This window comes from Manis javanica, chromosome 2 (assembly GCF_040802235.1).
Source record: "Manis javanica isolate MJ-LG chromosome 2, MJ_LKY, whole genome shotgun sequence".
NCBI classification, from domain to species: Eukaryota; Metazoa; Chordata; class Mammalia; order Pholidota; family Manidae; genus Manis; species Manis javanica.
This window is the reverse complement of record NC_133157.1, coordinates 89946160-90234517: the sequence shown is the minus strand read 5'-3', so window position 1 is coordinate 90234517 and position 288358 is coordinate 89946160. Positions and strand designations below refer to the sequence as shown.

Genomic DNA, 288358 nt, shown 5'->3' with positions numbered 1-288358 from the left:
TTCTCTCAGCTGATGCGAGGCAGGTGTTGAAGTTCCTAGCCACAACTGTGTATTAGTCCGTTTCTCCTTTCTTCTCTGTCAGCTTTCACTTCATGCATTTTGAGGTTCTGTTGTTTTTAGTGTACACAGAATTGCAATGACTTTCTGGTGAATTGATCCTTTCATCTTTATGCAATGTCCTTCTTGCTCTGGGTATTGGATATTGGGTATTAATATGCTAATACCTTATTGGATATTACTATGGCCACTCATGCCCTTTTCTTCATTGCTATTCTCAGGGTACATATTTTTCCATCCTTTATGTTCAACCTACCCATGTTGCTGAACTTGAAGTGAGTTCCTAAACAGCACGAAGCCAGGCCAGGTTTTTTCTCCATCCCACCGGGTCTCCTGTCCCAGGCAGCAGCTCTCTGCAGAGGAATGCGGGATGGGCCCTCCCTGGGGCTGCCTCAGGATTTTCAGGAAATGCCAGGACTCCCTGGAGCTGAGCAGTGCCATTTATAATCCGGCTCAGAAATGCAGCCTAACACTCTCCATCTGCTCCGAATTTGGAACTGCAAGCTTGAAATGTCATGATTACGACCTCCCTGCCTGAGCTCAGCCCCCTCCCTGCGTGCTGGCCCCTCTCTGAGGGGACTTTCCCCGGCACACCGATGAGGTTCACCATTTTCTCTTTATTTTCCCAGGGAAGGAGCCTGGGATGTACCAGCTCGGATCTCATCCCAAGTCTGGAACTCCTTTCACACACTCCGGCTCCCTGCTGCCTGACCCTTGAGAGCTGCTCACGCACTGTGTGGGCACAGGCAGCCTCAGAAGAGGCTTCAGGGACGTGCGAGGGCCCCAAGGAGAAGGGCACTCACCGCCGCATCTCCTCACTCCCTTCAAGCCCCGTTTAGTTCTCCCTGAGCTGTGAAGCCTCTCCTGCCCGATCACACCAAGACCTGCTCTTCCTTCTCTCAAGTCTGGCAGTATTCATTTATGCCACTTGTTTTGGTATTTAAAGAATTAGTAATGACTCAGCAAAGGTCCTCCGGGTTCTTAGTACTCTGTTAGGTGTTAGGTTGTGGAGGGAGATCAGGTGGAAGAAGCCCCTTGGCACGTCCTTGTGTTCTGTGAAGAGGCTCTCAGGCTGTCCGATGGCCGTGGTGAGCTGCTGGCCCACACGCCTGAGGAGCAGGCTCCTGATCCTGCACTAGCTGAAGCAGCTGGTTGCACACTAGCAGCACCAAACACACAAAGAGCTACCACTCTGGTGTCGGCCAGCAGCAGATGCAACCACACTGCCATGCTGTCCCCACGGGACACCAGCCCATCCTGCAAACCAGGGCCCAGGGGAAGCCCTGTCCATGGGGAGGCACAGGCCCAGAATGGGTGTATGCATTTGGGGGCCTGAGGCCTTCCAGAAGGGGACTTCTGCTGTCAAAACCCATCTCCGAGAAATGGAACTTCACACATATATTCATAAATAAAATGACAATTTGCAACAATCTTTGCAATTGACAAATATCTTATATCCCAGCCTTTTCAAAAATGGACCGAGAGCAACTGGACATGCAGATGCAAAAAAATAAAAAAACTTTGATATAAATTTCACACCTTATATAATACTAACTCAAAATAGGGTGAAATAGTTAGAGGGGATAAAGAGGAACCACTTTCCAATTATAAAATTTATTAATCACAGGGATGAGAAGTACAGCACAGAGAATATAGTCAGTAATGTTGTAATATCTTTGTACATTGATGATGGTAACTGCACTTACTCTGATAAGCACTTTATAATGTATATAATTGTCGAATCACTATGCCGTACACCTGAAACCAATATAATATTGTATATCAACTTTGCTTCCATAAAAAAGAAAATATGGGTAACAAGTTCAAATGTAAAATATAAAGCTATGAAACTTTTGGAAAAACTATCTTTGGGGCTCAGGAGTGATTAATAGACACAGCACCAAAGCTCAGTCCATCAAAGGAAAAAGCAGTAAGTCGGACCTCATGGACACTGAAGACAGGTCTGAGAGAGCTCGGCAGGGGGTGGGATGGAAGGCAGGCTGCAGACTGGGCTACGTGATTGTAGAGCACACGCCAGACAAATGACTTGCACACGGAAAACGTATACAACTCTCAAAAATCAACAGCAAAAACAAAACCAAACAATCCAGCTAGAAAATAGGCAAAAGTCATGAGCCGACATTTCACAGACCAGGAGGCAGATGGCAAACAAGCCCATGATTATACATATAATATATTATATCTATCAATCTTATATAAACATATATATCACCTGTTACAACAGCTAAAATAAAACTTAGTGACAACATGAAATGCCAGTAAGGATGGAGAGAAACTGGGACCCACGGACATCACAGATGTGAATCTAAGGCTGGGCAGCCACTCTGGAAAACAGTGTGGCAGCTTATTCAAACCTAAACACTCACTTACCATACAACCCAGTGATCCCACCCCTGGGCATTGGCCCCAGGAAATAAAAAGCTCCACACAGAAACCTCCTACCAAATATTCAGCGCAGGTTTATTTTGATAACCAAAACCTGGGAACAGCCTCCAGAGCTGATGTTTGAACAACTGGTTCATCGACATCATGAACACTGCTCAGCAGTAGCAGGAAACGAGTTCTTGGTACATATGGTGGGGGCGGGGGTGTCTCAGGCATTACGCTGAGCAAAAAATCAGTCCTGCGTCATCCATTCATAAAGCACTCTGAAGTGACAGAATTACAGAGCCGGAGAGATTCGTGGTGTCTGGCGTGAGGGTGGCGTGTGGCCGGGAGGACAGCTCCCGGGAGGCTTGGCGGCGGCAGAGTGGCCCGTGCTGGGCTCTGGGGAGGCTGCAGAATCTGCACAGCCGATAGACGGCATCGGCCTGCACACGCACACGCACACACACGCATTCTGGGCCAGGGTCAGTTTGCGGCTTTGACACCCGGCTAGGGTTTCATAAATGTAACCAATGAGGGAAACTGGGTGAAGAAGGCATGGGGTCTCTCTACTTTTTACAACTACCTTCAAAGCTGTGATTATTTCAAAATTAGAATTTTTCCAAAATATTTTATATCCCATGAGTTTCACTGAAATGGAATTTTATCTGTTCTAAAAATGCCTAGAAGTTGTTGAATTAGTCTTTTTTTTTTTGGTGTTTTACAACTTGTCAAAGACAGGAAGCCTTGAGCTTAGAGGGCAGTGGCCCCTACTATTCCTATTTGTTTGTTCATTAGAATTATTTTGGCAGAATTAATGAGGGAATCAGGGTTAAGTTTGTATGACAATTGGCTTCCCATATGAATCTGGTTTGTCACTTCTGCAGGTGGGGGGGTGACTGCAGGGACCCTACTGTCCTCCCCCACTGGCCACTTGGGCATTTATCAACACTGCACCCCTACCTCATCCACGGAGGGGCCCGCCTAGCAGACAGGCCAGGGTTGGTGCTTTCCCCACCCCCACTGGCACCACGCACAGGCCGTGCTTGGACAAGGAGGTCTGGAGACCACGCTCCCCTTTCCCTCCCCTCTGCTGGACAACTCCCCACTATTTCTTTGAGAGGAGGCCCAGAGCTCTTCCCTGTTTTGGGGGCCCACTTAACAGGGCAAAGGGCAGGGTGGGTGGGGTCTGCCTTCATGGCCTCCGTTGCAGATGATGGAGCCAGGCTGTGCATGGGGTGGAGGTGACAGAGAGGCTGTGTGCATTCGAAAAGGCCTTGGGACAGCAGCCTGCTGTGGGCAACCAAGTCCTCAGACCTCATTCTCTGCAAAAGTGAAAGGCAAGTGCTGGAATCACATTGTAAGCCTCTTCCAGCCGAGAGGGAAAGGCCCTCTCAGCTGTGACTGCTCTACTTTGTGGCCTGGGGGAGTTGGTGTCAGGGGGTCACCACCCACCTGCTGGTGCCTCCGCCCTGACTCCCAGTGAACAGCATGAACCTGAATTTCCCCGGGCAGTCAGAGTGCGGGGCTGTCTGGGTATGAGGATGGACTTGTCGATCCTTTACAGCAGATTCAGGAAAGGAAATGCTCTGAGACGGTGATACAGCAGCAAGGCAAACAGACGGGGAGCCTATGTTCCATTTTCTGCATGTTTATACTGATGTACCTGACCCCCAGGGCCAGACACAGGGGTGGGCTACAGGAAGGGGCCCGCTCTGCACAGGACTTGTCCCTCTGCGTGGGGCATGTTTATGAGGTGCTCTGTGTCTGCATGTGCCAGCCTCCTTACAGCTGTACTAGGGCAGCTGCAGTAGGGCAATGTCCCCCCACGTCCACAGTCCCAGCCCAGCATACAGACACCTGGGTCTTTAACGGGAGGCCCAGGCCCACCCTGCTGCTGCCAACCACCTTGAGATGAAATGGTGACCCACACACCAGATCTGCAGAGCAGAGCCACTTCCCCAGTGTGGATTATAAACTGGGGTTGGGCTCAGTGCTTGCCCAGAGGCTGGGCTGGTCCACCATCGCTCCATTTCTGCCTTCTGACATGTGCTCCTAGCAGACAGGCCCGTGCAGGGACACATCCATGTCACCTCTGCCACAAGTTCTGTTCCAAGGCACTTCTGAGATGCCTTTTGCATGGTTAAATTTCAGTCCCTGCGTGGGAATATTTCAACAGGGTTTGCAGGGAAGCTCTGCTGTAATTACAGAACCAGAACGGAAATGTCTCTGTGACTACTGGTCCCAGATACACCACCTACTCTTTTAGACAAACATTATTTGGCCGAGGATGAGATACGCTGGAGGCAGTGTGCAGGGCCTTCCCACACAAATCCCAGACTCTTGTCTGCAGCCCACATAGTGCCTTCTGGAGGAGGAGCTCTAAGTCCTGGTGCTCCAGAGGATCAGCAAGTTCCTGGCCTGATTTCTGCCTTCCCCGAAAGCTGGTCCAGGTCATTCTCCCTGCACATCAAAGGAGTCCCAGCCGCCCAGCTCTGCTCCCCAACCAGCAGCTCACAGAGTGTTTACTGAAGAAGGAAAGGGAATCAGGAACAGCTGTGGCATGGGCCCGGTGCTGCGTCCCCGGGTCACACTGGCCATCTGTGTCTCTTCTTATGGCCAGTCTGTCCAGTTCTCAGAGAAGCAGGCCATTAACTCAGACAGCTGGGAGAGTTATGGAAACCATCTTTTCTTACAAAACATTTTTATTATGCAGTGTTTATGTTTCAGGATCTGGAGGGACTTTTGAAGACCTTTTACCAGCACTCTAAGCCTGAAGGCGTGGGTGCTGGGAACTCGAGTGGGCTGCTCTTACTTACAGACCCCAGGCAGCTCCCCAGGGAGCCAGCTTCAGCCAGGGCTGTGTGTTGAGTAGCTGGGTTTACACTGGCTGGCTGGCTTGTAATCCAGATGCAACAGCAGCTGAGTCTTCTTTCTGCTCACTCGCCCTGCATAGCATCCTGGGGGCTCCATGCCCTACGGCAGGTGCTTCTCTACCTGCACCACTGAAAGAGGGTGGGAGGGGTCCCCAGGAGACTGTGGTCCTAGAACAAGGCCCTCCAAATGCGGCCCCTCTCCTTGGAAGCAGTCCCTTTTGCACAGAGCTCCCTTACCCTGAAGTTACAGCATGCTGTGGGGGCAGGGCAGGAATATAGAGAGCCCCCTGGTAAACCTGTTTCCTCCCAGCTTGGGTCAGCTCCTCTGCCGTCATGCCCATGGGCACTGAGGCCTCTCTCTAGAAGAATAAATGCGGAGCAGGATGCTGGGTCGTGGGGACTCTGATGAGCTCGCAGGAAAGTCACAGTTTCTCTTTTAAAGAATAGCAGTTTCACAGACAATGGGCACACGAGTTTCAGCATCAAGCAGTTCTGTGAGCTGCTTCACAGCACTTCTGTTTGGGGCTTTGCGTGGCTAGCTGGAGCTGTGGGCTGCTTCAGCACCAGTGTGTTGGGCTCAGAAATGCCCATCTACCCAGCTGAACCGCCTCTGCATCTAATGCTGCTCTTCAATTTGAAAGGCTTTACTTAGAATGTGGTGGGATGGCTTTAGAGCAAGCTGGAGTTTTATTTCTGAAAAACATTATTTTCACGTAAATTTTGGCACATGCAGAGATAATTAGACATAAAAGCAGAGCAACAAATGCATTTCCCAGCAGGGGATCCCTAAAAGGGGAGTGATGGATTGCTGAATCTGTGAATGACATGGGCAAAGTGACCTCCTCCTTTCTGTTTCTGGCTGGTGGCTCCGGTCTGCAAGGAGGAGCTCAGGGACTGGCCGCAGCAAACCTGGGAGGCTCATGCCTCACCCCACTAGCCCAGGTAGCTGCACCCCCATGATGAATGTTCCCCAGGGCAGCTTCTGGAAGCCCACTGTTAACTGCCCGGTGAGTCTCTGCCCTGTGTGTCTTAGTGAAAACAAACATCCAACAGTGGTTCTCCAGGAGAGAGACCTGGGGTTCAAGCACAGGAAGTCCAGAGCACAGCATACTTCAGGAATGCGCTGCTGTTCGGGATGGGCGGAAAAAGCCACAGAAGCTTGTGACCCGAAGGGAGTACAGTGGCTTCTCTTTGTAAGGACAGACAGCACAGGCTGGGCACCTGAGGGTGGGCATGGGGGCACAACAGGAACCACTGGGCCACCTGGGCGCTCCGTGGGAAAGACAGACGGGGTATGAAACAACTCTTACAGGCGTGCTTCCTGAGGCCCTGAAACCTGGGGAGTGGGAGGTGGGTTGCCTCTCTTGGAAATAGCCATGGTGGGACTTCCAGCCCACCCGCTGGCCTTCCAGAAGGTGGTGCTCCTAGCCCAGGTGGGGCCGGAGCTGTGGAATGGGAGTGCCACACCAGGAACGCGCACTGACTGGGGGCCTGGGGCTCGCCTTATGTCAGGTGCGTTACACGGTGATGCTCAGAGAAGAGGTGGAGTCTGTCTTCCTGTGAACCCCCTTATTTTCCCTGGCTCTGGACAGATCCCAGTGGGCATGGGGCCAAATGCAGAGGAAGTGACTCTGGTGACCTCCTAAGTCTGCAGCTGCTCTCTGTCCCTCTCTGCCTCTCTCTCTCTCCCTATTTTTGTCTCTCCCTCTGTCTCTGTTCCTCCTCCCTCCCTCCCTCCATCTCTCTGTCTCTCCCCTCTCTCTCCTGCTGTCTCCACTCCCACTCGGAGCCCAGAGGCCATGGCGTGAGGAGGTGACAGCCCAGCGTCTCCCTCCAGATGGAGCCCCAGCTTCAAGCCACCCTGCTGAGGAGCTGCGTGGCCAGAGCCGAGACCCACTTTCCTCCCTGTCCAGAGCTCTGAAGGCAGCCTCATGGGCAGGACCACAGTCCTGGTTACCTGCTCAGATTCTCTGGGGTCTGATGCACAGCTGTCAGAGCTGCAGCACGCACACTCAGTTCTCGGGGATGTCTGCCGGGGGCCTGCTGGCCATGTGCATGGGCATCGGGGGCACGAATCACAGTAACCAGGACCCAGGTGCCCCTCCTCTAAAGCAGACCCATGGGAGGGACCGGTGGGGGTGGGGGTGCCCGTGGGCCATTGTTGAGGCTGTAGCAGTGCAAGGATAATGTGGCACCTGCTCAGAATCCTCATTTTGGTTGGGGTGTATATAAGGCACAGGGCGCCCTACCTACACTGGAGCCCAGGAGGGCACTGCTCAGACCCCAACAGGCAGTGGAATTGGGTGTCAGGAGGAAGGAAGAGGTGGGCTGGTGGGTCACAGACCCTGACACCATCAGCAAACCTGGGATGGGAGGACGAGGCACCAGGATGCTGGGGCACATGGAGTTCAGCGCTCCTTGGCCCCATACTGCCTTGTGCAGTGGACATCAAGAGCATTCCTCATGACCATCCTCCAGGCTGCAGCCTGGGCAAATGGTGCCTTGCTGGGCCAGGGATTCAGGCCAAGGTGGACACCCAGGGGCAACAGGGCAGGGTGGGAGGTTTGAAACCTGTATTAAGAGCATCAATGTCCACCTGTAACCAGAGCTTTGTAGGTGTGGTGTCTCCCTTTTGCAGCCTGTCAGCCCTCTTCTTTCTAGGAAGTACTGGGACAGGGCCGGGGGCCACCCCCTGCAGGAGAAGGCAGGACACCCCCTGCTCCGCAGCCACAGACCCCTACAGCTCCATGGCCCCTGGCCCGAGCCCCCCTCCCCAGTGCTCAGAGGACATGCTCTGCAGAATGCTGACCGAGCCACTCTCCAAGCACCCCACACTGCACTGCCACTGGGGCCTTCCTGTCTGGCTGTGCACTTGCTGAGACTTGAAGGCAGGGCCTCTGCCTCAGTCACCTTTACATATGCAGCACCTAACACAGGTCCTGGTTTGTGCACATGTGGGACAGAGGTGCCACAGGCATCACAGTGCACCTCTCACCAGCCAGTATGGCCTCTGGGCAGAGGGAAGGCCTGGCACATGGCTAAGCTGCAGGTGAGGGCCTTAACTACATCTGAGGTCAGCCCAGTAGGACTCCTGCCTCCTGAATCCTGAAATCCTCAGACCAGTCTTACTTCCAGCTGCGTTCTGGTGCAAACCTCCAGGAAGCGGAATGTGGTGGCTGTGGACTAGCTCTTGCCTGGAGGGCTTTGGTGAGCAGCTGGGGCTGAGGTCTGTGCTCACTGGCCTTGCTCTGTCTCCAGGGGTGCACATAGAGACTGCCATGGTGACCAGCACCATTTCCAGAGGTGTTGGCAGAGTTTGAACTCAGCATAGAGCATTGGTCAAGCTGAGTGTAATCTTTACAGGCCTTTATTCATTGACTATAAGGTACATTTAGCTTTTAAATTTGCAAATGAAAACAAGAGCGGGTTAGTGGGAAACAATTAATAAGACTGCTTTTTATTTCAGATGTTCTTGGATAGGAATGGTAAGCACTTTCTGCCACCCTTCCATCCTGTTTTACTCTGCATAGCAAACCACCCCAAAGACTAGTGACTTGAAACAATGAGTTTCCCTCCCTCACAGATCTGCACTTCACGTGTTTTTGGTGGGGCTTCTGGGATCATCTGCAGGCTCTGGTGTCTGTGGGGGGATGTCGCTGTTGGCAGGGACCTCGACAGCGACCTCATGGGGGCCACTGGTCAGAACACCTACATGTGGCTTCCTCATGAGACAATGCCTGGGCTCCTCATGTGAGTGTTCAAGTCACATTCAACTTATCAGAAGCAAGTCACAAAGGCAGGCACCCACTGGAGGGGACTCCACCTTTGCAAAGAAGAATGCAGAGGATTTGTGGACAAGTTTCAAAAATCACCATAATGCCCAGGTCAAAGATTACTAGTGATGGAACTGAGACCCCACTTCAGGATCCCTCACAACACAGTGTTCTAGTTGGGCACTGGCCACAACCACCATTAGCTCTGAAGTTGAAACCCACCTGACACCCTTCTCTGTGGGGGTGGTCACAGGACCAAGGGTGCACAGAAATGAGTCTGTACAAGTCCACAATAAAACTAGGAAAATATGGACAATGTATTCCTTTTTCATAGACAGATTCATCTATTTAAAGATAGTCTGTCACGTACATAACCTCTACTAATCATGTAGAGATTATGTCCTTCCTACATTTTGGGGTGTTAAACTAAGGAACTGAAATGATAATAAGTAGCAGTTTTTTTATTAAAATATCACTGATCCATGCCAGCCAAACTTACTGTGGTCATCACTTCATGATGTATGTTAAGTCCAGGCATTACACCACACACCCTAGGCTTACATGCCCTGTACGCCAATCATATCTCAATAAAACTGGAAGAAAGAAAATATTGCTGGACATGAAATTCAAAAGTTGTGATTGCCCTGCCCCATTCCTGGTGGTCCAAGCTTCTGTTGCAGAGCTTGGCTGGAGGGTTGTGTGCAGTGTCTGCACCTTCAGTACAGTCGGAAGGTCTGTGTTCTGCAAAGACAACCCCTCACTTGGGGCTGAGCCCCTCTCAGAACCCCCCGGGCTCACCACCAGGACTGATGGGAAAACGGGGACCCTGTAAAGTCAGGAAGTGACCAGGGATCTGACTGACCAGAAAGAACTCAAAGAGGATGTTACAGCAAAACAAAAGGATGCCTTGGAAAAAAATTTTTTGAATTTACAGTATCTGGACAGAAAATGACACTGGCTGGATTTAAGCAGCTCCTTTTTCCATTGTCTCCTGTGTCAGTCAGAGAAATAACTGGCTTTTTTATCACAGAGATGTTTTTCAGGTTCATGAAGGAAGTGCTGAAACTACCATTAATGCAAATCCTTAGAGATTCTAGAAAGGCAGGAGAAGATAGAGAATCTTAGAGTTCGTGAAGCACAGGAAGAGAGGCAGAGGAGGTCAGTGAGCATGTGCAAGAGACCTGTGCACGCTAGGGTCAGGAGGAGGCAGGGGGAAGGAGGCTCCAGAGGACCCCCCTGCCAGTGCCTGGGGAGCACTGCCGAGCACTCCGCATTTCCCAGCATGTGCGTGGGTGCCAGGCTCCAGAGTGGCTGTGGGAGACGTGCCCATCCTGACGGTTGCCGGGGAGCCACTCTGTACCCTGGTACCCCACTGCAGAGCAAGCACCTCCAGCCTGTGTCCTGTAGGTGGGCCCACGGAAGACATCGGGTGATGCCAGCCTGTCACGTGCGCTCTCCTGCCAGGTACAGGAAAGCAGAGGCCCTGTTCCAGCTCCTGGCTAGCAAACCATGGACCACTGTCCCTGACTCTGTGGCTTCCAAGAAGCCCAGGGCTGAGCTGCAGGGTCAGCCTTATTGTCCCAGGGGTGGAAGGGGGACTTGACATGAGAAGTTGGACCCACTCCCAGTGGGAAAGCCATCTGACCTCGTGGCCTCCAGCTTCCTCCCCCCAAACTCCGGGACGGGTGTCAAAGACGCCTTCCGGCTCTGGTTGTCAAGGACACCTTCTTCTCTTTGCCCATGTGGTGTCTACAAGACAGCGGGCAAATTTCTACCTGGCAGAGGGTAACAGTGCCCTGTAAATGGCTTCATGCATACCAGTGTCTTACTGCGATGCCTGGATGAAAACCATTTCTTGTTAAGCTGAATAAAACAGCTGGGGGCACAGCTTGCCCCCAGCTTTGCCCGCAGCAGTGAGGCCCTGAGCACCCTTTCCTGTGCCCAGGCACACCTTCCCACCACATTTGCCTTCCCCTGCACGGCTCCCTGAGTCGACCAGATGGCAGAAGCTCCAAGGCGCATAAGACCCAGCGGATCATTCTTTCCAGACAGAGTTGTTGAGGGATCTGGTGTGTTTGTTTCAGGAGCTTCCTTCAGAAGACAGAGGACCTCTCTCCCATCTCACAAAATGCATGCCACAGAGAATAAACCCACTAGAAGCTGCCCTCTGGCTGCATAACTGCTATGCTATGCATGAGATCCTGAGTGCCATGGCTGACAGGGAGCCATAAAACCAGACGGTTATGTTCCTTTTTTGAATATCCAGCAAAGCCACTGAGAGCAGAAGCAAGGCCAGTGTGATTGCCTCCAGCATCTAAGTACCGCCAATCACCTGAGGAAAGGGCCAAGCCCGGCATGGCCCTGACTGCCAGGCCCTCATCAGGCCACCTCCCAGATACAGGCTGCAGGACCACGGCCTTGGGTGTTCATGTGCAGGAATGGCTCTGCTCCCCAACCGCAAGGAGTTGGGAGACTGCTCTTCCTCTGTGGCTTACCTGGGTCAGGCCCAGCAAGCAGGGGTGTGTGATAGGGGTGAGACCCCAGGAAGACATACCTCCCAGCAAGCGAGGCCTGCTCTGTGTGGGTGTGTCAGTGGCAGGGTGAGTGGGAAAGACTTGTGGGGTTTTGTTCCTTTTGAGAGGCAGCTCCCGTAGTGCCCTGGTCAGTGGTCTGTGTCCATCATCTGACGACCCCCAGCAGAGCCCTGGGGGCATCAGTACAATGCCTGGGACAGTGATGTGCAGGAATCCCTGTGGTTCTCCTCCCGTCACTGCGATATGAGGGCTCTGCTCTTACGAGATTCAATCCTTTATTTGTATTGCTTGGAGGAACTGTTACTAGAAACATGTCAATGGCTTTGACTAGAGAACAGAGAGCCTTGTTTTGGAGGCTTCCTGTTTTGGAGGGAAAAGTATTAACCAGTCAAATCAGCTGGAGCAGGGAAAACCAAACCAATCTTTCAAAAACCAAGCAGGCAGAGTGGGTTCAGGGACTGCAACCCAAGCGTGGAGGCTGCCCCACCACACGTCTCTGTGTTATGCGAGCCCTCTCTGGCCCCCCAGTTAGGAGGCATCTCCCACCGCACAGTCCCAGAGCACTCTGCAACTCTCCTGAGAATGTATCAGCCTGGCCAAATAATTGTGCAATTACTTAATGTTGATCTCTTGCTCTGGAATGCGATACAAGGGTCAGTCTCATATCTGACTTGTTTGCTGCTGAATTCCCTGTGCCTAGACTACTGCTTGCACATGAAAAGAGTTCCTATTTATTAAATAGGTAGATGGAATTGAGATGGATGGGTGGATGGATGGTGGATGGACAGGTGGATGGATTGATAGATTATAGATGGATAGATGGATGGTGGGTGGGTGGATGGATAGATGAATGAGTAAATGGGTGTAGATGCATGAATGGGTGGATAGGAGCTGGATGGATAGAGCCATGGGGTCATTGAAGCATTTTGTTCTTCTCTAGCTTCAGAACTGAACTCCACCAGCTGCCTGTAAGCAGAGCCTTCTGTTGGAAGGACGAACTTCCAGGTGTGTCTGCCACAAGTGAGGGCTGCCAGACTGGATGGATACACCCCTGGGAACAGAGATCTCTGTCCCTTGGGAGAGCAATGCACCAGGCTGTGAGGCAGCCCTGTGGACCCTGTCTACAGAGCTTACACAGAACAAATCCTGGGCCATCTCAACAAGGCCCCTCCCCCTATAAACCACGCATGTATTTGTGGAACACTTCAGGCCTGAAGGAGACCAGGAGTGACCAAACAGTGGTTTGGGCTGCCCTGGAATGCTGCAATTCTGAGCAGAAAGTCTTCTTTGGCTGTTCATGTTCAGTAATCTGTAAGACTTAGATTTGAGCCCAGATTGCATCCATTAGCTTCATTCTTCAGTGAAATGGAAACACCTGGCCATTTTTACCGGATTTGTTGTGCTTGTGAGAAAAGTGCGTCCATGTGTAACCACTGTTATTGGCCCACATCCCACAGTACCAGGAATGCTGGGGAACAAGTGCCCCGGGGTCTCAGCGGGGTGACTATGGGCCTGTGGGGCTCTCTGGGACCCAGTTTTGCTGTTGTAATTTCAGAGTTATTGTTTATTAAACACCTGCTTTTGTTCTATGCAACCTCCCACATGCTGAGTGAAAATTACATACCATTGTCCCACTTACCCCCTTACTCAGATGGGTAAATGACTCAGACTCAAGGGGCTGACTTACCACTATTACCCACCAGGGGGCAGGGGCAAGCGCAGGCTTTCTGACCCTAGAACACCACCTGTTTTCATGACTATAAATCTGTCCTCTCTTCCAAACAGCGTGTGGTCAGGGACACGGAGGAAGAGGGCACAGGCATCTTCCAGGTGGGCTTTGTGACATCCACCAGCACATTCCAGACATTGGGAGGAAGGCACTCCAGTGTTCCCCAAGCTAACTGGGCTTCCAGACAACTTTGTCCACTAAACTCCTATTAATATCTTGAAGAATCCTGATGGACATTCATACAAAAAGTATCAGTGGAGTACCCACAGTGTGCCTGGCATGATGGGCCTGTTGCTATAGAAGGGGGAGCTCCCACCGTAGTCCCAGGTGTGGTCACCATGCTCTCTGTCTCTAGGAGGCTCTTTGTCTCTCCATGCAGGTACCCACAGTTTCATACTATAAACCACTGCTGCTTTGGAAAGGTGCCCCCCAACTCTCCCGGGTTTGCAGAGGGAGCTCAGCAATCCTGTGCAGTTTGCCTGAAGGTAGCATGACTTACTGCTGAAAAGGCCAGACTTGGACTCATAAGTGACATTTGCCCGGTGCTGTTTCTCCATGGAATAGGAAAAAAATATGTACAAAACATTACAACTGAGGTTTTGCAACAGCTTTTAAGAAAAATTAAGTAGCAAAGTTTCCAATCAGTCCACAAAATCTGCCCTGCAGCCCCTCATCTTTTCATGGTCCCCCAGGCCTGCTGCCGCCCAGTTTTCCCCTGAAGCTCGGGACATGGAGGATGGGCAGGGGCGGCCTCTGCAGTGGGACCTAAGAACCCAGCCCGGATCTGCACCACGCTTGCCTTTGGGCAGGACGCTTAGTCTCTGTGCTCCACTTTGTGGTGCCTCCACAGAATGCTGCCTGGAGTATGTGTCATTTAGTCAGAGGCACTTGGACAGCTAGGAAGGAGCTGCAGAGCGAGCCCACATCCCTGTGGGGCACTGACCGGGACACACAGTCTGCAGCGCCCCAGATGAGCAGCCCAGCTGGATTCCTCCTATCCTGCCTCAGGCCCACAGGTCGGCAGGCTCTTCCTCCCAGGGTGCCCCAAGACCTTCCCAGCTTGGGGCAGTAACACCCCCGGGCATCATTCTCTGCAAGCTAGCACACTGTCCGCACCCATGAGGAAAGAGGAACCGTGTAATCTGTTGTCACTTCCCAAGTTGGAGGGGTCTGCGACCTCAAATACCAGTGGTGACACACAGAGCCTCCTGCCTAAGACACATTAATTTGGAAAGCCAAGAAGAGAGGGGCCTCCTGGTCTCCCTGCGGCACTTCGGGAAAACAAGTAAACATTTCAAGGGCAGGGACAGTAATCTGAGCACGTGTAACTCTGCAGCTCTGCCCAGACCAGCAGGGGCCTAAGAGACAGGGAGGCCATGCCCACACTCACCACTGCACCCTGGCTTCTGAAGAGGCATCTGTAGGGGCCCTCGTTTCCACTACTCTGTCTTTTAAAGAGACAATGTCCGTGTTGGGTTTTAACTGTTTAACCTTGAACAAACACAAGCCACTTTGCCTGGACAGGCAAATATCTGAGCAATAAACAAATGAAGAAATAAAACACTATTTTTCCTCACTTTCTGTACCATACTGTCTGTGACATCATGCAAAAGCAGAGTGTGTTACTTTATTGAGTTAAGCATAAATTCAAACTCCATCATATGGAATTTTGAAACCAAGCCTGTCTCCTTTTTACCCAGATCTAATGTCCTTTTTGTTTAAATTGAGTTTTGCTCTAATTATAAAAGTTAGCCATGTTTACTAAATAAAATGTGGAGAACATGGAAAGTGCCAAATGAAAGAACATAAATCACTCATGATCACCCTACCCTGTCATTCTTTTTCTACAAGAGATCATTATTACCTGAAAGATAATTCTAGAGCACTGGGAGCCACAATCCATGTCATCTGCAATATCCATGAGGTTGGCTTTTTAAATGTTCTTTGGCACTAAAGCTGTTTCTTATCCTGAAAGAGGAAAAATGCACAATTTTACATGAATTTGATACCAGAATTGTTGCCCTTACCCTGCCATATCCCAGAAGACCACCAGTTTCAGGGGCTGACCCTGTTTTGGCAAAATCTTTGCCACTGGAACCATGAACGGAAGGGCAGGGACTCAGGGGCTTGGGCCTGTTTTATCTGCATATTTATTCTCAGAATGCTGCCTGGCAAAATGAGTGTCAAATAAATACCTGAGCAATAAGCAAATGAAGAAATAAAACATTATTCTTTTGGAAAAGAAAACATAGGCAATAAAAACTCCAGGGAAAATGAAAAGTTCTAGAGATAGTCATGGTCTGAATAGAGAGCAGTTGATGGAGACTGACAAGAGAATGCCATTGATTTTGGGTGGAAACTGTTTTCTTCCAGCTGTACACAGAACCCTAGAGGAAAATGTGTGATTCTGGTGATGACTTGGCTTAAACAGTGAACAATAGTGACAAGAAACAGGATCTCAAGGCTGTATTTTTTTTTCAACTCTTAGTGTCAACCTATGGCCAGAACATAGAAATTGAGTAAAACAGAACGTAGATGTTACCAGCTTTGGTCAACTAAATGTAAAAGTATAATTGGCCAAAGTTTGAAGGGTAATGGAGGGAGGAGTCACGGAGAGTTTTTGACATGAATGTCTTCATCCCATGTTAGGGGGAGTCAAGATGCCCCATGTAGGTGCTGGGATGGGACACAGAGGTCTAGGTGCATTATCGAAATCAATCAATAAAATAATATGATAGCTATATATCTACACACACACACACACACACACACACTATATAGTTATAATATAATTACCATATTTGGGAGGAGGAATAGGAAGAGAAGGGTGGTGAGCAAGTGGTGTATAGTACAGTACAAGAGGGAAAATGCCCTTAATTCATGATGGATAGTTAATAAGTAACAACTGAAACTGAAAAATAAAACAATGAAGCATGAGCCTATCATTTAAGATGTAGGAGAAACTACCAAATCATTACAAGAATGGGATTAGAGGGGCACGGACAGTGCTGAGGAAGGAGGCTAACCTTTTTGACATGAGCTTTTCAAGTATTAAAAGATCCATGGCTAAACACAGATTTGCCTCATTTAAACATTGAAGAGCTTTTTAATTTCTTATCGAAGAACTTTCTCAGGGAAATTACTGCGAAGAAACTCTAAAGCAGCCTTTTGAACAATAGCTTTGAGTAATGGTCTCTTTCAGCTCAAAAATCAGTTTGGGAGGCATTTGTTCAATTACCCAAATAGAAGGAAAACTAATTCGCTCTGCTGGGAAAGCAATTGCTGGCTGCTTTCAGAGGAGAGCAGGGTGAGCAGATTTGGGTTTCCCACCATTACCATGGCACAGATAGGATGGACTAAAATTCAATATTTCAAATTTCATCACCTATCCCTCAAGAATAAAAAAGAATATTCTAAGAAACAAAGCAGGAACTTGGAGCAGAAGCTGGCCCTGAGCAGCCCAAGGCAGCAATGGGCATGGACCCCAGCCCTTCAGTGCACAAGTGGGGATTTGCCACCACAGGATGTGGTTAACACCATGCAGGCTGGAGAGGGCAGTGAGAAGCCTGGACAAATGCTGATCACCCCTCCTCACAAAGGTGAATAGAAAACCCACCACTGGTCCAGGGGAGCAACAGAAAAGCTTGCCATGTGTGTAAGATCCTGGATGGGGGAAAAGTATTAAGTGATAAATTGAAAACCCAAATCTGTATTGTGTAAACCTTTACATGAGCCATAGAGTACAGGCACCATTACTATAAAAAAGCCATGGTGACCTGGCAGAAGGAAGCATCAGGCCTTCTGTAGGGACACCTCATAACTCCAAACTCATGGGGGTCTCACAGAGAAAGAAAAAATAATGTTTCTGCCAAGGAAGCACTCACAATTAACAAAACTATTACAAGCATAGAGGCCAATATCCATCGTGACTAACATGTATGAGTACTCTGTCCCAGCTGCTTCACTCCCCTTGTCACTCCTGATAACAACCTGACAAGTCTGTATCAGCTAGCTTTTGCTGCATAACAAACCACCCCCAAACTTAAGCTTAAAATGGCAACCACGTATTATGTCTTACAGTTCTGTGGGTCAGCTGAATAGTTCTTCTAGTCAGGAGAGACTGGCCAGATCCTGTTCCCCTCACATTCACGCTGGGGGTCAGACAGCCAGGTGGCAGGGGCTGGGTGACTTAGGATGGTCCCACTCACAAGTCTGGCAGGTGGCAGTGTCAGCGAGGTTGATTAAAGTCCAGACAGTGCCCTGAGTATCTCCCACTTCCCCTATAATTCTCTCTCATCTGTCTTTACCCTCCTTCCTGCCTGAGAAGGCTCACCTGCCTGAGTTGAGCCAACAGCTACCCTGTCATCCGGCTCTGGTTGGTTGGCTAGCGGGTTGTCTCACAGGAAATCAGCAGGAGGGGACAAGGGTGAGGTCGGATGCTTCTCCCTGCAGATCCCTCCTGGGGTTCCCCTGCACTGACCCCAGCTCACCTTTTGTCCCTTGACCCTCTCCTTCTGGAATCAGTGGCCATTCCCCTTCCCTCATGTCTCCACCCTGGGGCAGGGTCTCCCTCCCCTCATTCTAGGGTCCTTCACTGTCCTTTATATGCCTGCTAACACCTCATTAGCAGTCCCTCCATCAAACCCTGCCTAGCATGTCCTCATCTGAAGTGCCATCTGTTTCTGGCCAACCCCTCACTGACACGGGGGCAGCTTAACAGCCAAGGCTTCGGAGGGTCGGCCACTGGTGTGTGTTGTGCTATGTAGCATTGCCATCTCAGAGCAGCTCTTAGTCCCCTTGGTCCATACCAGAGACAGAGCTGGTCACAGAGCATCTTAGAGGCGACCCTCCATCAATGCTGGGGAGCAGTGCTGAGGGGCCCCTGCTGCACGTACCACCCACAGCCCTTCTCCCTTGGACCTCATCCCTGGGTCCTTGGTGATCCCCTGCCTCCTCCACGCTGCTCTCCTAATCCTTTCTCAGCAGACACCCAGAGTGCCGGCACAGGTTACTGAGTCCTCAGTGGGCCTCCCCACACACGCCAACCACTCCACAGGCGCTGGCAACCCGGTGCTGACAGGGGCTCCATCCCTCAGGCCCCTCTTGACCTTGGCTGCCAGTCATTGTCCCCAGGACAGCTGCCCTGGGGTTGGACTTCCCCGAGTGAGCAGCTCAGGCCCATGGGTGACCTAGGCAGAGACTGCCCCACACAGCTGTCCTGGAGAGCCCACCCCTCCCTCTCCTGGCTCCGTCAGTGCAGGGGGCTGCTACCTGGCACCTCCTCTGGCATCCTGACAGACACCCTCACTTATGCCCCAAGTGAGATGCCCACTATCCCCTACAACCCCTTCTCTGTGCACCACCTCCTTCATCCCAGGAAAGGCCACACCGTTCACCCACCACCAGTGGAAAGCCAGAATTCTCCTTCCAAAACAGATCTTGCATGAATGTGCTCTTCCTCTTCCCACTGCCGCCCGGGAATCCAGGCTGGTCACCACTGTGGATGACCTTGCGGCCACCATGCTGGCCTCCCTCCATCCACCATGTCCATACAAGACATATAGTGTCCTCCATGGTGACTCCAATGATACTGTCCTCTGCTTAAACATGGTGGCCCTGTGTAACTACCATTTGACGCAGGCCCTTCCTGCCTGAGAAAGCTCCTGGAGGTTCCCTGCCACATCACAGCCCTCACTCCTGGCCTCCACTCCTCTGCACACACTCGGACCTGGGAGCACTCTGGAGGGTTTCCACCCGGGGACATTTACACATTGGTCCCTGTCCTCAGGGTGTGTAAGGATGGCTATGCTCCCCAACAGCAAGGAGTTAGGACATCACTTTTCCTCTGTATCTCATCTGGGTCAGGCCCAGCAAGCAGGGGTGTGCAGGGACATCAGGAGGACTGTGCTCTAAGTCTTGTGTGGAGCCTCGACTGTGGGTGAGTGGGTAGACGGAGGGAGGCCAGCATGGTGGCCACAAGGTCATCCACAGTGGTGACCAGGCTGGATGCCTGGGCGGCAGTAGGAAGAGGAAGAGCACATTCATTTGGGATCTTGGAGCATCTGAGGGTGGGGATGGGGCACAAGGTGTGCAGAGACCCAGGGATGGGCTCCAAGGGAGAGGAGCTGTGGATGGCACATGCAGCAGGGCCCAGCATCTGTGGGCTGGTGCATCCTTCATGCTGCACACAGCATGACTTCAAGGGCCAAGACTTCAGCAAAGTCAACTCTGACGCCCCCTGAAAGAGGCCCTTCAGGGTCAGACTCTTTGTCCCAGGGCTGAGTGTACATTTATTCTATCATTACACACACATTTCACCTGAAATTATGATATTGATTATGTGTTTCCATGGCCTCCCACTGAGCTGTAAGTTAAGGACTGGGGAAGCAAGGAAGTAAATGCACCTATTGCTGGCAGTTGCTAGCATTTAGAACAGTATAGTAGATGCTCGATAAACACTTTCCAAAAACGAAATCAACTCAACGACAACTTAGCTGTAAATAACCATTACAACCCGGTGCACCACCATCCCACCCCAGGTCTGCCACTGCATTCGTTGCTGTAACAATATCCACAAAATGCCACAAAATACCTCAGCCTAGGGGACTTAAGAAGGAATTTGTGGTCTCACAGTTCTGGAGACGAGGCCTGAAATCCAGGTGTGGGCAGGGCTGACTCATCTGGGGCCTCTCTCCTGGGCTTGCAGGCGCCTTCTCCTCTCTAGGTCCTCACTTCCTCTGGGTGTCTGTGTCCCAACCTCCTCTTCCTAAGTGGACACCAGCCAGACCGGGTTCAGGCCCACCTCATGACCGCACCTGAATTTAATTACCTCTTTCAAGGTCCTACCAGTTAGGCCAGGCTCCTTCTGAGGGCCTCCCCCCCCCACACACGAACCACTCCACAGGCGCCAGCAACCCGGTGCTGACAGGGGCTCCACCTCCCTCAGGCCCGTTCCTGACCTTGGCTGCCAGTCATTGTCCCCAGGACGGCTGCCCTGGGGTTGGACTTCCCCGATGGAGCAGCTCAGGCCCGTGGGTCACCTAGGCAGAGACTGCCAAGGGGCCGTGACAGCACCCACACCCGCCCTGCCTCGGCACGCCCACGCAGGCCGCCCTGGCCCCGGAGCAGGGGCTCGGTGTTGCTCAGGAGGTTTGTACTTCCGCCCTCGTGCGCAAGGCCGAGGGCAGGGCAGGAGCTGCCTGCCCATGCGGCCATGCTTCCGTAAGATTTGAAGAGAAGGTTACTGTAGCGGCAGCGGTCACTGCTCTCTCCCAGGGTCCCTCACTCACATGCCCCTCGGGTGAGAGGGCGTCTGTGCGGCTGAGCATTTTGGGATCCAGCGAGTGGGAAGGTGATTTGGGGACAGGCTTAATTTGAGCTTCGGGGTGGATTGATCCTGGTTTTTGTCACCTCCGTGAACGGCTAACTGCTAACCACCCCGGTGTCGGATGACTCCCGGGAGGTCTCCCTGCACGCTCTGCCAACCCCTGGGGTCCTGACAAGGAGGTGGAGTCCTTTCCCACAGCGCTGGGTGTGGCGGCAGAGGAGAAGCAGGGCCGCGAGGCCAGGGGTCAGAAGCTTGTCTCTGCTCCCGGTAAACCGAAAGCAGCTCCGGCCATAGAATGGTGGGAAGGGAAGTGTTCTCTCATCAGGAAGACGCTTAAAATGCGTGCAGTTAATTACAGGCACAGCGCACATTTTCCCGCATTCTGGTGAGAATCACCTGCAGAGACCTGGTCGCGCTGGGTCCAGGGGGCGAGGGCTGGTGCTGCGTCGCGGGCTGAGGCTCGGAGCAGGGGCTCGGTGTTGCTCAGGAGGTTTGTACTTCCGCTGCAAGGCGGCCTCTCTCTGGGGATCCTGGGGCTGCAGGCAGCTCCGGGTGGGCGTGCTAACGGCCACCCACGCTGTAAAACTCCAGAGGCATTTCAGAAGTGTGTCAATTTATAAAAATAGGTTATTTTTAAGATATTGTGACATATGTGGAATTTGTCAACTTTCGAAAATGCATAATTCACCCTGACTTCTTTTCTCTAAGTACTTTCTTGTGCAAGTTTGCATCATAGCACCGTGTCCTGGTTCTGCCCAACCCCAGGTTCCATTTCTGTGGTCCTCTGCCCATGTTCGTGGGATGGTCACAGCAGGAATGTGGGGGCCAGGCTGTGAGGCAGGGGGAGGGCTGAGGGCTGAGGCTGCACCCATGGGCACCAGCTGCAAGGACTCCGGATGTGGCCACACCCAGCATGGAGCAGCTGTGCGTCCCCAAGGACTTGCTGTGCAGAGGGACAGACTCGCACTCCATGGCAGCGTGGCCGCGGCCATCTCCTTACCCCAGGGCTGGGGTGCTGAGGGAAGTCACCATGGGCTGTGATCTATACACTGGGAGGTGCTTTTCCTGATGCAACGAGGGGCGAGGACATACAAATTTTAAAACAAATTTTTAGCAATTTCCTTTCTGCATGGACAACACTAAAAAGGGCTGAAAAGAGGCAGGAAAGGTAGTGGGGGACAGTGCTTCAGGCAAGGCTGGGCAACAGGCACTGCCAGGGTGCTGCCTCAGGAGACGCCTGCAGAACCCAGTGCATGGAGGCCGGGCAGCCCAGGGGCCCCAGGTAGACCATCTGGTCCCAGTGCAACAAACCTCTTAAAGCCCCTTTCAACATGTGTTCAGGGGAAAATAAACTCTCCTTCCTTAGGAAGAGGAGACGGGAAGCCAGACTTTTAACTGGGAAGTATCTGGCTGAGATTGTGTCTAGGCTGGTTGGAACTCCGCTGCCCAGAGAGAGGCAAGTTGGCTTTGCTTTCTCTAGTGTGCGGCTCGGGGCTTCAAAGTGAGGGGTCATTAGCAGGGACCACTCACCATCAATAAAGTATGCATTAAACATTTGGGTGGGGAGCATGGGCGAAATATCCCACAGCACGGACGTGCTTGAGGCCGGCAGCTGAACTGCTGGAAAGCCCCAGGCGCTCCCAAACATGTAAACAAAACTGACTTTGGGGATAATTGGGGCCACGTGGTGTTGTCATCAGAAAACTAGATCTTGTAGAGACATTCTTTTACAAAAAATGTGCAGGCAAATCTTGTGAACGAAGCATGAAGGTTGGGTTTTCATTTCTTTCCAGACCACATTGAAGTCATTTCAAGTGTAATTGGCTTAGAAATAGAGCTGGAAAGCAGTCAAGGCTATTGGATCACAGAAAATTGGAGTTAGCCATGTAACCACACACTTCAGCTTTCCACCCAGCCTCCTGGGGGCTGGCAGGAGTCCCCTGAGATGGCACCCCTCCTTCTGCATGGCACAGCTGCCGGCTCATTGTGGTATCATGCACGCTGCCCGGTTGTAAGAGGGCTCCTGAGCGCAGCTCAAATTAGCCCATCTCAGTATCTCTCCTCTTTGGCTGGAAATCATCTGACTTGCACCCAGAAATCCCAGTTGCTAGAAGATGAATGAAGAAGATAAGGGAAAATTAAAGTCAACCTGCCTTGGCCACCAATGTCAGACCTTCCAACATGCATCTGTTTCCAACTTTTCTTCTTGTTGTTGTTTATATTTTTCTAGAAAAGGAAAGAATAAGCTTGAAACTTTCTGGAAAAAACCTCCTACACCAGAATTTTGTGTCCAAAGGAAATTTACTTTTCTAAAAAAATGTCCTTTTTTCCCAAAGGATTACTTAAGGGCCAAAGTAAAATAAACAAACAAACAAAAAATCTCTCTATCGTCAAATTCATGAAATCCCAATACATGAAAAATATTTCAAAACATCCTTGTTGTTTCCGCCAGTGCTCCTCAAATGTCAAGTATGACCTAAAGTAGTCAATAAAAGCTGTTTTCAGGGATCAAAATGCCTACAGAGCCCCGTGCTGGGCATCATGAGAGGCAGAGGCCATCATGGGTTCCCGCCAAGACCTGCAGGCGTGCAGGCTTGGCCGCCTCGGAGGTACACAAGGTGCGTGGGGTGAGGCTTTGAGGCAGCCACCTGTGCATGGGGCAGTGAGGGCAAATACATTCATCCCTGTGAAGTTCCAGGCAGTGCTGCCCCGCAGTCCTGAGTGTTCATTTCAGATTTCAACCCATGTGCCCCACTATACATTATTCAGGGGTCAATTCCAGATCATGCATTACTCTGGCAACATTTCAACATTCTGTCCCACAGTTTTTGGATAGTTTGCTACTTTTTGAAAATGTCATCTGGGACAGAGAAAAGATGAAACTAAATGGAATCCATTTTCTTCTTTCTAGAAGACAATGGGCCAGGGATGGAGCTTCTCCAAATAAGCAGAGAAATGAGCTTAAAAGTGGCCACAAACTCTTTGAAGCAGGTATAACAAACACCAAGAATGTAGCTGTCAGTATCAGAACTCCTGTGTCTGTCCCCAGCAGAGCCAAGGCTTGGGACCTGACAGGACAGGATGGGTAGGTCCTGTCTGGCAGCCTCGCCTTCATTAGAATGCTCATTATCCCATTGTTACTTTGGGAAGGTTCACATTGAAAGATGGTTTCTTGCAGAATCTGTGAATTCAAGAGATGAATAGAAAGAAGAAAGGAGGTTGGTGTTTCTGGGGCAGGAAGTAGCGCTAGGCAATGGCTGTGGAATATCCACTTCTGGCTCTAGCGGGGAGAGGAGCAGCCAGTCCTGCTGACCTCTCATTGGTACAGCTGGGTAAGAAACCAAAGCATGCGTGTGAGGATACTACAGACCCAGTCACCAGAACCTGACCGGGATCCCAGAGGGAAGGGACAGTATTGAGGCGAGCTCAGCATTCCACACAGCCCTGCCCCTCCAGGAGGGCAGAACCACAAAATCATAGAGCAAAGGCTGAGCGTTGAGCAGTAACATGGAATTGAAGAGGCAAATATGTTGCTAAAAGGCCCAGGACTCCTGGGGAGCAGAAAATTGCAGAGATAGAGCCTGACATCCTGAGCCAACTTGTAACTGGAGGCACTTTCAGATTTTAAACACTTGTTGGTGCCGTGGACAGAACTGTGTCCCCGAAAGGCACGTGTTGAAGCCCTGCCCCCCAGTGGGATGGTGTTTGGAGGTGGGCCTGCCGAGGTGATTCAGTATAGGTGGGGTCGGGGGCGAGTCCCCTGATGGGACTGGTGCCCTTACAGGAAGAGACATCAGACGGCTCGCTTCCTCTCTCTGCCATGTGAAGACACAAGGAGAAGCTGGCCATCTACAAGCCTGCACGTCGCTCACCAGAAGCCAACCTTGCTGGCACCCTGATCTCAGACTTGTGTCCTCAAGAACTGTGAGAACTGAGCACATGGCGTTCAAGCTGCCCAGTCCATGGTGTTTTGTTGTGGCAGCCCTAGCTGACAAAGATGGAAACTGAATAGGACTCCTGGTGGACTCACAATGATGAGAAATTTGTGCTCTGTGTCTGTCTTGGACAGGGGTCCCAGCAACCCCCCTAGGCTGTCAGCTGGGACTCTCAGGAGACAACAGTGGTGGGCTGCTACTGTGCCAGCTAACCGCCTACCACCAACCAGCTCAGCCCATTAGGGAGCGGGAGTGACCTTCCCTCCCTATCAGCTTGCCAGGAAGTGGCTAAGATGGATCCTCTGTGAAGAAGACATGACCACCTGGAGGAGCGCTGCACAGTAGAAATATAATCTGAGCTGTGTATGTCATTTTTAATTTTCTGGAAGCCCTATTTAAAAAGTAAAAAGAAACTGGTGAAACTAATGTTAATAATGTACTTTATTTAACCAAAATATTCAAAAGTATCATTTTAAGATATAAACAATATAAAAATTATGGAGTTATTTTGTTTGTTTGTTTGTTTGTTTCTGGTACCAAGTCTTTGAAACCCAGTATATATTGTACATAATTAACCAAAATGACACAGCTTCAAGGGTCAGCAGCTGCCAGGTAGCTACCTTATTGGACAGTGTAGATGGGGCTTCTGTAGTTTCTTTATATGTCTACCATGCAATGAAAAATTCCCAGATGTACCAGAAGATAGAGCCAAGAAAAGAAAATATGAGATAGAAACAGGAGCCAGCTATGAGAATGATCACACACAGATTTTAAAACAACTGCTATGCATATCTTCAAGAAATTAAAAGACAAAATGGGGATTTAGCAAAAAACTCAAATTGATAAGAAAAAAGTCAATTGAAAATTCTACAACTGAAAAGTGCAATAACTGAAGTAAGGAGCTCTGTAGATGGGTTTAACACCAGACTGATTATAGTTGAAGAAAAGATCAGGAAACTGAAAGACTGGCCAACAGAAATACCCAGAATGAAGTACAGAGAACTTAAGAGTACAAAACACAAAAAACATATTTAAGAAACAAATGTGACATGATGAAATGTTTAATATGTAACTTGAAGTGCTAGGAAGGGAAGAGGAAGAGGTTATGATGGGAGCAATACCTGAAGAGAATTTCTCAGAACTCTTGACACCCTCAGATGCAAGTTCGGTGACCCCAAGCAAGTTAAATACAAAGAATGAGCTACCTAGGGAGTGTCATGGTAAGCCACTGAGAACCAACACAGAGAAAAATCTTTCGGGCAGCAGAAAAAAATTAAAAGACATGCTAACTTCAAAGGGGCAGTAGTAAGACATGTATGCCACTTAGTCCACAGAAACAGTGAAGACAGAAGACAGTGCGGTGGCCTCCTCATAGCTCCGAAAGCGATGTCATGGAGGCTGCATGAGAGCTGGGCCATTTGCTCTATCTCACAAAAGAAAAATAAGCTCCTGCTGTCCCTTGATGACCTATACCTCCTCGATGAGAGATTTTATTATTTTATTTTCACCTTTTTGAGTCTTTACTGATGATTAAACTTTTGCTTTCCTTATGTAACCAAAATACAGCATTATATGAATCCCAATTCCAAGAAGATACTACTGATGAAATCACAAATCTCATTTTTGAAAACTTTATTTCATCAATGGGACTTTCCTCCCATCAAATGCTTTCAGTTAATGAGGTCATTGCCGACTTTAATTACACATTATAGTGACTAACTAGAATGGCATAAAGTTCCTTCCCTCTTGCTGCATGAAATATTCTATTTACACAGTTAGTGAAGGCACAAGGGCCCCAGCGTTTTAATGAAGACCCTTCTGAGTAGGAATGTACAGAATCCAGGGACTTGGGAAGTCCAACAGAAGAGGCAAGTTCTTTCTGGCAAGTGTGCACCATCAGTAATCAGTTGGTGGCATGGTGATATGATGAGCCTACCCTTGACAAAGCTCCCCTGGGACAGCCTCCTTGGGGAGCAGGATCCGTGGGCCCCAGTTAGCAGCAATGGTTCCTAAAGGAGGACTTGGAGGAGGGTTGTTGAAGCAATCGCTTTGTAAAACGTCTCCCCCACGGGTGGGCGCTGGGTGAGCCAGCTGTGTGCTGTTGCCTGGCATCTGAACCCAAGAACATGAGGAAGGGCAGCCGTTTGGGGAGGGGTGTATGTGTCTGTGTCAGGGACACACCTGTTCCTTCCCTTGAGTGGGGTGGGGTAGTGATGTGAAAGTGAAGCTTGGTCCTCTGGATTTGGGTGTCTGGTCACTGCAGTGTTGCTTTGGGCCTCTCACCTCCCTGCGTAAAGCTCCATTTCCCTCCGTCTGCCGGGGAGGTGGTGAATTCTTCACTGACGCCTTCAACGATTAGTCTAAAGCGGGCCAGCGGTCTCTAGAGCTCATTTTAGTTTCATTGGGGTAATTACAGAATTATGAGAAACATGACATGATTTTTAAAATAACTTCTTCAGAAATTCGTAAGCAACATGTGATCAATTAACTTTGTGGTTCTAATTTCTCTAGAGTGTGATCTGAAACATAATACTGAAAACTCAGATTCTAATTTTTTCAACTAGACAATGCATATTTCTGATCTCTACCTTTACTTTTTCTCTCTTATTCAATGAAATATTTCAATATTTTATGGAAATATAACGTACAGTGTAGAAAAATACACATATCACAAAGCAGGCATGTATCATAAGTGTGTACATGTATCATAAAATTATACCTTTGGTATATTTTCACAAAAGGAAAATTCCCATTTCAATCAATAAAAAAAGAACCTATCAGGTTTCCACATCCCCAGACCCCTGGCTGTGGAAAGCTGTTGGATGGGGGGTCCCCCAACCCCATCCCACTCCTTCATGGCCCAGCTGCCACCAGAAAGTCTCAATCCATCTGTTTTGGGGATTGCAGTTGGGCACCAGTTTGTGGGCAGTGGGAGGAAGGTAACCATCTCATCCTTTGTAAGTGTTCAGCAGATGAGAACCTGAGGTCAGGGTTCCTCTGTGTCTGCAGAATGGAATGTGGGGATGCACTGTCCCGACAGGGCAGAGACACTGAGCCCAGGTCAGAGGGCAGCTGTGAGCAGGGCCCCAGGGGAGCACAGAGCCCAACACAGGCAACACACTGGATGTAGAAGATATGAAAGCAGGGCATGTTCCAGTGATGTGGGGGCCCCTCTGTCATGAGCCAAAAATGCCCAAGGTGCTGGCATTGGGGTGAAGGCCTGGCTGTGGGGAGCCACCTCCTCCCACCACGGTGCAGGGTGTGCTTTTGCAAAACGTCTAGCCCTCTCAAGACCCAGCAGGTTCAACCCATGCCATGGATTTATTCACAGAGCCAAGTCCAAAACACACCATCCATCTGGCAACAGCTGGGGAAGTTTCAGCCCCATTTCCAGGAGGGGTGTGGGTCTCCTGGCAGTTGGATGCCTGCGCCCAGCCCTTAGTACTGTTCGCCATTCCACCCTCCACTGTCAAGCACAAATCACCCCCATCTCCATATATAAATGTCCTCACCTGCTGCTCCCTTGGCACACTCAGGGATGTTCCCTGGCCCCCAGCCAGTGACTCACTTCTCCTACATTCTGCTAGGCTCATGAGCTGGCTGGGATCACCTCCTCACGGCCCGACAAGCGCACAAGCCCCTTGGGTGTGTTAGTTTTCTTCCTTTCCCGTGACTGTTCCTCTCCATTGAGAGGAGCCTTCTCCAACGCAGTTTTAAGGCATGCGTCCTCTTCTGTTTTACAAAGCGTTTCTGAGTCCTGGGGCTGCCCCCCAGCATGCATGTGTACTGCTCTGTTTTTATCCTGCTGCCCCCTGCAGCACACAGCAAATTGTCACTAACTCCTCCCTGTCGCTTTATTGGGAGACCACAGCATCCAAACACTCGAAGAGGCCTCGTGGGGATGATATGAGGGATAAAAGGGTGGGATGTGGTCCCTAACTGAGTAAATGGTGGGAGGGATGGAAGGACCCTGCTGATCCACACCTCACATGACAGCACTGAGCCCAGCTTTTAAATCATCCAGTGAGTTCCCAGAGCCCAAGGAAAAAGTACTTTCTGCTACCCCTGTTTATTAAAAAGAAAGCTTCACCTCTTCTCCAGTAACTGAAACATTGTCTTATAGCCTGGGACTTAGTGGAGTCTCAAGCAAATGTTTTGGGGGGTGAGTGGGTGGTGGATGGGTGGATGGATAAAGGGATGGATGGATGGATAGGTAGATGGGTGGATGGTGGATAGATGGATGGGTGGCCAGGGGTATGATATGCATAGAGGGTGGATGGGTGGACATGCATGGTGGATGGATGGATGGATGGATGGATGGATGCATACATCAATAGATAGATGTTCCACTTTATTGATATTGACTATCCCAGTAGGGAGTCAGCCTGGTGTGGCTTTGTGAATGGGAAGTTGTTACCTAACCTTTCTGCAGTTAGATGGAGCCAGTACAGGTCCATGATCTCTTATCTGATCCTTGTGGACTTGTTAGGAATTCAGAAGTTTCCAGATTTTAAGAGGGTAATAGTATATATACTGTAGTTTTGTGTCACAGAATGTGTTACGAAAAACTTTTGATATCCAGAGCATTTTGAATCTTAGCATTGAATGCAAGAGAATATGAATTTGCTTCTCTCCCTTAGAGCTCATCTGAGGATTGCTATAGGATCATGAGCATGTGATTTTACTTGATTATTTTCTGCCTTCCCCACAATACTAACTATAATCATCATGAAATTTATTCAGCATTTCAGCCTTGTATGCCTGGTACAAAGCAGGTGCTCAGTGAAGACAAGTGGTATAAAAGGTGGGAGGCCGGGCAGGAAGGAGAATCCTGACAGCTGCATCCCCCACCCCACCACCACCACCAGCAGGCCTGGGCTCTCCGCACAGCAGGCACATTGGCTTCCTTCCTCGGCCATCTGCGGCACCCGCCCCACTGGCCGCCCCCTTCTTCTTGCCCCAAACAGCAATCTTTTATAGGTCTTTGCTCTTGATGCCCATCTTTTCCTCCCACATACCCTCAGGTGCCTCGCCTGCTCTCTTACTTTCACTCTCAGTGCACATGCTGGAGACCGCCCACCCAGTCTGCCCTGGGAGGAGCGCCCGTGAGCCTCGGCGTGTCTTGTCTGAAAAGTCTGAGAAGTGCCCCAATGCCAACATACTCAAAAGAACCCACCTCATTTGTCCAAACCTAACTTTCTCCTGTGTTCTGACAGCAGCGAGTGGCACCATCGTCCATCCTGGCCGGAGCCTGGATCCTTCCTCCTCCCTAATCGGATCAGTCCCCAGGCTCCTGGTGGCACCATGTGTGCCATCTCTCAGCACACCTGCCTTTGCCACCTCCTCCCCACCACGTCCCAGGCAGGCTTCTGCTGCACCTCCTCAACTTATGCAATGTTTCTCAGGGGTGCTGCTCAGCTGAGCCTCCCTCACCAAGGGACCCCAAAGACATGGGCTTGTGATGAGCCATATGTGGAACTGCCAAACACTGCCTAGTGTGTTCCCAGAAAGGCCTTCCCGGAGCTGCCTGCCAGAGCTGAGTTCTTAGGAAGCCACATTGACTTTGGCAAGGCAACCCAGCATCTTTCCAGTGTGAATTCTGGATGGTTTTGCAAAAATGATACAAAATCTTGGCCTGTGTGTTAATCACATCTTTTCCTTCCTGCATTTCCAATGCTTTGACATCTGGGACTTGCTGACTCTGGAGGGACTGTTCTCCCTGCATCAGCCCGTTCTGGGTGGTGAAAGCCTGGGAGCTGCCCACAGACACACTTCTTACGTGCAAACAACCCCCCCCTTGCCCACACCACCACCTCCCTCTGTGCCTCACACTTGGCAGCTGTCACCTGACCTTGGCACCCAGGGCAGGGACCAAGCAACTCGTTCCTTCCTGAGGAAAATGCTTGTCCCTGCTCCCTCCCTCTGCCTCTCCACCCTGGTGCTTTCCGGGGGTCCCCATGGTGTGCCCCTCCCCCGGGAGGGCAGTGAGGTTTCCAGTGGCCTCACTCCCCCTCACATTTCCTATTGATACCCTGGATTTCAAACCGGGCAGAGAGGGAGCTTTCCTCATCCAGAAGCTGCAGGGCAGGGCACAGGTGAAGAGGGAGCGCCCCCCCCGCCCCCTGCAGGCCCAGAGGGGCCAGGGGAGGGGTTGCCACGACGCACCCGCCCTGCGGGCACCCAGCGCCCTCGCACGGGATCTCTTCTGAAGCCCTCTCCCCTGGCCCCGGCCAGTGATGGGTCCGGGCCTCCCTCCGGTTCTTGGCCTTCGGACAATGCGTCCACCTGAGTCAGGAACCAGCGTCACCGCGGCCGGCGGAGCTCCCGCGGTCCTGTTGCGCCCCCAGAGACCCCGAGGACGGGACGGCGGGATGAGCGCTGGTGTCTGGGGCCGCGCCTGTCCCCGGGTCTCAGACCCGCTGAGACACCTCTCGGAATTATCCGGGGCCTCATTCTCGCTTTGGGAGGGAGCAGCTGCAGCCCTCGAAACAGGAAACAGGGTGCGGCGGTGGCAGGGCTCAGCGCGGGAGGTGCTCCCGGCTCTGAACCCGGATTCCTGCTGAACGGAGGCCAGGCCGAGCACCCGCCACCTGCCTTCCGGAAGCTCTGTGAGCAAACGACCTATGTACAGACGGGGATTTTGAGGGCATTCAGGGCCGCGCTGACTGATTCCCCCCCCCCCCCCGCTAGAGCTGTAGGGACTTGGTTCTGTGCTCTGGGTGCTAACTGAGGACCAGGCTCTAGGTTGAAAATTGGTGAGTCCACATAAAGCATCGCCCACACTCGATTCCGAGGTCAGCCCTGGCTGTGCTTGTGGATCCAGTTGTGACCCCCAGTTCCTGCACTGAAGCCTTGACCCCCAAAGTGACTGGGGTCCTGTGATGAGGTCAGTAAGGGTAAAGGAGGTCATAGGAGGGCCCTTATCCTGTGACTGGTGTCTGCGTAAGGACGGGCAGCAATACCAGAGCCCCTCTCCACCTCAGACCTCCAGCCTCCAGAGCTGGGGAACATGTGTGTTGTCCAAGCCACCACCTACAGAGTTCCATCCTGGCACCAGCACACTGATGCACGTGTTTGTCTAGGAAAGTCCAGCTGATAAAGCACAAATGCTACATGAACAGGGGCAGGAGCTAATGTCCTGCAATGGGACTATGTGGAATGTGTGCCACCAGTCACAGACAGCAGGACTGAGGGTCCGTGCAAAGGCCCGGAGAATCTGTGGCTCTCCATCATGGGAGCCCTGGAATGAGACTGGGGGCAGGCCCCAGCCTTCACCTGCTGACCACCCTTTCCCACCTGGGCTGCCTCTAGGCTGGACCGCGATGAGGGCAGATGAGGCCTGCTCAGCACAGCAGCGAAGTCTAAGAAGATGGGCTCAGGAGGCTGTGTGGCACCTGGGCCCCCGGAAGACTGAGGGCCCCTCACCAGGCCTGTCCATCACAGCGGACTCTGGTGTGTCATCGTTGTGTTGTTCTGCCAAGGGCCAGACCGTCTCCCGACTTTCTGTTCGGTGCCAAAGCTAGTGCAGACCCTCAGCTAGGACTGAAGTGTGTGTTTCCTTGCACAGCCCTGCACAGCCTACGGGAAGTAAAGTCAGATGTATTTAGTCATTATTTAGTCGTTAAATATATTCATCATTATCAAAAGGAAAACCTTGGTTATCACAGGGCTCTTAAGCTCTGCTAATGCAGATTCATCACCTGTGCTTCAGGAGATTTAGGGCCAGAGCAGAAGGGAGCAGGAACCCCACCTTGGCAGTCCTGTGCTGTAGGCGAAAAGGGGTCAGCCAGATGACCCAGGGCCAGTGACTGGCTCCATCCCGGATGTGGAGAAGGGAGCCAGCAGTGTTAAGTCCCTGATGCCAGCAGGCACTTAATGCATGTTTCTTCACTCCAGAACAGCCCTGCAGGTTATCTATTATATTAGGAAGGTGTAGATGAAGAAATTGAAGCTCAGGTGACCAGGAAAATGCCAGGGTTACAGAGTTCGTAAGTGATTAAAGGGACTCAGACCTACCAATCCAAGTCCAGAGCCCCTGTTCTCACCCGAACAGGCTGCCGTTGCTGCAGGGAAGGAACCCCAGACCAGTTGCCCAAACCCCACGCACTAACAAGAATGGAGAGAGAGTGGACTGGGTCGCTTCCTGCTCTCAGGTCTGAGGACACTTTGAGTATGAGGGGAGACAGGGAAACCGCTTCAGACACTGTAAGTCCACGTCCCCTTTTAAAGGATCCACCTTTGTCACAAAACTTATTGGCACTGGCTTCTCATGAGGTACCCCTGGCAAACTTCTGTGCTGATTCCACGCCACCCTCACAGAAGGTCAGCACGGTGCCCTCATTTCAAGGCTGTAATGTGCATAGGGTCACTTGGCTGTGCATGCTTCCAGTCCAACAGAGCCCAGGGCTGCGGTCTGAATTGCATATGTGAGAAGCCACAGCTAATTCAGGACAAACTAAAACATGTGAAATCAATCCTGGAGTGGATGAGCATCAGATGATACTCCAAAGCAGTGCCACATAGCATACATAGCCAAAGGAAGAGAAAAGGACAGAATAGGCTGTGTGCCTAATGCCCACCTTCTCTCAAAGTCTGGGTTTGGGGGTAACCGTTTCAATTCTATTTAAAGAAGAAATCATTTCCTTTATCATAAGACCTTCTGGAAATCATCTGAATATGGCTCACATCCCTCTGCTATTTGATTTTGCAGTGGTGCAGAGGATGGAAAAACCTGTGTGGGTGGTGCTGGACATGAGTTCAAGGGTGATGGGTGACTCCCGTGCAGGGGCTCCAGTGCAGCAAGGGCCACGTGTGGGGCCCTGGCACCACCAGGAAACTCCTTTCATGAGTGAGGCACATCCCAGGACAGCATGCCTGTCCTTGAGATGCTGGCCTTTAACTGGTTCTCCCTTGTTCACTGTCTGATCGAAACATCTAGAAAAAAGGCGATCATCATATGTCCTTTAAACCGAAGTGGTGTTTTCATCACCAGTATATGTATTGCTGTGTTTCAAAACCTCATATTCAGATGCAAGAGGCTCTCTGCACCTGAAACACAGCAAATACATGACTGAATGAGGTTTGTGTGTGGTGCTTGTTACAGTCCTAGCCCCACGGCCCCAGCCTGGGCAAGGAGAGCACCTCATATATACTTAGGCTCCTCGAGGCCAAGCGCTCCATCTACATTCACCGCCTGAATAACTTGTTGGTCCAACTTGCCAGGCATGCATCCTTCTACACTGAGCACCAGTTAGGTGCTAGACTGGGAAGACAGTGTCCCTTGCATCACTCTCAGACCAGGAAGGCTTGAAAAAAAGCATTAGGGAAGATTCTCTTGTTTCTGTCATAAAATTATGATCATAGGTCAAAAAATAGGACAAAACTGGGTGTTTAGCCAAATCATTGAGCTCAGGGCCTCAGGGAGACACTCGCCCCCGTGCTCACCACACCATCATTCACAGCAGCTGAGAAGCGGGTGGAGCTTTGGCACCTGTCCACAGATGAATGGATAAAGAAAACAGTGTGTCCCCACAATGGAGCATCATTCAGCCTTGGAAAGGAAGGAAGCTCTAAAACACACAGTGTGGGTGGACCTTGCAGACATTCTGCTCGGTGAGCTAAGCCAGTCACAAAGGACAAACACCCTCCCACCAGCGGCAGGGCCCTAGAATAGTCAGAGCCAGAGACAGAAAGAATGGCTGCTGTGGGGGAAGCAGGGGCTGTTGTCACAGGTTCCAGAGAGATGCCACGTGGCTGAGTTCAAGGCCTGGCTGTGTGACACTGGGCATGCAGTCAGCAGCCCTGGGTAGTTCCATGCAGTACAGTACACCAAGGAGACATCCTCCCCTAGTCCCCTAAAAAGGAAATATGAGTTCTCAAAACACCCATAAAGAAGATGTATAATAAATAGTACAGCTGTGGCTATGTTACTGAATCACAGCCATTGCTGTTCTTGCTTGTCAAACAAACCAGACAAGAAGCAACCTGTTCATAGTGATATTACATGAATGGTGCTCAACTGGAGAGGCTTTGCCACAGGGACATTTTTGACTGTCACGACCTGGGGGGGCACCACTGGCACCTTCACCCGGTAGAGGTCAAGAATGCTGCTAAGCATCCCGCATGCACAGGACACTGTCCATGGTGTGTGAATATTTGGTCCAAAATGTCACCAGGGCTGAAGCTAACCAGCCCTGCTTATCCCATAAATTCCTCTCTGTCCTGCCCTGTGTCTCAGGTCAATAGCGAGAACAGGCCACCTCATCGTCTGCCAGGAGACAGGCCTCAGGAAGCTCACTGCTCACAGCTGGGAAATGTTTATTTTCAACTGCAGTATTTTTACACAGACGATTTCAGTTCATCCAAAAGGGGATGGAATGATGGAATGCAGGGAACAGGGATGCCAGGCTCCTTCAGAGCCCTGCACCGGCTTCTACATCATATCTAACAACCGTGCCCTGGGGACAGGGCCCACATGGTACATTTTCTTGATTTGCTAGCAGATCTGGGAAGAGAGCTGGGTCCAAACCAGTCCTCAAAATACCATGTAAGTCAATTTTTTGCTTACCCTGTAAATTCCAGGTACATAAGCTTTGTGTTTAGTTCAGTTATTCCATTACAGGTTTCACTTGTTACACAGCATAACAGGATTAAATAAGAATCAGAAAAAAATGAGGCCTATAAAACAGTAAATTAGGAAGGAAATTATAGGACATCAACCCAACAGACAAAGTCTTCCATATAAATGTATGCAAACAGAGCTCCCCAATTAATCAAGCAATCTAACCGATGCTCCTTATCAATAAGCCCTAGATGTGTGTGGGGAAGGATCTCTATGAAGCTACCCAGTGTCTCTGAGATGTTTCCAGGATGTCCATTTGTCACCTCACTCATAGACTGTTTATCCACTTGTTTTGTATGTCTGTGCTATCATATCATGAAAATTTGAGACCCTTGATGTGTGTTTTATTTATCTGTCACTATAGGACAAATTAACCCAAGTACATATATTATCTCTCAGTTTCTGGGGGCCAGGAGTCTGGGCAGGACTTCCTTGGGGTGTCTGCTTCAAGATGTCTCCCAAGTCTGCAAACAGGAGACAATAATATGCTGCCGTCTCCTCTAAAGGCTTGACTGGGGAAGACCTGCACCCAAGCTCTCTCGTGTGACTGTTGGAAAAATTCTGCTTCTTGTAAGCTGTTTGTCCAAGGCCCTCAGTTCCTCCCTGGCTGCTGACCTGAGGACGCCCTTGGTCCCTTGGTCCTCTTCATCAGGACAAGCATGCAGAAAAGCCAGAAAGAGAATGTCAGTAGGCCAGAAGTCCCAGGCTCGTGTAACCTCGCCTCGGGGGTGCCATCCCGACACATGGGCTATGTTCTCTCTATTAGAAGCAAGTCACGGGGTCAGTGCCTGGGAGAGGGCGCACCACGGGTGGGAGGAGAGGAGCACCCCAGGGCTGTCAGGAGGCTGCCTCCCACGGCACCCTGAGGGAGGGCTGGTGCTTCCTTTTCAGAATCTGGGGGCTAACCTCCCTGATGACAGGCACAGATTCAAAGGCTCCAATTTCCTGTTACTTCTTGTCAAATGTAACGCTGAGGAAAGTATGATCACAGGTACTCACAACTGTCCCAGACTGGGCTTGTGCGGCTGTGTGTCAGTTGGGGCGGCACAGAAACGGGGAGAGTGTGAAGGTTCATCTTCAACCTGCCCCCACCCTGCTCTGCGCAGGGCAGGCTAAGCAACCAACGAGCAGAGTCTGTGTGCACGTGGGGGCGGGGGCTGCAAGGGACCACATCCCTCCACATCCCTCCCCAGAGCAGCTCAGAAGGTCCCGGACAACTTTCTCCCATTTATTTGGGAAGAACTGTGATAATTACTTATTGAAATGCACATATCAAGATGGAAAGCAAATGAGTTTTCTGGGAACCTGTGGCTGGTCTAGCTTCAGACTTAGAGCAGATCTGCAAGCCCATCTTCCGGGGAGGTTTGAACTATCGTGCTCAGTGGTGGCCGTGATGTGAAAACCCCATCGGCGTCCAGGAGGACACCGAGACTCCCAAGCTGTTTAGGGGAGGGTCCCGGGGTCCTCCCCTCCCCAGAAGCCAGCCCCTCAGTACCCAAATCAGAAGCAGGTGCTAGCCGAGTGCCCAGGGAGGGGAGCCTAAGGCTGTGTCCAGATGGAATCCCGGGGAAGGCGGGGTAGGGATGGCTGGAGTGGAGGGAGTCATGCAAAGAAAAACAAACACAAGAAAATACTTGCAGCACTGACCCCACCGTAAGGAGCAGAGCCATGGCTGTCTCACAGAGGCTTCTGAGGGGCCACCCGAGATGGCCGCTTCTGCAGACAGTCCGCCAGGGAGGAAGGAGGAATGGCTCTCCCCTGGTCAGCAAGTCAGCCCGGAGAACCAGCTCCTTCTACCACTGGACAACAGAGAACCCCAAGTGGGGGTGCTGTCAGCACAGGGCCACAGTGAACCCACCCCAACACGGGACAGCCAGGCTTTCCCTAGGCTCAGACTTCGGACAGGTCTGGGGACATGGACTGAATGTCAGAAGTGGGTGCAGACAGCAAGCTCAGGTGTGTGGCAGGTGAAGAGCTGCAGGAATCACCCCAGCCTGGAGCCCAGGATCCCTGCACAGACCTCCCTGGCAGCTCAGGTGAATCCCTGGATTGCTGGAGGTGCATGTAGGCATGCACCTGTGGGGAGCCCCCATGGCCAGTGCAAAGCCACCTCTTCCTGCTTGATCCTCGGCAAGTCACTTCACACTGCGCCTGTTAGCTGCTGTAACATGGGCGACAGCACATGCCTGGGAAACCATGCTCGGCACATGGTAGGGACTCCTATACAACCACAGGTGCTTATTCTGCAGACAGCAGGCACTCACAGATGCCATGCAGAGAAGGGTACAGGCCAGAGAGATGGTCTAGGAAGACTCACATAGCTACGCCTACATCCCAGCGACCAGAGGGATGGGAGAGGTGCAGCCCAGCAGGGTCGGGGTGAAGCAGCAGTGGGAGAGTCACAGTGAGAAAGAATGGAGAGGGACCCAGGGACAAGAGGGCTTGAGGGTGGGCAGGGTGTGAGTGCGGAGGGAGGCAGGAGCTCAGGACAGCTGCTGAGGCCAGTGCTGCTCAACAGCCTGTCCTGCTCCCCGGCAGAGAGTGCTCAGCACCAAGGACTCAAAGGGAAGTGAGATGCCCTCCGGCCATCTCCTGGCCTCTCACAAGGGGTGGCTCTGAAAAAGTCAACTCGGCCCCCTAACTAATTGAGGCTCAGCATCTCACTATGTCCTATGAGAATTCCATAAAGAGGGCACCCTCCTAATGCACAAAACTGCTTAAAGCTCCCCGTCTCTCATCTGAAATGCCTGTCTCCCCCCGGTTTGCTAGGGATCCTGTGCCCTCCACTCCCAGGCCAGAACTACCCAGCCCAGCTGCCCAGGTGCCCCCTGCACCCCCACGACTCCCCTTGGCTCTCAACTGCTTTGCTGTGATCTGGAGTTGGGTTTTTGTTTTGTTTTGTTTTGTTTGTTTGTTTTCAATTTTCCAGTTCCTACATTTCCTGGATTCCACTGGAAAAAAATTAAAACTGTCCAAAGAGGAATCTGGCCCAAGCTGGAGGCTTCCGGCCCCTGTGAATTAGTCTTTTCCTCTCTCCTTGGCATGGCACTCATCCTGGACTCTTATTTCACCTGAACTGCTGAGATCCAAATAAAACACAATCCAATCCAAATATTCATGTTTGCTTAACCTCAAGTGGAAGCCACCAGAAAAGAAAAAAATCCATTCTCCCTGTGAGCCATTCTGAACTGTCGCCAAACCCAGGATGGGCCAGGTCAGATTCATGGTCCCTCACTCACCAACCGCCACTCAAATCAGGGCTGCCCAGCCCTGGGGGGAAAGATGGACAGCCAAGCAGCAGGACCCCTGGAGCTCATAGGTCCAAACCAGCAGGCGGCATCAGGGCAGGAAGGGCAGGAAAGAGGGGCCTGCCAGTGTGCCCGGGCCACACACACCCACGTTCCTTCCTTCATGTGCCCAGCTCTGCCTGTCATGGCTGTTTGCATGTACAAGCACGCCTCTGCCCCCAGGAAATGAGGTGTGGGAAGGGGCAATAGCATCCCAAAATTAAATAAATGTTTAGAAAATAGATTTAAAAGGTCAGCCATGATCCCCAAGAACCTTCTGTTTTCCTTTTAAGCATGGCTGTGCATCTACAATTTTGATTTGACATCCATCATTAGTATTTTCCATGCTCTACACACCTGTCATAATTACCACAATTATGATTATCACTTCACTACCAATTCCTCTACTTGTTCACTTTTCATTTACATGAATGTTTTAGAGCATATAGCATTCTTCATTTTTAAAACATTTTACAAGTGATATATTATCAGATTCTCATAACAACAGTCGAACAACTCAGAGGGTGTTTGAATCTCCAGCCTGGCAGTGGCCATGCTCACTCCGTGGACCTCCCTCCACATCCTCCCTGCTTCCTTACACACATGTTGACATGTATACTTCGCCAAGGGCACTTTGGGGAGCATATACATAAATGGAGCCATTCCACATACGAGACACTTCAGTCATTTTATGTAACAGTAGGGGCCAGTGAGGTCTGCTTTTGTGTGTAGTCAAGGTTTTCATCCCACTGCTTCATGTTCCGCATGGGCTTCAATGTTCCCCATCATTTTACTGCAGACTCTGGGAAATGGAATTGGCATGTCTGAGGGCAGCACATTTTATAACATGCTGCTAAAACAACTGAGAAAATACCAAACAGCATAAGTGTACCTCTTTCCCACAGATTTGCCAAGCCTTAGTATAATCAAATTTTTAAAAAATTTTGCCCTCTTGAATAAGAAAATCCTAAGCATACTGTAGCTCTAACTTACATTTTGTAATTAGAAACTAGGCTGAGCATCTTTTCATATGTTTGTCATTTAGTTTTTTTCCACAACTATCTTTTTCTTATCCTTTTCCTGTTTGGGAAGTTAATTGTTTTACTGCTTATTATTGATGTATAGGAGCATATTTTTTACCAGTGTTTGATCTTTTAAATATGTTGCCGAAACTTTCTACCACCGTGTTACTCACCCTTTAACTTTGTTATCACCTATTTTGCTTTATAGATAACTTTGAAATTTTCACATGAGTAAATTTGACAGTCTTTGCATTGGTGATTTCTGTATAGTCCTGGCTGTGGGTTTATATTTAAACTCCAAAATCCCAGTGACTTGATACACACACATACCCACATAATTTTATTTCTAACCCAGAAGTTTCCTTCCAGCAACCTTCTTGGCTGCTCTCCCCAGGCAGCACCTCAAGGACCTGAGGTCCCTTCGCCATGTCCCTGTCATCAGAGGCCCTACTTCGCCATGCAGTGGGAGAAGAGAGCCACCACAGCACGCAGAAGCTGGCAGGCATGGCCCGCGACACACGTCACGGTGGCCCACATTCCCAGCCTTGACTCACTCCTGCGCTCCTGCCCCCATGCAGGGAAGACCTGGAAGGCTCTTGTCCTGTGTGCCGAGGACAACCAGGCACAAGCTGGTGAATGTGTGGCCCGTCTCTGCTATAGCTCCAACTTTGCTTCTTGCTTTGGGAATCCCTCCCCACCTCCAAGTGGCAGAAAGTTTCTCTTACATCCCCTTCCACTATGTTCTCAGGCCATGTTCCCCTCTCTAATCCACATGCAGCGTTTTTGAGAGTATATTGAGTGTCTCAGTAGATACCCACTTATCTCAAGGCCTCTGCCTGAATAGTCCTCTTCCTACCATTTTGATACACCTCAGTTTCCCTGTTTTGCTGAGATATAACCAGCATACATACACTGTGTTGTTTAAGGTGTAGTACAGCATGATGCTTAAGTACTTGGAGATATTGCATCACGACCTGTCTGGTTAACACCCAGCACCACACACAGTTACACAACTTTTTTTCTTGTGAGAACTTTTAAGATCTATTATCTTAGCAACTTCCAAATATAGACTATTGTTAAATATAGTCACCATTCTGTCCTTTCCATGCCCAGAACTAATTTGTCTGATAACTGGAAGTTTGTACAGATGTATGTATTGACCAAACTGGATTTTTGAGTGTAAGTGGCTCTGTGCATGGACTCCCTTCCTTCTCCTTGCGGCCCCTTCCCCCCCAGAGAACAAGCCCCGGCTTTGTGGTATGTGTTTGGATAACCAAGCCCCCTCCTCTACCTTCTTTCTCAGAATTCTCTTGGCTATTCATACACACTTTATTTTCCATGTCAGCATTTTCATTTTAAATATTCCACTACATGAACATTTGATTGACTTATTGACATTGGAGTTTCTAAATTTTTTATGCTGTGAACTCCCATGTAGCTGGAATTTGTTCCCATCCACACTTATATCCCCAGGATAATTTTTGAAAGTTGAACTGCTGGGCTGAAGGCTATACACATATTTAGGATTTTGGTATGTGCTACCAAATTGCCCTCCCAAACCATTAGACTAAATATATTCCCACCACCAATATATGATATGGGCTTTTCCTCTACATGGTTGTCAGCTTTATATCTTTGAGAAACATTTTTTATATATTATAATGTTTAAAAAAATGCTTAATGTAATGAATATTCTGTTTTTAAAAATGCTTAATCTAATGAATATTCTATTTTGTAATGAATTCACTTGAATTCAAGTAAGATTAACCTTCTGTGACTGGATGCTCTCACTTCTGGCATGAATTGTTCACTTCGCCTTTCTTGCAAAGGAAATCTAATTACAGATGATCTGCTGTAAGAAAGCTGACCAGTGCGGCTCCAGTGGCCGATTGCCAGGGCAACGGCCCTGCCCTCTGGCTCCATGATGGATGCTGTCTGTGTCACTGAAGGGGATTCAAGGGGCAGTGCCCTGCCCGCCCTGCCCTCTGCATGGCTCGCCTTCCTTCCTGCTGCCCCATCCATCCCCAGGGGGCCGCCAAGCTGCCAGCCTGGCAGTCAGGCTGCTCCCCACACATTGATGGGGGAGCACAACCAGCCTCAAGAGCACCTGGCAGCCTTTATGCCTGCACCCCTGGGCTCAGATTACCAAACTTGGGGTGGCCAATGTTTAGGGGGCCTTTGCGATGGGCCTGGGACTCCTCCTACAGAATGTCGCAGTGCGAAAGGGCTCAGGGTGCCACCACAGGAGGCCCCCGTGTAGCCTCTGATCTCAGGAAGGAGCCGCCCACTGCCTCTGCCCCGAGGAGTCACTGATGGGCCCCCGAAAGGCTAAAAGCCCAGATGTGGCTTCCTGCCCAGAAAGCTCTCTAGGCCAGCAACTGGCCCTCTTGGGGTGTCCTTTGTGCATTCATGCTGAGCAGTCTGAAAAGGCCCGTTGTTGAATTCCTCTGCTACTTTGCTATGTCAACAGATGCAATGCTCTGAAGTGGCAAGCGAGGCCACTGGGACAAAACCCTTTTATCCTGTGAGTAGGGTAGGTCACTCACTTGCAGAGGTGAAAGTTCCAGGGCATCGGTACACCCTGCCTGGTGCCCAGCAGGAGATGGCTGGGAGCCAGAATGTTCCCAGCTCCTCACAAGAGGGCGGGTGGCCGGGAGCAGCCGGCACAGCCATGCTGGGAAGCACACGGCAGAACCTGGTGAGGATGGAATTCTGCACGTGATGCTGAACCGGGAAATATGCAAGACACCAGCTCAACTCCAACCTCGACTAAGCAAACCGTTTTGCAGGCTTTCTGTCAGGATTTCCTGCACTCAGACCTGTCAGTGTTGATAACATAGGTGAAGGGCTGGCCTGAGTGGATGCTTGGCGACTCATTCCAATGATCACAGATGAACATTTCCATGAGAAGCTCCCCTGATCAGGAGCAAAGCTCACCTGGGGATCATCCGGTGGCAGTGAAACTAGAGGCCCACATCATTGGTTTAGTGTTGCCTGTCTCCGAGGTAAATGCTTTAGGATCCCTCATTCAAAAAGCTGGCATAGCATCATACCCACATGTGGCAATAAAATGAACTGATAAATGGATCTCAGGGCCACATACATGGCCTTGAAAAGAAGCACCCGGAATGCACAGAGGGCACAGATAGAAGCTTGGTGACTAGAGCTAGTCTACCATTAAGGATAAAGCTCACAGTGCATATCGTGTGTTGCATTTTACTATTTAGGACAATAGGCTACTTTTGCCCTGATCCTGGCCATCAAAATGCGCCACTCCCATGGAGTCTGATTAATATTGTGTACAAGGCTCCAAATGGCAGCCAGAGTCCACTTGAATGGCCAGCTCTGAGACCTGCAACTGAAGGGGACCCTGTTCATGTCCAAAGAGAAGGGATGGGAGGCCCTGCGTGCGTTCTGAGTACTGCCCCACACATCTCAGCCCCCAACCAGCACACCAGCGGGCCCAGGGTGGCTGAGCTGGTGCCTACACAGGCAGAGGGAGGGCAGCATCTCTGAGAAGGCACCCCAGAAACAGTGCCCACAGCCCAGGAACTCAGCAGAAATACCCAGTGAGAGGTAGAAGCCACAGCTTGCCACTTGGAAAAGCTGACCCTGAGTCAAATTGCTAATAAAACTGCAAAATGAGCATGGGGTTCAAGAAGATCATGTCCCCTTCTCCCTACCCACCCTGCCTCCAGGCCTCTCCCTCTCTGGGGCGGCCAGAACCAAAACCAAAATTCCACCTCGGACAGGGCCCCAGGCCCCAGGCAGCCAGGAAGGGGGGCAGGTGGACGTACAGTTTGGTGTCTCTTCATTTACAAAATACACTCAGTCAAGTGCAGCAGGACATGCTGGGTGGCTCAGCAAGCTGGGGCCATGGTCTTTGGGGCCAGAGCTTTCTTCGACCCCTTCAGAAGCTGAGGGTCAGACACATCTCTAGTCCTTTTTATCTTGATCTGCTCGTAATCGTTAGGCACTGTGGCCAAAGCACAGGTCATCTCCTTAACACCCTTCCACCCTCCCAGGTCCTCTTTGGGACCCGGCTGGTGTGCAGGGGGTTGGAGGGGCCTTCATTAACTGCGTGATCCAGGGGTGGCTCATGTGCTCCGTGGCGGTCATTCTCTGAGTGGGCTCTGTTCTCAGCAGGCGTGAATCCATGGGACACAGCAGTACCACCTCAGCTCCCTCCCCTGCTTCCCTACCAGGTCTCCCGGTGGGCCCCACAACTCTGCCAGGAAGATCTCAGGGTGATCCAGCATCTGCATGTTGTTGATTCCAGCCTGGGGATGGCCAGGACTGGGTCCTGTGCCCTGGCAGCCAGCAACCACCAACTCGCAGAGGAAGGGCCTGCCTTCCCCCAAGCCCATGGTGGGAAGACTCAAGGACCAGCTGTAATATCACATGCAGTGGTCACGAGCCACAGTCATTCTCTGTGGCCCCAACCATCCACGTGCTCCTTTCTTCCCATCTGCTACTGCACAGGAAAGAAAGCTTTCGCCTCAAACATCAGCTACCCCAGTGTGACTCACTTGTGCAACCAGAAAGCAGGCTTGCTCCCCAAAGAAAAATCCCACAGGTTCCTGTGGGTCAGCCAGGGTCTCTGGACAAAATATTCTTCAACCATGGAAAACGGTGAGGGTGAGACCAGTAGCCTCACAGGCCCAGTGCGGGGCTCTGTGAGCTGGGGAAGGATGCTCTCTGACACACATGACATGAGCAGATGTATTTTAAAGGACAACTGTGCAGCAAAGAGACTTTGGGCACAAGTATGGAAAGAGGAAGGTCAGGAAAAAGGTCACCCAAACACTCCGGATGCAGTATATCAATGATGGATGCTGGAATGAGTATGGGCTATTCAGGATATGGTTTAAAAGAACATCTTGGCTAATAACTTCCATTATTATGAGGAAGACAAGCATGTAGTTATGTCACCTGCTGTCCCAACACATATACAGACACAGGCACGCACACCTGGATTTAGTCCATATGCCATATTTCCTATTAGTGTCACTTGAGTTATATGCCAATAACAGCCCATCACAGGGACTGGATCTCAGCACTGGCACTTTGCACAGAACCATCTGTGAGCCAGGCTGAAATACGTCTACTCCCATGAACAAGTATTAGAGAGCTTGCCTTTAAATTGCAGGTGTGCAGGTGGGCAAGAGCCCACATTGCTGACAAAATAGGCCAGTGGGGCAGAAAGGGCCACCTGATGCTGGGGCTGGAGTGCCCTCCTGGCCCCAAGAAAGTTGGCCAAAGGGGCCCAATTCGCATGAGTGACCAAGGCGGTATGGTCATTAGAGCCTGCATTTCTTATCGCTGGGTGACTCATTCCTGCAGACAGAGATTCAGAGTACCCAGTACTGCTCCCAGTTTCTGTGGGCCAGGAGTCTGAAGGCAGAGTGGCTGGGTCCTCTGCACAGGGTCTGGTACCTGGGAGTGAGGTCCCGGGCAGGGTGGGGCTCTCAGTCCCTGAAGCTGGGGAGCCACCCAGGGTTAAGGCTGCAATGGTGCCATGGCCCTGCCCTGGACTCTCCATGGGGCTGCAGAGACCCCACATGGGACCCTGAGCCTCGCTGACATGCAGAGCCCCCAGGGCTCAGCACAGAGCTGCTGGCCACACCCCCATTAAGCTGGAGGACCCTATGTCTCAGCCCCTTGTGCCGCCCCATTCTGGGTCGGCCCACACATAGGACCACACTCACCTCTGCTGCCACCGCATTTCAGAGAAGCCAGCATTGTCTGCTTCTTAGTGATGGGGTGTGGGGACCCACAGAATGCCTTCCCTTTGCAGAGTGGTCCTGGCCCTGCCCTCACTGTCACTCTGGGCTTCCTGCTCACCTCACTCGGGATTCTCCAGAGAAACAGAGCCCACACACCTCCGTCTCTCTCATCTCCATATGTCTCTGCCACCTCCCTCTCTGTCTCTATCATCTTTATCTCTACCTCTACCTCTATATCATCTGAATATCTATCAATCCAGACAGACTTCAAGGAATTGGCTCACACAGTTGTGGGGGCTGCATAACTCCATAGGGAAGGTCAGCATATGGAAATCCACTTAAAGTTCATGTTGTATTCAAGGCTAGAAACTCAGCCAGAATTGCTTCTTTGAAAAAACTTCAGTCTTTTGCTCTGAAGGCCTTCAGCTGATTGCACAAGGCCCACCACAGAGGGTGACCTGCTTTAATTAAAGCCAACCAATTGTAGATGTTAATTGCATCTACGAAATACCTCCACAGCAGCATCTAGTGTCATCTGACCAAACACGGACACCATGGCCCAGCCAGGATGACACACACACAGTGGCCCACCTCCCTGAATTCTGGTGAGATGTCTCTCCTCCTCAGGCACCTGCTGCCACATGCCACCTGCTCACAGGCTTCGCCCGAGATGTCCCCAGTGTAAAGGAGTCTTGTAATTTATGGGGGGGATGTGTTCCAGTTTTTTCTTACTGCAAAACCAACCATGCCTAAACAGTGGCTTACAGCAATGCAGTCACACATTAGTACCACCTCTCCCAGTTCTGGGCTGACCGAGGTGTGCGAGACACTTCCCACCAGATTCCCTGGGTGAGCCCAGGCCAACGCACCATGAAAGGCCATCTGGAAGGTTCCTTACTCACACATCTGGCTCCCAGGCTAGCAAGACTGGACATCTGGGCGGGGAACAGCTGGAGCCCCTGGCCACTTCTCCATGTGTGCTCTTCACAGTGTGGCCCCAGGGTAGTTGGACTTCTTGTAGTACAGCTGGACTGGCCAAGAAAGTAGATCTTAAATGTTCTCCACACACACAAAAGGTGACCATGCAAGTGATGGACATGTTAGCCAGTCCCATCACAGTCACCATCTGAGAAGGCACAGCGGGTCAGATAACCAGGTGGCACACCTTACAAGTGCACAGTGTACAATGTAGATTCTCTCTCAATGAAGCAGGGAAAAAAATAAAGCTAAAAAACACACCTGGAGGCTCCCAGAGCCTGTGTCCCAAGAGAAATAAGCACAGCTGTATGGCTCCTCCACTGGGCCCCAGAAGTCACACAGCACCCCCAAGGCCCCCCAGCTTCAAGAGGAGGCTGCATGGAAACTGAGGACATGTGTGGGAACTACCACAGAAAATGTCTCCTCTGCAGATTGACTCCACAGTCCCCCCAGGATCTGTCCTCCTGCAGGGCAGTGTCCTTGGGAAATCGTAGTGCCTTCAAAGACAACACTGGAGGGCACATCCATGTGAGGCTGCAGGCTCTCTGGGTCCCGTCCTTGTCCGTACATCCCATGCCCGGACCCGGGTTTCACAGCTGGTGCTTAACTGCCACAGATGGGCCCTTTAGATTCCATTTTTACTGTCCTTTGGGGAACCCATGGATCTGATTTTGATTTTGATTTTTGGCTACTGTCACCTTGTGGGCACAAGACATAGGAGAGTCTATTAACAGATCGCAGGAAGGCTTTGGACTGGGGACATGCATTGGGATTTGAACTTCTTTTTCTCCCATCTGCCCAATTGCCAGCAAAAGCCGTCATTCTAAATGAGAGACCCAGAGGCCTTGAATGGCTAATCTCATACAATCTTCCTTACAATGAGCATGGTGGCTGTGAAAGCTGGACTTCTCTGAGCACTTCAGTTCCCGCACCCACAGAAAGAAATGTAAGCCATACTGGTCTGTTTAGCCACGGGTTCTATTGCACTTTTCCGTACTTGTATGCAAAACCACCCCAGAGCTCAGTGGCTTAAAACAACAATTTGTATTTCTCATGGTGGGTTGACTTCCACTGGTCGCATCTGGGTCCCTCAGTGGCTAAAGTCAGTGGTGGACAGCTGGGCTGGGACGGGATGCAGGCTGACCAGCAGTTATGTGGTGGCCCTCTGCACGTGCCAGGACTCCGTGTCTGCAAACTGTGGGTATAAGTCACCCTTAATTTCTAAGCCTTCTGAGTGTGAAATGAGCCCCAAAGACCCCACCTCAGGGCCTTAGCCCACTTAACCCAACAATTGGTATACTAGTCTGCCTGGATTTCTGATTCTACCTTTCCCGACCCAAACAGCCAAGGCCCTTGGGCAGCTAAGGGACCAGAGAGTCAGTAAAAGTCATCAAGATGCTATTTTTAATAGTTCAAAAAGCCCAGGAATCAGCTCTTTACCATCAGCACTGCTGACTAAGATACAAGGTCTCCGTTTTGACATCATATCAGCTTTGGGTGGCCAAGCTGGTGTTGCAGTGCTTCTGTCCAAAGACTGCTAGCTATGAAAATGGTTAGATCAGCTAACCAACCTTTTAAAGCGTAACAGTATAATAAAAGTGAATTATAAAAAGGACTCACCAGTGACGGGCTGGGTACATATCACAGTGTCACCCGGAGGTCCTGAAATCCAGCTCACCTGCCCCACAGAGAAGGTGGAGCTGACTCAGGAAATGTATTTCCATGACAGCGTGTGGGTTTGGAGCTCGTGTTCACTTGTGCCATACAAACACTGCAGCCCCAGGGGCTTAAACAGAAACAATCCTCTCCCCATCCTGGAGGCTGGAAGTCCAAGATCCAGGTGTGTGTGCAGTTGGTCCCCCTGAGGTCTGCCTCCTGGGAGCAGACACCCCGTCCTTCCTGGGTCCACATGTGGTCGTCCCTCTGTGTGTCTGCCCTGATCTCTTCTTATAAGGACACCAGTCATCCCAGATCAACCCAGTGACCTCGTTTTACCTTAACCACCTCTGTAAAGGCCCCATCTCCACACACAGTCCCATTCTGAGTGCCTGGGGGTGAGGGCTTCCACATGTGGATTTTGAGGAGACACACTTCAGTGAAAAACAGATGGCATCTGTCACTCTGGGAAAGTCAGCCCTAAAAGATGGCAGAGCATTGGACAATATCCATCATATCATAGACAAATTTTCACAAATGCCTAGGGTGCCTAAATGGTTTCCTTGGCTTCACTGGAGATGGATGGTAATTATAGATTTGCTTTGTTTATGTCACCGTATTCCTATTATGTTAATATGTGTGTACAAATTAGTTAGTAGTTTAAAACCTATATATACTTAAGGTACTCTACAAGAAGATATGTCAAAGAAATAATCAATCCTCCCATGTTTTCTTCCATATGCTACCTCTATAGCTTTTTTCTTCCTTCCTAATTACAAGACTTAAATAGAATTCGTGCCTCATATCGAAGTTACCGAGTATCATAATTCCTCCAGGTGGTAAAGATACCTCAAGACAAGTGCTGGGCATAGAAGCCACAGGGCATAAATCTGCAAAGAAGTAAAAAGCTAACCTTTTCAAACAATATGGCTTCTCTCTCACTTACCAACTTTACATTTCCCTGTATGGCCCCGGAAGATGACTGGTTAGCCAGAGACGGGTAAGATTCCTCAAGGGAGGAACAACCTAAGACAGGCACAGTCGCAGGGGGGCCATCAGGTGAGAAATTGGGGATCAACAGAGGTGAGGCTCAGAACGTCATCCTCCCTGCTTTGAGAGAAATCTTCTGCATCCGTGGATGGTTTATTGCCCTTGTCTAGCTTGGATTAACACATAGTCTACAGGCACACACCTGATCATCTACAATTGCTCTCCTACAACACTAAACTATGTTTTCTACCTTTATCTTGCATCTACCTACCACTTCAGCATTTTATTAAAAATAAAAAAAATAATAATAATAAAGGGAGAAATGTGGGATCAACATATAAATCAAGTATAAAAATCAAATGAATATTCATATTTGACCTGATTGTTTATAGTTCATAATGCGTGATCAAAACTGAAAGTTGCTGTGATGAATGCCCTTGTACTGTTCACCATTTAAGAATTTATTCACTATGTAAGAATTCGTTCACCATGTAAGAACTTGTTCGTTATGCTTCAGAAGATTGGAGACTGACGAGAGTTAGGCTTGAGATGGATTAATGATTGTACATTGAGCATTGACCCCCCTATACTGAATTTTATTGTTGTTAACAACCATTTGATCAATAAATATGAGAGATGCCCTCTCAAAAAAAAAAAAAAAAGATGGCAGAGCAGCACTTTACAAAGTGATATATTTGAATCTGCAGGACAGAGGATAAAAGAAACACCACTTGACTCTCGGGAGCCCAGGCACTGCTGGGACCAGCATTCTTGGTGGTCTCAGAATAGTCAAGAGCACACAAGCAGGGCAGAGAAAGGCTCGGGGGCCTGGGGGACCCTGAGCTGGAAGTCTCAGCTGTGTGCAGAGTGGTGGGGTGGCACCCTGCTGTGAGTCCTTAGTGGGGTCCTGTGCTCTGCTCTTTGAACATACCTGAACCCACTTCAGCTCAAGTCCTTACAGACTAAGTGGCATTTTTGTTGCTAAAGAGCTAACCTCCTTCTAAATGGGTTTAAATGAAGACCGGATGCAATAGAACATCTTCTGGGCTTGAATCTGCCATTGTGGTTTCCTCCAGCCTTGCTGGCTCATGCCTAGTTCCAAACCAATGTTTGGCCTGGGTGCATCATTCTTTCAGGACAGCACATTCTGGGGGAGCAGGGAGCCCCTAGAATTGGGTGGGGGGTGGGGGAGGCCAACGTGCCTGCCCTGGAGGGTGGCTCTGTTGGGGGCAGCCCCAGGCACTGGCCCTTGCTACCCCAGGGCCTCAGGCACACTGGTGCCCTGACCTTGGCTCTGGGGCAGCTCCCAGGTTCCCAGCAAGCTTGGGATGATGAGCCTGTTTCCCTTCTTCACTGACCTTGTCCTTTCATTTTCTCCCCACAGTGCACTGTGGATCATGCAAAACACCACAAACAAGGCTGGTAAACCAGCAGGTACCCAAGCACACAGGCCCTCGGCCAGCCGTCCCCACCCCCAGGGCATCAGAGAGGTGACTCCTGTTGGGAAAGTCCCTGTGTGCACCTGGTGCCCTGAACCTGGGTGGCATTCCCAAATGCTCACCGAGGAGCCATGCATACCTGTCACAAGGACCTCCACTGAAGGTGTTACCCCCAGGCAGCAGGGCCTGATGGTCCGGGTGAGCATGGGGCAAATCATGGCTTCCAAGCACACTGAGAAGCTGCCAAGGGTGCAACTGGCCTCCCACCCATAACCACATCGGTCCCGCCCAGGCCTGGCATCCCATCATAGGGAGATGGTAAGCCAGCCACTGTCCCTTGCTGGCTTCCACCCTGGTCTCTGGTGGACTTACATGAGAACAAGCATCTGGCTGCATGCAGGGCGCCCCACCCATGTCAGTGGCTCTGGCCACAGAGCCGCTCATTTATCAGGCCCAGCATGTGGCTGACCCCATGCTTTCTTCCACCATCTGGAGAACAAGGCTGATGGGGGTCTGTCCCTTCATTAATCACAATGGCAGAGGCCTTTAGGGCACAGATCTCTACCACCAGCAAAGGGGATGCAAGGAAGTCTGCTGACAGATGCAAAGAACGTACTTCCTGTGGAAACCAACAGCAGCTGTGTTGGAAGAGGGGGAAAGCCAACCCTTTACCCTTGCCTCCCAAGACCAGAGGTTTGCAGCTGAGAAGGCAGTGATGCACTGCGTCATCCTCAGCAGCACGGACGGCTGCAAGGAGCTGTCTCTCACAGCAATGCCCTGGACCACAACCATGGGCACCAAGGGAGCTTTGTCTGTGCCTTTACAGCAGGCCACTCACCCACTGCAGGCAAGGCTTGCTTGCCTAGGAGCCACCCTTCCTTAGGGCTTGTCTGCTAAGGGGCCACTTTTAAAGGGAACTTCCCACCCTGGTTTATAACACTGGCCCACAATTGAAGCCCCAGGCCTATGCACTGCAGAAGAACAGTGAGGGATGGCGTGTTCCCAGTTTGTCCGCGGAGCACATGTGGGAAGCTGGGCTGCACTGGGAGGTAGACAGCACGTGCTAACAGGTGAGGGAGTGACATGGGGTGACCGGGTGCCCTGGAGTGGGCCCGAACATTTAATGCCAGGTCATGATGTCGGGGATTTGTTTAAAATACTCCAGAAAAAAGAGAGGAGATGAAGTACATGGCAAAGTCTTGGTGAGTTCTGGGTCTAGACTGTGGGTGTCTTGGTTGGGCCACAAAGTGACTCCCAAGCAGGAGTTGGGAGGCCACCTGGCAGTGTGTGTAGGAGGCAGGAGGCAAGGCTGGGGAAGGAAGTAGCCATGGTGGACAGCCTGAGCGGCACATGGGGCCCTCCCAGGGACCATGGACAGCTGGGGGCAGTCCGGCAGGCCTGGGGTCCTTCCCCGCCTCTGGCCCCTGGGCGTCTGGCCTGCCTCGGGCTCAGGCTGCCTCACTCGGGGACAGGACCCTCTGAAGAACTGTACACAGGTCTCTGGAGCTCCAGGGTGTGGGTGGGCACTGGAGCCTTGGCTGCCAAGGGGCACATGAGTCCCTCCTATGACCCTCTGCGCATCTGTATGGGACTAAACCCCAACATGGATGCAGGTCCCTGAGCGACACTGCAGATACCTCACACTTTTCCAGGGAGTCAACCAGCAATGATGGGGGGCAGTGGCTTGAGCTCAAGCCCATCCTCTGTGGTGACCTGTCCTTTTCTGCTCATCTCAGACCGTAGCCTCTTCGCTCCTCAGGTGAGCCTTCCTTTCTGACCCTTCACTTTTAAACAAGAACAGAGGCCAGACTGCCTGGAAGCCAGATGCATCTCAGCAAAACCCACGTGATAGAAGCCTGGGCCTGGCTGAAACCCGGCGTGGGGCCTCTGAGGTGTGCAGAGCCCAGTGCTCATCAGAATGGGCAAGGTGCCAGCTGACGAAACAAGGAATGCAGGGAGGAAGGCTGAGGGGGGCAGCGGAGGATCACAGCACAGCCGTATATGTGTCCCCAGCATGAGGCGGGAGAAAGCACAGTCCCTGCATTGTCTCAGCTGAAGCGTGACAGAGTGCCGCCCTGGCCACCAGATGTCACAGCTCTGCAGTCTGTGAGCAGGCTGGGGCGCGCTCATGGGCAAGGGGTACAAAGTCAGAGAGAACCCGGGTGCTGTGGCTTCTCTGGTGGGTTCTGTTTGGTCCTGGCCCCACAGCATCCTGGCCGAAGCACGCGGATGAACCGCTGCCAGGCGAAGGCACCTGGTGAGATAGCCCCTCCCCTCCGGCAGGGTCCCTGCCTACTTCCCCACCCCCACCAGTCCCCCACACATCCTGGAGCCGTCCCTGCTGCCCAACAGGGTTCTTTTGGGGTGCCTGAGAAACTGCCTTTACAGACTTGAAGGATGTGAAGGACTAATTGGGGACACGCTGGGAGCCGCGGCCCTGGCCTGGGTTCCCTGGCCCCATGAGCAGCTCCTCAGTGTCGGCCAGTCAGCCACTGTGATGGTGAATTTTACTCCAACTGGACTGGGGTGCCCAGACATTGGGTCAGACATGCTTCTGAGTATGTCTCTGGATGGGATTGAGTTGAGTCTGTACACTGAGTAAAGCCGATTGCCCTCCGCGGCGGTGTGGTGGGCCTCATCCAATAGTTGAGGGCTGAAGCGGCCACAAGGTGGGTTAAGGGAGCGTTTGCTGCCTCTGTCTCCCTGTCCAACCTGGGAAAATGCACTTGTCCTGCCCCCTGAGCGGCCTGCAGCCTGGGCTGCACCACCCCCTCCCCTGCTGCTCAGACTTTGGGGCTGGGACTGGCACCACACCACCAGCCCTCCTGGGTCCTGCTGGCTGACGGCAGATCACAGACGTCTCAGCCTCCAGAACCATGAGAGCCAATTCCTCATAAGTCTTATAACAAATAACCCCAGTGCATCTGGGAGGCAAAGCATCGAACCAGAGCATTACTCTCGACAAGGCCCACAGGATTCTGCCTCGGGGGCCTGGACTCGCTTGGGACCTGTCATCCCTTCCTTCTTTCCTCTTCCTCCCATTTGGAAGGAGAATGTCCACCCAAGGCCTGTCCCACCCCTGTATTTTGGGAGTGTGTGACAGTTCACAGCTGGAGGGGACTATGTGCCTGCCTGGTGGGACAAGTTGCCAGATGAATTTTTGACAATCATATTATATTTTGAGGGAGAAGGACTTGAAATTTGAATGGATTCCCTAGTGAACTCTTATCTAACAAAATCAATGTGTATAAAAATAACCTCTTGATTTTGTGTCTTTTGGAAGAGTACCACTTTACATATGATATTTTGCTTGGGTTGGGCGCTCTCTTCCCAGCCCCCACTGTTGTCCTCCACAGGCAAAAGATTTAGAGAAATGAGAAGGGGAAAGCCCTCTCCGTCCACGGCTGCACTCAGCCTGGCTCTGCTCTTGAGAGTGTTGACCATCAAAGCCCCTGCCTGTCCTGAGTGGCTGTGTCACACTTAATCCAGTCAGCCTTTGCTTACACATACTGGTCAGTAATGGCAAAATGAGACACATTAAAGGTGGTGTATTAAACTATGCACCACATCACAACTCCACCCCACACCCAGAGTCGCTATGCAAGAAGCCGGAAACTTAAACAATGGAATGGAGGGAATGTTTACAGTATACACATCAGGGAAATGTTCCATTTTTTTTACCTGTAAATAACTTATAAATACATACGAAAAAGACTACTGCCATAATCAGACAATTATCCCTGAATAGTTAGTTCACCCGAGGCATCCCTACACAGCCCACAGGGGATGCAAGGAGGTGAACAAGGTACCCAGAAATCTCAGGACCAGTGGCCACATTACTCTACTTGGTCTCACTGACCCCTAAGGTCCTCACTGGCCCTAGTGACCCTCACTGGTGTCCATGACTTTCAGTGGTTCCCAAGACCCTCACTGGCCCCCATGGTCCTCACTGACCACCACAACCCTCCCTGACCCCCATAACCCTCACTGACCCCCATGAACCTCACTGACCCGGATGACCCTCACTGACCCCTATTGTCCTCATTGACCCCCATGGTCCTCACTGACCCCCATAACCTTCATAACCCCCATGTCCCATGACCCCTACTCATCTTCCCTCCAGCCCGAGACCTGGGCCCCACTGCCTATTTAGGAGGTCACTCCTGCTAGAATGTAGCACTTGTATAGGGCCTTTCACCTCCAGATTCCCCACTGGAGTCACAAACTCCACCTGGGCTTCATGAAGATACCACTTAAGACAGAATTTCAGAATGTTACTCCTGATCAGGTCTCCCCGATCCCCCACAGGGCCGGGGAGGGTTCGGGGGTTTGTGAGCCATGATGCGAAGATGCGTGACAAAGGGCTCCACATGGCCAGTCATCCAGGAAGTGTGAATCCAAACCAAAACAGGCCTTCACTACACGCTCACCAGAATGGCCAACAAAAGACTGAACATGAACTGTGCGGCCACAGCACTGTTCTTGCAGTGACCCCTCAGCAGCATCACGATGCCCCACCGACTGCTGGTCTGCACCTTGTGCACTGTAAGCCAGAAGGGTCCTGCTCATGAGCAAGCTGACATGCTCACACCATCTACATGGTGAGCTCCCCAGCTAGTGCGAGCCCCTGCAGACACAGGCATAACACATCCTTCCCATTTTCTCCGGAAGGACACTGGGAGAATGCACAGTGGAATGCTGCATGTTGTATCTAGGAGTAAGATTATGAGTCACTATTGTCTGTCTTCCAAATATTTGAGAGCTGGTTATTATCGCTTTTTCAATATGGAAAAGAAGTTATGAGCCTGGCCAGCTCATTACAGCTTCTTGTGGTTTCATGCCTATGGGATCCCTGAAACCAAACTTCAACTGAGATGCTTTTTAAAAAAAAATCCAAATTGCTTTTTAAATTAGCTGGCAGGAAACCTTGAATGCATATTTTGTCTCTAATTAAGTTAATGGAAACCAGATGCAAAGCTTCAATTGAATGTCCATTGTCTGGTATCCATTTATCCATTTGCTGGCTGAGCTAAAAATATTTGATACTTGTGCAGCTTTTATTACTATCTTGGATGCATTGTAACTGCTCAGATATGTTATTTCTATATAGTAAAAATGAACTTTCAAACATTAACATGGGAATGCAAGAAATGGCTATTGTTTTCCAAAATCAAATGAAATCTGAGTCAAAATCTTCATCAAACTCAGCTGGAGAAAAATTCAATGTCCACCTTTATGGGATCCTCCCCTCCCTCCATGGGGCCCAATGCTGAGCAGCATATTCTCAAAGACCTGCTGGTTTTCCATCCACAGTGCTCACTGTCCAAGGGTTCATGAGGGGGCTGGGCCCCCAATGCGGCTGCCACCAGCCGCTGGGTGCTCTGGGCTGGGGCATAGCTCCCCGCATGGCCCAGCTTTCTCCTCTGTCCTGGGGCCTCCCTCCCTGCACAAACCCCTTCCTGGGGGAACCTGGCAGACAGTGTGTCCAAGAGCCAGGGACATAGACACTGGGACACACACCACTCACCACCACACACACCAGGAAGGTGGATCAGCTTGCACGTCCTCCCTTTTCCTGGTGCTGGCCCTGAGAGCTGGAGATTCCAGCCTCTTGAGTTGCAGAAAGCAATGCCAGGAACCCAGAGTCCCTGCACACACCGCATGAGTGCACAGGCCTGGGGCAGCCCCTCAGTTCACCAGCAGGAGACTTGTGCTCCCACCCACAGCCCTGCTCTAGTGAGGAGAGCTTATTGGGGTGGGCTTTTTGTTAAAACCCACCCAAAGAGCTAACATGCCATAGTAAGGAAATGTAAGGGGAAGACAGTGATCAGGAAGGTAAGTCACAGCCACAGGGCCATTTTTTCTGATTAGATTGGCAGGAAGGTAAGAGATTTGTACCTGGCTGACCAGAGAGAAGGAAAGGGGGGTGCAAACTGAAACCACCATTTAGAGGGCAATTTGCAGCAATTTGACTCCAGAAATTCATAGTCCCGAAATACTTGCACAAGTTCTAAAGCTATGGACACAAAACGAACCATCCCATGTTTACAAAAGAAAAGGCATGATATCAGCTGCTAACCCACCCAGACAGACTAACAGGTCCCGGCTCAGCTCCTCTGCACACGCCATGCACTATAAATAGTGGGAGAACTCCACAAAGCTATGGCAGGTGCCCAGACATGTGGCTGAAGAAGAACATGAGTTGAAAACCAATGCAATGCACAGAGCTTCTGCTTCATGGGATACACACAGGATGCAAGTCTGTGCACACAGAAGGGCTCCTCGGCATGTGCACACATATGCATGTGATTTGCATGCATGATGACAAATTATGGGCAGAAGTACAAGGAGCTGCTCATAATGGTTCCCCAGGGATGTGGGATCAGAGAAAGGAGAGATTGCCCCATAGAGAGATTGTCATACTGTCTACTAACAGGAGCAGGTGGGCTGGTGCCACTGTCAGCCTGAGGCCACAGAGCATGCTGGCACAGTCCCATCCCCCAGCACTTGCAGGCCCTAAAGCCACTTAACCAAGCAGGCCACACATACAGTGCTGGGCATTCCCCTCGTGGAGGGGTTCTCAGGGGTCAGGTGGCTCTGGGGTGACTTTCACCCAACTCCTGGAGCTCCCAGGAGACAAGTTCCAGCTACCCATGAGGTCCTTTGCTTGGTACCATTTTCTAGGGTCACCTCCTTGCCCAGCAACTTGAACTGGAACCCTTGTCTGAGGGCCTCCTTCAAGGAGAAACCAAACTAAGGCAGCTTTCCATTGCTTCCATTTCTGTAAGAGTCTGCTCCCCTTTTAGCTTGTTTTCTCTCCTTTCATAAGAAGAGATTCAAATCGCTGACTAGCCGTGTCCCTGAGCTAGTGGCCCATGTACATTTGATCACGTGTGTGGCTCCTGCATCCCCACCACAGTGCAGATGACCGCACATCTTCACCACCATGGAGGACCCCCCATGCCACTCCATGACCACACCTCCTGCCCCAGCTATCCCCAGTCTCACAACCCCATCCTGTGCTCTTTCTGTAAATTCACCATTTCAAGAATACTCTAAAGATGCAATCACATAGTATGTATTCTTTGGGGAGCTGCTTTTTCACTCAGCATGGTTCATCCATGCTGCTGCATGCAGCACTAGTTCGGTGACGTGCTGTGTGGTGCAGACACCACGGTTTAACCATTCTTACATGAAAGGGCATCTGGGCTGTTCTCAGTTTGGGGTGGTGACAAATAGAATGTGCAAGGACCAGTGTTTACAAAATACATGTCATTTTTCTGAGAAAAAATGCCCCAAAGCGCAACTGCTGGGTCACAGGGTAGTTCTATGTCCAGTTTTTTAAGAATCTGCCAAGCTGGTTGCCAGAGTAGCTGTACCGTTTTCAGTCCCACCAGCAAGACGGCAGTGCTCCCTCCTCTGCTAGCATTGTTAGCAGACGGCTCTCTCGTCATTGTTTTTATTTTAGCCTTTCTGATCAGTGTCTAGTGGTATCTCTCCTTTGTGGTTTTAATTTGCGTCTCCCCGGTGGCTAACGATCATGGACATTTTCATGTGCTTACTTGTGGTCTGTACATCCTCTGCAGTGAGGATCTGTTGATATCCTTTACTCATATCCTAACTGGACTGGTTTTCCCTTGAGTTTGGGAGCTCATGTAGTGTAGATACTAGAATGGCCCCCGCACTGTGTGGCTTGCAAATGTTTTCTCCCAGTCTGCAGATTCTCTCTTCCTCCTCTTAACAGCATTTTTCACACAAAATTTTTTTATTTTGGAGAGTCCAACTTAACCATTTTCCTTTATGGGCTGTGCTTTTTGCATCAAATCAAAGAACTTTGTACCCTGCCCTAAATCTAGAAGATTTTTCCTTTTTTCTTCAAGTTTTTCTAGTTTTACTTTTTATATTTAGGTCTGAGAACCATTTGAGTTAATTTTTAGGTAAGCTGCAAGGCTTGGACCAAGGCTCTTTCTCATTCTTTGGCTGTGGATGTCTGATTGCCCTACCCCCTCTGCTGAGAGGTTAACAGCCCCCATGAACTGCTTTTACATGCTTGTCAAAAATCGGCTCAGTACATTGTGTTGGACCTATTTCTGGGCTTTTCTGTTCTGTTCTATTGAGCAGTTTCGGTTCTTCTGCTAATACCACACTGGGTTTCTCCCTGTCACTATGTTGCGAGCCTTACCATTGGCAAGATTGACTCTTCCACTTCACATTTCAGTTCAAGAGGGTTTTAGCTATAAGTGTTTTAGAATAAGCTTGTTTAGGTGTACCACAGTAAATCTTTCTGGGGTTTTGATAGGAATTGCATTAACCCTACAGATTGCTGTGGGAAGAACTGACATCTTTGCTACACAATCCTTTGGGCTCCCTGCTTGTCGAGGGGGAGGGCACCCTTCATGTCCTTACCTGGCCAGGCCCCAAATCTTCATTCCTTTCCCCAGGTATGGCCTCGGAACCAGATTCCCTGTGCCCTTGTCGGGGCACAGCTTCTGCCCAGGATGGGCCAGGGAATGTCCACTGTGTTCTTCTTCAATATTTATTTTTTTTAACTAAATGCTATTTTGTTGTTTTGGGCAAGATGGCTACCTGAGTGACCCAGCAGCCACCACATCCACCTGCAGCCTCTCATACTTCCTTGGTAGTTTCTTTTCTTTCCAACATTTTCTTCATTTTGTCTTCTTTTGAAATTTATTAGCTAAATGTTGAATGTCCTGAATGGATACTCTTACATAATCTTACCCTTTTTTTCAATTTCACTCTGTCTTTTGTACTATTTTCTGTGAGATTCACAAGGCTTACCTTCCAAAATTTCTATTAAACCTTTTATCTTGCTTATTTTATTTTCTGATCCAAGATGTCTTTCTTCTCTTACTGTTGCTTCATGGTACTCTGTATGTTTTTAATAGACATGGTATATTCTGTTACCATTCCAAAATGTGTATTTTATTAAGGTAAACATACATACAAGTAGTTCACAAATCCGGAGCTTGCAGGTCACTCAGTGTTCCAATGAAATATCCCATGTGAACAGCTCCAGATCAAGGGTCTCCATGTCTGCCCTTGCCCACCCCTCCCAGGGCATCTACTTTCCTGTCTTCTAAGCCCACTAGCTAGTTTTGAATTTTTTAAACTCCATAGATACATAATCATAGTTTGTACTTTTTGTGTTTAAATCAAAATAATGAGAGATACATTCATTTTTCCTTCTCATTGCTGAAAGTAATTCTGTTGTATGAAATGGATAGATAGTCCACTGTTGATGGACTTTTGAGTCGTTCCCAATTTGGGCTATTATAAGTAGTGCTTTGAGGTTTTAATTTTTATTCCCTTTGACCAATAAAGTTGAGGAATTTTTATGTGTTTATTGGCAATTTGGACATTTTCTTCCTCAATGTGCCTGTTCAAGTGTTTTGATCATTTTTCTATCTAATGGCCTTTTTCTTATTGAGTTATCATTCCTTACATGTTCTAGAGTCCTTTGTCTCTCTCACACACACACATGTATATGAATAAATGATAGAGCAAACACCCTTCTACTCTGCAGTTTGTCTTACCACAATCATCTTTTGACAAAAATATTATCTTAATTGTATGTAATCCAACTTGTTTTCTTTGTTTAAAGTCTTTTTCTAGGATTATCATGTCTGTGCTCCTTCTAATTATCATTTATTCTTTTTCCTGCAGCAGCTTTGTTGAGATAAAATTCACACACATAAAAATCACTCATTTAAAGTGTATAATTCAATGGGTGTTAGTAAACTCAGAGTTATGCATCCATCATCCCAATCAATATTTGAAAACTTTCAACACCCCAAAAAAGAAACCCTATTCTGTTAGCAACCCCTCTCATTTGCCCAAACTTCCCCCACCCCACACAACCTTGAACCTGCTTCCTTTCTTTATAGATTCTCTATTCTGATTACCTTTTCTTTATTTCGGTTTTTTAAATTTCTCTCCTATTGACAATTTTTCTCAAATGCTCAGGCTTCCGTGCAGTTATTTATGGTCTAGTGAGAAGCTGGAATACTTGTCAGTAGCCCATGTGCACCACTCTGTGAAATCACAAGGCCATTTCCCTCAGGGGGCCCTAGGGAAGGTCTGCACCTCTATGCACATGTGCATCCAAGTCCTCTGCACCCCAATGTCTTCAGACTAAATCTCTGGGATCCTGTAGGACAAAGGATGTGCAGATACCTGCTGCAGAATATAGTGGAGAAAGGGACCCAGAAAGCCCATGGGCTTTTTCCTGAGACATCCAACTTCTATGTGCTGTCACCCCAGGCTCCAACACCTGCCCCAGCACTGCTGTCCTCAGTACTGAGCCTCCACATTCCTCAGAGTGAACTCCTCCCTCCTCATTGTCACCCATTCACCTCCACAGGCACCAGCTGCTACCCACCCTCCCTGCTAAGTCATTACCCTCCCCTCCACTTCACCTCTTCACAAAGTCTGTGCCCTTTATGTGTTTCCTCTTCTTCCTTTCTCCAGTATTGTGATTTGATCTTACTTCTTTATTTGTTTGTTCATGTGTTTATTCACCTACTCATTAAACTCTTTAAGAAAAGACATAAATGTGAAAGTAAAACTATAAATTTATATTACATTAATGGGGCTTGCAAAGGGAGAGATGGCAAATGCACTTTAAGTAGTAATCTTTGTATTATTCAACTTTTTAATGTTTACCAATTTGTTATAATAAACTAATTTGAAATGAACTGACTGCATCTTTCTCATTGTTATTGAGAATGACTTCTGGTCTCACTAGATTTCACCTCCTATAAAGTGCCTAGTAGTATCTTTTGCTAATTATTCTGTTTCTTATCATTTATTCTTGTCAATTTTTGCAAATATATATGCTCCAGGTATTAATCCTTTTTCTGATTTATATACTAAAAAATCTTCTCTGAGTCTATTATCTGCTAACTATATAAACAGAATCCATATTCTTCATGGAAGAAAACATCCTAGTTTTCACATAGATCCATTAAATGTTTTGCCTTATTCTTCATGCTTTGGGGATCTTGTTCTACAAATCTCTCTACAAAGAGAGAGAAAAAACATGGCAGAGTAGGAAGGCAAGGTAGAAATATCCTCCCATAAACACACCAGGGAAGGAACTACAGCAAATACAACTAACACTGAAAATGACCTGAAGACTGCAGAACAGACCACCTACACCTGATGGAGAAGACCACACAGAAGAGTAAAGTGGCAGAGCCATAATCAAGCAGGACACCAACCCTTCCCCAATCCCAGCCCACAAGCAGGAGGGAGAGGAGCACAGTAGAGAGGGGACAGGCACTTAGGAACTTTGCACTTCTGGCCCTGGAGATCTGCACTGGAAACACAAGTCCACATTGCATTGGGGTCTGATAATTAGTGGGACTGGACATCGGGGACAGGCAGAACTCTCTAGGCGGCTGAGACTCCAGCCATTTCTGGAGGACAGGCATGCTCCACCAGTGCCACTGAGACCCAAAGCATCAGTTTGAAAATATACCAGAGGCAGGAGGGGTGTCAGAGGGGCAAGGGTTGGATGGAGCTCTTTCAGCAGGAGAAAGGGCAGGTGGAGATATCTCTCTAGCCCTCCTTTGGGCCGAAGAGGTTGGACACTCCTGGGAGCCCCAAATGCTCCATCGCACTTACTGGCAGCTCAGCCCTGAGGTGCTTCCCTGCACACCTATCCTCCTGGCCCAGCAGCATCTGACTTTGTTGCCTGGAATACAGAGCAAGGCTTTCCCAGCTTTCTGAGCCCTAAGCCCAATTAGAGAGGCACCTACAGTAGCCAGCTCTGAGTGCTCCTTCTGCCCTGCATGTGGCCCAGCCAGATGTTGCATGCCCACTTCCAACATGGGACAGTGTACCCAGCCACAGCCATGCTGCTCACTGCTGCACCACTTGCTGCCACCCACCTGCCCAGAGCTGTGCAACTGTCAGCCCACACTGTTAACTCTGCAGCCCCACCACCACTGCAGGGCAGGTAGATGGTGGCTGTACCCACAATGATCCCAGCAGAAGCCACTGCTCTGCTTACAAGAGGCCAGCTGAGGCAAACTGCCAGACCCTGTGGACTGAGACCACTGCCAGCAGACAGACAGAAAGGCAGGACCACCCATTGCCCACTAACAGCAACTGGGGCTCCACCACACAGGAGAACCAGGCCCTGGAGAGTAAAGAGTCTTGAGCTACTGGGCACTACAGGACCATTTTTTTCTTTATAAAGCCATTACTTTATAGACCAGGAAGTATAGCAGATCTATCCAATACAAAGGATAGAAATCCTGACAAAATGAGGAGGCAGAGGAATATGTTCCAAACAAAACTATAGGATAAGACACCAGAAAGAGGGCTGAATGAAATGGAGATCACCAATCTTTTTGATGAAGATTTCAAAGTCATAAATATGCTCACTGATCTGCAGAAAAGTATTGAAGATAGCAGGAAAGACCTCAACAAAGAGATACAAGAGCAGAAAAAGAACCACCCAGAGCTGAAGAATACAGTAACTGAAATAAAATATACAATGGAGGGTCTGTGCAGGCAAGGAAAGAATCAAAGAAAACAAAGAAGGGAACCTATGTGATGGGGGAAAATATATTTTCAAATCCCATAGCTAATAAGGCATTAACATCCAAAATACATAAGGAATTCCTTCAACTTGGAAGAGTAACATTTAACTTCAAGAACTCAATTTTTTAAACATGTTCAAGGGACTTGAATAGACATTTCTCTAAGAAATACCAGTGGCCAACAGATACATGAAAAGGTGCTCAACATCACTGTCAGGAACATGCAAATTGGAACCACAACGAGGTATTACCTCATGCCTATTGGAGGAGTTGGAATATTGGGCACCATTCATTCCACAGCTGGGATGAATGTTGTGCCTTGACAGGTTAGCACGGAGTGCACCAATCATGAGGACACTTGGTTTGTTAGATGGGTTAACCAATCAGATTGATAAATTCTGGCACATACAAAGTGCTTGGTCGCGACTACTCATTCTGAACATCAGCTTCATCGCCTTCAAAGGGGAGCTAACTAATAATGTATATCCATCTGGTGGGCTTTTATGAATTTGGCAAGCATGACTGCAGGTAAAATTGTAACATTTCTAGAATATCTTGCCTGGCTTCGGTTCATTTGCATATCCTCAGGGGTGGAGAGAAATTCATCTCCATGTCAATGGGTAATTACTTGGGCAACCGAGGGCGTGTCCGAACCTGAGAGCTTAAGGGGAGGGGCTTGCTCGCTTGCTTTTTCCAGAGCAGGGGAGAGAGACAGCGCTGGACTGCAGTTTGTAAGCAATAAACGGGTTTTAAACTTCAGTTCTCTCTTTGACTGATTTCGGTTTTTAGAGGTATTTTGCTTTGGGATCTCCTCTCCCCAGACTTACAGTGACTATGTGCCATGCATGGCACATGTGATGGAGACTCAAGTGATGCAGTGACAACTCAAACTTGTGTGCTCATTGGAGCCCAGTGAACACAGATGAGCACTCCATTGGGGTCTGCTCTTCCTTCAAAAGTTCAGGACGCCAAGAGTTTACATTTCAGCCTCTGGATCACGGGAAACATGGTGCTCTCTAAAGGTTACCAGACATTTATGATCCTACAGCTCAACCTACATGAAATAGTGTCATGCCTGTGTCACTGCACTTTGGACTGTGAGCCAACTTAGTTTAGTTTTCCTAAGCAACACTTGTGTTTGGGACTTTGCAGTGTGCCAGGGGTCAATGTTACCTGGCTCAGAGTTTGCTCTGCCTCCCAGGGATGTGAGCTGTCAGTGTGATCAGCCCTGGGATGTGCTCTGGGAGGAGGTAATGAAGGCCTGGTGGTCTCACCCACAAGGAGCACTGGGCTGCTTGGCAGCAGATTCACAGGCCTGTGCTGCCAGCAGACTACATAGCGCTGTTTGTTGGTTCATGGCAGGCCTTTAGGTATTTCACATGTCACAAGGTTGCCAGTTACTGGGGACGAATCAGTGGCCAAGACCCTCACCAGTTGCCCATTTTTGTCTCGAGAGAGATACAACAACACTGGAGGCTGGTGAAGTCGGGTAAGGCCCAGGAGAATGGCAGTCAGGGAAGCACTCTCTCCAGGGCCTCTGGTAGCATTCTTGATGATGGGCCCAGAGGCTGCAGAGGCCCCAAGGAGCATTTCAAGAAGAGAGGAGGCCGCTGCACCTGGGGCTCCTGACCAAGGCTAGAGCAGCAGGCAGGGAAGGGGATGGGCTGGCCTGCGCAGGAGGGGTGTCAATGGGAGCTTGCAGTTTGTCCTGAGAGCTGTGAGTGCAAGGACAGGACTAGGAAGGTGTGTGAACTCGGGGAGGGGGCGCAGAGGCACCATGGGCCAAGGGAAGGGCAGTGAGAACTGACGTGCGGGGACCTCAGGCTGGTGTCTCCAGAGGGCACCTGGTGAGCAAGGGCATATGGGCCAGGCCAAGAAGGGCCCAGTGGGGTGTTGGCCTTTGCCTGCCGGTGGGAGCCACTGATGAGAGAGAGCAGCAGACAGGCAGATGCAGACTTCTCATCAGGAACTGCCCTCGGGCCTGCTTATCTCCCGGCAGAGTCTGTCTGTGGGGTCAGCCCCTGCAGCCCACTCTGGGGGGACTGGTAGTGTCTGATCTTGGAGGAGAAGCCCTGGCCTCCCAGGCCCACCACTGAGGAGAGTGCCCCACTCTGCATGCATCCTTCAGCCCTGAATCCTGGAAGCCAGGCCCACTCACCTCTGGAGGCCTAGGTGAGATCACCGGCCACCCAAGGGAGTGGCAGCCCTGAGGACACCACAGAAGTTCGAGTCACAGGTCAGACAGAACAGGGATCACCCAATAGGAGAGCCTCACAGTCTCCAGTAATAACCCTCCCAGCCCAACACACACTCCACTCAACCACAGTGACCTGCACCAACATAACCCAGCACCCTGGAGCTCTGAACATCCTCACACATGAACCCCCCACCTACCAGATGCCTGGCTGTGCACCCAGAACCCTTGTGCCACGAAGAGACATACACCCCAAATCCCAGTAATATCACAGCTAGTCTTCAATACCAAACACTCCCCACCACCCTCAATAATCAGACACTTCAACACACATACGCTGGTCCCCCAGAAATCACCCAAACCCACATCTCCTCCCAGTGAGGCCTTCAATCCCTGTAACAATCACTCAGTATATTCACACCAAACTCTTACTTCCTAATATTAGATCCACTCCCCCAGTCCCAAACACAATACAGACGGTCCCCCAGAGCTCTGACATCCACTCCAGACAGTGTGTCAGAGGCTGAAACAAACATGTAAATACCATCCAACAGACACACGTGGAGTTTCCCACCTTCTCCTCCTCACTCCCCTAAACATACATGACCTCACACCCAGTACAGACAAACCCATATCCCTTGAAAATCTATAACCAGCACCTGTCCACATCCCACAGTTAGATACATGCAACTCGCAACACCCAAAAGATGATGCCCACCACTCTCCCCAAATTCCCCCACGCCAAAACTGCACTCCCTAAATTCTCACTGAGATGATGAGCACATGTACAGCCCCTACAGCCTGAACACAGAGCACACAAATGCACAACCCTACCTCTTCTCAGACGCACACTTACTCACAAGAGGCTCAAAATGCAGGCCCAGCCCCACACACCAGTTCACACCCACACAGGCCCTATGCATCCTGAGTGTTACCCCAAACTATCTCCCCCATGAGCCCCTGAATCCTGCACATCCCTTTTTAGCATAACCCACCACATCCTGATCTACATTGCATCTCCCAGCCTCCTTCCACATGCAAAACACACACACACACACACACACACACACACACACGCACAACCCCTCTAGCCCCCACTCCTCCAAGGCCCCTAATAACTGAGAGGGTATGTACTCACTAAATCCCCTTGGACCTGAGTATATAGGGTCGACCCCTCAAACCTCTCAAAATACACACAATCCCTCAAACACTCCCAGACCACCTACATAGATACAGAAATAAATATGCCTGTACAAAGAAATATACCCTCAACCCTGCTGTCTAGATGCACATAGACACAGACATGTATGACCTACCCTGATCTTCAAATGCACACATTAGGTTACTAAACACTCTGAATTGAGGAGGATAAAACAATAGAATCAATGAAACCAGAAGCTGATTCTTTGGGAAAATAAACAAAATAGATGAACCCCTAACCAGATTTATCAAGAAAAAGAGAATGTATACACACAAACAATATCAGAAATGAGAAAGGAAAAATCACTACAGACACCACAGAAATACAAAGAATTATTAGAGAATACTATGAAAAAGTATATGCTAACAAACTGGATAACCTAGGAGAAATGGACAACTTTCTAGAAAAATACAACCTCCCCAGGCTGACCCAGAAAGAAACAGAAAATCTGAACAGACCAATTACCAGCAATGAAATTGAACTGGTGATCAAAAACCTACCTAAGAACAAAACTCCTGCACTACAGATGGCTTCACCACTGAATTTCACCAAACATTTAGTGAAGACCTAATACCCATCCTCCTTAAAGTTTTCTAAAGAGTAGAAGAAGAGGGAATAATTCCAAACTCATTCTATGAGGTCAGCATCTCTCTAATACCAAAACCAGGCCAAGACACCACAAAAAAAGAAAATTACAGACCAAGATCCACAATGAACATAGATGCAAAAATACTCAACAAAATATTAGCAAACCGAATTCAAAAATATATCAAAAAGATCATCCATCATGATCAAGTAGGATTTATTCCAGGGATGCAAGAATGGTACAACACTCAAAAATCCATCAACATCATCCACAACATCAAAAAAAAGGACAAAAATCACATGATCATCTCCATAGCTGCTGAAAAAGCATTTGACAAAATTCAACATTCATTCATGACAAAAACTCTCAACAAAATGGATATGAAGGGCAAGAAACTCAACATAATAAAGGCCATATATGACAAACCCACAGCCAACATTATACTTAATTGTGAGAAGCTTAAAGCTCTACCTTTAAGATCAGGAAAAAGACAAGGTTGCCCACTCTCCCCGCTTTTATTCAGCATAGTACTGGAGGTCCTAGCCATGGCAATCAGACAACATAAAGAAATAAAAGGCATCCAGATTGGCAGGGAAGAAGTTAAATTGTCTCTGTTTGCAGATGACATGATATGTGCATAAAAAACCCTAAGGAATCCACTCCAAAACCCGAATAAAAAATGGGCAGAGTAGGGGCGGAGCCAGGATGGTGGCTTGAGTAGAGCAGTGAAACTCTCCTCCCCAAACCACATAGAATTATGAAAATATAACAAAGACAACTCTTCCTAAAATAGAGACCAGAGGACACAGGACAACATCCAGACAACAACCACACCTGTGAGAACCCAGCGCCTCGTGAAGGGGGAGAGGAAGGCCACAAACCAACAAGAAGAAAAGCTCTTCCAGCTGTCACTCATACTAGCTCTGCAAACTATCTCTATCACCATGAAAAGGCAAAACTACAGGCAGACAAAGATCACAGAGACAACACCTGAGAAGGAGACAGACCTAACCAGTCCTCCTGAAAAAGAATTCAAATTAAAAATCATGAACATGCTGACAGAGATGCAGAGAAAAATGGAAGAGCAATGGGATGAGATGCAGAGAAAAATGCAAGAGCAATGGTATGAAGACTGGAGGGAGATCACAGATGTCAGGAAGGAGATCACAGAAGTGAAACAATCCCTGGAAGGATTTATAAGCAGAATGGATAAGATGCAAGAGGCCATTGAAGGAATAGAAACCAGAGAACAGGAACGTATAGAGGCTGACATAGAGAGAGATAAAAGAATCTCCAGGAACAAAACAACACTAAGAGAACTATGTGACCAATCCAAAAGGACTAATATTCATATTATAGGGGTACCAGAAGAAGAAGAAAGAGGAAAAGGGATAGAAAGTCTCTGAAGAAATAATTGCTGAAAACTTCCCCAAACTGGGGGAGGAAATAATCGAACAGACCACAGAAATACACAGAACCCCCAACAGAAAGGATCCAAGGAGGACAACACCAAGACACATATTAATTAAAATGGCAAGGATCAAGGACAAGGAAAGAGTTTTAAAGGCAGCTAGAGAGAAAAAAGGTCACCTATAAAGGAAAACCCATCAGGCTAACATCAGACTTTTCAACAGAAACCCTACAGGCCAGAAGAGAATGGCATGATATATTTAATGCAATGAAACAGAAGAACCTTGAACCAAGGATACTGTATCCAGCATGACTATCATTTAAATATGATGGTGGGATTAAACAATTCCGAGACATGCAAAAGCTGAGGGAATTTGCTTCCCACAAACCACCTCTACAGGGCATCTTACAGGGACTGCTCTAGATGGGAGCACTCCTACAAAGAGCACAGAACAAAACATACAACATATAAAGAATGGAGAGGGAGGAATAAGAAGGGAGAGAAGAAAAGAATCTCCAGACAGTGTATATAACAGCTCAATAAGCGAGCTAAGTTAGGCAGTAAGATACTAAAGAAGCTAACCTTGAACCTTTGGTAACCACGAATCTAAAGCCTGCAATGGCAATAGTACATAGCTCTCAATAGTCACCTTAACTGTAAATGGACTTAATGCACCAATCAAAAGACACAGAGTAATAGAATGGATAAAAAAGCAAGACCCATCTACATGCTGCTTACAAGAAACTCACCTCAAACCCAAAGACATGCAGAGACTAAAAGTGAAGGGATGGAAAAACATATTTCAGGCAAACAACAGTGAGAAGAAAGCAGGGGTTGCAGTACTAATATCAGACAAAATAGACTTCAAAACAAAGAAAGTAACAAGAGATAAAGAAGGACACTACATAATGATAAAGGGCTCAGTCCAACAAGAGGATATAACCATTCTAAATATATATGCACCCAACACAGGAGCACCAGCATTTGTGAGCCAAATACTAACAGAACTAAAGAGGGAAATAGACTGCAATGCATTCATTTTAGGAGACTTCAGCACACCACTCACCCCAAAGGATAGATCCACTGGGCAGAAAATAAGTAAAGACACACAGACATTGAACAACACATTAGAATAGATGGACCTAACAGACATCTATAGAACTCTACATCCAAAAGCAACAGGATATACATTCTTCTCAAGTGCACATGGAACATTCTCCAGAAAAGACCACATACTAGCTCACAAAAAGAGCCTCAGTAAATTCCAAAATATTGAAATTCTACCAACCAATTTTTCAGACCACAAAGGTATAAAGCTAGAAATAAATTCTACAAAGAAAACAAAAAGGCTCACAAACACATGGAGGCTTAACAACATGCTTCTAAATAATCAATGGATCAATGAACAAATCAAAATAGAGATCAAGGAATATATAGAAACAAATGACGACAACAACACAAAGCCCCAACTTCTGTGGGATACAGCGAAAAGAGTCTTAAGAAGAAAATATATAGCGATCCAGGCACACCTGAAGAAGGAAGAACAATCCCAAATGAATAGTCTAACATCACAACTATCAAAAGTGCAAAAAGAAGAACAAATGAGGCCTAAAGTCAGCAGAAGAAGGGACATAATAAAGATCAGAGAAGAAATAAACAAAATTGAAAAGAATAAAACAATAGCAAAAATCAATGAAACCAAGAGCTGGTTCTTTGAGAAAATAAACAAAATAGATAAGCCTCTAGCCAAACTTATTAAGAGAAAAAGAGAATCAACACAAATCAACACAATCAGAAATGAGAATGGAAAAATCACAAGAGACCCCACAGAAATGCAAAGAATTATTAAAGACTACTATGAAAACCTATATGCCAACAAGCTGGAAAACCTAGAAGAAATGGACAACTTCCTAGAAAAATACAACCTCCCAAGACAGACCAAGAAAGAAACACAAAAGTTAAACAAACCAATTACGAGCAATGAAATTGAAACGGTAATCAAAAACTACCCAGGAACAAAACCCGGGGACTGGATGGATTTACCTCGGAATTTTATCAGACACACAGAGAAGACATAATACCCATTCTCAAAGTTTTCCAAAAAATAGAAGAGGAGGGAATACTCCCAAACTCATTTTATGAAGCCAACATCACCCTAATACCAAAACCAGGCAAAGACCCCACCAAAAAAGGAAACTACAGACCAATATCCCTGATGAATGTAGATGCAAAAATACTTAATAAAATATTAGTAAACTGAATTCAAAAATACATCAAAAGGATTGTACACCATGACCAAGTGGGATTCATCCCAGGGGTGCAAGGATGGTACAACATTCGAAAATCCATCAACATCATCCACCACATCAACAAAAAGAAAGACAAAAACCACATGATCATCTCCATAGATGCTGAAAAAGCATTTGACAAAATTCAACATCCATTCATGATAAAAACTCTCAGCAAAATGGGAATAGAGGGCAAGTACCTCAACATAATAAAGGCCATATATGATAAACCCACAGCCAGCATTATACTGAACAGCGAGAAGCTGAAAGCATTTCCTCTGAGATCGGGAACCAGACAGGGAAGCCCACTCTCCCCACTGTTATTTAACATAGTACTGGAGGTCCTAGCCACGGCAATCAGACAAAACAAAGAAATACAAGGAATCCAGATTGGTAAAGAAGAAGTTAAACTGTCACTATTTGCAGATGATATGATACTGTACATAAAAAACCCTAAAGAATCTACTCCAAAACTACCAGAACTGATATCAGAATACAAAATTGCAGGATACAGAATTAACACACAGGAATCTGTAGCTTTCCTATACACTAACAATGAACCAATAGAAAGAGAAATCAGGAAAACAATTCCATTCACCATTGCATCAAAAAGAATAAAATACCTAGGAATAAACCTAACCAAAGAAGTGAAAGACTTATACTCTGAAAACTACAAGTCACTCTTAAGAGAAATTAAAGGGGACACTAATAAATGGAAACTCATCCCATGCTCATGGCTAGGAAGAATTAATATTGTCAAAATGGCCATCCTGCCTAAAGCAATATACAGATTTGATGCAATCCCTATCAAATTACAAGCAACATTCTTCAATAAATTAGAACAAATAGTTCAAAAATTCATATGGAAGCACCAAAGACCCCAAATAGCCAAAGCAATCCTGAAAAAGAAGAATAAAGTAGGAGGATCTCACTCCCCAACTTCAAGCTCTACTACAAAGCCATAGTAATCAAGACAATTTGGTACTGGCACAAGAACAGAGCCACAGACCAGTGGAACAGATTAGAGACCCCAGAAATTAACCCAAACATATATAGTCAATTAGTATTTGATAAAGGAGCCATGGACATACAATGGCAAAATGACAGTCTCTTCAACAGATAGTGCTGGCAAAACTGGACAGCTACATGTAGGAGAATGAAACTGGACCTTTGTCTAACCCCATATAGAAAGGTAAACTCAAAATGGATCGAAGACCTGAATGTAAATCCTGAAACCATTAAACTCTTGGAAAAAAACATAGGCAAAAACCTCTTAGACATAAACATGAGTGACCTCTTCTTGAACATATCTCCCTGGGAAAGGAAAACAACAGCAAAAATGAGCAAGTGGGACTACATTAAGCTGAAAATCTTCTGTACAGCGAAAGACACCATCAATAGAACAAAAAGGAACCCTACAGTATGGAGAATATATTTGAAAATGACAGATCTGATAAAGGCTTGACGTCCAGAATATATAAAGAGCTCACACGCCTCAACAAACAAAAAACAAATAACCCAATTAAAAAATGGGCAGAGGAACTGAACAGACAGTTCTCTAAAAAAGAAATACAGATAGCCAACAGACACATGAAAAGATGCTCCACATCACTAATTATCAGAGAAATGCAAATTAAAACTACAATGAGGTATCACCTCACACCAGTAAGGTTAGCTGCCATCCAAAAGACAAACAACAACAAATGTTGGCGAGGCTGTGGAGAAAGGGGAACCCTCCTACACTGCTGGTGGGAATGTAAATTAGTTCAACCATTGTGGAAAGCAGTATGGAGGTTCATCAAAATGCTCAAAACAGACCTACCATTAGACCCAGGAATTCCACTCCTAGGAATTTACCCTAAGAACGCAGCAATCAAGTTTGAGAAAGACAGATGCACCCCTATGCTTATCGCAGCACTATTTACAATAGCCAGGAATTGGAAGCAACCTAAATGTCCATTGGTAGATGAATGGATAAAGAAGATGTGGTACATATACACAATGGAATACTACTCAGCCATAGGAAGAGGAAAAATCCTACCATTTGCAACAACATGGATGGAGCTGGAGAGTATTATGCTCAGTGAAATAAGCCAAGCCTAGAAAGAGAAATACCAAATGATTTCACTCATCTGAGGAGAATAAGAACAAAGGAAAAACTGAAGGAGCAATACAGCAGTGGAATTACAGAACCCAAAAATGGACTAACAGGTACCAAAGGGAAAGGAACTGGGGAGGATGGGTGGGCAGGGGGGTTTAAGGTGGGGGAAGTAGAAGGGGGGTATTAAGATTAGCATGCATGGGGGGGAGGGAGAAAGGGGAGGGTGGGCTGCACAACACAGAGAGGACAAGTAGTGATTCTACATTTTGCTATGCTGATGGACAGTGACCGTAATGTGTTTTTTAGGGGGGACCTGATATAGGGGAGAGCATAGTAAACATAGTATTCTTCATGTAAGTGTAGATTAAAGATTAAAAAAGAAAGAAAGAAAGAAAGAAAGAAAAGTGTGATTACTCCTTGACAGGATAAAACAATTGGTAAATCAAAGATTAACGCATGCTTTAAATATCCTTAATGTTGATCACTTAAAGGGTGTCAGATGATCAGCTATGGAGGTACTTTTTTCTGATAATATTCCTTTCTCTTAATTAAAATAAAAACATAAAATAAAATAAAAAAATAAAAATTAAAAAAAAAAGCAGTTCCTGTGTGCTGACCTCCAATGAGTTCTACATAGTGGTATAGAGGGCATGTCAAAGTATGGGCAAAGGGTCTGTTTGTTTCTATGCAGAAGATCAAGGCCTAGCTTGGCTACCCAGAAAATGAACTTAGATACGATATGAGGAGGAGCTTCCGGCATCAGCACTCTCTGGAGGACTCGTGCCGGGGGATGATCATCAAAAAGCCTTCGCAGGGATCCAGGCGATGCTGCAGTTGTGGCTGTGTCCACCCCACCGTTTCCTGGACTTGCCATTGGAATGAGGAGGGAGGTGTCTAGGCTGGCATGTGCATACAGTGAGACAACGAATTTGACCAGATCTGTACTGTTGGAACTCAACCAGGAGTTGGGAGGGGTGCAAGTTGTAGCACTCCAAAATCTTATGACTATAGACCATCTACGGTTAAAAGAACATATGGGATGTGAACAGATCCCAGAAATGGGTTGTTTTAATTTGTCTGATTTCTCTCAGACTGTTCAAGTACAGTTGGACAATATCCATCATATCATAGACTAATTTTCACAAATGCCTAGGGTGCCTAAATGGTTTTCTTGGCTTCACTGGAGATGGATGGTAATTATAGATTTGCTTTGTTTATGTCAATGTATTCCTATTATGCTAATATGTGTGCACAAGTTAGTTAGTAGTTTAAAACCTATACATACTTAAGGTACTCTACAAGAAGATATGTCAAAGAAATAATCAATCCTCCCATGTTTTCTTCCATATGCTACCTCTATAGCTTTTCTTCTTCCTTCCTAATTACAACCCTTAAGTAGAATTTGTGCCTCATATCAAATTTACCGAGTATCATAATTCCTTCAGGTGGTAAAGGTACCTCGAGACAAGTGCTGGGCATAGAAGCCACAGGGCATAAATCTGCAAAGAAGTAAAAAGCTAACCTTTTCAAACAATATGGCTTCTCTCTCACTTACCAACTTTACATTTCCCTATGGCCCCGGAAGATGACTGGTTAGCCAGAGACTGATAAGATTCCTCAAGAGAGGAACAACCTAAGACAGGCACAGTCGCAGGGGGGCTATCAGGTGAGAAATTGGGGAACAACAGTGGTGAAGCTTAGAACCTCACCCGCCCTGTGTTGAGAGAAAGCTTCTGCATCCATGGATGTTTTATTGCCCTTGGCCAGCTCAGATTAGCACATAGTCTACAGGCACACACCTGATCATCTACAATTGCTCTCTTACAACACTAAACTATGTTTTCTACCTTTATCTTGCATCTACCTACCACTTCAGCAGTTTATTAAAAATAAAAATAATAATAATAATAAAGGGAGAAATGTGGGATCCACATATAAATCAAGTATGAAAATCAAACGAATATTCATATTTGACCTGATTGTTTATAGTTCATAATGCGTGATCAGAACCGAAAGTTTCTGTGATGACTGCCCTTGTACTGTTCACCATGTAAGAACTTATTCACTATGTAAGAATTCGTTCACTATGTAAGAACTTGTTCGTTATGCTTCAGAAGATTGGAGACTGATGAGAACTAGGCTTGAGATGGATTAATGATTTTGCATTGAGCATTGACCCCCCTATACAGAATTTTATTTTTGTTAACAACCATTTGATCAATAAATATGAGAGATGCCCTCTAAAAAAAAAAAAAAAAAATGGGCAGAGTATATGAACACTTCTCTGTCGAAGAAATTCAGATGGCCAATAGGCACATGAAAAGATGCTCCACATCATTAATTATCAGGAAAATGCAAATTAAAACCACAATGAGATATAATCTCACAATGGTTAGGTTGGCCAAATTCCAAAAGACAAGAAAACAAATGCTGGCGAAGATGTGGAGAAAGCGGAACCCTCCTACACTGCTGGTAGGAATGTAAGCTAGTTCAACCATTGTGGAAAGCAATATGGAGGTTTCTCAAAAAACTAAAAATAGAAATACAATTTGACCTGGCAATTCAACTCATAGGAATTCATCCAAAGACAACAAGTTCTCAGATTCAAAAAGACATATGCATCCCTATTTTTATTACAGCACTATTTACAATAGTCAAGATACGGAAGCGACTCAAGTGTCCATCAGCAGATGAATGGATAAAGAATATGTGGTACATTTACACAATGGAAGGCTCTTCAGCCGTAAGAAACAAATCCTACCATTTGCAACAACATGGATAGAGCTGGAGGGTATTATGCTCAGTGAAATAAGTCAGGCGGAGAAAGACAAATACCAAGTGATTTCCCCCATATGTGGAGTATAACAACAAAGCAAAACTGAAGGAACAAAACAGCAGCAGACTCACAGACTCCAAGAAGGGACTAGTGCATAGCAAAGGAGAGTGGGGGGAGGATGGGAGAACTGGATTGAGGGGTATTATGATTAGTCCACATGGTGTGGGGGGGATCCTGGGGAACACAGTGTAGCACAGAGAACACAAGTAGTGACTCTGTGGCATCTTACTACACTGATGGACAGTGGCTGCAATGGGGTATGGGGTGGGGACTGGATAACATGGGTGAATGTAGTAACCACATTGTTTCTCATGTGAAACCTTCATAAGAGTGTATATCAATGATACCTTAAAAGAAAAAGGACAGCGGGGACCAGATAACATCATCTGGATGAATGGAAAATTGGCTAAGGTCTCTCTGACAGAGTGAATAGAGTTGGAAAGAAGGACCTATAGGGCCCAGGAGGGTACAGAACCCTGTGGGACTGGATGGTGGGGGAGGGGCTGTGGTCCAGCCTGCTTCTCCCCTGTCCCCTCCCCCACTCACAGGAGCCCGTTGTCTCTCTGAAAAGCGTTCTGGCTACCTGGCTTAGCTCCAGCTCAACCTCCTGGGTGACTGACACCATCATTGGCATCCAGTGTGGACTGGGGCTCCTCCTCCTGTCATTCCCCTTCCTCCCAAGTGATCCATCCTCACCACCACCTAGAAAACACGGAAACATCAGGAAGGTAAGGAGCCCTTGGCCCAGACCAGACAGAATGTGAGTCTCTCTATGATTACTTCTGCTTCTTGGAGTCAGCTGTAGAGGCTCCTGGGATGGGAAAGAAGAGAACATCTTTTCTCAGGAAGGAATCCAAGATCCTCCTTCTAGGCATAAGCCAGGCCAGGCATGAGTTCCAGTAGGAGGATCTCTCCCAAGATCCCAGACAGAAGCCAGGTGGGGTAAAGGGCTCCAGGCCTAAGTTCCAAACCCAGGGGCCAGCGGCTGAGGCTGAGATCCTAAGAATTTGATGCCTGAGGTAGGACAGGCCCCTGAGCACTGATCCACCAGCTGCCTTCCTGGGGCAGGGGTCTGGGGCAAGGCTTCATCCAGGCTGACCCGAGGGCAGTGCTGAGCCTGCAGCACCTCTGAGCAGGGGCTGCAGTGGGGCCCAGGCCTCGGGAGGCAGCGTGCGGACTGACGGAGCTCAGAGGGGCCTGTGGGTCTGAGCACGTGTGTGTTTCTTGAGCACAGAAATACACTGACCCAAGAAAGCCAGGGCGGGTCTCACATAAGAAGTCCTTCTTTACATTCTTCAAGGAAGGAAAAGGGAAAATGTTTTTATCTATGTTACAAATGAGTACAAGGACAGGAAACCTCGGGGCCTGTTGGGTAAATGTAGAAAGTCATGTGTATAGACACCGAGCCTCTGCAGCTTGTCTATGGAGGTGAGTGGGACTTGGTCCCAGCCTGTCATGCTTTTGGTCCCTCAGCATCACCTGGAGCCAAACGGAAAGAGAAATTATGAAAAAAGAAGTGAATCTCTGAAAGGTGAGCTTCTGTCACCGGCCCTGCCCACCCGAGTCAGCCTGTCTCTCTCCCGCTGGAGGGCCCAGCTCCAGGACACCCCCAAGGAGGCCAGCAGCAGGGCCTGTCCCTCAGGAAAGGGAGCCCTCATGGGTGGGGGTGGGGAAATCTTGGGTGGATGATCAGAACCCAGACACGCCCCAGATTCTGTGCTGAACAAAGCTGCGAGGGGCTGGAAATGGGTGTCACCCAGCATGGACGGGGTGGGCTGGAGTGGACCAAGAGTGCTCGGATTGGGAAGGGGGGACTCCAGGTCCACGTGTGGTGAAGGTGTTTTAACTTTCCTCAGGTGCCTCTGTGAGGTGGCCCTTGCCATGCCTCCCCCAGAGGGTGGCTGTGAGGGCTGCAGAGGGTAATGGATGTAGAAGCAGTTTGCAAATGACAAAGCATTCCCCGTCATGAGTCTTGCTATCGCCATCAGGGATCCTGTGGCCTTGGACACCGAGGCTTAGGCTCCAGACTCTAAGCTCCCCAATGTCTTCCCTAAAGGAATGTAGCACTCAGGCTCCTATAAGACCCCTAGGTCCCTGCCTTCCCCACCATGACTCCGTCTTTTGCTTTCCAGCTTGGAGAGAAATCTTTCATAACCTGAAAGAGATTAAGGATCTGTTACTTCTTCTGAGAAGGCAAAGAATCTTCCCCTTCTCCTCTGGGTCCTCCTTCCTCCCATAGGCAGCCTGGGACTGATCTGGTGGGGGAGACGTGGGGACAGGTGTGACTACAGACCTGGGGGACAGCACGAGCACTGTGCAGACAGCCTGGGACCTGCAGGGCCATGGGCTTCAGGTGCCCAGCCCTGCCTGGCCTGCTCGGGCCCCCTGGCCCTGACTGCTCCTGGCTGCAGCTCTCGCCTCCTGTCTTCTGCAGCCACATGAGGAGGCTCCCTGACAATGGTGACTCTCAGATGTTACTTCAAGCCCACCCCAGTGAGGGGTCCGAAGCAGAGCCTGCGGGAGCCCTCTGGCCATGCGGGGAGCCTGTGGGCAGTACTGCTCCTGCCCTGTGCCCTTCGGTGTCCTTGCCTCCTCTGGCCACATATTCTCCACCTCTGGCCTCCAGCAGCTCACCAGGCCTGCTGACGACCTCAGTTTCTATCCATTCAGACTCATCCTGGAGTGACTCTCAGCCACCAGAGCCTTTCCTACCTAAGTATTCCCCTGCCCCACCAAATCCTACAGATTCAGAGCCTTGCCCTCCACCTCCAATGGCCTCCTTTGTCCCACCATGAAACTCCACTCTGACTCCCACTCAGTGTGATTCAATGGCACTCTGGCAGTTCAGGTGCCCATCAAGGACACTGCCAGAGAAAGAGCTGTGTGAGGATATGGGGCATAGTGTGTGGAGGATCCTACAAGAGCCGTGTGGGGGCTCAGCCAGCTCCCCAGCGAAGGTTCCAGGAGTGAACTCTGTGGAGCCAGAAAGAGGCTTGATGAGGTCTTCCACAAGGGGCCTGGACAAGATGTGTCCAGAAAAGATCCTGAGTGCCCATGTGGGCAGGAAGTTGGGGCAGAGCAGCGAGGGTCAGACTCCTGGGGGTGTTCATCCTTCCAGGTTTGCTGTCAGCCAGGCCTTGGACCCTTCTGCAGAATCACTCACTCACAGGGAAGCCAGGAATCCAGCACCCTCCAAGGGTCAGAGACCCGACATGAACATCTCCCAAGGGGTCACCATCTTCAGTCCACCTACACAAGAGAATCTGGGGACAGATATTACAAGGCTTCAGGCGAGGCATAGGTGGTGCCCACCCCTCAAGATCCTTAAGGTCATAAACCTGTTTGAGTCAAAAAAGGCTCAACCCTCACCTCTTCTCTGCTCCCCCTGTACCTGCTCAGCTACCTGTGTACCTGGGGCCCAGCTAAATAAGTTTTCCAGCTCTTGGAAAAACCTCAGCCTCCCCTGGGAGAGAAGGTAATAAAGAAAGAGGTGATTCCCAGCCCACTGAGTCCCCTCCCCGCCCCCTCACCTATGAATGAGGGGATACAGAAGGCCCTGGGAGAGACCCCACCTGGCAATGGCCACGCATCCTTAGAGGCCCCTCTGACCATGCAGGGGAGCAGGCTGCCTGCTCAGACCTCCACGTGTGTGTCTGTGGGCAGAATCTGGCACAGCGAGATGGTCATGGGGGACCACAGAGCCAGCCTGGAGCTGAGCCCAGTTGCAGCCATGGCCAGGAGTGAGCCAAGTGGGGAGAGGAGAAGCCAGGCTGCAGGAGATTCCCACTGCAGGGTCACAGCATTGGAGGGCAGCACTGGGTCCCAGTCCTCAAGTGCTCATGAGGATGGGGGGTCAGTGGTGGCTGAGGAGGCCTCTGCTTGGAAAGCCACCTTGGAATCCAGTGTGCCGGCCCACTCCCAAATGACCAGGGTGGATCTGAGGAGCTCAGGGACTCCAGGGACAAGTAAAATCCCAACACTGCCAAGTGCAAAGCATGTGATTCAAGATCCGGAAGAGCCACGCCTTGATGTACAACACAGAGACTCTGGGCTCCACGAGAAGGTGGAGTCTGAGAAGCGGCCTCTGGACAGCAGCCCCGGGGAGCTTCTTCAGGACTGCGATGCTCACGCGCTCCTTCAGCACCGCCACTCACCGGCATTTCTTGCAGACAGCAAAGCTTCTCAGATATCTCTGTGTGACTCCTGGAGCACATCCAGTGGGGACACGTCAGCTGCGCATGTGTCAGGTGACGTCATGTTCAGTGGATGGGCCCCACAGCAGAGCAGCTGGGGGCTGAATGGGTCCTGGAGACCAGAGGAGCAAGACAAGAGCCAGAGCAAGATGTTTGTCCCTGCTGGTGAGGAAAAGGCCTGTAGGAGGTCCGACCAAGGACAGCATGGAAGAGAATTAGCAGAACCGAGGGCCTCCCAGGACAATGGGATGTTAAAGAATAAGGATAAGGAAACAGTAGAGTCCATAAGAAGCAAGTCCTGCCAGCTCGGACAGAAGGAGGAACAGGCTCCTCCAGAAAGCCACTTCACAAAAGAGAGACAACACTTTCTGCAGGGGATTTTCTCCAGTAAAGTTCCCCAGCAAAAAGGCAGGCCTCCGTCAGCCACTGCCCAGAGCCAGGGACAACACAACAGCAGATCTGTTCCAGACAGCAGGGCTGCCAGGGCTCAGGGGATCGCGACAGCCATGGGGCAGATCCCAGAGGAGAGAATCACACTTCAACATGGACGTCCTCCCTCGGAGTTAAATTGGCACAAAGGGCAATTCCAGGCTCCAGCAGGAGAATATGGTGCCACAGACTTTTCGTACCACAGGCTTCTCTCCTATGAAGAGCAAGGGAGAGTGACGAGAGAGGAAGCCTGCAGTCTCCAAGCCACCCTGAAGGGCCACAGCAGTCCTGGCAAGAGCAGGCAGGCCAGTGACAAGGATGACAGCAGGGCCTTCCCACCCCGTGAGCTGGGGTGCCCAGCCAGGCCCAGCCAGCAGGGGCCAAGGGCGGCAGGTGCCTCGGCCTGTACCCACCACCACCCAAGGCTGTGTGTGATTCAGAATTATGTGTCACCTGTTCAGCTAGTGCAGCATTCACTTGCGTTTCCTGGGCGGACAACTTTTCTTCAAGAAAAGACCCATACGGTGCAGAGAAATACTGTTTTTTCTAACGTCAGTACATCTTCTAGTTGCTCATGGATCCTTCCTACCTCAACTTCCATCATTTCCCCAAATACATGTTTTTCTCATGAGAGGTGGTGGCTTCTGTCTGTGTCCTGCTGTGGGAGGGGAAGGAGTCAGGGTCCGCTCTTCCCACATCCCCACCATGGCTTCCTGAGAGATGGAAAGGGAGGTTGAGGATGTCTGTGGCATGGCATGCCCACCTGTGCCCCTTGCCCTCGATGCACCTTAGGTTTCCATGAGAGCCCCATTACAAAGCAAACAAAAGTACTGTGGACTTGTCAAGATGAGGAAAACCTGTAAGGTGCCCCCGAACCCCAGGATCTGGCTCAGCCGGCCCACTGCTTGCTCTCTACCTTGAACTTGTGCAGCTGTGAGGGAGCTATTTACAGAAGCCAAATTCCCCATAGGCTCCAGAAAGTACTTGACAAGTTCCCGTCAGAGTGCCAAGGGGTGCCCAGGGCAGTGCCTGCCTGAGAGCAGAGGCGCAGGAAACCTTCCCCACCCAGACCCCTCTGTGGGGAGTAGCTGACACCTGCCCAGGCAGCCCCTGTTGTCCTGATGAAGCCGGAGCTGCTGTGGGCTGGGCTCCCTCTAGCTCAGCATTCCCCTCCCTCCACCTTTCTCCCACTCAGGAGCAGCAGAAAGAGGATGCACTCCGGGCTCTGAGGGTGCACGAGTAGGGTGCACAGTGGTCTTGAGGAGCTGGTCCACACCTTTCCTTCTGGGGAATCAGGGATCAAGGCTGGTGTGACCTGTGCACAGTCACCATCTGAAGGTGGACCCTGAACCTTTGGGGAACAGGGGAGGATGGATTCGAAATGGCACGGTGCACCCCCCAACTGTGCAGGGACCAAGGAGCCCTGGAGACCCACCACCCTCACAAGCCCAGAGGGGAGGAGCAGCTCAGGGCCCATGGCTCCTGCATGGTAGTCCACCCCAGGGCCTCCACCCACACCAGCCCATGGAGCCCAAGAGCTGCCACGGGGACCTGTGACAGAGAGCCAGGCTCACACAGGCAGGGAAGCTTGACTTTCCCACAGTATATTGAATAAACCTGCACAGGGCTGGGGTCCTTGAGACTGACTCAGGGTCTGTGACCATTACTTCCACACGTGGCCCAAGAAAGGCTCCCAGAGGACATTAAAGGGTGAGAGACTGGCCTGGGGTCCCACAGCAATGCTTGCCTGTCTCCCAGTGCTGCCCAACCCAGGGCTCAGAGGGGGAAGAGGCCATCACACAGGATCTGCTGCACAACAGGCTGGAAATGACCTGTCCAGGATGAGGGCGCAGTCCAGGATGGCCCACTGTGTGCTCTGCTCCAGCCTACAGCCCGCCACCCTGGCCGGTCCCCATGGGAAAGCTGGAGCCATCTCAACTTTGAGCCACATGCAGGGCACGCAGTGGGCCAGCTACAGGGCCACCCCCAGGGGTGGGTCCTGCTCCAGGAGCCCTGATGCAGGAACCATGGACCACCCTGGCCCCGTTCCTGTCAGGACCCCCTGACCCCATGTGGGCCGGGGTGGAGGAGTCAAATGGGTGCAGATGCTGGTGCTGCATTGTCCCCTGGAGCCAAGTCCTGCCTCTGCTTGCAGCTCCCCGGCTCCTCCAGGGGCCCCCCAGGAGAGCCCAGCCAGGGCTTGTGGGACTGGGATCCTGGGCAGAGAGACCCCACCTCGGGTCAGGTGAGGGGCACAGAGGGGACCCCAAGGCTTGGGAGTGACTCTCCATCATCTCGCTGTGTCTGGCTCAGGCTTGGCCCAGGGAGGGGTCCTGGGTTTTGTGGGGAAGGTGAGGGGAGTGCAGTCTGTGCCCAAGCCTCAAAGCAGCAGGGAATTTATATTGTGAAGGAGCCAAAGGAGCACCTTTGTAATTGTTTATCAGTGATTTTAGACTGGTGAATGATTTCTGAAAATCTGTATTTCTCTTACCTTTCATTCCAGTAGACAACTTTTTGCATATCAAGGACTAATTGCTGTTGACTTAAATGGCCTAAAGAAAAAGCAGCTCACTAGAGGATACAAAGTTAGTTATTTAAGGCCATAAAATTTCTAACTTGATGAACTTTTTTCTGTGTTGCTTAAATAAATTAAAAATAGCATATGTAAAAATAGGAGTTTTTTCTGTTTTTCTTTTTAGAGAAAACTGAAAGATGACACTTGGAAAGCAGATGACCTGAGAAGACACCTTTGGGTAATGCGCATACAGAACTGAGCTGGGGTCTCTGGGGCCGGGCTGGCTTCTTGGGTGGTGGTACCCATGTCGCACTGCACAGCTGCACCTGCATGTGGCTCATTTCAGAGACAAAGCCCTGAAAGTGGTGGGACCAGGTTTCCCAGCCCAGGCTGCATCCCACCTTCATGGTTGGGTTTCTGTTGTGGTTCAGAATTTGGGCTGTGTGTGTAAGAGAGAGTGTGTGCCTCTGTGTATGTGTGTGTCTGTGTGCAGATGTGCATGCATGTGTGGTATGTGCTTCCATATGTGTGTACATGTGTAGCATGTGCATTTATCTGGTCTGTGTATGTGTACATGCATGTGTATAGTGTGTATAGTCTCTGTGCGTATGTATACATGTGTGGTATGTGCATTTGTGTGGTTTCCATGTGTATATATGCATTTGTGTGTGTATGTTTATATGTGTGGTGCGCACATTTGTGTGTGGTCTCTGCATACACATGTTTGCACATGTATGAGGTCTCTGGCTGTACATGTACATATATATTGTGGTCTCTGTGTGTATGTGTGTGAGTACATTTGTCTGTGTGGTCGTGTGTGTGCGCGCATGTGTGGAGGGGGCTTGCAGTTGGGATGGAGGCTTCCTAGGAGTTTTATAAAGAGGATCTTTGCTCCTTGAGTGGGACCCAGGCAGTTCATGTCTCAGATTTAAAGCCCAGCCCAGTGTACCCTTCCTTTTCTTTTTAACCAGTGTGGAATTTTAGATTTGATTTGCCAACAGGCATGAGGGTCTGCTAAGTGGGTGCCATGGTCAGCCGTAGAAATGCTACATCTGAACCCCTTTCTGTTGATTCTGAAAGGCTTGGTCCAGGCCCGCCTTGCTGGGCTGGCACACGGGGTTGGGGGGCTGTCCCTGGGTGTGACTGTTAGGGCCTGTTTCCTGCTCAGAGCACACCACCAGGTGGTCCCACAGAGGAGGAGCACGGGGAATGGAAGCTGTCCAAGGAGTCAGGAGCAGACTCCCCCGGGTGCAGAGAGCACAAGCCCCAGGAGGGGATGGCTGGGCAGGAAGGCCATGGTGCCAGGGAGCAGGCTTGTGGCGAGGGGCACAGGGACAAGCAACGGGAGAGGAGAAAGAACACCTGGGGGTGGTACAGAGAGAGGCTGAGAGAGAAGTCTCGGGAGCAGGAGGCAGGAAAGCCCCAGAGCCGAGGAAAAGACAGGGACAAAGGCAAGGGGCACCAGGCCCAGAGGCCAGAGCTCCGGCAGACGGCTGCCCCCCACAGCCTGCAGGCGACAGCTCCTGGAGAGAGTGGAGTACAGGGTGCTGTCAGGTGCGTGCGCAGCAGGGCCTGGGGTGGGACAGGGGCCTGTCCTCGGGGGCCACGGGCGTGTCCTGGGGGGACCTAGGTGCTGGCAGGCGGTGTGCAGCTCGTGCATGTCATCCTCTGCATTTTCCCGTGAAGTAAAGGGCTCACAGTTTGGGGGCACTTCCTCTTTTCTAATGTTCACTCGTTTTGTTTTGTTTTCTCTGGTGCTTTTCATAAATGTCCAAGTTCTGAGTTTGAAGCTGTGGCCCTTTTGAGTTTCACTGTTGTTTTCTTTTTGCTATTTTAAAAACTCACTTCATTCAATGAAAGCAGTAACATTTCTCCTTATTTACTAGAGTTTTGCTATTGAAACATTTCAGTTTTATTATCAATAAATGTCAACCCACAGTGTAAATAAAAATAATGCTCTTTGATAAAAAGAATTCATCAGAAGTACCATTTTTATTTCAGCGTTATTTAATTATTATATTTATCCAAATTCTTAGGAACTCTAAGGAAAAGGTGCATATCTTTTCCCCCCCATAATGGAAATATCTTATTAGTTTATTATTATATAAATAGTATATTCTTCTTATAAAAAATGTGAACTAGCCAACTTCAAAAGAAGAGGAATATAGGAGAAGAAATTGTAGCAGCTCTTGGTGTCCTGGGGAGCCAGGAGGGCCTGGATGTGGGCGTGGCCGTTCCCTGGTGCCCACCACTCCCTCCTGCTGCTGGGGCGTCACACGCCTCTGCAGACAGCCCACGGGGAGGCTGGGAGCGTCGCCTTGTGTTTCTGCTGGGTGGGGTGTATTTTAACTGCTGGTTAGCAGGTTACCTGCCACTCATTAAGTCTAACAGCAGCTACCTTACTGTCCATTGCCTCTTTTTAGGGTCATTATTTTGGGGTTCTTCATATTTATTTTCAATGGAATCTAGTTTGTCCTCAGAACATTATTTTCCGATCACCTCCTGATCTTGTTTCTCCCATGCACTATCCAGAGGGATGCACTGGGAAGATCGTGCACTTAGACCCCGACATCCCTTCCTCCTTCCTGGCTGCTCTTGTGTCTCCCTCATCCCCTCTGCATCTCCCCTGTTCTGCACCACCTCTGTAGCTGCTCTCTGCCTTGGTGAATGTGTCCAGTCTCATGGTTTTAAATACCATTATCTGTTCCTGATTTCCAAGTTTTGATTCCCAGCTGGGCCTCATCCCTATCTGGGCTTGTATGTCCTCCTGTACTTGCTCTCTGATAATGTTGCAAACTTAATGCCCTTCAAGCTGAACTTCTGGGAGCTCTGAGACACTTGCTTCTCACAGCCTTCCCCGTCTCAGCAGACAGCACCTGTGTCCTTCCCTTCCTCAGGTGGGAAAACCTGGGAATCACCCCAACCCTATTCTGTCTCTCCACCCCATTTTTTGATCCCTGGTACTCCTGGTTATTAGAAGAGTGGTCAACGCTCAGTCAACGTTTTTTGAATGAAAGAACTTTGTTTCAGTGATCTTTGAATGTTTAATTTTGTCCTCATCTTTAAAAATATTGATTCTCTCAGTTTAAGCCTAATGACTTTTTTTGCATATTTGAAAGTACAGGCTGAGTTTCCATCATTGGGTGGTACTGTGGGTGTCAGCAGTGGTCAAGTATGGCTCTCCTGGGTCCCTCCTGGCAGGGAGAAAGGGGAGACTGCAGGTGGGGCCTTGGGCCCCCCTCCTGCCATGTCCTCAGCAGTGGGCTCCAGAGTGCCTGCCTGTGTGCTCCATGCTTGTCCCTGTGTCGTGTCCACAGCCGCAGTGTGGTGACAGTGAAGACAACCCTCTTAAGTACTGGCTTTATAAAGAAGAAGGTGAGAAAACACATAGGAAGCAGAAAGAGCCAGATAGAGAAAAGAAGCATCAAGAAAAAAGCAGCACAAGGGAAAGAAGAGAAAAGTATCCAAAAGGAAAAAGCAATTCATTCCCTGACAAGGAAGCAGCAGAGCAGAGTAGAGAGAAACGCCACAAGGAACGCTTCCACTTGGGTGATGAGAGTCACCGGGGCCACATGGACAGGAGACAGGCCCTTGGGAGAGGAACACAGGACAGGGAGCCCAAGGCACTGTTTTCTGATGATCACTGCCTTTGTGGTCACCCTGAGACCCAGAGGTCATCTTCATGCAGCCAAATGATCTGACTTGTCACCTAAAAGTAGTGGCCTTGGTAAAAATGTGATTCAAGTCTGTACTGTTGACCTTTGAGCAGCACCAGTTTGAACTGTATGGGTCCATTTATACACGGATTTTTAACTGGGGTGGGGCGCTCAGTGCCCATAACTCCTGTGTTGATCAAGGGTCAGCTGTACATGAAATCAATATGGGATAATTACTAACCTAGGGAATAGGCAGTCTAAGGGTGTAATGATATTACAGATGAACCTGCAACATATTCAGAAATCTATATAAAAATTTGAATTTAACATTAAAAAGGAAGCTGACATTTTTACAAGAGGAAATTAAGTAAATAATTCAGTAAAATGTTCACCAGAATTGGTAGTATGTTTGCAAAAAAAGAACACAAAATTTAAACTATTGATTTCAAAGGATCTAATTTTCCTCCATGTATACTTACATGATTACTGTAATTGCTTAATATTCTCCTATACTGATTTCAGTATCTTTGGTTCTCGTATACACTTTCTGCTGAGGTGTTTTTCCAGACTCTGAAGTGAAGCAATTCCTTTCTCCCCTTTTTTGTGTTGTTCCCTCAGGTGGAAGCTAAGCAAAGGGCAGGTCCCTTTTTTGTGTTGTTCCCTCAGGTGGAAGCTAAGCAAAGGGCAGGTCCTTGGGGGCAGAGACTGGCACCTCTGATTGGCCAGAGCTTGTCTGGGGAGGTATGTGCATTTCTGGATAATCTTTTGTTCTGTGCGCTGTTCCTCAGCACTGCACTGAGGTGCATATTGAGGGATTCTGGCTGTCTTTTCTGTCCCCCATGCAGCAGTTTCCCCTTCAGCGTGGAGACCCCCAGCTCCAGGGCAGATGTCACTCAGCTTTCTGTGGCTCAATGTCTTGAAGTGAGCTACTGGATGAAAATACATAGATTTATTAAAATGTTTTCCTTATGTCTCCCAATTTTTTGGTAAGTTCTAGAGTAATATTGCTCACTAGAATTTTAATGAGAACCTCGTTTGTAATTAATTTTCTAGCAGTCACATTAAAAATGTAAAAAAGAAATGATTAATTTTGATAACATATATAATCCAGTATTTCTGAAATATCCATTCAACATGTAATCATTAAAAGAAATTATCAGTGAGACATTTTACATTATTTTTTTCACTAGAGGGACAGAGTATGTGATGTATTTTTCCCTGAAAGATCCCAAAAGTGATCTTGAAGATATCAACAGCTCACATGGCTTTGATGAGGCCATGTTTTATAACATCAACACTGAATTTATCTTGGTTTAATTCTCCAGTATTTATGGATACAATAAGATTAGTTTTCTGGACACATGGAAGGAAGGCTTCATATTTTCTTTGTGGCAATGCACCATGCTATTTCCATCTTATGCACTGAGTAGCTGTGGGTAGTGATGTCTGAGTCCTGCCTTCCTGGTGCCAGTGACCCAGCAGGTTTGGCCACCAGCTCTTCCCTCCTGGTGCAGGTCATTTCAGCCTCTGCTCACTGGCACTGGAAGGAGGTATAGTCATCCCCGCCTTATCCATGGTTTCAGTTCTCATGTCAGCCATGGTCTGGAAGCCGACCTGTGGCCGTAGGTTGAAAGGTCTGCAGCAGCCTGACACAGTGGCACTGCACTCATGTCCTCCCCTTGCTACATCTCATCACGTGGGCCTTCACCACCTCGCATCCTCACAAGAAGTGTGATGCAGCACAGGGAGATGTTTAGAGGGACAGACCATATTCACATCACTATTATTACAGCATATTTTATAATTGTGCCACTTTATTATTAGTTACTGTTTATCTCTCACTGCCTCATTTATAAATTAAACCTTACAGGCCTATAATCATTTATACATAGGAAACAATAGTACACATCAACTTTGGGACTGTCCTTGGTTCAGACACCCACTGGAGTCTGGGACCTTGGCCCCTATAGTGAAAGGGGAACCTGTACCGCTGTTTGCCTACTTCTCTGAGTTGATGCTACTCACCCTAAGTCACCCCAAGTACGTCAGGCTGGGGCCCAAGTCCCTTGCCACCAAGGGCAGCGCCTGCCTGTGGGGAGCAGATGGGCTCTGGCCACCCTGGAGATACTCCCTCTGCTGGCTGAGCCTTGCTCTGCCCTCCAGACGGGCTCCTAGGGGAAGCCGGCTCAGAGGTGCAGATGCAAGGGAGAGCCTTTAACTTTGGCGTCCCCTCCAGATGAGCGTTTTGACTCGTGCTTCTGTGCTGTCCTCATACTGTCCAGCATACTTCTTCTGGGCAACAGGACTTAGTATGGAGGGAGGGGCAGATTTTAAATGGAACCCTGTTGGCACTTGTTCAGGATTCCTTGGCTGTGAAGGCTGTCTAGGTTGTCAGAAGCCATGGCCCTACTCTGCATGGACAGAGGGGAGCATTTTCAGAGGGCTTTGCAGGGACAAGGGTCAGACCGAGTGGCTGGCCAGGTTTCTCAGGTGTTGCTCTGCATTTAAATTGAAGAAGGTTATGAGAATGCAAGAAACTAAACAGATGTGATTCCGGCCATTGTCAGTGTGAAATAGTCCAGGTAATGGTAACTTTCAGAAATGCATGCCAAACTGCAGAGCTCAACGAAGTGGGCCTGTGCTCTTGTAGGAGGACTGCTGGTCATGGCAGCACTCCTCCCAAAGCCGTGCCAATGCCACCTTCCTGCCATCATCCACGGCCAGTTCCTGCTGCTAGGACGTGCCAGCTCACCACTCCCCCTGCCACCGGCACAGAGCCTGGCATGCCTCTGGGTGCCTCATTTGCTGCATGGATGCTGTCTGGGATGAAGGGGCCTGGGCAGCAGTCAGCAGTGAGTCTAATACTCCCATGTAGCATTTGAGCTGTTTCTCCTGTCAGTTGGCAGGCACCCTCCTGACCAGTGCAGCATGTGCAGTATGTGGCCCTCACTGTGTTGTATGGTGACTTTATATAACTGTGCCAAAAGGACCATTTTACAGGGCAGTTTTAACTATAAAGTATTTGCTCCAAATAATTCCCTGGCCCCCAGGTGGTGAGATGTCCCTGGTGGTCCCCTCAGTCCTGTGGTCGTGCAGGACCACGCTGCCACCTGGAAAGTCAGCACTGACTGTCCTTGTGAAGAGCACCCCGCCTTCTGTGCGGCAGACCTCCTTGATTCTGTGGCACTTTGCTGCACAGCCGGTCACAGGGGTCTCGAGATGGAAGATGGTGGGCTTAAGGCTCTGGCCTCTTGCCCAGCCCTGCCTCTCTTGGGTGTGCCTCTCCCACTTCCCTCTCACACATCACAGCCGAGCCCCCCAGCACTGCCCACCTCGCTCACCTCCCTATCCCTGTGTTGGTCCCCGCACTGACATCTACCTAGTTATGACCCTAGAAACCAGGGACTCGTTTCCTTCCGACCCCGACGCCCCATCAGCCTCGCTCCTCTGGGTGTTGCAGTGGCTGCTCCACCGGCCCGGCCAAGTCTGTCCTGCCTATGGTGCCAGAAGGTCCTGTTCACACGTGTTTGGTTCGCCCCTCATCCAGGATGAAACTGAGCAAACGGGTGCATTTGGGCCATCCACATGGGTAGGGAGCTGCTTAGGCTAAAAGTGAAAGTGGGTGTGGTGAGGATTCTTTCTGAAGGACGTCTCTGACCCCAAGTGAAGGAAAGAGGCCGTATGGGGATGGTGGGTAGAGGGGAGGGCAGGCCTGGTGAGAGGCTGCAGTACTAAGCCCATGTGGGGAGCGGGAAGCGGGAGGACTCCTGACATGTGCTGGTGAGACATGGAGGTGCCACATTGCCTTTAAGTAGGATGTGGAAGCATAGATGTAGGTAAGAGGAGGGGCAGCTTTTTGTGCAAAATACAAGTTTTCTTAACATACTTGGTTTCTGCTGCTCTCTTTGCCTGGAAACCTGGAATGTATTTCTCCTTGGTTTTCCTGGTCACCGCTTACTCACCCTGAAGACACAGACCAGGGTGGCCTTGGGGTGGGTGACCTGCACAGCCACCCCGCACCTCCAGAGCACCCCAAGCCCGCCTTCCCTGCAGGCTCACTGAGCCCCTCCTTTATCCCAGACCACAGGTGCTGACGCTGAGGCTGGGAGTAGATCAGCAATGAGCCAGGTGCACCCTGATGCCCAGGGGCAGGCCCAGATCTGAGCAGCCCATCTTGCTCTAAGTGACAAGGATGGAAACATGAGGACTTCACACATGAGCTTTTCAGTCACTGGGGCAGTTCAGACAGCCCTGTGCTGGTGTCCACTTTAGCACATATCTGTGTGTCTATTCTTGACAGTGTGGATGTGGGGATTTGTTCACGGGCAAGAAGGGAAGCCAGAGAGGCATGCTGGAAGTTTGGAATTTGTTCATAGAAATCATTTATTTGCCATTTATTTGTATTTTATTTATTTACATATATAAATTTTTTCTTCAGTTATCAGAATTATAGACTTTTTCAAAAAGGATGTGTTTATTAACTGTTTTCTCTTTTTGATCATATTTGTAAGTTAGCAAGGTGTTTCTTAAATAATTTGAAGTCAGGTTATATTAGTTTTATAAATACTTAACATTTTTAAATTAGCAACATCAAATGAATCTCAGAAAACATACTTTCCCAACCCATTTGCAAGATTCAAATTTATAATTGAATTTTTTGTTATATGCTTGATTTTTATCTCTAAGAAATTGAAAAGGACAACATTCATTTAGAAAATGCTGTAGCTGATGGATAGACAGTTAGTTTTGAACATGATTTTGAAGTATGTATAAAAGTTAAAATTTTTCTTGGCTTAAAAATAATTTGTTCTTAAAAATTGACGAGCATAGTAACTTAGTAGCTTATTTGTCTTTATTGTTATTCTTCATACCCCATATCTGTTTGATACAGGCCTTTTGCCTCTGAAACGTTTGCCACACCTGTCAACTCTTAACCAATATGATGCAATTAAATAATTTTACAATTTAACCCATTTCCAACTGTACTGCATTCAAACATACATATGAATATATACATGTATATGGGCATACACATGTGCATATGCATGTATGCACATGTTTGCATGTATATGTGTGTATATAGTATATACCATGTGTGTTTATATGTAGAGTATTAGTATTATGTGTGTGCATGTGTATATATGTATGTATACAGAACATGTATAGTGTGTATATGCATGTGTGTGTTTTTAGAGTATAGTGTGTGTATGTATGTATATAGAAGATGTGTATGTATAGTGTGCACATGTGTATATGTATGTATATAGAGCATATAGAGTGTATGTTCATGTGAGTATGTAGCATATGTATAGTGTGTATTCACATGTGTGTATGTATGTATATAGAGCATATATATATAGTGTGTGTGTATAGAGGATGTATAGAGAGTGTGCATGTGTGTATATGTAGTATATGTATAGTGTGTGCATGTGTGTATGTATATTGATAGCTTATATGTTTTGTGCATGCAGAGTATATATATTGTGTGTGTGCATATAGAGTACATACATAGTTTATATATTTATATGCACAGACACACTCTCAGCACAAAATTGGATATTATCATTACTAAGAGCTCTTAGTGTACATGGTTCTACATAGTGTGATTCCTTTTTAAAGAAAAAAATGAGTACACAGATTTATAATTCAGTGCCATTGAAATCAATAAGCTATAAAAAACTTTCTTAGCCACAGTGAGGACTTTGTCTATTTTAAATTATGATTTGTATGAGTATTCTTTGAAGGAACTTTGCTCTAACATTTCCAAGGTGTTGTTATCTTTTGTAGGACTATGAAGAGGACTTTGAGGTTTGTGATGGAGAGGATGACGATAGTGCTAATGAGCTAGAACCAAAAGAAAAAATAGAACTTCCTCCAGCCAGAAAAAAGGAGAGACAAGAAATTCAAAAAGCCATTAATGCAGAAAATGAGAGGATTAGAGAGTTGTCATTCAAGCTGTTTCAGAAGCAGGGTCTGATGGCAGGTGCAAGGGAATCCGGTATGCAAATCAGTATGGTGTTGTGTCCATGTGCCCAGACGGCACCAAGACCCCGCAGACGTGTGTCACAGGCGGGATCACTCTAGTCAGGTGGCGGATGTGTAAGCATTTCATGCCCCCATGACGACGCCATGCTAGGCACTCAGCAGACACTGATGACATGTGTGTTAGGGTCACTCAGAGATGAAGTGCAGCCAGCCTTCCTGCGGTGCCTGTGGCCAGGGCAGCTGTGAGCACTGTCGCCAGCCTGTGCAGCAGTGTGTCCTTGTGTCGTCAGCCGGTGCCATCTGCCCCACATGCTCTTGTTCTTTGATGCCACTGTCCTTAAGGTTCCCTCCTTGTCCACACGGGAAAGTGGCTCAGAAGTGCCAGCAGAGGGAGCCTTGTGGTGCAGCCATGGCCAAGGACCAGAAAAGACGGCCCCTCTGGCCTGTTCTCAGGAGCACTTCTGAGTGAGCCTTCTCTCTCAGGGATTTTTTTTTAATGAAATTAGAAATGTATTTTGCTCAGAAATTAATGGCATCTGGTTATGTTAAAATTACTTGCAGGAATTAGTAGTAAATATTTTAAAATCAGTTAAAGGAAAACTATGACATTCTTAGAAAAAATTATCACTAACAGTAGCACAGAAGGTCAAGTAGGACAACATTGAAAATATTGGGTAACATACAAGTTTAAATTATTAGTAGAATAATTAGTCACCAGTACAGTTAGTGTGATTAGTAATCAATGTGATGTGATAATCCAAAAGAAGGTCGGGCAGAGGGATTATTGGCTACTGCAGCAGAGGTTGGAACAGCTGGTGAGGGTGGATGTGTAGACAAGTGTCTAGACTTGTAGCTAAAAGATTCCCTTTCCTGATGGTGACATCCAGCAAGTGCTGCTCCCACGCCCTTCAGTCGTGACGGTGTGTGCAGGGAGGTTTCGGGCAACATTCCCAGCCCCGCCATGAAGTTGCTGAGAAGCGTACATGATTGGATTCCACATTCCTAGGTTCCTAGCCAAGCTCTGAATAACCTTTTCTTCTTGTTCATGTCCTGCCATTTGCTGGGCCTTGTGTCCTTGAAGAGCGTGAATTAACAAGATGAGAATCCCACCTCCCTGCACAGTATAAGGCACTGATTTTTTTAAGAGGGCCAGGGCTGTGCACTCGCTGCTGAGTGTGAGTGTGGAGCCAGCTCGGGTGCCACCTGCCATGGGAGGCAGTGGGGTGGTGCTGGAGGGTGCTGGTTCTGGTCCCTTATCTACAGATAGGGGGAGGGTCTTCAGGGCTGTGACCATGGGGCATGCAGGGTCAGGCGCACACTGAGCATGATGTGTTAACTGCTAGTTTGTTCACCGCCATGGCCTAGTAGGTGATAGAGTGCTCCTTGTCTACACCCTGTGTAGCCCACACCCTGCAACCCTCTGTGGTGGTTGGCCTGTTGGTTAAAGCTGCACCAGGAGGATAGAGTGCAGCTTCTCCCCCACCCAACTCGCCCCCTGCCCACGACAAAGTCTTTGGAAGAACCCATGCCTGCTCTCCTGTTTTCTGTCTGTGACGGAAACGACTGATTCAGTACAAACTCACATCTGCTTCTGTTTTTCAGCTATTTTGCATATTCATGTCCTGATGCCCTTACTAGAAGGTACATTTTTTGTAAGGGCTGGATGGGGAGACTGGGGTGGGAATTCTTAAATATTTCTAAAACTCTTAATCATGTGATTCACTTACACAGTAAATTTGGTTTTGTTGCCTCAAAGTTTTGGATGAAATTGGCAGAAGCAGGCCTGTTATGTGCTCGTGGCTGTCTAGTTGTGTGCAAAGGCCTTACTGAGATTATCATACATGCTTCTAATTGTTTTACTCTTGATTTGTTTTGATTGTTGAAAGAAATGTTTCAGTTTCCCAAAAAGCCTTTTATCTGTACAGATGCAAACAGTTCCCCTTCCAGAGCCCCTGTTTGTGGAATTTTTGTGGATTTTGCAACAGCCTTGCACAGTCAGAAGAGTCAGACTCAGGCCCTGAAGCAAAAATAGGTATATTGGGAAATTTGTGTAAAGCACAGTGGTGTTTTAATGTGCTTTTCTTCAATGTGGTTTAAAAACCAGGGCTTTTCACTCATTTGTGACTGGCTGTTGAGATGCACAGGCGCTTTACCTTGCGCTGTGTTCCTCTGGGCTGGGAAGCTGGGTGGGGGCTGTGCTCCAACCGACGTGCCCCTGGGAGGCGCCGTGCACTCACCACACCCAGAGCTGAGGCTGGACCCTGCAGGCATCCCCGTGTGTCGCTCTGCTAGGCTCAGCTCCGGCCACCCTCAGGTCACCCACAGCCGAGCACTGCTGCATGATTCTCAGACGAGGGGCTGGGGAGGACGAGTGGCTGCGAGCATTCCCGGGTCGTGCACCGTGTGCTCGCCCTGCCTTTGCCGGGCGCCCTGCCTCCCATGGACCGCGGGCCTCCTGTGGTCCTTCCACCCTGGTGTCTAGGTGAGGGAGGTGGGCTCAGGCCAGCCTCTGGGGAACGGCGGAGCTGATTTCTGAACCCAGGGCCACCAGGCATCCGAGCTGATAATTAATTACTCTAAATTTGGAAATGGAAAATTTTAGAAATTTGTAAGTCAGAGGACATGGTCTTAAGTCAAGGGTCCACCATATACATATTTAATCCAAGTAGTATTTAGGAGTAAATATGAAAATTAAACATTCATTTTTGAAGAGGGTTTAAAAATCCATCATACCGTCTAGCTCACTACTTGGCATTAGTAAGTACTCAGCAAGTTTTGCCAAATGAACAAATAAATCATTAATAATAAGAATATGAGGTTTTATAGTGTTTTCATTATATTTTGGGCCTCCTCTTCCTGTATGGCTGCATATTTTTTAACCTTATTCAAGTTTTAGAAACTACATACGGTTTACCTGGAAACAATCAGAGTTTACACCGTGAATTCCTCAGACAGATGTAAATACGACATGAAATGATATTTAAAAAATCAAGAATAAGATAACCACCAAATTCCATGTAGAGCCTGGCAGGGGGTTCTGGGGAGTAAGGGGGCCCCTCGTGGGCCTGGGTAGTGTGGAGTTCTCTGGTTCTGGGCCTCAGCACCTCGGACAGTCACTGTGTGAGGACCTGTGATGTGGAGTCTCTGCATGAGTCACTTCAGGTCAGAAATCCCAGTGACGATGGAAGACTGGAGGCAGGGGGCGGGGAAGATGGTGATGGTGGGCAGAGAGAAAGGCGGCAGCGGGGAAGGTAGTGGTGAAGACCCCGAGGGGCAGAGAAGGGAGAAGTGGGCAAGCCAAGTAATGGGGCCTCCCTGGTACTGGGGGCCGTTTCTCCCCTCATTCAGCCATGTCGATTGAGCATTGACTGTGTGGAAGTCACAGTAAGTGAAAGAAATAAAGCTCCCTGCCCTACAGAGCTGTGTGGGGCCGGGGGAGGGTGATGGGGAAAGCCAGACTGACCCCAGGGTGCCAGTGTCAGGGCGCTGATGGAGGCCGTCACACGGCATGCAGGGAATCGCTTTCGCTGAGAAGGGCACACACGGCAACTCCGGTCTGTGTTAACCTCAGGGGCACTGAATTAGGATAACTAATTGTTTGGCTCGTGTTTACTCACATCATTGGTCCATGTATGGCCATCTTATCTTTATTTGATACCTCAGGCTCACCTGACGAAGGTGGGCCTTGGCAGTTATGGACGTCTATTCACAATGCCTTACCTTCTCCCCAGATGTCCCTTTGTATATCTTCAGTTTAACAGCTTCTTGTTTTTGATTTGCTTTGAAGGACGCACAGTCTGAAACTGCTTCGGCTCATTGACTTAGACTTTTCTGTCACTTTCTCTCTCTTGGACTTGCTGCCAGTAAACGAATATGGCATGTACATCAGAAACTTTGGGAAAAAGAATACTGAGCAGTCAGTACGAGGTGTGCTGAGTAAGTGACAGAAAAGCAAACGAAGTACAATAAGGTGAACTCATGCAATCTGTCATCCTGTGCAGGACTCCTGGGGCTCGGGAGTGGCGCAGAGGGTGTCGCCTTGGGAAAGGGTCCCCTTCCTCACTGGTGCTTGTTAGCCGAGAGAGGCAACCCGGTGTCCACAGGCACCCCGCCTGTCTGTTCCTTGGTGTCCATGGCCTGTGCTCCAGGTGAGTCGTTCCCTAGTGACCTTCACTGAATTCTCCTAGTCCAGAGTTGCTCTGATCCATCCCCCAGAATTTTGTGCTTCTCTGTGGTATTTCCAGTCACTGATTGGGTGGTGATCCACCTTCCAATCAGGCTGTGAAAGTTTGAAGTGAGAGTTCCTCCCTCACCTCCTCCTCATGCTCCTGATAGTGCCACCAACCAGCTTGCTCTCTGGGCACACTCGGTGGGAAGGTCACAGGATGAAAAAGCCAACAGACGAACCCTTGTTTTGCAGCCGGCTCACTCTGACCTTGAGTAGATGGTGTGACTTCTTTGCTTGTTTCCTCATTTCAAAGCTATTAGTAACAAAACTCTTTATTGAAGTATCTTCCTTTTTGAAATAAAATTGCAACTGGTTTTGCAAAGCCAGAATGTTCAAGCGAATAGGATGAAGGCAGACAGGGTGGCGGGATTTTCAAACCAAAGCTAAATCGCTTGGTGTGCCACTTTGAAAGCACCTTAAAAACAAGAACTGTTCACATCGACATCTGTGGCACAGGCCGTGTTCCCGTGACTGTCACTCATGCCACAGCATGTCCACTTGGCAGAGGCCTGAGGCTGTGCTGCCAACTTTAAAGTCAAGATCATTTTCTTTTCCGTGATGAGAGATGGCTCTGGCGGTGTGACCCACTGCTAAGTCCAGAGCACCTTTGTTTTCAAGGCGTATGTTCAGTGTAATGAAGATAACGTTGAGAGACATTCAGACCAAAGAGGTCGAGGCCTGGGAGGTGTGAACCCAGCACCCAGGAGAAGGTGCTGCCGTTTCTGGGGGTAAACAGCTCTGTGCTCTGGGCCGATGGGAGTGGAGTGTCTGGTGGTTTCTGGGGTCACCTTTCTTGCTCTTCCTTAGATCTTTCACTGGGGGTGGTTGTCAGCATGTGGCATGGAGGAGCGAACCCGCTTCTGCAAGCTGCTGACTTGGGTGCTGCACTGGAGGCTCGGCTGGGCCCTGAGCAGGGTTCATGGCACTTTCATCCCCGACGTGAAGGGCACCCCGATGCCCGGTGGGCTAGCACAGATGGGCTGTGCTGCTCTGCTTCCACCCTGGGGGCAGGCTGTTCTGCTCAGTAGAGTTTTCATATTTAAGGACCAAATGTTTCATACCTAAGTGTCCAGACATGTTCATGGTACAGGCACAAGACCCACAGCACACATGTTCGACATTGGGTCCCTGGAGCTGCATGGGTGCTAGTGGGTGGTCTGCTCTGGGGATACATGTGGGCAGGGGTCCCCTTGCTCCCCTTCCTCACAGAGGCTCACTCTGTGAGAACAGCATACCTCATGCTTGCATAACAATTGAATTGGCACCTCTAACTATTGTCCTCAGTGTTTCAGGGAAATTCTGTGTAGAGACTTTCTATAAAACAAGACTCAATTGTTTTTGAAAAAATCACTAGCAGATCTCGGGAATAAGTGTAAACTTCTCTGACTTTTCCTTCCAGGGCCCGTTTGTAACGCCTCTTTGTAACTCAAAGGCATGTGCGGCGGTCTCCTTTAGGGTCATATTGTTTTTCTAGGGGCTGAGGATGGCGCCATCTCTGGCACTGTGGCTGAACCCAAGGTCCACACACCAAGGCTGTCCAGCTTCCTCTGGGCAGCTTGCCAGGTACACCACACCCTCTGCATCTCCACAGTCATGAAGCCCTGTGTGCAGGTGACCCGCTGACGCATGTCACAGCAGCTGCCTGTGGACTTGGGTCTGTGGCTTCATGCCAGCTGCACATGTGTCAAAATAAATGCAGGCTGAAAAGCAGGTGTATTAAGTTGGCAAGGCATGTACACCTCTAGGGTATTTGATACCCATGTCTTTTAAACTGATTATAGAAATTTTCAAAATGCATGCAAAGGGAACAGCAGGCTGCACCCATGGGCTTCAGCAGCTACTGACTCAAAGCCAACCTGTCTCATCCGAGCCCCAACTCCCCCACACCCTCAGTTACTCAGAACAAGTTGTGGTCACCACACCATCCTCTCCATGGCTACCTCAGCCCTACTGGTGTTTCTTAACATCACCAGGTCTCCTCAGTTGACTGTATGTTTTTCATGTTGGCTCAGAATTTAAATAAAAAAGCTACAGTAAGTACAGTAAATGTGGAATGAGCCCGTTTCTGTCTATTCTGGACACCCGGTGCTTACACCCTCTCTGTACCATGTTAGAGAGTCTGTGCTTCACGAAATGCGATCATGTAATTTGAAATCCAGCCAGCTTCTCTTTCACCATAAGTTCAGGGGGCACGAAGAGGAGAGCCTTTGGGTCAGGGTCGGGAGGAGGAGAGCTGTCTGTGGTGGGAGTGGAGTGTGGACACAGAGCCAGGTTGGGGCTGACTTGGACCGCAAGGCTCTCCGCTAGCTTCTGCAGCCCATCCTCCACACCCGTCCCATCAGGACCCAGATGACAGCACCCCCACCAAGTCTGCCCCTGCCCATCAGCATCCTACACCTGTTAGAGCAGTTACAGAGACCCTGTTCATCCTGGGTCCCCACAGTATGGAGTGTGCACAATATTGTCTACACCCTTACTCGTTCAGGAGAGCTGGGTGGCAGCCGTTTTGCTCTTCCTCTGTATTTGCTAGGAAAACACCTTCTGATGGACACTCTGGCTGTCCCATGGAGTTCCCACTGGTGGAGGTTTACCTGTGTCTGCCCCTGTGCAAGAACAATAAGAGTGCATTCAGTTATTTTTATGATGTCTTGGAGTTAAGCAGTTACTTTCAGACATGGGGAAGGTGAATAGGTAATTTGTGTGTGTGTTTTCTTGTAAAAGTATGCGTAAGTGTGTTTATTAAGGACACGATTGTCTTTGAAAGGTGATTGCAGTTCTGCTGGGAGAAGACCATGTGGTGGCCAAGCCCCGTTGGAGCCCCAGGGCGCAGGGCAGTGTGCTGCCTGTCAGCAACAGTGCCTTGCCGCTGGACACCAGCCTGCCATTCCTCCAAAGGAGCTGGCCCAGTGCATCTTGAATTCACCACTAGACGTTCATGTGGGAAGCATGATCTTTAATATGACATCCCATGTTAATGAGGCGGGTTTATTTAATGCGGAATGGAGATCCTACCTCTGTGGGGCTCTGGGGTGCAGGATGAGGTTTCCTTAGTGTGTCTGTTAGAATCATGAACTCTCATGAGATAATGAGCAGAGGGACACAGGAACTTAGGTGAATGGACCCTGAGGTTTTGTGTGTTCTAAATCCTTTTTTCAGGCCTGTTCAGTTTCTTTATTTCTTGGAATAGGGAAATGTGAGAGTGGCTATGAGAGTGATGTTCCTACCTGAGCCACAGTGTGACAGGCTCGGCAACGCTCTGTGGCTCCTCCCTCAGATTTCACCCTGGTCACAGAACAGGACCGCTCACCCCGGGAAGCCCACAGCACCAAACAGAGGTATAGCTGCAGGTCACCATTTGTTAGTTTAAACGAACATCATTTGCATGACCATATTTAAATTTTTTAAGCTGGTCACCAATTTGCCTTTTAAAAAAGTAGCTGGTGAGGCAGTCCTGGGGTCCTGTCTGGTCTGTGGAGGGAGGCACACGGTGAACCTGCCCTCCGCCAGCTGTTCCTGGGCCTGTGGAAGCCAAGGCACCAGTGCGACCTAGGGTTTGCTCTGTCCTGCCTACTGCTCAGAGGTCGTTAGATTCATGTATGTTCCTCTGCATTTGACAGTGACAAAAATGGTATCATTAACTTAAAAAAACCTCATGTTCTTTGTATTTTTGTTTTTAAAAGATAAGAGTTATCCTACTAGAAAAATAGTCAATCATTGTATCTGTAGCGTTCAAAACATGGACAGTCACACTCCTACTGCCCTCCTCACGCCAAGACACGGGGAGTAATAGAGTGCTTTTGTGGGAGCTGGTGTGTGCCCATGGCTGTGTGGGCTGCAGGGAGTGGGGGGATGCCCTGCACATGTGTTCTCACATGCTCGGCCCTTGTGCAGTAGGTCTGAGTTCTGGAAGTGAAGAGTGGAGGTTTTCTTACTCGTTTTTATGTTCTAGTGAAATGAATTTGAGGAAATAGAAGGAAAATGAGGTTGGGATGACAGGTGTCTGAGAGTGAGCAGCTCATCTCCCCTGTGGCCTGGGCTTGCCACACACACCCGGCTCCATTTCAGGAGGACCACACGCCAGCCTCCATGGGCCTCCTCCACAACATCACCACTTCCAGGATGCACACAGCCGGGCACACCCCTGAGGCAGCCTGCTCGTGCTCCTTCATTCATTAGTATGATGACGACTCAGTGAGTGTCCACAGCATCCCAGGCACTGCTGGGATTCAGCTGTGGGCAGACAGACAGACAAATCCTGCCCTCCTGGTGGGTCAAATTGGCTAAAAACTACTGAACAAGTGAAATGTCAGAGGGGAGTGTTCTAAAGAGAAAAACAAAGTGGGCAGTTGTTGCCACTCCTGATGGAGAAGGCCTCACTGCAGGAAGACCAACGGGACCGGAGGGATCCTGGCCGGGTGCATAGCGGTAACTCCAGAGCACATTTGGGCAGCCTGGTCTAGCAGAGTGGCTAGTAGGTGAGGGAGAAGGCATGTCATCCAGATTTGAAGGGCTGCTTTGCTGCAAAACCATGTGGCTGACTCGGACAGTGTTCAGGCAAAGCTGTGGCCATTTTCAAAACCCACACTTTGTGTGTGTGCGGTTGTGAAAAGACCATGTTTGCTGCTTCAGTAAGCTGAGATTTACTTGAGTGTTCTCAAGTGTGTTAATTTAACATGGATTCTGGCAGATCACTACAATGCAGAAATATCATTCTCCCTTTATTCCTAGATTGAGAAGTGTCTCTTCTGCATGCCTCTCAGGTGCAGAGACAGATAGTGGTGTCTGTCCATGGTCAGCCTGGGAAGGCCTTCAACCCTGCGCTGGATGGCAGATATGTGCTCTGAGTGTGGGATATCTGGTAGCCTTTGGGGCCTTAGAAGGTCCTGATATGAGTCAGAGGTATGTCTCCAGGAGTCACAGCCTTAGCGAAAGGAAGGGCGTGCAGCACGAGGGCCAGTGCAGGGGCATGCACCGTGAGCCAAGAGGGGACAGTGACGCAGAACAGGAACTTAGCAGGCACACTCTCAGCTATGAGCAGGTGTGACAAGACATGTGTCTGTGTCTGTTTCATCTCTACAAATTCTTAGCTCAAAGGACCCATTCAGACTGAGGAAATCCAGGGTCATTGCAGCCTTGTGGGTCCATTGGGAACCAGTGCCATGTGACTTCAGGTCTCAACAGCACAGGCCACTGGGCGTGGCTGTGGGAATATGCCTTTTGGCTCGCACCATGTGGGTCACGGACATTTTAGAGGCTTCTTAGTATGCTTGGGATTTCCAGTTTTCGGTCCTGTGCACTGCAGGCCCTGGTTAATGAGGCCAGTGGGCTGGCGGGACAGCTGTCCCCTCCATGTGCTTTCTTTGGGGTTGGGAAAATGCACGCTGTGATTTTTCAATTCGTGTGTGCCTTGACATCAGAATCATTAATTCTCCACAACTGTTGGGTCATGACTTTCAGGTGTCAGTTTTTGGGATTTGAAAATAGTAACTTTTTGCAATAGCAGATGTAAATAAAATGACAAAGAAATGCTTTTCTGTCCTGGTCTCGGCTAGTTGAGGTAATGGGGGGTGTGGCACACCGAGCACCAGGCTGTTTGCAAAGCACCTCAGTATGCTTCCTGCTTGCTGAGTCCCACAGCACCGGTTGGGAGGGTCCCAGGGGCCCAAGTGACACAGGGAGGCCGGAGCCAGTGTTCCCATCTCGAGCTTGCTATGTGCCTTCCTAGGTCACATGCTGTTGCTTTAGCCCTTTTAAGGCCTTTTTGCTGTTTGCTGGAACAGCCCGTGGCTCAGTGGTCGTGTGGGACTAAGGGAAGACTCCCAGATACATTGTTATGTGAAGCTGAGCGACTGCTTCTGGACATTCAGGATGCCGACATTCTCCGCCCTTCAGTGTCCTCCAGGAAAGCCGCGGCAGGTTTGAGGAGCATCTGAAATTTCTTTACATTTTTTGTTCAGATTACCCCAGGGGATGGGCTCTGACCTCCGAGGAAAAAAGAGACATTTGATAAATAGAAAAACAAAGATCCATCTGGGTCATGAGTGGCAGTGGCCACCCGCAGCTGCAATGTTCCTAATTCAGTGCAAGGCTTCCACACCCTCGACGGATGACTCGGTCTATGCCAGCTGAAGGCCGGCTGCCATATGCTCCCTCTGTGTTCCACAGACACTGTCCAGTGATGCCAGTCCCGGCCTGTATCCCAGCCACTCGTACCCACATCCTGGTCGCTCTGACGTGGGGGTGGGGCCTGCGCTCAGACCCTGGCGCCCTCACTGTCTGTCTCTGTGTTCCCACAATGCCCCCACCCCACCCACACTTGGTTCTGTGTCTCCCATTTCCACCTACACTGACAGTTTTCTCTCTATATAGTTTTACCTTTTCCAGTTGTGCAATAAACAGAATCACACAGAGCACAGACCTTTGAGCCTGGCTTCTCCCACATCGTGTGTTTGCCACCTGGTGTGCTGTGCATGTCAGTGGCCCCCCTCCCGGCTGGGCAGTGCCCACCGTGTGTACTGCATTTGCCCACCCTCTGGTCCAGTCCTGGTGGCTGGTGCCCATGAATGGTGCCTGCAGGAGGGCCTGCGTCCTCACTGGCAGCACCGTGTGCTCTGACCCCTAGATGGGACCCTCACTCCAGCCAGCCACTGCAGCGCTCTTCAGGCCACGGAGCCCATCTCCACAGCCGCCCTTAAGAAGCAGAGTTTGGTGCTCTCACCCGTTTCCACTCAGGAGGGTACTTGGCCCTCCAGTTCCGCAAAGCCCCCAGTCAGCAGCTAGGACGTGCCATCATTGTTCATGAGCCACTTCTTGTCTCTGTTTCTGTTAGAAATGTCAGGGTTGTCGTTCCACATCACCTCCTTGGATGAAAGCGGGGTTTTCAACATGTGGGTGAGTATGGCTTGCCCGGGCACCTTATGCACAGGCTCCCCACCTGCTGGCCTGAGTCGTGTGAGGTGCGGTGAGCACCTGCTGTCTGCGGGGAGACCACAGCATGGCTGGATTGCCAGGAAACCTCCCGGAGCTCCCAGAGGTTCGTTCGGCTGGATGACAGGGCCAGGAGGCGGCTGGAGGGTATGCTGAGGCGCTGGCCCGGACCAGCCACCCAGAGAAGGGAAACGGGCAGGGGCGAGAGGAAGAGTCACGGCCTCTGAGCCACTAGTGCTGAAGTGAACATCCTTACTATGGGGCAGTTACAGCCGGTGCCTGACGCAGTGAGCCGTCTGCATGAGCCCGTGCTGTGCTCAGATTGTCTGATATTTGCAGGGTGTTAATACCCATTTCCAATATTCTGTTCTCAGGTGGTGCTTGAATTATCGAAGCCAGATATTGCAGGTTCAATAAGTGATTTAGGTAACTATTAAGTTGAAAATATTAATTTTAGTCAGAGTTTCCTAAAATGAATGGAGATTAAAGATACAAATAACCACTTTAAAAAGTAATTAGCTGTATGAGAAATAAAGTTATGTACGACCTTATCTACATGGAGCAGGAGCCCAGAGTGAGTCAGTGACGTGCCGCTGATGGGATGATTCAGTCAGGGGCAGGGAGGGCTCTTCACGCTGTGATTTCTGCTCTGTGGGGTGCATGTAAGCATAGTGCTAGCCCCTTGCCTTTCCCGCGGGCTCTCCAGGGCCCAGAACCCCACCCTCGTGTGTGTGCACACTTTGGAGTCTGGGTCCCTGGGGGAGATGCATCTGCTCCCTGCCCTTTGCTTTTGGCATGTTGCCACCTTTGTGGTGACTCTGGAAGGGGTCTGAGACCGGTGCGGGCAGCCCCGTGTCAGGGCAGATGTGACGCGGTCCTCTGCACGGGCCTGCTGCTCTCATGCCTCATGGACCTCCCCAGTCTGTGCTGTTGTGTGGTCTAGGGCCTCTGACTTCCTGACACCTCACCAGCCCTGACCACTCACTGTCCCATGACAAGCCCTTTTCCTCCTGAATTGTTGGCTGTGCCCTGGGAAGATCCAGCAAAAATCTTTTTTTTTGTTCCTGACTTCTCGAAATCAGAGAAGCGTCTTTATTCAGCGGGGCTTGTGCTTCACCTTCCACTGAGGCATTGCTGGGACCTGACTTGGGCTCTGATAATGCCAAGGCCGAATCATCTCACTGGTCTCACTGGTAAATTTATTGAGGTTGAGTAAGTGTTTTTCTCAGTGTCCGCTTCATAGAGCATCCTCTGCTTATGATGAGACCTTTGTGCTGCGTGTGTCTGTGGGAGGCGGTAGCAGGGGGGCCCCAGGTGCTCTGCCCTTCCTTGGTGTGGACTGCGGGCCATACTCCCAGGCAGGCTTGGAGCTGAGCCACCTCCCCAGGCCTGTGCCCGGCTCCCAGGGGGGTCACAGCCTGGAGGAGGGCACAGCCTGAGCTGCCCGTGCTGTCCACTTGTGCCATGACCCGGCACCTTTTCAGAACTATGGTTGGTAATAAGGTGGTAGAGTGTCTGTTGCAGTTCACAGTCTGCCTGTGCAGATGAAATTCTTTTGCATGAAAATGCTTTGTAGTGTATGTGGGAAGTCATGTGAAGGATGCTGTAGAGCAATGTGTTTCACTGTTAAATGTTGCTCTATGAAAATTCCCAAACACTGACCATGTCTCCACTTTGCTTTTGGGAAAAGAGGGAATGACAATCATACCAGCAAGCAGTGTGGAAAAGCTCTGGGCATCAAATGCCTACAGGAGAGGCTGGGTGGTTCCAAGCTGTGTCTCATGAATGTCGGATCAGCATCCCACTGGAGGACTCCTCATGGTCAGAGCCAGCCAGCTGCTGTCTGTCCTCTGAACTGTTGGTCCCTCCCTGGCTGCCAGGGGGCCACAGTGAGTGGGTGCTGGGGCTGTGCTGTGAGATGGTGATCTCATGGGGAGGGTGGTGTGCCAACCATAGCCATTGCTGATGTCATTGCTGGATCAGAAGTGCTTGTTGGGCCGAGTGCCAGGGCAAGGAGGCCATCCCAGGGTGGGAAGGGTAGCCTTTGGGGGAGACTTTGAGCCCTGGGGTTCCTCCAGTGAGTGGAAAGTGGGGGTGTTGCCAAATAGGAACAGCAACATTGCACATTTGCATCAGTTATAACTGACAGGTAGCAAGATTCAGAACTGAGTCTGTGATACATGATTATAGCACCCTTTCCAACTGGAAGCTGAATTTATTTACATACTTTTAATCCAACTATTCCAAGGTTCTAGGTAGTACCTTTCCCAGGATTTGGGTTTCAGTATATTTAAATTTCCAGTGACCCCCTTGCAGTAGTTCCAACAAAAGAGGACAATGTTGGGACTAGACAAAGGTGGCAAGGCCAGGGGATGGCCGAGGTGTGGCATGGCACTTTGGGATGTTCCAGGAAGGAATTGCAGCTCTGTGGCTGTGACAAGGCGGGCAGTGGTGGGCTGAGGAGTCAGAGCCTCTGCATGCGTCTGCAGGAGAGCGGGCAGGCGTTGGGGCCAGTGTGCTGTTGATGTGCTCAGGACCACTAGTGGGCGCTGACGGCAGAGTGTCTGCCGGGCACTTGGCGTTTTGTCAAATGCTGACTTTTTTGCTCAGTGTGCTGCCCTTCTTTTATAAATCTAAACTTGTCGGGACTTCTTGACCCAGATTGCACCAGTCCTTGTCCTATAAGGCCCTGAACTGAAAATTCTTTATTCCCATCCTACAGCAAATACAAAACCTCTCCTGCTTGGGGGAGGGAATGATCTTTATTCATCTACATTTTGATATTATTTTCTAACACAGACAATTAAGCAGTGAAAAGTGATTCCAGGCAACTATAATTGGATTTGGGTTCAACTTGTGTTGGGGAAGGGAGGCATTTATTTCTGGTTTCTGCAGCAGTCACTGCAGGTGGGCTCCCTGGCATCAGGGGAATAAAGTTTGGTGGAAGTTCTGTACAAATAAAGTTTGTAAGGTGATCCCTTGGGATCAATGCTGGGAAAGGGGAAGTGTTCTCATGGAGGGAGGTGACATTGGGCCACTGCATGCACAGCAGACGCATGGTCGGAACTGCAAGAGGTGCTCCAGCTTCTTCACCTGTGCTTTTTGCTGGTTTATCTGCTTGTTAGTTCAGTATCAATGGGTCCAATGCCACGTACAGAGCTACATTTTTTTCTTTGATTAAAGTATTTTGTGTCTTATAAATTGGTACTATTTGATTATTTTACATCTAGTTTTAAAACAACCTTGAAGTTGAACTTAGATGAGTTTCTGGAACCAGAAATGTTAATATGAAAGTATTATTCAGAAATTTAGAGTTCTACTTTTATTCATATGACTTTATATGTCATAAAAATTCTTATTAAATGTACAAATATAATTTATATGTTCCTTGGTAATTTATTTCCTGAAGATATCTTTTTTTGACAGTTACTGCAGTGAGGGGTTATCAGCATGTGATTTATTCCTGAAGTAACATTGGTTAATAGCCTGATTCCTCATCATCAGACAAAACTATGGGTGTGTCAGTGAACTTGTACATGCTTTGAAATTGTGAATCACCTTCAGTGGATTTAAATATAATTATGATGGGGAATCAGTCATGTTTAAAAACTCACACAGTAAGTAGACTGCAGAGCTGGGCACAGGTGGTCTCTGGGCCAGTGGCAGACGCCTGACTCCCTCATCGGGTTTCCGTAAGAACTCTGTTCTTACCTCTGCTGTGGCCCTTACCACTTCATGAGATGCATTGCATTTAATTTTTAACCAAAATGTCCTGTAGTGTACTTGCCCTCTTGGAAGGAAGGTGTCTGATATAGCTAAAGTCAGGTTTCCTCCGAAACCCCCAGCACTGCCTCCCTTAGACCTATGCGCGGTCATCTGGCCTTGCTGTGAGCACTCTGTGTGCCAGGCTTTGTGGTGCCAGAGCCTGGCATTCTTTCCCTTTAGACTCTGGTGAGGATGCAGATATGTGAAGACAGCAGTCACTGCAGGTGGGCTCCCTGGCATCAGGGGAATGAAATTTGGTGGAAGTTCTATGCAAATAAAGTTTGTAAAGCCATCCCTTGGGATCAATGCTGGAAAAGGGGGAGTGGCCATACCTGGATGAGGTGAGCTGTGAAGCCAGCCCCACAGCTGCTGCCGGGCCCCAGGGGCACTGAGCCGGGCAGCTTTTCAGAGTGGACCTTGCCAGCCTTTCTGCCCTCTGTCCAGTCAGTCACTGGACATGGGTATCCCTGGAGGTCTCGTGATCTTAAGTGAAGCTCCCTGGAAGCTGGGACAAGCAGCCGTCCCCCGGGTGCACCTCATCCACTGTGGTTGTGGCACGGGCCTGAAGTTCTCTGTCAGGGCATGCTTGTGGTGTGTAGGGGTCAGAGGAGGGGCCGGCTAGGGTAGAAAGGTGACTTTTGGGAGAAGCAGCAGCTGAGATGGGCCAGGCGGTGTGTGCCCCACCAGACAAGGCAGGGCATGGAGATGCAAGGCCCACATAGGAACTGGTGGGTCTGCCTTTGAGAAAGAGACTGTGCAGGTCTGTGGCCAGACCCTGGGGTATTTGCAGTGCTGAGGCATTTAGACGATTCTCTGGAGGTGGTAGGGAGCCATTGCAGGATTTTAAGGCAGTGTGTCTTACTTAGAACCATCAAGTTGGCAACAGTGTGGGGTTGCATGGGAAGGAGACCAGCTGGGCAGCTGTTAAGGGGTCCATAAGGAAAATGAGTGCAGTCCTGGCCCTGGTGTCTGGCTCGGCTACTGGGTACTGTGCATGAGATGAACAAAATGGGGCATGGGGGCAGAGTGTGTGCTGTGCATGGCCATGACCAGGAGGCAGTGGCTCTGTAGCAGGGATCTCCTGGGAGGCACGGACCTGGGAGTCCTCAGCTGGTAGGTGACATTCGCGTCCTAAATGTGGTATGAGAAGTGTATGCACAGAGTGGCCAGGGTCCTGACCTCTGAGGAGGGCAGAGTGGAAGAAGGAGCCGCTGTGGGCTTTCTGTTCAGACACATCCCTGTGCAATGTGAAAGCCTTCAGTATGCTAAGTATGGCTTTTAAAAGGAACAGAGGAACATGCCAGAACAAGGATGGAACTTTGTTTAGTGTGTGAGCTTTCAGGTGCTGTGGGACTGGGCTGTCAGGTGGCTGTGTTGAGCTCAAGCCCTGCAGCCCCACTGCTGCGTCAGGCTTGTCTGGGACAGGGAACAAGGATGAGACTCTGCCCAGGACTCCGGATTCACTGCCTCTCAGGGAGAGAGACTCAGAGAGCCCACCCCCGGACCAGCAGAGCCAGGAGCACGGGAGACCTGAAATCTGAGCTCTGGCGTGGGTGTGATCCATGAGCTGGTCCCAGGCCTGTGACCCCGGCTGGCTCACCTCAAAACATAGGGTGCCTACAGGAAACAGCTCAGAAAGAAGACCCCGAAATGCCCGGTGTGAGGAGACAGCACTGTGAGTAGGATTAGCACCCCCAAGACCTTGAGATAATTGTGCAATCCAAAGAACATTCCTAGAAATGGAGGCATTGTCTCCAACTTAAAAGTTAGTGGGTTATTAAGTAGCAGATTAGACATAGCTAAAGAATTAGTGAATGGGAAAATAGAGCTTGAGAAATTATCAAGAGCTCAGTAATATAAAAAGAAACAGAAAATGGAGCCAGGGCCTCAGAGGCAATGTGAAAGGCCTGTTGTGATGTATCTCATGAGAAGTGATGAAAGCATGAAAGCATGTTAAGTGTCATTATCCTCATGGTTTTAAAACTGTTCATCTTTGCTATTTTTTTCAGCCTTTCCCATGAAGATGATGAGTTTTGGGGGACCACCCAAACACTGAATGTTAAATTCCTGCCTTCAGATCCTAATCACTTTATTGTTGGCACAGACGTGGTGAGTGCCACGTCTTTTAAATATTTAGAATTTAAAAATTCTACTCCATAGATATTTTAAATTCTACTCTTTAACTCATTCTTTGAGTTGCCTGGCAAATATCTTCACTAAAGGTTAACCTACTCTTTACTTTTATTATAATCTTGTTTAAATTGCATCAGGAATAATAGCTTTATCCAGCCTCACCCCTAACCTTTTCCTTAGTCACCTCTGCATCTCCCACCCCTAGGGCCTTGTAAGGCATGGCACCAGACAGGATCTGAGAGTGTCTCCCAGACTGTTCATGCCCCAGCAGCGCAGTGTGAGACCAGTGAAGGTGAATGCGATTGCCTTTTCGCCATTTGGAGAACCTGTATTTGGAGTATTCCTGGTAAGAAAGTCTGTTTTAAAGCACCAGCTCTATTGGGGCAGCACAACACCTGGCCATCTGTTGGGGTTTTAGAAGTCAGTCATCAGCAGTGCATGTGGGACACGCCTGCACACCTCGCTCCTCTGAGGTCCACCTGTGCAGTCAGTGCAGGTCCTTCACACAGCTATGGGATGGATCAGCTGTTAAAACATTTTATTTTGACATAATTTCAGGCTCATAGGAAAGCTACGGCAGTCCAGTTCTCTGCCTGCCCTCCATGCAGGCTCCCCACATGCCACATGTTTGCCACTTCATTCCATCCTGTTCCTCTGTGGGTGGGTTTACAGGTCCACCCTGAACAGATTGTTGTCGGTGTCCTCAGAGCAGGACCACCCTCTGCAGCTGTGGTCCTGTTCCCCACAGGTCTGTCGGGGTGACGTCCTTTCTGAGCAGAGCGCTGTCCCATCAGGAGCTCGTGCAGCTGCTGTGCCTCCTCAGTACCCTCTGGCCTGGGCATCTCCCCAGGCTCTCCTGCCTCGACACTGCTGACGGGCATAGGATGCACCTCTGAATGCACGTGCCGGTCCGCACAGCTAGATCCGGGTCTGCGCCCTGGCCCATGCCCGCTGGCGCTGTGCTGTGGGTCCCACCCTTGCCTTTCTCATACGGGTCCCATGGGGACAGATGGGTGTGTCGGGAGTCCTGCTGCTCGTGGGGCCACTGGCGGCCTCGCCTGCCATTGGTGGTGGTGTCCAGCCCCCACTGAGGCTCTGTGTGGAGCCAGCTGTTCCCTGGACTCCTAGGCACACATGCCTGCCTTTATTATGTGAATGGGCATGTGGCCCTTGACTCTTAGGTGGGTCTCAATCACTTATTCTGCTACTCACACTGTCTGTCCGGGGCGTGTCCTCTGCTGTCACTCACAAGCCCTTCTTTGCCATCTGGTACAGTAGGCCCTGGAGTCCGCTGCTTCTCCAGGGAATCCCAGCTCCTAGAGGGAGAAAAATACCTGGAAACCAAGCTCTGGGCAGTAAAATGGTTGCTGTACAGGCACTTTGATCTCTGCCTGTCAGATGTCTCTGATTTAAGTGACTTGGGCCCCCTGCCTCCCCAGCTTGGAAACCTGCTCCAGGTGTCCTGGTGCACTTGACCTCACGTGCTCCATCCCAAGTACACAGATGACTCATGATTGTGCCTCATACCTCTGCAGCTTTTGAGTATGTGAAGGATTAAATATATTGAGGAAAAAGGCATCAGGTGTCTCTTTCTGAGCTAAAATGTTTTTCTTTGTGGAAATTTCAATCCAAGGAGACAGTATTAACCACATTACTGGTACCCGTGTATGTAATTTTTCTAAAAAGGTGGCTTGTTTACTTCCATGGAGCCCATCTTAATGGCATATGATCACATCAGCAATATTTAAGTTTGTTAAAAATAAATACTGTTTATGTATTTACTGAATTCATTAATTATCAGCCATTTGGGGAAGGGGAGGGGTTCAAGTGTACCCGAATCTCCAAGGGGAGCACCTTTGTGTGGTGAGGGCAGAGGTAAGGCTCTCAGGGATTTCCCTGGCTGCTGAGATGAGGACGAAAGGAAAACGAGCCGGGATCAGCAGTCCCCTCCCCACGCAGGCTGGCTGTTCTGATGGGAGCATCCGGCTGCACCAGCTGACGTCCGAGCACCCGGTCATGCAGTGGGACAGCAACACTGGCGATCACACTGCCACAGGCCTGCAGTGGTACTTGACGCAGCCGGCTGTGTTTCTGGTCCAGGATGATGCATCCTGTGTCTACATATGGGACCTTCTGGAAAGCAACTTGGGTCCTGTAGCCAAAGAGCTCATCTCTCCAGACAAGTAAGTCTGAGGGCCCGACAGGCCGTCGTGGCGGTTCTGCAGGGTGGGCTTTCCTGCTTACTTTGTGCACGCAGTTGCTACACTTTAAAACGCCATGATTTATACTTAAATATGATTTCATGTTTACGTATTTTAGCATTATTTTGGGAACCACTGTAAGATGTGTTTATTTCATGTTTGGTCCAGAAGAGCCTCTGGGGTAAAGGATTGTACTGTTCTGTTTCCCTGTCATCATCACTCTGTGAATTGAAGGAACTGTGCGAGCTCCGTATTTATGTTCATTTACTAGTCTTATAAATTTAGTATTTGCCTGAGTGATCTACAAAGTGTTCCTTTTGTATCTACAAAGGGGTACCACGTGGGAGTCAGTAATTCATGTGATTTCACAGTAATGCCGTTCCTGTGGCCCAGGCGGTGTCACAGTCACACCAGTCCTGTGTGGCCTCTGCACTCACCATGGGAAGCCCCATGGGCTAGTGTCAGATGGGGGGTTGTCATCAGTGCACTGTAAATAATCCCTTGTCCTTGTTTTCTTATTAAATTTGATGCTTTCTTTATGAAGGACTCTCTCTGGACCCCACTTTTTTTCCATGAGATTCCTTGAGATTTTATGTTTCTTGTCAGTAAGTCCCCTCCTGTGAGGGCTGTAACAATCTGAGGAGGATGGGGGGCCATCCACTGTACCCCACGTCCCCTATGTAAAGGAAAGAGGAAGGTCAGAGGGATCAAACAAGAAGTAGTTTGCCAGGATATTGGGGACATGCTGATAAGGCCTAAATAAAAATGAGGAGTGCATTTATTTAGTTAAAGCACTAGGTATACTTTTATTATTTTAGTCGTTAAACAGTACATCGTAACACTGGGCTGCAACTCATATAAACACAGAATGCACTTAGTTATTCCAAAGACTGTCTGCCAGTCGTTTAATAAAGCAGGTGTTTGTGGGGGGCAGATCTGCTCCAGGCACGAGGGGTGCAGTGTGAGCCGGTCCTGCTGGGGCAAGAAGGTAATAGACAAGGTATGGTAAATGAGCCAGCCCCACAGTGCATGCAGGACACGGGGGTATCCAGTGTGTGGGCAGTGGTGCTGGGGCTTTAAATGGGGCAGGGGAGGTCTTGCTGAGGCGGGGATGTTCCACAGAGGAGCCTGGGGGCAGGGGCAGGCCCCCAAGTCCTGGGACAGACTGTGCCTGTGGGGGCTGGTGTGGCTGATCAATGTGTCCAATCTCGGGAGAGGGTGGCGGCTGGAACTGCGAGGAGCAGGCAGAGCCCCTCTCCCTGGACACCTGCCTCAGTGGTCAGGCTGAGGGAGTAACAGCCACAGTAAGCGGCCAGTTACTTTTCCTTAGCATCAGAGAAAAGCAGAACAGAAAGAAATTCGAGTTGAAAGGCAAGAATCTAGATAGAAGGAAGAATTTGCCACTTTTAGGAAAAATTCAAAAACCATGAGGATGACTACCTGCTCAGCAGGGGCAGCACAGATGTTGCAGCTAATCTTGGGCCTGGACCTTGTCTGGTTTCCCACCCTGCTGCTCAGGTTCTGTAAGGCCCACACATAAGAAGGACATTTTAAACTGGCCAGTGATGGTCCTGACCGTGTTTCCACGCTTATGGGGATGGAGGGACAGAGGACCTGGTGCATGTCGTGGAGTCTGTCAGCCAAGCGGCAACTCTAGAGATGGGCCTGGTCAAGGAGATGGGGGGGCAGGTGGGGTGGCCAAGATGGGTCCGGGTCTCTCACTGGCTGAGCTGTGCCGAAAGGAGCAGAGCCCAGGGCTTTGGGCTAGTGGCGTAGCCCATGGTTTCTGTCTGTCTGAGGGCAGCATGTCCTGAGTCCACACTGTTCCCTGCAGACCAGTCCAGCAGACCTCTAAATACAGAACTAAGCCCACAGTGGTTTCTATCAAATTTTATATGTTTATTTCTGGCATAACTTTTCACTGACTGTTACCAAATTTATAGAATTTCTCTTCCTTTTCTCTCTTTTCTGGAAGGCAGATGGTTTGGGACACTCAGAATCACAGTGTGTGCCCCTCACTTGCAGGGTGATGGCCATGACCATCGTGGGAGAGGCAGAGAGGACTAGGGGCAGCTTCCTGGTCCTGGTGCTGGCCAGAGCCTCCGGCAGCGTGGACGTGCAGCACCTGAGGAAGGCGTGGGTGACCCCAGGGGGAGACGAGCGGAGGAGGCTGTGGCTGCTTCTGTAGGAAGCCGGGTAGGAAGTGGGCCACAGACCGCTGGTGCCATTGTGAGGACAGCGCTGCACAGGACCCAGTGAGGGCATGAGGGTGTGTGCTCCTACGTCCGTATGCACGTGTGTCATGTGGATGGAGGACATGTATATTGTACATCATTTATTTTACAAGAATGTTACCCAGTAAATAAATCACTATTTTTGAATGGAAAAAACACACACTTTAGGTGTTTACTGAGCTTCAGAGGAAATAGTCATGTCCAGTGCGTTCTTCTCTGAGAGTATTTCTACTTAGAAGAGCTTATAATATTGTCTCCTCTGTTACTAGATTCCAAACAAACCTACATGAAGTGTCTTTAATGAACAATGTTCTTAGTCCTGCACAAAATGGCATATATGCAGTTCTAAACTAAGGAGCCAGTCTGTTTAAATGGCCACTGCCAGCTGTTCCCTGGAAGGTTTTGTGGGCTGCTGCTTTGGGCACTGTTTGAACATCTACTCAGACACATTTTGCATTATGCTTTCATATTAAAAATTGTCCTTGTATAAAAATAATACAAGTAAGTAAGTTCTGTGGACTTTGCACGTAGTCACAATGGGGACATAGGGAGAGGAGAATTCTGGGCTGGTATCTGGGAAAGCCCAGGATGGCCTTGCCGACCCAGCATTACCCAGCAGAGAGGCGGCCAGGGGGCGTCCCAACACGGTCCGGGCTCTCTGGGCCACACGCAGCTTCCACTAGCCAGCAGTGCGGAAGTTCCGCCCCAGAACGGGAGCGCTTTTCACCTGGAAGGTCCTGGGAGGCCCCCTGCCCGTGGCACTCCATGTCCTGGGACCTCCCAGGGCACCAGTCCCATGTGTGAGCATGTGTGGCTGTCTTACCTCCGGCGTGCTCTGCTGGCTTCATGGGGCCGCAAGCTCTGGAGCAGAAGTAGGTTGGATCTCTCCCCATCACCCCTGGGGCTTTGTGCTCACCTTGCACACAGTAGGTGCCCGGCCTGTGCCCAAGGCAGGGAGGATGCAGGCTGTGCAAGCAGGCGTCTGTTCGGCTCTTGCTAGTACAGTGCAGTCATATTCCATAACAGGACATGGAGATTTCATTCTGCAGACAGGCTGGCCTCCCACCCTCCCCTCTCCTTTCCCTCAAGCTTATTTGTGAAATCCATTTGATCTAAACTGGTGTTAAGAGAGGGGCCTTGTCACAGCTCATGTGTACATGTCTACTGTCCCCAACATATTAAAGTACAGCTTGAAAAATGAACATTTGGGGATCCCCAGGATAGAACGGCGTGAGGTTGCTAACTAGAGCCTTACTAGACCTAGACCCTCCAAGTTCCACTGGAGGCTCAGGAGGACCCAGAGGGATGATGCATGGCCACCAAAGACTGTTCCATGGACCAGGAGCTATTTCCTTGGGCGGCAATGTTGGCCCTGACCCAGGGCCGCCGTCCCAAGGCTATGTCTGTCCCTCCTCTGGGACAGCTGCTCCTGATTCCACCAGCGGAGCCCACCCCCATCAGCACCTCCTTCCTCCCACCCACTCAGAGAACCCAGTGCAGGAGACAAGTACAATGGAGCCATAATGACCTACTCAGACACGGGACCTGAGACGCACCCTGCTGGCAGTCCCCGCTGGAGGGGCCAGTGCCTCGGGCTTCTGTTTTCTAATTGTATTTAGAGCACAAGGCACCAGGCTTGGAAGAGAGGACCCCATTTGAGTCCAGTGGGTCTGCACTGGAGGAAGTCTGCCGTGGGCTGGAGGCGTGAGTGTAAATGAACCTACATGGGTAAAGAATGCCAAGATCCGGATCAACAGTTACCTAAATAACCCTGTCTTAAGACAAAACTTCAAAGGAATTATGAATCAGCTTCTAAATCATGCCCTGTGCCGACCCTATCCAAAAGGCCCTAATCCCAAACCGTAACCCCTTAAGTGCACCTCCTCGCTGAGGTTGCCCCACTCCATCTGAACGTGTGCTGTCTTATCAAATACACTTTATCGTTGCAGAAGCCGACTGCACTTGTCTCTGAGCTCCTCTCCACAATAAAGACAGGAGCTCACCAGCCTCCACCTCTGTGGGGACGTCTCTGTCACCTTGCTATTTCATTCAGCTTTCTAAGTCCCAACATGATCCTTTTCTCTTTCCCTGTCTTATTTCAGACCAGTAGGGAAGTGGAAGTTCTCAGAACATAAACTCATTCCACCCAGTGCTCTGCGGCTCCCCCAAATCCTGGGGTGGTAGGGATACAGTTCCCATGCCGTGCAGATCACACAGACGCTGGGCACCAGGTGACCCTGGAGTAGGAACTGGCGAGGGCTCTGCTCCAAGTGGAGCAGTAGGTCGGTGATTTTCCCTTCCCTCCCTCCGCTCTTCCTTACTCTACAGCTGCTGACATTCGCTCCTACTCTTGCTTTAATTAGAATTCCTATCTTGCTGGCACTTGATTGACATGATGGAGGATTCTTTCCCAATCAGTCGAGGGCCCTCCCCAGTCTGGGTGAGGTTCCACCTGGTGCGCAGGGAGACTCTCCAGACGCAGCTGCCCGGCTGCCACGCCACCGCACCCCTGCTTGGGTGGGGGGCCTCGGGTGGGCGCCTGTCTCTGCCCCGAGGAGGCACTGTGTGTCCACCTGCTCCTCTCCCTCCCAGGCCCACTTCACCCTGGAGGCAGGGACATCTCTGAATGTGATGTCCGCAGCTACAAAGGCTGAGTCCATCAGGATGTGTGGGTCCAAGTGAATTCCTGCTCAGCGTACAGATGCAAAATCAGGTTTCATTGAGGTTCAGGTGATTTCGGACATTTCTACATGTTTATGACACCATAAAATGACACACCTTGACTCTGTGGTCACCGGCTCCACTGACTATTAGTAAATACTTTCTGCACTGTTTTCCCTTTCCCAGGAAGGGTAGACTGGTTCCCGTGCATGGGCCTCAGTGTGTCACTGTCCCCATGGCACCACTAACACCAGGGCCTGGCAGCAGCCAGGACAGGCATGGGGACCTGGTAACAGCTAGGAGGGCCCCGGACACTGCCGCTTGGCTCTGCCAGCTCCCAGCCCAGGCTTCAATGGGTGTGGCACTCACACACCGAAGACACACAGCTGGGCAGCCACCTGGTGTGTCTGCAGCAAAGCAGGCCTCCACCACCACTGGTGGCCTCCCCTGCTGTGGCCCCTGAGACATGTGTTCGGGGGCTGAGGGGCCCTGGGGTGACGTGCTTCCTGGGGGACACCCTCCATGACTTTCCCTGGACTGGGCGGCTCTCCTGGCAGAGAAGCAGGGAGTGGAGAGCCTGTGGTTTGAGCTGGACCCAGGGCATGGGGACAGAGCGGCAGAGGTGCCCAGGCAGGCTGGGTTAACGGGATTGCAGGAGTAATTTCATGGGAAGTCCTGAGCCGGCCTCTGTGCACCTGTCCTGCAGACAAGAGGACTGCCCTGTGGTATAGGCACGAGGCAGAGGTAGGCTTGCGCAGAGGGAGGTCGCTGGCCAGCACCCAGCTCAGGCCTGGGCTCCCTGCCCAGAGCAGGTGCTGACATTAGAGAATCCCTTGCCTTCCTTCTGCAGTGGCTGAGCCCCCTTCTGGCCCCCTGCATCTCATTTCAGGGGCCATGTGGTCCTCTGCTGTCTTTGAAAATGGGTCTGTCTGTGCGGCCAAACAATGTTCTGAACAAAATTGCCAGAATGAGGGAGTAACAACAATCAGACTTGGATCTGTGTTGGCTGCCATGCACCCCCAGTCCTGCGGTGGGGCGAGCCCAGGAGCGCAGACTCACCGCGGGGACTGCCGGCATCTGCCTGTGGACTAGATGACCGAGGTCTCTGTCTGCAGGAAGGATGGGGCACGGGAGCCCCGGGGGCACGGCAGGGCGCTCTCTGAGCTGTTTCTCCAGGAGGACCAGCCATGGAGCCTGCGGTCTCGGCAGGTGGGCTGGCGCTGGCACAGACCTCGCCATTTCCTTCTCAGCTCACCCTGCACCTGGGGGTCAGCAAGTATGTAAGCCAGAACACGCCGCTCAGGGGTCCCACCAGGAGTCACCCCGTGAGCAAGCTGCCCTCCCTTTGCTGGCTGGGTGGGTCAGGCTGGAGGACCCAGGCCTTGAGTGGCTGGTTTCGGGAGGGCCTGGGCCCAGGGTTAATGTAGGTTTTCAGAAGCACCTCAGCAGCAGGACTGGAGGTACCTGGACCATGGTTCGCTGCCAAGTGCGTTTGAGGGATGTTTGGAAAGGAGAGGCAGGTGGGGCGTTGCACAGACCCCGAGGACAGAGAGGGGCAGAGCAGCCAGAGACGGTGGGCTTAGGCCCAGGCTCTGGGGAGGAGCACAGAGAGGGGGAGACAGCGGGCAGGGAGTGGACAGCCCCCAGGAGTGAGCGCGGGTGGCTGCGCAGAGGCGGGTCACACGCCCCCAGGCTGACCCCTATGGTTGGGGAGCCCCTGGGTATGGAAGATGCCTGGTGAACAGGCAGTAGGGCTTGGTGGGGGGTGCTGTGATTCTCCCCATGTGGGGTGGGGCAGCGGGAAGGCAGACTGGGGATGCGCTGGTCTTGAGGAATGGCAGAGGAACCCGTGAGCGCAGAGGTGCCCGAGGGAAAGTCGGTGGGCCGGGAGACCACCCCCAGAGGAGGGCACGGAGCAGCCTGACAAGCCCAGTGGAGCCCCCAGCAGGGCCCCAGGCTGTGGGTGCCCTTCTGCAGGTTGCAGGCCTGGCCCTGGGGCTGCAGGGTGGGGGACCTCCGGCGGAGCCCTGGCTTGGAGTGAAGAGAGGCTGTGCCATCTCTCCACTGGTACGGGGGCACGCGGACGTGGGATGAGGCTTTCGCGTGAGCCGTGGGGCCACGGCGGAGGCCTAGGCTCCTCCAGGCAGGGGGATCCCTCACACATGGGTCCCAAGGCGCCGGGACTTACTTCGCTGTTGAGGAAGCAGTAGAGCACCGCCACCACCAGGCCCTGTGGGCAGGAAGGGGCGTCAGCGGCCACTCAGCCCTCGGGCAGGGGCAGCCCCTCCACGCGCACCTGAAATGATCCGATGCACAATTCGAGCAGGATCTGGTATGTGGAGGAGATGCCGATGGGAAACACCGCAAACACCACGTAGTGGACTCCAAATAGCGGGATGAGCAGCAGCGTGGACTTGGTCAGCCTCCTGCCCCAAGAAAGGGGATCCAGTCAGGCAGGGCCGCAGGCTGGCCTGCAGGGACCAGGCACACCCACACACTGGCCCAGGGCCTCATGTCCAGCCTCTTTTCTTCTAAGTTTAGGTATCACACACCCCCAACCCCAGGGCAGAATGGACAAAGGTGATGATAAGAATCTCTTTGCCTGGTAAGGTGAATAATCTCTCACAAGGAATCTCAATGGGCCTGCTGGTGAAGATGAGCCTCAGAGGGTTTGACCCCCTGTGTGTCCCGGGTTTGGCAGTCTGGACCGTCACTGGCATTTAGGGACAGAGCAAGTGTTACTTTCAGATCACAAGCAAAGATGCAGGCAGGCAGCACCCACGTGGGAGGGAGGGAGGGTCCCTGCAGAGGCAGTTCCCGGGTTGGGCAGGTGAGCTGCACTCCTGAGCCCATGGGTTCTGTGGAACTGGGGGACCTGGACCTGCCAGTTTCTCTGTGTGAGTCATTATCCTCCCTAATGAGAACACAGATTTTTCTGAGTGTGCATTTTATGTTGAAAATAAAATAGATGAACTAAACTCCATCCTCCACGCACTTCTTCCCCCGTTCTGTGTCTCAGTTCTCCAAGTCAGTGCTTCTCAAGCTTCAGCTGCACTGGAACCCCTGCAGGCTGTGTTGAAAAGCAGATGCTGGACCTGCAGGCCTGGCACCTGGCCTGAGAGCCCCTGTATCTGCCAACTTCCCAGAGGTGCTGCGGCTGCAGTCCGGGGGCCCCACGTTGGGAACCGCCACTGTAAGGCAGCCGCCCTCACTGCTGTGGCCTAGAATCACCTGGCTGCTCGGTCCAGCCTGCCCCCCACTTCCATTCAGGTGGATCTTGGTAGGTGGGCCCCATGCCAGTGTCACATCTTCTGGGTGACTACAGAGTGTGACCAAGTCTGACCCCTGCAAGGCCCCTGGGGCCACAGACCTGGATCCCTGGGGCCACCTGGGGACTCACTGGGAGTGCAGGGCCTCAGCCCCCAGGTGACGTGTGCATGTGGACCCCCAGTGACTGCAGCAGGCTCTCCAACCACCCAGATGCCTCTTCCTGAGTGGGGAGGGGGTCTCCACTTCACCCCCCTGCTCTTGTTAGTTGACCCCCAACAGTTAGAATAAAGTCACGGATTTCTTTATGTATTTTTGACGTACTGGCCTGAAACCGACCCCTCAGAGCCTAGATGTAAGTTCCAGAAATGTGTTCATTCCCCCCAGTTTCCCTCACAACAAACACCTGTGGTGTTGACAACCAGCGGGATCTCCTGTGCCTGCACAGACCCTGAGCCTCCCATTTTGCAGCAGCTGTGAGAACCCCGGATTCTCAGTCAGCAAGGAGGGTCCCAGGGACTCCGCACTGCCGCCGGATGCCCTTGTGAGGCCCAGGCCGTGCTTACCTGCCTCTCGGCTCAGGCTACCTGGTAAGCAGACGCTGAGACCCTGTGGGCATCTGTGCCTTTGGCTATATGCTAGAGGGACAATCCGCCCAAATTCTCATCGTTAATACATCCAAAATTTGCCATCATGCTAGTTTCCAGAAAAGGGTCCCAGCAAGACTGACCTCTGGGTACCTGTCCAGGCAGAGTGGTTACTACCACTCATGATACTACAGTTACATGGGAGAGACACCAACATACAATCAGAGGGACGCCAGACGTGCTCTGCCTTTTTTGTTATCCTGGAAAAATATTCTATTGTCCTTATTTAATTTTGTTTCCAAAATAAAAGCATCCATCTCTAGACCTACTTAACAGGAAGTCCCTCAAAACCAGAGAAAGGTGAGCACAGAAGCTAAGCAAGACTCGTGGAGAATGAAAAGGGCCGTCAGCCTGAAGGGGGTTCCAGGGAACAGCCTGGCCTCTCACCCAAGCTAAAAATGCTGCTCAGACGCTGCAGCCGGAACTGCTCTGACCTCCCGGCCTGACGTGAGACCTTCTCTAAGTGCAGGCTCTGTGCAGCCCCCTCTGATGCAGATGGGCATTTATACACACCAGGGCACAGTTGGGTGACTGCCTGCGAGGCTCTCACAGAGGTGGGGCCGGGCACCGTGTGCCATCTGGACACTGACACTCCTCCTGAGCTTGGAGATGGTGACTGCAGTTCCCAACTTCCTGCTGAGGAGACCTTGGCCCAGAGGGGGCATCTACTCCCACAGGCCTCCAGCTGGCATAGGGCTCCAGACACCAGGGACGCTGCCTGCCGGCCTCCCCAGGACCCGAGGTCTACAGGAGGGTGAGACAGGAGCTGGTGGGGTGGGGCCCATGGACGGGCAGGTGGGTGGCTGGGGTCTGGACCTGATTGTCTGTCCCCAGGCTCCCAGCGGCTGGACCAACCACTCCACACTTAAATAGTGTTGATGTTATACTAGAGACCTGGGCTTTATTTTTTCTTTATAAATTCTTGATAGAAATTTGTAGAATCTTTAATTCCTTCAGAGAGTCTCTCAGCTCTTCATTAATTGGCTGGGTGATTGTGGGTGACTCCCACTCCCACTGAGTGGAGATGATGAAGACCATCTTCACATGATCACCAATTAACAAACACAAATTGAATTACCACTAAGGACAAGGCTGGCATTAGGTGTGGGCATGAGCCCCATGGTCTGAAGGGGAAGAAAGGATTAAACATAAAATACCAGCAATGTGAGGCCAAAGAGAAAAGTCAGATTACAGAACAGGCAAAAGCATCAATAGTGGCTCCCGGAGGGCGTCCATGCCGACACAAAGGAAAGGGGCTGCAGCTACTCCCCCCTTGGGCAAGACATGGCCTCAGCCATGTGCAGTCCCGTGAATCAGCCATGAGCACATGCCCTTGACCACAGAAGGGCCTGGGCCGCTTTGCTGGGTGTGCGACCCTGGCCCCAGGCCTGTGGTGAGGACTGCTCAGCCCTGGATCTAACTAAGCACATACTCACTTATACTGTGACTGGTCATTGCCACCGACACCTGGGGACGTCAACTTCTGCAGTAAAATTCGTATAATACTAACAAAAAGGACAAAGTTGACCTGCACAAAAAGAAACAGCATGTCGTGTGGAGTCCCCCAGCCTGGGAGGGGGGTTGGCTGGGAGGACTGCGGCTCAGCTCCATTTGAGTGGCTGCACCTCTCCTGGCACAGGGCATGGCCCCTCTGCGGGTCTGCCCCCAGTGGGAGAGGGCAGTGTCTATACCACTGTCCATGGCCCAGGTGGCAGCACATGTGATGGAAAGGGGCAAAGGAGTCCAGTCCACCTCAAGTGCTTGGCCAGCCTGAGGACACCTGCCCTGGGGAGCCCTTCCCGCTGGAGGAACTCGTGCCTCCTTCTCTGGAGGGTGGGCTGAGCCCTCAGCCCTCAGGCAGAGCTTGGCTGCTCCCTCGTTCTTCTCTAGAGAGAGGAGCAGAATGGGGCCATTTGCATTGAACAAAGGGTGACGGGCTTACCCTGCCAAGTGCTGCCCCCCAGATAACTCATGTTTCAGTGTAGAAACTACTTACTATAATAGAAATTAAAATCGGTGTTCGTATAACCCACCAGGGAATGCTGTGGTCGTTGGTATCCCAGCAACTATTGAAAAGAGAGAAGGAAAACCCCATTACCACCTACTCCATCTGTAAACCACTTGGTGTGTGGACTGTGGACTCACCCACTGCAGGGCATGCCCTGTTCCTGCAAGGGAGTCACCTCCCTTGGTGTGTTTCCAGGCTGCTGGTGCCACTTGTTCCACAGTAAGAGCATAACTACTCTGCATTTACAGGTCTTGGCAGAACCACCCCGTCGAGACTGAGTCCCTGTGTTCTCGCCATGATGGCTCGGGGAGCGGGGACGCCAAAGCACACGGCAGCCACACCTGGGGAGCTGGCACAGCTACCGCTTGCTGCAGCTGACAGCAAATCCAGGGACGTTCTCCTGAACCCCGGTTCCCTCACTTCCGAGGTCTGAATATATATATGGAGTGACATTTAAGATGTCTGTGCAGCAGAAGAGGCCAGCACAGCTAGAAACGTCTGTCCTGGAGGCACCTTTAGCTGCCTAAAGGGCTGGAGGGTCCCCAACATTCCCTCTGTTGTCAAATCCAGCAGTGGGGGACAGCAGCCCCTCCCAAGCAGGAAAGAGACCTACCCTCAACCCCAGCTTGAGCTGGTGTTGCTAATAGGATGTGAAGCCCTTGGGAACCTAACGACAACCCTAACCCCGACCCAAACCCTGACCCTAACCCCAACCCTAACCCTAACCCTGATCCTAACCCTGACCCCAACCCAAATGTGATCCTGACCCGAACCCTAACCCTGACCCTGACCCGAACCATGACCCTGACCCCAACCCCAACCCTTCCAGCTGAGGCTCTCTGCACCTGCCAGTGTGAGCCAGGCTAAGGCTGGAAGAACCGCCACAGTCGGTCCCAATGGCTGCACACAGCAGCACACCACATGAGCACACCGTGATCACCCAAGTCCCCATTCTGGGTGGATCGGTACTGGTACTAGGTGACTTCCAGCCCCAACAGCCACTCACAAGTATTCACGGTGGGCACACTTGGTGCCTGGGTGGAGCCGCCACCTGCTCTACGCCCTGTCTGCACTGCATTCTGCACGTAGGACCCAGGCAGAGGTGGAGAACCATTCAGAGCTGCCCTCCTACCTTTTCAGCCCACCTTCGAACCTTCACCCTCACCCTTGGCTCAGCAAACACTGCGTGTGTTTTGCCCGGCTCCCTGTGTGAACACTGCTCCCCTCACCTAAGACCCTGATTCCTGTGATTAAATCTGCCTGGTTTATCCTGCTTCCCGCTCTGCAGCAAGGCTTGCTGGATCCCTTCTCTCCAAACACTCCGACCCAGGGACCGCCCTCCCCACGGCGCTCAGAGCCGCTCATTTCCTGCTGGCCTGGCTGTGCCTGCAGACGCAGATGAGGCCGGAGGACCCGTGCAGCCCCTCCCACGCCAAAGGCAGAGGCATGGGCACGGCACTCACCCCGTGTCCTCTAAGGAGAGTCTGGTGGCGGCCCACGCCCCCGTGCAGATGGTGGGGACACCTGCAGAAAGACACCCAGTCATCCACAGCCCCGGCTGGTCACTGGGTGCAGACCAGCAGGGACGACACAGCTGTGCATTTCGTCAGCCAGGGCCGTCGGGGACCAGGGCTCTCTGATGACGAGAGTAAGCAGAACCACCTCATAAACAGATGCCAGCTCACGCCCGGGCCTCATTAAAGTGTGAAGACGAGTGTGTCTGAACGCTGAGCACCCACTGTGCATCAGGAGCACTCGTTCAAGTGCAGGGCGGCTGTGCTCCCATGACCCCTCACAGTGGAAGGGCTTCCTGCTCTGTCTCCCCTGTGGGCTTCTTCCCGCCTGTCCCCCCTTTGGGCACACTCCAGGAATGTGAGCTCAGTGCGATTTTAAACCAGCTTCCTGGGTCCCAGAAATGGTAATGTGCTGGCGGTTGGAGTCTCCTAGAAAAGCTCACCCCTGTGTGATCTGAGTGCACCCTACAGGGGAGCAGGGGTTCTCCGAGCTGAAAAGTACCCCCCAGGTCAGCAGGGAGGGGTCAGGGAGGGGGTGGGAGGGCGCTGGGCAGCTTACCCCATCCGATCAGGAGGTAGGCTGTGAAGCAGCGGCTGGGGAACATGGCCACTAGGAGGGCATGCAGGTGCAGCCCCTCAGCCAGCAGCCAGTAGAAGTTGGACATGACGCAGTACTGGAAGAGCACCAGACTCAGCTTGCAGCCAACCTGCAGGGTCACACACCAGCACGGGCACGGCCCTGAGCGCAGCACAAGGCAGCCTGAGTTGCCCCCCAGCACCACACCCACACTGCTCTGAGGAGAGGAGAGAAAGCAGGGAGCGGGTGTGCACAGGCCCCGCAGGTGCTGGCACCTCGGACAGCCCCCAGAGCTGTGCTCAGGGCTCCCCGCATCCCTCCCTGCTCTCCATCCTCCACTCAACCCTCCTCCCTCTGTCATTCCCAAGATCCATTCTTAAAAGGGATGAAGAAATAAACGGAAAAGGAAGAGAAACCGGCAATTATTTCCCCAGGAGTTTTGGAAGGGTTTTCTCTGGGGAGAAAATTGCACAGGATATAAAGCATATATATTTAAATACAATCTCTCAGGCCTTCAAGTAATAAATGAACCAGGTGTTCCAACTTCACATGAAAACACTAAATTGCTCCTTTTAATCATTAAATTTACTTAGGAGTCCTGAAAAAAAGGACTTTAATTTCTGTTCTCTGTCTCTTTGCAGCCTCCCCCCAAAATTACCGTGTGGCTGTGCTTCTATACGTCCATATATGTGGATACACTTTCATGTTTATGTGGATATACTGACGTGTACACATGGGCATGGACACGTGTGGGATGGATATGCTTATATAATGAGGACACACATGGTGTGGATATGCTCACACGTGCGTGGGCACACAAGCAGGGCAGATGCAGATACTTTCATATGGCATGTGGATGTATGTTTATATCCACTTGCATACATACTTGTGGGGTGCTTAAAGGGACCTGTGGCTGCCTGTCAAGCCGGTGTCGGGCTGCAAGGACTTTGGCTGACAGCCCTCAGCCCTCCAGCCTGCGCGCCTCCTGCCCTAGGCCTCTGAGGAGCAGCACAGGGAAGGGACACTGCTTACTGGGGCTGTGACCCTGAGTCCTACCACCAGGGCCTCACGGACACAGAAATGCATGTTTTAACAGCCACAAACACGGGAAACTCGCTCCATAGCCTGTCAGTGGGGCAGTCACGCTGTTGGGCTTAGTGTGGACAGGGAGGCACGTGCTGCCGGACCAGCAGAGGCTGCAGCTGTGTGTGGCGGGTAGAGCCCCCAGCTCTCTGGCCTTTGGGAAAGTGACCCAGTTCTAAGTGTGAGTGTTCACTGCACTGCTTCCCTGCAGAGCTCCATCTGACAGAGACGAGGCGCCGCACATGAAGATGTGTGTGCCAGCAGGAACCACGACACTGAGGCTGTGCCTGCTTGGTGGGATGTCACAGCACGTGCTGTGCTGCAGGGCCAGTCAAAGGAAACACTGACACCCCCTGGGCTTGGAGGATTTCCACGACGTCCTGTTGAATGAGGAAGAGGATGCAGAAAAATGGTCTTTAAGATTATTTCATTTTCTTGGGAAAACTGCAAATACTGTGTCTGCATCTGGTCCATTTTCTCATTCAACATCACCACCCTCGAGGACTGCAAGGCCCAGGGCGTGGTGCTCCCAGCTAGCTTCGTCCTCAGGGGCTTCAAACCACACCCCTCAGAGTTCTTGACGGCATCCCAAAGATGCGGGGGCAGAGCCTGCCCAGGCCAGTGGTGAGAGCAGCAGTCCTGACCTGCCTGGCCCTGGTCTGCAAGCCCCCCACACACGCACCAGGGTGGAGGGGAGGAGCCCGCCTCGGCTAGGGCTCCCACCGAAGGTCAACTTCCAGTTTGGTGTTCATGTTCTCTGGAGTGTGGTTTTCTGAGACAGTTGGATAAAAACCAGACAAACCAGAGCAGAGGATCAAGCCCAAGTGCGTGCAGGGCTGGGGACCCTGGGAAATGGCAATCTTCAGCTCCCTTTGTGATACAAGAGGCCCAAGTCCACGAAAGGAGCAGGAAAAGCCGCATGTCTCCTGGGCTGCTGCAGGGAAGGTTTGCTGTCACACCTGGACGTGCGTGTTCGTTCCAGGTCCTATGGGAATGGAAGGCGTTTCTCTGGTCCCTGGGAGCCTAGTGACATCTATAGTTGCTGATTATGAGCAAGCAAAACAGGATATTTTTTTGAATGTGTGAAATACCATTCAGACAGCTATGGGGCCAGCACAGAAGGTGGGCCTTGACGCGGGGGTGTGCCTGACACCCGGAGCCCCCACTGCACTCAGCCTGGGGCAGAGTTAGTTGTCTGTGGTGATGGCCGCAGGGTGGTTTCCTGGGTCCCGTTCACAGCTGCTCTGCCCCTGAGGGCGTAGGGCTCCCACAGCACCACGCAAGCCTCAGGCAGGTGGTCCTTCTGGGCATGGATGCAAACACAGGAACTGAGCCTGAAGGGCGCATGCAGTGAGCACCTCACCCACTGTGCCCCTCTGCTCACTTCCCTTTCTCCAACCCTTCTGTCCTTTGGGCTGTGGCCGATGTGGTAGCTCGGTGGGCCCAGGACCCTCACCCAGCCTCCAGCCTGGCCCTGTGATACACATGCTCTTCCCAGGCCAGGGGTGTGGCTGGCTCAGAGTTGAGCAGTTGCGCCCCTCCTGAGCTGGGGACTCAGGCCCTCAGGGATGGCCTTGGAAGCCTGGGCTGGGACTCAGAGCATCCCCAGGGACCCCACATGCCATGTGCTCTGGTCTCAGTGAGAATGACCTCCTATACATTCCATGCACGGCCTCTGGCAGCCAGGCAATCCCAGACCACCCTGGCTCAGAGGCAGCCACGGCGTGCAGGCCATGCGGGCAGAGGTGGTGGGGGCTGGGGGCTTCTGAAAAGGAACAGGCTTTTTCATGCCTTGGCCCATCTGCACACCCTGAGGAAAGACGTCAGTGCCTCACTGGGGGACCCACCCCAGGTGCTCTACTTGGGGGGAATGCGTTTGGCTGAACCTAGCTGGGAGGAGAAGTGTCAAAAAAGCATAACTGAAAGAAAGGCTCCTTCTTCCCATCCCCACGTGGGGCCCAAGTGTCCCGGCCGATGGGCTCTCTCAAGGCTCTGTACCCATGAAGGGACAATGACAGGGAAGAGCCCTTCTCCTCCCCGGGCCCCACTCTCCCCCCACTCATGTTCTGCTCCATTTCCCTGCTGCCCCCACCCTCCCTTCCTCCCCTGGCACAGGAATCTTGGTGGCATCTGGTGCCCTCACCTCTGCTCCATGCTTTGGGGGTGGTGAGAGGAGGCACCCCTGCCCACTCCATCCCAGAACGGCGGTCCTCAGAGCCGCTGGGACAGTCTGAGTAGCCCCGCAGGCATCTCAGCGGGGCTGTGGGCCTGAAGTTGGCCAGAGCGCAGCCTGAGCCCAGTCAGCAGTGACACACCGCAGGTGGCTGGGCTTCCCTCAGCCCCACATCCTCATTTACCAAATGGGCGAATTGCTATTTTGAAGGTGGCTGGGCACCATTGACAGGGTCCACAGGCAAAGCCCAGCACAGGAAGGGGCTCCAGCCATGGCTGGGGGTGGTCCTATCCACAGGGGTGGCAGAGGTCTGGTGGGGTGCCAGCAGGGCGGGTCACCCTTGGCCTGCCCCCCCAGGTGGCGTCCCTCCCCCATCCCTTGGTGAGGAGCCAGTCAGGACTGTCCATATGGCAGGAGAGGGTTGAGATGCGGCTCATGATCAGAGGTCTGGTGTTTGTGGCTCCGTGACGCTCAGTGGAGACGGCAGGCTCCTCCGAGCTTTGAGGCCATCCAGGGAAATGCTGGCGGTTCCTCAGGGTACACCAGTGCTTGTCATACAAGGAGACTCCCCGACTTCCTGGGGTGGGATTTGTGGGCTCCTGGGTGTGACAAGAGTGCCTGTGGGTTGTGAGCCGATTATCCTCCCAGACGTGTTCACCTGCAGCCTGATGGCACAGCTGATGTTCTGTGGTGTGGAAAGGGGTTCACTGTCTTAAAACCAAGTCAGAACACATCTGTCCAGTGCAGAGCAACTGTGCGGCAAAGCCATCCGGCCAGAACACGAGGCGGGGCAGCGTCCTGGCTCCTTGCAGGAAAGAGGAGCCGACCTCAGGAGGTGCGACCACGTCAGGGGCGAGGCACCAGAGCCCGAATGCCTGCCAGCATCCCGAGGACACCGGCGCCATGCAGCGGAGAGGAGCGAGGAAGCGGCCTGTGCGTGAGGGGCCTGATAAATGCCACGCTGCAGTGGGCTTGGCACTGGAGATTGGCTCGCGCACTCCTTGAGCCCAGCGGCTGGAGAACCACGGGGCGGCAGGGGCCACCCCACTGCGTCTGTGGGAGCCGGTGACTGATGCAGGTGCCCTTGTGCCTAAGGGCTGAGCCCACGCTCCCTCACAGACGTGCAGCTGGGCTCCCAGCAGGTGCAGGGGACTGATGGGAGCATCTCCCACACAGAATCAAGGAGATCTGGGGACAGAACGATGGCTCTGTGCTCGTCCCTCCATGTCAGGATTTTCCAGCCCAAAACTGCTGCTGACAAGCCCTGGCAGTGGGGGAGGGGGCCCAGCCAGCCGCCTGCCTGTGTCACCCCCTTGTCTCACCTGCAGAGCTGGGCCTACTCTGGGCCCCCGCGCTATGGCCAGGCCTGTTTCTCAGGCCTGAGCGCGACCTCTTGGAGCCTGTGCACCAGCTCCAGGACTTCATCACGGGAAGTGGGGTCTGGAGGAGGGGTGGGTCGCTGAGCAGGGAGGTTGGCGGCTGCACTGCCTACAGGCCACCCACTCCCCACCTGCCGCAGCAAGAGGACTCTGCCCACAGGGGTGGCCTTACCCAGGAGGACTGTTGGTCAGGGCAGTGCTGCCTGCCGGAGCTGGAGTACAGAACATCATCCTTGACCAGCACCGAGACGGCTCTCAGGATGAAGGAGAGGAACAGGTTCAGGTGGATGTGGTTGCGCGTACAGTGCAGCCTCCTGGCGGGGAGATGGATTGTCACCCATTGACGAGGGGGCACTTTGACCCGAAGGCTTCCTTCTTTTTTAATGAAGCTAATAATTATCTGACTACTCCCTAGGGTATATCAAGGATGTTTTCTGTTTTGTATTATGATAAATATTTTTGTACATGAATCTTTACCCTAATTCCTGACGAGCTCCTCAGGTCAGGGTCCTCGAACAGGACCTGAGAGTGAAAGTATGAACAGCAGGGCCAGGCTCAGGCCCGCGTGGCACGTGCGCCCCCTTCACTGTTTCCAGCAAGGCTCACGTGGAATGCCCTGTTACTGGACTTCAGTGTCTGTGATATCTTGCATATCTAAAAATGCTCAGAACGTTTTGTTTATAATGCTCTTATAACACTTAAACTCTGCTTTGGAGAAGACTTATTGAATATTTGAGTTGAATTTTAATTGAGAAGTCATTAGGAAAACCAGCTGTTCTACATAAATGCACTTATAGGGTCATTAAACATTAGCTCTCTAGGTTTAGGTGAATTTTAAACATTTTGAAGAACATTAAAAATACGTACTAAAGTGGGCTTCCTCTGTGGGTATGAACGAGCAGCTTACTGACCGCCTTCCCACCTGGGTGAGCATGACCCTCAAAGTGGGCAGGGTTTTGGACAGCAGCCAAGCAGCAGAGAACGGAAGGACTGGGACCCAGGGAAGGGAAACGCATCCACACCTGCCCCTTCGCTGTCTCTCAGGCTGTCTGTCTCAGGGCTTAGGGACCATCTAGGGAGCAAAAGCCCTGAGCTTGTCACAGTGTCACTGCAAGGGATGGCAGCAGAGTGAGGGCCTTTCAGGGTAACAGGTGAGGGGCTGCAGGTCTGGAGAAAAGGAAAAGAGTCCAGAGCTCAGCAGGTGATTACCTAAGGCCTCACACTCATTTGGGTCCCAAGTTCACGTGCTGGGTGAAATGAAGTGAAACCCAGGGGCCAAGAAAGTGACATGCTTGGAAGAAATTTTAGCAATTTCATGTGCAGAATTCAGTGTCTGTGGGGTAGAGGGACTCCCAGGCTTTCACTGGAAACCCTAAAGAGCTGTGACCCAGAAACAGTGATGAACCAGAGAGAAGCCTGTCTTCACAAAGCCTGAAATACAGCCTCAGATCAACTCAGTCCCGACTGGTGCTCTGCCTATTTTGTTAGAAAACCTCTCTGCAGTGGGATATCATCTAAAGCCTCTGTAATTTAATAATGTGTAATTTCAATAGAAATCACTAGGCATGCCAGAAACAGGACCAAATGATCAACTGTCAAGTTAAAAAGAAAAAAAAAAATAGACAATTTTAGAAAGACATTCAGATCTGGCATTTTAATACACAGAGTGTATTAAATATACACTGATTAATATACTCAGGTAAATTGATGAAGAGATGGAGGCTTTTATTAGCGAATGGAACTTTTGCTATTACAAAATCAAATGGAAATTTTAAAACTTAAAAAAAAAAACCCAAAATTAAGATTTAAAAGCAGGGTCTAACATTAGATTAGACATAGTGAGAGTACCATGAATTGAAAATAGTCCAGAAGAATATGTCTAGATAAGAGAGAAACAAAATAATGGAAAATGGAGAGAATCAGTAGGAAATATATAGGAGGTGGTGAAAAAATCGGTCATATGGGAAAATAGAGTTTCAGAAGGAGAGAAGAGAATAAAGTACAAGCGATATTTTAATAACTATTAGACAAGAACTTTTTGAAACTGTTAAAATACAGTAATAGATTAAAGAAGCCCCACTAATCCCCAAAGGAGAAATACAAGGAAGCCACAGTGAGTCCCATGATAGTGCAGCTGTGAAAACCAAAGACAAAGAAAAAAGTATCTCAAAGCCCCTGAGAAAAAAAGACATATTCGTTCAATGGAACCATGGTGAGACTGGCAGCTGAGTTTTCAAAAGAAATAATGATATACATCTTTAATGTGATGGAAGAAAATAACTGTCAATAAAGAGTTCAATACTCTCAAAACTACCCTAAAAATGAAGGCAAAATTAAGATGATTTCAGATAGTCAAGGACAATGAGAATTCACTACGGGTAGGATGGTGCTGAAAGAAACACTACAGGGTGGTCCTTGGGCAGCAGGAGGGTGAACCCAGATGGAAATGTGGCGACACGGGGGGCCAAGGAGCACCAGGAAAGACAAATATGTGGGTGCCCTAAATAAATACTTACTTTAAAACAACAGCTGTGTCTTGTAGTATTTAAAATATATGTAGAATTAAAACATATAACAATAGCACCTAAAGCATGCAGTAAATGGAGTTGTATGTAAAGTCCTTAGATCACTGGTAAGTGGTGAAATGGTAACTGGAGGCTACCTCCTATGAGGTGGAGGTGCATGTTGTAAATTTGGGGTGACAACTAGAAGAAGAATAATAGAAGGTATGACTAATGCTCTAAAAAGGGAAAACTTGCATAATAGAAATATTTGATAAATGAAAAAGAAACAGAATGAGTGCAAAAGCAGCAAAGAGCAATTGAGACAGCAGAGAGCTAAAAGGCAGGCAGGTCGGAACTGCAGGTTGTTAGTGAGTAGTCTAAACATGGGTGTAAAGATACTGCATGTAAAAATAAAAATAGGGTGGTAATAAAAAGCAAATCCCATGGAGCTTAGAAGACACACAAATTAAACAAAAAACAGGGAAGTTCAAAATAAAAGCATAGAAAACAATATGCCTTGCAAATATCAAGTGAAAGAAAGCTAACATAACTACATTAATATCAGGTAAAGTAGATTTTTAAGGCAAGGGGCACTACTAATTATGGATGATTTAATAGGATGATAAAATATTAAATTAGTATGCCCCTAATAACATGACCTTAAAATAAATAAAGCAAATAGTGTAAGTTAAATAAAAAGAGAAAAACAAGTCCACAATAATAGCTGGAGATTTTAAAACAGTAACTGATAGAAAAAGCAGTTAAAACAATCAGTAATGGTATTGGAATATTTAAATAATGTGATCACAAACTTGATGTAAATGACATTTGTAGCATACAAACCACTAATTGCAGAATTCACATTTTTTTCAACTGAAAAGGAAACTTTTGCCAAAATATACCACATTTTGGGTCATATGGCAAGCCTCAACAAATTTCAGAGGATCAAATTCATGCAGTGTACTGATCACCATGAATTAAACTAGAAATCCTTAATAAAAAGCTGAATAAAAAATTAATAACTGATTGGAAATTAAGCTGTAGATTTCTATAGCCTATGAAATTAAAAATAACCACAAGAAAAGTTTAGAAAAATCAGAACTAAATGATAATGGGAAACACACACATCTTTAAACTTGGAAGGCGGAACTACAGCAGGACTGAGGGGGGGTTTGCAGACACAGATGATGTACTGTTGACAAACAGCACTGTCAGTGTGTGAGCATCTGTCTCCAGGAACTAGAAGAAGAGCACTAAGGTAAAACCAGAGACAGCAGAATTAAAGAAATAATAAAAATAGGAGACTAAGTTAGTAAATCAACAAACACACAAGAAAGGAATGAACAAAGTCAAAACACTGTGCATGGAAAACACTGATAAAATCGGTAAGAGCTTAAAATTAAGATAAAAACAAGGAAAGCACAAATTACCAATACCAGGAAGGAAAAAGGAGATATCAGTATAGCTCTTACATACATTAAATGTATAACAAAAGAATATAGAAAATGTAGATTAAAAGGACAGATTCCCTGAAAAAAAAAAAGCAACTTATAATTAACTTAAGAAATAGAGAATCTGAATCATCATGTATCTAGTTTAAAATACTTGAATGTAGAAATTAAACCTTCCCCCTGACAATTCTCAACCCAGATGGCTTCCTTGGTGAATTCTACAAACTTTTAGGAAGAAATACCACCTTATCTGACCCAAACTATTCCACAACCTAGAAGACAGGGAACACTTTCTTATTCACTAATGGGTGAGTGTAACTGTCAGATGAGAGCCTAATTTTATAAGAAAGAATATAATAGATCAAATTCACAAATGTAGGTACAAATTCCTCAACAAAATATTAGCATATTAAACCCAGCTATATCATGAAAGGATAATACAACACAATCAAGTAAGGCGAATTTAAGGAATGAAAAGTAGATTCAATATTAGAAAACGTATCTGTGCAACTTTTCATACTAAATGAACAAATGATAAAAACTATCTACTCATCTCAATATATGTACAAAAATCATAAAATTCAACACCTATTCATGATTAAAAACTGAGATACCTGGGAATTGAAACCAAAACTAAATGGGCCTTGACCCCTGCCTCATACCACATACAATAAACTATAGGTGTATCATAGACCTTCACATAAAAAGTTAAATGATAAAATATCTAGGTGGTAACAAAGGGGAATAGAGCCAAGATTTCTTAAATAGGCCTCAGGAGGCACTGACCAAAAATACAAACGGACTTCATTAAAATTAAGAACTTTTGTTGATCAAAGGCTCACCAAGAGAGTGTAAAGTCTAGAGATAAAGTCTAGATAAACACAGAGTTAGAGATAAAATTTGTAATACTGGGTATCTGACAAAAACCTCCCCTCTATGACTCTTAAAAATCAATTTGATCACTCCAGAAACAATTCAAGCCCATTCTGTAAACTGGCAAAAACTATACACTTGATTAAACTGTTAAATGCTGCAACGTTAAAAAAAAAATCAATTTGAAGGGAGATAGCAGAACAGAAAAATGAACAAATACATGAAACAACACCTCAAAAAATCCAGATGACCTCATCAGCCATCAGGAAATGCAAATTAAGAACATCATTCTGTATTATTGTAAACCCAACTGCATGTCTAAATTTTAAAAAGCGAATGATAAGTGGTAGCAAGGATACAGAGCAACTGTCAATCCCCTGCATGGCTGGTGGGCTCCTGCAGGGTGCAAACACTCTGGACAATGGTGGCAGTTCCTAGAAAGACTATGCATAGCCTATGGCTGGTAAGTGTAAAGTAAATGTCCATACAAATGTAAATGTGCACACAGATACACAGACGCATGTTTCAGGAAGCATGTACTTATGTGCAGGAGGCACACAAGGGTCTTTGCATCAGCCCTTTGTGGTCCCAAATTGAGAGTCACCATCCATGAACAGTGAGGGGCAAGTAAATAATATTGCGCTCAGTGAACGGACTACTTCACACAATAAAAGAGAACAGGATGACTTCATCAGCAACAGGGATGATTTGCCCTGCAAAATGTTTGAGGGAACCCGAGACAGAAGACTTCCTCTGTGTGATTCTAAGACAGCATTTTCAAAAATGGCAAAAGCAATCTGGTGTCAGAAATTTGGATAATGGCCACTTTCAAGGACACAGAGCAGATGTGGGGATGGCTTCTGGGGCTGATAATGTCCTAAATCTTGATATGGGTGTTTGTTCATTTGAAGACATGCATCAGCGGCAATGAAAGATTTACCCGCTTCCCTGAACATGTACTTCATTAGTAGACGTTTATTTTAACATATTCAACAGCACTGCCATAGTAAATGAGGACATTAAATGGGCTGTAAAATGTCCTTGGTGTCTAGGGAGCTGTGGAATAAACCACTGTGGGACCACTGGGCTGCAGTTGTAGGAACTGCCTGCTGGCTTCTCACTGGGGCTGCATTCATCTCTCCAAATCACCTTTTCTTTCTTTTCTTCTTTCCTTTTTCTCCTTCCCTCCCTCCTGCCCACACCTCTCCACTGCAGAGATCGGGATCTTTGCGATGACTCAGAGATGATATGCTGTCCAGGGAGTCATGTTTGCTGGGTGTCTTGGCTAAGCTCATCATGCATCGCTCATTTTAAAATTTACTTCGGAGTGAGGCTCTGCACAAGGGAGCTGGATGTGACTGCAGGTGTGGCTTCTGATAAGCTGGGCTGGAATTGCTGATGGTGATGGCTGAGCACAGCCTCTGGAGAACATGCCAACCCCCCAGGGAATGGGAGGCCTGGGCGGTTGTGAATCAGGGCTCTCCCTCTCCAGCTCAGTGACCTGGAATGTGGGGTGCCTCTCTGGGCCTCCTTTCTCTAACTGTAAAACCGGGCAGAGGCAGCACTGGTGGAAATGCTGTAGGGACAAAATAAACTCTTACGGAAGGCATGGCATGCTGTGTGTGGCAGTAATAGCTGTGATTCCTGGGCTTGTGGGGACTAGAGCAGCTTTGCCTGGACCTGGACCCCATACGCCCTCCTGGACGGCAGCTGTGGGGCCCAAGCTAGGTCGTGTGTGTTACCCCAGCCTGCAGTGCTTGGGTACTTCGTCGAGGATGGAAGCTGTCTATTCCTTGGCAACAGTTCCTAAATGCTTTCTTAGCTTCTGCAGCTGTTCCGGGCAATAGATGTTCAATGCCAGCAAAGAATCCCGTGTCCTGGCTGTGATTATGGAGATGGTGGAGATGTTATGTTTATAATACAGATTTTAGATTCACCTTCCTCACCACTCTCCCAGGAAGGGGCATCAGATGGACAGACACATCTGACCCCTGAAGGCAGGAAGCATTTCTGTGGCCAAGAGGAAGGCACAGCTGAGAACCGTACACCAGCTCTGGACTCTGGGTGACGCTTCCAGCAACCGTTACATGTTGAGCCAGCAGACGTGTCCTTTTCTAACTAAGAAGTATCACTGGCAAGTGACTAATGACTTTTGATACTCATAAAACCATTTGAGATTCTCTTAAAGGATCATGTCCATGGATTAAGTGCAATTCCAAAATGCCCTGAAGTTGGCTAATTAAATGTCACCAAGTACAGAATGAGGGAAACTGACAGTGTCAAGAATATGGATAGTTCACTATAGGAGCTCTTTAAAAATAAGCTAAAATTCTTCTACTTCAGGTCATCCTGTTCCACCTCACCACCTATATTTTTCCTTTCTTTTTTATCTTTAATAATTTGAACATTTAAAAATACATAGTAAAATACAGAGGATAACAGAACAAATATTAATGTTGTACCAGCATTTTTTAAAGAACTAGAATATGATAGATCTTCCCCACATTTTTCAAAGTACAGTTCCGGATGAAGGGTACTGATTTACTCTTTCTGAGAATTACCAACTACTTGATATAGTTGAAATGCCTGACAAATGAAAAGTATGATTTGATTATATTTGCTGGATTTCCACCTATATTCTAAATCAGTCTTGCCTTATCCATTTTACTTCCAAGTACGTGTACCCTAACAGTTTGTGTAAGTTTTTAAAAATATCCCATTGTTATATCACTGATTTTATCTGAATACTGCCAACATTTGAACTATATTTGAGCAAGAAATTACATGTGGTGATTAAAATCGATCCATTTTATTTAGTGATGCTTAAGATTTGGACTTATTCCTAATATGTGTATTAGCTTTTTCTAGATAGAGCCTCTAATTGTACTCCTGAACAACTGCAGTGTAGCCGGTCATTAGTTACCAAGGAGACCAAGGCTCACTGGGTGGAACTCTAGCCTCAATATAGGGAAAACAGTGGCAAAATTTAGAGTGCTTACCACATGCCATGTGGGCTCCATTGGTATCCATGCTTTACAGATGCACAGAGAGGTGAGGTAATTTGTCCAGGGTCACATGGCTACTAAGAGACTGATCCAGGGCTTGAATGCAGGACTTGAACCCTGCCTTCATGCTCTTGAACACATTACAGTGTCTCTCAGTAGACCACTGGTGGCCAAAACGCAGGTGCTTCTGAATGACAAGGGCAAGATCATGTTGCTTCTGTTTTCAAAGTGTTTGCATAATGCCTACATATTTGGTAAGTAAGAGTTGAACTGAATTCTTATCCAAAGTCAGCATTTTCTCTTTATATAAGAAATGCAGATACTTAAGTAAAAACACACATATCAGTGTTGAATTTTCCACCGGCCTTCTCCAGGGGAGTTTCACTAGCTCAGCACATGGAGAGAGGGAGCAGGCTGTGCTCTCTTGGGCTGAGGCTGCTCATGCTGGTCACATCTTCCTGCTCACAATCTTGGCAGAGTCACTCATTTCCACTACTTACCTGAAGAGGCAGAGAATTATACTTCCGGTTGTAAGGGAAATCAGAGAGACGCTGTAGCCCAGGGTGTACGTGGCCTTCACCAGCACGTAAAACATAATCTACAAAGAAGGAAAGCATCTGTGAGCTCTTGGTGGCCAGCATGGGACAAAGGATCCAGGCAGTCCCCAGACCCAAGGTGCATCCCTCACCAACACTTTGGGCTGCTGATTGCCGGGAACACACGGAAGAGCATGGTTTTGGGGTTCTGCCTCCACTGTGAACCAAAAGATCACATTCATGTCTTTAAATGCCCACTGTTTTCTTATAATTCATTGTGAATGACTTTGGATGGTCACCATAAAGCAATCTGGAGGGAACAGGACCTGCCACACCCTGAAGCACCGGGTCAGGTGCGCTCAGCCCTCCTGGGTGGTGGGTTGGCAGAAGAGCTCATGTGGCCGCACACATCTGAATATATTGAAAAACCCACATGACTCTGTACACTCACGGTCCATGCTCAGACAAAGGGTACCTTCTAACATAGAACCAGAGGCTGAGCCGCAGTCCCTTGTAATTTAGTATTACTCGCATTTTTTAGTTTGGTGGGCTTCTTGGCTTGGTGCTCTTGAACTCCATGAAATCACAAGGAGCAGGAGAGGGCTAGTGGGAAGCACCCCAATGGGGCCTCTGGGGGCACTAACACAAGGGGTCCTGCGCTGGAAGAAGGGAGTCACCATCAGTCATGGGAAACCAAGTGACAGCTGCAAAGAGGCATAATTTATTCCTGGTTCCCATGGGCTGTTTCCTGGCTTTCATTTTTATTGATGCAACTATCTAATTCTTATAAAATAAAGAGAAAAATAACCACATGTTATTACACAGTGAATTTTGTCTTGCAAACGAGTCCTGACAAATCTGTATGTTACTAAACCTCACTGTAATTTTATAATAAAAACTCAAAGCGAAACAAAAAGCTCTGTGCTTCTACTTATTAGCTTGCTTACTGGCTCTTTCTGATGTGTTTTTTACTAAAGTGTAGTTGATGTACAATGTTATACTGGCCTCAAGTGCACAACATAGTGCTGGCAGTTCCCCACATTATTAGATGCCCATCCCCACTAGTGCAGTTACTACCTGTCAGCACAGACACCTTGCAGAACCATTGCCTGCATACCCTAGCTCTACCTTATTAGTTTTGCTCTTAACGATAACATTACCACTTAATCATTAGTTGGACCAAGTTACCTTATTTACATTTGAGTTGTAGGAATCCTGGGACCCAGGTCTGCCTACTCAGGGTGGTCCCAGAAGATCAGAGGGTCCCGTTGCCCTCTTTCAGCGACCCCCACCCTGTCCCAGACAACCTCCCACTTGGGGCCCCCTGGGGTTGGAACTCTGGAGCAGGGAGTCATGTTTAAGGCACCCCCACCTTCTCTGACCATTGTTCTGAGGCTGAAGCTGCAAGCTTGTCCCTGTGAGAAACCCAGAAACTGCAGGGCCAGTCAGTTTTGCATAAACATCCTGGTCTAGCGGTTTACACAGCACTGGGCCATGCAGAGTGGAGGACCAGGAGACAGTGCTCACTGTTCCTGGGGTACCTCTAACCTGACTCTCAGACAAATGAGTCCCAGCTCCTTCAGGGAAGTGGTGGGGCAGAGGTGTGTGCGCCCAAATCGAGGCAGAGCGGAGGCCCCAGCCTGGAGCAGAGCCCGCAGACCCAGTTGGGGCAGGGGAGGAAGCCCCACTGAGGGGGCATGCAGGGCAGGCCCTGCTCCCGTGCATCTGGACAGGCCTATCGGCAAGGCACTACCGCCCTCTCCCTGCACTGTTCTTCATGATCAAGGTGATGACACTTCGAGGAAAGCTTCCTCTATTTACCACTGATTGTGAAGGCTGATAGTGGGCTAGTGTATTTTAGAAACAAACTATGACATTTGGGGGAAAAAATGAGCCTATGACCAATATTAATGAGAAAATTAAATTAATTAACATGACCAGGTAATCCAGGTTAGCATGGATCCTGACCTGGCAAACTAACGTTCAATACGATGCTGGAGCGAGTCTTTCTGTTACGCCTGCACAGGGACAGCACAGCCCCGGGGTAAATTTCAAGGAGTCTGCACCTGCTTGCTCACAGTGCTTCTTGCCAGACATGGCTACTTAAGTCTAAATTAAAATTTTAGCTCCAGTTACTCAGTTCCACTGGCCACAGTTCAAGTGTTGGAGCCACGTGTGGCTGGCAGCTGCCACGCTGGACAAAGCGGATGGTGAGAGCCTACATCAGGGCAGAAAGCTCTGCTGGCACTGCAGCCCGAGCCCTGACCACCGACCCACAGAGCCTCACATGATTTGTTTTTCAGTCCCACTCAGAGGGAGACTGAGTGCGTGCCTTGACCTGTTTGGAGGTCCTTGCCTTGCTGTCCAGGGTCTATTTGCATGCCGAGCCCCTGGGTGCAGAGCGGGAGGTGAAGGTGTGGGGCAGCCCCAGAGGCATGATGTGCAAGAAGTGGCAGTCGCAGCATACCTGGACCTCACAGGGCTTCCACCTCTGCTGCCCTGACCTCCCGAGCAGGCGGGCATGATGGCTCTGCTTAGACAGAAGCCTCGCTCAGTGCACACCTCCACGCTCCTGACATTGCTTCCAAAAAGCAGACACCAGGCTCAGCAAGAACACTGGCAACATGGAGACTCACACAGGGAAAGAACAACCCCATAACGGCCACACACCCAGAAGGAAGGTGAGCCCATGCTGACCAGGGTGTCTCTATCTGCTTGGGAAAGAAACTGACATGGTCTTGAGGTCCCTCCCCAAGTCCATGAGCTGAGGGGGCCCCATGAGGGGCAAAGATGATCTCAGGAACTCAGCGCTCTCACATCGCCTATAGAAGCCACAGCTCTGCCCTGTCCCTGAGTGACTTTATGGCTGAGTGGGTGGACGCTGTGCTGCCAGTCTTCACCGCAGACCCTCCTGCTGAGTAGCCCACCCCAGAAGCAAGCCGCAGTCCCCAAACACTGGGCCAACAACTGGTCACTGAACACAGTGAGCAGCCTGGCATCTGACCCGGATCGAGGACTTCCATCCCGGTAGCCAGGACTATCCCTTCCCTGCATATCTCCATTAATTCCGGGTCATAATTGGTGAGGGCGGCAGGAACTCTGAAAGGTTACTGCTGACCTTGGGGTGAAAAACAGAAAACCTGCCACCGAGGTGACTTCTTTCCAAGGCTCAAGAAGTCAGGTCATGTGGAAGCTTGTCATCCTGTTAAGCCTCAAGATGCAGGGCTCTGTGACTGCGGCTTTGTGACTCGGTTTCAAGGAGAGAGCAGACGATATGCTCAGGTTCTGAAAATGTCCTCAAAAACTTTACTTTCAGGTTTTCTTCCATTTTCTATTTCCTTTTCTGGTTGAGGGATTATAAACAGGACTGGGCATTTGGAGCAGCTTCCATTAGTTCACCTTGAGATGACAGTTCAGTTGAACTGTTGGAAAATGAAATGCATCAGTCCTACCCAAAGCACAGAAAATGACATAATAGACATAAAATGAATCTAATACACCTCCTGACAGCAAGCCAGAACTGCAGCTGAAAACGGCCAAGCGAAAGGCCCCAGGAACCGCCTCCCGGGGTGGGTGGCACTCCATGGGCCTGGACGTGTCCACATGTGTGTGTAAGCGGCGTGAGCTGCCAGCACAACGATTTGAAGGAGAAAGTTTCATTCTGCATAAGAGCTCAGGTGACTTCGTCACCCTCCATCCGTGGTGGTATCTGCTGTCCAGGATTTGCCTTACCTTAGTTTTTAGGACCCCCTACATTTTACTACTGCCTGAATGGTCAGGCTGTCCTAGGTTTCCTTCGGTTTGCCTTTTTTTGCTCACATTCTTCCTTAACTCCCCAGAAGCATCCTCCTCAGACTTTGCAGATGAGGCCTGGGGGCTGTCAGTTCTTGGTTTTCTGAAGACGTCTCTTTCTCTTCATTCCTGGGTGGGGCTCAGTGGGGGCGCTCTGGGTGGACAACGGCCTCCTCTTGGCCCAGAAAGCCCCTGCCGCCTCCTTTCCTTTCTCTGCTTTCTTCCCTCTTTCTGGTAGTTTCTCGGTATCTGATCGTTCCCATCCCAGAGTGCTCTTTTCATCTGTATCTGATTTGCTCTTTAATGTATCTCCTTATTTTCATTTTTCAGGTTTATTTTTTTCCCAGATGAGGTCCTTTGTAGAGTATTTTGTTTCTGGCTCATATTTTCAATCTCCTCTTTTTAAAAAAAAACACATTTTGAATGCACTTACTTGTATTCAGTGCCTGATGACTCCATTAACTGAAGTTTCAAGGGTGCAGCTTCACTGTTTGTCATCTGCTGACTTTGTTCACAGGGGCTTTTTCTTGGTGTAGTTGGTGCCTTTGTGCGTGAGTGCCTCTTGAAGCTGATCTGTGGGAATTTGTGGGACAAGGGCAGAGACGTTTCCTTCCAGAACTGGTGCTTGCTTCTGCCAGGCACCCCCAGTGCTGCAGTTCAGGAATGCTTCACAGCATCTCGGCTCAGAGGCTCCCTACCATGCAGGTGACATAAGCAGGGAACCCAGCTTGCAGGAAGTCATGCCCATGGTGACAGATTTTTAAATTCTCCTCATGGAAAGCGAAGGGGGATAAGGAAAGCTTGTCACCTCGCTGGCCATGTCTGGACCAGCTCCCAGCTCCAGCCACCCAGCTCTTCTGCTCCAGGAGGCTGCTCACCAGGGCTCCCCATTTCCGGCCTGGCAGATGCCCCAGGAGCCAGCTGCCCCCACAGCCTGGGGCCTGGGTCTCAGCTCTTTTACTGAGATTTTCTTATTTTCTTGAAATCCCTGCTATTCAATTTAAAACGTCATCATTATAGTTTATTTAGCATTCTGGTTGATTTTTAGTGGGGATTTTGTACCCACAATTTTTATATTACATTTTTATTTCATGCCGACCATGTTGGGTATCACTGGTTAATTTAACTTGTTCTGTTCAACAGATTCACTGAGCACTTAATTGGGCCCCAACACGGTGTGAAATGCCTAGAAGGGTGAGTGAGATATGGCTCTGCCCACGAGAAACTCAAGTGTTTCACCACAGGGACTCTGCTTTGGGGGCTAACCACCCAGGACAACACGTGAGCTGGGAATCACGATCAGTATGTTCTGTTTTTGTGTCCACTGAATGAAAAGGAATATCCACATTTCAATTGATATTACTTTGCTTGAAGCTGATTTAGATTTTATACATCCTATGTTTTTAATCATTTAAGAAGGCTTGATTCGGTCACCTGCAAAGTGCCTCCATCAGAGCCTTTGTGAAGCAGAGCCGATTCCAGGATGAATTAGAAGCCTCAAGACAAAGGCAGCAGTGGGAAGCAAGCTCTTTTCAGAACAGAACACGGAACAGCTGCTAGCAATGATGGACTGGCACCAGAACCAGGGCTGGAGAGACCCACCAGGGGATGCAGAACGATCCGCGGGGCTTAACAGGGTCCTCTAGTGGCCGCTTAGAGAATGAGGCAGATGATGGGGAAGCCATCAGGGGTTTCTGTTGGAGGACAATTAGCAATGCTTAGTGCTTCCCTGGAGGACATCCCATCTCCTGTGCCCCCACCTACGTGGACAGAACTGCAGCGCGAGAACTGCCGTTTGGAACACAGCCCCAGAAAACCAGGTTTGGGTCCCATCTCTGATGCAGGATTAAGCCTGTTTTCATTAGAAGTGGCTCAATCAGCTAAGGGCTTTGAGTGCTGCACAGAGGGTCTATGTGGCCTCTGTCTCTAGACTCCAGAACCTTCCCAGACTCTGCCTCCACCCTGGCTTCCTTCCTGGGGGCTCCTGTCAGGTCCTCTGCCTGGGCCCCTCAGAAAGGGGCCTTCAGAGTAAATACTTGGTTCTGAGGGTCTCTGAGACCCTTGGGCTGATCTTTGCTGTGAAAACTGCATTTTATTCTTGATGATTCCCAGATGCTCTTAGAGATCAGACCTACCCCCACTCAACTTTGACCCCAGGCCCAGAACTCCTCCTTGTCAGAGGTCAGCCAGCAAGAAGTAACCTTACGTATTAGAAAGACTGGTCACACGGGAGTAGGTGGGAGGGGTTTTCCCGCCTAACTTTAGACTCAGACTGAAGAGTTGTGAGAGAAGTGCTGGTAAATTGGCATTCGTTGTGCATGAAAAGCAGCCACAAAGAGCAGAGTTACGGTGCCCAGTGCATAGCAGGGACTCATTGAATACTTGTTGGGTGAATGAATGATTCGCTGGTAGAAAAAAGAGCACAAGCAGGCAGAACACACACAGATAGTCAAATATAAAGTCCTATGTCTTTAAAGTTCATAGGATATGATACAAATGCCTGTAAAATTGAAAAAGCCATGCAAGTGATGAATATCCAACTTATTTCCTAAATAAACTCTTAAAGAATAAAATTAATACTAGCAAAACAGTAAATTCACTTGAAGAATTAAAAAATAGGAAATTTGAAAATAAACATGTCACAATTATAATCAGAAACATAATCATAGCCTTAAATACCTTTGTAAATAAATTAAAAAAAAACACTCAACTAAAGAAGCCAGAAAAATAATAAAACAAGCCAAGTAAAGCAAGAAGGAGGCAATGATAAAAGCACAAAAAGGTAGAAGCTTCAGGGGGACATGGGCTTGTGGTTTTTTATTTTCTGATGTATATCAGAAATGCCCTGTCTGCTGGCATGTAGTAAGTGCTCAACAAAGGTTTGCAAAATAGGGAATTAATAAGTGGTCAGATTTCTAATAAACCCACAGGATACTTTTTTATGTATGGGTCAATATAACAGACACAAAAAACATGGAAAAGAGGTTTTTCCCCAAGGGAAATGAAAGCTAAACTGTGACCTGTGGATAAGGAAGGAGTGTTTCATTCCTGGAAAAGAGAAGGCGGTGGAGACAATCCATGAAGCCACCACACGAGTGTGATCAGGACTCATCTGGCAGCCCCACAAGGGTAAAAGGCTGGAAAGAACCTAAGAGGAGCGTTCTGGGCCTGAAATGGGGAAGCAGAAGCATCTGCCCAGGCAGGAGAAAAATCTGAATAATGGGGGACAGACCCCATTTCTGACCCCAGTGCAGTTTTCAAGTCCCTGCCAGCGGGCGAGCCTGAAGTCACTAAAAGGTGCCGAGCCTCGCGCAGAGCGAAGGCCCGCTCATGTCTGTGCTGCGGCTGCTGTCACTTTGCCTGGAGACAAGGCACTTCTCCAGCACAATTTAAATGCTGGTCCCCATCTCAGGGATGCAACGTCTCTCAGACCCTGATTCCCGCACACCTCCAGGTTTTCCCAAGACTGACAGGGCCAGGCCGGCACAGCACCCTCCCCTCTTGAGGACTGTACTCTCTGGCCGTGGACGGGAGCCGGGGGCAGCAGGGCCCTGCCAGCGTATGGATGAGGTGCTGCTGTCCCAAGGAAAGCCTCTAGATGATTCAAGCCCTGCCGTCCCTGAGCAAGAGTGACCCACCAGGCCAGTCGGCCAGGTGGCTGAGCCACAGTGGGTCCATCAGGCGGTGTGCCTGGCCTGGTTCTTCCTTCCAGAAAACAGATGTAATGCATTTCCTATTCTTAAACTACGTGACTCACCCAAGGCATGAATTCTGGCTGCAAGTGTGATAGGAACAAATAGCCCAAAACAAGATGCCGGCTGAGAGGCAGGGGCCGGGCCCCGGACTGTTCCAGGCCTCAGTTTCCTCAGGAGTCTAGGAAGGACGGATCATGAGCTGATGAGGGCGAGGGTTCAGGGCCCCTGTGAGTGCAGGGAGCTTTGGGTCAGGTGGCATTTCCACCTGAAGGTCTCATGGGAAGAGGCCCTCAGTGTACCATACTCCATAACCTGGAATTTCACTTTCTATCCTGAATAAAAATTTGCGTTCATATGAATTTTGTATTTTTAATGTTGTATTCTTTTTCTTAAAGCAAGTCCCCAAACTGAGTAAGCGTCAGGCCCCACAGGATGCTCCCTGGGCAGCGGCAGCACCATGTGGAAGGGGCAAGGTGCCGGAGGGGCTCCCAGCCAAGGTGTTTGCTCCCAAGGCCCGAGGTGAGGGGCAACCCCGGCACGCTGTCTGCTCACACAGCAAGGGCTGCAGACACTAACTGGTTCCCGAGGGGTCACCACGACACTGTAGGTAGTGTGACAAGGGGCCGAGATTCCACGGGACAAGGGGACCCAGGTCCCCTGCATATGCAAGTGTGTCAAGGTTCCTGTTGACATGAGATTTTACCGATGTGATGCTTCCACAGAGCCATGTGCTATGGTCACAAGTTGGAGACTTCGATTTACTTGTAAAGGGACTTCATGGTGTGTGGCCATTGTCACCAAAGCAGGATGTAAGGTGGACGGCCTGGGAACACTTTCACTTTCCAGCACTTTCAGAAGCCGGCGTGGCCACTGAGCCACATGGTGGGCAGCAAGGGGGAGGGATGGTCCACTGAGTCACTTGAGTTGGATGGGGAAACCCCATGTGGGCCAGGCCTCTGTTGGCATCCTGCCCGGGGGCGACAGTTGTCCCAGAGAGTGGCCTGCGGGCCCCCTCCTGCCAGCTTGTCCCTGCAGGCTGCTTCTTCAGCCCAAGCATGTGGGACAAGCACACACCTAAACCTCTCCCAGCTCCAGCTTCCCATGAACGGACGTGTGCCCCGGAGCGGCCATGGCAGAGGGCACCGTTAGTGGGTTAGGCAATCAAAGTAATGGTAACAACCACCATCTAAAGAAGGGTAGCACAGAAAATACGGTATTTGAACTGTTGGTGTGGGTCACAGGGAAAAATGCATTTCTAACTGTGGATTTTAATTTTAAGAAGTTAAAAGTCCCTTGGCTAAACCAGAGATCCATGACTCAGCCCAGCAGGATCTCAGGAAGCTCTGGTTGAGCCCGGCCCTGCCTTCAGCTGGTGTGAGAACCTGCTGAGCCTTCTGCCTGTGCATCACGTCGGCTCACTCCGAGCGCTCCCAGCAGGGACAGTCCAGCCATTACCAATGCCACTTCACACCAGTGCTGAGGGACAGACCTGGACTTCTCAGACAGCCTCTGTCTCAGAGGGGGTCCCAGCTGAAGGAGAAGGCCCGGCCCCTGTCCTCAGGGCACAGTCCAAAATGAACGAGTAAGCGCTAACATTGCTTCTAACAGAATTAAGCCCAAATGGTGGAGACAGAAGCAGGAGCGGGAAAGGAATGTGGTGCAGACCTCAGGAACCCTTGGTGGGTGAAGGCCAGGGAGGGGCTAGTGGCCAGGAAGCTCGGGGAGATGCTGGCCAGAGGGCAGGACGTCCAGGCTCTGCGCAGAGGTGATGTGAGTACCGAGTGACCTTTGCTTCTCCTGACTCCCTGCTCCAGGGCAGTGCCAGGGGGCTCCCTCCTCAGGTTTCAGCCTCCTCTGTGGCTCCCGTGTAGGCGACCGTGCTGCTGACCCCCTGCTATGTGCCCAGATTGGGCCACTGCCTTCTGGTAGCTCCTGAGTGGGGCTGCAACAGGATGTTGGGTGCCAGGACCCACCATCCAACGAGGCACCTGTCAGACTGCTCAGGTAAGGAGGTACCTGCTCTCTCCTGAAAACGTGGAAGGCTGAGGCTCTGTGTTAAGGCATATGTTTTAGAGGCTGTTGGAAACCACTGCCTGTTACCTTGGGAATGCGGTAGGAGGCCCAGGTATTTCCTGAGGACACGGCCGGCCCCAAAGCCCTTCCCCAGACATAAAGCTAGAGACCTGTCAGGATGCAGGACTGAGCTCATGCAGCGTGTCATGAAAATGTGAACAGGTTGAATTCCTCCTCTTGCAAGTTATCAGCAAAATATCTTGAAGACCCACCTAGCCTCACCAGTTGTGTGCAGGAGACTAACAATACTCAGGACCCAACACACGGGCGCACCTCCCGCTGCTCCAGAAGGCCTCGTGAGGGGAGCAGGTGGGTGTTACCGCTGTGCCCCCATACCCGGGCCTGAGCCCAGGAAGTGCAAAGCCACAGGGCTGAGCCGCAGTCGACTGGAACTGGATCCTGTGAGACACCAGCTTCTCTTCTCTTTCAGTTTTTTTCTTTAAGCGGAGTTGGTTAGTTCTACCTGTAAGGAGCTTGGAAGTCGCCCTCCATCCTAAGAACTTGTAAAAGGTGGAACAGACTGAAAAATCTACCCCTCTTTTTGGGTCTTCAAGAGAGGGCAGGCAGCTGCCCATAGCTTGGGCCAGCGGCACAGAGTCGCAGTTCCCGAGGTGGGTGGCAGGGCTCTGTGCTGTGTTGGTGAAGGACAGATATGCCATGGGGCAGGGCACGGTGCCTGGAAGGAGCCCCACAAGCAGAGTCCCTGGTGTTTGGCAAAGGGCAGAGGCGACTCAGAAGAGGAAGGACAGTCTCTCCAGCAAACGGTGCTGAGCAACCATATGTCCACATGCAGGAATGGGGTCTGGGCGCACGCCTTAGGTGCTTTGCAAAAATAACTCAAAGAGGATGGCAGACTTAACTGTGAAGTGCAGAACCGCAAGACCCTAGGAGACAGTATGGGAGACCCAGCTGACCCCGGGATGGCGGTGCCTTTAGGCACAACAGCAAGGTGCCACAAGGAAAGGAAGAATCCATCAGCTGGATGCCATCTAATTAAAGGCTTTCACTCAGTGAGGGACCCTGCCGAGAGGACGAGCGGCTGGGAGAACACGCCTGCAAACACCCGCGCCTGGTAAGGAGGGGCCCAAGCAGCTGGCCCAAGCTGCTCATTGTTACCTGCGAGCAGAGGCCTCAGAAACTCAGCAGTAAGGAAGCAAACAGCCCCATTTCGGAGATGGCTGGAGACCTCCGCAGACCCCTGCCACGGAACAGTAGACGGCAGGCAGCCCGAGAGGCTCCATGCCGAGCAGGGTGCAAGGCCCTGTCTGAGCCGGATCTGCCCGCTGCACACAGCGTAGCTGGGAGGGCCGGTCTCAGGCCTGTGGCTTAAATTCCATTAACGGTGAGGCTGTGTTTTCCTTTCTGCCTCTGTTACCCCAGCTGTAAAGCAATGATAATAAAAGTGCCTTATCTCACAAGCTTATGTTGGATGAAATTAAAAAATCCATGTAAAGAGCTTTGTAAATGTTCAGTAAGTGACTTATGTTACTTGATCTGATTTTATGATGAAAACCATTTTTATAATGAAAGAGACTTTAAAAGCTATTAACCCAATGACCCAAGTCCTCCTACAGGGGTTAAGAAATACTTCTCAAGCTTCTGCAGCATGAGTTCTGCTTCAAAACATAGCTCAGAGCAAGCCCAGGGCCCCGCATTGCTTTCCTGCTTCCCTGGAGCATCATGGGGACAGCAGGGGACTGCGGGGCAGGGCCCACACCCCAGAGGCCCTGCTCTTCCCTAATCCCATGTGGGCTCGTCCAGGGTGCTCAGAGGCACGGCTGGCCCCAGCCAGGAACGCAGCCAACTCTTGGCTGCTTCTTGTTCAGAGTCACTGACAGGAGCTGGGCGCAGCTGGAGGTAGGCTCCAGGGGACGTGGTGGATCAGGGAGCCCAGCACTCACGTGCCAGGACCTGCCCCAGGTGCAAGCCACGCACAGGCCAGGCTTCAGTCCCTGGGCCTCACCCTCTCGAGAGGCCAGGCTCTCCTGAGGAAGGCGCAGAGATGCATCCACGGGAAAAGCGGTGGCTGGGATCACCCATGATTCCAAACAGGGCTGATTCCCATGGACACCGCACTGTGATTGATTCTGCTGAGGAAATGATAGCAACGTGATTTGGCAGCCTGTGTGGCTGCCTGGGTGACGTTTTAGAAAGGAGGCAGGGGGTGGGTGTGTCCCAGGGGCTGTCACCCCACAGGACATGGTCCCCACACTTCATGAGGGGCTCGCAAAGCCACACTTTTTTTTAAGTAACCACAAGAAACATTCCTTTGTTGGTGTGGAAGGGTTAGAGGAAAAACTGATTTTCTTTTAAAATCCAAATACGACATTTCTGAGAAAACAAAGAGTCATAGATATTTTGGGCAATTTTACCCCAACAGGCCCCAATCTGAGCACAGGGTTTGTGATATAGAAAACCTGGGACTGGGACCATTTGCTTCAGCACCAAGTGTCTTTGCCTTTACTTGAAGTGAGCTGGCAGAGAACCCCAATCTCTTCAGGAGGAACACCAGACAATCCCGACAGACAGCCCTTCCATGAAGCCATGGGACTGTATGCTTCAGAAAAATGATGTCGTGAAAGACAGAGAAAGACTATGGAATGTTCCAGATTGTTAGGGACTGAACAGCTGACCATACAGAGTGACATGTGGCCTTTGTGGGGAAAGATGCCCCCATGACAGTGTGAGGCAGCAGGTGAACCGGAACACAGACAGCAGATTAGATAAAAGCATCACAAAAATGTTAAATGTCCCAAATTTGGTAACAGCCCTGAGGGTACACAGAGGAAACCCTTGCCCCAGGGAAATGCAGCCTCGCAGCTGAGGAGGCCAGAAGCATGAGTGGGCAGCACACCCACGTGCCTGCACTCACAGGGCCAAACCTTGCAGGGGCTCAAGACACCCGGGGTGCCCAGTGCTACTGTGCACTTGAAGTGGGTCACTTCAAGGTGGGTTTAAAACTGCGCAGAGAAGAGGGTGTGAGCGTCTCCTCGTTGTCCCGACAGAGCCCAGGGCTAAAGGCAAGTGCAGCTGAGGAAAGCTTTGACACACTTGGCATAAATTTGAGAGGGTTTTTGGACTTAAGATCTGATTTTATTTGAATATTGAAGTACTATGTGCTTATTTTTGAGAAAATAGTAAATACAAGGCCAGTAAAAGGAGGCCCCGGCAGTGAGGCAGCCTTCCTGGCTGGTGGCCTCTCTGCGCCCTGTCCCATTCCTGCCGCACCAAGGCGACGGTCGGGAGGTGACTGTTCAGAGCTTTGCCTTGTTTTTCCTACAACTTTCCACAGACCTCGGCAGTGCTCCGCAAAGCAAATACTGTTCATTTCCATCCTTTCTTCAATTATTCCTCAGGACCACGAACTTTTAGTCCTGGAGATTGTGGGTCATGCAGAGAAATGGCAGGATTAGCCAGTGAATGGCTGGCTTGTTCCCCAACCCGCCTCAGAGCCAGTCTTCCTGCCCCCACCTCGAGGGCCCTGGGGCAGCCTCATGTCCAGCACCAGACTGCCAGCTGCTTGGGCCCCTATGTCCGTCTATCCCCCAAGGTGGCTCAAGGATAAGCCAGTGAAAGGGGACATCATGGAGCCCAGCGCCTCCCAAGAGCACCACGCTGGGCCAAGACCAGCCTGGCGCGGCTCAGCCCTCCAGCTCTGGGTCCAGCCAGCCCTGTGACAAGCCATCCCTTACAGAGAAGCACATCAGTGCAGGCCCCCAGGGGTCTGCAGGGCGACCCACGGCTGGGCATCCCACCCCCATGCTCTGCTGCCAGTGGACCACTCCCCGGCTCCCCACCCCAATGCTGGCCTGTTCTTTATCTCCCCTTTGACCCACAGCATCAGCACTGAGTTGGATGTTCCCGTGGGGCGCACTCCTTGGCTCCTAATTCTGGATCATACTGGCCTCTGATTTCTGTGCCTCCATCTCCGTTCTGGGGGGAACCTTCCTGGATGCAATTGCTTGTCCTGTAGATCTTCTGAATCACGTTTCTGCTTGTGGGTAGATTTCTGCCTGGATGAGCCAGCTGTTTCCTTGCGCTGGGCTCTGCCGCCCGGGGCAGTGCTGTGTAGCTCTGGCTGCATCCTCTCCAAATCCTGGAGCTGGTCTTGGCTGCACTTGCCCTGTTGCCCCTGCCCCAGAGCACGCCTATGGCTTGCTGAGCTGCCCACCTCTGCCGGCTGCAGCAAGCACATCACTCAGGTGCCCCAGGCAACCATGAGGGGAAGCTTCCTCCCACCACTGGACGTGAAATGAAGCAGACTGTGCTCCTGGTGCATGTTCGGAAGCTGAGCTGAATCACCAAATTGGAAGCAAACACAGAGTGTAGTGCTCCAGGCCTCTTGGGCCAGCTGGCATACTCGGGCCTGTGGTGAAGCACCCACATGCCATCTTCAGGGTTCCCCTCCACTGTGCACTGGATGACAGCATGTCCTGACAGGGTCTGTGGGACCGAGCGAGGTGCCAAAGGGTGCCTGGCACAGAAGCACCACAGATTAGATGCCGTGGTCTCTGCTGTGGGATGGGGAATGTGGGGAGGTGGCATCGGGGTCAGAGGGAGAGAGCTACTACAGCATCTGAAGGTGAGAGGAGGGACAGATATTTTTAGGGATATGGCATAATACGGAAGAAATGTGTCCACTTGACCCATGGAAGGCTAGGCGCCAACAGCTTGGGCTAAATTTAGCAGAAGTGCTGTTACTTAAGAGCCATGGTAGCAAACCGATGACGCAGGACAGGTGGGGTGCACAGCCTTGCGTGTCCACTGGGACACCAGTGTGTTGGGGCAGCTGGCCATCAGTGGGGCAGGCTGGGGAGCAGCCTAAGCTGCAGAGTAGTGTGGGGTGACTGAGATGCCCCCGAGAGGGCGGGCTCAGCCCGAGGCCCTTGCAGACTCTTCTGGAAGACTCCTGGTGCTCAGGAGAAAGCACACCACCAGGTCCCACAGAACTCATCCTGGCAGCTAAATTTCTAGGCATTTTCATGTTTCACCCACTCCCAGCATCCCTGGGAAACCAGACAGGTGGGGACACTGGGCAGCAGGTGGGGACTAGGGCAGGGAGCCCGGCCAACACACTGCCCTCACCTGGAGCCTCGAGACAGCCTTTGATGCAGAAAAATATCAGGTGAACAGGGTCCACCTGATGGGCTGTGGCGGGGAGCTCTGTCCGGGGAGCCCCAGGTCTGGGGATCAGCTGGTAGGGGGAAGGACCAGTACTGGGCTGTCCTGCTGAGGCTGAGAACATGATGCCAGGGCAACTTCTTCGGTGTAGGGCACCCCCACGCTCCCATGTAGGGGTGGAGGCAGCTGAGAGGGTCTCGTGGTCTCCATCTGGCCTGCCTTCCCTGCAGCCTCAGCAGGCTGGGACCTGGGGGCAGAGGAGCAAGGGTGGCTGTGGGGCCTCCCGGGCCTGGGGGAGGAGGGGCCCTTAAATCCTCATAATGGGATTAACCCTTTATGCAGTGATTAAAAGGTAAAAGGCCTAAGATGCAGTGCTCCTCAGCCAGGGCACACACACCTGCAGGTGGGTTTGGCCAGAGGGACAGGACTGGGAAGCCGGGTGTGGTGACAGGGTCCTGAGGCCAGCCCGGCGGGCTTCAGGGCTTCACTGTGACTTGTAAGACTCAGAGAATCAAGGGCCAGGCGCCGCCCCAACCCTTATGACTCCCCGGCCTCCTGCGGGGAGAAGCAGCTTTAGGCATCAGCTCCCCCCTGGCTGGGAGGCCCTCGGGTCTCCTTCAGCCACTCCCCCTCCTCACTCGACTGCATCTTCAGTTTCCTCACCCGATGCAGCAAGCCTGCGGCTTTAGTGGAGGCTGATTTTTTTATTGAATTTAATTAACTGAAACAAAGATCACACACAACACCCAGGCAAGCCTGGCCACGTGAGAGCAGGAAATCCAGTCAAAAACTCTCAGCAAAACTGGGAAGAGTGAGCGCCAACGAGATGGTACTGAGAGGAAGTGGGGAGCCCCATCTTCACCAGGCTGCATCCCTCCCCTCAGCCAAGGGTGCAGGGACAGCCGGCAGGGGGTCTTTGTCTTCAAACTGATTCCTGAGTGAACAAGTGTTCAAATATTCAGACAGCAGAAGCTGCAGCCAGGGAGGGGAGCCTCCCGATTTGGTTCTGGGTCATCACTTTCCAAGCTTTCACACATGCAAATACTTTGACTTTCTAATCTGTTAGCAGGGAATATGCTATCCTGATCTCTGCAGAATCTCTGAAATGTTTAATTAAGAAGAACAAGCCTCAAACTGGACAAAAAACATCAGAAAATTACTGACACACTGTGCCTCCCGAGGCTGGATTTGGTCACAGGCCTTTCCAAGCACCAAGTGGGCCCATTAGGGTCTCCAGGTCTCCTGGAAGGTCCCCTACAGCATGACCAGGGGAATCCAGGGAGAAGGAGAAGCAGTCGGGTGTGACTCCCAAAGTGTGTCAGCACTGACGTGTTGGCCGCTGGCCCTAGGTGCCCCTCCCACATCCATCGCGGCCCTGTCAGACCCCACTGGGCCTTTGTAACCCAAGGTCAGTCAGAGCAGTGGGACCTCCAAGGCATGGTCATCTTGGGATGAATTGGCCTGCCCCTCTTGGGGACCAGAGCCCATCTCCAGGTAAACGCTGCTGGTGAGGCCTCAGCACGCTGTACTTTCCACCCCATACCTGTGTCCTGAAGCCTCAGAAGTATATCTGGGGCTGGTTCTATATAGTTAAGAGTCTTATTCTTACAAAGCCATATTAAAGAGCTCACCCACAGTTTGGGGCCAGCCTGGGGCTTGGAACACTCTCGTATCTTCCAACGAAACATGTTCTGAATTCAGACTGGCTGAATAGGTCTCTGATTTTGGGCTGTGCACTGGGTTTACAGCAACAACATGAAGCGGGGAATTTATTCCCCACCTTCTAGCTGGGATGGGTTGAGGGAAGTTAAATGTATGTCTGCTGAGCTGTAGGTCCCGCTGTTGAGGGCTGTCCAACACCGGCATTTATTGCCCAAAGGAGACTCAGCAGCCTCCCCTCCCGGTGGGGCCTTACCTGCGGGGTGCAGTTAATACAGAACGCCCATGGGCCAAGCTCCAACCGGGCGCACAGGACAGCCCGAGGGGTGTGTCAAACACAGCGGGTTATGTTCCACTGGAGCCAGATGAGACGGCTACAGGGAGAAGGCAGTCACAGTGGGAAGGGTCAGGAGGCTGGAGAATGGGTGGGGAGGAGGGGCGGTTGGTAGGGCATTTCCACGGCCTTCGGTCCTAAATGTGTCACGTTTCAGTGAAGTGCTAGGAGCTCTTCTGCTGATCTAAGGTCCTCTGGTTCAACGCTTGGCCAAGGGTGGTGAATCACAGCTGGTGTCTTTTGGGACGTGTGGAGTGGACTCTAGCTGCACAAATTCCCATGCTGTTCCTATAAATTCCGGAGGCCCAGGTGCATACAGGCCGCAGGTGCCTCCCACAGCCTCTGCTTGCGACAAAGACAACTTAGTGCCAAGCGAGAAGGTTGACATATTCAACCCAGAAAAACTAGTTTCCATGATTATGCATAACGGAAACAGCAGTGAGCAAAGAAGGTTTGGATCCTGTGATACTCACACTGCAAGGCTTAAAAAGAAATTCCCTTTCCTAGGAGTCTGCCAGCAGAACTGCGTGTCTGATGAGGTCTGAGGACTCACCTCCCACAGCCCAGAGTCTGACCAGATGCCCCCATCTGGAGCGTTGGAACTGTCTTACCACCCAAACCTCGCTCGACGGGCTCTAGACACAGCAGCCTGGCATGCGCTGTGTGCCCAGGCCCAGGTCCCAGCGATCAGCCTGGCTCTGTCCCAACTGCCTGGAAGGACTGTCAGGATGGCAGCTCCATATTTCCCGGGAGGCATCAGCATGGACCCCAGGCCTGGCCACCTGCCCAGCTACGTCCCACACCCATTACTGCCACGACTACAGTGGGGGGAACGAGTGGTCAGAGGAGGACCAGCCACAGCTCTGTTCACCAGCCTGGGGCCTCTGACCGGTCACGCCATTTCTCTAAACCTTAGTTTCTGTCTGTAAAGTGGGTTGTTACTAAGATTAAATGAGACAGGGGGTGGGGAAATATGTGACATTGGTCAAAGTACATGCTTTCAGGTATAAGCTAAGTTCTATGTCTCACCAGAAAAAGGTGAGTGTATTTGATGAATACGAGATGACTGATAATTAGTTTGACTGAGGGAGTCTTTTCACAGTGTTAAGTGTATATGTGTAAAAACATCACACTGTGTTCCTTACATATATGCAATGCTGGCAATCAGACCGCAACAGAACAAGACCACTTGAGATGACATGGGTAATTAATCTATAATATCGGTAACTGATCAGCAATGTAGGCCACACCACCACCATCATCTTCACTGATTCTTGGCCAGAGGTCAGGGGTCTTAGCTTCCAATTAGGATATTGGCTAAAATGTATGGTACTTCCTTTTCTGCAGTTTAATAACTTGGTGGGAAAAGAACTGACTTTAAATGATAACCCTTAGTGAGGAGAGCAAGGTCAGCCCTTTGGAGAGCAGGAGCACGGGACGGTGGGTCAGGCCTGGGGAGAACTGGTCCCACGTCAGCATCACTGATGGTCTCATTAGGTGGCAGGACAGAGGGACCCAGGGACCGAGGGACCCAGGGACGGTCGGATCCAGAGGCGGTGGGACCCAGGGTGGGTGGGTAGCTAGGATTCCCTGAGGCTCTTTAAAGGGCCTCATGTACATCCCACACAATGTACACTTGGGGAACACGTGTTTGTAATGCACTCCATCCTCAGGTGTATGAGGTGCCCGTGTTCCACACAGCACTGTGGGGTAAACAAATGCAGCTCAAGGGGAGGCAGTGTTCTGGTTTGCTGGTGGAAACATAATAAAACCACAGTTATTGGGGTAAGTGTGCAGGGAAGATCAACAATGCAGGCTACAGCTGAGTAAGTATACAGACAGGCTGGGGCAGAGTTTAGCAGAGCTGCAGTGGATGCATCATTTAAATGACTGGGCTCTTGGACAAATGGCTCACCAGCACACCCTCCACGGCCTCCTTAAACTGCACCAGCAGACAGGGCCCTTGAGCAGCCATGCCAGTGCAGGCCAAGTCCCCAGCGTGGCCTGCGATGAGTCACTGGCAGCCAGCCTGGGCCTGGGTACCCCCAGCCAGACACACTCCACTTCCAGGTTTGCAAAGACGCTCCAGCTGGTCCCATCTCTCGCTGCCGCCTCAGGACCAAGGAAACTACCATGCAGCTTCTTGACAGCCAGTCTTGTGGCAAAACCCTACCAGGGATGGAGAAACACCCCGGCAGGATGGGTGCTCATTAAAGCTCACTTCAGCAGGAGAGCCCTGGACAGCAGGTGAGGAGAAAGCCTTTCCTGCCTCCAAAACCATGGAACCATCAGAAACTCCCAGAGGCCAGGCAGCAGACCTGAAACAGGCGTGGCCTTTCTGGCCACTGAACAATAGCCCTAGCCTCAAGAGGCGAGCCCGCATAACCCCCGCAGGGCCGCTCAGCCCACAGGCAGGAAGTTCGGGCGGCGTGCCAGCCCTTACCTTGCTCTCATCTTCAGGGTCGTGGAAGCCACACGCATCTATGAAATCTGGAAACATCTCCGACCACCCGTCACTTGTGCAGTTCTTGCTTATGTTTCCTAGAAGAAAAGTTGGACCGTTTGCTCTGTGGTAAAGTGTAAGGGGCTGGGACCGGGCGGGGGGCCTCAGAGCCAGTAGCCTTAGAGCACATGGGGCAGGCACTACGGGGTCACTAGTGCTGTGGGAGAACATTGTGGAGGTTAGATGTGAGCTGCATGCAATAAAGTCAGTTCTGGTCTTACCATCAAAAGTTGCCCCTAACTAATCCAAGCCCTTTGTGAAGCCGAAGAACAGATGTTCCCCTACTTACCTGAGCATGGCAGGACGGTGACCACGTAGAGGGCCGGGTGGTCATGGGTGAAATACACGTGGGTCTGGGGGCCTGGGCCACATCTGGGGTGGGCTTGGGGTTCTCAGACCAGGGAGAAGCTCCCTGTGGTTAGCATCCCTGCCCCATAAGCCCAGGGCTTGCGGAACGGCATGTGTGCACACAACATGGTCTCTTGTGTAGCATTACTCTCCTTGTTGTGCAGGCGGGGAAACAAGCTCTGGGGCTCAGTGATGCCCATGTCTGTATCGGCCGAGCAGTAGGACAGGTTTTTCGACTCAGAAATCCCTATTTCCTCTGCATCACGCAGGCTGCCTGTTCACTTGATCATGGAGTCATCAGGCAAAACCCAGAACAAAGCCCGCTCCTGTGGAGAGGTCGGCCACACGAGCACATCCTGGCTTGAAAAGCGCGCCTTTGGGACAGGAAGTGGGGTGAAGTGGTCTCAGCAGTGCCCAGGGCCCCCAAGCCCCGTGTCCGGCAGGGGCGCTCCCTATTTGCACCACTCATGGAGTCCTGGCCCTGCAGGTGACCTCACTTTATGGACAAAAAACCCGAGGCTGGGAGAAGTTGGGTCTCTTGCCCGCGTCACACAGCTGATGAGCGAGAGCCCATCTCAGTTCCTGGCAGTGGGCTCCTCATCTGCCTGAACCCTGAGCTCTGTGGACCGGCTGGAGCGGGTGCTGGGCAGGCAGACCTCATGAATACATCCAAACACTAGTCTGAAGAAGACACTTCAATGGGCTTCATCCTATCAAGTCCAGCTTCCCCAGTTCTTCATCCCATCTGGCTTCACACCCCTGGATGTTCCTGAAGGCAGAGGAGGAGGTGAGCTTCCTAGAAATGTGTGAGGCAGCAAAGGAGAGGGCCAGGGCAGTGGGAACAGGTCAGGGAGGTGGGAGGGCCTCTGGGAGCTGGGGGGTCTGGGAGGATGTGGGGGAGGCCACAGCTTTAGGATTCAGGAGAGTGGGCCCCCTCTCTACCCACTGAGTGAGTCTCTCCCCAACCCTGACTCCATGGGGCCTTCGTTACCTGGGGGCCTATCTACTCTGCAGGTCCTTCCCCAACTTTGTGGAGACCCCCCACTGTTTTCTGACCTTCCAGAGCTGTGGCCCTAAGGTCAGCAGTGGTGCCCGGGTGTCCTCAGCATGGGGTGACAGGTGCCTGAGGTGCCTGCTCCCCAGGTGCTTACAAGCCCCATCCTTTGCCCATTCAGTGTGACGTCTTGGAGCCTCCAGCTGGGCTCACCTGGGCTGGGGGCAGGCATGCCCCGTGGCCTCCCGGGCTCTGTTGGGGAGTCACCACTCTCCAAGAACAGCAGCTTGAGGTCCTTAGCCTGCACCTCAGATGATGCACTGGGCATGGCCTGCAGCTGTCGGGAAGCTCCTATTGTAATCAGGTGATTCTGGTGTCCCTGGGGCCACAGCTGGGCTGCTGTCATGGGCACTGCTCCTGACCCTTTTGTTGTCGAGCTGTCCTGGCTTCCTGCAGCATGTTGGCCCTCTCCCCGATGTGGAGGGCCCCCATACTTGGAGTGCAGTGTCCTAAGGTTCCAGTTCCCCAGGGTAAATCTCCCATGTCCTCAAAGCCACGTCCTCCTGCTTGGTTGTTTCCAGCCTCCCTTTTAAAGGCTCCTCCATGGAGCACACACTGCTCCCTGCCTCCCTTCCACCCCTACAGATGACGCAGAGGGGCCTGCATGACCCTGGGTTCACCCCGCAGGAGGAGAGCTCACAGCAAGGTGCTGGCTGCCGTGACAGCACACCTGGCTACCTGGAGAGCCCCCCAGTTTCCTACCTGCTGGTGGGATGAGAACTTCAGAAAGAAAATTACTTCCCAGAAAACACACAGATCCATTTCTCAGGCCATGACAAGAAGCCACTTTCAGCTTTTTGAAAGCTTTCTATAACTGAAAGGTGCCATACAGATTCAAGCACCACTGGTTCTTAATTTTGTGTCAAGACCTCCCACTTACCCCTGCTGAGGTTCATCTTTGGGGCCTCAGCCCGCTGTTGTCCATGCCATGGGCCCCCATCCAGCCCTCCTCGGCCCCCAGCTGCAGATTATGTCTCTGCTTCTGTGAGCTCTGGGACTCTTACACACCCATGTGGATGGCACATTGTCAGCAGCTGTGTAAGTTGTCTCGTTGTTCATGTTTTTGTGCCCAGTTATAAACATGGAGGCATATACATTTCAGATAACTAGCTGTGGCATCCAGATGCAGGAACTCTGGCCGACTTTCTTGCGGTGGAGATGTTCCCCATGGCTGCAAGACGGTTCTAGACAGAGAGCACGGAGCACTTAACCTGAAACAGACTGGAGTTTTTATTCTCCAGAGGAGAGGCTGCATAGTGATTCAGAGTTGAACCAGACTCTAGCTTGTCCTGGGAGCTGCGTCTGGCAAGGGCTGGGCTGGAAGCAGCAGATGCCCAGGAATGGGAGTGCTCGTGTCTGCCTGCGTGCAAACCCCAGGCTGCTCTCTGGAAGCCTTGGGAATCGAACCATCCATACAAAGTCTGTGCCAATTCCTTCAGGATTTCCAGAATACTGACAGCCTGAACCATTCAGTGGAAGTATCATTAACTGGGTGGGGGGACACTTTTTACTAGTCTTCCTGACAGAGATGGTGGTGGTGGGCGCTTGGCTGACTCACTCACTCAGGACGGTTCTTACTTTGCAAGTCGCAGGTATGAAAGAAATCTTTCTTTCCTGAATCACTTTTCTTCCATCCAGATCTATCCCGCGGTCGTCGGAGGCACGCCCACAACTCCAGTTCTCCAGGCTCCCCTGTGGCACCTGCCCTCTGAATGTGAGCCTTCTGCACCAAGTGTGCAGGAAAGATCAACAATGCAGGCTACAACTGAGTAAGTATACAGACAGGCTGGGGCAGAGTTTAGCAGAGCTGCAGTGACCTCCACAGTTTTTTATTCTATTTGACTGCAATATTGGAGGAGCAATGTGGCTGCCGAGGTGAAAACAGACGACACTGCTTCTTTGTCATGGTGTTCAGACCTGTACAGACACTGTACGGAAACACTAGGGGAACACACACAGACCTGTACAGACACTGTATGGAAACACTAGGGGAACACTAGGGAAACACTAGGGGAACACAACACATTTTTGTTTTGAACACAGGGATGTTTTACTTTAAAAAAATAGATGCCTCTGAAAGGTTGGTTATAAACCAAGTTCCAGATGGGTCTTCTTTTCCACTTTCAAGGGCAGATTTAGTCATGTTATGGAAATCAAGACTGTTTACAACACACCACAATGAAACAAAACTGCCTTCTCTGGAGCAAGCAGGGCCTTGTGTAGCAGAGCACAAGCCACAGGAGGAGGCCCTGCCTACTGGCCAGCACCCATGGTGCTCTGGGGACTCAGCCTGCAGGCCCCCAAGGCCAGGGGCTGGGGCAGCAGGTGGGAGGTCAGAGGCGGGGAGCCAGACCAGAGACCCACAAGGCTTCCTGGGCGTGAAGCTGTGCCCATGCGTCAGGCAGCCTCAGGGCCTCTGGGGAGTGCTGAGGGCTTGTGGGCCCTGAAGAGGCAAGACGCCAGGGAAGGTCTGCTCAGCTCCTGTGGCACCTGGCTCTTGGCTCCCCTTTGTCTGCTTCTGGCGCACAGTGGACCTGCCCGGCCCAGCCTCTCCCTGAGGCCTGCTCTCCCCTGCATTTGATTTGAGGTGAATGGCTCAGCAGGAAGCTTTTCATCCTGCTCCTGAAACCAGCTCTGTGCGTGACAGGGCAGCTGTTCCCTGACTCGCTCAGCAAAGTGAACGGGTGCTCCGGGTGCCTGCTGCCTTCACGGAGAAGTCGACCCTTTCTGACAGACATACACCCTCGGAAACAACACAGACAGTACCTGGTTTGCTGTAGAAATTGCTGAACACTTTTGGACAGGGCACTGTGACAGTCTCGCCTACGTCTGCTGGGGGCCAGCATGTGATGTTGTCCCAGACTCCAGGGCAGGCTAGGAGGAGAGAGAGAGCAGTCGGCATGGTGCACCCACCGGGGGCACAACCCAGTCACACCCAGGCTGATGGGACCCATTCTGCTCACAGCTTTGCAAACAGAAAGCCCATTAATTAGGTGCTTACCTTGCAAATTGATTTTCTGTGAAATAAATGTGCACCAACAATATTACTGAGAATATCCTAATTTTAATCAGCTTTGAAGACACCACCAGGTCTGTGGTAGGAACTACTGTGTATCCAACGTGCACAGTACACTCCTGAATTTTAGTGGAATCACTGCTTTTTCCTGAGGATGTGCACCCCCAGGGGGACAAAATGGGGGCTCCTCAGCATTTGTGTAAGTTTTCAAGGCTTAGGGTCCCTTGAATGAATGTGTACTTGTGCTTTTAGGATAATTTGCAAAACTAAATATTTGATAAGGTTTAATTGCTTTTTACAGTCAGGATGACATATTAGTGATAAAATCTTAAGTTACCTTCACAGAGTTATCAAATAATTTGTACAATGTTACAGCTTAAAACATTTTTTCTGATATGTTGTTTGGTCTCAGTAACTACCCAACAAAGGCAAGTCATACAAATACTGCGTAAATCATGTCACAGATGAAAAGCACAGGGACAAATAGTTCAGAGACTTCTTCGTGTCACACATTGTGATCAAACCCACATTTGAACCTTGGGCTTTTAACTACAGTACCAGGTCTTCTACTCTATTTTGTGACCTCCACAGTTTTTTATTCTATTTGACTACAATATTGGAGGAGCAATGTGGCTGCCTAGGTGAAAACAGACGACACTGCTTCTTTGTCATGGTGTTCAGACCTGTACAGACACTGTACGGAAACACTAGGGGAACACACACAGACCTGTACAGACACTGTATGGAAACACTAGGGGAACACTAGGGAAACACTAGGGGAACACACATTTTTGTTTTGAACACAGGGATGTTTTACTTTAAAAAAATAGATGCCTCTGAAAGGTTGGTTATAAACCAAGTTTTGCTGATGAAAATGCTTTCTAAAGGTTTTAAAAATATAAATGAAAATTTTTTCATTCTAAAATTTGAAGTACACACCAATGACAAAATAAGTACATAAATACATACTATAATACTGTTCTGACATTTTTAGAGGAAATGTTTCTTTTTAAGGAAAATATTCAGAACAAGTCATCAGGTTCAAATGCGTCACTGGAAACCAGGTGTGTCCCGAGGCTGAATAGCCAGGCAGTGAGCAGTGGGGGTCTCATGGAGGCCCTGAGCCCTCTGACTGCAGCATGAGTGGGTGAGTGATAAGGTAGCGCTTTCTGACAGCTGGTTGTTGATTAAGGGTCAACCGCTGTCACCAAAAAAGGCTGAATCTCTGCTCTGATGATGAAACCTCAATAGGCGTTAAAGCTGTGTGCTCACCTCCGGACTCCTCACGCCATGGGAGGGTGTGGCTCCGGTGCCCAGAGGCCTCTGACTGCACCCCTTCCCTTTATTTGCTCGCTTACTGAACACATGCAGAAGCCGCAGAGGACGGGGACCTTGCCATTAACTGAGCTTCATGTGCAGTCCCGCAGGAGGAGCCACCTGCAGGGCCCGGAATGGGGAGGAGGCATCTGCGTGTGGGCTGAGTCTGAGCACAGAGGACAGCCAGTCAGGAGTGTATGAGCTTCTCTCTTCTGCTGCCCAAATTCCAAAATGACAGTCAAGACATTTGAAGGGGCAGCACCAAGAGATGTCAGTAAAACTCTGCGGGTAGAAAGCATGTGCTGTGTTAGGTAACCAGGCCAAGCAGGGAACCCAGCTAAGCCTGCAGAAGGTGAGAAGCTGGGGGAAGGTGATGCTCCCCTGTGGAAAGGGCTCTGTGCACCAAGGCACCTGTGTCCATGTTCTGCCGCCCAGTGGGACAGGACCCACCGGTGGCCTAGACCAGGGCGAGGCTCAAAGAAAATACAGGAGCTGGTGGTGGCCCCCTAGGTGCTTCTTTGAAAGATAGTTTGGTGTCCTGAAGTCAATGCTGTAGACTAAGGACCTCCATACGATGCGGCCAGCAGACATTTTTCAAATTTCACAGCACGTTCAGGAAAATATTCATTGGACACTGGAACAGAGTCCAGGAAAGGCTGAGGTTAGAACACGCTTCAATTGATACCCTGGAAATATGGGCACTGAGGGAGGGGCTGTGGCTCAGAGGGTATGGGGGTCATCTCGCCAGAGGGTGTCTCACAATCAGAGGAATCTACTCTAATTAAAGGGAAAGCACTCCCCATGTATCCAAAGAACCGATTTTCTCTCCAAATTGTCCTCAGGTGAGTCATAACTCTCACTGAGGACGGTACATGTGTTGTTTTGAGTTCTGGACTTATTTTCTTATAATCACGTAACACAAACATCAATTTTCAAGAAAACTGCAAATGAATCTCCCTACTTCCTTGTTACCCTGTATCTAGGAAAGAGCTTTTACAATTTCTGGGCTTCATCCCACTGCCCCAACCTTTGTCCTCCGTGGTGAGGCCCCGGAACCAGGGCAGGACCAGGACTGGGCCCACTTCTTATTTGTTGTCTAGAAGGCGCTACTGCCCTGTGGCCCCCTCTGGCCCCACAAGACCTGTTATTGATCCTGAGCTCGCACACCTGAATGGATATTCTCCACCTTTCAGTCTTTCGTGTTAGATATTTTAGGGTGAAAGCACTGCACACGGAGCCAAAGCATGTGTCTGAGTACCAGCTCTTCCTCAGGCATCACGTGTGATGGAAACATCTCTGTGTGGACAGCAATGGTTCTGTGAGCACTTACAGCAAGTGCAGGGCTTGTGTTTCAGGTGAGGCTTTGACCACGCCGCATACAGATACTGCCCACTCCACGCGAGGTTCCTGGTGCACCGCGGGCAGTGACCATGCTCCAACCGCCCAGTTTCTACTGGAGAGAAATCCAGACCCCTTCAAATATCAACTCACAGAGAGAGACAGCCCAGTGGGGGGACAGCTTAGGAGACCCTGGGGGGGCCTGACAACTTGGCTGCTCCCCATGAAAAGTATGTGCCAGGAAGCAGCAGTGACAGGGGTGGGGTCAGTTACAGTGGCCTGCTTCGGAGGAGAGGGCTTGAGGACCGGCCTCAGGGAGACCTCAGCAGTCACCTTGCTCCTGACGGAGTGTGGGGAAGTAGGCTGCAGGAACAGGGGAGTGAGAAAAGAAAGAAAACTGAGGCGTCAGGCCAGGAGCAGCTGACTGTGTACCTCCCTCTACGTTAAAGAGCAAACATGACGAAGAACTGCCTCCAACCAAAAGCTCAAGTTTAAGTCCTCCACAAGCAGATGCTGTGGGGGCCCAGGGGGCCTGCAGGATGGCGGCCAGAGCTGCTCTGGTCACTGAGCACCCCTGCACGCAGGCACAGACGCCTCCCCGCGGGCTAGCGGGACAGCACCTCGGTCACCTGAGCTGGCGGTCGGACACCCCTCAGCCGCGGTCCCCGCAGGCGGTGAGCTCTGCCTCCTGCTGCTTCTGCCCCCGTGACTGCGGCCAGAATCCCGGGATGAAGTCCGTGGGGAGACTGTCAGGTGCTGGGCTGTGCCGGAACCCTTGCTAGACTCCAATTTACACGTTTCCAGGAGCTGAGCTGAAGCTGAGAGAGGCGAGTGGAGACAGGCTTTGGCCCCGGGACGGCGACGGCAGGAGGGGCCCTCGCGGCTTCCGCCTGTCACTGTGCGGCAGCCGGTCGAGGAGGGCAAGCGCGGAGGCGCCACCCCGGTTGGCTCCGTGGCCCATGCAGGGCTCGCCAAGTGCCAGCCCTTCGCGAGCAAGCATGGCTGCTCACCCACTTCTTTAACCTGAGGAGGTGCTGGGAGAGCCACCGTTTGGGTTCTCTGCTCACTGCCGGCGTGGAGCCACGAGCGTCCACGGGTGGCCTGGCCAGATACGGGCGTGCTGTCCTGGGGACTCGCGACCTGATGCTGGCTGCCACCTGAGCACCTGTTCCCTAGCCGGCGGTAGGCAGCGCCCAGCTCCGACCTTCCCGCGACAGAGTCTCCCTCACTTACCAGGTCTCCCTGCACTTGGGTGGTCTCAGGGCTGGTGGCGGCAGCGGGGTGGAGAGGGCAGGCTGGCCGTGGGACCTGCTGAACAGCCCCGCCGTGGGTGCTCTCTGGCCGGAGGAGGCTGGGCCATCCTCAGAGGTCCTGGCCCAGGCTCCCGTGTCCTTTGCAGTGAGAAGGGCTGCCTCCCCCCACCCCCACCCCCACCCCGCCCCACAGCCCCACAGGCCAGCTCCTTGCAGGGGACAGTGACAAACTTGGCTGTGGTCACCTCTCACACCTGTGGCTCCTGGGACTCGATCCTGAAAGTCCTCTTGCCGGGTTGGGGGGGATCTCCCTCAGCTCTGCAGCATTCTAAGGATGCTTTCTAAAAAGAAACCCTCCCTGGATAGTCCTCTCAACCTGCCTCCCCTCCTCGTCCGTGTGGGAGTTGGAGTAACTCCCAGGAACTGTGAGCCCCTGGTCCTGGTCCTGCGCAGGGTGCCGGGCTTTGGAGGGGCAACTGCCCCAGGCAGGGCCTTCTCGGAGCCACGTGGAAGGTTCATGAGTTCTTTCCAGGAGTGGATACATATATACCAACATCTTGCTTCCTTGCTTTGCTGCTTAACAATGTATCACCCATATTTTTTTCATGCATTCCATCATTTGTAACAGCTATTTAATATTCCAGTGTGGCTATAACACGAAATCCTTCATTTTTAAACTCTCCACCTCCACTGTACTTGTGATACAAACAATGATGGAATAATTGTTGGATTGGAAATCTAGTTATTAAGAACTTAGCAAGTATTTGAACTTTTATCCTGTCCTTTTGGAATGAATTGCAGTTTTTTCCAAATGATGAGGAAAAGCTCTTCTCTATCTAGAATGCAAACTAATAGATGTGTAAAGAATTGTTAGAATTAGAATATTAGCACTTTGTGAGCCCTGAAGGTGTAATTGATTCAAGTGTGAATCTCAGTAGGTATTGAGAGGGTGAGGCCTCAGAAAAACAGGGTATTTTGATTGCCCTGAACGGCAGCATGCAAAGATGTCCGAAGAGGAAATCCAAAGCCAAGAAAGTGGCAGGAAAGCTTAGGAGCAAGAAATGTGGCCCAGCGTTTCTGAGTCTCCAGGCCCAGTGATAGTGTTCGCTGTCCACAGGGCTGGTCCATGGCTTCACCCAGGAGACTTCTTTACAAAAAATGCTGAGACAGAGAGTCCTGGCAGCTCCTGAGGGTTAACCTCCTCGTCTCCACCCCATGCTGGGTCAGGGAGCAGAGGCCCTGGGTCCTTCCTGACCATGGGGAAATGGCCTGAGTGTCCAGGAATGGTAGTACGTTGAGGGATGTGTCAGCAGAAGGTCTGAGCAAAGGTGGCAGTAAGACTATTGCTAAACTGAGGCCAGTCCTAACCACAGTCACTAACCAGCAGCCCAGTTACTCTGTGTGCAACAGTGATGGTTCAAGTTTTACTAAATGAAGGGGTCTCTCTTTCTGCTGTTCTAAGCATGCATTTTGTTGTTGTTGTTGTTTTGGGTCATTGTTTTTTTTTGGTATCATTAATATACAATCACATGAGCAACTTGTGCTTACTAGATTCCCCCATTATCAAGTCCCCACCACATACCCCATTACAGTCACTGTCCATCAGTGTAGCAAGATGCTGTAGAATCACTACTTGTCTTCTCAGTGTTGTACACCCTTCCCAATGCCCCCCCTACATTATGTGTGCTAATCGTAATGCCCATTTTTCCCCCTTATCCCTCCCTTCCCACCCACCCTCCTCAGTCCCTTTCCCTTTGGTAACTGTTAGTCCATTCTTGGGTTCTGTGACTCTGCTGCTGTTTTGTTCCTTCAGTTTTTGCTTTGTTCTTATATTCCACAAATGAGTGAAATCATTTGGTACTTGTCTTTCTCCACCTGGCTTATTTCATTGAGCATAATACCCTCTAGCTCCCTCTGTGTTGTTGCAAATGGTAGGATTTGTTTCTTCTTATGGCTTAATAATATTCCATTGGGTATATGTACCACCTCTTCATTATTCATTCATCTACTGATGGACACTTAGGTCGCTTCCATTTCTTGGCTATTGTAAATAGTGCTGTGATAAACATAGGGGTGCATATGTCTTTTTGAAACTGGGATCCTGCATTCTTAGGGTAAATTTCTAGGAGTAGAATTCCCTGGTCAAGTGGTATTTCTATTTTGAGTTTTTTGGGGAACCTCCATACTGCTTTCCACAATGGTTGAACTAGTTTACATTCTCACCAGCAGTGTAGGAGGGTTCCCCTTTCTCTGCATCCTCACCAGCATTTGTTGTTCCTTGTCTTTTCTATGTTGGCCATCCTAACTGGTGTGAGGTGATATCTCATTGTGGTTTTAATTTGCATTTCCCTGATAATTAGTGATGTGGAGCATCTTTTCATGTGCCTGTTGGCCATCTGAATTTCTTCTTTGTAGAAGTGTCTGTTCATGTCCTCTGCCCATTTTTTAATAGGGTCATTTGCTTTTTGGGGGTTGAGGCATGTGAGTTTTTTATATATTTGTGATATTAACCCCTTGTCAGATATGTCATTTACAAATATATTCTCCCATACTGTAGGATGCCTTCTTGTTCTACTGATGGTGTCCTTTGCTGTACAGAAGCTTTTTAGCATGATGTAGTCCCATGGGTTCATTTTTTATTTTGTTTCCCTTGCCTGAGGAGATGTGTTCAGCAAAAAGTTGCTCGTGTTTATATTCAAGAGATTTTTGCCTATGTTTTCTTCTAAGAGTTTTATGGTTTCATGACTTACATTCAGGTCCTTGATCTACTTTGAGTTTACTTTTGTGTATGGAGTTAGACAGTGATCCAGTTTCATTCTCTTGCATGTAGCTGTCCAGTTTTGCCAACACCAGCTGTTGAAGAGGCTGTCATTTTCCCATTGTATATCCATGGCTCCTTTATCATATATTAATTGACCATATATGGTTGGGTTTATATCTGGGCTCTCTAGTCTGTTCCATTGGTCTATGGGTCTGTTCTTGTGCCAGTACCAAATCGTGTTGATTACTGTGGCCTTGTAGTAGAGCTTGAAGTCAGGGAATGTAATTCCCCCAGATTTATTCTTCTTTTTCAGAATTGCTTTGGCTATTCAGGGTCTTTTATGGTTCTATATTAAGCATGTGTCTTTATGTCATTTGTAACCAATAGCTATTGTCATCATTCCTAACTGAAGCCTTTTGCCATGGCTTTGGGCACCCAGCCCAGCTTAGTGGGTGCAAGGATGTAGCTCATCTCACTGGCAAATAGCTATTGGTGAGGTAGAGAGGGGTCACCATCTCAGGGGAAAGGCCCAGAGCCAGGCCCTGTCAGAGCCGGGAGCCCTGGACTGTGCTTCTCTGGGATCATGTGGGTGAGGCGGCCACATGCCGCAGCTGCACTCAGGAGCTGAAGGAATGATTCAAAAGCAGTTTAATGGAACCAGTCAGGGTGTGACCACAGCCCCACCACCTGGAGACAGTGATGAAGAGAAGCAAGTTGGTTTGTTTCCTACCAGCAGCTGCACTTATTTCACGATATGACAGCTTCCAGATAAGATGCAGCCAGGCCTTCCAGCATCATGAGCAAGCATTCATCCCTCAACAAGGTCACCAACCCAAGGCCCTGCTGTTGATGGGCTGGCGGGCCAGGAGGGCCTCAAGCAAGAGCTCCTCCCACCAGCAGAGCCGAGCAGAGGAGAACACACAACCAGGCATCCACACACACCCGCGGGCGAGTCCACACACAGTCAAGTTTTTGAGCCCTGGGTAGTGGCTGTGCAGAGGCCCCAGGACAGGCCTCCTTGGGTGCCCCGTACAAGACACTGGAGGAAACCCAGGCCCAGCAGAGGGAGGAGTCCACGCGCGTCAGAGCACGATAAGGAAGGTATTACAGGGAACTTGCTTCTGGACGGTGCTGGGATGCCCCAGTATTCTGAGAAGGGAGCTACAATTCAGCCCTCCACAGCCTGGAGGTGGCACCCCCGAGGGCTGGGCATGCCTCTGCTCTGCCATGGCCATGGGTTGGTGCTTTGAAGTGGGATCACTCTGGAATTTTGAATCTGAAAGTTTTATTTTTGCGGCAGCAGTTGAGGCAGATTCCATAGGTGGGAGTCATACTGGGACTTGAATGACACTAAACTAAGACTCACCCAGAATTAACTGAAGCCATTAGCCAAGCAAAGGTAGTTTCCAGAGAAACACAGAGATCCAGGGCAAACCTGTACATTGAAGAGATATTCTGAACCCAATAACCCCCAAACACCAAATGTCCTCCGATTTGAGCCTGAGAGTCTGGCACCTGCGTGGGGCCCTGGGCAGCACTGCTGAGCCACTGGCTGCCCCAGTTCTCAAAGGCAGAGCATTCATGCCTTTCTCCTCCTCAAGCAGCTGCACAGACAGCTGGGCCCCAGGGGGCCCATTTGAGTTCATAAACCCATGCTGAGCACAAATGCTTTTGCCCTGAGATGGCTGCTGTCACTGCCTTTTATAAACAGCCACTCTTTCCCTAAACATTAAAAATTCTCAAAAGCCTTCTTCCAGAGCCTTGACGACTGGGGGCATTGTTGTTGCCTGTGAGCTCCAAGGCCAGAGCACGGGGAAGCCTGCCATGTTATCCCCAGGATAATCTCCCATGGATTTATGAGCAGGACCTGGGTGACTTCCCAGGATTGCTCTAGGACACTTCTGTGCCCGTGTTGGGATGAGCATTACCAATTGCACATAGCCCAGCAGACGCACAGCCAAGAGTGCCCAGGGCATCCACAGCTCTGCCTGACACCCGCCCCCAGGTGGGTAGGACACAGCTGTACCCAAGGTCTGCAGATGAGGGGGTTGTCTAACATACCACATGCTTTCTACCTGCAGAGTTTTATTACATCTCTTGGTGCTGCCCCTTCAAATGTCTTGACTGCTGTGCCACAGCAGTCCAGGGTTCCTAGAATATCTCAAGTCAGTACCTTGGGCCACAGTTGAGGAACAGTCACCTGTGGGTCCTTGTGCCCCCGCCCCTGTGCACACAGTCCTCTATGTCCTCACCCTGCCTCTCGCCTCCCTCCTCTTCCTCCAGGGCCCTCAGTCAGTCCTGGGTCACCCTTCCTCCCACTGCAGGAACTTCTGCCAAAACCATTGTCCCCATGGGGGCCCCTTCACTCTCGCTCCACCGGCTTTTCCTCCTGTGTCAGCAGGCTTGTGATTGCCACCTTGGGGTGCTCCTTCAGGTGCTCAGCACTGGCTCCTGCCTTTCTGTAGAGAAGGTCCTGCTTGGCCAGCCTGGGACCCTCAGATGTCACCTCTTTTGGCGGTGCTGCTGGCTCCATCATCTGTCCAAGCCTCTCTTTCTGGCACCTTCTGCAGTGGGCACCCCTAACCCCCAGCTGGGCTCTATTCCTTCTCCATACAGGGTTGCCTTCATTCAGCTCCACTTCCTCTCAGAAGTGTTTGCTCCATGAACCTTCCCAAGACACCCGACATCTTGGAATTCCTGGGGCTTCCTGTTCTCAGTCCCAGAATGTGGGCCCACCCTACTCTCCTTCCCCAAACCACTCACCTGGGCCTGGATTCCCGCCCTGCCCTGCTACCTGGGATGGGCTGAGGTTGCTTGGTGTACCTGCTGCTCTCTCTCCCAAGCTCCTGCACGTCTAAACTGGAACCTCCCACCTCCTGATGAGTCAGCAGCCTGGGTGGAAATAGGCCCTCCCTCCTCTGAACTGCACGGCAGGTTTTGGACAAGATCACCTCCCGCGGATCGCCGTGATGGAGGGCACTTGGCACAGGGTCCCGAGGGGCAGAGTATCAGAGCTCGCAGGAAGAATGTTCTTTGTGTCACTGGGGCCAAGTAGTGGGGCCCAGAGGCCTGGGTCGCTTGTTAGGCTGCTGTCCTCCTCCACAGGGAAGGAGGAGCTGTGACTAAGCCACCAATGTCTGAGAAGCTGCATTAATCCTTCCCTGGATGGGAGGGAGGGGTCTTTGAAGCACCAGTTCCTGGGCTGCGGGTGCTCAGCCACTGCAGCTCATGGTAGGTATGAAGCTTAAAGTGGGTGCAGACACCTGGATGCTCAGGACCGTGGACTTTGTGTCCTGAAATGCCTGGTCCCCACTTGCGGGTAAACTGCCCCCAAAGGGTCCTTACTTATCCACAGAAGGCAGAGAACTGTGTGGGTCTCCCCAGCAGTGAGGGGACAGAGGCCGCAGCCAGGGTACAAGGAAGGCCCTCCAATCAAGACCGGCTGAGATTCACAGAGCCTGCAGTTCACAGAAAAGAAATGCTGACTTCACCAGGCTCGTAGTAACTAGTGGAAATCCTTCACAAAAGATCATAAACTGAATGTGAACATTTAAAGCTAGTATGCGAGAGGTAAGATAGGATCTTGCCAGATGTGGGGTGTTCAAAGGAACCCCCTGCCTCTGAAGCCGACATCAGAGAGGAAGAACACCCTGTTCTAAAGCCCACCTCTTTGTCCAAGACACCAAACATGGTTTTGTAAAACAGCATTTGGCCAGGAGTCCAGGGATCTGGGCTCCCGCCCCCAGCTGGGATGGGAATCTGGAACATCCTCTCATGTTTCTGCACCTGGATGAGGTGCTGACTGTCACCTTCCCAGCGTCAGGCTCAGGGGTCCCAGCATCTGCTGTGCAGCCATGCTCACCCCTGTCCTGGCACCGCACGTCACCCACAGATGCACCTCACAGTACCTTCCCTCTGCTCAGGGCACCTAGGTTTGCACATCTGGTCTCCACAGGAAGGGACCCTCCAGCAGAAGCGTTTGGCCAGGAGGCTGAAGCGGACCTGTGCCCAAAGTACAAGCAAGAGTGTGTTCCCTGTCACAGCAGAAGCAGTGCCAGGTGCAAAAGGAGCTTGCAGATGGTAGGGGCTCAGCCTGGTGGCGGTCAGGGTGGGGACAGGGTGTGCGGGATGGAGTGAATCCATGCCCAGGCTGAGCAGGCAACACAAGGCAAAACAGAAACCAAGACCAAGGTCCCTGAACAGCGCCGGTGCAAAAGCCCTGACAGCAAATTAGCCGAGGACTGGTCACGGGTGCGATTCTGACCAAAAAGCATCCATTTTCTTGGTAATTTTCCCACCCACCTTTTTCCTGCATTATCTCTGAGCAGAGAGAAGTCCTTATGCACTTTTCTCTGTTGGCTTCTGGTTCAGCAGACTGGTATCACTACATTTCACGTTCTCTGGTTTCCCTTAAGAACCCTGTTCTCTGATGCAGGGCCTGGCTCTCCCACCCCAATGAGCTGCCGCTGGGGGCTTGACTCAGTCCTGCAGGGGTGGACACAGCACCCGATTTCCCCTGACCCTTCTTGCCTGGTACATGATCAATAAAACATGCTGGGAAGAGGGAGTGAGCGGCAGAATGCCCGTGCTGACAGAACCAGCCAGACAGCAGGACAGACTCGATTTCACCCAGAGCAAAGTGTGGGTGAGGCATGTAAGGACCAGGAAGGTGTGCTGGCCTTCCCGTGGGGCTGAGGGCAGCATCTGGGGATCCGCAGCAGAGCAGCTCATCATGACACAGGACAATGACTCAGGAACAGAGGCCCTGCTCTGAGGGACTTTGAGGCAGTTTCTGGGCATCGTGCTCGACCCAGAAAACTCCCCAAAGCCTCACTCAGACCCACAAGTCCTCCTTGGGAAGGGCTGCGACCTGCCCATGTGATCAAACACCTGGAAACCTGAAGCCACAGAGAATCAGAGCCTGAGATAGACTAATAAAACACATCAGAATACTACACAGCTCTTAAATGGAATATATAAAGCAATACAGACCAGTCTGCAAATACACTGCTAAAGTAAAAAAGAAAAACAGTGCAGCAGAGCTTTGGGGTAGATGGCATGCTAACTGCCATGTGTACAAGACAAACGGGAGGGACACACATCAGTCTGAGGATCCCCAGGAGGGTAGGTGAAAGGCAGTAGCTGTCCTCAGAGAGGGGACCTGGCGATCTGGAGTAGGAAATAGTTTTCATTATATATGTTTTTGAATGCATTTTTATGTGCATATATCACTTAATTTTTTATGTGAAAAATTTCATTAATTTGTTCAGCACAAGTTTACTCACTATCTTCTGAAATGCCAATACTATGTAAGATCTGGGGGCTGCAAAGATGCAGAGACCACCTCTGCTCTTCCCCAGATGGAGGACACATCCCCTTCCGATGCAGGCATAAATGATATAAAGTCACACGCAAATTCCTATCCAATCTGTCACAGGCAGGACACCTGGACAAAGCCTGGGGCCTCTGACATTCCCTTCCACTCACAGGTCAGTAGGGGTCACATGCCAGGGCTGCCTTTTAGCTGTGTTTTTAGCCACTTGTGGCCTCAGAGTGCCTCATATACCTGTTGCCAAGGTTTAGTTTTAATAATGAGTCAGTCTTAAGTCATGAAGCTCTGAATACCTACTGAACTTTTATTTTGTACAAAGTGAATCCTTTTAAAGAAGTTTAGAATTGAAATTGGTTTTTGTCTGGTTTTATGTGTTGTTTTAGATTCAACATGTGTTAAAAATAATTCCTAGTTGAGTTTTTACCAACTCCCTAAAATTGAAAATGACTTTTTCTTGTCTCTGGTGCTCTTCCATATCAATTTCTTAATCCTACAGAATTTTAAAGTAGCAACTACAGACCCTTACTATCTCACTGCCCTTCTAAGTTCATGAGCAGACACACATGGTTGGTGTCCGGCATCGCAGTCATCCAGCCCACCCTGGCTTACCTCATCTGTGCTGCTTATTCTGGTGACTTATTACTATTTATATCCCTGACATTTGAGCCATGCATATTCCAAAGAGTAAAAAAGAAAAGAAAAGGAATTTAGAGGACAAAGTGTGTCTCTACAGAAAGGTGAAGGTGGCCAGGCCTGTCTACCTCACAATGCTGCCTTTTTACTGAAGGGCAGCCGGCCTTGTTAGCAAGCTCTTCTTGTAAGTCAGGAAGGGAAGATGAGTCAGATGTAGGTATTTTTGCTACGGAGTTTTAATAACAAGAGCCTTCAATGTAAGAAAATGTCCAAGGCCTGATACTTGTCATTGTAAAAAAACCAAGTGGCATCTTTCCCCACCACTCCAAACATGGCAGATGTTTTATGGCCTCTAAAGCTACCATGTTCTTTCTGCTCCAGCTGATTCTGAGGTGAACTTAGCGATTTTCAGGGACTCTGCCTTACATACCTCCACGTCTGATGTGGGCCCACATGGATCAGCTCTGAGAAACTCTGAACCCAGCAAAAATAAGCAGCAAGGGAGCCCTCTTGAATATTTAAGGTGTCCTGACCCATCCTCGCACCAGGAGGCATTTGTTCTCCAACCATGGAAACAAGCCTGAGTCTGGCCATCCTGCAGATAGCAGCCTCCCTGGCTTCTGCAGAAATTTGTTGTTGTTTTAAGTACTTGTTGCAAACTTTTAATTGTAATATTTTGGGTAAAGTTTGCATTTCTGATGTTCTCTGAAAATAGGAAGCTGGGCAATTCAGCACCTGCGTTCCTCACAGAACAGTGGGGTGTAAGGAGCATCTGCCTCTTCCCAGGTCCCCAGGGCCCCGTGGCCCTACACCACCGCTGCCCAGTCACATGGCCAGCAGCTCCCCTCCTGGGCAGCAGCTTACCGCTGTTGAACAGTTGGCCAGGGATGAGGGGTCATGCTTGTCCCTTGGAACAGAGTAAAACTAAAAGGATATTGTTCTGAACACATTTCATCTATGTGAGCCAGCAAATAATGAGAATCTTTTATATTTAAAAAAACCTGATTGTGGGTCACAGCATCCTATTTCATAATGGCAGAGAACCTCACCTCCCTGAGTTGGTCCTCTTGCTCCCTGTACGGCATGTATGTCATGAGGCACGTCATTGGCACAAACTTACAGATGTTCCGTCTGCTATCTGGCCAACCCTGACCAACTGTGAGGGAATTCCTCCCAGGGAAGGTCATGGCCATACTCTATTTTTTAAAAGGTAAGTGTTCCTGTCGCCCATTGGAACTGTGCCAGCTTTCTCTCTGGTACCAAAGCATTCTTGATGAAAGCAGGAGATCAGGAATGGCAAGAACGAAGCTGTAAGACAGTATCCCAAGAGCTTTTCCCTAATACACCGGTTACGAGAGGGTTGAGCTGGGAGCAGTCACTCAGGGGTGCAAGGGAGAGGGGCATTGTCTGCAGAGATTTGTCAACAGGAAGAAAACTGACTACAGTTTGGTCTGGTTTCATTATTACCACGTGCCAGCAATGTCAATGGTAAAATTCTCCTCCCGTGCCCATTTCTGGAGTGTCCCTGGAGGCCCACAGCTTGGCAGGAGACCTGTGTGTGTGTCCTGGGGAAAGCTGCAGGAATCGGGAGTATCTGGACCAGGGAGGAGAAGGCAGAGCCTACAAACGCCCTTTGCATGTTGGAAGAAGTAGCTCTGCCCCCTATGCTCCAGGAGGCAATTTAGCACCAGTGAGTGGCGGCCATTTGTGCACAGCCTCAGAGCCTGCTAACAATGTGACTGTCCCATATGGTGTGAGGAGCAGAGGTCCCATCCCTGAGAGTCTTCAGACAGAAGTCTGAGGGGCACCTACCGAGGACACAGCAGACACCCCAACTCCTCCACATGCAGGAGGGTGCGAGGCCGGACCGCAGGGATATGCAGACAGGCCCTGGGGGCACTGGCACTAACTGGATGACCCTCACAGTTTTGCCTGTCCTCTTTCAGCGAGGGAAGCTGAATCTAACCTCTTGACTCTCACAGGAGGGAACATGCCCATCGTCTCATCATGAGGCCCTGGATAGCAGGACCACGTCTCATCTGTCCTTGTCACAGGCTAATGGTTGGCATGTGGCTTTACACAGGACACTCAGCCCATGTTTCTTGTGGAACTGGACTCACCCACTTTTCTCTGGGCAGAGTTCTACCAGGCCGTTGGGAAGCTATGGCATGTGCAGTACAGAACCATGAATCTGGATTTGGCAGGAAGGAATCCTAGAGCCCAAGACCTCCCTGTTCAAGGACTGGAGGCTCCAGAGGAGGTGGAAGGGGCCCCGATGCCTATTTTAGGTTGGGTCTAGAGTCCAGTGTGAGTGCCTGGGAGGCGGCAGGTCCAAACTGCGAAGTGTGGTCAGGGCATGCACAGTGCGTGCTGGGTTGTGTGAATGAAGAAATGCAAAATTTCTCATCAGCATTTATACTAGTACAAGTTGAAATGAGAGTGATTCAGATATATTTGGATAAATAAAATACATTGTTAAAATTACTCTCATATTTCTTTTTACTTATTTTAATGTGGCTATTAGAAAACTCAAAAACACCCCTGTGGCACACATTCTATGTCCTCTGGGCAGTGCTGGCCTAAACAGAACCCATGTCTGCGTTTTTTTTCTCTGAGGTCCTCTGCAGAATGCTAGACTGTTTTAACACATGGTCATACTCTGATTTTAATTTTTTTCTTTAAGAAGATAAAATAATGACACAGAACAGAGAAAAAGAAAACTGAAGGACAAAGGGTTTGCTCCTGTTTATAATCAGGGTGTTTGAAGTCCCAGACCTGTATTTATAAAAGTGTGGATGTGTCTGGGCTGAGTGTGTGTCACCCCAACATTCCTTCTCTGGCCTGGAGAAAATGGATCAGAAAGTTCACTGTATTTGTAAATAGGTTTGTCTTCAGGAAACCAATGTTTCATTTTCCTGTTTGATTTCCCATAAGTTTCTATCATTTCTAACTGGACCAGAATCATCTGTAATGGAACTAAGAATTTAAAATGCGAGAGATCAGATAAATACACATTCCACAGAAAATGGAGTTGCTTTTGCAAAGCATAACAACACCCATGAAAGTATTTTAGCAACTGTTGCTATTATCTCAAACCATGGAAATTGTTACTGTTAAGGATTAAGTCTTTCTTTTTAAAAGGTCTATGTAAAGGCCCCTCCCACCCCCATACTCAAGAGGCTGTATGAGTTTCATCAGCAGTCATTGAAAAGCACTGGAAATGGACCTTTTTTCCCTGAAGATGCAAGTGACCTTAAAACATCAGTTTTCATCATGAGGTGTGAGTTTTTGCATGTTTGATTACCAATTTCTGGGATGGTCTTACTCACCAATTCTTACCTTTGTAATTTTCTGTTTGAGGCCCTAGAAGCTCTGCACATCTTGTTTCTTCCTCCTGTATTTCTAGATGAAATCGGCATTCTGGGTGAATGCTGTTCACCTGGTCAAGGTTTAAAAAAATAGAAATAACTAAAAATTCCACCATAAGAAGAAAGTCAAATAGAAATTCTGCAAAAAATCCCCAAACTTCACAGTACTAAACTGCTTCCAAACTAATACTCATTTAAAAACAAGCACCTTCTTGGAAATTCATCCCATGGTCTTGGCAAGGAAGAATTAATACTGTCAAAATGGCCATCCTGCCTAAGGCAACCTACAGATTCAATGCAATCGTATCAAAATACCAATAGCATTCTTTAATGAACTATAGTAAATACTTCTAAAATTCATATGGAACCACAAAAGACCTTGAATAGCCAAAGCAATCCTGAAAAGGAAGAATAACATTGGGGAGATTATGCTCCCCAACTTCAAGCTCTACTACAAAGCCACAGTAATCAAGATGATTTGGTACTGGCACAAGAACAGACCCATAGACCAATGGAACAGACTAGAGAGCCCAGGTATAAACCTAACCATATATGGTCAATTAATATATGATAAAGGAGCCATGGATATACAATGGGAAAATGACAGCCTCTTCAACAGCTGGTGTTGGCAAAACTGGACAGCTACATGCAAGAGAATGAAACTGGATCACTGTCTAACTCCATACACAAAAGTAAACTCAAAGTAGATCAAGGACCTGAATGTAAGTCATGAAACCATAAAACTCTTAGAAGAAAACATAGGCAAAAATCTCTTGAATATAAACATGAGCAACTTTTTCCTGAACATATCTCTTCAGGCAAGGGAAACAAAATAAAAAATGAACCCATGGGACTACATCATGCTAAAAAGCTTCTGTACAGCAAAGGACACCATCAGCAGAACAAAAAGGCATCCTACAGCATGGGAGAATATATTTGTAAATGACATATCTGACAAGGGGTTAACATCACAAATATATAAAAAACTCACATGCCTCAAACCCAAAGAGCAAATAACCTTATTAAAAAATGGGCAGAGGACATGAACAGACACTTCTACAAAGAAGAAATTCAGATAGCCACAGGCACATGAAAAGATTCTCCACATTGCTAATTGCCAGGAAAATGCAAATTAAAACCACAATGAGATATCACCTCACACCAATTAGGATGGCCAACATAGAAAAGACTAGGAACAACAAATGCTGGTGAGGATGCGGAGAAAGGGGAACCCTCCTTCACTGATAGTGGGAATGTCAATCAGTTCAGCCATTGTGGAAAACAGTATGGACGTTCCTCAAAAAATTCAAAACAGAAATACCATTTGACCCAGGTATTCCACTCCTGAAAATGGAATGCAGGTTCCCAGTTACAAAAAGACATATGCACCCCTATGTTTATCACAGCACTATTTACAATAGCCAAGAAATGGAAGCAACCTAAGTGTCCATCAGTAGATGAATGGCTAAAGAAGATATGGTACATCTATACAATGGAATATTATTCAGCCACAAGAAGAAAACAAATCCTACCATTTGCAACAACACGGATGGAGCTAGAGGGTATTATGCTCAGTGAAATAAGCCAGGTTGAGAAAGACAAGTACCAAATGATTTCACTCATCTGTGGAGTATAAGAACAAAGTAAAAACTAAAGAAACAAAACAGCAGCAGAGTCACAGAACCCAAGAATGGACTAACAGTTACCAAAGGGAAAGGGGCTGGGGAGGATGGGTGGGAAGGGAGGGATAAGGGGGAAAGCGGGCATTATGATTAGCAGACATAATGTAGCAGGGTGGAATATGGGGAAGGCAGTACAGCACAGAGAGGACAAGTAGTGACTCCATAGCATCTTACTAGGCTGATGGACAGTGACTGTAATGGGGTATGTGGGGGGGACTTGATAATGGGGGGAAGTCTAGTAACCATAATGTTGTTCAAGTAATTGTACATTAACCATACCAAAAAAAAAAAAAAACAAGCACCTTCCTATCTGGCATGGTTATTATTATTTTTTTAAGCTGCAGTGTTTACTTCATAAAGGAATTTTAAAACAAATATGAAACCTAACAGAGTATGTTTTTTTTCCTGTGCAGGAAAACAGCATACTAATGTAATACACTGTATGTTGTTGGTAGTAATTCGGGGGCAATGGGGTACTTTAATCCAATAATCTTTCAATACTCCAGTCCTCGGTTTCATAGCCCTTGGTTTAAGCAAGCACACGTGCACCTGTAAGACCAGTCCTGCTGACTAAGCCCTCTGCACAGACACCAGCACGCTTCCTGTGAGGTGTCTCTGCATGGCGAGGAACATGTCTCAATAGGGTAACTGATTTTAGGGGCTGCGGATCACATCTGAAGCTCAACTTTAGAGTCTGGTGTGAAGTTTTTCAAAAAGATCAGGAGGTAGGAGGGGAAAGGAATTGTGGGAGCTACATCACTCCCACTTCCACTGAAAGAGGAGGGTGGTTTAATGCGTATTTATTATAGAGATTGTAGATGTGATACCATAATACTATCTATCAATTTGGCAAAAGACAAAATGACATGTTTCAGTCTTAGCAGATGATATGGTCTGATCCTTATTTTTACAAAAATCTAGTGTTCTCCTTATTTATGACCCCCCCCACCAACGCATACACTGTTGGCTAGAGCTGTGTGCCGTCCCTCCACCCGCATGTCTGAACAAAATTTTACTTTTACTAAAGAGAATTGTACTCTTGGGTATATGATGGCCATGTGTGTTTACTTATCCTACCATTGAAACAGGTCAATCAGAATTCTAACGAGGAAAAAATTTCTTAGCGGAATTAAGGCCGAAAACGAATGTTGGATACTTTTGCCACATTTGCCCTCATTGAAAAAAAAAGACCCCACGTTTGTTTCTTTCCCCCTAAGATCTACATGGCGTAGCACCATTTGCAGAGACTCCTGCTTTCAAGCATTCGCTGTGGCTTACGCTTCAGAACTGGGGAAATTATATTGATTTAAAGAGAAAGATATATTCTTGTTACAGGACTAAAAATCCCTGGCATTCTTGAAATAGGCAGAATGATGACTTATTTGGGGGACATCTTCCACATTAAAGCAGCATTAACCGTAATAATCCCTGGTACTTTTAACAAACTAGCTCTCCGAAGCGCTAGCTCCAGTACCAAGGTTCTCGCCCGCACAGCCTCCGTTCCGGAGGGAGGAAACGCCTCCGTGCGCGGCAGGGGAGTCGGTAGGTTCCAGCCCTCCCGAAAACCGGGGCGTCCCCGCCATCGGGGCTTCCCTAGGCAGCGCCCCGCGGGGCTTCACCGGCCGGACGGGAGGCGGCCTGGACGGCAGGCTGCGAGTGCGCGGGCCGCGGCCTCCCGTCCACGGGAGGAAGCAAGAGGCGGGCTCACAGGGGGTTCACAGCGGCCTTCAAACAGAAGTAGAATTCTCGGGAGTTAAGAATTATCTGCCGACGCCCTCGTTTAACAGGCGTCTGTTCAGTGCTCCTTGTCCTCGGTGCTCTTGAATAGGAAAACGAGAATCAGGGCAGAGTATTTCCCAAACTTTCCGAGGCTGCTCGCATCCCCGTCTGACGCGCAGTAGAACGAACAACAGCCGGTACCGGCCCCCGGGGGTCGGGGGAGAAGCGCCGCCCGAGGCAACCTCCCCCGCCCGCCCCGGGCCGCGCGCCCCCGGGAACCCGCTCGTCTCGCGGGGCGTCGGGCGGAGACGCGACCGGTTTCTGGCGAACCTGGGGCCGCGGAGGCGGAAAGCCCAGCGCACCTCCCCGCCGAGGCCCGGGCCGCTCCGCGTGCGGCTCTCCGTTCTGCTGCGAGCGTCCCAGCTATTCGGTGGCCCGACCCCGCCGCCCGCCCGCGGGAGGGAAGCGCAGCCCGCGCGAGCGCCGCGCTCTCTGGGGAGGGAGACGGGGCTCGGGGCGCACTCACGGGAGCGAGCAGCCAGCCGCAGCAGGTCAGGAGCCCGAAGGGCAGCAGCGCCGGCGCCCTCATCCCCGCTCTGCGGGCGCGGGCACCCGCCGAGCTCGGGTACGCGCCCCGGGTTCGGACCCGCACCGAGGTCCGGCGGTGTCAGAGCCGCGCGCGCCGAGCAGCTGCCGCCAAGCCGCCCGAGCGCCAGGCCGGGTACGGGATCCCGCTCCGCCCCCGCGCCCCGCGTCCCCGCCCCGCGCGCCCTCCGCCCTCCCCATCCTCCCTCCTCCCGCCCTTCCCGGGGCTCCCCTCTTAGCCGCCCCGCTCCCGACGCTCCCCGCCCTCTCTCCCCACCCTCCTCTCTTCCCCCCATTCTCCCCACCCCCTCGTCTCCCCCGCTCCCACCTCCCCACCTCCCCACCCTCCCCGCGTCCCCGTTATCCTCCCTGCCCTCCTCTCCATTCTCCCCCGGTGCCCATCCTCTCCGCGCCTCCCTCTTAGCCGCCCTGTTCCCCGTCTCTGCAGCCGGGAGAGCGGTGAGTGGGTGCGCACCTGCGGGTCGACGGCGTGCAGTGGATCGCCCCTGGGGAGACCCGCTCTGGGAACAGGGAGACCGGGCTCCGCGCTGGGTTTGCATCTACGCGTGCCGTGTTAAATCAAAAGCTAAAGGCGCCCAAGAAAGTGGCAAGAATCCCAGTTAGGGTGGGTGGGTAGTCTTTGACGCCGGCGGACTGGGTTGGGGCAACTGAAAATTAACAAGAAAATTGGAGTGCATTGGGTGGGAGGGCAGACCCAGCTGGGCGGTTCTTGAGTTCTGCCGCGGAAGCCCGGGGGGCGTCCCTCCCCTGCCCCAGGGCTGCCAGGGGGCCCCGGGGCATCCACAGGCCGGACGAGACCGGCGCTTCTGGAGCTTGGAATCACTTTCAACATCCGGAAGGATTAGTTCAGCAAGAGAGCTAGTTGTTATCCAGCAAAGAAAGCACTAGAAACGGAAAATAAAACAGATAATGTATGCTGTGTTTTTCACTTTTTATTTTGCAAATAATTTCAAACTTACACAGAAGTTAGAATAAGAAGAGTAAAGAACACCCCTTTAGCCTTTATTTAGGTTCAGCTTTTAAAGTTTTACATTATTGGCTTTATCATTTTTGTCATCTCTGAACCTGCTCTCCAAATACGCCAGCAAAATATTTCTGTTATCTACCTATCATGTAGCATCTGTCATATCTATACATCATCTATGATTTATATTTATCATCTATCATCTATCTGTATCATCTATTATATCTAACATGTATCAATATTATCATCTATGTATCTAGTATATTTATCACCTATCAATCATCTATCTAGATCTATATCCGTATCTACCAATGTCTATCTGTCTGTGTACCAATACCTATCTATCCCCATCTATTGCCCATCACTCATCTTTCTAGCCGGTAGGGAACAGTATTAGACAGAGCACCTGATGCTCTAGGTCTGCAGCTTGAGATCTGAAAGCTCACTGACTCTGGGTCCAATTTGGCAACATTTCTTTGACTCACTATTTGACCTTGAACAAGTCAATGAACTTCTTTGAGTTACTTGTCCATTTGTAATGAGCATGAGGATAAAGATACCGGCCCTCCCACCTCAGAGGGTGGTGGTAACAGTCAGTTATTAATGCAAATGTAGATGCTTTGCTGAAGATCCGCCCTCTAAGCATGACGCATCATGTGCAAGGCAAGTCCCAGGTCTCTTTCCCTGTAGGTGCTCACAGTACAGCAGGTGGGGGCGAATGGCATGGAGGAGTAGGTGCGATAATGACAAGATGCAGCACAAAGGAGCAAGAGGAGTTGACCTCTCCTGGGAGGAGCTTGGAGGAGTGAACCTCTAAATGGGACTGGAGAATGATTAAAGTGGAGAGGGGTGATCTCAATCACAGGGAGCATGGTGGACAGAAGCACCAAGGAACCATGAATGTGCTGAGCAAAAGCACATCAGGGAAATCAAGGCATGTGGCCAGTTCAGGAAGTCTGAGCACCTGACAGATAATCTTGACCCAACAGAAAGCTACGTCAGTATTGTCCAAGAGTCAAATTCACAAGCTGCAGAATGGCACACAGGACAAAAGGTTATGTGTATTCTGGACACACTGTTAAAACTGATGAGACAAAGTTGCTATTAACTAACGTCAGAAGTTTACTGTCTCCACTGCTTTGTCTTTTCCACAGTGTAATAGAGTTGGGATCATACACTATATAGCCTTTCAGATTGACTTCTTTCAGGTAGCATTAAGTGTTCAAATGTACTGAAGGACATCCTGGTTGCTTCCAAGATTGAGCAATTATGAATAAACTGCTGTAAACATTCATGAGCAGGTTTTTGTGTGGAAGTAAGTTCAACTATATACCTAGGGCTGTACTTGCTGTTCTCTACAGTAAGAGTATTAGCTTTGTAAGAAATTGCCAAACTCTTCCAAAGTGGCTGCAGCATTTGCATTCCCACCAGCAGGAAATGAGAGTTCTTGTTTGCTCCACAACCCTGCCAGCATCTGGAGCTGTCAGTGCCCCAGAGGTTTGACATTCTTCAAGGTGGGTAGTGGGATCTCATTGTTTTAATTGCATTTTCCTGAGGACTTGATGAGGGGCATCTTTTCATATGCTTATTTTCCATCTGTTTATCTTGTTTGGTATCTGTTCAGATATTTTGCCAATTAAAATCTTAATTCTTAAGAATTTTTTATACATTTTGGATTCCAGTCCCTTATCAGATAGGTGATTTGCAAATGCTTTCTCCCAGTCTGTCGCTTGTCTTCTCATTTTATCAACAGTGTCTTTTACAAAACAGTTTTTAGTTTTATTAAAGTCCTACTTACCAATTTTTTCTTTCTTGGATTGTGTTTTTGGTGTTTTATCTGAAAATTCATCACCAAACCGTAGGTCATCTAGATTTTCTCCTATGTTATCTTCCAGGAGTTTTATGGTCTTGCATTTTATATTTAGGTCTATGATCCATTTTAATTTAATTTTTTTGTGTCAGATGTAAGGTCTGTGTCTAGATTCACTTTTTTGTATGCAGATGCCCAGTTATCCCAGCAAGATATGCTGAAAAGGCTTTCCTTTCTTCATGAATTGCTTTTGTTTCTTTGTCAAATGTCAGGTGACTACGTTTGTGTGGATCTATTTCTGGGCTCTATTCTGTCTCACTGATGTATCTGTTTATTCTTTTGTGAATACCACACTGTCTCGATTTCTGTAGCTTTATAGTAAGTTTTGAAGTGTGGTAGTGTTGGTCCTCTGACTTGCTCCTTCTTCAGTATTGTGTGGACTCTTCTGGATCTTTTGCCTATTCGTACAAATGTTAGAATCACTTTGTCCATATCCACAAAATAACTTTCTAGAATTTTGAGTGGGATTGTATCAAATCAATAGATTAATTAGGGAAGAACTGATATCTTGACAATATGGAGTCTTCCTATCCATGAACATAGAACATTTATCTGGTTCTCTTTTGATTTAATTCATCAGAGTTTTGTAGTTTTCCTCATAAAGATATTGTACATATTTTGTATCATATCAGGTTTTTGAAAGACATTCTTTAATATAAATGGTACTTTGTGTTTTTAAATCAAAATTCCAATTGTTAATGACTGGTACATAAGAAAGCAGTTGACTTTGTATTAACCTTGTAATTGTAATATACAGCTGAGTTGCATATTAGCCTTGTATCCTGCAACTCTGCTGTAAACATTGATTGGTTTCAGCAGGTTTTATGTTGTTTATTCTTTAGGATTTTCTACATAGACAATGATATCATTTGTGAACAGAGAGAGTTTTATTCATTCCCAATTCACATACTTTTTATTTCCTTTTCTTGTCTTTTATTGTGTTAGCTGAACTTCCAATATATTGAATAGGAATGCTGAGAGAGGATCTCCTTGCCTTCCTAATTTTAGCAGGTAAGCTATAGTTTTTTTTTCCTCTAGATGTTCTTTATTAGATTGAGAAAGTTTCCCTTAATTCTTAATTTGTTGAGTTTTTGTCATGAATACATGTTGGATTTTGCCAAATGCTTTTTCTGTATCTTCTTTATATAATCATATGAGTTTTCTTCTTTAACTTTTTGATGTGAGATTAATATCAATTGATTTTCAAATATTGAACCAGGTTTGCAAACCTGAAATAAATCCCACTTATTTGTGGTGTGTAATTCTCCTTATACATTGGATTTGACTTGCTAATATTTTGTTGAGTATTTTTACATCTGGATTTATGATAGATGTTGGTCTGTAGTTTTCTTTGCTTACAGTGCCTTTGTCTAGTTTTGGTGTTAGGATAATGCTGGCCTCATAGAATGATTTAGGAGTGTCTTCTCTACTTGTCTTTCTTGGAAGAGATTGTAGAGAATTTACATTATTTCTTCCTTAAATATTAGGTAGAATTTGCCAGTAAACCCATTTGGGCCTGGTGCTTTCTGTTTTGGAAGGTTATGAATTTTTTATTCAATTTCTTTAATAGATACAGGCCTATTCAGATTATCCAGTTCTCTTCGTGTTGGTTTTGGTAAATTGTATCTTTTGAAAAATTGATTCATGTCATCTAAGTTATCAAATTTGTGGGCATAGAAGGGTTCACCTTTATTACCTTCTTAATGTTCATGGGAGCAGTAGTGATGGACCTACTTTTGTTTCTGATATTGACAATTTGTGCAGTTTCTATTTTAGTCTTACTTAACTGGCCTATAAGTTTATCAACTTTAGTATCTGTGCAAATAACCATATTTTGGTTTCATTGTTTTTCTCTATTGATTTCCTGTTTTCCATTTCATTGATTTTTGCTCCTATTTTTATATTTATTTTCTTGTGCTTACTTTGGATTTCATTTTATATCCAGGTCTGACAATTTCAACATCTCTGCCACATCTGAGTCTGGTTCTGATGTTTGCTTTGCCTCTTCAAGCTGTGATTTTTATATTTCAGCATGCCTTGTAATTTTTTGTTGAAAGTCAGACATGGGTAAAAGGAACTGAGGCAAGCAGGCCTTTAATATTAGTTTTTATGTTTATCAGCTAGGAGTAAGGCAGTGTTTGCTGTAGATATGAGAGACTAAAATCTCCTCTGCTGTCCTTGTGTTTTTCTCCTCCGTTGTCTTTCTGATGGGCTTCCCTACAGACTCTTCTTGAATAAGGTCTGAGATGTGCAGTTCTTCCAGGGTATGCCCTGTTGTTATGCAGGATCTGTCCGTGTGGCAGTGGTGAGCTGTGGGGATCCACAGTTCCATGTTGAGGTCTTCTGTGAAGCCTGTGCTCCTGGACTTTGAATGTCACCAGTGCTCTTAGTTTAAGTGGTATGGGATGGATGGAGGAGGTTGGAGTTGGGTATTTCCCTTCCCCCAGGTCAGTTAGGCCCTGGTTAACTAGTTTCCACTAAGGCCAGGCCTTGTTAAGAACAGAGCACACTGGAGTATTTAAAAATGGTCCCTGTGCTGGAAGCACAAGGGGCGTTTCCTTTCTTTTTCACTGTGAGAACCTGGTCCACTCTTGGAGGTAAAAGTCATGAAAGTGAGACTCCCTCAGGATGAGGTCCCCCTGGAGTTTTTGACTCTCAGTTTTTTCCACAATGAACCTCCATCAGTTAATCAATTACAGCTTAGGTTTTCCTGCCCCACTCCTAGTTCACACAAAGGTTTCTGCCTCTATAAGTTGCTATTCTCTGCATCAGCCTATCTGTCTCTCCAATTTGGCAAGAAGTGGTTTGCCCTCTGACCCGAATTCTCTGATGAATCTAAGACAAGTTTTTGATTTTCAGTTCGTTCAGCTTTTTCTTGTTTGAAGACAGGAGACCGATGACTTCCAAGTTACTCACATGCTGAATTAGAAATTGGAAGTCTTTTTAAAAAGTACAAGCCAGAGGTGGGGTGGAATGTAGCATAATATTTTTGTAAATGTACTGAATTACTTCTTGAAATATACTCCAAGTAAAAATCAAATGGACTCCAACATTTACACGATATTTGGTTAAGTTCAGGGAGAACAGATAAGCTGATAAACTGATCAGCAGATGAGTTGAGGAATTGATGCTGAGGTTTTCAGTACTTTTTTAAAACTAGGAAAGCCTGGGTAGTTAGAATTTTAATATTTCACATGGCAGGCTGACTTTACAGAGCTAATAAATCCAAACCAAGAGGCTGAAGGTCAGCAGCTTGGACAGCAGAGTGACCGCGACTTAGTCAAGCTTTCATATCTGCTTCACTCACTCCATTAGGTCTAGAATCCTTAGGACTGATGCGGATGGTGCATTATTTCCAGAAAAAGAAAAAGAAATCATAGCAAACCTTTCAACATACCTTCTAACTCTATTTGGCTTCCGCAACCCACACTCTGCAATCTTGTGCTGCATTCTTCTTGTCTCTTGATATAAATTATCCCTAAATGGTGTGGTTACTGCTTCAAAGCAGCTGCCTGCCCACATCCCAGGAGACGCTAATAGTTGCTTTAAGTTCAGACAGTGTGCACCAGCCAAGCCCAGAGCTCAGAAGGCCCTCCATTTCTGCTCAGTCTCTCCTATGTCATGTTCAAACAAAGCAGTTTCTTCACAGTAAACTGGAATTTGCCAGTGCTTGATCTCTTCCTCTCAAAAGACCTCACAAATGGCATTTAGTGTTCCAGTCATCTCAGTCACACACATTTCTGTGCTACAGGACCAGGCAGCCAGCAAGGAGTTAATGCTCTTTCTGCCTGGGAGTTGGGCCTGGGGAAAAGGCAAGCCTTTCAGATGCATGATGTCCTCACAGGTGAGACCTCCCTCAGCACTGGCTTCCTCATCCACCCCCACCCCCCCACACCCCCACCCACACCCCCCGCCTCAAGGTCCCTGGGAGACCACGCTCTGATTCCTGCTGGCTGCCACAATTACAAACTGACTGAGCCAAGGAGAGTGCAAAACATGCCTCAGACCAGCAGCTCTCTGTCACGGTGGTGCTGTCCCTCCTACCCCAGGGGTATGGAATGGGCTGAATGGCTTTGGAGCAGGGGATGAAACCTCGCTGAAGAGCCCAGGTGGGCTGGCAGCTGCAGCCAACTCCCGGACAGCACACTCTCTGTGCATCCTGAGTGTGCCAGTGTGTATCCCCAGGACAGTCGTGACTCTCCAAGCAGCAGGGTGCCACATCTCACTGCTACCCTAGATTTTACCTCCTGTGTGACTGGCTGGTTGCAGCTTCTTAGAAGGCTATGTTAAAGGACTCAGAGGCCAAGCCGCAGACCGCACTGAATCACCCATTTCTGCTGCTCAAGAAGATGGGAGAGGCAGCAGGTGTGCCCAGACTGTCGCTGGGGAACCTTCGGGTCCAGCTCCTCAGTCCCAGGAGGGGGACTTCACATGGCTTCAAGTCTCTGGAGGCCGTGACGGCTGCACCCTGCAGAGAGCACTGACCCTCTGTGCTGGCCTCTTCTGGGCCACCTCCCTCCCAGCTCCAGCCAACTTGGGAGGCATAACAGCTCGTGTTTATTGCCAGGCACTTTCCAAGAACAGTTTGCTGGACCCTATGGATGCTGTCAAGTGAATGTCACTGCCTTCCTATTTTGATGGCAAGGACACTGGAAAGGGAGTAAGGGTCTGAGATAGCAGGTGGCAGCTCCTGACATGGCCCTGACTCAGCCCCAAGGTCCATTTGAGCTGTAAGTGCCACAGCGTGCTCCCTTCTTTTCATGCTGGCACCCTTTTCTGGGTCGAAAGGCAGGACCTGGCCACTAACTGAGCTTCTGATCTCGCAGGCTTCCTGTGAGGGCCTGAGAGCCGCCCGTTTTCAGCATGAGAAGCAATATGAGAACTCTGACCTGAGAGTCCATGCAGAGGTGGGCCGCGGCGCTCTGCTCCCCACCCAGCTGAGCTCCACGATGTGAGCTCCTGCCATGGGTTGAGCCATTGTGGGCGTGCAGCCTGACCCTCCGACCATGCAACCTGAGCTGAGACTGGGCAGCTACACTAGAGACAGATGGCACGTGAGAAGTGCACCCGGAGGGGAGGCCACACATGCAGCAGCTGAGCCAGGCAGCGGGGTCACACAGGGCTCTTCAGCTCACGACCCACCCGAAAGGCAGTAAGCTCTGTGAAGTCAGCCATCGTGTCTTGCTCCCTGCGGCATTCTGCCCTGGCACGAGCAGCCGACGTCTCCCCAACCTGTGTGTGTTGCGGCCCCTTGCTGCTGTGTAACGACTATCACAAAACTCAGTGGCTTTAAACAGTCGTTCCAATTCGCACGGGGCCCTGGGGTGCAGGAACACAGCAGCACGGGCGGTCCTCGGGCGCCTGGCTCTGCGGGTGGCGGAGGCCCGTGACTTTCATGCACAGAGGCTCCGCGCGGCCCCGAGCCTCCCAGCCGGTGGGCCGTCGGTGTCGGGCCCGGGCCCCGGGCGGGGGCGTGCACGCTGCTGGCTCCAGGCAGGCCGGGGCTGCGCCGCGCCTCGTGCTTGTGGCCGAGTGGGCCCAGGATGAAGGGGTGAGAAGCAGGCCCGCCGCCGATGGGCAATGGCAAGGCAGCATTGCTGGGAGAACGGCGGGGGCGGGGGAGTGTCTCTCGGAAGGCGGAAGGCGCCGCCCGCCTCGGTGAGCGAGGGACAGGGGTACGGTCCCGCCGTTCCCCGCGGAGCCTGGACTGTCAGGGGCGCGGGGTCTGCGCCCAGGCTGCTCGGGCCGCGTCAGCCCCTCGTCGCCGCGCACGGGGTCTTCCTTGCTCCGTCCCTTAGGTGCGGCCGATGCGTGCGGCAGGCGCCGTGGCGGTGAGCCGTGAGCCCTTGGCGGGCGGCAGCTGGCCGCTGAGGTCCCGGGACCGGCGAGGTCTCGGGCAAGGCCGCAGCCACAACGGGGCTGGAAGCAGAGGCGCCGGGCGCTGCAGGCCGAGTACCACGGGCGGTTCTCAGGCCCTCGCAGGCCGGACTCTGCGGCCGTTCCGGCACAGGAAGCCTACTGCGGCGGGTCAGCACACCAAGGACTTTCAGGGCAACGTTCTTGAGTAACGAAATGTATTTAAAGATATTTTAACTAGTTTTAAAAAATGCGGTGTGCTTCTACATACATATTTTGGGGGGACTGTGTGTAAGGCATATCACATAATACCATTTTATTTGGAATTAAAAACGTGTTCTTAAGGGACTTCCCAAAGAGGATACCCAAATGGCATATAAAAATAAGATCAATATACTTATTTATTGTTATTTATCAGGGAAAGGTCCTACATACTCAAGGGGTGATTAAAATTTAGAATACTGACAGTACCCATCTTAGAAAGATATGGAGCAACCAGAACTCACATTATTTGCTGGTAGAATATAAAGTATAAACCGCTAAAAACCTTTGGAAAAGCGTTTGGCATTAGCTGCTAACAACTAAATGTGGGTCAGCCTTGACCCAGTCATTCCACACCCAGGATAAAGGGGTGTGTGCGTCCACCGTGCCACATGCAGGAATATGCTGAGCAGCCTTTCTAAAGGTGGCCAAACCCCACAACCACCTAAATATCCTGGTAACCTGTGCTGCTGTGCACTGGGAATCTCTCGGCAACGAAGGAAACAAACTGTGCAGACACAGGCATGTCTCAGATGTGGCGAAGTCTGGGAACAGAGAATTAACCAGGAAGGCAGGGGTGGGAACAGTATTACCTCAGGGAGGTGGGTGTGTGAGTGAACTTCACTGGGCCATACACTTCAGATTTTCACTTTATGTACATAATTTTCCCCAGTTTTCAGCATCAGTTTTTGTTGCCCGGTAAATAGTTTCATGACGCAGAAGCAGATAACTGTGCCCCAGATCCATTTGGAAAAAGACCAAGAACTCTTGACATTTAACTTTTTGGATCATTCTGAGCCAGTTGGTGGATTTTCTTTTCTATTTTGGACTTTTCACATGACTTCAAAGGCCGGCAAAAATGCCCAAGACCGAAAGCCGGTCTGAAGCTCTCCCTGAAGAGGAGGCGCTGCCGGTTCAGCCCCCCACGTCCAGCTCCAGCGGCCGACATCGCAGCTTTCTTTCCGTGTTGAAGTGACCGCCACTAACCTCCGGGTTATTCCCCAGGGCAGCGTGGGGAAGGCAGGGACGAGAGAGGCTGTGACTCGGCAGCTCGCGGCTGTGGACAGTGGGGGCTCAGTCCTGCCCGCATCTCTGGGCCGGCACAGAATGTGCCTCAGAATGGTCCCGCCCACCGTCCTCCAGCGGTGCCCTTGGTGCCCTGGGGGCAGCGACCCCCCATCAGTATATCAGTCCAAGGGGCCCCTTGGACGTGCCTGGGGCTGCCGCATCTCGGAGAGGCAGATGCTTCTGGCACGAGGTGGGCATGACGGCATTTCCTGGGCTCCATGTGTTCTGGGCATCAGAACTGTTTCTACATACATTTGGAAATAAAAATAGACTCCTTTTCCTTAAAAACTTTTTTCTTGGTCACATTTAGTGTTTAAAATGAAAAGGAAGTGGAGATGACTCCTCGGGTATTTCAGGCCCCGTCTCCTCACTCCTAATGTGAAGCAGTAAGAGACTTTGGTCCACATGCAACCCCTTCCTGCGCATGTCGTTTGCTGGGGGTAGTCAGCCTCTTCGCCCCCGCTGGGCCTCCCTCCAGCTCAAAGTCCCTGCTGCCTCACACAAAGCGGGGGCCCTGTGAAGACTCAATAAAGACCTTCCTGTAAGCCCAAGTTGTATTTATTTTCAGTATAGAGAGACATTTTGAAAAACTAAAACTTTTTTCTCTATTTGCTCTTACAGCCAAAGTGGTCCATGCACCACAAGCATGCTGGCCTAGGGCAGGTCCGCCTTGCAGCCTCTGGCAGGAGGGCCAAGGACAGAGGCCCCGGAGGCACAAGCAGCTGCTCTGGAATTCTCGCCTCTCAGGCGGACACCCAGAGGCGCTTGGTGGCTGGGAACCGTGCAGGGACACGGCTGTTGGCTGTGGGAGAGCTCCTGTTGTCAGTTCCCCAGATGGCATTGTCACAACCTGGAATAAACTTGGAGGAACCTATGAAGCTACATGTCATCTACTAAATGAAACTGGGGATCTGACACTGAACCTGGATTGTGTTTTTCTAGTCGTGGAGATGGATTTGCACTATGCCAAATATGCTCCCTCACTCTGCCCTCCTTATGGCATTAGTTGTAACTTGGGTTGTCATTGTGAGTCACTTATAAAGGTTTTTCTCAGGGAGACGATGACCCACAGATCTAAAACACATGGAAGTTCTTGGGTTTGTGTGGCTTTGGCAACGGAGTACGGTTTTGACCCAGAGTGTAAACTTGGGTTTCTCCCAACACTGCCACATCACCTTGCAGAAGCTTCTTCACCCTCAGAAGGCAGAAGGGGTCCTCAGCTGCAAAATGAAGGTAATAATAATCTCATGACACAGGTTACTGTGAGGATTAAATGAGACGAAACACATGGATAATTCAGAACAGCTGCAGGCACAGAGGGAGCAGGCAGTGCTGGCTGCCCTGGTGCGGCGTCACTCCTGCTGATGGTGCCACCCTGTCTCCTCTGAAAGGCTCTCTGTCCCTACCTGCTGTCCCACAGCTGCCCAAGGTATTCCACATGGAAAAGTGGCCCTTTTCCACACAAAATTTATTAATGTCAAGGTTATTCCACAACTATAATAAAAACTGGAAGTTGGAAATGAAAGATACCTCCGTCTTTCCTTAGGGCGTTTTGGGCACCCTACTGCTGGCAGCCTAACAGCCTGTGACCATGCAGGCTGATGGCCTGTCACCCTTCAGTTAACACCTCTTGTAGCTTTATTTGTCATAGCATTACCATGGCGCTATTTACTTAGGGTGAACTAAGGGAAAATGTAGGACAATATTATATTCAAAATGGTTTCTGAAGCATCTCTGCATCCTCATAGGTTAGATGTAAAAGACCTGAAAGGATACTTCACAAAAGTAGATATACAAATGGAAAGAAGCTCAAATCATTATTCACCAAGGAAATGCAAATTAAAGCCACTATGAGATGCATGTCTACACATCAAACTGGCTAAAATTAAAAGGCCAACCATACCAAATATTTTGAGGATGTGGAGGAACCCTCATCCACTCTGATGGGAATAGAAAGCAGTTTGGCAGTTTCTTAAAAGTAAACATACTCCTGCTATACAACCTACTCATTCTACTCCTGGATATTTAACCTAAGTAAATGAGAATTTATATCCACAAAAAGACTTGTACATGAATGTTCACAGCAGATTTTTGTAACAGCCCCAATCTGGTATCAACACAAAGGCCCATCAATGTGTGAATGGACAGGTAAATGGTGGCATTGCCACACAGTGGGCTACTTCCCACCAATAAAAATTTTACCCACCAATGAATTACCGAAGGATGCTACAACCTGGATAAATAACAAAAATCATTAAGCTGAATGAGAAAAGGTAAGCAGAAAGAGTACATACCATGATTTCACTTTTCTAAAATCTATGAAATGCAAATTACTTCCCCTAGAAGATATCTGTGGGGAAATTGTCCCCAAATTTATACAGAACCATCCCTCTAATTCTCAGCCATGCACATGAGGTGCAGAAAAGGCATTGTTGAAATGTAACACCCATTCATTATTTTAAAGCAATAAAAAGGTGGAGTGCAGACTAGAAGCAATGGACTTGCCTCAAGGATATGTACAATTTTTACAACTCAACAGTAAGTCAGACTGGCCAATTTTTGTAAGTGCACAAAAGATTTCAACTGTGCTCACTAAAGAGGATCCATAAATGGCCAATAAACACATGAAAATATTCTCCACATCATTAGTCATTGGGAAAATGCAAATTAAGAGCACAATGAGTTTGCACCATACACCCACCAGAATGGCTAAAATTTTTTAAACTGCCAATACCATTAAAAAAACTTCCAATGGCTGAAATTAAAAAAACCGCCAAGGAAGTAGAGCCACTGGGGGTGTCAATTTGTGCTTTGGAAAGCAGTTTTGTAGTTTCTGAAAAAAATTAAACATACATTTAACACATGATCCAGAAATTCTGCTTCTGAATTTCTACTCAAGAAAAATGAAAACATATGTACCCAAAAGATTTGTACATGAACAAATCTTTCTTTAGAGAAACTGTGTTACATTAAAATACTTGCCAGTGATAGAAAGGAATGATATCGTGATATGTGCCACAACATGAATGAGCCTTGAAAGCGCTACTATCAGTGTCTCAGTAATATTTTCATGGCACGTAGCCCAAAAGAAACACCTAACATTTCCATTTAGTAAACAGTTAGGTACAAACAGCTTCATAATAGTGGTGCTCAAGGTGTCCAACAAAAGCCTCTGTGTTTCCTTCAAAAATTATAAATAATGTTCATAGTGCCTATGAGTTTGCTGTAGTGTCCCCACGTGCCCACAGAGCAGGTTGGGAACCATGAAGAGCAATGGCTGCCTGAAGCTGGGGGACAAGAGTATGAGGGAGATTTCTGGAATGATGGGAGTTCCTTAAATTTTTATTGTAGTGGTGGTAACACACACGTAAATTTGTCAAAACTCAATCAAAGTGTGTTCCTAAAATGGATGCATTTTATTGCATGTAAACCACATCTCAATAAAGTAAAATTAAAAATAAAGGCTGAGCCCTATGTTTATTACAACATTATTTACAATAGCCAAGAAATGGAAGCCACCTAAGTGTCCATCAGTAGATGAATGGATAAAGAAGATGTGGTACATATACACAATGGAATATTATTCAGCCACAGGAAGGAAACAAATCCTACCTTTTGCAACAACGTGGATGGAGGTAGAGGGTATTATGCTCAGTGAAATAAGCCAGGTGGTGAAAGACAAGTATCAAATGATTTCACTCATCTCTGGAGTATATGAACAAAGCAAAAACTGAAGGAACAAAACAGCAGCAGACTCACAGAACCCAAGAATGGACTAACAGTTACCAAAGGGAAAGGGACTGGGGAGGATGGGTGAGAAGGTAGGGATAAGGGGGGAAAAGGGTTATTAATAATAGCAGACATAATGTGGGGGGGGTGCGCAGGGAGGGCTGTACAACAGAGAACACAAGCAGTGATTCTATAGCATCTTACTATGCTGATGGACAGTGACTATAATGGGGTATGTGGTGGGGACTTGATAACGGGGGGAGTCTCATAACCATAATGCTGTTCAAGTAATTGTACATTAATGATACCAAAATGAAAATAAATAAAAAAATAATAAAGGCTGAAAATATCTATTCTGGACATGAAAATACATCTGTGCACACACATACACACCTATGCATACACTCACTTCTCTTTCTGTCTGTTCATAGAATCATAGAACTACATTTAATATTTTGTTATTGGCCCCACTAATTGGCTCTTAGACTCAGTCTTCACCTCCCTTTTCTCCCCATCACCACCACGGCCCACAACCCTACTCCTGTCAATTAGAGATACTTTCATCATTTCTTCCCAGCATTCATGTATTAGTGAATCCAGATTGAATAGCATGGAAGAATCCATAGAACCTACTGGGCATTATTAGGTATCAACCACCATTACAGATTAATAATGTGGTGTCAAGGTACATGAAACCTTTCACACAGTAGAGACTTGTTAAATATCCATTGACTTGAATTTACTGAATTTGTTGAGACCTTTTTCTGGGAAATATTTTCATTATTATTAAACAGTAATTCAAAAACTCCTCCTATATGGGAACCATTTATTGAACATCTGATTTTATGATAGACATTGTGATTAATGTTCTTCAGTTTTATTTCATGAAATCCCTCAAATATGTAGGGCAGTGATATTATTAGCCTCATTGTACAGATTGGGAAAATGAAATTCAAAGACATTAAGTAAATTGATATGTGCAGAGATCTGGGATTACTAAATGGAGAAACTGGGATTTATGTTCCAGTTTGTCTACCCAAGCTGCTAATGGTTTTTACTATGCCTGTCTGACTAACTCCATGCCTCTGATCTGATTATTGTAAGAGAGTAGAACTTTTAATAGAAATATGAAGCTCATCATATGCAAGATAAGAGTAGAAGGTGTGATGTCCTTCTGTTCCCTCCTGGTGTGTGACGGGTGATAGAGTCCTGTTTAAATGTCCCTTTGATTTCACTATTACATAGCGTGGTCCTTCCCTGAAAGCTTTTCAGGGAATGAAAATCTAGAACTACACATTCTTCTAATGGACAAATGCCAGACATTCTAATCTATTCTCTTTAACCATTATGGGACTTTTAGTTGAATGATAACTACATTAGGAGCATATAAATAACAATGACACCATGCACTTTTAGATTGATTACCATTTACAAAGTATCCGTCCCCTGGTGGTCTTCCCAGACCATAAGATTATCAATCATCAAGTGGTCACTGTTGTCAGCTCTACATCATCTATTCCATTCCAAATGATTTATCTGAATTCATCAGAGTATCCCATTCCTCAGGCCAGTGAGCAATTCAAGAATGAGCATGTGGCCCAACCTAGCCAATGAGATGTGAAGAAACATCTTAAGGGTGATCCAAGAAAAGCCAAGGAAGAAAGAATCTTTTTTGCTCCACTGTTTGTGTCTACATCTGGATGGACCACCTGCCACAGCCTTCTCATTCCCATGCCAGCCTGAGTGACAGTGACACAGGATGGCAGAGCTGTGAGACAGAAAGAACCTGGCCTTGATGATTCTGTCAGCTGCCCCTCAAGCCCTCATGCTTCCAGCTTTCATCATATATGAGGCAGCAGGTGCCCTTATTGCTTAAACCATCTTGATTCCTGTTTCTGTCACTTGCAGCAGAAAGGATCCTGGTACCTTAGCCCAACCTAAGAGGTTAAGCAATTTGCTCTGTATCAAGTTAGTACTTTAACTAAAATTGGAACCAGAATCCCAGTCTCCTATCAGCCAGGTCATATTTCACTCACCAGCCAGTGTTAATTGGATGAAATTATTTTACCCATTTTGGCTTGATGAATATCAGCCAAATACTCAAAATGCCATTTTTGTTGTTGTTGTGCAAAGATGAAAACCTAAGCCAATTTAAAGCAAAAATCCCGGAAAATAAATGTCTGTTGAATATGACAGCACATAATATAGATGCTTGCTATGGTATTACTTTATAATAGAAATTAACTTACAGCTGAAAATAATTGGTTTAATCTAACACATGAAATAGCACCATCTCCTTTAGATACACAGTCAAAACATATTGTAATATTGGTTTTTTTTTTAAACATTTGTAAGTAAAAATCTTCTGGGAAAGATTCTTTCTCATGGTAATTCTTAAACCTTATGTAAATAAAATATGAAAGTCATTACTTTCTACAGTACCAATATGTAAATTGGGTTCTTTTTCCTTTCTTCAAGGATTGTGCTTACCCTTTAACAAATGTTTGCAACAAATTTTTATCTGGCTAAAACTGTTTTTTCATCTTTGGAATATTTCCAAGAATCATGAGTTTAATCTTTCCTTGGGATCTAGACCTTGAAGGGGCTCAGATATCTGCTGATTTATCTTCCCTCCTTGTCACAGGAAGGTCTTTGCCTGGGATGAAGTGAACTCATGCTGCTTTTTAAAGTCCCCGGAAGGCATCTAGCACCACCAGTCTCTGAAATGCCTTCTCAGCACGAGGCAACCCTTCCTGTGCCTGACAAATCTTACATTGTGCAGTTTAAGCTCATTTCCTCTTTTCTGCATGTCTTCAGTTGATAAGGGCCTCTTTCATCCTGGATTAAATCGCAAGTCCTTAGCCTAGGTGCCTGTCGATGCCCCTTCTGATATCTGAGCCCTACATGGGGCTCCAGAGAATACTGAAGGGGAGACCAGATAGGGCAACTCAGCATAGAGGGACCTGTAGCTGTGATGCCTCAGCTCAGGTGTCTGCCATCTCTCGGGCTGCCCACTGGCCGCCCAGGGCTCCCTGAGGACTCCCACCTCTGATGGGAGTATTTCATAACCAGAGAGACCACATGTCCTGGGCTGCTGTTCACTGATGCATGTCTGCTGTCTGCCACTATTTTTAGGAGCACCCATTCCTTTTACCCTCAATGGTGTCTTAGATTGCTTAATAAAGTATATGATTCTCGAGCGGCAGAGCCAGAATGGTGGCATGAGTAGAGCAGCAGAAATCTCCTCCTAAAACCACATATATCTATGAAAATATAACAAACACAACTCTTCCAAAAATAGAGACCAGAGGACACAGGACAACATCCAGACAACAACCACACCTGCAAGAAACCAGCGTCTCGCGAAGGGGGAGATGAAGGCCACAAACCAACAAGAAGGAAAGCTTTCCCAGATATCACTTGTACCAGCTCTGCAAACTATCTCTATCACCATGAAAGGCAAAACTACAGGCAGACAAAGATCACAGAGACAACACCTGAGAAGGAGACAGACGTAACCAGTCTTCCTGAAAAAGAATTCAAAATAAAAATCATGAACATGCTAACAGAGATGCAGAGAAAAATGGAAGAGCAATGGGATTAAGTCCGGAGGGAGATCACAGATGTCAGGAAGGAGATCACAGAAGTGAAACAATCCCTGGAAGGATTTATAAGCAGAATGGATAAGATGCAAGAGGCCATTGAAGGAATAGAAACCAGAGAACAGGAACATATAGAAGCTAACATAGAGAGAGATAAAAGGATCTCCAGGAATGAAACAACACAAAGAGAATTATGTGACCAATCCAAAAGGAATAATATTCGTATTATAGGGGTACAAGAAGAAGAAGAAAGAGGAAAAGGGATACAAAGTCTCTTTGAAGAAATAATTGCTGAAAACTTCCCCAAATTGGGGGAGGAAATAATCGAACAAACCAAAGAAATACACAGAACCCCCAACAGAAAGGATACAAGGAGGACAACATCAAGACACATAATAATTAAAATGACAAGGATCAAGGACAAGGAAAGAGTTTTAAAGGCAGCTAGAGAGAAAAAGATCACCTATAAAGGAAAACCCATCAGGCTAACATCAGACTTCTCGACAGAAACCCTACAGGCCAGAAGAGAATGGCATGATATATTTAATGCAATGAAACAGAAGGACCTTGAACCAAGGATACTGTATCCAGCACGACTATCATTTAAATATGATGGTGGGATTAAACAATTTCCAGGCAAGCAAAAGCTGAGGGAATTTGCTTCCCACAAACCACCTCTACAGGGCATCTTACAGGGACTGCTGTAAATGGGAGCACTCCTAAAAAGAACACAGAACAAAACACACAACATATGAAGAATGGAGGAGGAGGAATAAGAAGGCAGAGAAGAAAAGAATCTCTAGACAGTGTATATAACAGCTCAATAAGTGAGCTAAGTTAGGCAGTAAGATACTAAAGAAGCTAACCTTGAACCTTTGGTAACCACGAATCTAAATCCTGCAATGGCAATAACTACATATCTCTCAATAGTCACCCTAAATGTAAATGGACTTAATGCACCAATCAAAAGACACAGAGTAATAGAATGGATAAAAAAGCAAGACCCATCTACATGCTGCTTACAAGAAACTCACCTCAAACCCAAAGACATGCAGAGACTAAAAGTGAAGGGATGGAAAAACATATTTCAGGCAAACAACAGTGAGAAGAAAGCAGGGGTTGCAGTACTAATATCAGCCAAAATAGACTTCAAAACAAAGAAAGTAACAAGAGATAAAGAAGGACACTACATAATGATAAAGGGCTCAGTCCAACAAGAGGATATAAACATTCTAAATATATATGCACCCAACACAGGAGCACCAGCATTTGTGAACCAAATACTAATAGAACTAAAGAGGGAAATAGACTGCAATGCATTCATTTTAGGAGACTTCAGCACACCACTCACCCCAAAGGATAGATCCCCTGGGCAGAAAATAAGTAAGGACACACAGCCACTGCACAACACACTAGAACAGATGGACCTAATAGACATCTATAGAACTCCACATCCAAAAGCAACAGGATATACATTCTTCTCAATTGCATATGGAACATTCTCCAGAATAGACCACATACTAGCACACAAAAAGAGCCTCAGTAAATTCCAAAATATTGAAATTCTACCAACCAATTTTTCTGACCACAAAGGTATAAAACTAGAAATAAATTCTACAAAGAAAACAAGAAGGCTCACAAACACATGGAGGCTTAACAACATGCTTCTAAATAATCAATGGATCAATGAACAAATCAAAATAGAGCTCAAGGAATATATAGAAACAAATGACAACAACAACACAAAGCCCGAACTTCTGTGGGATGCAGCAAAAGCAGTCTTAAGAGGGAAGTATATAGCGATCCAGGCACACTTGAAGAAGGAAGAACAATTCCAAATGAATAGTCTAACATTACAATTATCGAAACTGGAAAAAGAAGAACAAATGAGGCCTAAAGTCAGCAGAAGGAGAGACATAATAAAGATTAGAGAAGAAATAAACAAAATTGAGAAGAATAAAACAATAGCAAAAATCAATGAAACCAAGAGCTGGTTCTTTGAGAAAATAAACAAAATAGATAAGCCTCTAGCCAAACTTATTAAGAGAAAAAGAGAATCAAAACAAATCAACAGCATCAGTAATGAGAACAGAATAATCACGACAAACTCCACAGAAATACAAAGAATTATTAAAGACTACTATGAAAACCTATATGCCAACAAGCTGGAAAACCTAGAAGAAATGGACAACTTCCTAGAAAAATACAACCACCCAAGACTGACCAAGGAAGAAACACAAAAGTTAAACAAACCAATTACGAGCAAAGAAATTGAAATGGTAATCAAAAAACTACCCAAGAACAAAACCCCGGGGCCGGACGGATTTACCTCGGAATTTTATCAGACACACAGAGAAGACATAATACCCATTCTCCTTAAAGTGTTCCAAAAAATAGAAGAGGAGGGAATACTCCCAAACTCATTCTATGAAGCCAACATCACCCTAATACCAAAACCAGGCAAAGACCCCACCAAAAAAGAAAATTACAGACCAATATCCCTGATGAATGTAGATGCAAAAATACTCAACAAAATATTAGCAAACTGAATTCAAAAATACATCAAAAGGATCATACACCATAACCAAGTGGTATTCATCCCAGGGATGCAAGGGTGGTACAACATTCGAAAATCCATCAACATCATCCACCACATCAACAAAAAGAAAGACAAAAACCACATGATCACCTCCATAGATGCTGAAAAAGCATTTGACAAAATTCAACATCCATTCATGATAAAAACTCTCAGCAAAATGGAAATAGAGGGCAAGTACCTCAACATAATAAAGGCCATATATCATAAACCCACAGCCAACATTATACTGAACAGTGAGAAGCTGAACAGTGAGATCGGGAACCAGACAGGGATGCCCACTCTACCCACTGTTATTTACATAGTACTGGAGGTCCTAGCCATGGCAATCTGACAAAACAAAGAAATACAAGGAATCCAGATTGGTAATGAAGAAGTTAAACTGTCACTATTTGCAGACGATATGATACTGTACATAAAAAATCCTAAAGACTCCACTGCAAAACTACTAGAACTGATATTGGAATACAGCAAAGTTGCAGGATACAAAATTAACACACAGAAATCTGTAGCTTTCCTATACACTAACTATGAACCAATAGAAAGAGAAATCAGGAAAACAATTCCATTCACCATTGCATCAAAAAGAATAAAATACCTAGAAATAAACCTAAACAAAGAAGTGAAAGACCTATACTCTGAAAACTACAAGTCACTCTTAAGAGAAATTAAAGGGGACACTTACAAATGGAAACTCATCCCATGCTCATGGCTAGGAAGAATTAATATCGTCAAAATGGCCATCCTGCCTAAAGCAATATACAGATTTGATGCAATCCCTCTCAAATTACCAGCAACATTCTTCAATGAATTGGAACAAATAATTCAAAAATTCATATGGAAACACCAAAGACCCCAAATAGCCAAAGCAATCCTGAAAAAGAAGAATAAAGTAAGGGGCATCTCACTCCCCAACTTCAAGCTCTACTACAAAGCCATAGTAATGAAGACAATTTGGTACTGGCACAAGAACAGAGCCACAGACCAGTGGAACAGATTAGAGACTCCAGAAATTAACCCAAACATATATGGTCAATTAATATTTGATAAAGGAGCCATGGACATACAATGGCAAAATGACAGTCTCTTCAACAGATGGTGCTGGCAAAACAGGACAGCTACATGTGGGAGAATGAAACTGGACCATTGTGTAACTCCATATACAAAAGTAAATTCAAAATGGATCAAAGACCTGAATGTAAGTCATGAAACCATTAAACTCTTGGAAAAAAACATAGGCAGAAACCTCTTGGACATAAACATGAATGACCTCTTCTTGAACATATCTCCCTGGGCAAGGAAAACAACAGCAAAAATGAGCAAGTGGGACTACATTAAGCTGAAAAGCTTCTGTACAGCAAAAGACACCATCTATAGAACAAAAAGGAACCCTACAGTATGGGAGAATATATTTGAAAATGACAGATTCGATAAAGGCTTGACCTCCAGAATATATAAAGAGCTCACATGCCTCAACAAACAGAAAACAAATAACCCAATTAAAAAATGTGCAGAGGAATTGAACAGACAGTTCTCTAAAAAAGAAATACAGATGGCCAACAGACACATGAAAGGATGCTCCACATCGCTAATTATCAGAGAAATGCAAATTAAAACTACAATGAGGTATCACCTCACACCAGTAAGGATGGCTGCCATCCAAAAGACAAACAACAACAAATGTTGGCAAGGCTGTGGAGAAAGGGGAACCCTCCTACACTGCTGGTGGGAATGTAAATTAGTTCAACCATTGTGGAAAGCAGTATCAAGGTTCCTCAAAATGCTCAAAACAGACTTACCATTTGACCCAGGAATTCCAATCCTAGGAATTTACCCTAAGAACGCAGCAATCAAGTTTGAGAAAGACAGATGCACCGCTATATTTATCGCAGCACTATTTACAATAGTCAAGAATTGGAAGCAACCTAAATGTCCATCGGTAGATGAATGGATAAAGAAGACGTGGTACATATACACAATGGAATACTACTCAGCCATAAGAAGTGGAAAAATCCTACCATTTGCAGCAACATGGATAGAGCTGGAGAGTATTATGCTCAGTGAAATAAGCCAAGCGGAGAAAGAGAAATACCAAATGATTTCACTCATCTGCGGAGTATAAGAACAAAGGAAAAACTGAAGGAACAAAACAGCAGCAGAATTACAGAATCCAAAAATGGACTAACAGGTACCAAAGGGAAAGGAACTGTGGAGGATGGGTGGGCAGGGAGGGATAAGGGTGTGAAAGAAGGACGGGGATATTAAGATTAGCATCCATGGGGCGGAGGGAGAAAGGGGAGGGAGGGCTGTACAACACAGAGAGGACAAGTAGTGATTCTACAACATTTTGCTATGCTGATGCACAGTGACTGTAAGGTGGTTTGTAGCAGGGACCTGATATAGGAGAGAGCATAGTAAACATAGTATTTTTCATGTAAGTGTAGATTAAAGAGTAAAAAAAAAAAAGGAAAAAAAAGAAAGAAAGAAAAGGGGGATTACTCCTTGATAGGATAAAACTATTGGTAAATCAAAGATTAACGCATGCTTTAAATATCCCTAATTTGATCTCTTAGAGGGGGTCAGATGATCGGCTATGGAGGTACTCTTTTCTGATAATATTCCTTTCTCTTAATAAAAATTAAAAAAAATAAAAAAATAAAAAAGAGCAGTTCCTGTGTGCTGACCTCCAATGAGTTCTACACAGTGGTATAGAGGGCATGTGAAAGTGTGGGCAAAGGGTCTGTTTGTTTTTATGCAGAAGATCAAGGCTTAGCTTGGCTACCCAGAAAATGAACTAAGATACGATATGAGGAGGAGCTTCCGGCATCAGCACTCTCTGGAGGACTCGTGCCAGGGGATGATCATCAAAAAGCCTCCACAGGGATCCGGGCGATGCTGCGTATGTGGCTGCGTCCATCCCACCATTTCCTGGACTTGCCACTGGAATGAGGAGGGAGATGTCTAGGCTGGCATGTGCATACAGTGAGACAACGAATTTGACTGGATCTGTACTGTTGGAACTCAACCAGGAGTTGGGAGGGGTGCAAGTTGTAGCGCTCCAAAATCTTATGACTATAGACTATCTACAGTTAAAATAACATATGGGATGTGAACAGATCCCAGAAATGGGTTGCTTTAATTTGTCTGATTTCTCTCAGACTGTTCAAGTGCAGTTGGACAATATCCATCATATCATAGACAAATTCTCACAAATGCCTAGGGTGCTGAACTGGTTTTCTTGGCTTCACTGGAGATGGCTGGTAATTATAGATTTGCTTAGTTTATGTCACCGTATTCGTATTATGTTAATATGTGTGCACAAGTTAGTTAGTAGTTTAAAACCTATACATGCTTAAGGTACTCTACAAGAAGATATGTCCAAGAAATAATCAATCCTCCCATGTTTTCTTCCATATGCTACTTCTGTAGCTTTTCTTCTTCCTTCCTAATTACAACCTTAAATAGAATTCGTGCCTCATATTGAATTTACCGAGCATCATAATTCCTCCAGGTGGTAAAGATACCTCGAGAAAAGTGCTGGGCATAGAAGCCACAGGGCATAAATCTGCAAAGAAGTAAAAAGCTAACCTTTTCAAACAATATGGCTCCTCTCTCACTTACCAACTTTACATTTCCCTGTATGGCCCCAGAAGATGACTGGTTAGCCACAAACGGGTAAGATTCCTCAAGGGAGGAACAACCTAAGACAGGCACAGTTGCAGCGTGTCCGTCAGGTGAGAAATTGGGGATCATCAGAGGTGAGGCTTAGAACCTCACGCCCCCAGTTTTGAGAGAAATCTTCTGCATCCGTGGATGTATTACTGCCCTTGTCTAGCTTGGATTAACACATAGTCTACAGGCACACACCTGATCATCTACAATTGCTCTCTTACAACACTAAACTATGTTTTCTACCTTTATCTTGCATCTACCTACCACTTCAGCATTTTATTAAAAATAAAAATAATAATAATAATAGAGGGAGAAATGTGGGATCCACATATAAATCAAGTATAAAAATCAAACGGATATTCATATTTGACCTTATTGTTTATAATTCATAATGCATGATCAAAACCGAAAGTTTCTGTGATGAATGCCCTTGTACTGTTCACCATGTAAGAACTTATTCACTATGTAAGAATTCGTTCACCATGTAAGAACTTGCTCGTTATGCTTCAGAAGATTGGAGACTGACGAGAATTAGGCTTGAGATGGATTAATGATTGTGCACTGAGCACTGACCCCCCTATACAGAATTTTATTGTTGTTAACAACCATTTGATCAATAAATATGAGAGATGCCCTCTCAAAAAAAAAAGTATATGATCCTCTTATTTATAGCGTATGAAGTATCAGGGTGATGGCCCTGACCTCCCAGCCCCACACACTAATGCAGCAAACAGAAAACAGAGAGACTCAGCAGAGAGTACACTAGGCTCATGCTCTCCAATACGCTGTCCACATGTGGCTATTGAGTACTTGATATGTGGACAGTCCTGAGGTGTGCCAAATGTGTAACATGCCTTCCAGATGTCAAAGCTTAGTACAAAAATAATGTAAAATGTCTTGTTAATAATCATTATATTGAAATTGTGTTTTGTGTGTGTCAGGTTAAATAAATGATATTTATTAGAATTAATTAGGTAATTAAGACATACCTAGAATTAAAATATATTTAGATTCTTTACTTGTTAATGTGGCTACTAGGAAACAAAATTACACATGTGGCTTGCACTGTGTTTCCCTTGCACAGGGCCGCTCCAGATCCAGTAGACTGGTCCTACTTTTGATTTTCCTTTTTCTTTCCTACATTAAGAGTTACTACCAAAGAGAGGGTAGTAACACTTTTAGGCATTACTCCTTCCAGATGGCATTTGCCTGGTGACTGTGGCCATGGGAAGTGCCCACTCCTTACTCATCCAAGGTGGGAAATGCACTGCTCCCCAGTGAGGAGACTGGAGTTGTAGAAACCCAGCGCTGCTCCCTGTGAGCTCAGCTGAGATGCCAGCCACAGAGGACCTCAGGTCTCCTCTCTGTGAAGATCAGTGAGGGAATGGAACTAGATGACAATTAAAGCCCCTCTGAAGTCTCTCTAAAAGGCCTGGACTAATGGCTGAACACTGGCTACTCAGGGATATGCACAGGGTCAGTGGAGGAACATGATTTAGGAGAGGTTGCCTCTCAAATCAGACCATGAGTGTGCTTCCCCTGCTCCCCATCAGAGATGCCCTTAAACCCAGAACACCATCAGTTACAGCGATGACCAACTCGGAAACTGGCATGTAGATAAGAAAATGTATTACATGTTCATGATAATCAGGGTAAACAAAAATATGTAGGATTGGTATGGGCATTGAAATTCAGGGATGATGAATCCATTATAGATCATTAAGATAAATGAAGATTATTTTAGAGAAAAAGTAGTCTAGCCCTTTGCCAACAATGTTTTTCTGGAAATGACATATAAAGAATATTTTAAGGTAGATGGAACTTTCCCATACCAGTAACATTGGAGTTGGGAGATTCATTTCTGACCAGTTACTCCACATTGTAGTAATCATAGATACTAAACTTATAACTGTATATATGTCAATCCTCCCTGGAGGTGTTTCATTTTAAAAGAAAATTGATATAAACACAAATGAATTTCCAGTTTATGGCACATGGCAGGTAGGTCAGCTGAGGGCTGACTCTTGGCAGAGCTGGTTCCCAGTGGCCCTTACCCCCACCCCCTCAGGGCTGTTGTGGTGCCCCAAGAAGGCAGGTGAACTGACATAAGAAAGCCAGTGTGCTGTGTCTGAGGCCCACCCTGGCTTAGCAGAATCTAACCGATTCCTGGAAGGGCATGGGACAAAGTTTTGAACAACAGGATGGAAGCTAGATCATCATGGATGTGAAGATGGGGCACAGATGAACCAACTGCTGGGTGGCCAGGAGGCACCTGGGGGATGTAGGCCAGCAGAAGGAAGTGGGGCTAGTAGATCAGTGAGGACTGACCAGGGACAGAGACCCTCAGCAGCTCCTGGGGGAAGTATTAGAAGTAAGCATTTCCAATCACAGCTGGTTATTGAGCTTTACACATAAGCTATCACTGGAAACCATTGAAATCTCACCTATTTTTCACAGCTAATCAACTGCTTTAATATGTAAGAACATGCAGCCTGTCTCCAACCAGAGGCAGTTCTTTGCTCTACACTGATGCAACCACAGCAATGTGACCCACTGATGTGGATCAAATCAAAGCAAGAGATTAAACCTCGAAACCTATCCTTCATTTAAGTGTAAAAGCTACCAGGCACTCAGTGTGGACCAGGAAGCAGAACGTGCTACCTCAGTCCAGCCTACTGACACCTGTGGAGTGGACCCCCGAGGTGACTAAAGGGAGGGGCCACATAAAGCCATGAGGGCTGAGCTGGGACTCGCTCTTGGTGTTGTCTGGCTCCACATGCTGGGCCCTCAGCTCTGCATCACACTGCCTTCTCCCTGAGAGCCCGGGCTATCACAGCGCCTGCAGTCTGGGGACAGAGAGAGCAGCTGCGTCTTCCTGAGAGTCTGGCTCACTGACCAAAGCCAGGCATGAGCTGACTCCACCGGGCCTGTGTGAACCGGCCGTTGTCTCACTCTGAAGCACCTTCCTCTACACCCTGGTTGGTCATAGAATCATGTCTTCCATGAGGCTGCGCCTTTCTGTCTTTCCTATTTCCAAGGACTCTGAGAAGGGCACAGAGGCTTGAGTGAGGGGGTTTCCCCAAAGGTATTTCCCATGCCTCTGAGAAGGCTGCTGTATTTTACCAAGAATAGGATCTTAGCATCTGACACAGGTGGGAAATAAAAATATAACTTATGGGCAGCCCTTACTGCCATCGAACACTGTGATTCTGACCCCAGTGTGGAAGGGGTCTGTCACAGCTCTGCAGTGGGACCACCGGGTGCAGTTCTCCATCTTGGACCCTGGAAGGTCAGCTCAAGGCCTCACCACTCACACTGCCAGATGGACGGAGTTCGTCCCAGCACTTCAAGCCACCTCACTACCCTTCAAGCCTCACAGCTGGCGTGCCCTCTCAGGACACTCTGCTCCTCTCTGAAGGAGAAATCCCCTTCATCCATCCCCTTCATGTGTCTCACAAACCCTGGGATGCCTCCTCGTTCATGCCAGCTCCTGCTGGCTCTGCGGAGGGAGGCGCAGGCCTGACCCCAGGTCACCCAAGTGTTTCCCTGGGTCACCCATTCGGTGACCATTCCCAGGTCACCATTCAGTCCAGCTCTGCCTCTCAGCTCCTCCAGCAGTGCTGGGGGCAGTTTTCTCCTGAATACCTGCAGGTATTCAGTACAAATATGGTTTTATTTTGACAATCTCCCAGGCTAATCTGTATGAAGACCATCAGGGCCTTACTTTACCATGACTTTAACTGTGCTGCCCGTGACATCATTACCATTTCCTGGCTCTGCCCAGCACATCTGCTTCTTTTTTGGTCCATTTTCCAAATCCTAGGGGTCCCCACTTTAACTAGCAAAGCTTCTTGAGTGTTCCAAAATTCTCAACAGATATTAATCTTTGGAATTCAGGAATGAGAAATAGTAATTCTCAGAAATTCCTAAAATCATATGCTTCTATATATTTTTGTAACATTTATTGATGTGTTTTTAAATGGTGGCTGCAATAAAAAATAAGGAAACATAGGTTGATTTCCTTTTTTCTTTGAGAGGGCATCTCTCATATTTATTGATCAAATGGTTGTTAACAACAATAAAATTCTGTATAGGGGAGTCAATGCCCAATGCACAATCATTAATCCACCCCAAGCCTAATTCTCGTCATTCTCCAATCTTCTGAAGCATAACGAACAAGTTCTTACATGGTGAACAAATTCTTACATAGTGAATAAGTTCTTACATGGTGAACAGTACAAGGGCAGTCATCACAGAAACTTTCGGTTTTGATCACGCATTATGAACTATAAACAATCAAGTCAAATATGAATATTCGTTTGATTTTCATACTTGATTTATATGTGGATCCCACATTTCTCCCTTTATTATTATTATTATTATTATTATTTTTAATAAAATGCTGAAGTGGTAGGTAGATGCAAGATAAAGGTAGAAAACATAGTTTAGTGCTGTAAGAGAGCAAATGTAGATGATCAGGTGTGTGCCTGTAGATGATGTGTTAATCCAAGCTAGACAACGGCAATAAAACATCCACAGATGCAGAAGATTTCTCTCAAAATGGGGGGTGGTGAGGTTCTAAGCCTCACCTCTGTTGATCCCCAATTTCTCACCTGATGGACCCGCTGCGACTGTGCCTGTCTTAGGTTGTTCCTCCCTTGAGGAATCTTACCCGTCTCTGGCTAACCAGTTATCTTCCGGGGCCATACAGGGAAATGTAAAGTTGGTAAGTGAGAGAGAAGCCATATTGTTTGAAAAGGTTAGCTTTTTACTTCTTTGCAGATTTATGCCCTGTGGCTTCTATGCCCAGCATTTGTCTTGAGGTATCTTTACCACTTGGAGGAATTATGATACTTGGTAAATTTGATATGAGGCACGAATTCTATTTAAGGTTGTAATTAGGAAGGAAGAAGAAAAGCTATAGAAGTAGCAGGCAGAAGAAAACATGGGAAGATTGATTATTTCTTTGACATATCTTCTTGCAGAGTAACTTAAGCATGTATAGGTTTTAAAATACTATTTAAATTGTGCACACACATTAACACAATAGGAATACAGTTACATAACCAAAGCAGATCTATAATTACCAGCCATCTCCAGTGAAACCAAGAAAACCTGTTAGGCATCCTAGGCATTTGTGAGAATTTATCTATGATATGATGGATATTGTCCAACTGAACTTGAACAGTCTGAGAGAAATCAGACAAGTTAAAACAACCCATTCCTGGGAACTGTTCACATCCGATATGTTCTTTAACAGTAGATAGTCTGTAGTTGTAAGATTTTGGAGCACTGCAACTTGCACTTCTCCTAATTCTTGGTTGAGTTCTGACAGTATGGATCCAGTCAAATTGTTGTTTTACTGTATGCACAGGCCAGCTTAGATATCTCCTTCTTCATTCCAATGGTAAGTCCAGGAACCGGTAGGATGAATGCAGCTACAACTGCAGCATCACCTGGATCTTTGTTGAGGTTTTTTGATGATCATCTTCTGGTATGACTCTTCCAGAGACTGCTGATGTTGGAAGTTCTTCTTCATATCGTATCTTAGTTCATTTTCTGGGTAGCCAAATTAGGCTTTGATCCTCTGTATGAACACAAACAGACCCTTTGCCCACACTTTGATATGCCCTTTATATCATTGTGTAGAACTCATTGGAGGTCACCACCCAGGAACTGCTTATTTTTTTTTGTTATCATTAATCTACACTTACATGAAGAATATTATGTTTACTAGGCTCTCCCCTATACCAGGACAACCCTCTAAACCCCTTTACAGTCACTGTCCATCAGCATAGCAAAATGTTATAGAATCACTACTTATCTTCTCTGTGTTATACAGCCCTCCCCTTTCTCCCACGGCCCCATGCATGCTAATCTTCATACCCCCCTTCTTCTTCCCCCACCTTATCCCTCCCTACCCACCCATCCTCCCCAGTCCCTTTCAGTACCTGTTAGTCCATTCTTGGGTTCTGTGATTCCGCTACTGTTTTGTTCCTTCAGTTTTTCATTTCTTCTTATACTCCACAGATGAGTGAAATCATTTGGCATTTCTCTTTCTCTGCTTGGCTTATTTCACTGAGCATAATACCCTCCAGCACCATCCATGTCGCTGCAAATGGCAGGATTTGCCCTCTTCTTATGGCTGAGTAATATTCCATTGTGTATATGTACCACATCTTCTTTATCCATTCATCTACCAATGGACATTTAGGTTGCTTCCAATTCTTGCTATTGTAAATAGTGCTGCGATAAACATAGGGATGCATCTGTCTTTTTCAAACTTGATTGCTGCATTCTTAGGGTAAATTCCTAGGATTGGAATTCCTGGGTCAAATGGTAAGTCTGTTTTGAGCATTTTGAGGAACCTCCATACTGCTTTCCACAATAGTTGAACTAATTTACATTCCCACCAGCAGTGTAGGAGGGTTCCCCTTTCTTCACAGCCTCGCCAACATTTGTTGTTGTTTGTCTTTTGGATGGTAGCCATCCTTACTGGTGTGAGGTGATACCTCATTGTAGTTTTAATTTGCATTTCTCTGATAATTAGCGATGTGGAGCATCTTTTCATGTGTCTGTTGGCCATCTGTATTTCTTTTTTGGAGAACTGTCTGTTCAGTTCCTCTGCACATTTTTTTAATTGGATTATTTGTTTCCTGTTTGTTGAGGCATGTGAGCTCTTTATATATTCTGGAGGTCAAGCCTTTATCGAATCTGTCATTTTCAAATATATTCTCCCATACTGTAGGGTTCCTTTTTGTTCTATAGATGGTGTCTTTTGCTGTACAGAAGCTTTTCAGCTTAATATAGTCCCACTTGTTCATTTTTGCTGTTGTTTTCCTTGCCCAGGGAGATATGTTCAAGAAGAGTTCACTCATGTTTATGTCTAAGAGGTTTTTGCCTATGTTTTTTTCCAAGAGTTTAATGGTTTCATGACTTACATTCAGGTCTTTGATCCATTTTGAATTTACCTTTGTATATGGGGTTAGACAATGGTCCAGCTTCATTCTCCTACATGTAGCTGTCCAGTTTTGCCAGCACCATCTATTAAAGAGACTGTCATTTTGCCATTGTATGTCCATGGCTCCTTTCTCACATATTAATTGCCCATATATGTTTGGGTTAATGTCTGGAGTCTCTAGTCTGTTCCACTGGACTGTGGCTCTGTTCTTGTGCCAGTACCAAATTGTCTTGATTACTATGGCTTTATAGTAGAGATTGAAGTTGGGGAGTGAGATCCCCCCTACTTTATTCTTCTTTCTCAGGATTGCTTTGGCTATTTGGGGTCTTTGGTGTTTCCATATGAATTTTTGAATTATTTGTTCCAATTCATTGAAGAATGTTGCTGGTAATTTGATGGGGCTTGCATCAAATCTGTATATTGCTTTGGGCAGGATGGCCATTTTGACGATATTAATTCTTACAGGCAAGAGCATGGGATGAGTTTCCATTTGTTAGTGTCCCCTTTAATTTCTCTTAAGAGTGACTTGTAGTTTTCAGAGTATAGGTCTTTCACTTCTTTGTTTAGGTTTATTCCTAGGTATTTTATTCTTTTTGATGCAATGGTGAATGGAATTGTTTTCCTGGTTTCTCTTTCTATTGGTTTATTGTTAGTGTATAGGAAAGCTACAGATTTCTGTGTGTTAATTTTGTATCCTGCAACTTTGCTGTATTCCGATATCACTTCTAGTAGTTTTGGAATGGAGTCTTTAGGGTTCTTTATGTAAAATATCATGTCATCTGCAAATAGTGACAGTTTAACTTCTTCTTTACCAATCTGGATTTCTTGTATTTCTTTGTTTTGTCTGATTGCCGTGGCTAGGACCTCCAGTATTATGTTAAATAACAGTGGGGAGAGTGGGCATCCCTGTCTAGTTCCTGAACTCAGAGAAAAAGCTTTCAGCTTCTTGCTGTTCAGTATAATGTTGGCTGTGGGTTTATGATATATAGCCTTTATTATGTTGAGGTACTTGCCCTCTATTCCTATTTTGCTGAGAGTTTTTATCATGCATGGATGCTGAATTTTGCCAAATGCTTTTTCAGCATCTATGGAGATGATCGTGTGGTTTATGTTTTTCTTTTTGTTGATGTGGTGGATGATGTTGATGGATTTTCGAATGTTGTACCATCCTTGCATCCCTGGGATGAATCCCACTTGATCATGGTGTACGATCCTTTTGATGTATTTTTGAATTCAGTTTGCTAATATTTTCTTGAGTATTTTTGCATCTACATTCATCAGGGATATTGGTCTGTAGTTTTCTTTTTTGGTGGGGTCTTTGCCTGGTTTTGGTATTAGGGTAATGTTGGCTTCATAGAATGAGTTTGGGAGTATTCCCTCCTCTTCTATTTTTTGGAAAACTTTAAGGAGAATGGGTGTTTTGTCTTCCCTATATGTCTGATAAAATTCCGAGGTAAATCCATCTGGCCCGGGGATTTTGTTCTTTGGTAGTTTTTTGATTACTGCTTCAATTTCATTGCTGGTAATTGGTCTGTTTAGATTTTCTGTTTCTTTCTGGGTCAGTCTTGGAAGGTTGCATTTTCCTAGGAAGTTGTCCATTTCTCCTAGGTTTCCCAGCTTGTTAGCATATAGGTTTTCATAGTACTGTCTAATAATTCTTTGTATTTCTGTGTGGTCCGTGAATTTTTCCATTCTCCTTTCTGATTCTGTTGATTCATGTTGACTCTCTTTTCCTCTTGATAAGTCTGGCTAGAGGCTTATCTATTTTGTTTATTTTCTTAAAGAACCAGCTCTTGGTTTCATTGATTTTTGCTATTGTTTTATTCTTCTCAATTTTATTTATTTCTTATCTGATCTTTATTATGTCCCTCCTTCTGCTGACCTTATGCCTCATTTGTTCTTCTTTTTCCAATTTCGATAATTGTGACATTAGACCATTCATTTGGGATTGTTCTTCCTTCTTTACATATGCCTGGATTGCTATACACTCTCCTCTTTAGACTGCTTTCGCTGTATCCCACAGAAATTGGGGCTTTGTGTTGTTGTTGCCGTTTGTTTCCATATATTGCTGGGTCTCTGTTTTGATTTGGTCACTGATCCATTGATTGTTTAGGAGCGTGTTGTTAAGCCTCCATGTATTTGTGAGCCTTTTTGCTTTCTTTGTACAGTTTATTTCTAGTTTTATGCCTTTGTGGTCTTAAAAGTTGGTTGGTAGGATTTCAATATTTTGGAATTTACTGAGGCTCTTTTTGTGGCCTAGTATGTGGTCTATTCTGGAGAATGTTCCATGTGTGCTTGAGAAGAATGTGTATCCTGTTGCTTTTGGATGTAGAGTTCTGTAGATGTCTGTCTATTAGGTCCATCTGTTCTAGTGTGTTGTTCAGTGCCTCTGTGTCCTTACTTATTTTCTGTCTGGTGGATCTCTCCTTTGGAGTGAGTGGTGTGTTGAAGTCTCCCAGAATGAATGCATCGCATTCTATTTCCTCCTTTAGTTCCGTTAGTATTTGTTTCAGGTATGTTAGTGCTCCTGTATTGGGTGCATATATAGTTATAATGGTTATATCCTCTTGTTGGACTGAGCCCTTTATAATTATGTAATGTCCTTTGTCTTTTGTTACTTTCTTTATTTTGAAGTCTGTTTTGTCTGATACTAGTATCGCAACACCTGCTTTTTTCTCTCTGTTGTTTGCATGAAATATATTTTTCCATCCCTTGACTTTAAGTCTGTGCATGTCTTTGGGTTTGAGGTGAGTCTCTTGTAAGCAGCATTTGGATGGGTCTTGCTTTTTTATCCATTCTATTACTCTGTGTCTTTTGATTGGTGCATTCAGTCCATTTATATTTAGGTTGATTATTGAAAGGTATGTACTTATTGCCATTGAAGGCTTTAAGTTTGTGGTTACCAAAGGTTCAGGGTTAGCTTCTTTACTATCTTACTGTATAACTTAACTCACTTGTTGTGCTATTATAAACATGGTCTGATGATTCTTTATTTCTCTCCCTTCTTATTGCTCCTCCTCCCTTCTTCATATGTTGGGTGTTTTATTCTGTGTTCTTTTTAGGAGTGCTCCCATCTAGAGCAGTCCCTCTAAGATACCCTGTAGAGGTGGTTTGTGGGAGGCAAAGTCCCTCAACTTTTGCTTGTCTGGGAATTGTTTAATCCCTCCTTCATATTTAAATGATAATCATGCTGGATACAGTAGTCTTGGTTCGATGCCCTTCTGTTTCATTGCATTAAGTATATCATGCCATTCTCTTCTGGCCTGTAGGGTTTCTGTTGAGAAGTCTGATGATAGCCTGATGGGTTTTCCTTTGTAGGTGACCTTTTTTTCTCTCTGGCTGCCTTTAATACTTTGTCCTTGTCTTTGATCTTTGCCATTTTAATTATTATGTGTCTTGGTGTTGCCCTCCTTGGATCCCTTGTCATGGGAGCTCTGTGTACCTCTGTGGTCTGAGAGGCCATTTCCTCCCCTAGTTTGGGGAAGTTTTTAGCAATTATTTCTTTAAAGACACTTTCTATCCCTTTTTCTCTCTCTTCTTCTGGTACCGCTATAATGCGGATATTGTTCCGTTTCGATTGGTCACTCCACTCTCTTAGAATTCTTTCATTCCTGGAGTTCCTTTTATCTCTCTCTGCATCAGCCTCTGTGCGTTCCTGTCCTCTGTTTTCTAGTCCATTAATGGTCTCTTGCATCTCGTCCATTCTGTTTTGAAGTCCTTCCAGAGCTTGTTTTATTTCTGTATTCTCCTTCCTTAGTTCTTGCATATTTCTCTGCAAGTCCATCAGTATGGTTATGACTTTTGTTTTGAATTCTTTTTCAGGAAGACTGGTTAAATCTATCTCCCCAGGTTCCTTCTCAGCGGAAGATGTAGCACATGCCAAAGCTGTCTGGGTTAGTCTTGTCTGGATCAAATTTTTTTGCCTTTTCATGTTGACAGGTGCTATTGACTGTCAGCTGGGAGGGCCAAACTTTCCTCTTGCTACTGGCCTTTCTTTACTGGGACAACTGCGGCCCCTAGTGGCTTGTGTTGGGCAATTGCATGTAGGCTGGGTCTTTGTGTCTTGCCGGGCGGGTATGGAGGAACCTCCCTTGCTGAGGGTGTGGCCAGCCTCAGGCTGCTTCTCTGCTGTGGCAGGGCCCTGGAGGGGTAATGGACTGGGGGCTGTTTGGCTGTTTATCTCCATGAGGGGGTCTCAGAGCTGTCGCCCAGGGGGTTAGTGCGCCCAGGTTTCCCTGGAATTTCCAGCTTCTGGACTGTGACCTTGGTTGTTTCCATCCAGCTGTGGCGTCCTGTCCCTTTAAGACTTTCAAAAAGCACTCGCTTTTCTTTGTCACAGGGGCATCAGCTTCGGGACCCGCTCAGAGGTCTTGCTGCCCTTTTTCCCTAGTTTCTAGCCCTCCACGCATGCACTGTGTCTGCGCTCTGGTGCGGATGGCTAGGGCTGGGTGTTTAGCAGTCCTGGGCTCCCTCTCCCTCCCCACTCCGACTCCTCTCCTCCTGCTGGGAGCTGGGTGAGGGGCGCTCGGGTCCCCCCGGACCGGGGCTTGTATCTTACCCCTTTCACCAGGCGCTGGGCTGTCACACGTGTGGATGTAGTCTGGCTGTTGTCCTGTGTCTTCTGGTCTCTCTTTTAGGATTAGTTGTATTTGTTGTATTTTCAAAAATATGTATGTTTTTGGGAGGAGATTCCCACTCTCCTACTTATGCTGCCATCTTGCCTCCACCTCTGATTTCCTTTTTTATCCAATGAAAATATTGTCTGTTTTACAAAGAACTGTAACCTACCACAAATATTCAAACACTAGAAAATCCAAATACCATAGGATGGAATTTGTATAATGTAACATTCAGATCTCCCAGCAAAGTTAACAGCACTGCACTCACATGTCAAAATTGCTGTTTAAGTGTATATTTTGCTTCCAAACTTACTGTTTTTGTAACCCCACTCAAAGCATCTGTATAAAGTGCACTATGCAAATGAAATTACTAATACTTCCTTTTCTGCAAAAATAATTCACCGTTAGCAGGAAATGGGCCATGAACACATACACACACACAGCAGCTATTTGTGTGAGACTGACTGAGTAGGTTGTTGCTGCATCTCTCCTGAGTGCTGTTGTCCTAGTTTCCAGAATGTCAACCTGATCCACTGGCTCAGCTTCATATTGTTTCCTGCTCTTGCTTTCAAGACGTCAGTGGACTCGTGACCAGTCTTGCCTCCTTGTTAATGAATGTTACGCTTTACAAAACTGAAGGAACAAAACAGCAGCAGACCCACAGACTCCAAAAAGGAACTAGCAGTTACCAAAGGGAAAGGGCTAGGGAGGGTGATGGGTAGAGAGGGACAAGGGGATTAAAGGGCATTGTAATTAGCACTCACAGTACAGTAAGGTCATGGGGAAGGCAGTAGAGCTGGGGGAATACAAGTAGTGACTCTACAGCATCTTACTATGCTGATGGACAGTGACTGTAATGGGGGTGGGGGGAACTTGATAATATGAGTAAATGTTGAAACCATAATGTTGCTCATGTGAAACCTTCATAAGATTGTATATAAATGATACTTTAATTTTTAAAAAGGTATGCTTTAATTCTCAAATAAGAATTATCATTGTTTTTGCCATTTTCCCAACTTCTTGTCTGATTTTATCCTCAGAATTCATAATTATCCTTAGGATTGGAAAAACATAAGTTTTCAAAGAAATGCTAGGAAGAAATTTCTAAATGGAAACTACTTCTTCCTTAGCCATCAAGAAGGAATGTTGCCACAGTGGCCCTATAGTTTTTTTCTAATACCCAACTTACTCAGCTGATAGTCAAGGAAGCCATTTAAGACCTCCCACTACATAAAAAGCCACAAGTTTTTATTTTGGGGAAAAAATGAAGTTTAACAATGCCAAGTGTTGGCACAGGTATGGGGAAAAAGGAGGTGTTGGAGTGCAGGCAAACCAGCACAGATGCTTGGAAAACAGCGCCATTCCCAAGAGCCACAGGACAGTTCCCCAGAAGCAGATGCCAGTATGGAGCTTGGCTTGTGCAGAGTTGACTGGAGGTGCCTGGGGAACAATGGCTATAAGGTGTGAGTAAACAGGACTGGGCAGTGGGAAGAGCTAGCCGGTGGTGCGGATTTTAGCAGAAACTGGGCCGACGCCACAGAGCTCTGGGGCCATGCTGACAATTCAGGGTCATCTGAACTTGAAAAAAGAGTCAGACCTCTCTGTGGCATCTTACTACGCTGATGGACAGTGACTGCAGTGGGGGAGGTGAGTACTTGATAATATGGGTGAATGTTGAAACCTTTATAAGATTTTATATCAATGATACTTTAATCCAAAAAAAATCCAGAGTCAGACCTTTGTACCCCTCTGTCCTCCCACCATGGGATCCAGGCTGCCTCCAGGAGGAGAGGCTCACTTGGGGAGAGCAGTTATTTTCAGCGGAGAGCTGTGAGCTCAGCTGCTGGAGAAACGAAGGCTCCATCTACTGAACCCTGAAGATGGACACATGAAATCACCCAGAAAGTCAGCATCTAGGTGTACACCTTACAGAAATATGCCAGCACTGCACAGGGGACATGTTGGAGGGTGTGCACAGTGGCAGTGACAGTCAAAGCAAAACAACCTAAAATGTTCATCAGTAGAACAATGGATAAATAAGTTGCGATACATTCCAAGGATACAATACTTTACAGCAGTTGCAATGATTAGACTAAATTTACATACATCAATGTATATAGGTCTCAAACATAACAATGTTAAGGGTTTTTTTTAAAAGTAAATTTTAGGAAGGCACAGATGGTTTTACACCATTAAAAAATTTTTAAACACAAAGTAAAACTATGTGTTTATATGTACATCCTACGTATGTAAAATACAAAAATATGATCTGAAAGAACACACACCAAATTTATAAGAGTGGGGCAAGGATGCAGGACAGCTAGGAGAATTGTGGAGAGGAACGATTGATAATTTCAACATTATCCATAATGACTCATCTCTTACTTAAAAAAAATATCAAGTAGAATCAACAATGTGAGCATCTGTTAATTCTGAATCACAGGTACATTGGTTTGTGTTTTTATCAGTATTTTTCTGAATATGTTTAGTGCTTCAAAAAATTTTTAGAAATAAGAGAAGAGTCCTATCTGAGCTCTTGATCTGTTGCCTGGCTAGTACCTTAGAAAAAGCAACAACATGCCATGAAAAAGAAACACTAATTATGGGACATGATTAACTAACACAATGGTGGGTATCCTATTGCAATATGATTATCAAATTATGTATCAGGTCAACATGTCCACCTTAAACTTACACAATGTGTTATGTCAATTATGTCACAATTTTTAAGACCTCAGAGACCCCCAGGCCTTCCTGCATACAGTGTTCACAAAGGCCAGACTGCCCATTGCAGTGAATTGCCATCCCCAGGGAGGCCACAACATAGCTTGGGCACTACTGCTGGCCAATGACAAAAGCAGATCTCTGGCCTCCACCAGCAGGGCCCCTGTGACCTTCCCAGAGCTGGGAGAAGTATAAATTCCTCTTGGAGTGAATTTTACTCATGCCTTAAATCCTGTACCAGGAATTAAACGTTATGCTAGAAATGAGGGATATAAACCTTCATGATGCTCTCCTTGGCCTCAAGGAGCTCACTTTCTAGCACATTATAGACACACACACCAAACCCTAACGTGGTACAATGAGTGACTATTACCTTTGGTGGAAGTGCAGGCAAAATGCAGCAAGAACAAGGGCACTGACAAGGCTTCTCGAAGAAAGTGATGTTTCAGCTGGACTTTAAACAGGATATGATTTCTCCTGATAAAAAAGAGAATGAAGAACATTCGAAACAGAAAGTATGTTTCCCATATCACAGGAGAATAGGGTGAATGGCAGTTGGTGCTGCAAAGGTAGGTTGGGGTCTATTTATGAATGTGCTGAGATGCTATACTCATCAGGGCAAGCTTGGGAGTGCTGCAATAACAACTAAGCTCTTAAATCTCCTTGGTTTCCCACAGTAAAAGCTTATTTCCCATTCACAAAAGCCTGAGGCCAGCCAGGCTGCTCCTCTATCCAGAAACTGCTCTGTGCAGCATACTGTTCATTGTCCGTGGCTATGCTAACAAAGTACCACAAACTGGAAGGCTTGGACTGCACATGTGTGTCATCTCACAGTTCTAGAGGCCACCAGACTGTGTCTGCAAGACTGTACACCTTCCTTAGCCTCTACAGAAGGATCCTCTTCTGCTTTTCCAGCTTCTGGTAGTCTCAGGTGTTCCTTGATTTACAGCAGCAGGATCTCCATCTCTGCCTTCAGCTCCATGTGGTCTTTTTCCCTCTTTGAGTGTCTGTGTCTAGATTTCCCTCTTCTTAAAAGGACACTAGCCATACTGGATCAGGGCCCACCCTAATGACCTTAATCCTAACCTTATTACATCTGGAAAAACCCTATTTCCAAATGAGGCCACATTTGTAGGTACCAGAGGTTAGGACTTCTGCATAGCTTTTAGGGGGACATAATTCAACCCTTAATACACACGTAGCTACAAGGTAGGTACACCAGGACCAGACAGGGCTGGAGGATACCAAGGGATGTTTTCAAGGGGCAAGTCTGGAAGTGGTTTCTTTCACTTTCATCCATCTCCCCTTGACCAAAACCTGGTCAATGTACACTGAGATTTTCTTCTCAGAGAGCTGACCCATTCCAGGTCTGTAATCATATATTTGTGTTGTTCTTTATTTAATGTCTACACACCAGCATCTGTATATCATGAGGTTGTGTCTATGATTTCTTTTTCCCACTACTGTATATCCAGGATTTTCTAGAAAGATTGCTTTAATTACTTGCTTTAAATTGTCACTGGAAAATTTAGCTATGTACCTTTCATGTACCTTTTTGTTTATAATTACCCATCCATTCACTCAACAAGTATTTATTATCTACCATGTGCTGGGCATGTTCTGTACCCTAAGAGACAGACAGATGCCTGGGGAAGGGCAGGAGTCACCAAGTTGGAGGAGTACATCTTCTACTTCACAACTTCCCTCTCAGGGCTTGGGAGCAGGCACGTGCTTAACTTGTGGGACTTGAGAGAGCAGCTGCTGTCACTATACAAGGAGATGCAAGTCAGCCTCACCTCAACAGCGACATGTGAAGAGGGGATACCCCCACTGCCACATTCCCTGGCTAGTACGCAGTAGCATCTCCCTCCAGGAGTCGCTAGGGTTTCCCATGAGCCCAGGCAGGGAGTCCACATGTCCCAAACAGATGTGGTGCATCTGTCTTTCTGGCCCTCACTTTCCCAGAGTCCCGATTTCCTCATCACTTGATTTAAGTGGCATGAAATCCTTTCTGAGAGAAGGTTGGATGTAAGGAAGTAAAGCACCTCTCCAAGGCAGCAGAGCTGGTCTGCCTACCTCACCCATACCACTGTTTATTTATTAACAGGCTGAATGTCACCCAAACTCAGAGCTCAAGAGGTTGATCCCCAAAACTAGCCAACATAAACAGACAGGAAACCGAACTTAATATTAAAATTACTCTATACCACTCTGAAGGAGCTTTTCTGTTACCATTTTGCTCAAGATGATTCATATCAACTATCAGTTTGTTTTCCTCAATGGGAGTTGGTGGCAGCCTCAGTGATTATTAAGGAAGCCTGAAGTTCCTTAACCACAAAATGTCTTTCACACATCAATTAGAGAAAAGTTTGAAATGCAGTCCCCCTCAGGCAATGACTTAGTTTTACAGTAAGTATAAATTATTAGTAACTCATGCTGAGAAAGAAGGGGAAAAGAGAGAGCAATTCTAGCACCTGCAAAGGGTGGGGAGAGAGAATCCCCTACCTGACAATTAAATTCTTGAGTAATTTCTTAAAACTACTCTATTATTAAATATAGGCCCAATAAAAATTTAACAAGTAAATGAAAACTGGGAGAAAGGTGAGGGGAGAAGGGAAATTTTGGAAAATGGAAACTGATTCTACTTTACAAAGTTGTTAAACAGGACTTTGGCAGCAGACTAGGAGGGAATACAAAAGAATTTCCACCATATAAAAAGAGAACCTACTAAAACCCACAACTCGCATCATATTTAATGGAGACAAACTGAAAGCTTTCCCCCTAAGAAGTCCATCCTCACCATTTCTATTCCATTGTATTAGAAGTTCTAGCCAGAGCATTTAGGCAAGAAAAACAAAGGCATCTAGATTGGAAATAAAGAAGTAAAACAACTTTTATTTCCAGATGACCTGATCTTACATACACAAAATCCAAAAGAAGCCACTGAAAAACAATTCGAACTAATAAGTTCAGCAGAATGTCAAGATGCAGAATCAACATATAAAAAATCAATCGCATTTTTGTACACTAGCAAAAAACAATCCAAAAATAAAGAAGAAATTGTTTACAATACATGAAAAATAGAATAGTTGGGAATCCATTTAACAAAAGAGGTGTAAAACTTAGGCTCTGAAAGCTACAAAAAGCTCTCTTTTGAAAGAATTTTAAAAGGTCGAAATAATGGAAGACATCCTATACTTGTGAATCAAAAGACAATACAGTTAAGATGGTGACACTTCTGAAACTGATTGCTAGATTCAATGCAATCCCTACCAAAATCCCAGGTAGATTTTTTTCAGAAATTGACAAACCGATCATAAAACTTATACAGAAATGCAAGGGATCCAGAATAGACAAACAATTTTGAAAAAAAAAAAACATTGGGGAATATACACTTTCCAGTTTGAAAGCTTACAAAAAAATCTACGATAATCAAGACACCGTGGGACTGGCATAAGAATCATAAGAATCAATAGAATAGAACTGAGGAAAACCAGAAAGAAAACCTTACATTTATGGCCAATTTTTATTCCAAGACAATTCAATGGGGACAGGATAGCCTATTCAGTAAATGGATCTGATACAACTGGATATTCACATGTGAAACAATAAAGTTGAACTCATACCTCTCATCACACACAAAAATTAACTCAAAATTAATTGTAGGCCTAAATGTAAGAGCTAAAACTATAAAACTCCTAAAAGAAAATACAGAAGTATATCTTTGTGACCTTGGATTAGGCAATGTTTTCAAATATACAAATGAAAATCATAGCAATAAAAGAAAGAGTAGATAAATTAGACTATATCAAAACTAAAATGTTTTGTGCTTCAATGAACACTGTCAAGAAGGTGAAAAGACAACCTACAGAATGGGAGAAAATATTTTCAAAGGATTTATATGAGAATACATAAGGAATGCTTATAAATTAACAACAAAAGGACATAAACAATTTAAAAGTGGACAAAGAATTGAATGGACATTTATTCAGAGAAAATATACAAAAGGCCAACAAGTACTTGAAAAGATGCTCAGTATCATTAGTTATAAGGGAATTAATCAAACCTCAATTAGATACCTGTTTACACCCACTGTGATGGCTAAAATAAAAAAGATGGCAATAACAAGTATCCATAAATATGTGTTCATAAATACTGGAACTCACATTCATTGCTAGTGGGAATGTAAATGGTACAGCTGCTTTGGAAAATAGTTTGGCAATCCCTTAAAATACTAAACATAGACTTCCCATGTGACTCAGCAATTCTATGCCTAAGTACTTACCCAAGGGAATTGAAAACATATGTTCATGCCAAAACTTGCATACAAATGCTTATGCCAGGATTGTTCATAATGGACAAAAAATGATAGCAAAGCAAATGGCCATCTACTGATGAATGGATTTTAAAAAGTGGGTTTATTTAAAATGGAATATTGTTTGGCAATAAAAAAGTATGAAGTACTGATACATGCTCCAATATGAACAAACCTACAAGTCATTATGCTAAGTGAAAGAAGTCTGTCACACATGATTACAAATTATATGATTCCATTTATGTGAAATGTCCAGAACTGACAAATCCATAGAAACAGAAAGTAGGTAGGGGTTGCCAGTGCTGAGGCAGGGAGATAGTGGGGAATCAATGCTAATATGTATGGGGTTTGTTTTTAGGGTGATGGAAGTGTTCTAAATTAAGCTGTGATGTTTGCATGGCTATGAATACACTAAAAACCACTGTACACTTTAAGTGGGTGAATTTTATGTGTATGAAGTATATCTCAAATCTTATAAAAGCATACTTTGTCATAGGATCTACTAGAAAAAAAAGATCAACTATAGTACTTGATTTTCAAATTTGGATTAAGATATTTTGGAAGACTGTGAGCTGACTACCCAACAGCCATTCTGCTCTTGTTCTTGGGGGTAGAATCCCAATTTTGTCTGGGTAAGAGACATTATGCCTGGTTCCCCATAAGTATTGATTGGCTTAACTCCTACTTTATCATGATAACCTCATTTACCTTAACAGTGAGTTTAGAGGTGGCAGGTAACCCAGTCCTGGCCATTGACACAAAAGAGGAATCTTCTTCTGTGTCTTAATGGGATAAAAGGTTCTGGATACAAAGAAAGTTCCCTCCATTCCCTGCCTTTTAGCTACACTTAGTAAGGAAGTAATACTTGTGCATGCATATTCACAAGGACAGAAGCTGCTCCAAAGCTGCTGTGTTAACTGTCTCTGCAATTACCTACCTCCAGAGTTCTCAAAAAATGAGATTTATTAATAAACCCCACTGTTTAAGCCACATTATGTCCCATATGCTATTTATTGTGGCCAAAAGCCTACTAACTGGTATGTTTCCTCATAAGTGGGCTTATTTGTGAATAGCATACAATTACATTTTTCAGTCCTACATCAATGTTCTTCTTTAGAATACGAGAAAAAAGTTGATCTGGATTTTATCAGAAGACAGGCCTCATGCTAGTTAATGAAAGATATAAGAAGGGAGCATTTTGTTCAATAGGAGAAATAACCTTCCGCACATGAAATGGGTCTGAGGATTGGTCAGGGTTTGTTAGAATGCAAAAGGATGCCTGAGAGTCAGCTGTCACAGATGTTAATGGGCATCATCTGGGGCCTGGGCTAGATTAGAGTGTTAATAAGATTCTAAATTCTATGTGCTTTAATTTTCACATGACAACCTCTAGGATCACAGACATCTTCACATGAAGACGAAATCAAGTAACTCTTCTTCCAGATATGTTAATATTTTATAACTTTGTTAGCTTCAGCTCAGACTAACAACCAGAAGCCAGCTCTTAATTGCTTTTGTCTATTTATGAAAATTTAAATAATATCTTAGCATTCACCATTTAAAATAATTTCATAAATTATTTTAGAAGTGAGCAAGAAATAAATCATAATAGAAAAGCAGACATTTTAATAATTCTGAGGAAAAATTACCATTTTTCTTTAAATTGTTTATCTTAATAGAAAGTAGGAATATCTACAATTGTTAATGCCATGATGGAATCTATAAACCTGTAAGCATGGGATTTACATGTATCTCACACATGATTTAATTCTTTATGTATACAAATTCTTTAAGCAATATGATTTGACCTACATCAATGCAAAATTATGCTATGAAATACTGAGGCAATCTCAAATTTTATTTAATGATAGAATTAATCCGCAGAAGCCAGTGTAACTGTTTTTTTTTTTTTAACATTCAAGTTTTATGGTAAAAAGACAAATGGATAATCCTCTTCCCAAGCACCTAACAGTTGGATATGATGCCAGCAGGGGCACATAGCTGAACTGGGCGATCTGGGAGAACGGCAGTCAGAGCGGGCCCAGATAAAACTATCATCCCAAGGCATGTACATGCGCAGTGCTGTGCACTCTCCATTAGAAGCTTCAGACTGCAGAGAAAGTAGACTTCACTAAAAATGTCCAAGACACTCAGTAAATAAACAGGCAAACAACAAAAACGTGCCCTGGAGTTGGGAGTAGTCAAGCACAGCGCGGGCCCAGGACTTCGCGGGTCGATGAACATCTGGTCTCCGCCGGGACCGCTGCGCGGACGGGACGGCGGGCCTGAAGCGCCCGGGCAGAGCCGGCGGACCGCAGGACGGAGCATGCCCCGAGAGAGGGTTCTCCCGGCGACGCTCGCGTTCCTACTGGCTGTTGAATAAGGCGGTGGCGGCGCCTGCAGCCATTACGCACCCGCCGGACTTACGTGTTCTGCGCGCCCGCCCAATGACTGCCTGCGCCACGGCGCCGCGAGCTCATTGGCTGCGAGGGCCGTCAATCGGGGGGTTGGGCGCGCGCGCAGATCACGTAAGTTCGGCGGCTGCGTATTAGCTGCAGGCACCGCCGCCCGCCATATTCAACAGTCAGTAGGATCGTGAGTCCTTCCCCGAGAGCCAACCCTTGCGGCGCCCTCCGTGCTTCTGTCCGCCGGCCCAGTCCGGGCGCCTCCGGCCCGCCGTCCCATCCCCTCAGGGGACCCCGCGAAGACCAGATGTTGATGGACAGTGAAGTTCTGGGCCCGCGCTCAGCTTGGCTGCGCCGTCCTTCCAGCGCTCATGTGGGGGCGACACCGACCTCGCCCTCGGATCGCCTCTTCGCGCCCGCTGGGCGCCCGGCGCCGCACTCGCCCCTTCTCGGCTCTCCGGCGGCGGGCGGAGGGCGGAGGGCGGCGATCGGCCCGGACTTGGAGCCGCTGGCCCGGCCGGACTTCAGAGAGCTTGGCCGAGAAGCGGCTCCCGCTGCCGCAGATCTGCAGTGGAGGGTCCAGAGCGGGCCCTGCTTCGGGGGTGAAGGCGACAGCGACGGCTCTGCAGGCTGGAAGGTACGTGGCCGCGGGGCGCGGCGGGACCCGGACGGGGCGCGGGGGAGCCGGACGAGGGGGCGACAGTGCGAGTGGCTCGGCGGGCAGCGCGTGGCTCGCGGGGCCCGGCTAGGGGCCGGGAGTCGGCGCGCTCCGCCTGAGGGGCCGCCCGGGAAGGGAGGGAGCGGAGCGGGTGCGCCCGGGGAGGACGTCCGAGCGGCTGGCTAAGTTCGCCGTGGCGGGGGGAGAGGTGCCCGCCGGAGCCGCTGCTCCACCTTCCGGGCCCGGGTGGTGAGGGCGGCTGCTCTCCGCCCCGCCGCGCGCGTCCGCCTGGGCCGCGCAGACGGGGAGGCCGGTGGGCGTTTTGCCGTATGTGGTTTTTTTTCGGCGAGGGCCTGTGGAGCTGGTGACTCGCGGCGGGGCGGCGGGGGTGAGGCCGCCTGGAGGCAGCACCTTTGAAATAAAAAATTTTTCATGAGGTACTTCTCATGTTTTTTATTTGGTAATGAGGTTTCTTTACTTTGATCTGGGAACTGACAGTGCATTTTCTTGTATTTAGAAAGTCATCTTTCTGTCTTTTCGGTTTGTAATCTGCAGCTGAGTAATTTATGACTAGTCACAGAGATTCTGAGACAGGGACCGTGGGTGTAGTCAGAGTAGGGTGGGGGCCTGTGGAAAAAGACCTCTACCAAAACTCTGTATTAAACAATTCAGCAAAGTCAGAGTCACATTAATTCTCTAAAGTAGAAAATCAAAGTGGGAGTATAAGCATTCTTCAGTGAAGATTAGTTAAAACTGAAAAGCCAGGAGTAACCTGGCCTGGAATGTTTGAACATCCCCCAGATAAGAAAATACCTGAGCACAAGCCCATGTATGCATTGTGTCAATTAAATGAGGCCATTGTAAAATTTACTTTAGCTTGCTAAAAGGCCCAGTTTATCTTTAACTTTGCCCAGATGCTGCTTTTCTTCCTCCAGCCCCTAATCAAGCAATGTATAACCTGGGCAATTAATATGGCACGTAAGCCCAGCCACGAACAGTATAGTAAAAGGCAGGAAGGATCCCATCTTAAAAGGTAAGATTGCATTTTAACACCCAGGACGTTAAGTAAGATTCTTAACTTACTCTTTAGCAAACAGACAAGACCTCAGCCCACCCTGGAGAACCTTCTGGAGAGGTGGAGGAGGAGGGGAGAGGAGTAGGTGGGGTGGGGGCTGAGCAGCTTTCAGAGGTATCCCGCGATCAGGGTTTGGAAGGCCAGTTTGGAAGGCCGGGTGCTGTGTTTACCGGTTCTTCCTGCTAGGGCAGCCCGCGTGTGTGTCAGTCCCTCAGTCCCAGGACTGAGTCACCTCCTGTGTGCAAAACCAGTTTTCATACTAGAGTCTTTATTATTTATTTATTTGTTTGTTTATTTATTTTGGTATTATTAATCTACAGTTACATGAGGAACGTTATGTTTACTAGACCCCCCCCTTCACCAAGTCCCCCCCAGATACCACATTGGTCACTCCCATCAGCGTAGTAAGATGCTGTAAAATCACTACTTGTCTCCTTTGTGTTGCACAGCCTTCCCCGCGCCCCCCCTACGTTATGTCTGCTAATAGTAATGCCCTCCCCCTTTTTTCCCCTTATCCCTCCCTCCCTCCCTCCCATCCTTCCCAGTCCCTTTCTCTTTGGTAACTGTTAGTCCATTCTTGGGTTCTGTGAGTACCGTCTTTTATTTTACATGGATGCTGCACAGAAAGGGGACTTTGGGATTAATGCGCGCGTGCTCCGACGTTGGGTAGTTGGGGGCAGCGCCGCTGGAGGGGCCGGGGTCCGCCCGCAACCAACGCTGCGCATGTTCGTCCCACCGGCCAGCACCGCCCACTTCCGGTGCCCACCATCTTTCCTTCCAACTGTACAGTTACCCGCTGCAGAGAAGGAAGCTTCCTGCTTGAGCCCGCCCGCCGCTAGTCTGTGCCTCCCGCTCACACCGTCCCCGGCGGCTGCTGCCCCACCGCTGCCAAGGCCTCCTCCCGCTGATGTCGCCCTTCCCCGCCAAAGTTCTGCGCCGCCGGCTGGAGCCCTCCAACAGCGGCCGCCTCCCGCTGGCTCCAGGGGCCCACCTCGCCAGGGACCCTGTGCCCTCTTCCTTGCGCAGGCCTGTCCTCGCAGCGGCAGCTCACCGTAAGCAGCCACCCCCAGGGGGTAGGCTGCGTCGGCTCGGGGAGGGATCGGGCGGGGAAGGAATCCGCTGCGGGGAGCTGCGGGCTGGGGTGCCTCGGCGGTGGGGTCTGCGGCTGGGGGCAGAGTCCAACCCGCCTTCTGCAGGTGCGCCGTGAGAGGCGGCAGAGGCAGCGGCGGGGAGCGGGGTCTGCAGTGGCCGGCAGCGTGGATGGGCCGCGCTCCATGGTGGGCTGTGGCGTCCACAGCGGCGGGAGGCGCGGGTGTCTGTGCCCCAGGCAGACTTCCGAAGCTGCCGTCGGCAGGTGCGCAGCCAGATGCGAGGGCAGGGTGGCGGCGGCATTGGCCATGGCTGGCGATGGCGTAGGTTGGGGGTGGTGACTGGTGGTGGTGAGCGCCAGTTGGCAGCAGCGGCTGGCTGTGTTGGTTGGTGTTGGTTCCGGGGTGGAGGGGCAGCAGTGTAAGGGGACGGAGTCTGCCCACACCCGACGCCCAGCATGCTCACCCACCAGGCAAAGCCAAAGGCCTCTGACGCCTCTTCCCTCCACCAAAGTGCAGCCACCTGTCCTGGAGCCCGCCTCTCTCTTGTCCCTGCCCACTGCTGCCTCCTGCTGACACCTGCCCTGGACGCCTGCTGCCACTGCTGCCCTCCAATGCCTTCTTCCGCTAACGCCGAAGTCGCTCGCTGCCTTTGCCGACGACGCTCACGGCCCTCCGCTGCCAGATGCCCTCAGACTCGTACCACCACCAACAGGGACCCCCTTGCCAGGGACCCGGCTCCCTGGTTCCCACACAGGCCTCGCCGCCTTGCAGCAGCCTCAGGGCATAGTAAGTAGCCGCCCTCATGTTGGCTTTTTTATCAGGGGGTTTGAGGGTGTTGCATGGGCCCCGGGAGAAAAGTGGAAAGCTGTGGGTGGGCAATGGAAAGCCATGGGCAGCGCATGCACCTACCCAGCCAGGAAGGGGACTGGATTTCAGCTGGGAGCTCCCCAGGCCCACAAGCTCTGACTGCAGGTAATGGTTCGGATGTCTGGTCGGTGGGCATGCGGGCATGGCTGCTGCAAGGGTGCATCCTCGGGGGTGGGGAGGGCCTCCTGTGCTTCCAAACGGGTCAGCGCGGGAGTCCAGGGACTGTGTCACGGTCCCTGCGGCTGCGTGGTGGCGGCTTGGCCCACTGGTGAATGCTTCGCTGTGGTGTCAGCTGCCCTCCTTCATGTGTGTGTGCGTGTGGTAGCTCTTGCACACATGGTGGTGTGTGTGTGTTAGAGCACTGTGTGGCCTGGGACAGTGTTTGTGTCTGGGTGCCTGTGCACTAGGAGAGCTTGAGGAAGGCAGATGGCTTTCTATAACTCTCTAGCAGAGAAGTCAGGTGGGGAGACTGGGGTGGGCTGCTGGGGAGATTGGTCTCAGCATGGAGGCCCCTGGAGCATGCATAGTCATAGGTGAGAGCATCCTTCCCCACCCCTTTCCACCTGGCAGGTTGCCTGCAAATCAGGGCTTCCCCCTGTGACCTACTCTCTCTGCCTCCGAAAAGCCATCTGTTAGTGGACTGTCCCTTCTTAGTGGGGAAGCCCAGTAGGTCAGGTTCACCCTCTTACTGACATTTTTGTTTTTCCTATAAGGTCTCCACAGGGAACAACTTTGTCTCTCTGAAGTCAACTTATGAAAGTTCTACTTGATCCATTTCTGCAAACATCTGCTGTTCCCTACCACCAGGGTCACACGAGGCAGGTAGGTAATTCCTTTTAGCATCCTTAGCAAGCCACCATTCAGTGCCCTTCCTCATCCCATAGCATGACAGACAGCACAGCTGTTCTCTGAGAAACCTCCCTCCTGCTTTCCATGGTGGCTGCACCAACTTGGAGCCATTGTCCCACCAGCATTCCGTTGTCTCCACATCCTTGCCAACACCTGTTACTTTATTGTCTCTTGGATTTTGGACATTCTGACTGATGGGACGTGACATCTCATAGGGTTTAGTCTTGCATTTCCCTGATGATGAGTGATATTGAGCATCTGTTGGCCATCTGTATGCCTCCTTGGCAAAAATGTCTTGAAGTAGGTGAGGGGTGAGAAAATGAGAATATTTGATATCTTGATCTAGGCAATGGTGATGTGTTGTACATATGTCAGAATTCATCGAACTTTACAATTTGTGCATTTTATTGTATGTATTTTGGTGTGAAGTTTCCTAAGAGCAAAAATTATGGGTCAGTGTTGTAGAGACACTGTATTCTGGCACTCTGGAGGTGAACTCGGGCTGCCCTAATATACATGCATCTGTGGGTGTAGGAATGGGTAGTTTGTGTCTTGCAGCCATCTAGGCCGGCTACTTAGTGAAGTGGTCATTCCTGCTTGCTGATGCAACTCAATCTGGTACATGCTTTTAGAAAATTAATAAATAATGAAGTACAGGATAGGAGTTAACATTTTGTTCCATGGTGCCATCAAAACAGAGGGTAGCTTTGGGACAGAGAAGGTGAGGAGGCCTGAAGCGCACATAAACCCCCAGACCCCCCTCTCCTTGGAGTTACTTACAGGCCCTGATGGGCACCGTGAAGCCCAGCCAGAGGGTCAGTTTCCTGGGGTAAATGTCAGTAGCATCGAGTTCATTCTCCCTGTAGGCTTATGGCTCCCAAAGCCCCTTAGCCTGGGTTGAAAGGGGCATGCCGTGGAACTATACAGGACTTAGGCCTATAATTTAACTTTGACAAAGTTATGTAAATTTTACTACTACTTCAATAATTGAGAAAGAGGTTATGATACTGGCTTGAACCCATTTTTGGGGGGTTTGATTCCTTCCTTGTTTGCTTAAGTTTACAAAGGCAGGCTCCTCAAATGTAAGGTGGGGAGCAGCTGTGTAATCATTCAAGATCAGTATTAGTTCTACTTATGTGCACCTCTCATTTAAAAGCAAAAGCTTCTCAGGTAGTAAAATTATAATGGCACTTAGTGAAATAAAGGATCCTATGGATGACACAGTATTTCATGTTGTGTAAGCATCTGGGTAATCAGAATAACATTGTGGTATTCCTGAAAGTCTGAGAAAATGTTGAGCGGAAAAATTATATTAACACCCACAAATGTAATTGTAAAGTGAATCTTTGCCCATGTAGGGTTGAGGGTGTATCCTGAAAATAGAGGAAATCAGTGTACAAATCCCCCCATAATAGCAAAAACTGTACCTATGGAGAGCACATAATAAAATAGGCTCTACTACATAGTAAGTATGAAGAACAATATCTAATGATGAATTAACTAGTACAATACCAGTTAAGCCAGTTACTGTAAATAAGAAAATCAAGCTTAGGGCCCATAATATGGCCAGGGATCATTTTACATTTCTGCTGTGCAGAGTTGCTAATTAACTGAATACTTTCAGACCTGCTGGAATTGAAATAATTATAGTGGCAGATATAAAACAGGCTTGTGTATCAACGTCTATGCCTACTGTAAATATATATGCTCACGTAATGAAGCCTAGAAAGCCAGTTGACATTATTGCCCAGACTATGCCCATATACCCAAAAGGTTCTTTTTTCCCAGAATAGTAGGTTACAATATGAGAGATGATTCCAAAGCCAGGAAGGATTAAAACATATACTTCGGGGTAACCAAAAATCAGAGTAAGTATTGATAATAAAATTGGATCCCCTCCCCCAGCAGGATCCAAAAATGTATGTAGTTTGCGATCTGTTAAAAGCATAGTAATGCTGGGAGCTAGAACAGGGTAGGGACAGTAGGAGGAGTACAGCTGTAACTAGAACTGATCACACAAATAGTGAAGTTTGATATTGGCTTATAGTGGGAGGTTTTATGTTAATAATAGTTGTGATGAAGTTAACAGCCCCTAGAATTGATAAGACACTTACTAAGTGAAGAGAAAAAATAGTTAAATCCACTGAGGCCCTTGCATGTGCTAATTTACCTGCTAAGGGGGGGATATACGGTTCATCCGGTTCCAGCTCCTGTTTCAACTGTAGAGGATGCTAGGAGAAGGAGGAAGGAGGGAGGGAGGAGTCAAAAGCTTATGTTGTTTATATGGGGAAATGCTATGTCTGGGGCACTAATTATTAAAGGCACTAGTCAGTTTCCAGAGCCCCTAATTATAATAGTATCACCATAAAGAAAATTATTAAAAAGGTGTGCCCGGTTACATACTTACATTATAGATGTGGTCACCACCTAAGAGGGTCCCAGGCTAGCCTAGTTCAGCAGCATAAGAAGGCTTAGAGCAGGTCTCACTATTCCAGCTCAAGTGCCAAAAAGTAGGGATAATGTGCCGATATCTTTGTGATTAGTTGAAAATAATCGATTGATGAACATGGATAAGGTGGCTGAATAAGTATTAGACTGTAAATCTAAAGGTAGAGGTAAAGTCCTCTTCTTGCCAAGTCCTGAGGTGCTTTGCATACTGAATTGCATATTCAGAGAAGAAGCTTCAATTCTGCCGGAACTTCTCCTGCCACTTTTTTTTTTTTAATAGTGGGAGAAGTAGATTGAAGCCTGTTGATTAGGGTTTTTAGCTGTTAACTAAAGTTTCATGGGTTTGTATCCCATCAATCTAGTGAGGATTTAGCTTAAAAGTGTTTGATTTGCATTCAAGTGATGTAGATAGAGTCTTACAGTCCTTAGGATCAGTAGTTAAGTGTTTTATACTTGCTTAGAGCTTTGAAGGGTCTTGGTCTGTGTAACCTACATTTCTAGTTTAGAATTGATATGGTTGGAATTAGTGGAAGTATTATTGTGGATAGAATAATTAGGGGTGGGGCTAATTTTATGTGTTTTGTAGCTTCAAATTGTCACTTTTTATGTTGGTTATTGGGAATATTGTTAGTGTTGTGGAGTAAGCACATATAAAAATAGAAGTTTAGTAGAGCTATCACTGCTATTGGTAATATTATGTTGTTTCTGTTAAGTTCTTAAATGATCATTCATTTAGGTAAAAATCTGGCTAATGGTGGAAGGCCTCCAAGTATAGTTAGGACTGTGAGCGTAATGGTTGTAAATAGCAGTGTCTTATTTGATAGGTGAGACAAAGATAAGGTTGTTGTCGATGAGTTGTATACTAGCATAATGAATATTGATAGGGTCATTATAATATAAATTAGATTTAGAATAGTAATAGTTGGATTATATGTTGTTATTCAACCTATGTGGGCAATTGAGGAGTAAGCTGTAATTTTTTGTAATTGTGTTTGATTTAGACCCACTCAGCCTCCATTTAAAATTGAGACTGTTGCTCTAGGTATTATCAAGTTTATGTTAATTGTAGGTGAAATTTGACACAGAACTGAGATGGGTGCGATTTTTTTGTCAGGTTAATAGTAGTATGCCCTATGACAGCAGGGTTCCTTGTGCTGCTTCTGGAACTCAGAAGTGGAATGGGGCTATTCCCAGTTTTATGTCTATGGCTGTGGTAATGATGATAGATGCCATGGTATCATACATTTTTGTAATAGCCCATTGTCCAGAGAATATGAGATTGATAGTGATGGCTAGCATTAGTAATATAGACACGGTGGCCTGTATTAGGAAATATTCTGCTGTTGCCTCTATAGCTCGTGCATTGAATTTTTTCATTAAAAAAGGAATCATAACAAGTATGTTTATTTTGAGTTCTGGGGGAGACCTGGAGAGAGCCAGATGGACTGCAGTGTTGTAGGAGATGTGGCAGTGGCAGATGCTGCCCAGGGATGGGAAAGAGGAATTGGAGAGAATTCAGGAGCCCAAGGCCCTGGGTTAGGAGTGGACGCCTGGCCTCACCTTCTTTTCCAGGAACGTGCTGTGGGTGTGGACTCAGCCCATGTGGGTCCCTCTCCTGTACAGCAGCAGCTGAATGCTGGTGTTGCTGGGCAGGTCTCTCCCTGGGTACTACGTGAAACCTCAACCCTGATCGGGGACAGTTCTTGACTCTGATAGGGAAAGAATTCTTGACCAGGTCAAACGTGTGCCAGGAAGAAAGGATTTCATCACAGCAAGAGTAGAAGCAAATGTCAGCAGCTGTGCAGGCAGTAGAGAGCAAGGCAGAGCAGAGGGAGAAAAAGAAAGTTCATTGAATTGTTGCTCAGCACAGGGCATATTCCTTGGCAACTCCTGAAGCCAGTGTCATCTGGCACCCAGTGTCCACTTGATCTGCACAGCGTGAGAATTATATCCCTACAATCCCAGAATTTGGGGAGCTATGGAGCCCTGGATGGAGTGAGATTATATTCTAAGAACTACTCCTTCCCCACTGGCCTTAAATAAAACAGGGAGAGAGAAAAGGATTGTAAAACTAGAAAGCTGAATGAAGTAGCAAAGTGACAGAGACGTTTACCTCTGGAGGTGGAGGTCAGAGGGTTTCTGTCTTGATTAGGGTAAAGAGTTCAGAGACAAGTCCAGTTAAAACTAGAAAACTGAATGAAGTAGCAAAGTGACAGAGATGTTTACCTCTGGAGGTGGAGGTCAGAGGGTTTCTGTCTTGATTAGGGTAAAGAGTTCAGAGACAAGTCCAGTTGGCTTTTGCAACAAGAAGGTTCATTTACTGTCAGACAGTACACACCCAGATGGGAGTGCACTCGGTGACCTGAGAGAGGAGGCGCAGTTAAGGGCCTTTTGGGTAGCGGTGGGTGTAAGGCATGCTGCATACAGGTGATTCCTAATTCCTTTGAAGTTTTGTCTTAAGAGTAGGGTTACTCAAGGGACTGTCTTGATCCAGATCTCAGCATTTTTTTTTACCAATTAACAGCCATTTTGTGTTTTATAATTTTTAAAATTATTTTTTATAAAACAAATACAGTACATGATTAAAAAAAAATTCAGAGCAGAAAAACATACACAATGAAAAATGAGTCCACTCCCCATTTCTGACTCCATCTCTCCATGTATAGGTATATATACTATAAGCATATACATAATTATCCTATCTGTATTCTTTTATACTATGATTTTTTTCATTTAACAGAAGATTTTGGAGATGTTTCCATTCAGTATTATCGATGTTTACGTAATTTTAAAAATGACCAATTTAGAAAATCTATTTTTCCGTTTATCTCTTTGCTCTGAAAACAGAACTCTTCTATTATGCAGCATTATGCCTGATCTAGACACTCACTTTTTTTTATTTTTAAGAGGGCATCTCTCATATTTATTGATCAAATGGTTGTTAACAACAATAAAGTTCTGTATAGGGGAGTCAATGTTCAATGCACAGTCATTAATCCACCCCAAGCCTAATTCTTGTCAGTCTCCAATCTTCTGAAGCATACCGAACAAGTTCTTACATGGTGAACAAATTCTTACATAGTGAATAAGTTCTTACATGGTGAACAATACAAGGGCAGTCATCACAGAAACTTTAGGTTTTGATCTCGCATTATGAACTTTAAACAATCAGGTCAAATATGAATATTCATTTGATTTTTATACTTGATTTATATGTGGATCCCACATTTCTCCCTTTAATATTATTATTATTTTTATTTTTAATAAAATGCTGAAGTAGTAGGTAGATGCAAGATAAAGGTAGAAAACACAGTTTAGTGTTGTAAGAGAGCAAATGTAGATGATCCAACTATGTGTTAATCCAAGCTAGACAAAGGCAATAAAACATCCACGGATGCAGAAGATTTCTCTCAAAACGAGGGGTGAGGTTCTAAGCCTCACCTCTGTTGATCCCCAATTTCTCATCTGATGGCCCCCCTGTGACAGTGCCTGTCTTAGGATGTTCCTCCCTTGAGGAATCTTACCCGTCTCTGGCTAACCAGTCATCTTCCGGGGCCATACAGGGAAATGTAAAGTTGGTAAGTGAGAGAGAAGCCATATTGTTTGAAAAGGTCAGCTTTTTACTTTTTTGCAGATTTATGCCCTGTGGCTTCTATGCCCAGCATTTGTCTTGAGGTATCTTTACCACTTGGAGGAATTATGATACTCGGTGAATTCGATATGAGGCACGAATTCTATTTAAGGGTTGTAATTAGGAAGGAAGAAGAAAAGCTATAGAGGTAGCAGACCGAAGAAAACATGGGAAGATCGAATATTTCTTTGACATATCTTCTTGTAGAGTAACGTAGGCATTTATAGGTTTTAAACTACTAATTAAATTGCGCGCACACATTAATATAATAGGAATACAGTTACATAACCAAAGCAGATCTAAAATTACCAGTCATCTCCACTGAAGCCAAGGAAACCAGTTAGGCACCCTAGGCATTTGTGAAAATTTGTCTATGATATAATGGATATTGTCCAACTGTACTTGAACAGTCTGAGAGAAATCAGACAAATTCAAACAACCCATTCCTGGGAACGGTTCCCATCGCATATGTTCTTTTAACAGTAGATAGTCTATAGATGTAAGATTTTGGAGCACTACAACTTGCACTTCTCCTAATTCTTGGTGGAGTTCCAACAGTATAGATACAGTCAAATTTGTTGTTTTGCTGTATGCACAGGCCAGTTTAGATATCTCCTTCATTCCAATGGTAAGTCCAGGAACCGGTGGGATGAATGTAGCTACAGCTGCAGCATCACCTGGATCTTTGTTGAGGTTTTTTGATGATCATCTTCTGGTATGACTCTTCCAGAGAGTGTTGATGTTGGAAGTTCTTCTTCATATCGTATCTTAGTTCATTTTCTGGGTAGCCAAATTAGGCTTTGATCCTCTGTATAAACACAAACAGACCCTTTGCCCACACTTTGATATGCCCTTTATACCATTGTGTAGAACTCATTGGAGGTCACCACCCAGGAACTGCTTTATTTTTTTTAAGAGAAAGGGATATTATCAGAAAAGTGTACCTCCATAGCTGATCATCTGACACCCTTTAAGTGATCAAAATTAAGGATATTTAAAGCATGCATTAATCGTTGATTTACAGTTAATTTTATCCTATCAGGGAGTAATCCTTTTCTTTCTTTCTTTATTTTTTTGTTATCTTTAATCTATACTTACATGAAGAATATTATGTTTACTAAGCTTTTCCGTATACCAGGTCCCCGCTCTAAACCCCTTTACAGTCACTGTCCATCAGCATAGCAAAATGTTGTAGAATCACTACTTGTCTTCTCTGTGTTGTACAGCCCTCCCCTTTCTCCCACCCCCCCATGCATGCTATAGAATCTACTTCTTTTCTCTGTGTTGTACAGCCCCTCCCCGTGCCCACCAACGCTACATTATGTCTACTAATCATAATGCCCCTTTTCCCCCGTTGTCCCTCCTTTTCCCCCGTTGTCCCTCCTTTTCCACCCATCCTCCCCGGCCCCTTTCCCTTTGGTAACTGTTAGTCCATTCTTGGGTTCTGTGAGTCTTCTGCTGTTTTGTTCCTTCAGTTTTTTCTTTGTTCTTTTACTCCAAGAATGAGTGAAATCAATTGATACTTGTCTTTCTCCCCCTGGCTTATGTCACTGAGCATAATACCCTCTAGCTCCATCCATGTTGTTGCAAATGGTAGGATTTGTTTTCTTCTTATGGCTGAATAATACTCCATTGTGTATATGTACCACATCTTCTTTATCCATTCATCTACTGATGGACACTTAGGTTGCTTCCATTTCTTGGCTATTGTAAATAGTGCTGTGATAAACATAGGGGTGCCTCTGTCTTTTTCAAACTGGGCTGCTGCATTCTTAGGGTAAATTCCGAGGAGTGGAATTTCTGGGTCAAATGGTATTTATATTTTGAGATTTTTGAGGATCCTCTATACTGCTTTCCACAATGGTTGAACTAATTTACATTCCCACCAGCAGTGTAGGAGGGTTCCCCTTTCTCCACAGCCTCGCCAACATTTGTTGTTGTTTGTCTTTTGGATGGCAGCCATCCTTACTGGTGTGAGGTGATACCTCATTATAGTTTTAATTTGCATTTCTCTGATAATTACTGATGTGGAGCATCTTTTCATGTGTCTGTTGGCCATCTGTATTTCTTTTTTGGAGAACTGTCTGTTCAGTTCCTCTGCATATTTTTTAATTGGATTATTTGATTTTTGTTTGTTGAGGTATGTGAACGCTTTATCTATTTTGGACATCAACCCTTTATCGGATCTGTCATTTACAAATATATTCTCCCATACTGTAGGGTTCCTTTTTGTTCTATTGATGGTGTCTTTTGCTGTACAGAAGCTTTTCAGCTTAATGTAGTCCCACTTGTTCATTTTTGCTGTTGTTTTCCTTGTCCGGGGAGGTATGTTCAAGAAGAGGTCACTCATGTTTATGTCTAAGAGATTTTGCCTATGTTTTTTTCCAAAGTTTAATGGTTTCATGACTTACATTCAGGTCTTTGATCCATTTTGAATTTACTTTTGTATATGGGGTTAGACAATGGTCCAGTTTCATTCTCCTACATGTAGCTGTCCAGTTTTGCCAGCACCATCTGTTGAAGAGACATGGCTCCTTAATCAAATATTAATTGACCATATATGTTTGGGTTAATGTCTGGAGTCTCTAGTTTGTTCCACTGGTCTCTGGCTCTGTTCTTGTGTCAGTACCAAATTGTCTTGATTACTATGGCTTTATAGTAGAGCTTGAAGTTGGGGAGTGAGATACCCCCTACTTTATTCTTCTTTCTCAGGATTGCTTTGGCTATTTGTGGTCTTTGGTGTTTCCATATGAATTTTTGAACTATTCCAGTTCATTGAAGAATGTTGCTGGTAATTTGATAGGGATTGCATCAAATCTGTATATTGCTTTGGGCACAATGGCCATTTTGACTATATTGATTCTTCTTAGACACGAGCATGGGATGAGTTTCCATTTTTTAGTGTCCCCTTTAATTTCTCTTAAGAGTGACTTGTAGTTTTCAGAGTATAGGTCATTCACTTCTTTGGTTAGATTTATTCCTAGGTATTTTATTCTTTTTTTTTTTTTTTTTTTTTAGTCATTCATCTACTGATGGACACTTAGAGATTTTATTCTTTTTGATGCAATTGTGAATGGAATTGTTTTCCTGATTTCTCTTTCTATTGGTTCATTGTTAGTGTATAGGAAAGCTACAGATTTCTGTGTGTTAATTTTGTATCCTGCAACTTTGCTGTATTCCAATATCAGTTCTAGTAGTTTTGGGGTGGAGTCTTTAGGGTTTTTTATGTATAATATCATGTCATCTGCAAATAGTGACAGTTTAACTTCTTCTTTACCAATCTGGATTCCTTGTATTTCTTTGTTTTGTCTGATTGCCGTGGCTAGGACCTCCAGTACTATGTTAAATAACAGTGGGGAGAGTGGGCATGCCTGTCTAGTTCCCGATCTTAGGGGAAAAGCTTTCAGCTTCTCGCTGTTCAGTATAATGTTGGCTGTGGGTTTATGATATATGGCCTTTATTATGTTGAGGTACTTGCCCTCTATTCCCATTTTGCTGAGAGTTTTTATCATGAGTGGATGTTGAATTTTGTCAAATGCTTTTTCAGCATCTATGGAAACGATCATGTGGTTTTTGTCTTTCTTTTTGTTGATGCGGTGGATGATGTTGATGGACTTTCGAATGTTGTACCATCCTTGCATCCCTGGGATGAATCCCACTTGGTCATGGTGTATCATCCTTTTGATGTACTTTTTTTATTGGTTTGCTAGTTCGGTTTGCTAATATTTTATTAAGTATTTTTGTGTCTACGTTCATCAGGGATATTGGTCTGTAGTTTTCTTTTTTGGTGGGGTCTTTGCCTGGTTTTGGTATTAGGGTGATGTTGGCTTCATAGAATGAGTTTGGGAGTATTCCCTCCTCTTCTATTTTTTGGAACACTTTAAGGAGAATGGATATTATGTCTTCTCTGTGTGTCTGATAAAATTCCGAGGTAAATCCGTCCGGCCCCGGGGTTTTGTTCTTGGGTAGTTTTTTTGATTACCATTTCAATTTCTTTGCTCGTAATTGGTTTAACTTTTGTGTTTCTTCCTTGGTCAGTCTTGGAAGGTTGTATTTTTCTAGGATGTTGTCCATTTCTTCTAGGTTTTCCAGCTTGTTGGCATAAAGTTTTTCATAGTAGTCTTTAATAATTCTTTGTATTTCTGTGGAGTCTGTTGTGATTTTTCCATCCTCACTTCTGATTCTGTTGATTTGTGTTGATTCTGTTTTTCTCTTAATAAGTTTGGCTAGAGGCTTATCTATTTTGTTTATTTTCTCAAAGAACCAGCTCTTGGTTTCATTGATTTTTGCTATTGTTTTATTCTTCTCAATTTTGTTCATTTCTTCTCTGATCTTTATTATGTCCCTCCTTCTGCTGACTTTAGTCCTCATTTGCTCTTCTTTTACCAATTTCGATAATTGTGATGTTAGACTATTCATTTGGGATTGTTTTTCCTTCTTCAAGTGTGCCTGGATTGCTATATACTTTCCTCTTAGGACTGCTTTCGCTGCGTCCCACAGAAGTTGGGGCTTTGTGTTGTTGTCATTTGTTTCTATATATTCCTTGATCTCTATTTTAATTTGCTCGTTGATCCATTGATTATTTAGGAGCGTCTTGTTAAGCCTCCATGTGTTTGTGAGCCTTTTTGTTTTCTTTGTAGAATTTATTTCTACTTTTATACCTTTGTGGTCTGAAAAATTGGTTGATAGAATTTCAATATTTTGGTTTTTGCTGAGGCTCTTTTAGTGGGCTAGTATGTGGTCTATTCTGGAGAATGTTCCATGTGCACTTGAGAAGAATGTATATCCTGTTGCTTTTGGATGTGGAGTTCTATAGATGTCTATTAGGTCCATCTGCTCTACTGTGTTGTTCAGTGCTTCTGTGTCCTTACTTATTTTCTGCCCGGTGGATCTACCCTTTGGGTGAGTGGTGTGTTGAAGTCTCCTATAATGAATGCATTGCAGTCTATTTCCCTCTTTTGTTCTGTTGGTATTTGTTTCACATATACTGGTGCTCCTGAGTTGGGTGCATATATATTTAGAATGGTTATATCCTCTTGTTGGACTGAGCCCTTTATCATTATGTAGTGTCCTTCTTTATCTCTTATTACTCACTTTGTTTTGAAGTCTAATTTGTCTGATATTAGTACTGCAACCCCTGCTTTCTTCTCACTATTGTTTGCCTGAAATATCTTTTTCCATCCCTTGACTTTTAGTCTGTACATGTCTTTGGGTTTGAGATGAGTTTCTTATAAGCAGCATATAGATGGGTCTTGCATTTTTATCCATTCTATTACTCTGTGTCTTTTGATTGGTGCATTAAGTCCATTTACAGTTAGGGTGACTATTGAGAGCTATGTACTTATTGCCATTGCAGGCTTTAGATTCGTGGTTACCAAAGGTTCAAGGTTAGCCTCTTAAGTATCTTACTGCCTAAGTTAGCTCGCTTATTGAGCTGTTATATACACTGTCTGGAGATTCTTTTCTTCTCTCCCTTCTTATTCCTTCTCCTCCATTCTTCATATGTTGGGTGTTTTGTTCTGTGCTGTTTCTAGGATTGCTCCTATCTAGAGCAGTCCCTGTAAGATGCCCTGTAGAGGTGGTTTTTTGGAAGCAAATTCCTTCATCTTTTGCTTGTGTGGTGCTTGTCTCGGAATTGTTTAATCCCACCATCATGTTTAAATGATAGTTGTGCTGGATACAGTATCCTTGGTTCAAGGTCCTTCTGTTTTCATTGCATTAAATATATCATGTCATTCTCCTCTGGCCTGTAGGGTTTCTGTCGAGAAGTCTGATGATAGCCTGATGGGTTTTCATTTATAGGTGACCTTTTTCTCTCTAGCTGCCTTTAAAACTCTGTCCTTGTCCTTGATCTTTGCCATTATAATTATTATGTGTCTTGGTGTTGTCCTCCTTGGATGCTTTCTCTTGGGGGTTCTGTGTATTTCCGTGGTCTGTTCTATTATTTTTCTCCCCCAGTTTGGGGAAGTTTTCAGCAATTATTTCTTCCAGGATACTTTCTGTCCCTTTTCCTCTCTCTTCTTCCGGTACCCCTATAATAAGGATATTGTTCCTTTTGGATTGGTCACACAGTTCTCTCAGTATTGTTTCATTTCTGGACATCCTTTTATCTCTCTCTATGTCAGCTTCTATGCGTTCCTGTTCTCTGGTTTCAATTCTATCAATGGCGTCTTGCATCTTGTCCATTCTGTTTATAAATCCTTCCAGAGTTTGCTTCATATCTGTGATCTCGTTTCTGGCATGTGTGATCTCCCTCCGGACTTCATCCCATTTCTCTTGCGTATTTCTCGGCATCTCTGTCAGCATGTTTATGATTTTTATTTTGAATTCTTTTGTCAGGAAGACTGGTTAGGTCTGTCTCCTTCTCTGGTGTCTCTGTGTTCTTGGTTTGCCTGTAATTTTGTCTTTTCATTGTGATAGGAATAGTTTGCAGAGTGAGGGCTGGAAGAACTTCCTTCTATTTGGTTTGTGGCCTTCCTCTCCTGGGAGAATAGCGACCTCTCGTGGCTTGTGCTTGGGTAGCTGTGCACAGACAGGGCTTCTGCTTCCTGTGCAGCTGCTATGGAGTTTATCTCCGCTGTGCCTGTGGGCGTGGCCTGGCTCTGGCCGCTTCTCCAAAGTGGTGGAGTTGCCTTGGAGGGGGAGCAGCTGGGAGGCTATTTATCTCTGTAAGGGACCTCCATGCTCCCTGCAGCCCAGGGCATTTGAGTGCCCAGCGATCCCCGGATTCCCTACCTCTGGACTAAGTGTCCCACCCTGCCCCTTTAAGACTTCCAAAAGGCATCGGCCAAAACAAAACAACGACCACAAAAAATTAAAAAAATAATATAAATAAAAATAAAAATGACCGCTCGTTTTTCTTACCTGGCGCCAGCCTCAGGCACCTGCTCACCGGTCTTGCTGCCCTGTTTCCCTAGTTTTGGGGTTCCTGTCCCTTTAAGACTTCCAAAAAGCACTTGCCACAACAAAACAAAAGCAAAAAATTTTTAAAAAATTAATAAATTAAAGTGGCTGCTCGGTTTTCTTTTGTTCTCCAGCGCCGGTCTCCGATACCCGCTTGCTGGTCTTGCTGCCCTGTTTCCCTAGTATTGGGGTCCCTGTCCCTTTAAGACTTCCAAAAAGCACTCACCACAACAAAACAACAACAACAAAAAAAGATGGCCGCTCGCTTTTCTTTTGTCCTTCTGTGCCGGCCTCCGGTACCTGCTCACCGTTGTTGCTGCTCTGTTTCCCTAGTATCCAGGGCCCCGCGCATGCACTGTGTCTGTGCTCTGGTCCGGATGGCTGAGCCTGGGTGTTCAGAAGCCCTGGGCTCCTTCTCCCTTCTGCTCAGACCTCTCTCCTCCCACCGGGAGCTGGGGGGAGGTGCGCTCGGGACCTGCCGGGCCGGGGCTTCTATCTTACCCCCTTCGCGAGGCGCTGGGTTCTCACAGGTGTGTATGTAGTCTGGATATTGTCCTGTGTCCTCTGGTCTTTATTCTAAGAAGAGTTGTCTTTGTTATATTTTTATAGATATATGTGGTTTTGGGAGGAGATTTCCGCTGCTCTACTCACGCCACCATCTTGGCTCCTCCTACAGATGTCAGCATTTTTTATCCCCGTAGGTTCACTTACACTTTGGAGGTCCTGGTTACAAGGTTCCTCAAGTGATTGGAGGGCTGGAAGAAGCAGAACAGCATGTAGATGAAGTTAAGTATCAAGTGGGCTTTTTTTTCAGGCTGAGTATATTTTACAGTGCCATAACCCTCGTCCCATTTCCCTGCTCTGTCTCACTGTGAATGCAGAGAGTGGATTGAGAAGGTGTCTCAAAAACTTTTGCACTTATGTTTGATAGTCAAAACTTCCTAGTAACATCCAGCCATTTCTCATCTTGGTCACCAGAGGCAGCAGCGAATGGGTAACATGGATGCTGTCACTCAGAAGTGGGACCTGCTGCTTAGACATTCTTTGTGCTCCAGTGTAGTCAGAGCAGCAGAAAGTGTACTCATAGTCAGGAAATTAAAATTCTAGATTTGGGAAATTTCCCCCCAACTACACCCTATCGTGTGCTGCTTTGCAAGTGCTCAGACAGCCAGGAAGCCTCTCTGGCGGAAGTGGAGCTTGCACTGCCCCATTCGACATGGCGACCGGGAGTCGCTGGGCCACCTCCTCTTCCCTGTTGGGATTTTCCAATCTGAATCCTTAGAGGAGTGGAACCCCTCGCATTGCAAAGCTGAGTGCACTTGGCAGCTGTTCAGCTGCTCTGACCAGGATTTTGTTCTTCACAGGCCCCTGTTTGTCAGGCTGGGTGGTGAGGAGATAGCTGAGGCTGGGGAGTGGCGAGTGGCTGAAAGGAAAACAGACTCCTAAAGCCATTTCTCCCATCTCTCTGCCCCATGTCCCTGGGGAGGAGGGCCTCCTCGGCCTTGGCAAATGCTGGAAGCCTTGACTTTATCCTCCTGAAAGGGATTGTCTTTCTTGCAGATCAGTGTCATGACTAGGAAGGAAATTATGGTGAAAGTGGGGAGCTCTGTGCTTCCTCTTGGGGAGAGAGAGGTCCCTGCAGACATTATTGGTATGTAGGGACACCTGTTGTGATATAATTCATAAGAAGCATATATTTGGTAATTCAGATGACCAAAATACATTTCCGAGGTATTTTTGCTCCTCATCCAGTTCCTGAAAATCCTTCTGAGCCATAACTGTCCAATGGGTGTCTTGTTGGGTTAATGCAGAGGCTTTGGGGCCCCAGCCTAGGGTAGAGGCTGGTTGCCAGGGGCACCAAGCTTGCGATTAGAGGATGGGAACTCTCAGCCTTCAGCCCCCAGGGAAGAGGAAAGGGATGAGGGCTGGAGGTTGAATCAGCAATGGCCAGTGATTTAGTCAGTCATGACTAAGCAGTGAAGCCCTCACAAAACCCTGTGAGAAGAGCACATCTCTCTCATCTCCTGCTTCTCTGTCAGGACTTCCATGCTTGGGGAACCAGGTCGCCTGCACATGCCACCATGCCAGGCCCCAAGCACCCAAGGAGGATAGAAGCTCTTTTATTTGGGACCTTGCCATATGTGTGTGTTCATCCGGCTGTTGTGTCCTTTATGGTACTCTTTGTTAAACTGGTAAACGTGAGTGTTCTCCTGAGCTTCTGAGGCACCCTAGCAACTTGGGCAGACCTAAGGGGGAGGTCGTTGGAACCTCCAATCTTAGCCTGTAGGTGGGAAGCACAGGCTAATTGCATGGGGCTTGCAACCAGGCTCTGGAGTTGGGGTAGAGGGCAGTCTTGAGGATAGAAACCTTACCCTGTGGAATCTGGTGTTGTCTCCAGGCAGGTAGCCTCAGAATTGAGTTCTCAGACACCCTGCTGGTGTTCGAGAATTGCTTGGTGTTGTATGCATTGGAAACAGGTCCGGTATCCTGAAAGGAGTTACACTGCTGTGTATGAAAAAGAATGCTCGGTCATATGATACTGCTATGAATATTTTTAGGAACCTCCACACTGTTTTCCATAGTAGCTGTACCAATTTACATGGTCACCAACAGTGCATGACAGTTCCCTTTTTTCCACATCCTCATAAATGCTTGTTACTTCTTGTTTTTTGGATACTAGCCATTCTGACTGGTGTGAGGTGATAGCTCTTGATTTTTTTTGTTGTTACCATTAGTGTACAATTACATGAGCAACATTGTGGTTACTAGACTCCCCCCCATTATCAAGTCCCCACCCCATACCCCATTACAGTCACGGTCCATCAGTGTAGTAAGATGCTATAGAATCACCAATTGTCTTCTCTGTGTTGTACTGCCTTCCCTGTGCTGTCACCCCACACCCAACACACACACATTATATGTGGTAATCATAATGCCCACTTTTCCCCCTTCTCCCTCCCTTCCCACCCATCTTCCCAAGTCCCTTTCCCTTTGGTAACTGTTAGTCCATTCTTGGGTTCTGTGAGTCTGCTGCTGTTTTGTTCCTTCCATTTTTGCTTTGTTCTTATACTCCACAGAGGAGTGAAATCATTCCATACTTGTCTTTCTCCACCTGGCTTATTTCACTGAGCATAACACCCTCTAGCTCCATCCATGTTGTTGCAAATGGTGGTAAGATTTGTTTTCTTCTTATGGCTGAATGATATTCGATTGTGTATATGTACCAACTTTTTTATCCATTCATCTACTGATGGACACTTAGGTTGCTTCCATTTCTTAATAAATATAGGGGTGCATATGTCTCTTTCAACGTGGGCTCCTGCATTCTTAGGGTAAATTCCTAGGAGAGGAATTCCTGGGTCAAATGGTATTTCTGTTTTTTGGTTTTCTGGGGAACCTCCATACTGCTTTCCACAATGGCTGAGCTATTTGGCATTCCCACCAGCAGTGTGGGAGGGTTCCCTTTTCAACACACCCTCGCTAACATCTGTTGCCAGTCTTTTGAATGGTGGCCATCCTAACTGGTGTGAGGTGATAACTCATTGTGGTTTTAATGTGCAGTTCTCTGATGATTAGCGATGTGGAGGATCTTTTCATTTGCCTGTCGGCCACCTGAATTGCTTCTTTGGAGAAGTGTCTGTTCAGATCCTCTGCCCATTTTGTAATTGGATTATTTGCTTTTTGTGTGTTGAGGTGCGTGAGCTCTTAATACATATTTTGGATGGCAACCCCTTATCGGATATGTCATCTATGAATATATTCTCCCATCCATAGGATGTGTTTTTCTTCTACTGATGGTATTCAAATAGAATCTTACACCCCAGGCCATTTCATTCCAATTCTGAATCTTTTTTTTTTTTTTTCCAGAACACCAATCAACGGAAGAAACTGGAACGAAGAGGAGAAGATGTGATACGGGAACATTGAGCTTAAGCTGAGAAGTGAGATGGTGTGGAGACTGGTAGGTTGTATCTTTCCATGTGCTGCTTTCAAGGGTCACAGGGAAAAAAAGTTACCAAGGAGATAAAGCCCAGGGTATTGACGTCATCTGGTATCGGTGGAGCAAGTAGCCACTAGCCATTAATGGGAAGGCTAGCATGCAGCACTGTTGTCTTTCCTGCAGAGTTAGATGTCCGGCATCCCCCATTTGCAGTTCAGTCAGAGCCCGTGTGGGACTGTCCTGGCACCAGCCGGGGTGGACCTGAGAGCTCTGCCATTCCTGCTGGGCTGTCCCAGCATCCCTCTTGAAACAGGGCCTCAGCAGCGCTCCTGGTAGAGAGAGAGAGAGAATTGCGCTCAAGAGAGAGGGTCAGTTTTTTTCTGTAGCTCCATGAGCATGCTCCTGATGTTTATTTTGAGATCTCTTTCAGGAAGATTGATGAGTCCAGTTACCAGGTTCCTTTGAAGGTTCATATTTGTAGGTGACGCCCTCTAGCTCCCAGAAGCTTTACTCTCAAGCTCCTCAGCTCTTGGGGGAATGGCAAGGGTCACAGGGCAGCGACGCCGGTGCCCTCCCCCGCCAGGAGGAAAGAGGTCTTTCTGCTTCCCAGCCGCAGTCCACAGTGCCCATCTCCACAGCCAGGGCCAGTTTGCGGAGCACGCAGGGAGAAGCTGCTGTAGGTGGGGCTGAACTCTCACCGGCCCTGCGTGATTGTGGAGGCAGCCGGTTTGCAGGCCAGTGCCCATGGGGAGGCAAACTGTGTATCAGTCACAGCACAGTAGGGGGCCTCAGAGCCACAAGGTCAGCCAGGGGGTTGGAGCGCACGGAGCTCCTAAAAGTTCCCCCGCCTGCCGGGCAGAGTGCACCCGGGCAGTTTGGCGTACCTGTCTTTTCTCCTGAGCAGCAAGCTCTGTGGAAACCTTGCCCCTTTAGCAGCTCTCTCACTGTTAGGAAGTCTCTTAGACTGCCCACCTTTCTTTTGTCCCGCAGCGGCCAGATGTGGATCCCTGTGTTGTCCTACAAGTGGCTGGAATCTCAGGTGTCTTGAAGTCTTCCCGCCTTTCTTCGCTTTCCTACCGCACTGATCCTCCAGAGTGCACCATGTGTATGGTAGGTTCGTGCCCCAGAGCACATCTCCAGGGCTGGGTGTTCAGCAGTCCTAGGCCTCCACCCCCCCCCCCTACCCCCCCGGTTCCGTTTCTCATCCTCCCCCCCCCCGTGAGCTCGGGTGCAGGAAGGGCTTTGGGGTCCCTCTGGATCACAGGCTTTGGTACGTCACCCTTCTCCTTCAGGTGACAGCCTGCCTCAGCAGCCTTCTTCCCTGCTGCTCTTCCAGGATTTGGTGTAGTTTTTCTATTTCCATATTGTACGTATATGTATGTGGTTTTGGGAGGAGGTTTCTTCCTCCCCTCTCGCGCTGCCGTCTTTAATCCCATAAACCCATCTTTTTTTTGTTTGTTTTGTTTTCAGTTTCACTTGTGTAGGGTACCTTTCCCCAGCCCTTCGACTTGTAGTTTGTCTGTGTCCTTGGATCTCAAGTGAGTCTCCTGTAAGGGAGCACGTGGGTGGTCTTGAGTTTTCATCCCTTTTAACCCTGTGTCTTTTGATTGGAGCATTTAAAGTCTGTCCTTTTATTCTGATAATTAAGAGCTGTGTCCTTATTGCACTTAAAAAAAATTTTTTTTTTGTTATCATGAATCTACAATTAAATGAAGAACATTATGTTTACTAGGCTCTCCCCTTTATCAGGTCCCCTCCCCACAAACCCTGTTACAGTCACTGTCCATGAGTGTAGTTAGATGCTGTAGACCCCTTCACCAAGTCCCCCCCAACCCCATTACAGTCGCAGTCCTTCAGTGTAGTAAGATGCTATAGAATCACTGTCTTCTCTGTTGTACAGCCCTCCCCATGCCCCCCACCCCACACATTATACATGCTAATCGTAATGCCCCCTTTCTTTTTCCCCGCCCTTATCCCTCCCTTCCCACCCACCCTCCTCAGTCGTTTTCCCTTTGGTAACTGTTAGTCCATTCTTGGGTTCTGTGAGTCTGCTGCTGTTTTGTTCCTTCAGTTTTTCTTTGTTGTTATACTCCACATACGAGTGAAATCATTTGGTACTTGTCTTTCTCCACCTGGCTTATTTCACTGAGCATAATACCCTCTAGCTCCATCCATGTTGTTGCAAATGGTAGGATTTGTTTTCTTCTTATGGCTGCTTATTTCACTTTTTAAACTGGGTTTCATTCTTTTTTGTTTGTAGTTTCACTCTGTGCTTTCATCATTGCTCTCCTGGTTATGAGCAATAGCTTTGTTTTAAGTGATATATATCTATATCTATCTATCTGTCATCTATCTATCTATCTATCTATCTATCTATCTATCTATCTATCTATCTGTCTGTCTATCTGTCATCTATCTATCTATCTATCTACCTGTCTGTCTATCATCTATCATCTATCTATCTATCTATCTATCTATCAATCTATCTATCTAATCATCATCTTTTTGTTTGCCCATCTGTCCTTATGTACACAACAGTTAACAACATAGCTTATATGTCACTTCCCTACATTATGCTTCCAAAAATCTTGCAAGGTAACTAGGCCGTAGAGAGAGCACTGGGTTCACTGAGACACTTGCAGGTCGAGTCAGCCGTGTGTGCTTACAAAACCAGTAAATGGTGGTGCAGGGACTTCAACCCGTATCTGTCCTCTGTCCTCTTTTACCTCCTTATCACTTGCTGACTGTATTCTAGCCACGTTCATTGACTAAGTGCTCCCTGAAGACCACAAGTATCCTTCCTCTGGGCCTGTTGGAGACAGAAAAGTAAACTTGGTACTTTGCTTACCACCATGTTTGAGGGATGTCAGTGTCACCGCTGATAGGATGAGGGACAAGTAAAAAGGAACACCAAGTTCTAGACAGGAGCAGTTCTAGTTGAGAGCAAAGAGTCTGTTGTGGAGTGACGTGTTTATTTGAGTGTCCAAACTTCCCTCTTTATCTGGTTATTCCTTCTTTACATTCGTGAACATCATAAAATCTACTGATTTCAAAAGCCCACAAATATATTATTACAGCAATTCAGTTGTTGATGTGAGGAAAATGAGAAGGACATTGCTGTACCAGTAAATCTATGGCTGGGCACTGCTGAAACCAAACAAAAAGAACTCATGGTGGCTAGATAGGGCTATTTTCTACTGACTGTCTCTGGGGACTCAAACAGAATCCCTTTTTTTTTTTTTTCCAGTTTCACTTGTGTTGGGTACTTGTCCCCACCCCTTCGACTTGTAGTTTGTCTTTGTCCTTGGATCTCAAGTGAGTCTCCTGTAAGGGAGCACGTAGATAGTCTTGAGTGAACAATAGCTTTGTTTAGTATTATGCTTTCCTATCTACCTACCTACCTATCTCTGTATCTATCCATCTATCTATCTATCTATCTATCTATCTATCTATCTGTCATCTATGATCTATCATCTACTACCATCTTTGTATCTATCTAATCTATCTTCTATATGTATGTATAGCAGTCTAATCTATCAATCATCTGTCTGTCTATGTATCTATTTTCTCACTTTTGTCAATGCTCTGTCATTAGGTGCACATTCATTCCTCTGTGTCCTTCTCAGTCTGGATTCCTTGTGTTTGTTTATGTGAGTTAGTTGTGTGTTTGGGTCTTGAGAGGAGTGGCCTTGGGTGGGAATGTCTCCTGGGTAGGTGGCACGAGTCTGCTGGGTGTGGATGGTGTGGTTGGTGGGCTGAACTCTTGAACCTGTGCGGTCCAGACCCCTCCGGCTGCTCTGCCCCGGGGCCGGTCCTGCTGGGGCGGCTGCGTGAGCTGCGGGGTGTATCTGAGGCCCCACACAGGGAGCACCCTGGCTGGCCTGCGGGGGTGCCGAGGCAGGTGCATGCCCAGTAGTAGGTCTTTGTGCCTGTGCGCTGATGTCACCTTGGTGGCCCATCTCCAGAGAGCATGCGTGTAGTCACTGGTTAAGGGAACTACCTTGTGGTGACATGCAGGACTGTTGGTGACACGCGGTGGCCCATGGGCTTGCTGAGGTGGCAGGCCAGCTAGCTTGTGGGGAAACTGCTCCCCTCTGCTGTCAAGGTGGAGGTGGAGTTTCAGTGCATTTAGGCATTTAGATGTGAGTGAGGTCTATCTGAAATGGAATAGTAGCGTTGAGAGTGATGTTTCACGTTCGTATGAAAAGGTTGCTGAGCATAAAGAGTTGGGTGATGGTGGCAGGAATTCTAGGACTGTTTATGTCCCTGCATTTATTTATTTTCTGTTAAGGGAAGTGATTCTGAAGTAACTTTTTACTCATGGATGAAGGAGGTGCATAAGGTCATCCCATGTCAGCCATGGTGAGATGAAGTGATGTAGTTGAATTAAAGCCTGTACACCTTGGTCTGATACACAGGAGACACACCGTGGGTGCTCTTTGCTGCTCTCCTGTCCTGGCTTATTACTTTAACCAACTTGATGGTTCAGAGTGGTCCCATCTAGAACATTTCCAGCAAGATCTTTCTAAAATTGCATAGAAACATTTGGCAAAGATATCCCCAGAGGCTAGTGGAAAATTTTACTTTTTCTGGTCAGTTTGCAAGATGTTTGCTCTATCCTGCATTCCTTTGTTACTTTTGCATCTCCTGTGATTGTAGACCGACAGGGGCAGTGGTGTATACATGTGCGTGCACACACGGCTGAGACTTAACGGAGACCCCGGTTATTGGAAACTCAGCCCCCACTTTAAAAAAAAAAAACATGCATTAGTTGTGCTCCTGGTGTTCCCCTCATAGGGAGCTGACTTCAAAGTGCAGAGGTGAATGGGCACAGATACCTAAGCACAAATATCTATGCTTATGCTCTCTCCATCCATCGACTAAGTGCGTCTCTGTTTACCTACATATCTATGTTAGTCTACTCAAGCTGATAACCAGACTGTCGGGGCTTAATCCATAGACACCGATTTCTCGCCGTTCTGGAAGTGGAAGTCCAAGACCAAGGCAGGTTCAGTTCCTGGTGAGGTTCCTTCTGGCTTGCCTACTGCCGCATCCCTGCTGTGTCCTCACAGGGTCGAGGGAGAAAGCTCTGTCCTCTGTTTCTCTTAATAGCACTGATTGGGTAATGGCAGCTCCACCCACACCCTCATATCTTCCAAACATAATTACCTCCAAAGGCCCGACCTCCAAATACCATGAAAGTGAGGGTTAGGGCTTCAACCCTGACTCAATTCAAATATGAGTGTGTGTGTGTGTGTGTGTGTGTGTGTGTGGCGGTTGGTGGCGCGAGGGTTTAGGAGAAGGGAGATGGTGAGGTGAGGGCCCAAAAATTCAGTCCATAACTCTGTATATATCATCTATCTATTGTCTGTCTAATCTATCAATATCTATCATCTATCTGTCTAATCTGTCTAACCTACCTATATCATCATCTATCCTATCTAGTCTGTTATCTATCTATTATCTGTCATCTATATATATCTTATCATCTCTCTGTCAATCTATTCATCTAATCTATGAATATCATCTATCTAATCTGTATCTATCTAATCTACCATCTATCACCTGTCATCTATCATCTACCTATCATCATCATCTTTTTGTCTACCCATCTATCCTTATGTACAGAACAGTTAACCCAAGATGGCTATCTAACATGGCTGTTTATCATCTATCTATTTTATCTATACCTATCATCTGTCCTATCTAATCTATCATCTATCAATCTATCTATCTATCTAGCATCATCTTTTTGTCTACCCATCTATCCTTATGTATAGAACAGTTAACAAGATGGCTATCTAACATGGCTGTCTATCTATCTGTTATCTATCCTATCTAATCTATCATCTATCAGTCAATCTATCTATCATCATCTTTTTGTCTACCCATTTATCCTTATGTACAGAACAGTTAACAAGATGGCTTATATGTCACTTCCCTACTTATGTTTCCAAAATCTTGCAAGGTAACTAGGCCATAGAGACAGCACTGGGTTCACTGAGACATTTGTACGTCGAGTCAACAGTGTGTGATTATGAAACTAGTAAATGGTGCTGCAGGGACTTCAACCCATATCTCTGTCCCCGGTCCTCTTTTTCCCTCCTTGCTGACTGTATTCTAGCCGCCTTTGTTGACTGACTGCTCCCCGAAGACCACAAGTATCCTTCGTCTTGGCTTTTTCAGTAATTTATCCCATTGTATGGAAGGCTTTTCCCTCAGATACCTGGTTCAGTCACCTCCTCCTAGACTGTTCAAGTCCTACCTCGCTGGTGAGGCTTACCCTGTCCACTGTTTATTTTGAAAGACCTGCTTTTCTCTGCCTATAATCTCAGTCCTCCATATCCTCCTTTTTATTCTTCATAGTGTTTGTTACTGGCTAAGCTACTGGAAAACTTACAGATGTTCATTGTCTCTTTCCTCCCCTCCAACTATAATGTGGTCTCCATAAGTTAGGAATTCTGCATGTATTAAGTCTGGTGGAGACCCCGCAGACTCTAGGGTCAGTGAGAAGCGGGCACAGTTGTAACTCAACGTGGTTTAACATTTTAGCAGTTTAGGTTAGAGTCAGGCCAGCCAGTCATTAAAGAGGACCTTTTCTGATATTACTAAGCTACTTGATAAATTCTAAGCAAGCTTAAATTTTCAATAATCATACAGCAGGCAGAAGCACTTCCTTCTGTCGTTCCTCCAGCCTCGAGGACCTGGATGTCAAATCCGTTCTCTCGTGGGGAAGTGGGAATGTGTGTGAGGATGATCAGCCAAAGTTTAAGTTACACAAGACACACACATACAGAATTAAACATGTTTAAAAACCAAAATGATGAGTGGTTTCCTGTGTCACAGCAGGGATTCCCTAGCCTACAGTGAGCTCAGAGCAGTGGGAGAGGAGAGGGAAGGGGCCACATAAGCCAACCTGGTCTCCTTCCTCTGGACTTGCCTCCCCCTGGGTTGTCATCCATTAAACGCTCAGCATGCAGACCTCGCGGTGAGCACGCACAGTCATAAAACGCGGCTACTTCCACATCCCAGTCGCTGGGGCATGGAACATGCTGCATAGTTAAGTGTGGCTCAAAACATTATGACTCATGTATGTGTGTTCTTCCTGTCACCGAGTCAGAAGAGTAAACAGAGCAGAGGCATACTAGCAAGAACAGGGTTTAGTGTGAATATAGAATATACACATATATTCTGGGAAAGATTTTGTTAAATGCATAGGAGGATGTGAAGCCCCTGTAAATGCACATAGGCCTTGTCTGGAGCCAGGGGAGACCTGTGGGTGCTGTTGGCGAGGGCTGTGGCGAGTCCACCGGGTCGGAGTCTGAGTTAGGGGTAGGGCCGAGGCCGTCGGCTGTGCCTCCCACAGCATCGTATGGGGCCAGGGGAGACAGGACAATGACCGCCCTTGTGGTGGGCATCTGAGGTGTGCAGGAGGCCTGCGGTTGTGCCGCCCACGGCCTCGTTTGTAGCCGGTCGGGACCGGAAGATGACGGCCAGCTAGGATGGCAGCGTGTCCATTGGCTCGTCTTGAGCATCATTGTCAGCCTTCATTCAGGCTGGCGGTAGTGCTGCCCACAGCCTTGTGTGGGGCCGGGGGGGACCAGAAGATGACGCCCAGCCAAGGTGGCGTCATGTCCATCGGTTTGTCTTGAGCATCAGCGTCGGCCTTTGGGCCGGTGCTAGGACTGCCCTCGGCCTTGTCTGTGGCCGGCGGGGGCAGTTGTAGGTGCCTTTCCCGAGGGTGGTGGCGTGCCCATTGGGTCCTAGGCCGACTTGTGGGTAGGGCCGAGGCCATCGTCTGTGCCTCCTCCCATGGCATCGTGTGGGTCCAGGGGAAACAGGATGGTGACCGCCCATGCGGTGGGTGTCTGAGGTGCGCAGTAGGCCGGCGGTGGTGCTGCTCACGGCCTTGTGTGGGGCCCGGTGGGGACCGGAAGATGACAGCCAGCGAGGGTGGCGTCGTGTCCATCGGCTTGTCGTGAGAGTCAGAGTGAGCCTTCAGGCTGGCGCTTGTGCTGCCCATGGCATTGTCTGGAGCCCAGGAGGATGAGTAGGTGCCTTTCCTGAGGGCGGTGGCATGCTCATCAGGTCCTAGTCCGACTTGTGGGTAGGTCCGAGGCCATCGTCTGTGCCTCCCACGGCATCGTGTGGGGCCAGGGGAGACAGGATGATGACCGCCCGTGCGGTTGGTGTCTGAGGTGTGCATGAGGCCGGCGGTGGTGCTGCCCACAGCCTCCTCGTGTGGGGCCCGGGGGGCCTAGTAGATGCTTTTTCTGAGGGCGGCGGCGTGCCCACCAGGTCCTAGGCTGACTTGCTGGTAGGGCCAAGGCTGTCGTCTGTGCCTCCCACGGCATCGTATGGGTCCAGTGGAGACCGGAGGATGGCCGCCCACGCGGTGGGTGACTGAGGTGCGCAGGAAGCTGGCAATGGTGCTGCTCACAGCCTCGTGTGGGGTCGGGGGGGACTGGAAGATGACGGCCAGCGAGGGTGGTGTCGTGGCCATCGGCTCGTCCTTGTCCGCCTTCGGGCCGGTGGTGGTACTGCCCACAGCCTTGTCTGGGGCTGGGGGGCAGTTGTAGGTGTCTTTCTCGAGGGCGGTGGCGTGCCCATCGGGTCGTCGTCTGACTTTCGGATAGGGCTGAGGCCATTGTCTGTGCCTCCTGCGGCATCGTATGGGGCCAGGGGAGACCGGACGATGACCGCCCGCGCGGTGGGTGTCTGAGGTGCGCAGGAGGCCGGCGGTGGTGCTGCCCACGGCCGCGTGTGGGACCGGGGGGTACTGGAAGATGATGGCCAGCCAGGGTGGTGTCGTGTCCATCAGCCCGTCTTGAACGTCAGAGCCAGCCATCGGGCTGGTGCTTATGCTGTCCATGGCCTTGTCTGGTGGCTGCCTCTGGATGGTGGTTTTGCAGAGGCAGGACACTTCGAGGTGGGCTGGTAGTGGTGTGCCCGTGTGCCCTGCAGAGGAGGAGCTCATCTGGGTGGTCTCTCTCCAGACATCTGCTGGGAGCCTAGGATGGTCCAGAGCCTAGGATGGTCCCCCCGGGGAAGTGGGAACTCTGCTGGTAAAAGTGGGAAAAGCCAGCTGCTAAAGGCACAGGATCCTGGTTTAACAGCCTGTGACCAGGGCAGTGGGCAGGTGCAGGGTGCTCCCTGGCAGGAGGGTGGGGGCAGCATCCCGGGGTTGGGAAGGACTGGCAGGCGAAGAAGGTGGGGCTGGGGAGGCAGCGGGCGGGGTGGGGCACGAACCTTAGGAAGGAGGAAACTGTCCACACGGAAAAATGGGTTGTAGTGTACGCCAAACGATCCGAGGAAAGGGTCTGAAGCTAGGGAGAGGGTCTCCTTTCCCACTAACTCCTTCTCAGGCCAAGCACGCACTGAGCTGCCCAGCTAGGGCGAGCCTGATATGTATGTCAGCCAGGGGATGCATCACAAAGCGGCCTGGGCCACTGTGACGTCACCCAGGGGCCGCATCACCAAGCCCCTACTGCCTTGAGCACACCGGCCCCACGCAGAGTAGACCCTGGGCCAAGGCCACAGCATGGCCCCAAGGCCAACCCCAGTAGAATCCCTAGCCCCCAGGACTGCCCACTGAGGACTGTGCAGGTGTTCGGACCAACGAGGCCACCATGCAGACTGTCGAGGGCTGCAGTGCCCCTGTCTGTCAGAGCTCAGCCCACCCGGGTGCCAGCTCTGCATGGGTTCGGCACCCAGGGTGCGGCGGACGGCCAGTGCCGTGCCCCTGCCATCCCAGAGGCCAGGGCCTGCTCACAGCCTGGCATGGAGCCTCCCAGAGGCTACTCAGGGCATGGCCTGCCCTTTCCCGGGCCTTCTCAGCTTCTCTGGGACACCTGGAGCCAGGCATGCCTTCTCAGCCATGGCCAGCCAGGGGGCTGACTTCTGAGGGCGCAGACCCCATGACTTGCCTTTCTAGCTAGCGGGCAGGTTCTTTCTTTGCTTCTCACAGAAAGTGTAGGTCAGGGACCACCAGGTCTCAGCATAGCCACATCCTGCATTCTGACTGGGCCTGGCCACCCAGATTTTCTCTCTGGTCTAGTTTTTGGGGCCTGTGTCTCGTACATGAATAACACAACACAGTAAACTGGGAAACACTTTTTATTTTTAAATGCATCTCCTTTAGATTCTTCGTCTCGATGGTGTTGCCATTCTTGCCCATCAGCCAAGCTGGAAGCTTGTGGGGCAACCTTGCCTCCTCTCAGCAGTCACCCTGTCCATCCCAATCCTGACGGTTCATCCTTTATGTTATACCCTGTGAACCTCGTGTCCCATGTCAGTAACCCTGCTTCTAGTCTCAGGTCTTTCCTGGTGGACCTAGTCCCTGCTTGCTCACTGTTTTACTTTGGAAGCACTGACATTGTTACAGAATAAAATGTGAAATTGTCCAGCTCCAACTCACGGTCTGGCCTTAACTTTGTCTAAATCTCCATCCCTATGAGCCAAGCTCCCTGCTCCTTGAAAACATCCTGTCTCATGCCTTTTCGTCTCTGAATTATTTCCTCTGGGGGTTCCCACCTCTTAACCTCTGGTTTTTAAGACATTTCACCCCAGCAGAACATGGATCGTTGAAGACCCACCTCTCTACTCACCTCCTCTTGGAGGCTTCCTGTGCACTCTTACTTAGGTGTGCCCTCTTCTCCCTTCTTCGTACTTGGTGAGAACCTCCCCTATCAAATGTGAATGTGTAAGTTCGTGTACATCACTCTTCAGGTAATGGGATCTGTTGAACAGTGATGACAGTGAATGACTGGACTTGGCTTCAAAGCTCAGCTGCCCGTTTAGTGGTATCTGGTGCCGCTCGCTCCTTCGCCAACCATTTGTTATGTTCCAAACCGTGCGGAATATAAATGGGGGCGAGATGCCACTGACGACCCCTCAGTCCCTGCAGTGTATACCTCCAGGTGCTTAGGGAGAGGCCCAGTGAGCTGAGCCCACAATCTTATCTTTAACAGCGATGAGCACAGAGCATGTGGGGCAGGCCCCAGATGCTGCTGCTGCTGTGGTGACTCCTCTCTCTGGCCCAGTGGGGTAGGGTTCCAGATCTCTTCTTGTTCTCTGCCTGTGCTTTTTCCATAGTGGTGTAGTTTTATTGTATGGGGGCGGCTTTTTTCATGTCTCTGAAGGAATTAAGTGTGGGTCTCAGAAGTCCCTTTTCTCTTGCCTTCATTGTGTCAGTCTTCATTGTACTGTACCATCTTTTATTTCTTTGTCTTTGGGTTTTCTCCCGCTGCTACTGCTTTTCCTCTGAGAGGACCTGTACCACAGGCCTGTTGTAGACAGAAGAGTAAACTTGGTGTTTTGCTCACCACCATGTTTGAGGGACATCAGCGTCACCGCTGATAGGATGAGGGACAAATAAAAAGGAACACCAAGTTCTAGACAGGAGCAGTTGGGAGCAAAGAGTGTGTTGTGGAGTGACGTGTTTATTTGAGCGTCCAAACTTCCCTCTTTATCTGGTTATTACTTCTTTACATTCGTAAACATCATAAAACCGACTGATTTCAAAAGCCCAGACACATATTATTACAGCAATTCAGTTGTTGAAGTGAGAAAAAATGAGAAGGGCCTTGCTGTACCACTGAGTCTATGACTGGATACTGCCAAAACCAAACAGAAAGAATCCACGGTGGCTGGAGGAGCTATTTTCTACTGACTATCTCTCTGGGGACTTGAACAGAATCTTTTTTTTCTTTTTTTTTGTGGTGTCAGTAATGGACAATTACATGAGCAACATTATGGTTATTAGACTCCCCCTCTCCTCCCCTCCCCCTCCATTATCAAGTCTGCTCCCCATACCCCATTACAGTCACTGTCCATCAGCGTAGTAAGATGCTATAGAATCACTACTGCCTTCCCCATGGCCCCCCACCCCCTACATTATGTGTGCGGATCATAATGCCCCCTTTCCCCCCTTATCCTTCCCTTCCCACCCATCCTCCCAGGTCACTTTCCCTTTGGTAACTGTCCATTCTTGGGTTCTGTGAGTCTGCTGCTGTTTTGTTCCTTCAGTTTTTCTTTGTTGTTACACTCCACAGATGAGTGAAATCATTTGGTACTTGTCTTTCTCCGCCTGGCTTATTTCACTGAGCATAACACCCTGTAGCTCCATCCATGTTGTTGCAAGTGGTAGGATTTGTTTTCTTCTTATTTCTGAATAATATTCCATTGTGTATATATACTACATGTTCTTTATCCTTTCATCTACTGATGGATGCTTAGGTTGCTTCCATTTCTTGGATATAGTAAATTGTACTGCAAAGAACATAGAGGTGCATATATCTTTTTGAATAAGGGCTCTTCTTTTCTTTGGGTAAATTCCTCAGAGTGGAATTCCTGGGTCAAATGGTATTTCTGTTTTTAGTGTTTTGAGGAACCTCCATATTACTTTCCATAATAGTTGAAGTAATTTACATTCCACCAACAGTGTAGGAGGGCTCCCCTTCTCCTTATTCTCACCAGTATTTGTTGTTCCTTGTCTTTCGGTTGTTGGCCATACTAACTGGTGTGAGGTGATATCTCTTTGTGGTTTTAAATTGCATTTCCCTGATAATTAGCGATGTGAAGCATCTTTTCATGTGGCTGTTGGCCATCTGAATTTCTTCTTTGGAGAAGTGTCTGTTCATATCCTCCGCCCATTTTTTAATTGAATTATTTGCTTTTTGGGTGTTGAGGCATGTGAGCTCTTTATATATTTTGGATGTTAACCCGTTATTGGATATGTCACTTATAGATATATTCTCCCATACTGTACGATGCCTTTTTGTTCTGCTAGTGGTGTTCTTTGCTATACAGAAGTTTTTTTGCCTGATGTAGTCCTATTTGTTCATTTTTGCTTTTGTCTCCCTTGCTGAGGAGATATGTGCAGAAAAAAGTTGCTCATGTTTGTATTCAAGAGAATTTTGCCTATGTTTTCTTTTAAGAGTTTTATGCTTTCATGTCTTACATTCAGGTCTTTGATCCATTTTGAGTTTACTTTTGTATATGGAGACAAGAATACAGTTTCTTTCTCTTACATGTAGCTATTCAGTTTTGCCAACACTTGTTGCTGAAGAGGCTCTCATTTTCCCATTGTATATCTGTGTCTGTTATCATATATTAATTGGCCATATATGTGTGGGTTTATATCTGGACTCCGTATTCTGTTCTGTTGATTTATGGATCGGTTCTTGTGACAGTACAAAATTATTTTGATTACTGTGACTTTGTAGAAGAGGTTGAAATTGGGGAGCATAATGCTCCCAGATTTATTCTTCCTTCTTAGGCGTTCTTTGGCTATTCGGGGCCTTTTTTGGTTCCATATGAATTTTAGAGCTATTTGTTCTACTTTGTTGAAAAATGCTGTTGGTATTTTGATAGGGATTGCACTGAATCTGTAGATTGCTTTAGGCAGGATGGCCATTTTGGCAATATTAATTCTTCCTTCCTATTAATATGGGATGTATTTCCATTTACTGGTGTCTTTAATTTCTCTCATGAGCGTCTTGTGGTGATTTCACTTATTAGTTCTAGTAGTTTTGGGATGAATTCTTTAGGGATTTTTACGTACAATATCATGACATTTGCAAACACTGACTCTTTAACTTCTTCCTTACCAGTCTGAATGCCTTTTATTTCTTTATGTTGTTTGATTGCTGTGGCTAGGACCTCCATCCAGTACTATGTTGAATAAAAGTGGGGAGAGTGGGCATCCTGTCTTTTTCCCAGTCTTAGAGGAATAGGTTTCAGATTTTTGCTATTAAGCATAATGTTGGCTGTAGATATGTCATATATGGTCTTTATTATGTTGAGGTAGTTGTCCTCTGTACCCATTTAGTTGAGTTTTTATCATGAATGGATGTTGAATTTTGTCAAATGCTTTTTCCGCTTCTGTTGAGATGATCATGTGATTTGTGTCCTTTTTGTTGATGTGGTGGATGATGTTTATGGATTTTCAAATATTGTATCTTCCTTGCATCCCATAGGAAATCTTGATGAACACCCTTAGTAGTTCATGTCATTTATTCTGTTGATTCCTTAGGATTTTCATGTAAAAGTTCTGCCATTGCAAATACACAGATTTATTATTTTCTTTTAGATGTGTATGTCTTTTATTTTCTGGTGTCTTTGACTGGAATGGAGTGATTTTTGTCTCAAAGTTTTTCTCTTATATATTAAATTAGAAGGTATGTTTTGAAAATTAAAACAAGCACAACTGAAAAAAATTTGCAATTGCTTAGAAATGATATCTTAAGAACAGTCTACCATGGATTAGAACCCAATGAGTAAAAAGGTGAAGTTGGCATGGTCAGCTCTCTCTTCTTGAAAGACTAAGACACTCTCTCAGAAAATAAATCCAACTTAAGATGCCAGAAATCTACAAACACAGCTCCATCACAAACCTTATGTGGTTGGAGTTGATGAGACACAGTTACAACACGGAGGTTATTTCCAGGAAGATTTGTCTTCCCATCAGGCTCTCATATCTCCTGCCTGAGAATTTCAGAGAGGCTGGAAGGAACTCTCTAACTAGTGATGCATAAAACACATAGTATAAGCCTCCATGCTTAGGCTCTACTCTCACAAAGGGGGAACTCAAAGGAGGAAAGATGCCTTCTTGCCATTGTTGTCACAGAATGCCAAATCACTTTGAAGGAAAAAAGATTTTGCCTTTTGACATGACCTTCCTCCTCCTTCCTGCCTGGGCTTGGAAGGAAAATCTGGAGTTGTTGCAGACATTTTGTGGTCATCGTGGCAGAAACATGGTGACAATAGAGGACAATGATAGAAAGTCTGGTTGGTGGCATTCCAAAGGAGCGCTCTGTATTCTAGGAAAGTTTGTGTTTACTTCCCTAATCCCTGATACAGTAGCCTTTAGTGTCAGTTGAATCTATTATCACTTCCATATAGATTTTTAACTGGATTTTTGCATGCTTCATTGTCCTACATTGTTTGTGATGTCACCACCCCCCACTTTACGTTAGCTTGTTCCAACTTAAGTTTTTGGCTTCAATTTTTTAGATCCTGCTTTCTTTCATATATTGATTGTGATTTCTAAAATTGTCTTTCAGCTGCTACAGCTAATACTTCTGCGTATTTTAATGTGCCCCATTTCTGCATGTGCCTCACCTCCTTCTGCTTTTCTTTTCAAGGAACTGTTGCCATTTCAGACACAACTTTTGTCAGCTGGCAGTTGGCCACTCCTCCTGTTCCCTTCCCAAGGATACCTTGGGCCATGCATACATCCCAGCCCACTTCCTGGCATCTAGCTGGTGTTCATTTTTCAGATGCTCTTCTGGACACAAACAGGACATTTGCTACCCCCTGGGCTGCTCCCTGATGTTCTGAGGAGAGACTGCATGAAACCCAGCAGGCAGCTGCTCTTACACTCATCAGCTTCTTCTCTCTTAGCCCGGTTCCTAGGGAGCTTAGTGGTGGCCCAGCAGTTCTGAGAACACAATTTACCAGTTGAATTTTTCCACCTCCACTCTGCCCATTTTGTGCTGGAGTAGTTTCCATATGACTAGTGAGAGCACTTGGTTAGATGGTTAGTGATGGGAGAGCAGGTGAGTGGTGGTGTGGGGAACAGCAGATGGTTTGAGAGGTGTGTGGAGTTCATGTTTCTGCACCATGCTGCAGACTTTTCTGGAAGGGCTGGTAATGTGTTACATTTTAATTTCCATGACAACCATGGCCTGCCATTATATTTCTAAATCTATCACCAGCTGCTTTAACCTGGCATCCTACTTGGCTGCAAATGAAAACCACCTCCAGTAGCACACAACACTGCATAAAAGCTCCCTGCGAGACTCCAATTTATTACCAAGGTGAGAAATAACTGACATCTTAGTAGTGAAAATGCCTGTAAGGTTATGGCAAAATATTGCCTGCCAAGCTTATTGTTCAGTGGTGTACATTTTAATTGCTCCTGTGCCTTCATAAATATTTTAGAGGAATGTTGGGCAGCCTGCATCAGGAGCTGCTGGCCAGGGCCTAACTTTGTGGAGAACTGACCTTCTGCTTAGGCAGTTACCTACCATCTTCTCTGAGTTTCCTTTAGCATTGAATGCCACACACTTGCATGGCAATTTTGTTGGTAGCAGTTGGAGAAACCAAAGAATGAAGGCCCCATCAGAGGCCAGCATGGGGGCATAACGAGAAAGCAGGTAAAACTGTCCTGGGGTGAACGTTGGAATAAAAATGGTGGAGCAGAACATCAGCCATGGATGCCTTTGTCCTCTGAGGTCAGAGACAAGGCCTTGGAGTCATGCTGCAGGCAAGTCCTCTTCTCCAGCTGTGGTGCTATCCTGCTCACAGACACAAGATGCCTTTTTGCCCAGAAGCCACTCTGTGCTCAGGGAGAGCATGGCCCAGAGTGAGACCTGGATATTCTGATTTTAGTCAATGCTTCCCATGCAATTGAATGATTGATAATTTATGTTCTAATATTAAAAGAGGAAAATATTTAATATTTAATATTTTAATATTAAATATTAAAAGAGGAAAAGAGGGGCTATAAATATTAAGAAGGAAAAAACAACCTTTCTGGCTCCTGACCACCTCTAGCTAGGTCTCAGGGTTTGGCGCATTCTTTATTACCATTAATAGGGATGGTCCTAGGGGGAACACGTGTGGGAGATTGACCAATTCTGGTTTTGTGTTCTTCCCTCCTGATTTAAAATGTATGCATCTTGCATCTTCTCCCCCATCCCCCCATCCTGGCACATCATACAGAGTCACTTGTAGAATTCTCTCTGGGTTCAGAGTCCATTCCCTAGAAATAGATGTGCATGTTCACAACTGATATCAATAGTGGTGGATTTGGGTCATTGGAAAGGATGCTTGAGAGCAGAGGAAATCTGTGATAGAGCTCAGATTATATACCAGTTGGAATTTTCCGTGTCTGAGGAAAATTTTTGTCCAAGGAAATTGCAATTGTTACACTAGTAATTAATACTTAATTAATATTTTATTAATACTCATTTCATTAAATTTAAGGAAAAGAGTACTTTAAATATTTAAAATGACATTTACATTCAATTAACAGTTCATTTTATAATCCAGTAAAAAAACTATTAAAAACATTCACTCTGGTGTGACATAACACCCCTAAACCTACAAAGGTCGCACATCTAATTATCTTATTTACAGTCGGTTTGAAAGTACACATAAGCCCTGGCCATGACTGCCATCCTTACAGGAAGATGGGTGAGCAGGACTGGTGCTCTAGTCACGCACATATGACTTGGCACCCATTGCACCGAGGATGTGCTCCAGCATGAAGAGGGTCCTCTGGGGTCATGCGCCTTTGGTCTCACTGCCTCGGACAGGCCCCTCCTTACGGTCCTGCTGGCATTCTCCCATGACTGCTCATGCTGCCTTTGCCTTCACGGCTCCCAAGGGCTGGCATATTCTGTGACTGCCGGTCATTTCTCACTCTCTTGTTTCAGACATACTGGTCATTAAGAGATCATTTTCCCTTTGGAACAAGCAGAGTAAATTCTGGAAGTGTATCCAACATGGATGAACTCAGCATTCAAAGCAATGGATCCCTCGTCTCTAAGAGATCATTTTCCCTTTGGAACAAGCAGAGTAAATTCTGGAAGTGTATCCAACATGGATGAACTCAGCATTCAAAGCAAGGGATCCCTCGTCTCTCATGTGTGGCTGCTGAGACATGAGAAACGTGACAAGTTGTGAAGCACACGTGCCTTCACACCCACATTCAATCTCTTTCAACGAGCCCACACCTCTTTCTTGACTTTCTTATTTATCTTCCTTTGTTGGCTGTGGTCTATGGATTCCCCATTTCTTTCATGTTTCAGAGTGATGCTCAGGCTTTTGATGAAACGTTTTTCTGATGTAACATTCCTTCTAACACCCTTACTTTGGTTTTTGTCCATGCCTTTTCTTTCCCTGTGGTCTATAACTTCCATTAAGGTGTTTCTAGCTTCAAAAGTAATTTCTAAAGGCAGCAGGCTTGAAAGGGTTTTGAGTATGATAAAGTGTGAATAAAAACTATATGTTCATTTTCTTCCACTTTGAAATCTTGTTCTTCAGTAAATATAATGCAATCAGCAGCAGTCAGGTAGCTTAGCAGACACCTTCCAGATTTATTAAATGTGTCAGAGATGCTAGAGCCACTCCTGAGAAATATGTTAGAATGAGCTCAGTAAGGAGATTTTTTGGTCTGGCTAATATTCTACTTGTTGGTGATTTCTCATATTTAATTCCCACTTTTGCAAAGTTTTCATCAACTCCCTAATTCTGTAGGAAGTTTTTTGTGAGTTTTACTTCACTTTAGGAAGGTAGCCCATACCAATTTTCATTAGGTAAGTCATGCAATGCAGAGCAGTGTGGTATGAGGCAGGGCTGTGAATACTAGTATGTCATGTCTTCACCAGGACCTTTGCTCTCTAAAGTAAGCACAGATCTTCCTTAACCTATGATAGGGGTATTTCCCAATAAGCCCATTGTAAGTTGAAAATATCCTAAGTTGAAAATGTATTTACCTACCAGACATCACAGCTTAGCCCAGCCTGCCTTAAACATGGTCAGAACACCTACATTAACCTGTAGTTGGGAAAAAATGATCTAACACAAAACTTTCTTCATAATAGTGTTGCTCATCTCCACTGAAAACTAGGGCAAGTGAAAAGCAGAAGGGCTGAGTGGGTGCAGGATGGCTGCAGCACACCTGTTGTCGACCCTCTCGGCCACCCAGCTGCCGCACTATGGCCGCCCGCGCCGCCCAGCATCATGAGAGAGGCTCAGACCACATACTGCTGGCCCAGGAATAGATCCAAAGTCAAAATTCAGAATATGGCTTCTACTGAATGTGTATCAGTTTTTCACCACTGTAAAATAAAAAATTTTTAAGTAAAAGTATTGTAAACCAGGGACCATCTGTATAGCTGGATCTAAAGTGAGCCAAAAAGGAATAAAGATGGTTTGAATTGGACTGCTAATGCATAAAACACAGACATACCTCTTTGCACTACAATGCCTTCATTCCTAGATAGTTGATTGGTCTTCTTTCTCCAGAACGTCTGTCTAAGGCTTCACTCTGGGTCTGATTCTATAAAGGACACTCATTGAGCAAATCTGGATGGTTTCTGTGCATAGATTCAAACTTTGGGTGTTAGGAAAGCAGACGGACTCCCTCCGCTCTTGCAGGTGGGCAAAGTGGCCCTGAGCTATGAAAGCCTGGCCTCTTCCATGCTGTGAGCTGAGTGCTCTCACTGGCCGAGGTTTCCCTAGGCATGGAAATTCCATCACTGTGACTGGCAGTATGCAGCCTAGTAGCCTATGATATTCATCCTAGCTGTGTGTGGTCTGATCAGTTCAGAGACGCTGACTCTGCCTCTCATCCCCAGTCAGCGGTAGACTTCACAGAGTTGACAATTATGTGGCAGCGCACGGAAGAAGTTGAGATTTAATGACCATCCCCTTGTGTGTTGATGCTGAGAAAGTATTGTGGCTACCACATCACTGGGACTTAGACTCACAAGTAGAGTCTTCACACACTGTAAACTTAATCCCTGTCTCTGAGTCACTCCAGGACGCTGTGCTTTATGCTGGATCCAAACCCATGTCATCACAGCTGCTTGCTTTTCAAGTATCTAATGTTCTAATCTGTCCAAGGACTCATTCCCAGCAAGAGTCTCATACATGCCCCGCACACTGTAATCCTGAAGAGGACATTAACTAATGTATCACATCTCTGTTGTAAGTAGTCCAACTCTATCTTCAGTTTGATAAGGCCATGTTCTTGACAGCCATGTTCGGTGTCTGGGAAGATTCAGACAGTTTGTTATGCCTACTCTTTTGTTTCTTCTGCTTCCGCAGCCGCCTGCAGTGTCCTGTGCTGCTGATTTAGCAACTTTCATATCCTCAGGAAGTTGAGTATTGTGTGCTTCCTATTGGGCCTACTGTCAGCGCAGTGTGCTGCCATGTCCCCGCAAGGCTCCGTTTCGGCTTCCGTTGTTAGGAAAGTAGGTCATCCTACTATGCATCCCGGGATATGCTTTTTTTCCCAATTTAAAGTAACAGTGGGTGATATAATCAAGACAGTTACTAGTCACTTGCCACCACATACATTCTCATTCTTTAGTCTCTGGTTTAGTTTGAAATATTGGTGCAGTATCAAGAAAATTGTATTCCTCAGGACTATCTATACCATGTTGAGGGATTATTACCTACCCCTTTTGGGTACTTTACCTGGGTTAAAGAATCCATACCATCTTACCTCCATAAGTTTCAATTTTGACATCTTCTAACATAGGTATGAAAACCTGTTTTGGCTGTGTTTATAGTTCTATGAATCCTGACCAATGCTCCGACACTGCTTCATTTCCCATTTATTTCAAAGCCTGGCTCTTTGGGTAGTCGTATCTTTTTTTTTCTTTTTTTTTTTATGAGGGGGTAGCTTTGTCTTTCATGGTTATTAAATTTCAACAATTTTTTCTGTAATTATATTAAGAACTGTATGAAAGTTCCATAAGATATCTTCAAATTGGCTCATACTGGATTTTCTTAGCTGTAGAAATGTTGCCCAGCCTGACCTTTAATATTCTGGGGAATGGTGGGTGTCCTTGGCACCAAAGAGCATGCCAATCCTAGCCTCAGGTCGTAGTACGTCTTCCCTTAATGATTCACTTGCGGGTCCACAGTAGTCGATCTGCCAGATTTCCTCCCTGGCTGGTCCTTTTCCTATCATTAAATGTCCCTTAGTGGCCACATCTCGTATAATGTCTGGCATGTTTTGTTGTTATGGATACTTCTCTCCCTTGATGACAACTCTGATAAGTTTATTCCAAATGTCCAATTTTTTGATGGACAAATCTAGTTAGCATTTCTACCAATTGGTGAATTTAGGATGTTATAACTCTAGTTGGTGTATGTACATCCTCATTTCATTTTGATTATGCCTCTTGATCAGTTGTGTTGTTTTGCCTCAGCTGATTTTTCTGTCTCCTTTGGACCATCAGGGATATCTGTTGTCTACCTGCCCGTCTAAAGTCCCGCTTTTCTATAATTACTAGACTGGCCATTTTTAGTTTTCCCTTGGTGGGTAGAGTCTCTTCCTCCCACCTTTCATTTGTGTTTTGGAGGTTGCTAGGTTTGTGGCCTGTGTCTGTGCTGTATACCCACGTGCAGTCTGTGTCTGCCTCTTGGAGGCCACAGTGCATATGGCTGTTGTTTCCATCTTAAGTACAATACATAGAGTGTTTTCTTATTTTCTCAGCTAACAGCTTTCTCATTATGCTCACTGGGATTCTGAGCTGTTAGAGGTCCAGGTTTTTAAAGATCTAAAAGTAGAGATTTACCTTGCTTTATATTGACTGGAATATGATTGCCTCCCACCTGTACTTGATATTTTTTATGTCATGTATATTCCTCTAGGTTTTTAAATGCTTTGAGTGGTTTACTTAATGGTAGTGTCAAATGCTTCAATCAATGTAGCTCTGTCTTGGAGAGGTGCTACTTTAATGGCTTTTAATGAGGACATCACCCACACCTCAGTTGGATGCAGATCCATACTGTGTGTGTGTGAATCAGCACGGGCCTTGCTCTCATTCCCAACTTCAACATTGCTCTGCCTCTTTACAGTCTTCTCATGGCTTTGCTGTTCAGCTGTTGTCTGGGGTTACCATCTGCTCCTCCATCCTGTAAATACCTGTTTCAATGACAAAGGTGACTTACCTGGGATCTACATTGTATGTGAATTTAATCTGACAGCTGATTAACCTTTCTGATACCTTCAGTTCTTTTCTGTCTCTCCTGAGATGCTGATGTTAGATATGTTTAGTGTGAAGAAGTGGGCGCTGTTATCCACACCCTTGCCTCTCTATCAGTTTTATGGAGATGCAAGAAAGGCAACTGATGCTCATATGCTGATGCTGAAAAGATACTATAGCCAGCACCTACGCACACTTAGTCAGAGTCCTTGAACTTCAATGTTGTACATAGCGTTGTTTGTAAGTCAGTTCAATTCTCTTAACTCCCAATATTATGAAGGACATTAGTCATTCATGTATTTATTAGTTACTTAAGATATAGGTGCTCAATGCCTTCTCTGCACACTGCCTGGATGGAGTGTGATGGTGACCCCAAGCATGCCCTAGGCACTTCTTCGATTACATCTTCCTGCAGCCGTGCAGCCCCTCATGCGTGGGAGCACTATCGGCATGCTCCACATAGATCTCACCCTCTCTACTGGCTCTGTCTGGAATGATTCCCTCTCAGACCTCACAAATCATACTCGTGCATCCAGGTTTATGCTAGAATATCCATTTCTCGAAGAAGCAAGGTATTCCATATGGTGACTGTGTACTGCGTCAGCATAGTTGAGCTGGAATTCTCTCCCCTGTGTCTTTCCTTGTAATGGCGGGCACACTAGAATGTGCACCCAACACAAAGGTGCTGCGGAGTAGCAGCAGCCACTGCACTCCCGCTGCCTGCACACTGTCGCTGGCCAGCTCATCTCACCACTGCAGGACCGCATCCACGCTCTCAGTTTCTTGAGTGCTGGCCCTTCCATGGGGGAAGGCTGAAGCTCTTCGTGCACGGCACCTGCCTCCTCAAGGTTGGAGCATGTGGTCCAGTCTGTCCTCCTGGGCCCCGAGTTGTCTTTGAAGGCTCCAGTCTATCTTTGCCCTTTCCCAGCCGATGTCCAGGTGTCTCCAGATGGCTTCTGGTTATTTCAGTCCTGACAGTGAGCCACAGGCAGCAGCCTTATATAGACTTTTCCACCAGCTTGCACAATGGTGCAGGGCCCAATCCCTGTACAGGCCTCTTACCCCTGCCTCTCAGGGTTTTGCTCCTTCCATTGATTTTAGGGAAGCACTTTACCTACAGCTGTATCTCCTGTCACTCACCATTGCCTTATCCTGCCTGGCCTTGTTTTCCTTTGTATTTTTTAAACTTCCTAACTATCTATTTCTAACAGTCTGCTTGTGTGTCTGATTCCTGTGTCCCCCACTTGCATGAGAGCTGCAGTAAAGCAAGTTTGTTTTCCCACCAACTGCACAGATCTTAACACACCACCTGCATATCATTCAATATTTGTTGAAAGAATGAAAGGATGAACAAATTCTCAGTGTTTATATTTTGAGAGTATTTGTTGCAACTATTTTCTTAATGTGACTGTCTTTTTTCGAAATTTTATATATCATTTCTTCCCATTGTTTTAAATTTAAATATTTCCATTTGCTATTTCTGTTGTTTTGTGTCTTGCTTAAGGCATTCCTTACATAAGTAAGATTCCTTCTGTATTTTCTTCTATTACTATTTTTTTAGATCCTTAGCCCATTTGGATTTTAATTTGGTATAAGGTGTAATATAGGGAGGGACTTTGCTTTATTCTCCCAAGAGAATAGGAAATTGACAGGTCCTTAATCATCTAGTCCATTGATGCAAAGTATCACTTTTGCTACAATTATTTATGATAGTATATAAAATTTGTTTTTAAAAGTTACAACCTAATGTAGACTTTTCGTGTTTGAAATTAATGTATTCCATTTTATTGCTGACCTGTGGTTTATAAGGGCAAAACTTAGGATCAAATATTTTAATTGTTATTAAAATCCTTCTATACTTTCTTACAGTGTTGTGTAAGTTTGACTCCTCTTGTCAGATAGAAGTACTCTTACGCTGGCTATCCTTCCAGATCATTTTTCTGGGCATTTATAAATTCAGTCATTTTCCCATCTTCTCAACTCATATATGTTCAGCACATAGCAATTATCACTTTAGCCATTGGGAATCCAGTGATAATGCACTCACCATGTACACGTAGTTAGTATACATCATAGGGTGGGGGCGGATATTAAGTCCTTCTACACACATAGTGTATGAAACACCTCTGAATGATAAGGACTATAGTGAAAATTCAAACATAAAAAGGGAAGGAAAGAGTGACAGTGGGTCTCATTTTACATACCGCCATCCTAGAGGAAAAAATGTGCATTTGTGCTTCAGTGGACTTGGTGGGATTGCACAGAGAGTAAGAGTTGATGGAGAAGGGATTCAAAGCATGGGCTCCAGGACACTTCATCCCCAAGAGTTTGTGAAGAATGGGGTCATCCAGCAAAGGAGACTGAGAAATGGCTGCTGATGTAGGAAGAAAATTAAGAGCTTGTGCTGTTTGAGATACCAGTGGGGGAGAGTGTTTCAAGAAAGAAGTATTTAATAATTTGGGGAGTAATTTAGTTATCTGCTTCATGATGATATGTCAAGTAAGATGAGGACAATAGGTATCCTCTGAACTTTGGCAGTATAGGAATCGTGATCTTTCTTGGAAAGAGTGGCTGCTGCAGAGTACTAGGACAGAGCCCACTTCTTCCAGGTTTAGGAAAGAATGTGAGGAGAGGAGGTGGAGACACTGGTTATTTCTCTCATGGGACGTGACTCATGGGAAATGTGTGGTCCATACAGGGGTTCCAAGCAAGGGCTCAGTACCTGGTAGGAGGTGTGAGGATAATGAACTGTTTTTTGAAACATGTGATCTATTACAGTCCATTGTATGTCCCTGGAATGATCTGGTAGGGAGAGAATAATGGTTCAAGAGAGAATGGCTGGTAATTGTCAGAGCAAATGCTATCGGAAGCTGAGAGAGGATGGGTCAGCTTTGGTCGTTATCCTTAAGACAGAGCACTCCAGCTTATCTGTTGTTCTAGGAGGAAAGATAGGGTATCAGCGAAAGGAAGCTATGAATTTGGTGGGATTTGAGGTAGACTTCTGGTTGATGACTTGTCTCTGAAGCCAGAGGAGATATCGGGGAGTTAGAGAGGAGAGGGGCAAAGTGACACTGGAGACAGTGGGGAAGCAGTGACGAGAAGAGCATAGCTGCCATGTGGGGCAGTACAAAGGACTCCCTCGGGCTTTGGGTCATTTATTTAATAGATAAATTAACACCTATGTATATATTTTTTTCTCCAACTTCCTTCAGTTGCTTGAGTGTGACTGAGAAGGAAGTGGAAAATAGAGTAGTTCTTTTTAGATCAATATAGAAATCTGTAAAGTTGACAAGGCAATCAAAAGATGCATGGTGATGAAACATCCCAGAATCTAGGGACAGTGGAGAGAATGCCAGTGAAGGGCTCGTGGTCAGTGGACAGGTTGCAGTAATTGCTGGAGTCCAGGTGCTGGAATGAGCTGGAAAGGTGATCAGAAAATTGGAGGTCTGAAACAGAGATTTTTGGAGGTGGTAAATGACTTAGTCATCAATCTTGTAGGTGGAACAAGAAAAATGGCTGGGATTAAGGAGACTGGCATAGAGACCTTCAGGTGTGTTGGCTCACTGAATTGGATCCTCTACGTGCATATTAAAATGACCAAGAATAATGATGGAAGAGCATGTTGAAAGAAAGGTAATATTATAACCATATTTGGAATATACAGACAGCTTGGAATTCATAATTTGTTTACATGCATCCTAGTAGTTCATCCCATAGAAATATATACTAATGTTTTAAGTGTCCTCATACTTTATTTTTCTAACCTAACCTCATCATACACTTCATATGAACAAAATATTGCATATAAGACATACTTTGTAAACTAAAACACATGGCAAAGAAGGAAACCATCATCCTGTATTTTAACTGTTACACACCTTTTTTATTCTTTATGCTTCTTTATGATATGTGTCTTCTAATGAACTGTTTAGATTTGCTTATTTATGTTTAAACTTTAAATGTATGGATTCATACTGTCTATATTCTCCTGACACTGCTTTTTAAAATCATGTTTGGGAGAACTGTTCATGTTGGTGTGTGCACCTATAATCGTAATTCATTTTCATTGATGAACATGATCCCATCAATTGCACAAGAAGTGGTTGTAGCATGCACCAGAATCGAGTGAGTCCAGCTATTTGCGCTCAAGTTCCATCTTCACATTAACACTTAAAATTGCCAGTTTCAGATTTTAGCCATTCTAGTAAGTGTGAAGTAGTAACTCATTGTGATTTTAATTGCATTTTACTGATGATTAGTTATGTTGACTATCCTATGAGATGTCTGTTCAAGTCCATTGCCCACCCCTCACCTTTTTTTGTATTGGGCTGCTTTCCTTTTGACTTTTGCTTTGTGCAAATATATATTCTGGATACCACTCACAGTTAGTTTATGTATGTATTGCAAATATTTGGCCTGAATTTTCATTTTCTTAGCAGTGATTTTGATTTTTGATGAGTAGTAATTTTTTATTTTATTAGAGTCTAACTTACTATTTTAAAATTTTACTCAGTGTTTTTTTGTGTTTGTTCTGAAAAATCTTTGACTCTTACAAAGTTGCAAAGATGTATCTTCTATTTTTAAGTAATTTTATCTTTTTAGATACAATATTTAAGTTTACTATTGACCTGAAATTAACTTTTGTTTTTAGTTCAAGGTTCATCTGTTCCTTGTGGGTATCATTTTTCCAGCACAAGGTTTTGAACATTTTTTTCCATATTGAATTATTCAGCTCTCTTGAATATTTGTTAAATCTAATAATTGCATTTGTGTAGATTTATAGGGTGTCCCTAAAGTCTGAACATATATATTATTTTATCATGTGCAGTTATACAATATTAATAAGTCATTCGTGTGTGTTTGCCTGTGTTCTTAAGATCTGCTGGCCACACTGTGTATCTCAATCTTTGATTCTGTTCGGCTGACCTACTTGTCTATGCTTTCACTACTACCACACTGTTGTGATTTGCTCTAGCATCACAGTAACTCTGGAAGTCAAGCAGTACTTTGTTCTTATTTTTCAAGATTGTCTGGGCTATCCTACCTCATTTGTAATAGACATTCTTGTCACTTCGTCAGTTTCAATGACAAAAAAAGGCTACTGTGATGGATCTGTAGATTTGGAAGACTGAAATCTTAACAGTGTTTTATCTTCCAAACAACAAACATGGCATATCTTTCCATTTACTTAAATCTTTAATTTTCTCAGCAGTATTTTGCAGTTTTTATTTTATAGGTGCTGTGCATATTTAAAATTTTATTTCTAGGCTCCTTTTTTCTGTTATTGTAAATTATAAATATTTATTTTAAATTTCAATTTTTGTCATTTGTTGCTAGTAGGTAGAAATACAGTTATTATTTGTTTACAGTATTTATATTCTGCAACCTTGACAAACTTGCTTACTAGTTCTAGTAACTGCTTTGAACATTCCTTAGAATTTTCTGTTTTGAATGATGTCATCTGCAAATAGAACTATTGTTTTCTTCAGTCTTTTTGCCACTTTTTCTTGCTTTGTTGCAGTGGCTTAAATTACAGCACAGTGTTGAATAAAGGCAGTGATAGCTGCCCCCTCCCTTTCCTCATACACACAGTGAGGGGAAGATATTCAGCCTTTTCCCATGAAGCACAGTTTGAACTTTGTGTTTTCAGTAGATGCCTTTTATCAGGTGAGGAAGTTTCCTTGTGTTTCTAGTTTTTTGAGAGGTGTTGTATGAGTGGGTGTTGACTGTGCCAAATGTTTTATTTACATCTATTAAACTGATCAAAGGATTTTTTTCTAATCCAGTTAATGTTGTTAATAACATTCTTCCTTTTTTATGTTTTGGAGTTTTCTCACAGAGCTGTTTTGTATTCCAAAAGTCTCTCTTGCAGCTACAGTGCACAAACATGCCTTAGATTCCTGAATGCAGGTAGTCACCTGCACCAGACTTCCATTATAGAATGAGCTCAGCTAGACCTCAGGCAGCTGGCAATGGTTTCTGCTGCCCAGTGAAGCTGAGTGATGTCACAGCCCTTACCCAGGCCATCAGCTGTGGGTCTGTGGACTGGCAGGAACAGCTCATCCTCTGCCTGCATCATTCTGCATGCTGTTTCTGCAGTGTTTGCTATCACCCTCAGCAGTTCTACAGTTCTCTCGGACTTTTCTGGAAGTTTGTTTCTAGTCTGTTTCTGAAAGCTTTTCTTAAGTTTACTAGTTTCATAATACCCTTGAATTTATCCCCTTGCAGCCAGTACCAAGGACTAATTCTGTCTTATTTCAGACTATATACAGGAGTCTGAGTATTTCTGTTCTTCATCTTGGTGTGAATGTGCTTTGCCATATTAAACGCTCAGGAGTGGGATTACCATGTAATGAGAGTTGTTTTCCAGAAGGATTGTATCTTTTAACAGCAGTACAAGTGTTTGCATTGCTTTGTATGATACCCAAGCTTATGACTGGCCTTTTGAGCTAGTTCCCTGATGCATGCACAAGGGCATCTCATTGCACTTTTCATTAGTAGAACTTAGGGTAAGAATGAGGTGTAGCATCTTTTGATTTGCTTCTTGGTCACTCATGTTTACTTGGTTCAGGTTGAGTAAATTTTGTTGGGTTGTTTTCCTTTAATGATTCATAGCTCTTCTTTATCTCATTTTTGAGTTGTACATGTTGAAAACATCTTACTATTTGTGACTTTTCTTTCTTACATGCTTTATTGTTTGAATTGGATTTAATAAGATAGTTTTAATTCTTGATATGATGCTTAAACAAGTCTCCCCAACCTCAGTATCATAAAGATAGTCCCCAATTTTTTTTTCTAAATGTTTCATTAAAAATTTTTTTTAATGTTGTCTTTAATACAGCTAGAATTGTGTGCTTTTTTTTCCCCTCCTTTTCTTGTTTGGAAGGTCAGGCATCTGTATGCATATTCTTTACTGCTTATCTTTGAAATTACACCAGGCATACTCATTCAGAAATTAATCAGCATCTTAAGCTGTTCTTTAAAATACAAGAACGTTAGAGAAAATTGACCCCAAGTCCTTTGACATGTCCATAATATTCTCCAGTGTTTTAGCTCTGTATTTTTATAATTCCACAAATCAGACATCATATTCCTTTCATTATTTTATACAAAAAGTACAAAAATTTATATAAAGATCCTTTGGCAGGGAACAAAATTCTTAAGTGGGACATTAATGTCTTCAATATCAAAGATATTTCAATGTTGCTTGACAATGTCTTTTAGGCATTCATGTGGCTATTGGGAAGTCAGTTTCTAGTGGGGGAGCTCCAGACTTTGTGGGGTCTGAATTTATTAGCATCCACAGTGTTAGGTAGCCCTGAAAATCAGTATTCCTCCCTTTAACTTGACTCTGTTCCTCAAAGAATATTGTACAGAAGCAGGTGTGACATTCATCCCATTGCTAAATATGCCATCAGTGGTGGACTCTAGGTCACAGTAGCTCAGGCATGTGACTTCTGGGGGTATAAGGGAAAGTCTCTCCTCCTGTTCAAAAAACAGTTGTTTCTTACTTATTCTTAAATTGTGGTTTGAAATATTTTTCATCTTGAACCTGGCCATCTATAAATTTAAGCCTAGTACTTCGGGTTTTCTGACCCAAGCATTATTATTACTCATTTAATTCACAATCAAAACCTTTCTTTTTTTAATTGTAAGGAAGATTGCCTTCTCAAGGTCAAGCTGAAATTATACCATCTCTGTGGTTTGATTTGTTTGACAGAATCACACTGACAAGCAGAATGTGATGAAATAGGAGGAGGTACCGGAGGAGGAAATCAGAGGGGCATCTGTCCCTATAGCAAAGGTTCACATCAGACTTCCCACCAGAAAGAGCACACTGAGATTTTGAGGCCTGAGGTCCCGAGACAAGCTCTGCTATCTTACACTTGTTCCAGAGTTTTTGATAGTATCCATAAATAAACCACAGTTTTGCCTCAAGCACTTAATTCATATCAGCTAGTGTTTATCCACACTATTTATGCAGACAGTATTCATTATGTTTTGTTTTTGTGATCATCAAAGTCCAATAAAATATGCATTTTTTATCTATAGCTATGTTAAGACTTTATATATGCAGTGATAAGATTTTCTCTTTGAAAACCATACCCCCAGTGCATGATACATCAACTGAACTTCATTTCCTGAATGGAAAATATGATTAATATTGATTCCCGGGCTATTTCATCTGGGCACCTTTTCAAATGCCTGGAACTCAACATTGCCTGGAAAAAATGTGCCCAAATGAAGATGGTTTGCAACATTCTCTTAGCAATACTGATGATAACTTTTAATTTCTTTGATATATCTTTCACCAACTAAGGAAACTGAAGTTTGCCATGGCCTCCTAGTATTTCTAAGTTATGAGAACCAGGTTTCTGGTGGAGAAAGCCATGACTGTTCAGTCTCTCATAATCACCAGCTGTTGTTCAATGAAATCAAGAGAGCTTGGCAGAAAATAAATTACCATGATACAACTGCTTGTAAAAACTGGGAATAGCAGTAGAGCTCACATTTGGCCACATGCCATTCACAAATTCTTACATGTAAGAACTCATTTAATTTTCAAACAACCATAAGAGTTAAATTGCATTATTTTTATCATTTTACATGTGAGGAAAAAGTGGTGTGGTGCCAAGATCATAGAGCATGGAAGGAGAGGAGGCAGGACTTGAGCCCAGACTGGAGTCCTGTCTCTATGGATGTGCAAAAGTTTTTCCTCAAGATGGTCAAGAAATACATGTTCCGAGGATCATATTATGACCGTGACAGTTCAGGGTAATGACACTCAGTGTAACACAACACAGTAGGAAATGAAATCTCTGTTTTAACAAGTGTGGAGGAATACTTCAATTTCTCGTATGTATTCTAATGACATAGCTTTATGTTGTAGGTAAGTCATAGACCTTTGTACTGGTAGCTTATTGAGGTTATAGAACAGCTCCAAAAAGGAGGGAGTCGTCAATGGGACAAGTGTCGCTGAGAGTCAAAACAAATGAGAGCAGGGCCAGACCCTGTGCTGGGTAACATGGGCGTCATGTGCACCCAGACAAGAGGGGCTTTCAGCTGCCTGGTGAGAAGAGAAGCCTATTTGGAGTTAGCTGAGTGACCAGCAGGGGGCCCTGGGGGTGCTCGAAGAGACACCTATTTTGAGAAGTTGGCATAAGAGAAGGAGCACAGGAGGCTGCCGACCAGATGAGAGGTTCAGAAACTATTTGAAGGATGAGAAACACTGAAGTCTGCTCTAGCGTCAGCCTCAGGTGACCCTTAGATAAAAACGGGAGTGCCTGTTTCATTTAAATTCCTTCCTTTTTGCTACCTTGAGAAATTTGGTTCTAGGATGCATGTGCCTGGATAACACTTCAAGGTATTAATTTACTTCTTTTTCTATTTCCCTCTCATTATCCCTGAGCCAGGCACTTAGTCAGCTCTGTGACCAGATGTCAGGAGAGAGACTGAAAGCAGAGTCCATGAAGCAAAACAGGTTTTTTTTTTAATAGAGTTATTTATTAGCTATTTATTAACAAAAGGATTGAGTAATTTAGAGTTTTATGTATTGGTGAGTGGAGACTTACACCTACCTCAAAAGCAAATTGTTTTTCATTTCTATTAAGGTGATTGGTCATCTTCTTACTTTTAAAAGCATCGTCATAGAAGCGGGAGCAGGAGCCATGAAGAAGGTGCACCCACAGGTTGGGAAGGTGCATCAGCTGCAAGTTGTGAGGATGAACAGAGCGGAGACCATCGGAGAACATGAGCCCACTAGGCTTGCAGTGCCATGAAGGCACAGAGCAAATATACGGTTTTTATTCTGATATACTTGAAATAGGTAAAATTATATACATGGATGAACTTAAAAAATTCCAAATAGTACAGTAGACATAGACCCATGGATACAAGTGTCTGGAACAGAGCTTGGCTCATAACTGCTGAACAGATGGATAACTCACTATGCTGTCAACAGATGCTTCCTCTGTATTGCTGGTAGGAGTGGCAAAATGATACAGAAATTATGGAGAACTATTAGAGATGTATACATCCTAAAAGAGTTTCTTTCCACCCCATCCTCTGGGCAATCAATGACTGTTAACAGCTTCTTGTGCCCCCAGGCATTCTGTGCAAAGGCTCACATCATACACACGCCACGCAAGTGAAGGCAAATATTTTAACTTTGTTCTTTATCTTTCCCTTTTCCAAAGCTTTTGCTTGACACCCATATGTATCCTCCTCCTTTTTAATAGTTTTATTATATTACACTAGTCCCCTCCTTCACAATTCAGTGTTTTGTTATCACAAACATGACTGTGGTTATACTTTTATAAGTGCCTAAGGTATTTGTAGGATTTATTTTTAAAAATAATAAACTGTCAGGTATAAGGTTGTATACATTTCTAATTGTTTTCCATAATGTTTGTATCATTTTGCCACTCCTACCAGAGATTCAGAGGAAGCATCTGCTGCCAGCATAGAGAGTTACCCATTCATTCAGCAGTTATGAGCCAAGCTGTGTCCAGACACTTGTATTCATGGCTGTATAGAGGAAAAAAAATGTGGAAAAAGATTCTGCCATCACGGAGGTTATGTTCAGTAGGAGATACAGGATAAATACATTTCACAGTGTCCGAGGAGGGACACGTTCTACTAGAAGGAAAAAAAGAAAGTAAGAAAGGATAGGGTGATCCTCTTTGCTAGGTGGAGTTATGTCCTTGCATCATGATTTTAAGTAGGGTGCTCAGGGTAGGTGCAATATAATGAGTTGCAAGAAATTCATATTTTGTCATTCAGATGACCAAATATATATTTCCCAGAAGTATTAGGTCTTCATCCACAGTTCCTGAAACACTTCAAAGCCTTGGGGTTGAAGTGGGTGTCTCGTCATGCTAGTGAGAGACTTTTAACCCCACCCAAGGGCTGGGGCTAGAGGTTGAATCATCGATTGGCCAATGATTTAATCATGACTATGCAGTGATGCTGTTTCTCTGTCAGAGAAAGCTTCCATGCTTGGGGAACAGAGCATGTCCATGTGCCAACAGAGCCAGGTCACAAGCTCCCAAGGATAGATGTTCCCTTATTTGGGACCTTGCCCTATGTATGTCTTCATCTGGCTGTTAACTTGTATCCTTTATGATATCCTTTATTAAACAGGAACTTGTTTTCTTGAGTTCTGTGAGCCACTTTAGCAAATTAATTGAACCTAAGGGGGAGGTCATTGGAACCTCCAATCTGTAGTGGCTTGGTAAGAAGCACAGGTAACTTCCTGGGCTTATGACTGGCATCTGCTGTCTGGGGTTGGAGGGAAGTCTTGTAAGACTGAGCCCTTAACCTGGGGAATCTGGTGCTGTCTTTGGGCAGATTGCATCAGGATTGAGTTGAGTTCTCAGACACCCTTCTGGTGCTTGAGACTTGCTCAGTGTTGTGCATAGGAAGACTGCCTTCCCACACACATATGCATTGGAATTAGGTCTAGGAACCCACAGAAGCTGCACTACTGCTGTGTGATAAAAACCACGGATGGATGCAACACAGAAGTGCCATGTGCACAAAGCCTGGAGGAAGTGGGCCAGCCGTGGGTATCTGGGAAGAACATAACATGAAGAGGAAAGAGCCAGTGCTGGACCCTAAGACATGAACCACGGGGTCCTAGGGGCCAGGAGGAAGATAGATGATAGGTCAGAGAAATATCGGGGTGCCAGATAAGGGGGTCTTCCAGGCCAACTTAAGAAATTTGCTTACTATTCTCAACATAAGGGGAACCATATATCTTAACTTTAGTTTGAAAGCATCACTTTGGTTGTTATGTTGAGACTGTGTGTAGGGTTGTGTCTGTCAGGATCTGATCTGGAAAGAGATGGTACACATAATTGAGTAATTTTAGGAAAACTGAATTGTAAGTATGGGAAGAAATAGAGAACACGTAGCATAGGGCCAGCATGCATTTTAGTAGCATGGTAGTGGAGTGGCGGTGGGATATTACCTCTCCTAGACCTGAAGAGACAAGGAAGTGGGGTCTCCCTGGAAGTCTTCCGAGAACCCTGAAGGAGTAAGGTGTATGGAGAACATAACCCTGATAAGAATCATAACCTTTGGTTGAGGGACACAGACAACCTGCCATTGGATGAAGATGGTCCTCCAGGATGTCAGGTCCTAATGCCTGGCTATGGCTTCTGAAGAAAGCACAGCCCTGCCAGCACCTTTACTTGGGCCCTGATTTTGGACTTCCAGACTATGTTACAATAAATTTATGTTTATTAAGCTACCAGGTTTGTGATAATTTATTATAGGGGCATGGAAAACTAACATAGCACCCACAGCATCCACCTCTTTACCACTGAACCTCTGCCAGGGATCCTGGAAGTCAAAAGCCAGATGGAGGCCGGAGCATAATCCAGTTGAGCCTCCTAAGGCTCAAGACAGTAACACAAAGGGTAGAGAGTGGATTTGCAGGGCCAAGTAGACATCTACCTAAAGGACCAGTTAAACCAGGAGCATATGTTAGTGATCACAGTAAGGTGTCTGCAGGAAGGTCAGACCAGATGCTATTCAAAGGAAGGACAACAGAATGTTCCGACATGTTCAGTGTGCATATGAGAGAAGTGTCGGATGGAATACAGGTGGAAGAACTGTGGGATGTAGTCCCACTTGGAGAAAAGTGCTTACGGAAGCTCAAAGTCCACAGGGGGACAGAAAAAAACACAACAGGAAGGAAATGGAAGCCTCTGGCCCCTATAGCCATAGCTCCTATTAACCAGCACATCTGCTAGCCAGATTGACAAAAAATGTCACACTAATGGCCCCTTTACCTAATTTCCTGCTGCTAAATATATGTCCAGCTTTGACAAAACATTTACAGTAGATTCGAAAGGCGAAGGAAAAAACAACATTCTAAAGACAAAGCCACCATCAGACCTTAACCCAGATACAACAAATGTTGGAATTACCTACCATTCAGGGAATTTAAAATAACTGTTTCATATGATGGAGACTCTAATGGGAAAAGTAGACAACATACAAGACCAGACATAAGCAGAGAGAAGGAAACTCTAATAGATAAAAGCAGAGGGAAATGCTACAAAGCAAAAATATTGCAACAGAAATGGAGAATATGGATATATGGGAATATATATGGGAAGACAACAGAAAGAAAACTCAGTAAGCTTGAAAATAGTCCAGAACTTTCCAAACTGAAATTTGAAGATAAAAAAAGAACAAGACATCCAAGCACTATGAAAAAATTTATAAAGGCATAATTTCAATTCCAGAAATGGAGAGAATAGAGCAGAAGAACTATTTAAGGTAACAATGGACAGAAACTTCCCAAAATTAATGATAGTCATTATGACACAGATCCAGGAAGCTCAAAGACCACAAAGTAGGATAATAAGCAAATAAATTTATATGAATGTGTATACTAAGTATGTATTTGCATAAAATTCATGACTGCACATCCTACTCAAACTACAGAAAAACAAAGTTTTGAAATACAGAGGAAAAAAAAACTTTAAAAAGGAAAATAATTACATCAGACTTTCATCAGAAGCCATGCAAATAAGAAGAGTGTAGTGTAAAATATTTAAAGTCTTAAAAGATCAACCTAGAATTCTAAATCCCCCAAATTTTTTCCTTCAAAAATGAAGGAGAAATAAAGACTTTCTTAGACAAAAACTTAAGTATTTCAGTTTAGGACACTTTCCTTGGCAAATATAGTGAAAGATTTTGTACAGAGAGAAGGAAAATGATGTAACTCAGAAACTCAGATCTACATAAAGAAAAGGAAAGCATCAGAGTAAGTGAAGTTAAAATAATTTCATTTTTCTTATTGATTAATTGATCAAAACATACTTGTTTGGTTAAAGGACAAATACTAATAATATATTGGGTGACTTTTACATAAGTAAGTGAAATGAATGGCACAATGCCAGAAGGGGTGAGCAAGAGGAAGGGGTCAGTGATACTATTATAAGGTACCACACTCATGAGCATTATGTTATTCGAAAGTGGAGTAAAGTATTAAAAAATGAATATTTTGCAGGCTTTAAGGCATACACACTGAAATTTATTCTTTGAAAAGAAGTCTAATTGATATACTAAGGGAAAATAAGATATATAAAATCTATTTAAAAAAAAATGCAACAAATAGAAAATTACATGACAAATGCAAGTATATCCATGGTAATGCAAGTACATCATCACTTCAAATGTGAATTTTCTAATTACATCATCAAAAGACAGATTGTCTGAGTGGATTAAAAACAAATGACAGAAAACCCAAGGCCCACTGTATTGTCTGCAAGACATCAATTTTAAATACAAAACACCCCAAATGGCCAAAGCAGTCCTGAGAAAGAACAACAAAGCTGGGGGATTATTCTTAACTTCAAGCTATACTACAGAGCTATAGAAATCAAAGCAATATGGTACTGGTGCAAGACCAGACCCATAGATAGTGAATCAGAATAGAGAGCCTAGATATAAACACGCATATATGGTCCATTACTATATGATAAAGGAGTCACGAATATACAGTGGGGGAAAGATAGTCTATTCAATAACTGGTGTTGGCAAAATGACAGCTACATGCAAAAGAATGAAACTGGATTACTGACTAACCCCATACAGAAATGTAAACTTGAATTTAAACTAGGATTAAAGACCTAAATGTAAGACATGAAACCAAAAATCTCTTAAAAGAAAATATAGGAAAAAATGTCTTGAACATAGGCATGAGGAATTTTTTTCTGGACACACCTCCCAGGCAAAGCAAAGCAAACAAAATAAAAAATGAACAAGTGGGACTTCATCAAACGAAAAGGCTTCTGTACAGCAAAGGATGCCATTAACAGAATAAAAAGGTAACCTACATTATGGGATAATATGTTCATAAATGATTTGTCCAGTAAGGGATTAATATCCAAAATATATCAAGAACTTGTGTGACAACGCCAACAAAAACGTAACTCAATTAAAAAATGGGTGGAGAACTGGAACAGACATCTTTCCAAAGAATTACAGATGGCCAATAGGCACATGAAAAGATGCTCCACATTGCTAATCATCAGGGAAATGAAAATCAAAACCACAATGAGATTATCACCTCATACCAGTTAGAATGGCTGTGTACACAAGATAAGATGTAAGTGTTGGTATGGATGCAGAGGAAAGGAAGCCCTCCTACACAGTTGGTGGGAATGTGAATTGGTGCAGCCACTATGGAAAGCAGTACAGAGGTTCCTCAAAAAACAAAGTAGAAATACCAAGCAACCCAGTAATTCCACTTCTAGGAATTTACAGCTTTAAAAAGATACATGCACCTGATGTTTATTTCCACAATATTTACAATAGCCAAGATATGGAAACAACCACAGTGTCTGTCCCTCAAGAGATGAAGGGCTAAAGAAGAGGTGGTACATATACACAATGGAGTATTATTCAGCTGTAAAAAAGAAAGCCTATTTGTGACAATGTTGATGGACCTAGAGGTTATTATGCTCAGTAAAATAAGCCAGGTGGAGAAAGACAAATACCATATGACATTATTTATATGTGGAATCTGAAAACAAAATGAACAAAATAGTAGTAGACTCAGACTCTGAGAAGTGACTGGTGATTACCCTGGGGGAGGGTTTGGGGTGAGTGGATAAAATGGGTAGGGAGGGTGAGAGGATAAAGGGACACGGTTCTTAATCATCATATAAGCTGGTCACAGGGATGGTAGTCCAGCATGGAGAATATAGCCAATGTTTGTGTAACATTTTTCTATGTTGACAGTAACTGCACTAGTCAGGGTGAGGATTTAATAACGTGTGTAATTGTCGAACCACTGTGTTGCATAGTTGAAACCAATATAATATTGTATATCAACTATACTTCAGTAAAAAAAGCAGTTGCTTTCTTTAAAAAGCACAAAACATAGTTCTAAGATGTGTAAAGTGAAAAGTCTCCATTTTTATATTTGCTCCTGCTTGTTTGTTTTTTTTTTTTTGAGAGGGCATCTCTCATTTATTGATCATATGGTTGTTAACAACAATAAAATTCTGTATAGGGGACTCAATGCATAATCATTAATCAACCCCAAGCCTAATTCTCAACAGTCTCCAATCTTCTGAAGCATAACGAACAAGTTCTTACATGGTGAACAAGTTTTTACATAGTGAATAAGTTCTTACATGGTGAACAGTGCAAGGGCAGTCATCACAGAAACTTTCGATTTTGATCATGCATCATGAACTATAAACAATCAGGTCAAATATGATTATTCGTTTGATTTTTATACTTGATTTATATGTGAATCCCACATTTCTCCCTTATTATTATTATTATTTTAATAAAATGCTGAAGTGGTAGGTAGATTCAAGATAAAGTTAGAAAACATAGTTTAGTGCTGTAAGAGGGCTAATGTAGATGATCAGGTCTGTGCCTCTAGACTAAGTATTAATCCAAGCTAGATAAGGGCAACAAAACCTCCACAGATGCAGAAGATTTCTCTCAAAACAGGGGGGGTGAGGTTCTAAGCCTCACCTCTGTTGATCCCCAATTTCTCACCTGATGGCCCCCCTGCGACTGTGCCTGTCTTAGGTTGTTCTTCCTTTGAGGAATCTTACCCGTCTCTGGCTAACCAGTCAATTTCCGGGGCCATACAGGGAAATGTGAAGTTGGTAAGTGAGAGAATCCTTGTTTTTTTGCAGGGACAACGTAGAAGAGAGAATTTCAAGCTGTTTCAGTGTTGATCACTAATGGTGCAGAGGCACTCATCTGAAGTGTGAACTTCTGTCACTGCTGTTACAGATGGCGTGGATTTTAAGTTTTAAAAGGAAATGGCATGTAACTTTTCTGATATTTTAAGATATCTGTGGGGGTGGATATATGTGAAGTGAAATGGAGGAAGAAACTTTTAAAGAATGGAGGGAGGAAGTCATACTGTAAATTACCAAGATTTCTCATGGTCTGTAGAAATCAGCAGTGAATAAAACAAGAGACTGGGGAATCCAGAAGAGAAGAGAAGTCCTGCCTTGGAAAAGCCAACTTTTATACACCTGTATAATTATTCACCCAATAAACATTTATTATCAACTCTTGTTTCCAACACTGCTTGAAATGGGGTGCTGACGTCACCAAAGCCTTTGGAAGACTGCATTGTGTTTGGTTAGAAGGACCACAAAACAAGTAGCCAATTACAAAAGTGCTAAGGGCTAATGAGAGAAAACTGTCACAGGATAAATATTAATACCGGGTATTGACTGCACAGAGATCAGGTGCTTCCCCTGACAGGGAACAAGGAGGCTGAGGTCGGAAATAGAGCGGAAGTTGGATGGTGGGCAAAGGAAGAGGAATGAAAATCGGCAAAGGCATTGATGGCGCAAATAGCCCCATCTGCTGTGGGGAGTTGAAGAAGGCTTGGCCGAAGCTGGGAGAGGCCATCCTCCAGGCCTACCTGATGTGCTCCTTCGTGGAGCCAGGGAGGGGGCAGGGGAAGGGGATGAGCTGCAGCCCGGGGACCTAGGGAGCCAGTCGCATTGCCTCCATTTTCAGAATGTATCTCAAATACAACTGCTCTTAACCGATTTCATTGCTCTTTCCTACTCAGCCCACATTTTCTCTCACATCACTTGGGCTATGTGAATAGACTCCAACATGAACTCATTCCACATTTTGCCCCACTCTATATTCTTGAAAGAGTGCCCTTTGTGAAATGCAAATGAGATCACTCACTTCCTCCCCTCAAAACCTGGCAATTTGTTTCCCATTACGGTGAGGAAAAATATCCAGCATTCTTACCATGAGCCACTCAACCTTATGTAATTTACCTCTGCTTTTCTTGTTAGACTCATCTCCTACCCTCTTCTCATCACTGACTCTGCACCACCTATGCTGGTCTTTTTGCTTTGCTTCAAGTGTCTAAGAATAATCCTGCCTGAGCACCTTTTAAAGTCGCTCTTTTCCTGCGGATATTCATTTAGCATATTCATTTACTTCTGTCAGATCTTTTGCTCAAAGGGACCCCTTTTAAAAAGTCTCCCTCTCTTTCCTCATTACCTCTAATGACTCATTTTTGGCATATTGCGTATGTTACACATCTAATAGTCACTTGCTTATTTGGGGTCACTCGCCAACTAGAATATGAGGTTCATGAGAGTAGGCCTGGCCTGTGTTTCCTCATTCCTGCCTCGCTCCTGCCCTGGATGGAAATAACAATGAAGCACAGCAGTCTTCCTAGAAGCTCTTGGATTCCTGAGTCTGAAGTTTATATCAGTGTTTTTGATCTTTCACCGCCACTACTTTTTATGGACTCTTGTGGCAGGCTGAGTATGTAGACCCTTCTTAAAGACCCAGTTACTATCCTCATCCCGATAGCCCTCCTAAAGTCCTCTGTGCACCTTCTGTCCATTCCCCCTCCTGCGTGTTGGGAGTGTCTCATCACACATTCTCCGTTCATGGCTTATAATACAACTTTGGTTCTGGGTATGTGAACTGTACTTTTGAGAATGAATAAAACCCTTGATTTCAGAACAAGCTTGCTTTCAGGCCTACATTCTGTCTGGGAGTATCCTTCCCCTAACAAACCAGGGAGCAGTAGGACTGGGTGGACTGCACAATTAAAAGACAGTTGTGATCAGAGTTTTCATTTTGTGATATTTTTACAATGTACATTATATCTAGTTAGGAATTTGCAGTTGTAGATTTCAGTTGAGTGGGAAACATTCCTTCACTCCAAAAGAAATCAAAACAATAATGTGCCAATCTATAAGAGGCTTTTTTTTTGGTATCATTAATCTACAATTACATGAGGAACATTATGTTTACTAGACTCCCCCCATCACCAAGTCCCTCCCACATACCCCATTACAGTCACTGTCCATCAAGAAAGGCTTGTATATAGCATTTAAAAAAATCCATTTATTGATTTAAAATATTAATCGAGGACCTACAATGATTAAGACACAGTGTCGTAGACACAGATGAATTAGATTTGGATCCTATGCCCAATGGTCACGCACTATAAAGAGTAACATCTCTACTGAGAGCCATGTTCTATTGTCTTCTTTGTCCTTGGGGGTAGGTGAGCAAGACTCCAGGCACCTTCCTCAGGAGAGGCCCCAACATGACTATGTAGCTCATGATCCGACAGGCAATGCAACTGGGAGAAAGTTAGACTCCTTGACTGCTCTTAATGAAGGACCATCTCCCCCGTGAAGGCTCACTATCAAGCTGTAGCTTCTGTCTTTTGGAGACAGTGTACATCTCTATCATGTGCTCTGTCACAGGCCATGGTTAGGATGGAGTGGTGCAGGGCCTTTTGAAATTTAATCCACTTGTTCTGGACTGAAGTATGTCTGCCTCAAATTCATAGGCTGTGGCCTTAATCCACAATGTGACGGCATTTGGAAATGGAGCCCTTGGGAAGCAGTTAGGTTCAGATGAGGTCTTGATGGTGGCACCATGATGGGATTGGTGCCCTT

The 288358-nt window shown here is 47.4% G+C and overlaps 3 protein-coding genes and 2 long non-coding RNA genes across 13 annotated transcripts; 3 read left to right on the top strand and 2 right to left on the bottom strand.

The window, feature by feature from the left end:
• The first annotated feature begins 79200 nt into the window (after nucleotides 1-79200).
• LOC108399402 (cytoplasmic dynein 2 intermediate chain 1-like) lies at nucleotides 79201-113741 on the top strand. Its single transcript, XM_073220029.1, is given in 24 exon segments — nucleotides 79201-79879; nucleotides 82327-82388; nucleotides 83827-84212; nucleotides 85976-86033; nucleotides 92102-92312; nucleotides 94225-94327; nucleotides 96087-96219; nucleotides 97146-97174; nucleotides 97176-97255; nucleotides 98002-98090; nucleotides 99292-99424; nucleotides 101262-101419; nucleotides 101460-101468; nucleotides 102253-102331; nucleotides 102334-102411; nucleotides 103147-103263; nucleotides 103357-103418; nucleotides 103829-103880; nucleotides 106362-106405; nucleotides 106530-106549; nucleotides 109229-109328; nucleotides 109558-109689; nucleotides 111312-111535; nucleotides 113579-113741. Coding segments are annotated over 24 exon segments (3201 nt in total).
• LOC140845088 (uncharacterized) lies at nucleotides 109874-110785 on the bottom strand. The gene is made up of 2 exons (XR_012123760.1): nucleotides 110565-110785; nucleotides 109874-110219 (listed from the first exon to the last, which is right to left on the bottom strand). It is a non-coding gene; the product is annotated as an uncharacterized lncRNA (long non-coding RNA).
• Nucleotides 113742-116100: 2359 nt separating the features above from the next.
• LOC118967252 (vasoactive intestinal polypeptide receptor 2) lies at nucleotides 116101-181192 on the bottom strand. Of its 9 annotated transcripts, XM_073228859.1 has the most exons (16): nucleotides 180990-181192; nucleotides 177034-177133; nucleotides 164345-164533; nucleotides 163708-163830; nucleotides 160811-160918; nucleotides 156583-156680; nucleotides 137430-137527; nucleotides 129269-129410; nucleotides 124444-124591; nucleotides 123834-123894; nucleotides 122359-122428; nucleotides 121799-121890; nucleotides 118745-118874; nucleotides 118637-118678; nucleotides 117508-117710; nucleotides 116102-117397 (listed from the first exon to the last, which is right to left on the bottom strand). In XM_073228859.1, exons 1-15 carry the CDS (start codon nucleotides 181050-181052, stop codon nucleotides 117537-117539), a joined length of 1638 nt encoding a protein of 545 aa, XP_073084960.1. In that variant the 5' UTR covers nucleotides 181053-181192; the 3' UTR covers nucleotides 116102-117397; nucleotides 117508-117536. The 9 variants fall into 9 exon arrangements, with proteins under 9 accessions (XP_073084961.1, XP_073084960.1, XP_073084959.1 ...); XM_073228858.1 differs by having other exon boundaries at nucleotides 116103-117710; XM_073228860.1 differs by lacking the exon at nucleotides 118637-118678 and having other exon boundaries at nucleotides 116101-117710.
• A 204-nt stretch (nucleotides 181193-181396) lies between these two features.
• Nucleotides 181397-194471, top strand: LOC118967237 (uncharacterized). Its single transcript, XR_012127865.1, has 3 exons — nucleotides 181397-181507; nucleotides 184849-184914; nucleotides 191710-194471. It is a non-coding gene; the product is annotated as an uncharacterized lncRNA (long non-coding RNA).
• A 31369-nt stretch (nucleotides 194472-225840) lies between these two features.
• LOC108407881 (uncharacterized) lies at nucleotides 225841-285971 on the top strand. The gene is made up of 7 exons (XM_037009759.2): nucleotides 225841-226348; nucleotides 228234-228496; nucleotides 229047-229321; nucleotides 230116-230224; nucleotides 247101-248283; nucleotides 272406-272540; nucleotides 278519-285971. Exons 1-4 carry the CDS (start codon nucleotides 226019-226021, stop codon nucleotides 230157-230159), a joined length of 912 nt encoding a protein of 303 aa, XP_036865654.1. The 5' UTR covers nucleotides 225841-226018; the 3' UTR covers nucleotides 230160-230224; nucleotides 247101-248283; nucleotides 272406-272540; nucleotides 278519-285971.
• Nucleotides 285972-288358: the final 2387 nt, after the last annotated feature.

Bases quoted from the DNA above. Each gene is read 5' to 3' on its own strand.
- LOC118967252 (XM_073228859.1), bottom strand. From the start codon at position 181,052: ATGAGGGCGCCGGCGCTGCTGCCCTTCGGGCTCCTGACCTGCTGCGGC. The intron at 129,411-137,429 runs GTAAGTAGTGGA...TCTCCCCGCCAG, and splicing joins ATAATTCTCTGCCTCTTCAG to GAGGCTGCACTGTACGCGCA. The intron at 118,875-121,798 runs GTGAGTATGTGC...TTCTTGGGGCAG, and splicing joins AATGACCAGTCACAGTATAA to GAGGCTGACCAAGTCCACGC.
- LOC108407881 (XM_037009759.2), top strand. From the start codon at position 226,019: ATGTTGATGGACAGTGAAGTTCTGGGCCCGCGCTCAGCTTGGCTGCGC. The intron at 228,497-229,046 runs GTAAGCAGCCAC...CCTCCACCAAAG, and splicing joins CCTCGCAGCGGCAGCTCACC to TGCAGCCACCTGTCCTGGAG. The intron at 229,322-230,115 runs GTAAGTAGCCGC...TTTTCCTATAAG, and splicing joins TGCAGCAGCCTCAGGGCATA to GTCTCCACAGGGAACAACTT.